This window comes from Prinia subflava, chromosome 17, assembly GCF_021018805.1.
Source record: "Prinia subflava isolate CZ2003 ecotype Zambia chromosome 17, Cam_Psub_1.2, whole genome shotgun sequence".
In the NCBI taxonomy this organism is placed as follows: Eukaryota; Metazoa; Chordata; class Aves; order Passeriformes; family Cisticolidae; genus Prinia; species Prinia subflava.
The window spans coordinates 8,915,466-9,159,258 of record NC_086263.1 but is presented as its reverse complement, the minus strand read 5'-3'; the positions used below and the strand labels follow the sequence as shown (position 1 = coordinate 9,159,258).

At 41.8% G+C, this 243,793-nt stretch overlaps 13 protein-coding genes and 1 long non-coding RNA gene across 24 annotated transcripts; 6 read left to right on the top strand and 8 right to left on the bottom strand.

Moving 5' to 3' along the window:
- Window positions 1-2,381: 2,381 nt before the first annotated feature.
- Window positions 2,382-7,783, bottom strand: ANKS4B (ankyrin repeat and sterile alpha motif domain containing 4B). Its single transcript, XM_063414530.1, has 2 exons — window positions 7,590-7,783; window positions 2,382-3,978 (listed from the first exon to the last, which is right to left on the bottom strand). The coding sequence occupies exons 1-2, from the start codon at window positions 7,751-7,753 to the stop codon at window positions 2,904-2,906; spliced, it is 1,239 nt and encodes a 412-aa protein (XP_063270600.1). The 5' UTR covers window positions 7,754-7,783; the 3' UTR covers window positions 2,382-2,903.
- A 3,750-nt stretch (window positions 7,784-11,533) lies between these two features.
- Window positions 11,534-18,388, top strand: ZP2 (zona pellucida glycoprotein 2). The gene is made up of 18 exons (XM_063414305.1): window positions 11,534-11,574; window positions 11,652-11,725; window positions 11,885-11,968; window positions 12,044-12,138; window positions 12,937-13,095; window positions 13,446-13,490; window positions 13,689-13,853; window positions 14,298-14,394; window positions 14,477-14,658; window positions 15,060-15,189; window positions 15,333-15,514; window positions 15,594-15,685; window positions 15,769-15,893; window positions 16,152-16,341; window positions 16,596-16,731; window positions 16,808-16,904; window positions 16,991-17,077; window positions 17,167-18,388. Exons 1-18 carry the CDS (start codon window positions 11,534-11,536, stop codon window positions 17,307-17,309), a joined length of 2,124 nt encoding a protein of 707 aa, XP_063270375.1. The 3' UTR covers window positions 17,310-18,388.
- Window positions 18,389-21,032: 2,644 nt separating this feature from the next.
- LDAF1 (lipid droplet assembly factor 1) lies at window positions 21,033-26,342 on the bottom strand. Of its 2 annotated transcripts, none has more exons than XM_063414452.1 (5): window positions 26,204-26,342; window positions 24,563-24,694; window positions 23,524-23,692; window positions 22,992-23,130; window positions 21,033-21,841 (listed from the first exon to the last, which is right to left on the bottom strand). In XM_063414452.1, the coding sequence occupies exons 2-5, from the start codon at window positions 24,632-24,634 to the stop codon at window positions 21,751-21,753; spliced, it is 471 nt and encodes a 156-aa protein (XP_063270522.1). In that variant the 5' UTR covers window positions 24,635-24,694; window positions 26,204-26,342; the 3' UTR covers window positions 21,033-21,750. The 2 variants fall into 2 exon arrangements, with proteins under 2 accessions (XP_063270522.1, XP_063270521.1); XM_063414451.1 differs by lacking the exon at window positions 26,204-26,342 and adding an exon at window positions 25,941-26,092.
- Window positions 26,300-85,074, top strand: DNAH3 (dynein axonemal heavy chain 3). The gene is made up of 62 exons (XM_063414781.1): window positions 26,300-27,246; window positions 29,729-29,756; window positions 31,283-31,408; window positions 32,200-32,404; window positions 32,781-32,814; window positions 33,310-33,490; window positions 33,999-34,188; window positions 34,692-34,887; window positions 35,921-36,046; window positions 36,743-36,938; window positions 38,196-38,375; window positions 38,756-38,892; window positions 39,044-39,149; window positions 39,688-39,866; window positions 40,167-40,351; window positions 41,667-41,790; window positions 42,358-42,514; window positions 44,258-44,402; window positions 44,683-44,894; window positions 45,155-45,240; window positions 45,662-45,776; window positions 46,289-46,405; window positions 46,573-46,752; window positions 47,855-47,991; window positions 48,650-48,851; window positions 49,420-49,512; window positions 49,814-49,924; window positions 51,081-51,195; window positions 51,584-51,782; window positions 52,794-52,902; window positions 53,239-53,352; window positions 54,450-54,626; window positions 55,642-55,733; window positions 56,123-56,342; window positions 57,151-57,285; window positions 58,469-58,580; window positions 59,155-59,396; window positions 60,007-60,107; window positions 60,186-60,291; window positions 61,334-61,463; window positions 61,932-62,168; window positions 62,564-62,667; window positions 63,670-63,964; window positions 64,429-64,608; window positions 65,635-65,758; window positions 65,850-66,006; window positions 66,453-66,596; window positions 67,140-67,806; window positions 67,917-68,082; window positions 68,399-68,615; window positions 69,545-69,727; window positions 70,601-70,799; window positions 71,697-73,838; window positions 74,785-75,010; window positions 75,370-75,614; window positions 76,953-77,069; window positions 77,827-77,981; window positions 78,739-78,906; window positions 79,719-79,861; window positions 80,407-80,611; window positions 81,832-81,969; window positions 82,153-85,074. The coding sequence occupies exons 1-62, from the start codon at window positions 26,300-26,302 to the stop codon at window positions 82,504-82,506; spliced, it is 13,113 nt and encodes a 4,370-aa protein (XP_063270851.1). The 3' UTR covers window positions 82,507-85,074.
- Window positions 85,075-89,201: 4,127 nt separating this feature from the next.
- On the bottom strand, window positions 89,202-99,538 carry LYRM1 (LYR motif containing 1). Of its 2 annotated transcripts, XM_063414300.1 has the most exons (5): window positions 99,410-99,523; window positions 98,025-98,160; window positions 92,175-92,333; window positions 91,095-91,187; window positions 89,202-89,534 (listed from the first exon to the last, which is right to left on the bottom strand). In XM_063414300.1, exons 3-5 carry the CDS (start codon window positions 92,331-92,333, stop codon window positions 89,418-89,420), a joined length of 369 nt encoding a protein of 122 aa, XP_063270370.1. In that variant the 5' UTR covers window positions 98,025-98,160; window positions 99,410-99,523; the 3' UTR covers window positions 89,202-89,417. The 2 variants fall into 2 exon arrangements, with proteins under 2 accessions (XP_063270370.1, XP_063270369.1); XM_063414299.1 differs by lacking the exon at window positions 98,025-98,160 and having other exon boundaries at window positions 99,410-99,538.
- DCUN1D3 (defective in cullin neddylation 1 domain containing 3) lies at window positions 99,495-124,815 on the top strand. Of its 3 annotated transcripts, none has more exons than XM_063414296.1 (4): window positions 99,495-99,614; window positions 109,906-109,981; window positions 114,619-115,151; window positions 117,053-124,815. In XM_063414296.1, exons 3-4 carry the CDS (start codon window positions 114,721-114,723, stop codon window positions 117,534-117,536), a joined length of 915 nt encoding a protein of 304 aa, XP_063270366.1. In that variant the 5' UTR covers window positions 99,495-99,614; window positions 109,906-109,981; window positions 114,619-114,720; the 3' UTR covers window positions 117,537-124,815. The 3 variants fall into 3 exon arrangements, with proteins under 3 accessions (XP_063270366.1, XP_063270367.1, XP_063270368.1); XM_063414297.1 differs by lacking the exon at window positions 99,495-99,614 and adding an exon at window positions 99,624-100,237; XM_063414298.1 differs by lacking the exon at window positions 99,495-99,614 and adding an exon at window positions 101,622-101,827.
- Window positions 124,816-125,920: 1,105 nt separating this feature from the next.
- On the bottom strand, window positions 125,921-141,272 carry REXO5 (RNA exonuclease 5). The gene is made up of 19 exons (XM_063414293.1): window positions 141,018-141,272; window positions 139,244-139,365; window positions 138,233-138,359; window positions 137,269-137,353; window positions 136,670-136,819; window positions 136,435-136,523; window positions 135,529-135,644; window positions 134,635-134,773; window positions 133,976-134,070; window positions 132,823-132,925; window positions 132,089-132,225; window positions 131,676-131,784; window positions 131,226-131,336; window positions 130,962-131,099; window positions 130,375-130,467; window positions 129,698-129,917; window positions 128,995-129,188; window positions 128,404-128,513; window positions 125,921-126,494 (listed from the first exon to the last, which is right to left on the bottom strand). Exons 1-19 carry the CDS (start codon window positions 141,132-141,134, stop codon window positions 126,425-126,427), a joined length of 2,325 nt encoding a protein of 774 aa, XP_063270363.1. The 5' UTR covers window positions 141,135-141,272; the 3' UTR covers window positions 125,921-126,424.
- ERI2 (ERI1 exoribonuclease family member 2) lies at window positions 141,221-147,479 on the top strand. Its single transcript, XM_063414292.1, has 8 exons — window positions 141,221-141,355; window positions 141,626-141,765; window positions 142,188-142,315; window positions 142,465-142,621; window positions 143,150-143,250; window positions 144,090-144,171; window positions 144,848-144,936; window positions 145,130-147,479. The coding sequence occupies exons 1-8, from the start codon at window positions 141,333-141,335 to the stop codon at window positions 146,456-146,458; spliced, it is 2,049 nt and encodes a 682-aa protein (XP_063270362.1). The 5' UTR covers window positions 141,221-141,332; the 3' UTR covers window positions 146,459-147,479.
- Window positions 141,637-147,802, bottom strand: LOC134559487 (uncharacterized). The gene is made up of 3 exons (XR_010082518.1): window positions 147,507-147,802; window positions 146,079-146,156; window positions 141,637-141,837 (listed from the first exon to the last, which is right to left on the bottom strand). It is a non-coding gene; the product is annotated as an uncharacterized LOC134559487 (long non-coding RNA).
- Window positions 147,803-147,912: 110 nt separating this feature from the next.
- Window positions 147,913-151,698, top strand: THUMPD1 (THUMP domain containing 1). The gene is made up of 4 exons (XM_063414295.1): window positions 147,913-148,180; window positions 148,671-148,851; window positions 149,094-149,342; window positions 149,943-151,698. Exons 1-4 carry the CDS (start codon window positions 147,965-147,967, stop codon window positions 150,317-150,319), a joined length of 1,023 nt encoding a protein of 340 aa, XP_063270365.1. The 5' UTR covers window positions 147,913-147,964; the 3' UTR covers window positions 150,320-151,698.
- A 5,067-nt stretch (window positions 151,699-156,765) lies between these two features.
- Window positions 156,766-166,386, bottom strand: LOC134559529 (acyl-coenzyme A synthetase ACSM4, mitochondrial-like). Its single transcript, XM_063414365.1, has 14 exons — window positions 166,037-166,386; window positions 165,218-165,483; window positions 164,559-164,769; window positions 163,975-164,182; window positions 163,714-163,857; window positions 163,300-163,456; window positions 162,655-162,734; window positions 161,797-161,920; window positions 161,205-161,285; window positions 160,992-161,093; window positions 160,508-160,635; window positions 159,906-160,005; window positions 158,987-159,106; window positions 156,766-158,166 (listed from the first exon to the last, which is right to left on the bottom strand). Exons 2-14 carry the CDS (start codon window positions 165,416-165,418, stop codon window positions 158,080-158,082), a joined length of 1,743 nt encoding a protein of 580 aa, XP_063270435.1. The 5' UTR covers window positions 165,419-165,483; window positions 166,037-166,386; the 3' UTR covers window positions 156,766-158,079.
- Window positions 166,387-166,521: 135 nt separating this feature from the next.
- Window positions 166,522-176,237, bottom strand: LOC134559528 (acyl-coenzyme A synthetase ACSM4, mitochondrial-like). Of its 6 annotated transcripts, none has more exons than XM_063414358.1 (14): window positions 176,114-176,237; window positions 174,504-174,766; window positions 173,515-173,725; window positions 172,853-173,060; window positions 172,295-172,438; window positions 171,716-171,872; window positions 171,180-171,259; window positions 170,392-170,515; window positions 169,594-169,674; window positions 169,356-169,457; window positions 168,312-168,439; window positions 168,112-168,211; window positions 167,387-167,506; window positions 166,522-166,977 (listed from the first exon to the last, which is right to left on the bottom strand). In XM_063414358.1, exons 2-14 carry the CDS (start codon window positions 174,702-174,704, stop codon window positions 166,879-166,881), a joined length of 1,755 nt encoding a protein of 584 aa, XP_063270428.1. In that variant the 5' UTR covers window positions 174,705-174,766; window positions 176,114-176,237; the 3' UTR covers window positions 166,522-166,878. The 6 variants fall into 6 exon arrangements, with proteins under 6 accessions (XP_063270428.1, XP_063270429.1, XP_063270430.1 ...); XM_063414359.1 differs by having other exon boundaries at window positions 176,118-176,236; XM_063414360.1 differs by having other exon boundaries at window positions 176,156-176,222.
- Window positions 176,238-177,150: 913 nt separating this feature from the next.
- On the bottom strand, window positions 177,151-193,561 carry LOC134559596 (acyl-coenzyme A synthetase ACSM4, mitochondrial-like). Of its 2 annotated transcripts, none has more exons than XM_063414490.1 (14): window positions 193,256-193,561; window positions 186,631-186,896; window positions 185,661-185,871; window positions 185,001-185,208; window positions 184,008-184,151; window positions 183,308-183,464; window positions 182,682-182,761; window positions 181,712-181,835; window positions 181,318-181,398; window positions 181,080-181,181; window positions 180,110-180,237; window positions 179,910-180,009; window positions 179,157-179,276; window positions 177,151-178,513 (listed from the first exon to the last, which is right to left on the bottom strand). In XM_063414490.1, exons 2-14 carry the CDS (start codon window positions 186,829-186,831, stop codon window positions 178,415-178,417), a joined length of 1,755 nt encoding a protein of 584 aa, XP_063270560.1. In that variant the 5' UTR covers window positions 186,832-186,896; window positions 193,256-193,561; the 3' UTR covers window positions 177,151-178,414. The 2 variants fall into 2 exon arrangements, with proteins under 2 accessions (XP_063270560.1, XP_063270562.1); XM_063414492.1 differs by having other exon boundaries at window positions 193,129-193,261.
- Window positions 190,021-213,762, top strand: PDILT (protein disulfide isomerase like, testis expressed). The gene is made up of 11 exons (XM_063414493.1): window positions 190,021-190,264; window positions 198,561-198,767; window positions 201,598-201,731; window positions 203,514-203,651; window positions 204,368-204,478; window positions 205,451-205,576; window positions 206,529-206,726; window positions 208,011-208,131; window positions 209,365-209,546; window positions 211,942-212,031; window positions 213,567-213,762. Exons 1-11 carry the CDS (start codon window positions 190,066-190,068, stop codon window positions 213,633-213,635), a joined length of 1,575 nt encoding a protein of 524 aa, XP_063270563.1. The 5' UTR covers window positions 190,021-190,065; the 3' UTR covers window positions 213,636-213,762.
- The last annotated feature ends 30,031 nt before the right edge of the window (window positions 213,763-243,793 follow it).

Sequence of the window (243,793 nt, the reverse complement as noted above, 5' to 3'; positions counted from 1 at the left end):
ATTGGCAGTGGGACATTTTGGGAGCCTGGCTTCAGTGTTGTACCTCTGATGTCATGAAGAGGACTTGATTCAATTACAATGGGAATTGCTTGGATGCCTCCTTTAGATTTTCTGAGGGGAAATAATAGCATCAATTTCTGTTTCCTTCTCTTACAAATAAGTGGATCATTAAGCTGTGTAACTTTATATTGAAATTAAAGAGATACTGCTGGTTTTCTTTGACTTTCATTTTGTTGTCCATTTCTTTTCTGGTTTATAGTTGATCTATTTAAAGACAAGAAAGTATTCAAGTTGTTGCAGTGACTCCTCAGTAAATATGATCACTGAAGGTAAATGGAAGAAATAGAGAGTGCTCTGCAGTTGTCTCATGCTGCACATTTAATGTCTGTCCAGTGCAGAGTATTAAATCCTTAAGGAAGGAGAACTTTGTACTTGGGAGGGCTGTGCTCATGTGAGATTGCCTTGTTTTATGGTTTGGGTTCTGCTCCAGGATCGCACATGTGATACATAAAGCCTCTCCAACTGAACTGAGCTCTACAAATGTTCCTAAGGCGTCACAGCTAGGATTCCAGTGCTTCCAAACTCTAAAGGAAACAAAGAGTTTGGTTAAAAAAAAAAAAAAATCTGAAAACAACCAAGTACATGAGTGGAAAAAAACCAAAATGTGAGTCTTCCTTTCTATTGATTTCCCCCCCAATTTTTTCCACAGGTCTGCTTTACACCATTCCATAAGAAAAGGACTTTATTTTTTTTTTTTATTAAAAAGAATAAAAATTAATTTCATTGCCTAAAAGTAAGTGTTATATGGGGTGCTGTGGGGCTCCTTAGTCTCTTGATGCAGTTCCTGGAAGATGAGACTCCCACAGGTCTGGTGCTGTTCCTTTTAGCTCCACAGTCACTGCAAATATCGAAGGAGGTGCCTGAACACTGAGGATGCTGTGACAACAGAGTTATTTATGTGCAGATGGTCTCTGCTGTTCTCCCTGGCTGTCAGAGGCTGCAGATGAGTAAGCACAGAGGCAGATTTTCTGTCCATTTAGGAATCCTTGGTTCCTGATTCCCCTGCAGTGCCTTCTCCTCTCCCTACATTTGCCTCCCATCGGTGAGAGGCATTTGCATGCTTAGACTCTTTGAGAGCATTTCCTGGACAGCTGAATCCAACCCACTTATTTAAAGCCTGGCCTGAAAAAGGTAAAAAGGTGCCTCGTGGTCAGCACTCTGCAGCAGTTTGGAGTCACTGGAGCAGCACAGACTTTGTGTCAGCCCTGTGGGGCAGGGACTGGGGGTGCAGAGGGGATGGGGCTGGGCTGGCCTCAGCAGGAATGGGCAGCATCTGCACCTCCAGCATGGGGAAAGGGGATGAAAATCCATCTATCATATGCCTTCAGATAGGAAGGATTAATTGGCTCTTTCTTGCTTTGTTAAACATTTGGGAGTTTCTTAGCCACAATGAAAACAACCAGACGGAGTCTGTGGGGAAGGAGTCTGGATTACTGTGCAACCATGGAAGGTTGCACAGAGCAGGACTTTGATGTGATTGCTTAATATAAGAACATTTCAACCTGCTGTGTACACAGGAATCCAGGCAGGGAATAATGCGGCATAAAGTCCACCCAAGAAAAGATATTATAATATACAAATCACAGCCACAAGATGGTATGGAAAGAAGAAACATGAAAAACCAGATCATTAACCAGGATTAGCATCCACAAATGCAGCATACCCCTAAGGAAAAAAATCACAGCTGGCTAATGGAAAGTTATAAAAAGGAAAATATTCTGCTAATAAATGTGCATCTAAAATCTGTGATCTTAGCCAGAGCATGGCTACTACAAGCACTTTATTAGACTCACAAAACTTAACAGGAGTGATTATTTTATGTCTGATGGTGCTGGCTTCCCAAGGGAACAGGGGAACCCTGCTGTGAATGCCTCCAGATAGACTGTGAAGAGCAGGAGCTTCCACAGCAGCACAGCTCATTTCTTTTTTATTTTCATGAGCTCTGTGTGTGTGTGTGATACACAGCTCTCAGGCTAAGGCTGACAACAACCCACAGAAAATAGTGTGTGATATGAATCCTCATTTCTGGGACTTTGCATGGAAAATGCAGCCTATAGGAACCAGGCTGGGGGTATACCAAAATAGAGCCAAAATTCTGAAAATTAACCTCAGCTTTTTGTAGTTAAAAGTGTTGCAGCCTTTATGACATTTAGGGCATGATGGGTGCTGGCAATTGGATCCAGTCTAATGAGACAAGAACAAATATACAAGTCACACTGAGCATCTCTTGGGAAGATACTTCATGTATTTTTAAATTAATGTCAATACAGAAGAAAAAACTTTACTGACAAAAATATGAAACTTGCTGTAAATTAGTCTTATTTACATTAATTCAGACGTGATAAGAGTCAGTAAACAACAGCTAAAATCAAGATTCCTTTTCTAACATACCATCAGTACCAAGTAGAGTGGTTTTACTGATCTTACAGAAGCAAATGGAGAAAACTCAAAGCTCTAAAGCTCTGAGAATATTCTTTGCATTGTGGTTTTGGAGAGGAAAAGAAGGCCTTTATTAAGGAATGCAGCGGGCCTGGCCTTCACTGATATTTAAAATTATCTGGACCAAAAGAAATCCAGACCACATAAACAGTTCAGGGAGAAAAAGCTTTTGGGTTTTTACCTTCACATTCTTGCTACTTGGTAGAATATACTTTACTTAATATCCTGTTCACCACTACTACCTATCCAGAGAGAAAAAAATGTTATCCCTGCTGTACTTCTTAAAGCAATTGGTAATCCCTCTGCCTTTTGCTTTAGCAGATTTCTGAAAAGAGTTGCACACTCCTTGGAGAGAGGGAAAGGTAATGAATCAGAGTGTGGGTTACAACAACAGGTATGGTAATTTATAAGCAAGTATCTACAGTTTTTCCAGGGTTCTTCAGTGCCTGTTTTCTTTTATTCACAGCATTCAGGACTTTCTTTCTTGGCCCAAGCTCCATCTGAATGCTCTGTAGGTCTTCATCAGAACATAGCATCAGGGCTTCTAAATCAATTTTTTCCCTCATGAAGACTGGGAGAAACTCATCCAGCATCTGTGATGCCAGAAATACCTCAAGGGGTGTATTCTCTGCTTCCTCATCATCCCAAATGACTTCTTCCTCGTTCCAAGGGACATCAGCACTGTTTTCAGCATTATCTTCCCTGCCATTCTCAGCATTTTCATTCTGAAAGAGCTCACTGGCCATTGTAACTCTTATCTCTTCCTTCTCAGAAGACACAGTTTCAGGATTTACCTCTGCAGCCAAATTCCTCCCAAACACAATCTTGCCAAGACCTGGCCTCTGAAAAATGGAGAGCTGACTGTCATTACCAGCAAGGTTTTTCTCTTCGAGGTCATCGAGTAATTCATCCTCCTCTTTCTCATCAAACAAATGCATCACACTTCTCCTTCTGGTATCATCCTCTTGGTCATTTCTTTGTGTTTCCTGCCTTCTTGTGCTGTCAGCTGTCTTTTTTGTCTTGAGTTTCAAGGTATCTTTCAGGGTTTTGGTTAAAGTACTTGTGGTATTTGAAGCAAACAGACCGGGCAGCTTTACCCTGGAGTGCGTTCCTTTGGAGGAATTCACCGTGCCGACCTTCTCTTTGATATAATTCCGGTTCATTTCATGCTGGTGTTTCTCCTGGCGCTTCTCACATTCCTTGATTTGCCTCTCGACGTTCCTGTGGGCCTGTGCCTTTTGTTTGGAGACCTTCTTTGGGTTCAGCAAGTTCTGCTCAGTGGCAGCCTTGTCCAGGATCTGCACGCACTCGCTGCGGTCCCTGCTGGCCGCTGCCTCCAGGGGAGTGCGCAGGTCGTTGTCCAGGGCAAAGATGTTGGCACCAAAGTTGATGAGAAAAGAGACGCAGTGGAGGTGGCCATTGCAGGCAGCGTGGTGCAGGGGCGTGTTCCCCCAGATGTCACACTTGTCTGGATCACCCCTGGCAGGGAAAACAGCACACAGTGAGCTGGGCTGCCCACACTGAGCCCTGAATGTGTCACTCTGCTCTGCTCTGAGGACAACGGCCCAGGGACAATGGCTCAGCTTGGCTCCAGCACCAGAACAGGGCTGCACTCACTCACACAAGCCCTGAGTGTGGTGTGTGTGTGGCATGGGCTCTAATTCCTGCCCCAGGAGTCAAACAAGTTCACTGTGACTGCCTGTGCATCTCCCCCTAAAGGAGCCAGGGCATTTCCTTTGTCACCTCAGGGTCTGGTAACTCCAAGTGGGCTCAGGCTTTGGCTTAGTCCCATTGGAATTACTGGCAAAACTGTTTCAAGGACATTTGCAGGGAATATTTTAAAGTGTTCTTGGTGACTTGTTCCTTTTGCATATCTAATACAGGGCAATATTAGGAGGTTTCCTCACCAGCCACAGTGATACACACATAGTCAACTCCTGCAGTAATTTTTTGGGGTAGGTAATAGGTAAATGATCTGGAGTAAAGCCCTGATTACCCATTTGTCTCCACTGCTATTAGTTTAAGCCCAGAGAGATGCCATTGTTTTTCAACTCTTTTGTTCTCAGTAAGCTGCTTTTGCTCATGAGGGTTTGAAAAGCAGAAGCTCGTTGGAAAATAAAATGCCACATTTTTCAACTGAGCTGAAAGCCAGTGAGAAGTATTGCATGATTTTTAACTCTTGCACTGACTTGACACTGAACTGCTGGCCTGCAGACAAGAATCAGCTTGAATATTTAGATATACAAGGAAAACCTTAGCAATGTTCAGAACAGAGCCTGAGTCTTTTTGTGACCAACAAACAGGGCCCAAAATCTTTATTGGCCTCAGAGTCAGGGACCAAATTTACGAGGAGAATTTCCACTCTTGGGAGTTCGAGCATTTCAGTGACTCGGAGGTTGGTGCCACGGCAGCTGTACTGTGAAAGACACGGTACATCCTGCCACCAAATGTCCTTCAGGCACTGATCTCTGGCTCTGGGACTCTGAAGAAAAGCACTGCCAGGTTTGTTGAGGGCCAGATCTGAACACATCCTTCAGCCTGAGCTGCCCCAGGCAGGAGTGAGGTCGGGGGTCCAGCAGAGCCAGCCGTGCCGGCCGTGGGAGCTCAGGCTTTGCTACAAGGAGGTGGCAGCTGAGGATCAAAGTTTCTCCTCTCAGACACATGGGAACCATGTGTCCATATTTCTGCCTGTGTGGCTGTGCCCTGCGGAGCTGCCTGGCTGTGGCCAAGCGTGCCAAATTCCTGAATTCCCACATTGGTGAGCAGGCTGTTGTACCCGGGGCCTTGGGAGTGCCAGGGCACCCGTCCTCCCCCAGGGCCCTTCAGGGCTCTTTGTGGCCTCTTTTCCCCTGGAACCTGCCAGGCTTTGAGCCTCAAACAATTGACAAACTCGAGTGGCTCTTCCCAGCTCAGTGGGACTTTGGGCAAGGTTTGACCAGGTCTGCTCCGGGTTCTCATTCTCCTGCTTTCCCAAGGAAAAGGCTCACACAAGAAACCAGATTCTGCTCTTTGGTCTTGCCTTTATTCATGTACCTGCAAGTAAGGCAGAGAAAACCTCTCCTGACCCCTGGGAAGATAAATTATTTCCAGATGAAAGGGGTTTGTTGTTAGTATTGCTAACTTTCCAAGGGCCAAAGCTTGAGAATCCTAAAATCTGCAACCAGTCTAAAGAAAATTGCCCTGTACGTCAGAGACTCTTCTCTCAGAAGCTTCTTCAAGGAAAGGACAAATTTGTTAAAAATAGTTAAAAAACTTTCTCACAAGAAAACATTAACTGGCTGGAGAACAGCTGAAACATCTTCTAAAATTCAGCTTCTCCCCCAAAAAACAGTGAGAATGCAGCCATACCTCTAACAGGCACATCTTGCTGATGGTGTCAAGAAATCTTGCATTAAAATAGAGGTAAACACATATGTTTGAAGGTTTTGAGGTAATACTGTCCCAAAGGTGTTTTCTACCACGAAAATGACTTAGAAATACATGAAATATAAATATACAGAAATTTTGATCTTTGTGTCATCTGCTATGATTTCTGTCAGCTTATGTAGTAGGAGATACATTTTTCACTCAAATTTTGAAGAAAAAATTTGCTATTTGTTCCTTATCTAGTTGTTCTGCCTTGCAGGTGTTCAGGGACAAACCTTATTGACAGGTATTCCCTGGGAGCTGCCTTAATTGCACAAGTTGAGAAACTGTCAATCTATTTTTGCTTCTCCTGAGGACACAGCAACAACCACGCAGTCCAAAGGTCTTTTTCATTGTGATATCACAGCCACACCTGAGCCCCATGAGCTATAAAGCAAATCTATGAAAAAAGAAATTTTCAACTCCATTTTTAATAGAAGAAAACTCAGATACATCCAAGTAGTTATTCAACTGTTCCCTGCAATCTGTTCACTGTTCTGCAAAAGAACATTTTATTAACTGTATTTCTACACAAGAGCAGATTTTCTTTTATTAGATGTTATTACTGAATCACAGCTTAAAAGGTAGGCTCTGAGCAATAGAGTACTGATGTTGGAGAGATAATTACCATTTCAGTAAGACATTTTAACCATGTAAGACATTTAAATGATACAGACATTTTATTACAAGAAAATAAACCTGTAAAAACCCTTCCTTTGATTTTTTTCTTTTATTTTTCTTTGCTTTCTTTATTTTTATGGTTTACAAGGGTCCTATCACAGCTTCTGAAGTGGTATTCTCAGTTTTAGCATGATGGTAGTTAAAAAAGCAGAGAAATAATCATTTTAGATGTTACTGGATCAAAGCTCTCTGTTCTGACTTGCCTCTGGACAGCGTTAAATTTTCACGAGTGCCTACTAATGGCATTTTGGAAGCAAATATTGGGAGATTTTTTTTCTAAAACTGTTTCAAATGAGGGACTTCTCTATAAATCCTGTCTCAAGATATCCTCAAAGGTTGTTGGCAACCTTCTCCAGTGAGGGAAAAGGAAAGGAAAGGAAAGGAAAGGAAAGGAAAGGAAAGAAAGGAAAGGAAAGGAAAGGAAAGGAAAGGAAAGGAAAGGAAAGGAAAGGAAAGGAAAGGAAAGGAAAGGAAAGGAAGGAAAGGAAAGGAAAGGAAAGGAAAGGAAAAGAGAAAGGAAAGGAAAGGAAAGGAAAGGAAAAGGAAAGGAAAGGAAAGGAAAAGGAAAGGAAAAGGAAAGAGAAAGGAAAGGAAAGGAAAGGAAAGGAAAGGAAAGGAAAAGGAAAGGAAAGGAAAGGAAAGGAAAGGAAAGGAAAGGAAAGGAAAGGAAAGGAAAGGAAAGGAAAGGAAAGGAAAGGAGGAAAGGTCCCAGGGCCCTGCTTCTACAAGCTGCTCTCTGCAGGCTCCACACTCGATGTGGTCCTGTGGGTGCTGATGTATTTTCACTGACAGACCACCTGAAGAGCTTTTCAACCCCTGTCTGAAAAAATAATAAAGAGACCTGCCTGCAGACTCTGGACCTAAACCACTGCCACTAAAGAAACCATTCTTGGCAATGCATTGAAAGGAATGACCGTGATTTTCAGCCTTTGTCATCTGGGCATTAGAAACACGACACAGTAATTGTAGTTTTGAGGCCCAGGTTTAGGCAGTGCCTGACTTACCCCCTCCGGCAAATGACTTCCAGAGCCTCCAGGTACCCGTGGTAGGCTGCCAGAAGTGTGGGTGTCATCCCATCTTCATCAGAAGTGTTGAGGTCTTTCCTGGTGGCCTCTTTCAACAGGTCCACGTTGCCATCAGCCGCTGCTTTGTGATACCTGCTGGACATTTTCAGCAGCTTCTGGTGTCCCGAGGCAGCTCTGGGTGTACAGTCACTCCTCCATTGAGGGATAGTTCATTAATGATTACAATCCCTGTCTCAGGAGGGAGGGGAATGGGAGGGCAAAGTTCCTGGCAGGCTGGTTGTCTGGAGATGTGTGTGGGTAACCAGGCTGTGGTGTGGTGAAGGTTTTCATTTCCTGGGAGGTGGCTCTGCCATGCACCAGTTTGGTGCATGATTGACTCCTCAGAGAGGGGCTCCAGTCACCTTCTCTGTGTCTTGGCCTGTGACTGTTCTGTGGGAATCGCAAAAGGACTTTGAACTACAAAAAGAACTTCAAAAAACCCTTCAAAAGGCCATGAATGTCAGTGTGAGCAGGTTTCACTCCAGCTAATGAGCTTGATGGGAGGAAATGGATGAGCAATTACCTTTACTGGCGAAGCCCTTTGTAACCCATCTTTTACTGGGATGCTGTATTTGAAAACAAGTCACTCCCCTGCCAAACTGGGCACTTCCATGGAACCATTTTGTGTACCAAGTCTGGAAATGATGAGCAGGGTGATGTTTGGATAAAACCCCCAAGTCTGCAAGTCACAGCTGGCAAAACCACACCTGTGTAAGTTGCATTTCATCAGGAGATCTTCAGGAAACTGGCAAATAAAAAACTCTTTTGACAGATATTGTAATCTCTGTTTAGATGCAGAAAAATGTGCAGGATTTCCTCAGGATACCACAGGGAATTACAGAAAGGGAAACATGATGGGCCTGCACCCACTGCCCCACCTGGGCACTGTGGTCCTTGCCTGGGCACAGATGGGTCCATTCCCCATCACAAATAATGATTTCTTGATTTAGAAATAATTTTCCTGGAGTTTAGTGGCATTAAGGGCAACCTCTACAAGCAGAAACCTATAGAAATAGACTACTTCTAACTTACAGTCCAAAAGAATTACTAAGAGCAAGCCATATAAAAAGTCAGTTTTCAAACAAGAGCTGAAAAGCTGGTAAGAGGCTACAGCAGCTTCCTGCAGTGCTGTGAGCTCAGGGTTCTTCTGGCCACATTCACAAGAGCTGCCACATAAACATTACTTTTTGCCAAGCAGCTTTCTGTGAGTCACTGATTTAACCTGGATCTCAGAGACTCTACCCTCAGCAATTAGCAATGGGGTTTTGTTGCTTGTTGTGCCCCCGTTAGAGAATCACAAACCAACTCCTTGCTCAGCGTTGGTGCAATCCCCAAGTGGAATTCTGCCACCTCATTTACATCCCATAATTCTGCCCCTGTGACACACCAGAGACCTCTCAAAATGGGCTTCCTCTCTTCATTATTTTCTCAGACAGGGATTGAAGAGCTCTTCAGGAGTGAACTTGTACCAACCTTTTTCTCCCCGTGAGGACAGGGAGAGTCAGTCAGATCCTGTGACAGGTTTGAACCTTTGAGCAAACAATTCCAGGTCAGGGTAAAGCAAAGCCCTGGTTGTCCCCCATGTCACCCCTGGACACAGGTGACCCTGGCGCTGTCCTGCCATCCCAGGGCAGTCAGGATGGGCTGTGCTTCACCAGCCTCCATCCCCACTTTAGAGGACAGTTTTACCCTCAGCCTTTTCTCAGATTCCCTGCATTGCAATGCTTTTCTAATGAAAATGCAGCCATCTATTAATTTTTCTATTTAACAATCTATTATTTATTAATTATTTTTCTATTTAACCATCTATTATTTTTCTATTTCAGCACAGAGCTAAATTTACAGTTACTAAAAAAGCTAGCTGTTGAACAAAGATAAGTAATACATGTGTGTGTGTGTGTGTATATATATATATATATAAGATTAGCTGTTCCTTGATGTCATTGAATGTTATTTCTTTTACTAGTCCTTTTTTCAGGGGTAAAATGATCACCATTCACATACTGCATATACTGCCAGTGCCTGGCAGGAGAGAGGAAACATAATACACCATGAAAAGTGATTTGGTGGGAGAAGAGTCCTTTTAATTTTCAAGATCTTTGGTTTTTCCTACAGAAATACCTTAATTTGCTTTTCTCTTAATTAGCCCAGCACACAAAGTGTTGATCTCAGAGTGATTTTTATCATTAACATCTGAAAATACTGATTTTAAACTTGCTCTGTATAATGCTAAGTGGGAAATTATTGTTCCAAGTTTTAATTAGAGCTAAAGAAAAACCCATGTCAGCTGGGGAAAAGCTTCAGGACTTTGCAAGCTTCATTATTATTTCTGTCATAAAAGTGGGCATCACAAAAAAAGAAAGAAAAAACAAAAGACCAAACAAAATCTTCATCTGTTTCCAAACTCCTGGTACTTGTTCATCTTTGTCCCATCCAAAAACCTCAACTTGAAATGCAATAAATGATTCAACATCAAATGAGCTAAATTTCTCAGCCTGAATGGAGATTATTCTTTTGAGACTAAAGCTCAAAATTGTGAACTTTGTAAACTCCCTGGATAGTTAGAATGAAGCTTTTCTTTTTGTGTTTGAAAAGAACTTCAGAACCATTCCTCTTTCAATTGAAATGTCTTACCAGGCTCAAGAGAAACTCTGCAGTGATGGTACATGGTGTTGTAAACTAACGAACTATTTAACCTGCACCTTTGATTTGTTATTGAATTTCACTGTGTATATGGGTATTACTCCTAATCTGAGAACTCTCCCAAATAAAACATTGCCAGTTAAACAAGCTATTTAGACTGAAAGGCTGCAGCATCACCAGTTATGTTGTTGTAGATAACTTGGAGCACAAATCTGCACTGTGGTGTTGTTGTGCAATCTGTTTTACATGAGGTATTAGCCAGCACAACATTTCCTCATTGCAACTTTTTAAAGCAGCAAATGTGGTATGGTAAAGGCCATGCAAGGGGAGGCAAGTAAGTCCCTGCTTGCCTAATGAGATCTTTGGAACTAATGGGCTTAGAGAAGAATGAAATTAGTCACACTCAGTAATCGTGGCTGCACGATTCAGAGATGATGACAACATTTACCACAACAATAAGAGCTTATTTCTTCACTTCTTATGGAGGCAAAACTCCTGTGCCCCGGGACAAGCTGCTGCTGGATGTCCCCTTGAGCAGGCAGTTCCCACACCAGGCTGAGCCTGACCCCCACCAGGCTGAGGGTCACCCTTGCCAGGCTCTGTGTGACCCACAGGGCTGTCTGACAGCCACCTGAGGTGATTGTTCTCTGCTCTGGGTCCAAGGGCATCCTTGCAGAGCCTGCACACAGCAGGGCTGGCAGCAGTGACATTATCTGATGTATCACAGGGACAGTGATTTCTTCTGCAGTTTTTGCTGTGAGTGCTCGAAAGTTGAAGTTCTGACCTGGCATTCAGACTCTTTGCTTTGTTAAAACATTTTCCGTGGTTTGGGGGATCTTTTCCCCCATGAGATCTTCACCAGTGCTTCCAATAGTCCCAAGGAAAGCCATGTTGAGCTCACTGGTGTCTCAAATTCTGTCATGCTAGCACAGAAAACTCCATTTTAAAAAATAACTGCCAAAACAGATATCCATTTTCCTATTAAATATCTAGCATGGGAACAAAGGGAATACATGATAAGAGCAAGGAACGGATGCCTTCAAAACAGAAAGCAAAAACAACCCCTGCTAAAGACTCAGTATTACTTTAAAGTCTCCTGTGGGCCGCCCACCTCAAGGAGCAGCAGGTGCAGGTGCTCTGCTCCCCGGGCAGCAGAGAGGTGGCACCTGTGTGAGCCAGAGCCAGGGCTTATATAATCCTCCCTGGGCAGCCAAAGACCAAGCTTGTGGTGCCCTGGAGAGATGGGGTTTGAGCACCAGTGCTGGAGCACCTCAAGGATGTGGTGAGTGTGGTTTGGGATACAAGAAGAGGTGGGTTCTTTCCTTGCTGCTCTCTCATTTGGTTCTCTTCTCCTTTCAGGTTGCTGCTCCTGTTTGGATTTTTGCTCTGCTCAGCCCCCTGTGCTGCTGGCCTGGGGGATCAGGATTTTTGGGGTAATGTGCCCTCTCTGGGCTGGCTGTTGTCTTTGGGTTTGCTTGGAGCTGCTTCCCCTCTGCCTTGGCAGGGAGGGGGCTCTGAGGCTGCCTGGGGGCTTGCAGGGTGTGTGCCTCCAGGAGGGTGTCCTGGAGCTCATGATGGTTTCCCCTCTGCAGAGAATGTGACCTGTCATAGGGATGGGATAGAAGTGGAGTTTTCCAGAGAGCTTAGCAACTACTCCTGGCACGTGGGTGTTGTTGGTATGTACTGCTGCTGCCCTGGCCCTCCTGCTGGAACCTGCCTGCTGCAGGGCTAACCTTCCACATCCCTCCTAGATGTGAGTGGTGAGGAGATCGTGTCCTGTGACCACACTGTGGATTATGAGAGGCTGATGCTCAGTGTCCTGTTTGTCAACTGCACCAGACTGGAGGTAAAGGGGTCTTTATCCTGGAAAACTGCTGTAATGGAGTTAGGAGATGTTTAATTTTTTTCTCTGGACAGGACTGGGTTTAATAGGGTTTCTGTTTCTACCTCTCCTCAAGACTGAGGGTACTTATACTTCTGATAATCTAAAACTCTTGTAAAAGAACACTTCATGCCAAAAGTTGAAAATGAAAACCAAACCCAAAGCTACTGAAATTCTTATTCTTTCAACCACGCAATAAATCCCTCAGAGCCTGCTGTAAATGTTGTGTTCTCCTGTAGACTTGAACTACTTGACAAGTTTTCTTGTAGGGAGATGGACCAGGTTCAAGAATTTCAGAGCACTAATCAATTTAAATGTGTATTGACAGACAATTAACACCATATGCTGATCATAACTGTTGAGGTAGAATAGTAAGTGGGAGGCCAAAACCAGATGCTTTACTGGTAACTGTTGCTTTTAGATATTTGAAATGCCATAAGACTCTGTTCTGCTGTTTATTAGCTTAGTATTTTTGGACAGCTGACTCTCTGCCACTAAAGCCTGCTACTCCTTTTCTTCTTGGAGACTTCTGCAGTTATGTCTGTATTTTCTGCTCTTCAACCTAACCCTGTGCCTCCCTGCTTTCCTAAAGAGCTCATCCTTTTCTGCTGGGCTTTTAAAACAAGAACTCATCTTCTCCTTGCACTGGTACAAACACCTAAACTGAGTCTGAAGTTAGAGTTCAGTCCCAATGGCTTTTACCTGCCCTGGTGCTGTAGTGAGTACTGCTGCCTCTTTCTAATTAATGTCTCTTGTCTGCAGCACGGTCAGCACCAGCTCTGGCTGAGGCTGATGGTGAATGACACCATGGGAGAGGAGATGAATATTACCTACAGCGCTCACTGTGACAGCATTCACACAGATAAAGTCACCACTCCTGTGTTTGCTGGTGTGACAAACTGCACAAAAGACTTCATGGCAGTAAGTAGAGGAGTGGGAGTGCTGTAGATCCTGCTCTTAGGCTTGCAACAAAGCAAGGGGGCTGTCTCCTGGAATTGTGTGTCTGGGATCTGCAGAAAGCTGGGAAAAGCACCAGTGAGCTGCAAGGAGGTCTCTTGGCTGCATGTTCATTTTGGCTTGGCTGCTGACTCTTTGAAGAGCTGGTTTGCAAATGGTCATTAATGATGCATCCAGTCTGGCTCCAGCCCTATTGCAGGGGGGAGCTGGAAAGCAGCTGTTGGCCATCTACTTTGGGAAGATGTAGTGGGGATTTTGCTGTGTGGCTACAACCCTACAAATTCCTGCAGTCTAATTCTTGTGGTGTGTTTCAGGTTACCTTCCCAGGACTCATGTCAAGTCTCAGTAATGAGCATATGGTATGTTCCTTCCACCCTGTGAGGGGGGCTGGGGGTGTGTCTGGGATTTTGGCATAAACTGAGCCTGATACCTCCATGTTCAGGCAGGGGCCTCTCTGATGAACTGGGAGGTTCTGCCCTGTCAATATAGAGAGCTTGAATGTAAAGCCTGGTAGAGTGATAATGCCTCAATGCTTCTGTGCCTTTCTTGCTTTGCAGGTTCCAGCAGCTCCAATGTCCTGGAATCTGTCAGTTGATGATGGAACCAGAGTACATCAGCTGAGCCTTGGGCAAGCAATGCAGCAAGGATATAACTTCCTAGTTGATGGCCACAACCTGATCTTTCAGGTGGCCTTTGCTGCCACTGGAGTTGTGTCCTACAAGGTATGTGAATGGAGGATCAGCACTGAGGAGCTGCCCAGCCCTGTCTCCCTCCTGTAGACCTGGGGAATGAATTTTCAGGCCAGGGCCAGAGGTGATGCACTGCTGGGTTGAGCTGGTGCGTGCAAGGCTGTTTGGCTGTGCACAGCTGTCTCTGAAATGCTTGGCACGAGGAAATGGGGAGGCAGCGTGTGCACCCCAGACAGCAGCACAGTGAGTGGGAGCCTCCAGAAGCAGATTTCTAGCCACAGCCAGCCCTGGGAACATCTGACTGGCAGTCTCATGATCAGCAGCTGTTTTTAGAAAGGGTGAGGTAGAAAGAAACTGCTGTTGCAGACATGAACAGCAGCAAACCTGAACCTGATCCAGTATAAGGCCCTGTGGGGCTGGTCTTATGATGGGTCAGGAGCTGAGCACAGTCTAATGGAGCTCCATCTTCTTTGTCAGCACAACAATAAGGTGCTCCACACTGTGGCACTCAAGCTCATGTACGGCCCTCCTGAGCACAGACTGGCTGTGGAGTCAAGAATGCTTTGTGCTCCAGGTAATGCATGGGAAAAGCCAGAACCTGACCTGGGGTTGCCCCAGTGAACCTGATCTTGGATTTATCAAAGATGTTTTTGCAGGTCCAGCAATCTGTAATGCAACCCACATGACTGTTGCCATCCCAGCCTTTCCAGGGATCCTCATGGATGTGGACGTAGAGAATAAGACCATCCCCATGGATCAGCTCCAGGAAAATGGAATCACTCTGGACACACAGAGAGGGGTCAGGCTGTATATTAGCAAGGGAGCCCTCAAATCCAGGGTGAGTCCTGATCCTTGAGTTGCAGGTGTTGGTGTGATCACACCTCCTTGGTGTTTGGAGACCCAGAGTGCAGTAGCTCTGATCTTGATTAAGCATCTCTGGAGTCAGCCATGCCCTGTGGCTGGCTGGGGGCAGGTGTGATTAAGATGAATGCAGACTGACTTTGTAGTAGATGGGTATCATCATTCAAGGTAACTTGGGTTTCCACGAGTCTTTTGGCAAAAACAGGGAGGTGAAACTATTTCTCTTGGACAGGGTAGGTATTTGGCATGCCTAGAGCAATGCAGAGGAGCTTCCTGTGCTCCTCAGGCTTGGCTTATTTATTAATCAGCTCTAACAGGTGCATGTGTTAAAATGAGCTCTTGCAGTCACATTTCAAGAGAGCAACTCTTGTCCTTCAGCTACCTGGGGAGAGCTGCTCAGGGCTTCAGTACTACATGTCCTCTGTGAAACTGGCCTTTCACTTCCATGGGGAGACTGTGGCAATGGTGCTGCACCCTGAGTGCCCCTGTGAGCAGCACACACCAATAGGTAAGTGGCTGATTCCTGTGCTGTGGAGCCTCAGCATGGCTCATTGCTGGACTTTGTGTTGGATTAGTTCATCTCACCAACAGCTCCTGGCAGACAGAGCTGTCACTGACTTACATGACAACCTCTGTGAACCTCTGTTACAGCTGCTGTGTGCACCCAGGATGGGTACATGGATTTTGAAGTCCTTGCTGAGAGTACCACCCCACTGCTGGATTTGGACACACTCAGGCTCAGGGATCCTGTGTGCAGGCCAGCCTACAAGTCACCTTTGAATGACAGGGTTCGGTTTCATGTCCCACTGAATGGGTGTGGGACCAGGCATTGGGTGAGTGCGTGGCTGGGAATGGTGGGGGTGGGACTCAGGTTTTGGGAATGCCCTCATTAATGCTGTTATTTGTCCACAGTTTGATGGGGAGCAGATTCATTATGAGAATGAGGTGAGGGCCTTATGGACAGACCTTCCCCTGGGCAGGATCTCAAGGGACAGTGAACTCAGGTGTGTCTGGAAACCTCTTTAGGCCATCCAGTACTGTATTACCCACATGAGTATGTGACTTACCTGCTCCTTCCTTGTTACAGGTTAACAGTCATGTGCTCCTTCAGCAATGGTGATGCCTCCCTCACTATACAAGTAGACCACCTTTCTCCTCCACCTTCTTCAGTGAATCAAGGTTCCCTCTCTTTAGTTCTTCTGAGCTACCCAGGTAAAGCTGGCTCTGGGCTCAGTTAGCTGGGAAATATCTGGAGCTTGTGGAGGGGAGGGTGGATGAGTGAACTGTTCTGGAACACGGACTTCTACTGTCCTGGTGTGCTTCCCTCCTGCTCATCCATGCTGCCTGAAGCAGATGCCTTAAATCTGTGGCCCTTGCACAGACAGCAGCTGTCCAACAGGCTGCTGCTGAAGAGCTTGAGCCCTTCTCTGCACCTGGGTTATTGACCAGGAGTGCCTTTGGCTCTTGCAGAGGACTCGTTCAGGCAGCCGTACCGTGAGGATCAGTACCCCGTGGTGCGCTACCTGCGGCAGCCCATCTTCCTGGAGGTGCAGGTGCTGAACCGCAACGACCCCAACCTGCACCTGGTCCTGGATGACTGCTGGGCAACAGCCTCCCCAGAGCCAAGATCTCTGCCCCAGTGGAATATTGTTGTGGATGGGTGAGTGGCCTGCCATACAAACAAAATCACCTTTTGCAGTGGGTGGGAGGAGTGCATGATTCTCTCTTGCTCCCTCTTTAGTAGGAGAGCCTTAAGTACAATGGCCTTCCAAGTACTGCTCTGGGATGCTGGAGTTTGTAGGAAGAAGGAAGTACCTCAACCTTGAAATTTATTCTGTTGCTCAAAGGAGTCAACACCAACAACCCAAACCTTCTCTACCCTGATGTCCTGACTTGGTTTTTTTTTATTGGCAGCTGTGAGTATGACCTAGACAGCTACAGGACTGTGTTTCACCCTGTGGGACGTGGTGTCAGCTACGCTAACTACCGCCAAAGGCTGGAAGTGAAGACTTTTGCCTTTGTCTCTGGTGACAAAGCTGTTCCTGGCCTGGTAGGTGACACTGGATGAGGAGCAGTTGTTGTTTCAAAATGAACAGATGTCTCATTCCTCTCATTCTCTGTCCCAGGTGTACTTCCACTGCAGCGTTCTGATCTGCCACCGTTTTCACCCAGACTCCCCATTGTGCATACCAAGATGCCCAAGGCCATCTAGGAGCAAGAGAGGTAATGTCTGAGTGGATTTTAGGTTGCACTGATCCAAGATAACCCACTGCACTGTGGGGCTCAACTCTGCTGTGTTTCTGTTGTAGGAAGTGGGATGGCAGCTGTGAACTCTGCTGTGGTGAGCCTGGGGGGCCCTGTCCTCTTTGTGCCAGAAGAATGGTCTGCAGCACGAGGTACTGAGCCAGTGCTGCTGGGGGGCTTTGCTTGGCCTTAGTTGAGGCTCTGTGTCCACAAACAAACTGCTTTTCCCTTTGCTTTGCAGGGAGCACTCTCCTGAGCAAGGAGGCATGGGCTGGCATTGCAATGACTGCTGTTGGTGTTCTCTCTCTGGCCACAATGCTACTCTTTTTGGCTTTTCCTAAATGCCTGAAGAGAAGAGCCTACATGGTAAATGTGGTACATTAATGTGTATTTCCAAATAAACTTGGAGTAGTCACTTGGTGAATTATGTCTGTCATGTATTCCCTCTCCTGCATCTGATTATGCAAATCAACACTGCTCATCCTCTGAATGTGTCTCCTTATTGTGGATTTGTCCTTAACAATGACTACAATACTTAATTTCCTGAGTGTCTTTGTTCTGAAATAGGCCACTGCTATGTTAAATTCCTGTTGGACTTTGCACCGATTTCCTTTTTTGAATTGTTCATCATTGTTCATAGTTGTGATTCCAGTTAACTGGGTTTTTAAAAATCCATGTTGTGCCAGTATCTACAGTATGAGTAGCTCCTCCAGCTGCTCTTGTAAACATGAGCCCTATACTGTACCTGGAAATTAAAACCTAGCTTTGTTGAAAGAGTTTAGCAACACCAAATATTTGTGTTAAAACTTTACTGTAGAAAAAAAAAAAATCCCCTTTATCCTTCTGGGAATCAGGTCATTACCAAAGGTCTTTGAAGGAGATATACAGTGGAGCCTCCCTTTTCTGCATATAGCAATCTAGAAGGACACTAGAAAAACCCCAAAGTGGAACAGAATTCCTGCTGCCAGAGTTGGTCTTCTGATGGCTGAAAGTTCCACTGGCCACTGAATAGGGGCACCAGGAATATGTAATTTGGGGGTCTCAAATTGGGGGAGGAAAAAATGTGCAAGTACAGCTCAAGCTGTCTTGTCTGCACTATTGACAGCACTGTCTGTAGATGTAATGCTGCCCACCTGAGGTGAGGGAGTTTTTCATGCAGTTCTTACTTTGTATGCCTCGCATAGTCAAGGAAACAAGGCGTAAAATATAATGTGACAGAGTGAAAGTGCTTTGTTGCAGTAGGAGTGTAACAGCCTTAGGTTAAACATTGTGTGGAAACTTTGTGTGAGCAGGGTTAGTGATCATCACAAGTCCAGCTCTGTGGTCTCTGAGTGTGCAGGGTTTCAGATCAAGTCAGTGCCCAGACCCTGACACTTGTCAAACGTGTTGTGCATAACCAGCACAGGCTGTGGGCTTGTCTGCCACAGCCCCTACTGCACTTAGGCATTATTAATGAGCTATTATTAATGCAATAGATTTCAGGCTGCATTTTCTAAGTATTAGTGTATATTTCATGCAAAGACAGCATGGAGTAGAGACCAGGATTAACATGATCCTTAGGCCTTATGCTAGTATTTAATCAAAATTATAATAATATAAACACAATGAAACTATGGATCTCACATGAGAGCCACTTAAGTACACGTCAGTTACTGTCACTGGCCTGATGAAAGTTAGTGTTGAAAGAGTTACTTAAGCTGTTGTCCAGCAAGCAACCTGCTATACTTAAGCCTTGTTGACTTAGCACTTGGCTGGAATATGAAGTATTTCTGCAAAAGCCAGGTAAGTGGTCCTTGATGAAGAGGGTTTGTGTACTTGACAGTATGTTGTACTTAACTGTATGGGCTGTTTAGACTTATTTGGGTCAGAAGAGCTAATCTTAATATTCCCGCTCTCCATCCTTCTTGTTCTGAAGTGTGGGGAAAAGATCTTTGTGTGTGTTCAGGTAGAGAAGTTTCCTTGTTTCTCATTGATAGAGTTTGAACTTTGCTCTAGGATGGTTGAAGTTTGCTAAATAACGCTACAGTGATGTGTAAACATGCTAGTTAACACTCTAATAAGCTAAAATATTCCTTGCATATCTTGCATACCTGAATCTGCAGACTTGCAATAGTGAAGATATTTAAACTAACTTGGGTACCTTCAGTATGGGAAGCAGTGAGAGCTTTATTTTTGCTCTTTGACTGCTGTATTTTGTACTATTTTTACTGCCTGAGGAGGTGAGACAAAGAGCTTGCACATGATGACAGCCATCTAGGTCAAAGAGGGGGTTGTTCTTGCCTGGTTTCTGCTTCTGGCAGATATTTTTTGCCTAGCAAAAGACTTCAGATGTGGCCTGTGAGAGATCGGTCTCTGGGAGGGTTAACTATAGTTATCTAAGGGTGGCTCAGTTAATGCTCTTCAGGGCCATTGCAGGAGTGATTTGAATGGAGGACTTGTGTAATTAATTTAAATCAAGGAAAACACAGGATTGTGTTCCTTATTTTGTATATAATTTACCCTAGAGCCCAGCCAAATGTGTTTCTTTCCTCTTCCTCTACGTGTGCTGCTGCCTCTCTGTCCCCTGTTGAAGTGTGTTATCTGCAAAGTTTAAGCTCATGTTAAAAGTAAAAAAGATTCCTCTCCTGCATTCAGGTAGAGGTCCCTCTCTTCTGACACAGTGAAGGGTGGGGATGATGGTGCTGCAAGAGAAGGCAGAGGAATTCATCAGGGAGCCTGCTGCAGGTGGAGGCGCAGCATGGACTCTGCAGCCTGAGCTCAAGCGGCTGCTTCAGGAACCACACCACAGCTGCTTTCTCCAAGTCTCCTTAGACATGGGATTTTTTGGGGGCCCCCAGAATGTAGGACCATGAGAGTGGCTGACTATTAAGGCATGTTCATGCCTGCAGTAAGGGACAGTGAACCAGATCTGTGGAGCTGAGTAGGCTGAGGAGCTGGTTGGGAATGGTGCCACAGGGTGGGAGTCTCCTGCATTCCTTGTGGGGTTGGTGCTGTTCTGCAGAAAGCTGAGAGAGCAACTGAGGAAAAAGGGAACTTGGAAGCATCTCCTCAGCCTGTCTTGCTAAGAACTTCTCAGCTCTGCAGCAGTCTTTAATAATTCAAAGAAGAAAACCACCTCTGCCCTCCTTTTAAGGGATGCCTTACTGTCTCCAGTAAAATGCCTTCTTTATGCTGACCTAGTTTTTTCTTCAGCATCTCTCAATTGAAAACCTTGCTCTGGTGCTGGCACTGCAAAAAAGCAGCTCTTGGTGAAAGGACACAGTGAGAAGCCTTGAAATGACAGGCTGATAAGCATGCAGAGGTCAGGGCAGCGGGAGTGAAACTGTTCCAAGTTTACCTGCAAGTAACTGAGAATTCACAGTTTTAGCTCCTGCTAAGTGCTGATGACAGAATGAATCATATAATGAAAATAAATTTAAAATGTAGAAGGCAATGGTTTATGTTAGGTCAGACTTGGAGTGGGACTTTAGTGTCTGCTGATTTTATTATGTAATGCCTCTTCCCTTCAGAAGATGAGGGCATAAAGGAAACTGAAGGGAGAGGATTCAGCTGTGTACTTGTGTAGGAGCTGTGCTGGGAAGATTTTGAGTGCTGTAACTTTAGGCAGGTGTAAGGGCTTTATTGCTCTGGCTTTGGAGGTGCCTCCTGGAAAGCTCTTGCAGGCAGCCTTGCCTGAGGGAAGGCTGGTTCTGTGGCTTTGCAATGTTTGCTGAATTAATGTGCCATTAAAATAAAGGGCTCCTGAGAATCTTCTGTGGATTATTTCACTCTACAGCTGAAATGTGGGGCCATCTTAGCCTAAGGGCTGAGATTATTACCATCACTGCTGTGTGAAGCACATTACAGCTGAGGTATGCTCTGTGTCCATGTGTTAGTCAAGCAGCAGGTTGGTTCATGCAAAACTTAATTTTATGAATTTAGACCTTAGACATCTCTATTTCCTTTACAGGCACGACAAGGGCAGTAGTCTGCAGTTTGTGGCTCAGCAATGTTGGCCATATAAAATACTTTATTCAAGGAGAAAAACTCAGCTCCAAATGCAGCCTTCCTAAAATGAGTTGTGAAAACATTGTTTTTACTGTAGAATAAAACAGACTGGTAAGACAATCTGGTTAAACAAACAGCACTCTATTAAACTAATATAGTTACATACTTTAATGCTTAAAAATATAATAGCATTTGCAAAAATGAAAAAAGTTTAAATAACATACACAAAGTTACAACTGAGGAGCAAACCAGACACTTTAAATACCTAAGACCTAAGCCTACCCCTGAAACAATGAGTCAATGAAAATAAGGAAAATATCCCTTTCGAAAAACAGAATATCTAAATGGAGATAGAAACTTAGACCATGACATATGCCAAACCCACTTTTCCCTGTATAATGAACATAAAGCATTGCCCTGGTGTACTCATACTGTTTTAGCAAAGTTTAAGGCTTACAAATATTTTTCCATATTCGAACTATGTTTCTATTCTTCTGAACTCGATATTTCTGTATCAAAATGACTGCTGCTACCTCCTAGAGAGAGTACATTTGGAACTCTAGTATCTGAGAAGTCAAATATCTCCCTCTTCTTTCTGTCCACCTCCTTGTCCTTGACTTAACAGTACAAACTATGGAACACTTCACCATGCACATACTACTGCACTGCTGTTTCTTGGTCATTCTTAAGATCCCTTTTACAGTGCCAGTGTAAGATGTATATTGATTTTTCTCAGTTTCCAGGAGTACATAATGGTTGAATGCTTAATGAGTAAACAATTATGTAGCAAAGGCTGGAATTGTACAGCTAAGTGCCTATGAAGTGGGGAGAAATCTACTTATTCACTCTTTCCAGTATTGGCAGAAAGATCCAAGCCAGGCTGCTTCTGTGGTAAACTTCCATTAACATCTTGCTTCCTTATCTGACCCCTGTGTACATGAGAAAAGAATAGTTTTATTGTCTGTTCCTCCCTAGGATTATTGTCTTTTTGCTCAAAAAAGCTGAGCAATGTGAGATGTCCTGCACAGGTTTACATGTGCTGCTGGTCTACCTAAGCTTCTCTCAAAAGCCAGAAGAACACAAAGAGATGGTATTTGTTTTAGCATCGAAGCTGTAGCTCAACAGGGCTGGTGTGCAGGTTGGATTGTGCATTTGGATATGCTATGGAAATGGAAGTTCTTCTGGGTCTGGTGGGCAGTGCTGTGACCCTGGCAGCATGCCCTGGACCTGGGCCTTGCACCACGCTTTTGTCACCCTGCTGCCATCTCAGGCAGCTTTGTGTGTCAGTGAGAGCTGTGCAAACACAGCTGTGCTGAAGGAGCAAACTGAGGAAGCCCTGAGGAGAGCAGTTGTGATTTTTCTTCCTGCTCTTCCCTTGCCTCAGTGATCACTGTGGTTCTTTCCCTGGCAGGTACTTCAGGGGGCCACAGGTGCCACTCCAGCACAGGCTGCTCCCTCCTGCTCTCAGCTCCCTGGCTGAGGCAATGCTGACTGAAACAGGGCTCCAAGCCCAAAGTCCTGAGAGGCACAACTGCCAACATCACAGTGCAGTATCCTACAGAACCTGTTAGTTCTATTTTGACCACACTGCCCTTTTTAGGTACTCCCCTGCCTATCCCAAATATACAACCAATTTGGCTCCCTTAGTCTACAAATGCAGGTAAGCAGAGATAGCTGGGTCATCATGCATGAAAAACTGGAAAAGGTTCATCTTCTATATAAAATTCTACTTGGCAGTGGGTTTTAATGACATTTAAAGCAACAGATTGGAGTGAGACTATTTTACTGCCTGATGTCATGTTGTGTTAGCACGTTTACATTTAAAGACCATTTGTATTTCCTCTGTCCCAAATAGGAAAAAGGGCATGAATTCATGCTCTTAGAAAATCTACCCATGATCAGACATCTGTATGCTGCATTTTAAGCCATGAGGGTAGCCCAGTATTCAAAGCTGTTGTTAAAAGTTATCAAATTAAGCAACAGTGGCTCATTTAGGAAAAAAAAATGACAGAACAATGAATGCAATAGCACAGTTGCAGAGTTTGAAATCCAAGCGTGGATCAAGACATCCATACTCACCTTGATGCACACCAGTAGTTGACCAGAGTTGAAAGTGCCACGTAAGAAACACTCAGCACTCCAGAAACTCCCAGGGACAGGGCTCCCAGGCCACACAGCACACACAGAAGGGCTATGCCACCAATGGCTATCACAACACCTAATAAAACATCACTTTGTTATTTAAGCAAGTCTATGTACAAATAGAAGAGCTAACATTCTACCATAACCCCAGTTTCAAACCATTTTGGGAAAAGCATCTTCCTCCCTCATGTGGCTAGCCTCTGTAAAGCTGTGCATGCTCAAGACAACGGGCTTAGGTGTATCCTGGTGGCTGAGATTAGAAAGGAAAATAGGATTTCTCCTGTATAGACTACACTTAATTAGATTACTGTTTTTATATTAAGAGTTTTACTACTGCTGAGACCTGAGGATTACACACAGAAATCCTCAATGGCTAGGACTCAGACTTCCAGAAGGAAAAATTTAAAAGGAAAAGGGTTATATGGCTTAAAAGGGAACAGGTAAGTATACCCATGAATGCATACAGTACCTTCCATGACTATCACACCAATACAGGCCATTACAGCTGTTGTAACAACAAAAACCAGGAAAAATCCAACAGGAATAGCTGACACTGCAACAAACATCAGGAGTGATAAGGCAACAAAAGGATGGTCATCTAAATATTGGCCAACACGAGAATTCATGAAGGCAACAACCTGCAGATGAAAGAAAAATGGTTTAGATTTTTTTTAATCTCTTGTCACAGATACCTTTCACAGATCCCTGCTACTGCAGTGAACTACAGGTAGGGCAGATCTTTTGTCAGTCTGCAGCTGGACTAGGGAGCACCTCTTGCTTCTTTGTTTCAAAAGCATGGGGACTTTAGATAACTTCAGAGCAAATATAATTCTACCAACAACAGACATGTTTTTCTTGGGCTTCACAGTTCTATTCTTGCACAGATTATAAAAAACAACAAACCCACAAAATAGCAGCCAATCTGAAAACAAGTAAAAAATCAGTCTAGCTGTAGCTTTCACTGGTGTCTCAGCAACCATTATTTTGAACTAGAGAGCTCTATTTGTTAATTTTAAAAATCTGTAACACTTAAAAAAGCTCAACTTTTCTTTTATCCATGGCTTAGTAATAGCTGCAACCTGCTCATTTATTGAATCTAAGTACAGCAGGCATGTTTGTATCAGAAAGTTGTTAAGAATTTAATAATATTATTAGTAAAAGAAAATATTTTTACAGAGGCAGTCATAGCTATACACTAGAATTTTACAGCAGTAGATTCCCTTCTCTTAAGGAAACATGTATTGTAGTTTTAGTTCTTTTCATAGCAGTACAACTGTTTCACTAAAATGCCACTCTACTATCCCAAAGGGTTATGCCAGTAAAACACAAAAATGCAGAACAGGCTTCCCCCTTTCTTGACTGAAGGTGTGGGAGGACAGGCCTTCCCATAGGCCTCACAGTGTTCACTTAAAAAACAGGGAGTGCATTTAAATAAATCAGGGTGTGATATCCTGATAGTTACAATAGGACTAGCTTTATAAATATATAAAATTACAATCCAGACCCACATTTGCGTTGCTGTGGACGGCCTGCATCACGGAATGCCACTGCTTCTGTAGTTCCTGCATTTCTTTAGACATATTAATCCTCTGCCACGACCTCTTCTGAACAGCAAGTTCTCACTCAGCCATCCAATTTCCCTTGAAATTAAGGTACAATTAGTAACAAGGCCATACAGATGCTTTTTGAAAATGAAATGTTTCCCTTGTATAGAGAATGCAGGTTTCAGATGAAGCAATACACAATCTAAAACATTGCTTTTAGAAAAGCACATCTAATGTACAGGGCTTGTCTCTGCAAGCTCTCCTGAAACTCCCAAAGCCCAGTAGCAAGGTACAGGTGACTCTCACCTTCTTCCTTTATAACATTAACCCTGTGCTCACCCATCAGGGTATTCACTTACCAGTATAAACATCACTTCTAACCACCAGCGTGGACAATTTCTTGCTATGGGTGCTGGAAACTGGTAACACACTAATGAAACTTATTTCTGTGAGCATCCTTGTGCTCAGCAGCGAGAGCATACCCCACACAGCTTCAAAACTCGGCGTGCTTAAGGCAAAATGCTTCCAGATGCTTTGAACATATTTAATTGTGGCAGTTTCAAGGAAACCTCAGCTCAGCAATGCCCCTGAAAATTTCCAGCTGTTGCTGCAGGGGGACCTTTACAAGGGGCAGGTCAGAGGATGAATTTTCCTGTTAGCAACCCCGAGCAGCCAGGGCGCCTGTATCCCTGCTGTGCCCCCGTGCACACACGGGCCCTCCTGGGCACTCGGCATTGTCCCACACAGAGGCTGAGCCCTCAGTGTGTCCCCTGCGCACACACGGGCCCTCCCGGGCACTCGGCACTGTCCCCCACAGCGCTGGGCAGGAGCTGTGCCCCCTGCCCTGGGCACTCGGCACTGTCCCCCACAGCGCTGGGCAGGAGCTGTGCCCCCTGCCCTGGGCACTCGGCACTGTCTCCCCCAGCGCTGGGCAGGAGCTGTGCCCCCTGCCCCGGGCACTCGGCACTGTCTCCCCCAGCGCTGGGCAGGAGCTGTGCCCCCTGCCCCGGGCACTCGGCACTGTCTCCCCCAGCGCTGGGCAGGAGCTGCCCGCGGGGCGCGCCCGAGCCCGGGCGTTACCTCCACCACCGCCCGCGGCCTGCACCGGGCACCCAGAGCCGCGGCCAGCGCGCAGTGAGCGCCCCTAATCACCGCTGCAGCCACCCGCCGAGCCAGCGCCCCGGGCGGACAGCGGGTCCCCGGCGTGTGTCCCCCGGAGGTAAGCGGGGACACGGCCCCGCTCCGCGGGGCTGCCGGGCCGCGGCCCTCCCGCCGAGCCGGCAGTGCCGGAGCCCGGCCTGGCGGAGCGGGGCGGCGCCGGCCCCGGGAATGTCCCGCTCACCTGCGGCTGCTGCCCGCCGGGCCGCAGCCCCACTCGGCCGCTCGGCCCCGGCTGCCGGGCCTGAGGAAGCGCCGCCGCCCGCCCGCCGCTGTCTCCTCCCCGCGGGGGCCGGGCAGGGCCCGCCTGTGGCGGCGCAGCGCGGCTGTGGGCGTGCAGCCCCGGGCCGCGCTCCAAAGGCCGCTGGGGCTTGGTGGCGGTGGCTGGTGCCCCTCGGGTGTTCTTTCGCGTCCCCCTTGCTGTGCTGCCCTTCGCCCCGGTCCTACCTCAGCCGCTCAGTCCGGGCACCCTCATGAGTGTTCCAGAGGTTTGTGTTGTTTTAGGACACGCAGCCCAGAGATTTTTGGAATGGAGGACGGAAAATGAGGGTATCTGAGCTCTCCGTGCCGCTGTGGAGGCGTGCAGAGGCTCGCTCGGCGGCGTTCGGCGCCGCGCCTCACGGCTGCGGTGCCAGCAGTCGCTCCGTGGGTGTCTGTAGTGCCACCGTCCCCAGGCTGGCAGCAGCGGGGGCAGCTCGCAGGGAGCCGGGGAGTGTTCGGTCACTGCCGCTCGAAGGGAGCCGGCAGTGTTCGGTCACTGGTGCTCGAAGGGAGCCGGCAGTGTTCGGTCACTGCAGCTCGCGGGGAGCCGGCAGTGTTCGGTCACTGCAGCTCGCGGGGAGCCGGCAGTGTTCGGTCACTGCCGCTCGAAGGGAGCCGGCAGTGTTCGGTCACTGCCGCTCGAAGGGAGCCGGCAGTGTTCGGTCACTGCCCCTCGCGGGGAGCCGGCAGTGTTCGGTCACTGCCGCTCGAAGGGAGCCGGCAGTGTTCGGTCACTGCCGCTCGCAGGGAGCCGGCAGTGTTCGGTCACTGCCGCTCGAAGGGAGCCGGCAATGTTCGGTCACTGCAGCTCGAAGGGAGCCGGCAGTGTTCGGTCACTGCCGCTCGAAGGGAGCCGGCAGTGTTCGGTCACTGCCGCTCGAAGGGAGCCGGCAATGTTCGGTCACTGCAGCTCGAAGGGAGCCGGCAGTGTTCGGTCACTGCCGCTCGAAGGGAGCCGGCAGTGTTCGGTCACGCCGTGAGGAGCGGCGGAACAGCTGCCGTGACCCGCCTCACCTGGCTCAGCCACCTTCCCCCGTGCCGGCTTCTTGTTCCCACACGTTCCCACCTTGTCCTGGCGCCTCCGGGTGTTTTGGTGCCCACGTGGCAAACCTGTTCGGGGAGACTTGCCATGTCAGGAGCAACGACTTGGAGAATTTAGCCGGGTTTTCAGCCAGAGCGATGCTCCTGTCTCGGCATTTGGCCGGGACTGTTCTCAGCAGTGATGCTCGGTGAGCTGTGTCGCACCATGGTTTGCTCTCCGGAGCCATCCTGATGGTGTGAACATGCAAGTGTGAGGCTCCAGAGAATTCCCAGCTTCTGCTACACGGAATTTTTCATCTATTTTTCAAATTGCAATCAGAAATGAGTTAAATATTCACGTTTCTTGTGGCTGCTTTAATAATTTACTTGGTGCCAACTATTACAAAACTGAATGTTAATGGTTTCACGAGTATTTTGTTAAAGGCAACAAAACACGCAGCATGTTTAATTTGGAAATTAATGCAGAAAAAGGTTTTATGAAGTGTGGAGGGTTAGACTTATCAGACTGTTGGAGCTCTGTGTCTTTGAGGTGCCGATTTCAATGATCTCTGCAAACACCACGATTTGTGTAGACAGGGAATAAGATTTGCATATTAACACATATTTGGACTATGGGGTCTAACAAACAGCCTAGCACAAGATACCTGCAAGAAGAGGATGGTCAGGGCAAGTGTACTTTGCTGGAACTCTTAATGTGTTCATCTCTCATATTATTAAAGTACACAGTGGATTGATATTCCTGGTCTATCATAATAAATTTGCTGCTTTGTATACTTTTTTGAAAAGTGAGCATAGGGAAAACTGACTGGCAGAATTGCAGTGTGACCTAACTCAGTGATAGTGGCACTATAAAGTTTAATGAAGCTGAGTTTAAAGTATATTGGAGGTTTTAAAATTCTGGCTGTTTTCAAGCATGCCATAGCTGCAATTTTGAAGATAGTCTCATACTTCTTAGTAAATTATTTTCTTGCTATGCATAATTATCTTTTCTGCAAAAAATAAATATATAATGTTCCTCTATACAAAGCAACTGGTTTTAATGTTTTTCAAGCAACAGAAATAAGTTATTCAACTTTGAAGGGCATTCATATATGAGCATCCAAGTTGATGTGCACAGAGGAACAGTAGTTACTCTTAACTGCTGCTTAATTGAGCTTGTCTTCATGCCAGCGTCAGCTCCAATTAGCAGGAAAATGCTCATGTTGCAAGCCAGCAGTGAAATATTTGGAGAGTTGTGGCACACATTAGCCAAGCAATTACCATCACCAGCAGTGCTGGTTCTGTACCCTGTGCTGCTGGCCTGTGTTTTAAGAACAATGGCAACAACAGTGTTCCACTTGTAGATGGTATAAGGACAAGGCATAAGGAAAACTGTGCTGTTAACTCAGGGGTATCAGCCATTCTCAGCTCACTGGAAATTGAATGAAAAATAGCAAAGGTGATGGGAAAGGGTTTTAAATGGAACTCTTTTTGTGTTGGCAGAATATGTACAAGGCCCTCTTGAGGGCAGCTATTAAGAGACTGTGCTAGATTTCATGTTGGATGGTTGTAATTCCTATTTGTGGAGGAGTGTGATGGAAGATCTTTCAGGATGTAGTGATGGCTGTGAGTGGGAGGCAAATGCATACAGGCTTAGAGGAATTAGAGACTATCCCACCTGCTGTGTTCAGATCTTCAGGGAGTTTGATTTTGAATGGTGGAAAAGTGGCAGAGGTGTTTGGATTCAAGATTTTGAATCTTGAATTTATTTTTTTTTTCCTAATCATCTTAAGAAAATTTGGGTTTATAGAGCCTTTACTGCTCAGGGAGCTCTGTGCAGTGCTTTCATGCAAAAATTAAAATATCTTTAGGTATCTCAGGACTACATTTTTCATAACTTTCAGAGGTAAAAGGAGCCTGTACAGTTCCTCATTGGTTCCACAGCAGAATCTCCCTGACCACGGCTTGGCACGACACTGAAAGGGGCTGTGTCCTCTCTGCCGGGGGAGGAGGTGGAGGAGGGAATTGTGTCTCCAAGCACCAGCTATGCTGTAACTGGGGCAACCAAGCTGAGGACTGAATTCAGAGTGTCAGAGGAGTTCAGCAGGCTGTGACAGGCAGAGGGACTGCTAACAAGGGCGCCTGCAGGTAGTACCTGCCCTTTCCCTGCTCACCTGTGCATCCTGGGGATGTGTGAGGTATGCAGGCTGTCTCTCTCTTTCTCTTTTCCTGTTCTTTTTGACCTGGGCTTATTCTTCTTAGCAATTTAATGCGTGGTTCTGCTGTAAATCACAGCTGGGGGACCCAGAGTCCCTGGGACATTAGAAGAGAACAGCCAGCACGGAGGAAACTGGTGTTGGAGAAAGTGGAAAGGCTTTAAGAAATTCTTGCTTGAAGGATATCTGGGGAGAGTTAGAAAGATAAAGGCAAAAAGTGAGCTTGAGAGGAATAGTGAAAAAACAGCATGGAGGTTTGGATGTTTGAAGGAAGAGAGCTTATTGCTGTGAGCAAGGGATGTGAGAGCTGATTTTTCTTCTTCCTGGCAGCTGGGATAGAGGCTGATTAATACCTTGGGTAGTACCTGAAATGAGTCTCTCATTCTTTTTCAGTGCACATAACAACAAGGATGTTCCCACTAAGGGGGAGGACCAAAAAATTCTAAGCAAACAAAAAAGCCAAAGCAAAATAAAGCCAACAAGAGGGCCCAAGTGTCCTGAGGGTAAGTTCCTTCTGCAGTGACTGTGAAATATCAATAACTTTGTCAAAACTTCAGATAAAATTGGCTGTTACTGGTGGTTAGTGGTTTGATATTGGAAGAACGCTTATTGAAAGACACATGTTCTTGTTAAATATTCTTTGGACTTAATCCTTTATAATGTACTTTTTATTAAAGATTTCTTTGTTCCAATATTAGCTGTTTGAAAGGTTAGTTGGCATATAAGTCAGGAGTTGTTTTAGGATGAATGATAGCTTTTTTAATGAGTCTTGTACCTTTGAGAATGAATAGAAGGATGTCCTAATAAACTGTATAATTTATTCATTTTTAAAGTACCCTAAGGCCCAATCCTTTAGTCATTAATCAAGAGGAATTCATGCTCTCTTTAATGAGTTTTGTCTGGCAGTGATAATGTCTTTATTTCTGTGTGTGTGCAGGCATGCTGGGGAATATCAAGGAGGTAAATCAAATCAGTCCTTTCTCAAATTTTAATTCTAGATGGGCTCTACTTTGATATTGAGGAGGGCACAGTTTTGTCTGCTAGCTTCCAGCAGCCTCGTTTTTCAGTGATACATCAGAAAGCAATAACTGTGTGCTAAAAGTGTGTTAAAATTATGTAAAAAAAGATGATATCTTACTCAAACATAATTGTGTTGGGTAATAACTTCCTCTTTCATGGTGATTTAACTCACTGTTGTTCAGATACAACACACTTCCACCTTCTTTTCCTCATAGTGTCACCATGTATTCAGGAAATTGTTCCTTGTGACTCTCCTAAACAAGTTTGATTTAGGAAACTCAGAACAGACTATGGGTGAGGCTTTGGCCTATACTAAGGAGAGTTGCCCTTCAAAAGCATCTTAAAACACTGTGAGGCTGAATAATTCTGAGAAAATATCCTGACAGAACTTTGTATGGAGTCCTGGAAGGCCGTCTCAAAGTATTGTCACCTTGAAGAGGTGAAATATAATCCTGAAACATAGCAGATATCCTGACATTTATAGTACAACACTTTGCAGAGTACTTCTGAGCAATTTGTTCTTCCAGCAGCATCCTGGTAATAGCTTCTTCTATAATTGGCTCTTTCTAGACATGAAAAAAATCTAGGTTTTTTTCCCCTCCCCAGTAATACAGTTCACACAACTTGGACTGTTTCACTGTCAATTGTGCAGTTTGGTGGTCATTTATTTAATATTTTAATAGCCAGAGTTTATACCATTACAAACTCCATGTGAAGTTTTTAGTATATCTTAAAATATTTAACTAATTTTAAGAAGTTTTCCAGGATATAAAAATAAGAAGTTTTTTTAACTGGCATTTACTGGTGTTGAGAAGTTTTATAAAATGACTGCAAAAAACATGTTTTGCTGAGGAACCCACCACAAAAAATGGCTGTTTCATTAAAATTTGAAAAGTTGCAATATGTAATTTTCGATGAAAACTGAAGGAGTCTGTTCCTTCTTCATGAAACTTTTTTGAAAGAGAGTATTTCATAAATATCTTTGAACTTGCTTTTCACTTCTCTCTAGTCACAAAACATTTCCATATGCAATATGAGTAGTCCAAAGCAGTCTCCAAAATCATCCTTGCTACACACCCCTGCACCTGCTGCTGCTGCTGCTTCTACTTCAGACACACCTTCAGACAGTTTGGAGGTGAGTGCTCTCTCCCCTGCTGTCAGGGCGTGCACACATTCCATGTGCTGCTGGCAGATTCCTGTTCTTTGCAGAGGGGTTTAGTGGACATGGTGCTGCTGGGTCAAAGGCTGAACTGGATGGCCTTGGAGGTCTTTTCTAGCCTTAATGATCCAATGATTCCAAGTATATTCATGATTGGATCTCATGTGCTTTTATCTCTGGGGGTGTTTTGAGATATGCATTTCATGTGGGCTATCTCAGTAAAGTTCAGACATCAGGACTGATGAGAAGTCCAGTAACAGATACCAAGTCACCTGAGAAAACATGGAATGAACAGACAAAAGAAGTCTATTAAGAATCCTTATTGATGTGAGAGAAAGACAAGAGCTGAATTTGTTAACTTGTACTATTCTTCACCTATTACAGGGACTGAGCATTAAAAGTAGACAGGTCATTAATGAAGGCCTGAGGAATAGGAATTTTCTAAATCTAAGCAAATATAAAGAGAAGAAAAGAAGCAAGATAGAGATGTGGGGGAATAGAAAGAACTAGATAATGTGCTGTCTTCTCTTTTTTATAAAACATACCTTGACTATGCAACAAAGTGCCTGAGTAAGACTGAAGTGTTCTGTGAAATTACCCTTGTAAATGTGGAGTAGTGATTTAAAAATAGATCAGTGGTCAAATGTATGTCTGACCTATGTATTTACTTTTTATACTAATTGATGTTTAATCCTGTTCTAGCTCTAAGAAGACTTTTTAAATTACTGTGTTATGTAAAACTTTTGCTTTTGTTTTTCCAATTTCAGCTTCTCCTTCAGAAAAGCCGTTACCCTCCTTTGATGCAGGAGACATCATGGACTTTGGCAGCTCCATTTAAAGAACAGCATGTCTACAGAAACCCAAGTGACTCCATAGCTAATAACTACACTCTTACTGCACAGGATTTAAAATTGAAAAATATGAAAAAAACTAAGTCCTTTTCAATGATAGACATATCAAAGACTTTAAAGTGTATCCATATTTGAATGTGTTTGTAAGTTTAGGCTTGCTTGTTCCATGCATTGCTATCTCTAATTCTTTATCAGCTAAAGCATCATCCCTGGAAAACATCACTTATCCCTAATAAACACTTACAAGCTTCTCACCTCAGAGTTAGTACAGACAAATTTGCCAATGCATGCGTAACTTCAATAAATGAAAGGCCAATTTCAGATTTACTAGTTAGGTTAATTCCTCCAAATAATCACATGCAGTTCTTCTCTGTGACATTTTTTTTTCTTATTTCATTATGTGATTAATTATCTTAGCTCTGTTTTTCACCATGATGAAACAGTATCTTATTTGAAAAACATGCCTGTATGTGATTTTTCTTAACTGATATTTAAAGCTACAAGGAAAAAGCGACGATGGAGTTCTGACAGGTAATGTACTGTAATGTTATAAAAATTCAGATTATTCCAGTAAGTCTGGTTTGAGTTGTGATTTAATATTTCTTTTTATTGAGTGCTGTGTTAAGCATCCAAGCATGAAATGTTAAGTCCCTACAAAAAATGTATGTGCATCAAGACTGGCTTTTGTGTCACAAGACTTTAGTTAGATTGTCACATGAAAATACATGGAGATCCTGGACAACCTAATTAACTGTCTTAGTAGATGTGATTCAGATAGAACTGCTTGTAAAATGCTGCCTGAGTGATACTGGGCTGTTGTAAGGTTTCCATGATTGTATTCTTTATGTTAAAGTAGTATATTGTATTATGCAATTTAATGAGAGGTTTTTTATTGAACAATTGAAATACTTCCATAGGTCATACTTGTTCTCGGTGTAGCACAAATGGTTTATATAATCCTTGACATCTGTCCTTAAGCATTACTGCTTCTTTATTCACTAATCTTGTATTCTTTTTTTCCAAAAGTACTTTGTTAAAGGGTTTTAATCGCATTTCACTGAGTGTACCTGCTCACACACCAGAACTGCATGTCATGAACTATACAGACAACCAGACACTGACCCCAGAGGAACAATTTGCTCTCATGGATTTACATGAGAAGAAGAAAAGTAAACAAGAAAAGCTACCTTCAGTTGATGATATAGAGGTATTTATATGATTTCTTTTGAAGGTGAAAGTAGCAGCAGTAATCATCTGCAAGACTTCTAGAAACTGTTGACTAAAAGATAGCTGAGAAAAGCAGGCAGTACATGAAGATTAGGAGATATACTCAGTATAGCAAACTGCTAGTAAATATTGTCAACTCCTTTTTCATTTGTTTGTAGCTAACTGATTTTTTGTTGTAAAGGGCTTGCAAGTTAAGTATCTTCCCAAATTCATAACCTCTCGTGTTGTTCTCTAGTACTTTTTTGATCAATAATTTAACGTGCTGAACTGAGTTCTAGTAGTCTGTGTGCTTGCATCAACACAGGTGGAAGTACTTCAAAGATGTCAGTGCTTTAAAAGAAACATAGATAGATAGCCCAAATCCATTATATTCAAACACCTTTCAACTACAGAAAAAGCTCAAGTGATAGAAAAGCTAAAATACTCTGTAGTAATTAATTATCTGCCACAAAATTCATACAATAAGCGTAATCTTTTCAACTTTTCAGCGGTACTGTCACTACATATATAATGGAATACCAGAAGACATGCTGGCACCTCAGGATAAAGAAATGGTGAATAAAATTTTAAAAAAAATTCCAACTCACAGTCTTCCTAGCCCAGAGCTGAAGAGACTCCTGGCATGTTTAAAAGAAGAGATTACGGCAGACTACTATATTGGCCTCAGGAAAGCCATTGGTAAGAATCACAGTCTCTGAGCAGTTCCAAGTATGTAGACATTTGCTGTACTTAGAAAGCAAATCTCCATTCTATTCTTAGCATCCATGGAGAATTCCTTTGGGATCAGTAGAACTACAGCAGATCTCTCAGAGAAAATAACCTGTGATCATGCTATATAGCATTCCAATTTCAACAAGTATCTATTTATGAAACCTTACATCCCGTCAGGCAGAGAGATAGAATGAAAAGTTGTTTCTCCTGCCTCCATTTTTAGAATAATGACAAATTCTCTCTTTCTCTTTTTTTCTTTTTAATTTTTTGCTGATATAATTTTAGAGTCAAATTTGTAATTTGGTTATTGTGCTGTATTTTATGCTAAAAGTCTACAAATAACTGTATGACTGTGTTAGTTTTAAATGTGCAGAATTCTACAGTTTCCTGAACTATGAAGATATAGGGGCTTTGAATGAAGGTTTTGGCTATACATGCAGTCTAACCATGATATATATGATTTGTTCTAGTTGATTATGTCTTGTTGGATCCAGCTGAGAGGACGAGACTCTCCATTCAAAGCACCCCACGCCCTTTCCCCAGGAGAGTTATCTGTGCACCAGTCCCATGGCACAACTCTTATAAAGAAGCTAAAAGCTGGAATGAAAGCAATCTGTTCATAGTGAATTCACTGATGCCCACTTTGCAAGAGCTCTGGCTTTCTCAGTAAGATGTCTTGTTCATAGGATCTTAATGAAATTTAGCATGTTTTTACTTAATGATTTGGTTAGAGAGTGCATCTGCTGAATTCTCTACATATGCTACAGAGATCTTGGGGAGCCACTAGATACAAAGTGGCAAAATATGTTTGTTTTCTAAATAATTCTTTTTTCTGAGCCTCTAAGAATTTCTGCATAAAATGATTCTTTTCTGCAATTGCTCAGTGAACATGTGTTACATGCTGTGAAAAGATCATCCCCTTTGTTAAAAGGTGCTATGCCTAAATTTAAATAACAAATGTATTTATTATTTTAATAAAATTAAATTTTATTAATTATTTGTTAAATTTTAATTTATTGTAACAAAATTAATAATTTAAAATGAAAATTATAATTTTAAATTTTAATAAGTAAAGATTCAGTGCTCAAGTAAATGACTTTAGAATTCTCATGCTGATTGCTGATTTGAACAAAATTAACTCTTAAAACTGAATACCTTTCAAATGCTTGTCGTTGAAATTTGCCCTGGGGACATTTGAAAATTGAGTTTTGTAATCTTAGGGAGTTAAATATGGTAATTAGTAATTCTGAGAGCTGTTTTTGTATTTAAGAAACATTTGCAGGAATTTAAGCTTGTATGTTACAGACTGTGATATGCCATGCTGCTGAAATTTCTTTTTTTCTCCATAGAGTAGTCAGGATAGCTATTTATTAATAGGGAATAGAAGCAGTAGGTGTCATTCTGTATGTTCTTCAATACACTAATGAGTCTAGGAAAAGGACAATGCAATTTTAGCAAACAATTAAGAGTTTTCAATGCAACAAGTACAACAAAAAGTTGTGAAACCCTTTATGTTTGTCGATAGAAAATCCCAATCAGAAATCCACTTGTTCACCAGCTTAGCGATGGAGTCATATTTATAAATGAAATTACCCTTGTAGTGTTTATAATACACTTGAGGCCTTCTTGACCGTATTTCATGGATTTTTTTTTTTTAACAGTATTCCACAAGGGTGTGCTCTGTGTTTCCCTTCCCCAGGTACAGCCACGTGCGGTTTGTTCGCACTGCAGAGGTGCTCTGCGGAGCTCTGCCGCTGCTGCCTGCTGACTTGGAGGACATCATTCAGAGGCACTGTGGGGAGGCTCGTGATATCCTTCAGAACAAGTCAGTGTAGCTGTACATAAACAGAATATCCCAGGGGCTGTCTTAGGTGGGGGCCCATTTTTAAAGCAGATCTTAGACTGAGATGTCACAAGTCCCAGCCACGAGGCTGCTAAAACAAAGGGGTGAAGAGCCCTCAGAGGAATAAACATCAGGATACTTTCTGAACCTTTGGCTAGTACAAGAATAAATGGTAATAAACTATGAAGAAATGGACTCTGGAATTCAGAAGGTTTCTAACCATGAGAGAAGTGGAATCTATATCTGTAAAAATGATGATGGAAAATATTTTTTTTTTGTTACAGATATCAGTCAATTTAAGAAAGAGAATATGTGAGATACATGATAGAATGCATTCTGCTGCCTGATACCTTCCAAACTTGTTTCTCATTTAATGCTAATAACTGAATATTGTTTCATAATCAGTAAAACAATATAATTTACTATTGTTTTGTCTATTACTATTAATTTAAACTAATCATAGTGGTCCATTATAACAAGCATCCTTCGCTTTAAAACTCAGGTTTCCTCTAAGTCCTGGGAGGTATAGTTTTGTTTGATATCTAATTATCAATTCTATTCTAGCCCTTTGGATTTTACTCATTCTTTGGGTAATTTCTGAGTGTAGGTTTCATTGCAAGGAGCAAAATAAGAATAACAAGCCTTTAAAAACTTTATCTCTATATTATTTCATTGTAGATGGATCCCAACTTGTGCATCTATTTTCATTGGTCAGAGAAATATGTGGCTTCATTTTGCTCCTCAAAAGGCCTCTGATTCCTCTAAGAAAGTTGAAGGCTTTTTTAATTCTGTGGCAGCTCTAATGTCATTACAATTACGTGAGATGGTTGTTAATTCCTTAGAAGATCTTCTTGCATTTTTCATGATCCACAAGGTATGTGCTGTCAGGTATATGTATAGTTTTCTGTCTTACATGGAGATAATTCATATAGCTGTAAAATATAGTGCTCTTTGAAGGCTAAAATATTCCAAGTGGCTCTTGCCTCCATAAAAAATGGCTGTGCCTTCAAAGACTTGTGAATACTCAGTGGATTTTTTGCACAGTCTAGAACTGCTGACTTGAATGATCAGTTGACAGGTCTAGGGTTACAAGTAACAGTTAATAGCAGATTTCAGCTCAGTTTTGAGTGTGAGTGTGCATTTCTTTTGGTTGTTTATTTTTAGTTTAATTTTTTTTGGTCTTAACCAGTTACAGTATTCCTCTGAAAGCACAGAAATAATCCCCTTTGAAGACAAAAGTGTGCTCAGTCGTGTAATCCTTTGCAGAGGTGATTTTTGTGTGTGGTGTCCTGCCTATACCCAGTGGTTGCCCTGTATTATTTCAAGTAATGCACAGAATTATAACAATAACCATTACACTGTAGGAGATTTTATCACTGTTTTGGCCACCATAAAGTTGCCTCTTGGATGAAAGGAGTTTTTTAAATATAGGATCACCCAGGACCTACCTTGACAAGACAAAATGAATAAAAGTGGTGGGTTACACACTGCATTGCAGAGGATCAATTAAATCAATCACTTGGTGCAATTTACTGTCAGACCTTGCACTAAGCCTTGCCACTAAGCTTTGCATCTGGATGATGATTGCATTGCTGATAGCTAGGTTTTTAATTTTTTCTTCAGTTTTGTCTTGTGGATTGGTTTTGGTGGGCTCTTTTATTTGTTTTGTTGCTTGTTTTGTTCTTTTACAACTTATTATAACATCTACATTATGAAACTGGTGATGGATAAGGACTTCACTAATATAAAGGCAATTTGGGGGTAGTGCAGTTCTTACTGACTCTACAATTAAAGGCAGTTCAAACGAGTTTCTAGAATTTATTTCTGATTGATATTATAAATTACTATTTTTTTAGAAATTTTATTTTGTATGATAATTAGTACTTTATTTATGTTACTTAAAAGAAAAGGCAATTAGGCTTAAATCCAGTTTCTTAATTCTAGCTATTGTAGATTCATTTAGGAGTCACCACCATACGATCTTGTTTGAAACATCAGGTTTTGTATAAATATCAGGGAAGATGATCCCACTGGTGTTGTGTAGTAAGGATTTTTGGGGAGTTTGAACAGTTTAAAGATTTTTATTCCTATAGCTCACTTGTTGTGTCAATTTTTCCTTCTTTCCCCTAAGGATGGAAATGATTTTAAAGAACCATATCAAGGAGTGCAGTTCTTCCTGTCTCAGATACTCACAGTCAAACTCTGTGTGAAAGAACCTGATATTGTCTTTGAGCCACCTTTGGGAGCATGTTGGGATTTAATCTGTCACTGCTTCCACAAGATCCTGCAGAGTGCTGAGGAACTCCCAAAGGTACTGGATAAGTTATAGCTGCATACAAAATACAATATTAGTAAAAACTATAATACAATATAAAAAGTTACAAATGAGGCCGAAGACTGAAAAATAGAAGATAAAGATGAGGACTGGGGATATGAACTGTGCAAACCTTTTGGTTATAGATGATGTTTTTCAGATTAAAGTTATATTGAAGCAGTGATTTGATTTTCATATGGTTTTTACAAGCAAACTATGTGAATAACCAAGTTTTAATTATGTATCAGAGCCTTTTCACATTGCACTGTTTTTACCAAACCATGATTTTTTAAATTGGTGGGTTAATGAGTAATAGAATACCTTTTTTTTTTTGCTATTCTGTGTCTTGTTACAGTATTTGTAATTATTTCCTTCAGGTGGAGAAACTTCTATTTCCAAAATTACAAAGAAGTGATCTCACTCTTAATACAGTCAAACCACATGAGTCATTGTTTTTAGAGTATATAAACAAACTTGAAAAGATCTTTGAAAGCAACACACTTGGTCCAAAGAAGTAAGTTCTGGCTGGTAACTCCATTCCAAACCCTCAGTTTCATAACTCTGTCCATTTGACTAAATAGACAGTTTCAGTGTATTTGTTTCTTTTTATAGAGAAACTTTGCATCAGAAACTTATGTTTATTTTTGTGGTCTTCTGTGTTTAAGGTATTTAAATGTGTACCAGAAGTTCAGTGGTCTGTTGAACAACAGTTCACGGCAAGATGTGACAAACTTTTTGGAGAAAAATCCTTCTTTAGATGCTTTAACTGAGGTAATATGTTCTTGACAACTGCAGCATGTTCATACAGCTGCTAAAACATCACACATGACTTATTGCCTAAAGAACAAATCACTTATTTTACCCTTGGGAATACTAGGTAGTGCTCAATTTACATAGCCCCCTACTGTAGGGCTGCTGTGCAAATGTAGGAGGAGGTTTCTTTATAACCTTCTGTGAGTTTTGTTCTTTCTTAGCAGAGTATTTGGTCAATCTGCAGCTTGCTTGTCTTTTGAATGTCTTGTCCTCAGTCATCCCTGTCTACTCTTCTCTTTGTATCCCTGAGTTAGCACGTGGTTAAATGCCTCCTTAGGCAGCTGGGGGTCTTCCCTGCTATGGCAAATTACTGTGCAAAGCTTTCAGCCCTGGTATCTGTGGATAAGAGCAGGTGTCTGGAAAGATCAAAATGAGTTTTCCGTCTTCTGTTTGGAATAATTAATCCAATTTGTTGGATGGAAACTATTATTTGTGTCAGATTTTTCAGCTATAGGCTTTTAGGAAAAATAACAGATGTATTATATTCTGGTTTTAGAAGATTGACAGCTTCACAGAACTGAAAAGAGAGGTTGCTTCTATGGATGTCACTATTCCTCTGGCCATGTTCTGTCTGGATGCTTTACAGCTGAATGAGGAACTCTGCAATCGGATCCAAAGTCTCAAAGACACATTGATTGGATTTGAAGTGATGGAAAACAGACAGTTAAATCAAAGGTACCTGTTGTTTGCATGGATGGTTCTTGCTGGCTGCCTGGATCAATGGTATATATCTGTGGATGAAATACCTTTATTCATCTGCTGTGTTTTTTAGTTCTGACCAGACAAGTGCAAGAAGGGCAGCCTGGCTGAATGGGGTGCTTTGGCTAGAACTCACAGAAAAAACAAACAAACAAAAAGAGTTCAATGTATGAAGAAATTTAATATTTTTGTTTCAAAGACAGAGTCATTTTATTAGATCATGCCTCTCTCTTCATTTATAATCCCAGTGATATGTCTATTCTCTTTTTGTTGAAGAATTTGTGAGGAGTTTAACTTCATTGCAAAGAGAATGAGTGAGATGCCTGAGAGCACTGAACAATTAATTGAATATGAAGCATTCCTAAAGAAATCCAGTGAAGTTACTGTTGTTAAACTGAACAAGGAGATCAACAAAGCAGCATGCAGACTGCAATTCCTCATGGACTATGCTTATCTCTCTGGTATGTCTAACTACAGAATATAAAATTTCCATGTGAGTATATTTATATATAGATAATGGGCTCTACATGCCTAAATGTTGCATATTCTAGGGTGTTAATGGAAGGTTCCAAAAGAGACAGAAAGGAAATAAAAAGAGTTCAATAGAGGCCAAAATGTACCAGTACAGCAAGGTATGGTAGAGGAATGGCTCACAGCAAAGACAGAGCTTTTTAATGTGTTTTAGGTGTTATCAGGTCTATGGTATATAATCTGGCCAAATGATGTTACATCTCTATGTCATTAAATGAAAATTCTCCAGATAAAAGCCATCCAAAAAGCCACGTGCCAAAGGCTCTATGACAGCATGCAGAAAGTGTTAGAACTTGCATCTCTGCACCTGAGAATTAGATCAGAATAGGCCTTTAGTTGTTTTGCTGTCATGGTTTGGTGTTCTTAGTTAAAAGGCTGTTCTCTAAGACTGAAGATACATCTGCAGAAGTTACTTTTAGTTTGCATTTTTATTCAAAGCAAAAATGTAATTCACAGATGCAATCTGTTACTTGCTGCATCTAAAAAGGAAGGGCAGTTAAATGAATGCAAACCTATTTTAGTATCAGGACAATACTGTTTCCTTAAGCAGAACACACTCTTGGCTCAGACAGTGGTAGAAATAACAAGGATATGTCATGTTTATTAGACTTCATTTATGATAAAAATTAGGATGCCTATGGAAGCCAGGACAACTTTCTGTTACATTTTGGACTGGAGTGTTTGCAATTGCAGGATTTCATAATTACATTTTCTCTGTAGCTGGGTTTATAAGCACGTGTCCTACATTAGTTATAATTATCTAAATGCACTGGACAAAGAGGCAAATATGAAGATTGAGATGTGTGCTCATCCTGTAGTTGGGATGCTCTAGCTTTTGTGAATAATTCAGCATTTACAGATTGAGGACTAGAAATGGTTTAAACATTTATCCATCTGATGTAGGTAAAATATGTATTTAGTTAGAAGTGTTCTCTGTGGGTATGGTTGAATGGAATTGATATTCAGGAATAACTGTTCTTACTAACTGTCTCTGCCTGAATAACATCTTATTTAGAGAATTTTACATTCTTAACTTGATTTTACTTGAGTTTTGCTGTCAATCAGACTTGTTTCTGGGAAGAGTTTCTTTGCAGTAAAGATAATCCAGCCACCAGTTTCTTTGCTTATTCCTAAACATATTTTAACTATTTTGCTTGTTAGTTGCATTCTGTTATATAATAACCATTCTATTAAATCATTGGTTAAAAGGTATTTTCTTAAAGGTGGCTGTATTTTTTGTTTTAGATGATGACATCAACCTGAACAGCAGAGTTTTCCATTGGGTTAATGATATTAAAAAAGTATTTAAAAGCAGTAAAAATATGTTGGCTGACAGAAGGAGTCAGGTTGAGAGGGCATTGATGGAAAGGTATGGTGTTAAGTAATTTTTTTCCCACTGGGTATTTTTAGAGAAAAGGAAAATCTCAGTATGAGTAGAAGAGAGATAATTTCAAAGAAGGAAAACTTAGAAGGAACCTGAGAAAGTAAGGAATAAATCTAGCTTGTAGTATTATGGAGATTTCTGAAAAATACTATTGATGAGGGTGGATTTGAGTATCCCTATACTTAAATAGATCTGAAAGGAGGATTGGTCCAGATTATTGCTAATTTTATGTTGTTACATTGATTAGTATGGCAGCACACATAGTTTTGTTACATTGTTTTTTCACTCTTCCTTTATTTGCTCCAGGTAGTAGAGGCAGCAGATGTAAGTGAAGTAAATTAACTGTGAGGTTTGAAAATGAGCCTTAAATTCTAATCCTGTGAATGGCATAGTATTGATAGAAGTGATTGGTGAGCTTTCACTGGTATCTATGTTTACACCAGTATTGAGATCAGATTTCATGTGACAGTGCCTGTTGTGATTAATAAAATAATTGAAACCTGAAAAAGAATGAAACACAACATCATATTACCTTAGCTGTCTTTATCTTAGGTGTTCTCAGTTTAAGGAAACTCTCGAAGATTATTATAAAGAAGTAGAAAGCTACAAAAAGCGGGGGGATATCGTGACTGCGGAAGAATTGAGGAGGAATGTTCAGAATTTCAAAGTGTTGAATAAGAATATAGATAATGCACTAGCAGAATTTGAGGTTAGTATTTATTAATTGAGTATGGAGTGGGTTACAGTGTGCTGGATGAGCAAAAGTTTGGTTCTTGCCGTGATTTTCTTTATAAGGTTCTGGCCATATATTGATAAGATGGATTTAAAATTTCCAAATTCACACAAAGATGTGGCAAATACCTTCTTGTGCCTCTGTGCTTATTTGTCCCGACTACTGAGTTGAAGAGCAAATTTTGGGGAAAAAAAATCAAGGATTTTTTAAAACTCAAATACTGAATTTCACTGTTTCCAAGCAGTCAGTAGTACCAAGATGCTATCCACAGAAAACAATTCTGAGAGTTGGCAGAGGCAGAATGTAAGGGAGCTGGCATTTTCCCTGAATCATGGTTTGTGCAGGAGCTGTGTTTTCAGTCCCTCTGCTTATTCTCTAATTAAACCCAAATGTTTTTCAACTGTTTGTATCATTTCCATTTAATGCTGATAGGCATTAAATATACATTTTAACACATAACAGGAATTTCAAATGCTAAGAAACAAACTGAAGACCAAGATTTTTAGATTCTATTCAGGGCTCTCCATCCAATTTACTCTATCATCCTAAGTTGAACAGTTTGTCTTAGCTGTGACTCTGTTGGGATATGAGAAGGGTTGTCTTTGAGAGCTCTCACAGGCATTGGGAGGCTTAATTAATCTTCTAGATCACAGTAAGACAATGAGATTTCTCCATATATGGAGCCATAAGGGTCAAGATTCTAATTAAGTCCCACTCAAAAGAAAAAATGGAATCAATTAAATGAATTTAGAATTTAAATAAATTGGTAGTCCTACACATCAACACTATTAATCTGATTTAAAGGCATCTAGTATATTTAATTAGTGTGAGTTAACATCATTGATATGCTCTTACAGGTAGATCAGAACAACTAGTTAAGCCTAAGTTTAATACATGATCACAACGAGAGGTGTATCCACACAATTTAAATGACATGACAATTAGCTCAGTGAATACATGAATTTAAATATTATCTCGAAATATGAATCTTCATATTTTTTCTGCCTGCAGCTCATATTGAATGATTACAGGTTTTATGAAAGGCCTATTGGTATTATAAAAGCACAGACTCAGGACTCAATCTGAATTCAGTGTGTGCATTTCAGACAGCATTTCTTGGTGTTTCACTGCCCTACCTGTAAAATGAAGAAGACAACACTTTTTAAAAATCTAAATCTTTGTACATTAGTTCTTATAGTAAAATCTTTTGGACAAAGACAATGTCTTACCATGAATAAACACAGCAATTAACACCTGTTTTGGTGGCAGCTCCCAGATAATTCTGGGAAAATTCACAAGTTTAAAAAAAATCCTACAAGGATGTTTAACTGAGGAGCTTACATTCAGATTTCACAGTGGATTGGAAACTTGTGAGCCTTGTTTTCACTGAATTCCATGGTACATTTTCTTACTATAAAATGGATTTGGATTTTTAGATTTATTTGAATAGTAAAAGATACCCACAAATGCTGAGTTAACCATTGGACTTGATCTTAGAGTGGCTGAGGTTGGAAAAGACCTCTATGATTCCATGAAAAGACCAGGAGAATTTTCAAGAGCATTGTTACCTTATGCAGCTAAAGTCCACAGGCCTCTATCAACAGATCTGTCTGGCTTTAGGACATGTAAAATAATTGTGTTCAGTATTGTATGTTTAAAAGTTTAAACAACAAAAGGAATTTTGATGGCAATAATATACTTTTCTTTTTCCCTTTAAAGCGTATTAATTATGAAGAAGATTTGCTTGGGCGGGACAAGACTCAATTTCCTCTCTTGCAAACCATAATTGCAGCCAAAGAACCCTTTGAGCAGCTTTGGGTAACAGCATATACTTTCCATACCAAATCTGAGGCATGGATGAATGGTGAGGCTTTGATGTTCATTTGATGAAACGTGTTATTTGCAATTAGTTAAGCAGAAACTGAGAGGGTTATTTAGTCATGAGAAAATAATTTCAAGGAATAAATGCTGTTAAGCAGTGTGGAATAGAGTTACTGACTTGGATTTTGCATTAAGATAATTTTTTGTAATACAATTGATTTTCAGCTAGAGGACAATGATTAAAAATAGCTGTAATTAAACCACCCTGGGAATGTCCTTGTGCTGATGTGCCTGCTGTGCTTTTTTTATGCTGTTGTATTCAGGATCTCTTCAGCAATTGAATGCTGATGAAATTAATGAAGAGATTGAAAATATGTGGAGGACCATGTACAAGCTCAGTAAGAGCTTCCCAGATGTGCCTGTGCCCAGGCGCATGGCAGAAACCATGAAATTCAAGCTTGATAAATTTAAACAGCATCTCCCTGTCCTGTCAGTTGCCTGCAACCGTGGAATGAAGGAGAGACACTGGGAGCAGGTACTTTAAACTCTGCTTTAACTGTGGAAATATTCTGCCACAGAAACTGAAAGTCCAATATCTTTTATCCCATGACATGATAGATCTGGTTTTGAAATTTGTAACACCACAGGCAGAAGCTTCTTTTAATTAATCATGTATGTCAGAAAAGCAAATTAGGGGGTTGCACTAATACTTCATTAGAATTTGTTGCTTGCTGTTTGAAAGTGTTTTACAAAAATGCATCTTGATGATAGATTTATTCCTTACTTTATTTTCAGATTAGTGAAATTGTAGGATGTGAGGTCAAACCGGATAAAAACCTTAAATACATGTTGGACTGTGGACTCTCAAAATTTATTGAACAGTAAGAAGTTTTAATCTAGTCTCATTTCTTAGACATTGTATTTCATAGCTCAGATACCAAATATTAGATCTTTTGGGGGTTTTTGTGCTGTTAGAACATGCTGTAAAATCAGCTGTTTATCAAGGTGTGAACTGTCAGTTTTTCTTGTAGCACAGAGGCATAAAAATCCAACTGTATTTCTAAATCACTTAATTTGCTCATTCAGAATTTTCTGTCTGTATTTGTTTTCCAATTAATATCAATATCTCTAACTTGGTGAGGCTGAAAGTGGAAAAATATTCCTTGAAGAAAGAGTCTATGATATTATTAACAAATTATTATGAAAGGTATTCTGATATGCAACTCTACCTACAACTGCTTTTTTTTTGCTCTTCAGCTATGTTACAAAAACATTTTAAAGATATGTTTAATTCCAATTTAGAATAGAACCTGTTGGAACAGCTGCAAGTAAGGAGTATTCCTTAGAGAAATCAATAGAGAAAATGAAATCGGAGTGGGTCAATGTGTACTTTGGTTTGGTGAAGTACAGGGATACTGTAAGTAAACACCAAATCTATCTATCTATCTATCTATCTATAAAAAGAATTACCTTGATTCTGAATACCAATTGATAAATATTAAAGAGATGTTGCTGCTGATTCATTGTGGCCCGATGGAAAATCTTATCTTAGCCCATGGCTGGGCAAATGTCTCCATTATTATAACCCTTTCTATGTGGACTTTAGTATTGGGACAGCTTGTGATCTCACATACTCATCCCAACAAATCTGTAAGCCTGAGAACCTCCTCAGTATTGTATGGAAGGCTGGACAGCAGCAAAATTTTAACTTGCCCAGAAGAAACAAGAATCACAGTGCAAAAGATTGAGTCAGAAGGCCCCAGCTTCCTATCACAAAACAATCTGTCTCTGCACCTTTGAGACAGAGGTGTACGGAGGAGATTCCATTTGATATCTTCACATCACAGAGAAGGGGGAAATGGGAAGCTGAATGAGTGGTGAAATAAAGTGACTGCCATTTTGACTTACCAAAATGTGATGTGTTTACAGGACATCAACATCCTGTCGTCAGTGGATGACATCCAGCTTTTGCTGGATGATCACATTGTTAAGACTCAGACAGTGTGTGGCTCTCCCTTCGTCAAACCTATAGAAGCTGAATGTGTGGTAAGGAAAAGCCATTTTGACTGAGCTTGCATGTCTCATAGTAAGCTTTCCCCAAGTGCTTCAAGGTATTTTGACATGTTAGAGAGTTGTTAACTAGGAACTCGTTCATATTTTTTGATTTTTTTCATGTTGTAATTTTGCTTAACTACTAAATGTGCTCTTTGCAGGCTTGGAGAGATAAGCTGATTTTAATGCAAGATATTATAGATAGCTGGTTAAAATGTCAGGCAACATGGTTGTATTTGGAACCAATTTTTAGTTCAGAAGATATTATAGCTCAAATGCCTGAAGAGGGCAGAAAGTTTAAGATTGTGGATTCCTATTGGAAAAACATCATGACAGAAGTGGTAAGTCCTAACATTTCATAAATTGTGCATTTTTATGTACATCTGGTAACATGATTATTAATATCATGTGCATACACTGTTCATTTCTGCAGTTGGGTATTTGTGTTGATGGAGTGGAAAATCCTTTACTAAAGTCCAACAAATTGTAGTCTTGCAGTAAAATTGTAGATTACATCATTATTGTATTGAGATTTCTGTAAAGGCTGCGTGTTGAAGGGTGAATTATAGCTTAAGGAACACGAATTCTAAATTTTCTAGCTTTCTTATGGCTAAATGGTCAGAATTAAGTAGAAAGATGAATGATTTGTGCTTTCAGGATCTGCTTACAACTTCAGTGACAAGGTACAAAACCTGGTCTGGATACATTGAGAGTTTTCATTAGCCTTACAGGGTGTACACACTTCTGCAGCAACTAAGTGGACTTTTTTTCATATGATTGTTCTCTAATATGTGACAGCATGGTTATTCAAAAATTTAGTGAACATGGACTGTCATGGTAGCATGTCAGGTTAAGATAATGAGGATAGGAAGTGCAATTTGCTAACCTGTTCAATTCCCTGTAAACAAGGAGTTGAGTAAGAGGCCAGACAGTGGTGATGTGAGCTGAGATGTTTGTCCAAAATGCTGGGAGTGTGTGGTTGTGTGATAAAGGTGTTGAAATAATCCCTGTAACTAAATAGGAGCTGAGACCTGTCCAACAGCTCAGACTTTGTGAATGAGGAGACCTGTACTGAAACAGAACCCTCTGAAGAGGAGTGTTGTCAGAAAGAGAGAACAGGGAATAATTGTAGTGTGCTGTGTCTCTGATAGAACTTACTTGGGAGTGGAAAAGAATGTAGCAAGCTCAGGACACAGGAGCAAGTGCCAAAGATCTTATTTGTTGATATTGCCTTCATTGATGTCTATAAAGTTCAAGTTGGTAACACTGACAATCTGAAAAGCAAAACTATCAAATAATGCAAACATATTTCATGAAAGCACACTACAGAGAAGAATTACAGCCTTTTAGCCTCCTGCAGTATATATTATTGATGCTAACAATTTTAATGTAAAAATTATTGCAATTTTTAGCAATTTCTGTTATGTGTTTGTTTTTACAAAGGTGAAAGACACAAAGGTACTTGTAGCAACTGAACAACCCAAGATGTTAGACAGACTTCAAGAAGCAAATTTGCTTTTAGAGGACATTCAAAAGGGGCTGAATAATTACTTGGAATCGAAACGACTATTTTTCCCAAGGTAAATTAACTAAACAGGCCTAAATTAGAAATGAGAAGCCATAAGCTCTTTCAAACCATTTCAACTGAACTTAAAAGTCTCATTTCATAAACATATGTGGGACACAGTCACATGCAGCAAAAAATGAAGAACTGTTCTCATCTCTAGACATAACTCATTTTCCTCGGTTGTGAAATGCCAGAACAGGTGGGGATGGGGAGGCACAATCTGTGTATCACATTGTAAACTTGGATTGGGAAAGGCATTATTACTTACAGGTATTTTTGAAGGAGCTTGCTGCCTTCCCATGGCTGATCTGCAATTATGTCCCTGCCCCACCCTCTTTAGGGGTGTGTGAGCTGTGGGAGCTGTACATGATCACGAGGAGCAGGAGGATTCAGGGTTTTTACAGGGTACTTAAAGGCTGCCTGGAGCCATCTGGTCTTTCCTGCCTGAGTTTGAGAACCCTTATTCTTCCATTGCAAAAGATGGTCACATTGAAATTCTGAAAAAACAGATGTGATGAGTTTTATAACGTTAAAAATTGCGTAAGGAAAGTGATTTGAGATAATAATTTCCTCTCTGATACACTAGTATCTTAAGCAACAATATCCAATTGTATGAGCAGATTATTAATGGCAATTTTCATGACTGGAAAGTAATTGCATTTTTCTGGCAGATTCTTTTTCCTGTCTAATGATGAGCTGCTTGAAATACTGTCTGAAACAAAGGATCCACTTCGAGTACAACCACATTTGAAGAAGTGTTTTGAAGGAATTGCTAAACTGGAGTTCACAGAAGATCTGGAGATCATAGGCATGATCAGTTCAGAGAAAGAAGTAGTTCCTTTCATAGATAAAATCTATCCAATGAAAGCAAATGTAATTTTTTTAAAATTTTACTATATGAAATTAGATAAATGCATAATACATTGCAAAAAGTGCATGTTTTTGAGGAAATTAGGTTTAAACTATTTAGGATCACATCATGAAAGTAGTTTAGGAAGTGAGAGTGCAGACTGGTATTCTAGAATAAAAAGGATTTCCTACAAAAAGGAGTGAGGCATACCGATTTTGGGGTAAATTCCTCTGAAAGATGGGGCATGTTGTAAGTTACAGATGCTCTTTTCCCTTAATCCTGCAGGATGCCCTGGGTTAAAATGGGAAAATGGGCAGGCTTAGCTGATCATACAATCTGTGTTTTTTGTTTATGCTTATATGAAACATATCCAGCTATTTCTTTATCTGGGTTGTCTTTAGAGTTATCTTAATATACCTGCCTTCAGTTAGTGTAAACTACAGTATTACCAATCAGATTTTGGATAATTTCAACCTTTATTCCTTATTTTATAACCATATTTAAGCTTAACACGGCTCAAATAATTTGTCATTGAAGAAGAATACAAGCAGGAAATGTGTACTGACTCTTAACTGTTTTTCTTTCTTGAAGGGCATGGTAGAAAAATGGCTTTTGCAAGTAGAAGAAATGATGTTGGCCAGTGTAAGACAAGTTCTTCAAGACAGCATAAAAGGATATAGCCAGGTAATTATTCCTGAACGATGGTATAAGTTAGATTTCTCAAATATACCTTGATAGGTTGCTCAAACTCTAGGAAAACATGTTTGAAGCTAAGTGGAATCCAGCTCTTCTTGTTCAATATTACTAATCTGAAGTTTTAATTCTGAAGTTTCATGAAGAAAAAGTATCAAAGCTTTGGATGATGATTCTCATTTATTTGCAGCATGAGACAAAAGACATTTGAGGAAATTTGAGTTGTTATCAGTGCCATAATCTAATGTGTTCATATGACTTCTTGTGTCTGAAATTGATGTTTTGGTTTAAGGTTCCTCGAAAAGAGTGGGTGCTTCAGTGGCCTGGACAGGCTGTTATTTGTGTTTCATGCATTTACTGGACAGAAGAAGTGTCTGAGGCTATAAGGAATAAAACTTTACAAGTAAGATTTTCTTCTAACTTTCTATTTCTAGGCACTGAACTCTGATTAATTAGTAAAAAGCTCCTTCTAGCAAAGAGGATCGTCAATCAGCAAACATATTTCAATTTACTCATGCAGTGCTTTATTTTGTTTTTCCTTTTGCACTGGGTCTTAGCAGAAATTTGTTCCCATTTACTTTGGTGTGTATCAGGAGAAATCCTACTGAAGGAAATTGTATTACTTCATTTATGAGTGATACTGGTATTAAATTAAAGTACCAAACAGAAAATGACAGGCCTTTGTTAAACACTATGTATTCTTATTTCTAATTCCTGTCTCTGCATGGGAAGCCTCAGAGAAACATGAAGGCAGAAATCTGTCTTTACAGAAAGGTGCAGTTATTTCAGAGAATGACAGAACCAATGAGGTTGGAAATGACCTCTGAGAGCATCAAGTCCAACCCATGACCCAAAACCACCTTGTCAACCAGCCCTTGGCACTGAGTGCCATGTCCAGTCTGCATAAAAACCTCCCTGGGCAGCCCCTTCCAATGTCCAATCACTCTTTCTGTGCAGAAATTCTTCCTAATATTCAATCTAAACTTCTCCTGTCACAGCTTAAGACTATTTGCCCTTATCCTGTCACTTGTTACCTGGGAGCCCAGCCCTCACCATGCTCCAACCTCCTTTCAGGGAGTTGTAGAGAGGGATAAAGTCACCACTGATTTCTCTGGTTATTGCTTGATTCTCCTGGTGAAGAAGGTGCAGCAGCCAGATTTGTTATTTCATACAAGAAACTTTTCTTACGTATTCATAGTGCCTCTGTCACTAGAGCAGTTTTAACCATCTGAGGCTTTACTCAAATGCTGCTCAAGTAGTGGAAATATTTTCTGTTTAATTCAGTGGGCTTATCTGTGATCCCATTCAAAGTGGATGGATGAGGATTTATTTGGAGATTAATTCTGTCCACAGAATGTTCGGGCTGCTTTTTAAATGTTGAAATAGAAAAGTATTAATAAACTTTGCATCAAATACTACGTTTTTGTTTCTGTATCCTTACTGAATTTCTACCTTTAATACGTTTTGTTGGAGGGGCTGTCTCCATTGATTGCACCTACAGGAGTTTAGGAACTGCTGGCTACAGCATCACATTATTTGTGTGTTTGTTTCTGTGACAGGATTTCTTGGAGAAGAGCAATCTGCAGATCAGGGACATAGTTGAGTTAGTGAGAGGAAAGCTGTCCAGCGGAGCCCGGCTGACGCTGGGCGCTCTCATTGTCATCGATGTGCACGGTGAGCTGCTGCTGCTGGCCTGTCACATCTGGGGCAGTGCTGCTGCCATTAGCTGGGTGGGCTATTGGAGAAAGGCACCTAAAATGCTTTCTCTAACCTGAATCAGCCTTTACAGAGTTATTGCTCAGTTCTTCGGGCAAATGAGGATTGCTCAGTACTGCACAAGGGTCTCCCATCTACTTAGCACAGACACTGGAATCTAATTACAATTAAGCTGATTCCCTATGCAAAACAATTGCAAATTCCTCTCTAGCATGAAAACCAGCCTCTAAATGTTACATACTCTTACATAGCTCTAAGTAAATGTTACTTTACTTACAAGCTATTTTAAGTAAACTACCACAGTAGAAGTGTCTACATTTTTTAAACAATCTGTCTTACTCTGCAGCTCGTGACGTGGTCTCAAAACTGGTTGAAGACAAAGTCACAGATCTGAATGACTTCCAGTGGATTTCTCAGCTGAGATACTACTGGGCAGAGAATGATGTGATAGTGAGAATGATCACAACAGAAATGAAATATGGTTATGAGTATCTGGGCAATTCTCAACGTCTGGTTATAACCCCACTGACAGATCGATGTTATAGGTAAAGACATACTGCCTGTGAATAATGTTTTCTTTTTTTGGATTGATCTGTGTTTACTTGCATTTGTTCTAGTTAATAGTAGGAGGAACCTCAGCAGCTAATGTTTTCTTGTAGATTTTGCCCAAATATGGTAAAAATATTTACAATATATAGGCTTTTACACCAGTAGAGTAATAGATTCTGCTGTATCCAAGAAGATGCTTCTGAAAAGAGGTGGCAGCACATGGTATTGGAACTGTTAAGAATTCTACAGTAGCACTGGCCAATTAATTTATCTGAAGTAAGACACACAGTTTGGGTATGCCTGCCTGTAAGATAAATGAGGTAATTATAGAGCCCTTCACAGATATTCGAAGGCACTTAGCTTCCTGTTCCTGCACTGGCTTGCAAGAGGTTGTAATGGAAATACTTCAGTCCTCAAGGTTGAAATATTCAAAAGCATTTGGTATTTCAATTCTGGTGAGCACTCAAGACATGAGTCAAAGCCTTTGAATGAGAGTTTTGTAAAATAATCAGATCTCCCCAGTGTTAACAGGGATCTCATTTTAGTAAGATGTTCACTTGAAAAGCGATGTGATTTCCAGGTTTTTGTAACAACCTTTATGCTTTTTCATCCATTTCTAAAGATTGGCTAAATTTATAAAGCCAGCTTCAAGCTCTTGCCAGTTCAAGTACCCCTTGAGGGAAATGTGTGCTTTTGCAGACTCTACCATTTTGCTCATGGCACTGTTCATTTGCTTGTGTAATTGAGGGTATACAAGGTGCATGTATTTTATTAGGCATGTAATAAAAGCTTTGACATTCCTTTTAGGCCAAATGGCTGAAAGTGACCTTCCACAATTAGGAATCACTTATGAGAAGATACTGGGATTTTAGGGCAAGCTGCGAAATCAGAGATAAAAGTAAATTGTTTTCAGGAGAGCCTGCATAGGAAAATACTTATCAATCCATTCAGAAACAATCTGGCATTAAAGATTGCTATTTCTAATGCCTATGTTCTTGATAATGTAGGACATTAATGGGTGCCTTGAAATTAAATCTTGGTGGTGCTCCAGAAGGGCCTGCTGGAACTGGCAAAACAGAAACAACGAAAGATCTAGCAAAAGCAATAGCTAAGCAGGTACCAAAACTCCCTTTTTTTACTTTCCACTGTTTATGTCTGGATATGTAGATATTAAAATGCCATTCTTAAGCAACTGCTGCTTATTTTGTAGCTATTCATTTACAGTTGGGCTCAAACATCTTAAAAGTCTTTCCCAGCCTAATGATTCTGTGATTCTGTTCTTTATTCACAGGAATAGTTGGTAATGAACTCACATTAAGACTGTGTCTATACAGTATCCTGGTTTTCTAATCCAAATTTAGTAACAGTTATCCCTGCCCATTTTAGATGCTAAGAATTTTGTAGTGGACTTTGTGGTAATACTGAGAAATGTTCTCTGTGTTTTTGTTGCAGTGTGTTGTCTTTAACTGCTCTGATGGCCTCGATTACAAGGCAATGGGCAAGTTCTTTAAGGGGCTGGCACAAGCTGGGGCGTGGGCCTGCTTTGATGAGTTCAATAGAATTGAGGTAATGTTTGAACTCAGACAAAATAAGAAAGCTTTATTTTAAGACACAAGAAATTTTAGATTTAGACAAGACAGCATTATTGCCAATTTTCTGCTTTCACTTGTGGTGACACCTCTTTGTTTTGATAGTGACACAGAAATAGGCTGCCTGCTCTAGAAGCACATGCATATCTGTGCTGTATTGCAGAAGTGTTGTGTTCTGGGTCAATTTAGCTGAAAAAAAAAGTTCTTTTACAATTTTTTATTTTGTATGTGCCATTTATTTGTTGGGAAAGTAATGTTCTTGTCTTCTTCTTGAGAAATCAAGCTACAGGTGTGGAATTGCATTTGCTATGTTCAGCACAGGACAGACATATGGCAGTGGAAGGATTCCTGTAATGGCTAGAGCTGGGTGTCACTAAGTGACCTGATGATCAAGCTGTGTAAACAGACACATCTAATTCTCTCCTTGATCTTACTCTGGTCTTTTTGGTTTTGTTTAATTTGGTCACTAGTGACTTTAGATAGGTTTTATCATTACTTTGATGAAATTCCATTTAAATATGTACTAATAAATGTGGAAAATTCATGAAATTCTATTTTGTATTTATTAGTATTTTTAACTCCTTAATTTTTCCATTTTTCTAATGTAGCTTGTTTTCTAGTGAATTGAAGCAGTAGCATTTCTTTTCCAATACTCTATTACCTTGATACTTTAAAACAATCAGCAAGCTTTACCTATTATTTACCCTCAGTTTTGGGCTTTGAGCGAATCAGTTTTTCTGGTTGGCCTAAACTGTGTGTCTGAGTTGAAGGGAAAGTGCTTTTAGAGGCCTCCAGAGGGAGATCCTGTCCAACTAACTTAGATGTCTACATTCAGGCACACGGTATTTCCCTGAGGAGGCTTTTGGAAGCCTCTGTTGATGAGTCTGTGTTAGCTGAGTAGAGAATAGTGGCACTGGCTTTCAGAGGATCCCTTCAATAGGCAGCTAATACCTAGGCTCAGGGTGATTTTTCACTGGAGGAATGCAAATACAGCCATCAAAATATGTAAACAAAACCATTTTATATTGGTTGTCCAACTGTCTTATGTTTTCCAATCTGTTCTGTCTGTATTAGGTTGAAGTATTATCTGTAGTTGCACAGCAAATACTTAGCATCCAGCAAGCTATAATTCGCAAACTCAAAAAATTCATCTTTGAAGGGACAGAGATCTCTCTTAATCCCACATGTGCTGTGTTTATTACAATGAATCCCGGCTATGCTGGAAGGGCAGAGTTGCCTGATAATCTGAAGGTAAGTCTGAAATCCTGCTTTCTTGTAGAAATTAAACTGAATTTGTGACTTCTAGTTTATGGTAATAAAGTCATAATTGAGTAATAAATTGATGTGTAATGGTTGCGTAAGGTAGAAAAACACCATCACTCTGAACATGCCCTCCCTTGCTACTTCTGCTGAGCATGACCCCCCATATGCTCTGGAATATCCCTGGGGTCAGCTGTCCTGGCTGTGTCCCCTCCCTGTGCCCCCATCCTCCTGGCTGGTGTGTGGGGTGAGGAGCAGAAAAGCCCTTGACTTTGAGTTCTGCTCAGCAGCAACTAAAACATCCCTGAATTATCAACACTGTTTGCAGCACAAATCCAAACCACAGCTCAGGCCAGCTACTGTGAAACAATTTAATTCTACCCCAGCCAAAACCAGCACAGCTGATAACCTATTCAAGTGTATCCTGCTATGCTTTTCACCAAGCTTTAGTAAACAATTAGGGTTGTGCAAAATGCACATAAGAAAGGTCTCTGTCTAATCACATTCATACCAGTTTACAGCTTTAACTGTGCTTTCCCTAATTGGGAATTCTCTGGGTTTACAATGGCTTGGTGATCCAAAACCCAATTTAAATTTATTATAACTTGGAGCTGCTAGGACAACATGGAGAGACTGATATGGTCCTGGTTCTTTTTCTAACGTTGCCACAATTCTTCACGTGATCTTTTACAAGGCATTAACCACACCATGTGCTGGTTTGTCTGTAATGAAATGAGATGAATGTCTCCTCCCTTTTCCTCTATTCATAGTTCTTTAAATTGACTCTTTCTAAGTATTTGTCACTGCAGTGCTTAGCACAGACCTCTTGAACCTCTTGATAAGATCAGAATAGAATAAAATTCTAAAACAGTCTCATAGATTTCAGATGATTCATGAATTTTTTTGCATTAATGAATTTATGGAGAGATGCTATTATTAAAAAACAGGCACAATTTATTACAATATTCCATAGTCAAAAGCTGGTATCTTACTTTTTTCCTTACAGGCACTGTTCCGAACAGTTGCCATGATGGTCCCAGATTATGCCTTGATTGGGGAAATTTCACTTTATTCAATGGGATTTCTGGACTCTAAGAGGTAAGACATGCTGAATTTTCTACCTTAGTTGAGTCTGATAAACCTCATTCCTCTATAAGGCATATATGAATGGCTGTCCATGTTTTGTTTCTCTAGAAAGCACTTTTTACTCTCCTGCTTTCTTGTGAATTCTTATTTACCACCTCATGTTGCCAGATGTGCACTTCTACACAGAATCATTTGGAAAATGGATCAAAATATCAAACAGAATTCCTAGATGATGCACACATATGCCATAATCTACAGTCTTGCTTCCCAGGTGTCTTGGGCCATCTTGTCAGCTGCTGTATCTTAGAATCACTGCAGATACTTTGTGTATATAGGAAGATAAATTATTATCCTTGAGTGGTGAGATGTTTTCACTCTACATAATATTTTACTGCCCACAGTCTTGCCCAGAAAATAGTTGCCACTTACCGTTTGTGCTCAGAGCAGCTGTCATCTCAGCACCACTATGACTACGGGATGCGTGCGGTGAAATCCGTCCTGACAGCAGCTGGGAACCTGAAACTGAAGTACACAACTGAAAATGAGAGTGTGCTGTTGCTTCGGGCTTTGATGGATGTTAATTTGGCCAAGTTCTTGTCCCAGGATGTGCCATTGTTTCAGGTAAGGTATCAGCGTGTGGTTTAGGTTTTATGATGATGAGATCCATTGTAAAAACTCACAGAAATAGGTCATTATCTTAATTTAAAACAGTTTCATCTAGATGATGCCATAGCAATGTAGGGTTATTTCAGTCCATTGATCTGGAGGAACTCTGGTTCTATTAGGATTATTTTGAAAAGCAAACTTTCAGTGGTGCCTTTAAAGTTACTCTATAAAATGTTTTAGATGGTATCTTGTTAAAAATCATCTTTTGCTGTTTCATTCATGGAAATCATTCTTTGAAGTTTATATTCTGGCTTTATTCTCCAAAAGAGATGTGGATAATTAAGTTAAGGTCATTTAGAAATTGGAGTTCAGAATAAAAATGGTGAAGTTTTTGTTTGCATGCACTTTAATAGAAAATAAAGACTGTTAAGCTACAAAGCAATCAATATTGAAGACTAAAAGCTAGGGGAACAAGCACAGCCAGTCACTGTTCTGAAGTTCTGGAGCACATACCCTTCTATTTAATCATTGGAATTCTTTCAACTAGTTTCACATCATTTTGTGTAATCCTGATGGGGGGAAATTTGCAAAGGTTAAACTCCTTTTTACAATGGCAGTGTGTTTATGAGAACTTCAGGCACAGATTTCTATTTCATGTATACAGAATACTTCCATGGCTACAGTTTGCCTAGAAGTTAGTTTTGTCCAGCTGAAGACATTTGGTTTTAGGCTTCTTTTATCTTGTGAATATTATTTTACTTGGGAGTTTTCTCTTTTTGTAATCTGTGTTTAAATAGTGTTGTATTCTGTATTTCCATAACAGGGTATCATATCTGACCTGTTTCCTGGAGTGGTTCTTCCTACACCAGACTATGATGTATTTATCAAGGCACTAACTGAAAATATTGAAAAATTGAATCTTCAACCAGTGCCATGGTTCATTGGAAAAATTATTCAGGTTTATTTTCACATACTTCTGGGGAAGAAAAGCATGAGAGCAGAAACACCCTTCATTCACTGTCTGTGTCATGATGAATAGCTAATAGTTTCCTTAGCAATTAATGGACTATTACAAATGGGGTATTTTTACTAAGTAAAAATCATGAAATAAAAGCCTGCTTTGTTCACAGTGATTTTGTAATTCAGACAGTCTGTGAAAGAGCTAATGTGTGCAGCTACATTGTAGGCTTGTGCTTCAGGAGAGAAAATGAAACTGAATCTGTTACTAACTGCAGCAGGGGAGCCTGGTGAGCAGAATGCTGGACTGGGAGTCAGGCTCTGTTCTCAGTTCTGTTCAGTCTCCTGGAGAAGTCTTGAAAGAGGTGACCTTGCCTATGCTTCACTATGCTTCACTTCCAGCCCTGTGTTCCCACTGCCTCCCATTTATTGGTATTGGGGACCTTTTAAACAATACTTCACTTTTTTTCTTGTGCAGCCTGGTGACAGGGTAATGGCAAGGGTAAAAATGTGTGGCCTAGGCCTGGGTCATCAGTGGCCTCTCCAACAGCAGTTCAGACTTCATGGCTTATGTTCAGCTTTCCAAACCATACTGTGTCTTTCATTTAAATTGGGGTAGTGTTGACTGGTTAGGAAGCTAAAATAGGAAATATCAGCCTTAACACGATACAAAAAAATCTTCTTAGAGGTTATTACAAGTCTGTTTGATGGTGGTTTTGCTTTAACTTGAGCTTTGACAAGATCTTGTGGGGTGACTGAAGAAGTTACCACTCCTGCAGTCCAAAGTCAGCCTCTGTGGGACTGAGCATGTGCCAGATCCTCAGAGCTGTGGTTTTTGTCACCACTGATTTCAGTTCAGGCCCTTTCAGGTCAGGGCTGTGATCTGCAGTGTCTGCTTACTGCCCTCACACCCTGTACATGCTGCTGTTGAAGTTGAGGGATGACATTTAGCAAGGAGAAAGGGAGGATGCCCGGGGAAAATGACTTCTTAAATTGTTTCAGCGAGAATTGCCATAAAAGCATGACTGCCCTCTGATTTGGATTAAGGCTTTGGTCAGCCAGCAGAGTGCAGAGATTTGGTTATGTCACATCTGAATGCAGGAGAGAGACTTCTATTCTCATTCACACAACATGTAGCACTTGCCTTTGTGCCATGTTAAGGAGTGGCTCTCCTGTCACTGCAGGTGTACGAAATGATGCTGGTGCGCCACGGTTTCATGATTGTTGGAGATCCTATGAGTGGGAAAACCAGTTCATACAAAGTGCTGGCTGGAGCCCTGGCTGATTTGTGTGCAGGTAACACAAGCTTCTCATTAACTGAATGTTAAATTATTATCTCATTAATTAATTGTCTCATTAATTAATCTCATTAAATGGATGACTGTTATTTTTCCTTTGCTGAGATATGCCCAGATTGTTAGTTATCCTATATTCTTCTTTCTTGACTGTAGAATTTTTATTAATTGAATTATTTTTGTCTGGTATGTTTGTCTGATAGTATTTTTTGTCTACATCTACTGGAACAGTAAACCATACTAATGTGTTTATGCTTTTCTGAATTTTGTTAGGCATTTTATTTGTGCATATACTCTTGAAAAAATTTGCTCCAATAGGATATTGTAAACAGCTCCCATAAATACATGAAATCTGTGCTGGTGTGCTTTTTCTTTTTTTAATGTGGTTTTTTTTTACAGCTTGCTTGCCTTGTACAAGTAAAGGAATTTCTTATTTTCTGCTACCTAGATGACAAATATCTGGGGTATCTTCCTTTGAGCAGCTAGAGTAGGATCCTCAGGAATCATCTTGTTCAGCTATTGAACAAAACTAACTCATCAAATTCTCAAGCTCATGTATTTGCCTTTTTACACAGCGAACGCCATGGATGAGTTTGCTGTTGAATACAAAGTTATTAATCCCAAAGCCATTACTATGGGGCAGTTGTATGGCAGTTTTGATCCTGTAAGTCACGAGTGGTCAGATGGAATTCTTGCAAAGGCCTTCAGGGAACAAGCATCTTCCACCACAGACGATCGCAAGTGGATTATTTTTGATGGCCCTGTGGATGCAGTTTGGATAGAGAACATGAACACTGTGCTGGATGATAATAAAAAGGTAACCTAATTTTTGCCTGTAACCTTGTCCTTGAATAAACATACTTAACTTTAGTAGTAGTAGTAATATTGTCACTACATTAGTCAAAGGGGGTGTGGAATTCAGGAAAGGCTGATGTGCTTAAAGCACTGCTTTATTTCCCCAGTTGTATAAGTGGGTTTAGATGATATTAGATAATATTAACTTATTACTTCTCTCTAGAAGCCTTGTCTTGCTCTTTCTTTATTGAAATGAGGTTGATAATTGAGGCTTTTTTATTGACCCTTTTAGGAAACTGCAATGCATGGACTCAGTTATGTGACTGAAAACTGAACTTGCTTAAATTGCCTCATGAATAAACTAATTTTTAAAAAGCTGCAGGTCATAACTGCATTTCCTTGCAGAGTTATTTAAAGTTAGAGCATTGTTCTCTGTGTCTCTGCAAGCCTTACAGTAAGACATGGAAAAGCTGAGACAAGGTCATAAAATATCATGTCTTGCAAGGATACAAATGAATGAATGAGGAGTGACACTAAGTGGCATGTTCAGGGATTTTATGACAGACATTGCTTTGACTGTATGATCAGCACTGACATGACTAGCCCATGTTTATGTGATGCTCTTCTTCCAGTTATGCTTAATGAGTGGTGAAATAATTCAGATGAGCTCAAAAATGAGTTTAATCTTTGAGCCGGCGGACTTAGAGCAGGCATCTCCAGCAACTGTCAGCAGGTAATGGGAGAACATTCAAGCCTAAACTGTCCCTCCTTGCACATGTATTCCTCTGCCATAGGTGTTTGTTCTTCCCAGGTGTGGTATGATCTATATGGACCCACAACAGTTAGGCTGGGAGCCACTGAAGGAGTCCTACATGAAAACTCTGCCTCCAAACCTGGAGGAAGAACACCGAGAGCTGGTGAGAGACTTCATTTTTTGCACAGGTCTAATTTAGAAGATTAACTATAAGGTGACATTCACAATTTGCCCACTTGAAGGCAGGCATGCAGAGTCAAAACTTTTTTATTATTACCATCAACAGTTAGGTCTTCAAAGCCTTTTCTACCTCATTGCTTGTGTGAAGGAGAGCTCTTTATGCTGTGTATTTTACTATGTTTTCTGTAGATGCAAATAAAAATAGGTGTTGATGAGAGTCAGCTTTTAATGAAAATTTAAAATCCCTATTATTGGGCATTAAAATCTAGTAAAATAATTGAATAATACTAGGATTGGAGCTGTAGAAAACTTATTTATATGATTTGAGAAGACTACCTTTGAGTTTTTGCAGGAAATTAGAATCAAATTCCAAAGAGGTACCAAGACTGGAAGAGTTCTTTATTTATAGTTTTCTTAGTTCATCAGAGTAAAGTAATTACTCCTTAACCAGTAGATAGCCTTTAATGCATCTCCTTGAGTACTCGTCTCTGGGAAAAGGGTAGGTCATGTTTTCTGTCCTGTTTTCTAGTTTGAGTTCGTGGAGCAGATACCACCAGCCATGGGCAGTATTTTCCAAATGCTGTGGCACTCCTGCAGGCACCAGTCAGCCCCAGCATGCTGGAATTTCTGCTGTGGCACAATATCTATGCTGGGTAGTCTGTAGGGAGCCTCATTTTAAGGGAGGATGAAACCCTTACCTTTGTTTCTGTTGGAATAATTTTGTTGCCTAAGCAAGACAGGAGTCTCTCTAGGCTGAGCTTCTGCTCTGCTGTCTGGATTAGTAACTGGGTAACAGAATTCCTGCCTAAAACTTCTCTGTGTTAAAAACAACTTGTTTTCACCATCAGATAGTGATGGTGTGACTTTGTGAACATTTCAGGACTGCCTCACACGGGCCTTTCCTGATCTCTCTGTAACCTGGACAATTTCTGATGCCTTATCTTTGACAGAGGGTGAATTGAGGGACAGTGGGGAGCGTGGCAAGTCCTGCATTGTCACACGGCTGTTTCCTTTTCTCCTGGTAGGTCAATGCCTTGTTTATGTGGCTAGTTGAGCCCTGTTTGCATTTTATTGACCATAACTGCAAAGTCGTGGTAAAAACATCCTCTATTCACCTGAGTTACAGCTTGATGAGACTCTATTCTTCTCTTCTTGGTAAGTACCCTAAGCCGCCTGGGTTTTGTTTCAATTTTTCTTTTTTTTTTCCTACCATGTCCCAGGACAAAATTCAGGTTACAAGATGCAAAGAAATACCAAAGGACTTCCTTACTGTTGAGTTCATATAACAAAGTCCCTTAAGAGTTCTTTGCATACAGAGCTTTCACATTTGGAAACTGGTGTCATTACAAAACTGAACATGAACATGCAGATATATTCTGGTTTTTGCTTTCTGTTTACTACCATCTGAAGAAAAGAGTTAGGACTCTCTAAATATTTTTCTTCTAATTTAATTTTTATTTATAAACAGTATTTTACACAGACAAGATCCTCCTTTTGTAGAATGGCTTTATTCCACTGAAGACGGTGCTCTCTTGTCTCAGGATACTTTTGCAAAAATGCATTTTGATTTGGGATTCATGGTTATTACTGGCATTTAACTAAAATTCAAAATACATGTTTTAGATGAAATAAAGGAATCCGATGAAGAGGACAGCGAAACCATGTCTGCTCAGCAAATCACCTCGTGGCTGCAGGCCCTGTTCCTTTTTGCTTTGGTGTGGACAATTGGAGGGGTTATTGATGCAGGCAGCAGGAGAAAATTTGATTCGTTTTACCGCAACTTGCTCAATGGAATGAATGAGGAATACCCACGCCCTAAAAATGTGAAGCTTAACAAAAACAACATCTTCCCAGAAAAAGGTGCTTCTTCATAACTCTGCTTGCTTGGCCTTTCATAAAGCAGTAAGAAAGCTTGGCACTTAGTGTGCCTGGCAGATGTTAGGTCTGCAGCAGAGCTACCATCTGCCAAGCCTTGGGCTGCATGGTTGGGTGCCCTTTCCTGGCTCTTTTAACCAGGACTAGCATATGCCTCCTGTTGTACTCAAACACTGTGGCTGAATCTGACCTAAAATCATTTGGTGATGGTAATGGCAGTGGGGTGGGGGGGGGTAGGATTGGGGATGTGGGGGTGTGTTGTGTGTACTGTAAAGCTTCCATGATCTCCCAGTTTTGTAAATCTCACACTAAAATTACTGAAGCTTATTTTTATAGTTTAATCAGTAGGTTTTCCTATGTTGTGTTTTTCAATTTAACAGGGAGTGTTTATGACTTCTATTTTGACAAAGAGGGCCATGGGAAGTGGAACATGTGGACAGACTATATCACACAGGAAGAGCAAGTTATCGCCCCAGGGGCTAAGGTGCACATTGGTATCTTTATTAGGGAAAATAATTATTAGACTAAATGATTTAGTGGTATAAATAACTACACTAGGCTGTTTGATGATTGCTTTGCAACATTTCATTAGTCTCTGTGAGCTCCCTTTCATGCTTTTGTCTCAATTCTGGTACCACAAACACTGGAAGTTCAGCACTGCAGGTGCACATGGAGCCCTGAGGTTGCCTGGTGGTTAAAATTTGGGTTCTGCTTTGTTCTCTAACAGCATTTGATATTGGGGAAACCATGACAGGAAAAAGCCAAAGCCTGAATTTCCATTCCTTCATTTCTGTTTTCAGTGGCTGATCTCATGATACTAGAGTATGAGTTACTTAGAGAAAGCAAGCAAAGAGATTTACTGCTTGTTTGGGATGTGGGCAACAGTACTGATCCCCTGGACCCCCTCTATTTCCAAACAGGGGCATTCAGATTTTGATGGCAGCTGTGAACTGAATGGAAGGGAAGCACAGCAGAGATCTGCAGATGAAATTTTAAGATAACTTAAGCTTGTTTAACTTTTCATTCCACTGTAGTTGCAATTGTCTTGTCTATTAAGTACATGAGAGATGTAAGATTACATTTGACTCTGCTGCTGAAAATCTTTTCTTGATATCAAACCCACAGCTGCTAATTATAAGTAAAAAATGAGGAAGAGAAAAAAAATTCCATACCAATGTTCCTTTCCCTTTGCACAGTAGGGGAACAGAACTAGGTCAGACTTACCTCTGTAGTTCTCCAGGCTTTATATAATGTCTGTGAACCATAATATAGGGAATACTGCTCGTGCTATTGACTGCAAAAGCCCTGAACAAGAAGTGGGGCCATGGTATCTACTAGAACCTTGTCATAGCTTAGGTTTTCAGACAATAGAATTTTTAAAAATACATTTGGCTACAGAGTTCCTGTAGTTGCTTGCAAACATTTATGTTGATTAAGGTATTAGACATTTGATTTTCATGTTTTATTTTACTTTCCTGCGTAACAGGTATCTGAGCTGATCATTCCAACAATGGAAACTGCCAGACAAATGTTTTTTCTCAAAACATATGTGGGGCATAATGTCCCTTTGCTTTTTGTGGGTCCCACTGGCACTGGAAAAACAGCTATAACAAACAACTTTCTCCTAAAACTTCCAAAAGAAAAATACATCCCGAATTTCATCAACTTCTCTGCAAGAACCTCTGCTAACCAGACCCAGGATATTATTATGTCCAAGCTGGACAGAAGAAGAAAAGGATTATTTGGACCTCCAGCAGGGAAAGAAGCTGTAATTTTTGTGGGTAAGACACACTTTCCATTTTTTAAAAATCATTTTTGCTTTGGCTTTAGGCAAAGGAAGTAGTTCACTGAGAACTAGTACATTTGGATTGCCTCAGTGCTTTTTTTCAGGCATCCAAAGAATCCTAGAATCTCCTGAGCTGGAAGGGACCCACAGGGATCATGGAAGGATTAGCACTGCCCTTGCTGAGAGGTCTAAGTCATGGTTGTCTTCAGAATAGTTCTTAGAGTTGCAGTGGGACATGACATGAAATAAAACAGAATCACCAGCCACACTAAGTTAAACCATCACCCCTAATTATGCCTGTGAGGTGTAATGGTATTTGATTTTGGTTAGTTCAGTGGGAAGCAAGAATAACAACACACAGCCTTTTTCTACCTCTAATTCAGTTATTTTTTTCTTCTTAGAAGAAAACTGAATTCCTGAACACTGAGGGTTTTTATTCTATGTCTGTGTTTTCCACAGATGACCTAAACATGCCTGAAAAGGAAGTGTATGGAGCCCAGCCTGCCATTGAGCTTCTCAGGCAGTGGATTGATCACGGGCACTGGTACGACAAGAAAGATGCATCCCATATCAGTATTGTGGATGTGCTGCTTGTCACAGCTATGGGCCCCCCTGGGGGAGGCAGGAATGACATTACAGGTAGGAAATACACTCCTGTGGCCAGTGGTTATGTAGCTGACTGAAGTTAAGGGGTGGGTTCAGGTTTGCTGATTGTAAATTCTGCATTTATCTATGACTGGTGGATCTACAGGTGCATTCACTGAATGGGTCATTCCAAGTACAGGTCTGTTATGTTCAAGTTCAAATCTGTACCTTTACCAGAGGGAGTTTAATCAACATTAGAAACAATGTTTTTAGTGTTGATTAAACTGTGAATGACAAAAGTTATCCTAAAATTAGCGATGGAGATTATTTACCTTTTCTGTTCTTTGGAAAAGGGAGGGAATACATCTGCTTGCCATGTCTCTGGCAAGTCTCCTCTGAAGTTGTATCTCCTGCTGCTAAGATAGGCTGCCTGCTTTTATTTACAAGAATGTTACCTGCAAGTCCATGATTCCTGTCACAGCACCATAAGGGAGGTTATATTTTCTAATGAAAAAATTATGTAAATAAAAGCCCTAATGTAGCTGCAGCTACCTTATTACAAGCTATGTACAGCTGCATTGTTATAAGGCACTTCATGCTATTTTGCTTCTTATAAACACTGTGATACAGAGATAACTGTGTGTGATCTTGGGAGGCTTCATGAAAATAACTCTTCTGATATAGCTGAATTTCTAAAATTCACTCATGTATAGACTGATTCTTTTTAGGTGAAAGCCTATAACAGGATAATTGACTTTGTAAAGTTTTTACTGTGTCATATTTAAGAAGGCTGAGGAGAGCTGAAATTTTAAATTGGGTAGTAGTGGCCTTGTAATGGAGATTCATGTTTTATATATTCAAAACAGGTTTTTTAAAGTTAAATACTGATAGAAAATGTAAACCAGTTTATATTTCTTTTGATTCACTGCTAAGGCAAAAATTTGCCAGAAACAAAATCTGGAAGCTGGTGCCAGATTCAAATGTTTTTTTACTGACAGTCAAACGTAGGAGATGCCAGCTGAAAGGTGGAAAAATATTTGAACATTTAAATCTCTCTGCATCCTTCTGTGTGTATTACAGGACGCTTCACACGGCACTTGAATATTGTCTCTATCTGTGCTTTCAATGATGACATTTTAACCAAGATTTTTACTGCAGTTACTGACTGGCACTTCAGCCAAGGCTTTGATGCTTCATTTCTGAGGTAATGGGATCTATTCCCTGTAGCACCTTTGTTGTCTTTTCCCTGTGATTTATCTGCAGAAGTTAAAATTGTATTTCTTTTCCGTCCTAAGGCTGGGTAAGATGCTGGTGCAAGCAACATCGGGGATTTATAAATTGGCAGTTGATAATTTTCTCCCAACTCCTTCAAAATCCCACTATGTCTTTAATCTACGGGATTTTTCCAGGGTTATTAAAGGAGTTCTCCTCTGTCCACACACTCATTTGCAAGTAAGTTGTAGTTTAATTATGTTGATGTAGGAGAGAGCTGTGAAAAAAGTAAATTATTTTTATAATATATGAACTATGATTTCAATAGATATACAGGGTTTAAGATCAGAAGAGTCCTTGAATGCCTTGTTAGGTATTTTCTGTTTGTCTCTGAGGGAGAGAGCTGTCATTTTTGTTAATACAATTTGATTTGATACAGTAGAGAAAAATGCTCTGACATGAGAGTCCCAGTTTGTGTTGGCAGGAGGGACAAGATGGTAACTAGGTGAGGAATCCAGTTAAGTTAGCAGATGCTGGGCCATGTGCTGAATGGCTTGGGATTGAAAGATTCCCACTGAGTTTAGTACAAGGTATAGCAGGGTCCAGATGGACCTTTCTAACCTTTTCTTTGTGAACAAATCCTGCCTGAGCTATATTTACCCTTTCTTTTGTATTTACATTTTCAGGATGGAGATAAACTGATCAGACTCTGGGTTCATGAGGTTTACAGAGTTTTCTATGATCGCTTGGTTGATGAGGATGACAAGAAGATTTTCTTTGAGATGGTACAACAGACAACATTAAATAGCTTCAAGCAGAATATTAATAAGGTATTTTTGGGTAATGTGGTGGGACCAAGATGATACTGATGCATTTTCAGTAATACTTAAACATTGAGATTAAATCAGTACTTTGGAGACATTTTGCAATATTTTGATCAGTGAATTTAAAAAGTAGGGACTATCTTCTATTCAGTATTAGTATTCATATCAGAATGATTCATAACTTCTGAGGGATTCTGTGTTGGTACAGGGGACCAACTGGAATGGAATAAATGTTTCGCACAGCATTTATCTGTGCTTTTACCCAGGATAACTATTGGATGATCCAATGGGTGTAGTGGGTACCTTTCTGAGATGCCTGTTTAGAAGGAGTGCTGTATTTGACAGCAGTATCTCTCAGTGAGGTATGCACATGTGGAAAACCTGCATGTCAGCCTACAGTATTATTTTCCAGACCAAGTTTGTAACTAGAGCAGTGAAAAACAGTGCTTTCTGCAGGATTAATGCTATGTAGATATGGATTATTACAATTTAAGGGAAAAGAACTCTCTAATAGCTAGAATTATCTGTTGATTCTGGTCTTTTCCCTAGGTACTGGGTCATCTCTCACCTACTGGAAAAGTCACTGATGACAATATTCGCGGCCTGTTCTTTGGAGACTATTTAAAGCCGAGCAGTTCTGTCAAAATTTATGATGAAATCACCGACTTGAAGGAGCTGACAAGCGTGATGGAGTTCTACCTTGAGGAGTACAACAATATCAGCAAGGCCCCGATGTCCCTGGTCATGTTCCAGTTTGCTATTGAGCACATCTCGAGGATCTGTCGTGTGCTGAAGCAGGACAACGGGCACCTGCTGCTGGTGGGCGTTGGCGGCAGCGGCCGGCAAAGCGCGACCAAGCTCGCCACCTTCATGAACTCCTTTGAGCTCTTCCAGATCGAAATCACCAAGTCCTACGGCACCAGCGAGTGGAAAGATGACATTAAACAGGTCATGCTGAAAGCTGGTGTCTCTAACAACAACGTGTCCTTCTTGTTCTGCGATAATCAAATAAAGGATGAATCCTTTGTAGAAGATATCAACATGCTTTTAAATACTGGGGATGTGCCTAATATCTTTGCAGCAGATGAGAAAGCTGAAATTGTTGAGAAAATGCAAAGTGCAGCAAGGATGGAGAACAGGAAAATTGAAGCCACGCCCCTTGCTATGTACAGTTTCTTCATTGAAAGGGTGAAGAAAAATTTGCATATTGTCTTAGGTCTGTATACAATGAGTTGTTTCTTAGGATGTTTTTATTTAGGTTTATTTGTTTTTCTGCTTCCTAACTACAAAGAAACTTAGGTAACGATCATGTTTTTATTTTTGTAGCCATGAGTCCTATTGGAGATGCATTTCGGAATCGATTACGGATGTTCCCTTCACTGATAAACTGCTGCACCATTGATTGGTTCCAAACCTGGCCTACAGATGCTTTGGAAATGGTTGCTAACAAGTTTTTAGAGGATATTGAGCTCCAAGATGACATTAGAAAAGAGTATGAGTTTATCTCTCAAGAAACATATGAAGCAAAAGTTTGTTTCCCTGCCCCTTGTGCCCCCAATGTATTTGATCTGTCCTTATAAATGGACAAAGCTAAGCCCACTCTGGGATTTCAGTGCAAGTCAAGGATACCAAGACTTATGTATCTGATGGCCACTCTTTGAGAGGAGTCCAAAATATCTCTAATAATGGGGAAAATACATTTCTGCCTTTCCTAACACTAATGTGACTTATAAGCTTAGACTAATTTTTTGACAATTGACATAAAGACAGACTATATTTTCAAAGTAATGTGGAAAATTTTTCCCTAGGGTTGTGTCAGTGTGCAAATATTTCCAAGAGAGTGTGAGAGAACTGTCTGTCGGCTACTACGCTACGCTGCGCAGACACAACTACGTGACACCAACTTCCTACGTGGAGCTGATTCTCACCTTCAAGACCCTGCTGAACAAAAAAAGGGAAGAAGTTGGCATGATGAGGACTCGTTATCTTGTGGGACTTGAAAAGCTTGAATTTGCGTCTTCACAAGTAAGTTTCAGATGAAAATGCTGAATATGTGCCATATGCATACTTCAGTGTGGGGTTTGTACGGTTGGAACGTATAAAACATAAAACTTATCAATTGTTCTTCACTATATTCATGCTATTGATTGTTTTCTATGGAAAGCCAGCAGGAAAAGTTAGATTTCTGCTTGGTAAGTTGAAGAAACCGTGATCTCTACTTTTGGATTATAGCTCTTAATAAAAAACAAGATTAAAATGAAAGTACTCATTAAATGTTGAAGGAATAAACATAAATTTCATTATTTTCTCAAAACCTTATATGGAGAATCCACCTCAGCATTCTAGTACCTATTACCCTTTCCAAAGTAGGGGAGTAATTGAAATACATTGTAAGACAATATTAAACATTAATTCCTGAGTAAATTCCAAGTAGGAAATTAATCAGATTCCAAATAAATAATTCCTTTTTCAACCCATGTGATTGATCTTTCCAAGATACTAACTAAAGGGTTATCTAGCTATTTGCTGGAGGAAGAAGAAGATCCAGTTTGCAGCTGTTGCTGTCATTAATTCTGTGTTCTATTCCAGGTTTCTTTTGGATTTTGTTTTCCACCTGGGGACTAAAGGATTACTTGGACTTTCATTATTTGAAAGTGACTGTGAGGGAAAAAATAGAATTAATCACTATATTTCTTGTTATTGACATTAATGAATCTTTAAAAAGCAAGTATATTCCATAGATGATGATAAATACACCTTTAAAATCTGATCAGTTAAATGAAACAGCTCTTAGTAAAAATATACTGGAGAACTATTAATTATTTAGATCAAGTGTCCTTTTAAAGATTGTATTACTAGAGAGTCTTCCAATCTTTTTTCCTAAGACATCAAGATATGAAATGCATGCAATGTTTGCACAGATTTTTTTCTTGATTTCCTGTTGTATTGATCAGGTTGCAGACATGCAGAAAGAACTGACTGACCTTCAGCCTGAACTGATTAAAACATCTGCAGAAACAGACAAAATGATGGTCAAGATTGAAAAGGAAACAGTTGAAGTAGATGCAAAAAAGGCAATAGTGTCAGCAGATGAAAAAGAGGCCAATGATGCAGCTGCTGTTGCCCAAGGCATTAAGGTAAAGCACAAGGGTTTGAGCCTGGAGCACAATGGGTTCCAAGTAAAGGGAGCTGTGATGATGTGATGATGTGTTAATGGGGCGAGCCAAGCTCTTAAAGTAACAGAATTGCAGATAATTAATGACACGCTGCTAATATAAACACGGTAAATTTGGGCTGTTTGGAGTCTGACTGCATCTCACAGTCCTGCATAACTTCCCTTTATAGTTCACGTTCCAAAAGCTGTATAGCTCTTATTTCTCTGCTAATATATTCTCATTTTCAACAGATTGAATGATGAATTTATACTGTTTCCCGGCCCAAGGACAGTTAATTTAGAGTTAGCTGAGGTAATTTGGCGTGTGCTGCATGTAGTCCTGTTAGGTATAACTTTAGAGGTAACGCCATAGCCAGGCGTTTGTAACACAGAATTTCCTGTGGGAAGTCTCAAGATTCCTCAATATTTTTTCTGTAACTGGAAATGTCAGTGATATTTAATATGGATAATTGCTGAGATCAGAGTATGTGGTAAAGAATTTAAGCTACACAGTATCCATTTTTCACCTGATCAGCACTGTAAGATTTAACTAAGAACAGCTTTATCTTATCTTTAATTCTCATTGCTAAACCAGAGAGACTTGAAAGCTTGTCTGACTTTTTCAACTATCAGTTCAGTTTATGGAAGTTACTAATTTCTTACAAACGTTCTCTCTTTAAACTGTGCAGTCAAATTGTGAAAGTAGTTTTGTCTCCCAGAAACACAAAGTTGTGAAGAGTCTGTTTAGTGGGTACTGAACAAGAGAGAAGGTTCTGCAAGGCTGTTGTGGGGTGATCAGGCAGCAGGCCTGGCATTGTGTGCAGGTTTTCAGCTCTCTGCTCCAATGTCTTAACAGGATGAATGTGAAGCAGACCTTGCAGAGGCTCTGCCAGCTCTGGAAGCAGCAGAGGCAGCTCTTAACACCCTGAATCCTTCCGACATCACTCTCGTGAAGTCCATGCAGAATCCACCCGGTCCTGTCAAGCTGGTCATGGAGAGTATCTGTATCATGAGGTCAATTAAACCAGAGAGGAAACCCGACCCCAATGGCAGTGGTAATGACACAGCTTTTGTTATCCCTGCCCCAGGAATGTGTGGGTGCTGCTGTGGTGAGCTGGTGAGGTGCTCCTGGCGTGAATGCAGCTGTGTGCACTGGAAGTGCATTTTCCTGGCAGTGAAAAGTACACTGAGTAGTGAAGAGCTGCTTTTGCCATGCTAACATACTGCCCTTGCCTGACGCTGTTGTATTTTGTCAATATGATCCCAGTCACCAGCACAAAGTCATCTCTTCAACTTGTTTTGCCCCAACCTTGAGATCTGCATTGCCTTGAGGAACTCTGGGCACTGGAGATGTGCTGAGCACCATCTGCCTGTGTTTCCCCTTGTAATCTCTGCTTCCAAACTCTCAGTTATGCTGGGAGAGGGAATTCTAGTTATATCTCTGCCGTAGGTAATTATTCTAACAATATTTTTTCTGTGTGGTTTAATGTTTTTATTGTGGCATTGCACAGGATTTGCAAGGTACGAAAGAGACCTTTTTCTCTCACTTTTCTTTTACTCTATACCTATTCAGTTCAACCCTTCATAATTAAAAATATGAATTATATAAACGCCTTTCATCCAGAATGGTCTTGTCTAGATTAAGAAGGAATACTTACACAGTTACTGATTATTTATCTAATAGACAATGCTAAAAAACACTGTATAGTAATTTGTTTCCCTTAATGTGCTTGGTTGATTTAGAATTAATATGCAGTTAATAAATATGACATTGGTTACTGATGCTGAAGGTCCTGTCTGAACTCCTTTAGGTAATGATTTTCCTAAACTATTTAATAGTCTTTGCATAGTAAAATTCCATTGCAATATGATTGACGTTAATTCTTCAAACTATTTTTTTCAGTTTGAACATGCATGTATTGAGCCTGACTTTAGTCTTATTTGCAATATAGGTAAAATGATTGAAGACTTCTGGGGACCAGCTAAAAAACTTCTTTCAGATATTAAGTTCCTCGACAGATTGAAGTCATACGACAAGGACAAAATCCCTCCTTCTATAATGAAGAAAATTAGAGACAAGTTTATGAACCATCCAGATTTTCAGCCAGAGGTGGTAAAAAACGTCTCCTCTGCCTGTGAGGGCCTTTGCAAGTGGGTGCGAGCCATGGAGGTCTACGACCGCGTTCAGAAGGTGGTGGCCCCAAAGCGGGAGCGCCTGCAGGAGGCTGAGGGAATCCTGGATGTCCAAATGCAGAAGCTGAAAGTGAAACAAGCAGAACTCAAAGAGGTTGTTGATCGCCTTCAGGCTTTGCAAGATGAGTTTGACGAGATGAACAACCGGAAGAAAGACCTGGAGAATAACATTGAACGTTGTTCACAAAAGCTTGTGAGAGCTGAGCAGCTGATCAGTGGTCTGGGTGGAGAGAAGGAGAGGTGGACAGAAGCTGCACGGTTGTTAGGAATTCAGTACATAGACCTAGTGGGGGATGTGTTGTTGTCGTCAGGAACTGTGGCTTATCTGGGGGCCTTCACTGTCGATTATCGCCTGAAATGTCAAAAGCAGTGGCAGGATCTGTGCATTGAAAAGAACATCCCATGCTCCAGTGATTTTAGCTTGAGTAATACATTAGGGGATCCAGTCAAAATCCGTGCATGGCAGATTGCTGGATTGCCTGTTGATTCTTTTTCCATTGACAATGGTGTAATTGTTTCTAACTCAAGAAGATGGGCTTTAATGATAGATCCTCAAAGGCAAGCTAACAAGTGGATAAAAAATATGGAGAAATCTAACAAGCTCTCAGTTATCAAATTATCTGACACACATTATGTGAGGACATTAGAAACTTCTCTTCAGCTTGGAACACCAGTCTTGCTAGAAAATATTGGTGAAGAATTAGATGCTTTCTTAGAACCTATTTTATTAAAGCAAACATTCAAACAACAGGGAGTAGAATACATGAAATTAGGGGAAAATATAATTGAATATTCAAGAGACTTCAGGTTTTATATGACAACCCACTTAAGAAACCCTCATTATTATCCTGAAGTGGCTGTGAAAGTTTGTCTACTCAATTTCATGATTACACCTTTGGGTCTTCAGGACCAGCTTCTTGGAATTGTAGCTGCAAAGGAAAAGCCTGAGCTAGAAGAAAAGAAAAACCAACTCATTATAGAAAGTGCAGCCAATAAGAAACAACTAAAGGAAATAGAAGATAAAATCCTGGAGGTCCTTTCCTATTCAGAAGGAAACATCTTAGAGGATGAAACAGCAATTAATATTTTGTCTTCATCCAAAGAGTTATCTGCAGAAATCTCTGAAAAGCAACAAATTGCCTCTGTAACTGAGCAGGAAATAGATTCTACTCGAATGGGGTATAAGCCAGTTGCTGTTCACTCAGCTGTTGTCTTCTTCTGCATCTCTGATCTGGCAAACATTGAACCTATGTACCAGTATTCATTGACTTGGTTCATTAACTTGTATGTTCAATCTATTGCTAAAAGCAGAAAGAGTGGACTTCTAAAGGAGAGAATTAAAAATATAACTGACCATTTCACAGTAAGCATCTATAATAATGTCTGTCGTTCGCTGTTTGAGAAGGACAAGCTGTTATTCTCCTTCCTTCTGACAGTAGGCATTATGAAGGGAAAAGACCAGATAGATGATGCAGTTTGGCGTTTCCTACTGACAGGAGGTGTTGCTCTTGACAATCCTCACCCCAATCCAGCTCCAGACTGGCTGTCTAACAAATCGTGGGCTGAGATCGTACGTGCATCTTCCCTGACAAACCTCCAGGGACTAATGGAACACGTAAGAGACAATTCTTCCAAGTGGAAGCCAATTTATGACTCTGTCAGGCCCCATGAAGAAGACTTCCCAGACGACTGGAGCTCACTGACGGGGTTAGACCGCATGGTTATTCTCAGATGTTTGCGACCTGACAAAATTATCCCGGCAGTGCAGATCTTCATTGTGGAAAACATGGGAAAAACATTTATTGAACCACCTACATTTGACCTTGGAAGAAGTTACAGTGATTCAAATTGTTGTGCCCCTTTGATTTTTATATTATCACCTGGTGCTGATCCTATGGCAGGTGAGATTGGTAGTAAAAAAATCTGATTTTAATCTGGTTAAATGTCACCGAGTCTGACTAAACCTTTAATAGTGTAGGCCCCCTCATTTGATCTTTAAAGTGTCTTTAAAGTACAATACAGCAATGATGGAATAGCAAACATTGGCATCTGCCCATGTATAAACACTGATAGTAAAATTGTTAGCGGGTGGAATGGAAGTAGTGGTGATGAAATGTCTCAGTGTCTGAGTAGCAATTTGGGGGTCTAACAGATTGTAGCATCCAGACCAGTTTATAATTTGTACTTGCATTACAATTCTTTCTGTGGGTGTTGGAGGTTTGCCCCAGGCTTTATTGCAACCCCTCCTCCAGTAAGTTTCCTCCCTCTCAGTTACTAATTAAATGGTGTACAGGCCACACTTAAAAACACTTTTGTTAAATGTCCTTTAAAGTAAAACCACCCAGATTATTTTTAAATCTGGTTTTCTGCCAAAAGAATTGTGACATGGAGCCATACCATAGGGATGTATTTCCAGAAAGTACTGATTTTGATAGCAAAGCTGGAGGTCTTTTTTTAGCCTGATCTAAAGATCCAACTTGCAGCTCAACCCCCATAAAGAATTGTACCCATTCAACAGAGAGAGTTGAGGGCTGTTGTGCAGCCTGGAACTGAACACTTTGGCCCAAAGAATTCAACCATTCAACCTGGCTAAATTATTTACTTTTTTTTTAAATTAATGCCTTATACTTTAAATTTTAATATATGCCTCAGAGACACAGTGACTGATATAGCATTTGATATTACTTCTGGGTTGTTGAGGTGGTTTTGTTTGTTTTTTTTTTTAATTGAGTAAAATATTTGTTGACTTTTCTCCCTTTAATTACATTATAAAAACATTGAATATAACATATCCTACTTTCTAATAGACATTGTCTTTGTTTGCATGTACAAAACTTGCCATCATAGGTTTGCTAAAATTTGCTGATGATGTTGGCATGGGAAGCTCAAACGTTCAAACTGTTTCACTTGGCCAGGGCCAGGGCCCAATAGCAGAAAAAATGATTTACCAGGCTATTAGTGATGGAACCTGGGTAGTGTTACAAAACTGCCATCTTGCAACCAGCTGGATGCCTGCCTTGGAAAAAATCTGTGAGGAAGTTATAGTGCCTGAGAATACCAATGAGAAGTTCAGGTAAGAGTTGTAGTATTTTGTGCTTTTTAATGTATTTCCTGTTTGCTGAAGACACTACTAAAAACATTAAAATACTTCTGTAAAAACGCCTGAGTATGACATTCATATAATTTATGTGCAGTGATAAAATAAAGATCCATAATTAAGAAGTCATCTTTTCCACATGTTCAGTATAATCTACTTTATGCCTGCATTTTAGACCAAATTTAGATATTATCTTTATAGTTAAGCAAGCAGTAAAACTTAGTCTTCTAAAGATCAAGATGCAGGATTATATTACTGATTATTATTATTATTATTACTACTACTCTTACTATTATATGAGTTTTTATAAATGTGCTTTTCAAACTTCTTTTTAGGTTGTGGTTAACAAGTTATCCATCAGAAAAGTTTCCTGTTAGTATCCTCCAGAATGGCATCAAAATGACAAATGAGCCCCCAAAAGGTGTTAGAGTGAACCTCCTTCGCTCATACCTGAATGATCCCATCTCTGACCCTGCGTTTTTTAAAAGCTGCCAAAAGCCAAAACTGTGGCAAAAACTGCTTTTTGGCCTTTGCTTTTTTCATGCTGTTGTGCAGGAAAGGAGAAACTTCGGCCCACTGGGTAAGTTTTAGATTACTTTGCACTTCATTAAAAAAAAAAAAAGATTCGTGCATTTGAAATGCATTGCTGGAGCCTCTCTGTAAAAATGCAGTACTGTTAACAGTATTACAAGAGTGCAATCTGCATTGCTCAGAACATCATAAAGTCTAAAAGCTGTAATTTGCAGGGATTCTTATTCAGCTAAAGCTACTTTTGAAGCTGCTAAAAGTATTACCCTGAGGAGGACTAGAAAATACTATTTTTTCAAATAAATATATTATACAGTAGTTACATGAAATTATAGCTTACTAAATTAATAACTTACCACTGTAGTTCCTACTAACAATCAAATTCAGATCTGTTTTAAATGCTTGTAATTTAAAAAAAGTATTCTATTCTGCTTTTGTTACTTAAGTGCATACTTTGTTTTATCAAACCTAGTGCATGTATTTACTTGGTGTGAAACAAATCTGTGTAGCTGCAGTGTGTTGTTTATACTATTGAAATGAAAAAATGTGTATTCATAAGATTTGTGCTTCAACTTTTTCTGTAATCTTCAAATATGTAGAAAACTATATAGAATTTCCATATAGCATAGAAGTGTATGGACCTGGAGATTCCATTTCTGTAACTATATAAAGTTTATGCTCTGCACTTGTGTAAATGAAGTTCTCAGTCTTCCATTCCAGCTGAGTCCATCTTCCTCATAACAGGTTGCTGTTTGGAAATGTTATATTTTGACTGAAAGCCACTGTAATTATTTTAATTGTCAGCTGTTTAAATAAGCACTAAACTTCCAGTATGAAGACACTCATTTATTGCTTTAGAGTAAAACTCAATTTTCTAGAAGCCATTTTCTAACATAACATCTACTGCTAATGTGACCAGCTATCTGGGTGAAGAAGGATAATTGTATCAATAGCCCTATTTTTGATTTGCACTAGGGATTTAGGCTTTCTGAAGGATTCTTTACTCTGGATTATGTTCCTGTTTGTTTGTCTGCTTGCTTGCTTATTTTGTTGTACTGTTACTGTGAATGTCATCTGCAAACAGTATTAATAGATAGGCAGATTAAAAATTGAAATCAATAAATTAATTAAAACTCCTGTTCCCATTGTGCCCAGATAGCAACAAATTAACTTAGAGTACCAAGTAGCTAAAATATAATTTTCAGGATATTGTGATGCCAAAATGCCTATGCTTAATAAACAGCCTGGTGTATTCCAGGCTGCTTCTGGACTATCTGGCAGTTGTATCTTCAGCGCTGCAGGAGCAGTGTAGTACCAACAGCACCATTTCCTGAGCCCAGCTGTCAGTACATTGCACCACTGTCCTGTGTATCTTTTCTGGATTGAACAGGTTGGAATATTCCATATGAATTCAACGAGTCTGACCTCAGAATCAGTTTGCAACAGATCCAGATGTTTCTGAATGAATATGAAGAAATCCCTTTTGAGGCTCTGACCTATCTGACAGGTACAGACATTACATCCTCTCATGTGTTTGTTGACTTTGCTGGGCACTTTCAGCTGGTACACTGATAAACTGGTGAGTTCTTGACAAACTGAATGGATTCTACACTGGTTTGTTTTACTGGCCTTCCACATCCAATGTGGTTGTCATTGGATGGATGTTGGAGCTGGATCCAAACCCTCAGATGTTGTTGTTTTGACTTGTATATGGCTACAATTACTGATAGTCCAGCAAACCTCCTGGGGTTTGCTTCATACACATCAAATGAAACCATGGATGGCCTCTGGCTCACCTTCCCTGATCAATGTGAGCCTGGCACAGGAAGCTTTGGCACTTCACCAGAGGATGTGATAATACTCAGGGGTTTAAAGCAGGAGGTGTTGATGTGTGTAAACTCAGCTGCTGTGGCTATTCTGTTCTCTTTCTCTAGGGAGATAAGCTGCTTTTTGGCCCCTCCTTTGTCAGCCTTGTCATTCTTGATTAGCTTTAGGAGAAAGAATTTTGGGACATGAGTAGCAGTTTCTCGGACCAACTGATAGTGTTCCTTATACCTGCCATCATCAAGACACATAAATTTGGCACAAAAATGTTCAAGGGTCTAATTTCCATTGAATCACTTGAAGTATAAGACCTAAAAACTTTGGAAGACCTGGAGCTTTGGAGCTTCATCTGACTAGAGTTGCACATTATTGCAAAACAATTTTTATTTGTTCATTAACTTTCAGATTTTTTTGTCCTGGTTTTCTTTGTCTTTTTCCAGGGGAGTGTAACTATGGAGGTAGAGTGACAGATGATAAAGACAGGCGTCTTCTCCTGTCCCTTCTTTCCATAGTCTACAACAAGGACATAGAGCAGGAGAAGTACATGCTTTCAGCTGGAAGTGACTATTACATACCCCCACACGGTCCATATGAGGTGAGAAGACAAGAAGTGTAAATTCTCTCTGAGTTATTGGGAAAGAACTTACCTACACTGTGCTTGTCTAATGCTGAATACAACAAAGAGAAAATACACCCCATAAGATCATAAAGCCATGCCAGAATGTATCTTATGTATGAAATATAAATTTAGTTCTTAATATGTGCCACACCCCAGTGGGGATGTAGAGTTCATCCAATACTCTGGCATTTGTTGATGTAAAGAGCCACCACGTGCAGGTTTCCAATACAGTTCTAGAAAGCCAACAGGAGTCAGGCTTCAGGAATTTACATGGTACCTCTGCACTTTCTTGCACCCAGTCTGACCTTGAAAGCAGCAATCAGTAGGAAGAGGTGGAATGGCAGGTGTATACTCAGTTTCCACCCTCTTTTTCCCTTCTAACAGCTGCATAGAGATAAGGAATGTGCTCAGATCTCACCTCTTTGTGCAGCCCACAGTTGTCGGGATGACACATGCAGCATCCTACCCCTTCTGTGACTCCTACCAATCCTTGGATATTTCTCATGTCTTTTCCTTTCTCTTGCCACTTACATGAGGGTGGTTATAACTCCTCCATGAGTTTTTGAATTACTCAGAACTTTTATATTTATCTCTGTGGAGAGTCAGTCAATTCCTGGGTGTGTTTAACAGGGAACTACCATCTTTAATTGTAAATGGGAAGGTTCTATCCCAGCTGGATTATTTATGAATATCACATTGCATGATGTCTGGCATCTGAATGGTTGTTTTACAGTCCTATGTTGAATACATCCGAAGTTTGCCAATTACAACACACCCTGAAGTGTTTGGACTTCATGAGAATGCAGACATCACCAAGGATAACTTTGAGACCAACCAGCTTTTCCATGCAGTGCTCCTGACTTTGCCTAGAGAAGCAGGGGGAGCTGGCAAGTCCCCTCAGGTAATAAATGGGGAAGAAAGATCCCTTTGCACTCCAGAGAGGTGCCCTTTCCTGGCATGTCCTAGGTCTCAGAGCAATCCAACACCTCTCATCTCATGACTGTAGCACTGGGAGTAGATGTGAATGCCCCTCTAGAGAAGCAGATGGATTTGGCATAGCACCTTTAAAGATGGGAGATACCTTTATGAGTTTCCATTCAAACAGATTAAAACCACATGTCCTGGCATGGCTAGTCAGGTCAAATCCATGCCCCTTTGAGAGATAGATGAATAAACTTTCAAGCCTCTCAGATTTGACATCCTGTATTTTATACACAAGTGGATTCTTGAAAAGTGGAATTGATGGAGCCTATTTCCTGCAGGGTTGTCTGTAGTGATCATATTCTGTGATGTCTAATATGCTGTAAGTAAAGCTTCTCTTGTGGCTGGATTATTAATGGGGTCTTCCCCCTGTTTTGCTCATGCTGCATGCTTCATCTTTTCCTTCATTGTGCCAGTAATAGGATTATGTTTGTCTGCTCTCCTGACTGTTTCCTTAGAAATTGCCTAAAATCTTGTTGCAAATTAAAAATGATTAAGAAATTTTAAATTCTTGAGAAGGAAGGAGCAAGCAGGCACATGCAGAGACAGACAGGATGATGCCCAAAGCAAGTAAGAGCATAAAAGCACTGTATTTTTAGGAAAATGGACTAAAATACCTATGTGGTTATGCAGAAAAAAATATAAAATCTATAGTATTTTGTGGAATTTATTCAATAAAAACAGGAGGGAAAAAAAGAATCTTTGTTATTCACTGCACACTTGTGACTTCAGGAAGTTGTTGAAGATTTGGCACAGGACATCCTATCCAAACTACCAAGTAGCTTTGATATGGAAGAAGTGATGAAGGCATACCCAGTGCTTTATGAAGAGTCCATGAATACAGTTCTTAGGCAAGAACTAATTCGATTTAACAGGTATGGCTCAGTGTTTTGTGTAGAACTTCTTAAACTGAAATATGCTTGTGTTCAGTGGTGCTAGCTGGTCACAAGCCTTCTACAATACATTTTTCTTAACATGTTAACATGCTACTTTGGATGAATCTTTTAAAAAAGACTTAAAAGCTGCATCTGAATACCTGAATATAGCAATAGTATTTTTGAATCCTGTATTCTTGGATTATGAATTTAAATCAGATTTGAGCTTGTTGTGTTAAGGTAGAGCAGCCTACTTTACTCTTTTCAAGTGATACCCAGGCCCCAATATCCACAGCACACTATGACAATGAGTGCTACAAGCTTTAAAGCTCTTGTCTCTTGATTTTCCTTGTCTGAAGGGAAAGTTTTCACTGTCTTTTATTTTGTGTGTGTGTGTTTGTTTGCTTTTTGATGACTACAGGTGAGATAAGAATTTCTGACAGGACATTTACCACCCTTATCAACCCTTCATTCAAGTTGGATTGAGGGGTATTTAGCCAGGTAGTAAGAAGTAAATAATGACAATTCCTTTGTTTTCTCTGAAGGCTTACTGAAGTTGTTCGGAGCAGCCTCATTAATATAGGCAAAGCCATTAAAGGCCAAGTGTTGATGTCTTCTGAGCTTGAAGATGTTTTCAACAGCATGCTAGTGGGAAAAGTGCCATCAATGTGGGCTGCCAAATCCTATCCATCCCTGAAGCCTCTGGGAAGCTACGTGTCCGATCTCCTCTGTCGTTTGGAGTTCTTCCAGGTCTGCTGAACTGAGCCTGAGGGGTCTGGGGAGCTGTAGTTGAAAGCTGGATGGACAAAGTGTGTCACTGCTGCCCTTGCTCAGCGGGCTCTGGGTAGCTCCAGACTGTGAGCTGCTCACACACACTCTGCATTGGCAGCACTACAGTTAGCTGGGAATTGCTCAGCAGGGTGAGCTGGGAGCATGATCCCTTGGTGCTAATCCAATGCTGCTTTTGGTAGTTTCCATCCTTCTATTTCTAGAACGTTCATTTTAGTTTGAATTGGTGTCTTAATGACTTCCTTGCTGAAAGGACACTGAGCTGGGTGTGAGAATGCTGTAGAACCACTGCATAACAGGTGCCATGAAATTTTATATACCTGTCTGTAAATATCTTTCAAGTTTCATAAAATGTGACACCACTTTCACATGCTTTTTGAACAGGCTATTTTAACTCACAATTCCATTATTTCCCTTGCACTCTTAGCACTCTTAAAACAACTTGAAATTTTGGGTGTACCTTAAATAGTGAGGTACTGAGATGTAGTGAAACCCCACAGAAGTGAGGAGAGGAGAAAGCTAGGAAGAAGTGTCTGAGATTTATGTAAATGGCAGAGTTTCCTGTTTCCTGGATCAGAGCATTGCATGAGCTGCTTTTGACTCCAAGTAATTTACAGTAGTGTGAGGAAATTCTGCCTTTGTTTCACTATCTCCTACTGCATTGTGTGGACAAGGCCCCAGAGCTCCTTGTCTGGCAATGATTTCCTCTACTAGGATCTGATATGTAGGCTGTAGTGAGTGCCCTCACAGTGATCAGTGAAAAATGTAAAAGAATTTGGCCTTTTTCATGTTAGGAGATTGGTGTTTACAAGATTATGAAAGAAAGTATTTTGATAGAAGTGTCCAAATTCAATCACTTTTCTTGCTTTTGGAGGCCACAGTCAAGCCTTAACAAAATGTGCTTATGGTATTTTCTGAAATTTTTTCTCAATAGCACTGAGTTCTGGTTGTTTCAGAATGACTGATTATTTTTGTTGTCATCCTAAAGAACTGACTTCTGTGTTTGTTGTCTCTGAGAAACAGAAAATTGATGGAAAGATGCAGAGGGTCCCACCCAGGCCTAGATCTCATTGTGCTGTTTGAGTGTATCTGAAAAGACATCCCTTTTCTGGTGAATTGGCACAGTGAAGCCACAAATACATCAGATTTTCTTTACATTTGTTTTCTCTCTCCTTATTCAGGATTGGGTTGACAAGGGGCCACCCACGGTCTTTTGGCTCTCAGGATTCTTCTTCACTCAGTCTTTTTTGACCGGTGTTTTACAAAACTTTGCCAGAAAATACACCATCCCAATTGACCACATTGGATTTGAGTTCGAGGTAAGAAAAATGCAGAAGAATTTTTTTTTTCTTGAACAGCTTGAAACATGTTCTGAGGCAGCAAATAATAGAGTTTTCAGATGGAAAGATATTTTATATAAAGGAACAATTTCAGACTGTCACTTATAGGATTTAGTGTACTCCAGCTAAAAATAAAATCAAGCAATGGTTTAATCATTCTAGGTGATGAAACAGGAGCATACAATGGAGAAAAAGCCAGAAGATGGGGCCTATGTGAGAGGCCTTTTTTTGGAAGGTGCACGATGGGATAGAGAATCCTCGGTAATTGGAGAATCACTGCCAAAAGTCCTTTATGATCCTTTGCCCATAATATGGCTGAAACCTGGAGAAAGTTCCAAGTTTCTTCATCTGAACATCTATTCATGCCCTGTATACAAGACAAGTGAAAGAAGAGGTGTCTTATCCACCACTGGGCACTCAACCAACTACGTTCTGTCGATTGAACTCCCTTCAGACAAGCCCCAGAAACACTGGATAAATCGAGGTGTGGCAGCCCTGTGCCAGCTGGATGACTGAGAGGGTGCAATATTGAGATTGTAAAGATCTGCTTTACTCCTCAATGGCTGCATGGCTGGTTTGGTTTTTTTTTTTAATGAAATAGGGCCTAAAGAGTTTTGATGCTGATTTTACTGGGAGTCTAGTTCACAACTTGTGCAAAAAGGTTTTGGATTTGCCCACCACTTCTGTGTCTCAGGAGTGTGTAGGACAAGGAGGGAGGAGATGAAAATATTCTGTTGTCAACATATGAAACCAATCCTCCAGTCCTCAGACAGAATGAACAAACAAAGCTGTAGTATAAAACTGTAGTCATTCCTTGATGAAGTGTCTCAGAATTTCCATGGAAAACTTCTTAACAGCACATGTATTGGAAGCTACCATTTCTCAGAACACCATGCTTGTGCCATATAACTTTTTTAAAATATTATTTATATACATATTCCAGGTACCTGATACACGGAGCTGTTTTCTTTCTCCTATAGTCTCAGTTTACTTCCTGCCAGCAGCCCAGCCCCCCACAGCCACTCACTCACCCCCCCACTATCTCATGGGGTGAGATAAAGACAGTTTAATAGGAGAAGCAAAAGCCATGCACACAAACAAGGCAAAACAATTAATTCCCTGCTTCCCACAGGCAGGCAGGTGTTCAGCTGTTCTCTGGAGACCAGGGGCCATCACATATAATGGTGACTTGGGAGGACAAATGTCAAATGTCCCCCTCTTCTCCCCTACTATACACTCTGATCATGATGTCACATGGTCTGCAATGTCCCTTTGCTCATTTGGGGTCACCTGTCCTGGCTGTGTCTCCTCTCAGCCTCCCAGGCACCCCCAACTTCGTCCCCAGCCTGGCAGTATGAAAAGCAGAAAAGGCCTTGGCTCTGTGCAACCCCTGCTCAGCAGTAACAAAAACATCTCTGCATGATCAACCCTGTGTTCAGCACAATCCAAAACACTGTACCCGCCAGTGTGAGGAAAATTGACTCTACCCCAACTAAACCCAGCACACTTCCTCATCTTGCTCTCTTGCATGTTGGGCCAATAACTGCCTGAAATTTTGTACTTGTTTAAGCTCTTTCATCAGAGGAGCTCAAAGTAGCTTGCAAACATTAATTAAAAATAAAATAGCCCGAACATCTTCAAAGAGCTGTGCAGTCATTAACTAATCCCCACAGCATGCCAAGAAGGCACCGAAGATGCATCATTAGACTTCTTGTGTACACAGTACAAGAGAAGCACAAAGATCAAGGCAAACATTTAAAAAAACACGCACTACACAGACATCCACTAATTTGGGGTCTTGTATTTTTTTTCATTGCCCAAATTGCAGCATTTTAATGACTTGCTGGAGGCCTCACAAAGTCAGAGATTCGGCCATCATTTGACAATTCCCAGTATCCTGCTCCAAGCATGAAGGGATGCTGCTACAACTCCTTAAGACACGGTTCTTGTCATAGGAATTTGTCTGGTGTGTCGTGCTTAGGTGAAAACAGTTCATTATTGTTTTATTAACCCCTGGTTTGTTTTATGCAGATATTCATAAAATAGTAACTGTTCAGAATGGTACTGCAGGCTCAGGCAGAAGTGTTGGGGGTGTGTTGTGCAGTGCTGCTCTGAGGAAGAGGCACAAGTAAACAGCAGCTTCATGTACCACACCTGACACCTCCTTAACAGTGCAGCACGCAGGCATTTGGTGCATCATTGCTACTGGGTGAGTAGAGCAAAGATGTCAGGCCAGGACACCTAAAGAATGTTTTAATAAGAGAGACAGAGATGTGCAGGTGTTTCAAATTACTGAGAGGAAGAAACTACTCTTAACAAATTAGACTAAATGATATTTGGCACCTATACCAAAATAAAACTTGTTTATGAATGTTGCAGCACACTCATCAAACAGACAACAGTTTTCAAAAAAAGAATCATGTTTCAGGAGATCTGTAAGTAAACTAATTAAAATTGGTCCTTGAAAAAATTATTTTCTTAGACTTCATGAGAGATACTTGTAGTTTTCATATAATTAACAGAAATTTACTATACATTTAAAAAAGCATTGTGGTGATCACTGTATTTTTTTAATGTCTGCATCTAATTGTTCTTGTGATTGCATCAACAATTCAGATCACTAATTAGGTCACTGTGGCATCAGAGAAAACAAACTGGTCATGAGCCTCCTTGTATGGAAGCTCTGTGTGCAGGCCAAAGGGGCAGGACCTGGTTGTTAAATCCTTCCCTGTGGATGGATCAGCTCAGTCACTGCTCTCAGAAGGATCTTTCTGCTCAGATGTGGCTTCTGTATCAAGGCACTGGTGACACCTCAGCTGCTGAAAGAGAGGCTGGGCCAACAACAATTAACACTAAAATGAAGGTTTGTCAATCCTCTTACAGATAATGCCAGTCTTGCAAACAGTCCTCTAAATTAAACAATTTTTAAGAAGTCAGATTCACTACCTAAAATATATTTTATGGAGATCAATTACTTTTAAACAGTTAGAAATCTGTGTAATAGTTTGCCACGTGGGTTGCTTGTTAACCCCTTTTTGTGAACAAACAGTAATTGAGAGTCTATTAAATGAAACAGTTGTGGTTCTTGTGAATATACAGTGACTTTGCTACGACAATATCTTGGTTACTGTGTTGATTTTCTAAATGCTTCCTGTGTGCTGATGTTTAGACTTGATATGGAATGTAATTAAAGAGGTATTTTAAGCTTTTGTAGACATTATAAAAAAATATAGAGAGAGGAGTCTGTAAGAGAGGGTTTGTGCATCCCCTTCACCAGGGATCAGGCATGGCTGACTTGCTTTAGCTGATGATTACTGCAGTACATGATTTCCTAGGCTGCCCTTCCTAGTTCAGAAAAAAGTAATGGAATTTACTGTCAAGGGATATCTGTCTTAGAGATATTTTTCCTGTGGTTCTTTGAAATTAGCTTCCCAACCTTATTTCCTTAGCATTGTCTAGGCCTTCCTGGAGAATGATAAACTGGCTAAACATTACAATTCACAACCTTTCTTGGCTGAGATGCATTTAAAAAAAAAGAAAAAGGCAACTCAGCCGCTAGTTGGACATGATAGAAATGTGAAAAATTTTTGGACACACTAAGTACCTTGTAATAGTAGTATTAGATTGAGAGGTTTAGAATTTTCATGTCTTAATTAGAAGCACTCATTAAATAAGCCACAAAACCCACCTGTAATTACTTCAAATTGCAGATTTACAGCCTTGGTAATAACTCAAGGCAGATGGAAAAAATGCATTATGGAGCAAGAGGTATTTTTCTCTCAGCAGAGACAGATTTCCAGCTAGGGATGCTGTAAGACAGACAGGGTTTGTTCATTGTCCTAGGAGACTGAAACCTTCCTCTTATCTGTACAAAAATTCTTAATAGAAAGTACTGCCCCTGTGGATTTTAACCCTGTTGGGCTGTTAAAGGGAAAACTATACAGTGAAAAAGCAGAAGAAAATACAAAGACCCCAGATTCTTCCACTTACAGCTTGAATAGTGTGCCTAATGGAATTACAGTTATTAGTGGAAGTTGCAGGTCTCTGCTCTAATTAGCATTCTTGAAAATGAATGTATAGGCATGATCAAATAAGTGACCTTTCTGTCTGTGGATAAAAGACAGATGTTGCTGGTACTATTTCAGATGGATACATAGCAGGGCCCAGGAGAGTGTGGTACAGCTTGCCTTATTTTCTTCACATCTGAAAGGTATTACAGAAGTAGTTTGTATTAGGAGGAAGATGGATCAGGTAATCTAATCTATCTTAACCTGTTTTGGTGCTGTGATGCTGCCCTGGGAAATGACTGGGGCACTGCTGCAGCAAAATGAGCATTTCCTCACCCCAGACAACATTGAGGGGGACATTCAGTAAGCAGGTGCCACATCCATCTTCTTAAAATGTTGTGTGCTTGCTAATGTAAGTCATAAGTGCACAGCTTCATAAATTACAATCTTAGTAATGATGGATTTAGGGACAGAACTTCCAGAAAGGAGGTGTTATTTAGGTATTCAAGGCCAGATACTGTGTCAACAAATTATTACTGCCTTGCCCACCAGTTGGGTTGCAGGAGAGTTCATGCAACTGACTCAGGACTTTTATTTCTGAAGAATATAAAGTTAATGTCATCATTTTCTTCTAAATTATTCTAAAGCACCTCCTGACTAGGGTGATAAATTGGAAAATGACAGTATTTACTGGAAGGAGAGTAAGAGAAGGTTCAGCAAGTACAGGACAGAGTGTACACTGACTGGGTGAATCCAGTGCATTACAAATTCTGCAGAAAGCAGAGGCAATTTAGGACAACCTGTTTTTGCAAGTAAAATTAATGTGTAGGAATGACATATTGTACACTCACTGGGATACTTCTTGACAGAAGTTATGAGGGCCTTGGTATCTAATACCAGAGTACCAGCTGAGATGTCTGCCTACCTGCTGGTCTGAGCTGCAGGTGAATTTTTTTTTAATGAAACTCCCTCTAAATGGTAGTTTGCCAGTTTGACCTCCAATAACAAAGACTCTCCTTACCATATTGACTTTAACTTCAGCAATGAAAGAAAGGGTTTGCTCTCTAGACTTGAAAAAAGAGCTGATCTAATTATTCCTTTAGCTGAACAGCCTGAAGTTTTAACAAATTTTAGTCTTTGCCTTCTGGTGATGAGAGTAATGAGGATGAAGCACCAGTTAATAATTTTTCAAATACTTTGAAGAATTACTAGGCTGTCTAGTATTTTAAGGCATCTTAAATAATGTGATGCTGTTACTTGCTGGTTTTTCAGTTAAGCAAGTGGATACTCATTTGAGTTACTTGAGTCAAACTCCTGTTGTTATTCAGTTTGGTGTAAATCTTCTGTAATTTTCGGGCTGTTCTTTTGAAATAATCTACATCTTACAGTATGTGCTTAGGAAAGAGTAGTGACTGTAACACAGAGAGTAAATTTGGACTGCTCATTTCCATGGCTGTTTATTCACCTGATGCGTCAGAGCATCAGTACCTTCATTAGTCACATGAACTTCAGCAATTCAAAAGATTCAAATGATAGTTTAATGACAAAGAGTGAGCTTAAGCTTCCATTCAAACCCCTTGCCTCTGCACATTTTGGTTGGGCTCAGTTGACCCATCCCTACTCTGGTGTATCAGAATTAGGATAGGAAGCCTGTATTAGACTTCTTTCAATGAAGAATTAAGCAGTGTGTGCAATCATGTTCATTTTTTTTTCTTTTTTTATGCAACATCCCTTTTCTTAGGCTAAAGGAGTTTTGTTCTGTGTCTTCCTGGCAGCAGTAAATTTGCAAAGGTTCCACTGACAGAACATTGGCATTTTACCTGTTACTCCCCACATGAGGCATTCCCAGGAAATAATTATATGGGAATAGAGACCTTGGTGGACTGGAGCCATAAAGGGTAGTGAGAAATTGGGCTAGCCAGTACCTGTCACGCTGATTCACTCTTCTTATTGTTTTCTTGTACTTTCTCATCTGCTTGTACCTTTTTCACTCTTAAAAAGGCATTCCTGGGGGAGGAACTGACAGTCTGTACAGGACCAGTTCTAACTTACTTTTCAGGTAGACAGCAATATTTCTTTGTCATTGTTTGTTAGAGCTAGTAGAGTTTCGAATGACTTGGTGAGCTCAGAAATGAGATTTCATTGATTTCTCCCACTTTAAAAGGAAATCATACACATATGCATGTTCCAAATTTGCCTTTTTTTTTCTTTCCACTGTTAATGTCAGGCCAGAATAGGCTGTCCTTCAAGTGGACTGGGCTTAGGTAGTGTCCAATACGGCGTGGCTCTTGTCCAAGCTTGGTCTCACTGGTATTTCCAGGCTGAAGGATGGAAAGCTCCCCTAACCTCCCTGAAGAGAACATGTCAACAGCCTGGTAAAGTTGGAGGATTGCCCAACTAATAGCCTATGAAAGGAAAATTAATTTCATTTTACTTCTATTCATGAGGCACCTGGGAAATACCCTTCAAACTTGGGAGACTTGTAGGTACTTTCTTTTACTAAAATTGGGGTTGTGTCCATAACATAATAGTTACAACTTAACACTGAAATTAAAATAATTGTTGAGAAAGCTGATTATGCTGAAAAGCTGACCATGTGGAAACACACAGTGAGGACACCAAAGCATCCTAAGCTTGTTCCCATAGTGATACCCTGAAGGGAGAGTTTTCAACCAGTACATACATGGGAACCTGAGGAACCCAACACTGGAATGTTTTACTCAGAGTTGTGTAATAGCATTCCAAACTTTGCATTTCACATCCACACCCTCTCCAAAGGAAGGGAGAAAAAAGCTGACATAGAGACTCTAGGCCACTCCTCTGCAGTTTGCAAAAAGGAAAAGGAGTAATGGCACTTCTGCTGTCCTTCTCTACTGTCCAGAAACAAAACTTGCCCACAAGGGTGCTATGAAACTGGAACTTTTCTCCAGGGACAGCAGGCAGAGCAGGGAGCAGTGAGGAAGGGGAGCAGGTACATGGTGCAGTGACTGTGTTCCCACTGGATTCAGAAGCTCTGGAGGAACTGTGTCTGCTTGACTGTCCCAGACTTCTTGATTTTGGCTGGCCTTACACAAGGCACTGTCCTGAGTCACAGCTGAGCACAGAGAACCCTCAAACCACCACAGAACCCTGTTACAGATAAACAGTTGGAAATCCTGCTGCAGTTTGTCCTGATGTCAAAGCAATCTTTGTGTCACACCTCAGTCCTTAAAAAGTGTTACATTTATTGACAAGTCGGTGGTTGAAATGTAATAAATACTAACCAACCATATCCATCATACACAATGGATCAATTGGCTTTTTGGCCTCAGGAAATGTGTGAGCAAGTGGCCACACCATTCACAGTCATGCACACAAATCACCTGGATTGCAGTTCACAGTTTAAAGGATGTGATTACACATCACAGCTTAAATGGTGCCTTATGAAATTTCATCATGGGATTTCAGGTATATTGGCTTAGAAATCTTCCTTAACTTTTCCTGGTGTCGCAATGTACGGCCTTGTTTATGGGCAAGGCCCATAGGAGGCAGATGGATCTGGAAAAGAAAAGCCCACCAGTTAGGTGCATGTTGGGAAGAAAAATACAGACTAAGTTTCACTGAGTTTTAAATCATTTCTTCACACTTTGGAGAGAGTAACTCTATTGTCTCAAGCCAGGTTATTAGATTTCTAGGAGGAGCACTCCCTGAGGAGTGATTAGTGTTGTAACTTTCAGGTCCTAATTGTTCTGTTTATTAAAATCCTATATATTTTAGGCCTTAATAAAATCCTGTATATACTGGGCCTTAGTAACTTTGTTTTGCAGTTTGATATCAGACTGCAATGATACTTGATGAAATACTACTGCTGACAGTGTTCCAGAACAATATTCCTAAAAATTCGTGAGTAGATGTCTTGAATCACTGTGTGATTTATTCATACCTACTTAGCAAGTCACAAAATAACCCCAAACTGTATGTATTGAAAGCCTGCCTTCTTACTGTGATGATTATATATATGGCACATTAAAATGCAGAATCAGTGTCATTGACTCCATAAGCAGAAGGAGCAATAGGTGACAGACTCTTCCTTTGATTGACAAAGTCTTTATATTTCATAAGACTGTTGGTGGGAATCATGCAGCTGTAACCCCCTAAATGACTGAAAAATGTAGGTGGTAGCAGTCAGGTTACTGTTGCTGAGGCTGTCATCCTGTAAGAAGGGTGTTGAGGTGCAAATAAAGTAGTAAAAGCACTGACTAAAGGCAGCAGTAGAGACTTCTAGAATTTGAAAAATAATAATCATCCAGTTTGTCTGAGACAGCAGATCCTTTGGGATTTTTAAACCATTACAGAGCACACATTTTAGGCCCATTTCTAGGAACTTTTTGCCAGCTGTGCATTGTTATTCTGTATACTGAAACAGATGGTAACAGTGACCATGGTCTAGGCAAGCATCTGATAAAAATACAGTTTAATTTTGACCATGACTGCCTATAAATGTGAAAATATAAACTCATCAACAGGAGTTAGGGAGGATGTCTCTATGGGAGGCAGTATAAAGTATTACTGGCAGAAGTGACTGGGCAGTGAGGAAACTGTATTGAAAAGTGCACTACAAGACTTTGCTGCAACTTTCAGCATTTCAGTAATCTTGGACATGTTCTTCTGCAGGAAGAAGGGAAAAGAAGTAGCAACACAGACAGGTATTTCCTAAGGCCTGATTTGTGACCAGAACAGTTACCAGTAATGTAGACTATAAAAATTATTGTACCTATGGCAGATGTAATTGGGTATTTTTATTCTCTCATTCTCTTCCATTATTTGATTCCATTACCATGTTTTTCTATATTCATTGGTTGGGCTAAATATTCAGAGGCCTTGGGAGTTCAGTTCATGCAACTCCCTTTAGGCTTTGACTCCTTATTTTGAGAAGAAATCCTCCAATTTAAAGTGAAAGATAGAGAACATCTCAATGTACATTTGGCTCTGTTTTAGCACACTTTTAAATGCCAGCTCATCTAAAAATGCAGTGCAGTGAGAGTGATGGAAACTGATGGTTTTGTTGTTCAGGGAAATCTCAGTGGTATCAGTGAAGACTTTCTGATTTATACTCACAGGTCTTGGGTAGGGGATGTTATAGTGAAGTCCAATTTCTATTCTTGCCTCACATTCTTCTATGCACTGCTTAATCAGCTTTGGATCTGTTACCTATGATGATCACACAAAAAAGTGTTTTATGTGAGTACAGTAATTAGCAATTGGAAGCTCAAGTGTAAATGATGCACAGCACGTGGCTTTCCTTAGCTTATTTTGGCAAACCCAAGGGTACAATGATTGTATTTTCACATCCATAAATGGTAACATTGGTATTTTGCTCGACTCAACAGTTCTGGGCTTGATGGCACTGAATGTTAAGGCCCAGAGGCTGTCGGGACTGAGGCTACAGAAGGAGTTTTTTACCCAAACATGGTATTTTCTCTGTAAAAAGACAATACACATGTAAACTACTACTACATCTATGAAAAAACCAATCTCACCTGTTTGTCACTCTGCAAGGTCACCAGTGGAGAAAGGAAGGACACTGCTTGGTGTAAATCCTGTTATCATCCTATCCAGAAACTCTCTTTGAAGTCAGAAATGTGTGAATTATGACTTAAATTCATTTTTTTGATTTAGCATTACTTGAATTTAGTCCCAGACCAATATGGGATATAAATAAGTGTTGTGATCTTGAATTACAAGAAGGGCCTTTGATTACCAGGGTTTGAAATTTCTTCCTTAAGAAAAAAATTAAAGTGCTTCTTTTAAAAGAAGTGCCAATAATTGCTGCTTTGAAAAGAAAAAAAAAGAAGCTGCTGAGCTCTGTTTGCCATTGCATGGGTAATGATACACTTAGCTAACTTTGTAAAGATCAAAAGCTGCTTCAATTACACAAGCAGTATCTTTGGAATTTAATTTTTTCTTGGCACTTTTTTACTGAAAAAAGACCTTATAGACTTCTCCAGTAGTTAATGAAGAGCTGAAATGGTTTGAGTTTTCTCAGGGACGATATTTAAACTGTAACCCAAATACACCAGTATTTAAGGTGAAAGAGATTTTGGGAACTCAACCCTTATATTCCTATCTTAGCATCCAACCACAGAGTGCAAAAAGCAAAAGAGTAATTCGGAAATTCAACCCTGTGAGGACACTCACGTTTTTGTTCTTTCGGAATAATGTTCTGGCTTCATTTCTGATGTACTCTTTCTCTCTCATGGTTTCCTCTATCTGCCCTGATGCCGACTGCCAGTTTTTGGCTATTTGCAAAACCTTGCGGTAAAGGCCAAGAACTTCTTGTCGAGTTGCTGGTGTCATCTAAAAGGACAAGACAAACTTGCCAATATATGCATGAACATTTGAGTTGCCAAAAGGCCAGCAAGCAGGACATTTTTTCACACCATTAAATTAGTTTAAAAATATTTCTGCCATCCAAAGATATGCTGAGCTATATGAAAAACCCTGAAATCGCTGTAAACAATAATCAGCCGTTGGAAGCTGAAGACTCAGTCCAGCAAAGTATTTATACAGATACTTAAATCTATCTCCATTCAAATAGCTTTAACTCTTCCTCAAAATTAAGCACTTGGTTTAGTGCTTTGCTGAATCAAGCCTGGTACAAGAATGCCTGGGTTCTGTTTCACTGATGTTTTGCAACAGACATTGGGCAAGTCATCGAAACTCTACGTGGCCCCCTTCCTGAGACATTGTTATACCAATGCTGACCCTATCTTTGCAAATCTGTGAATGAAATACATGATAAAACCACCACAATATTGCTGAAAACTTGTATAGGCTCCAGGGGCTGAGAGGCTTATTCGTGATACAGTGACAGTAGGCAGTAATGATTCAGCTGGAGTTTGATGTGATGAAAAGGCGATGAAAGCTACTTTATCTAAGCACTCAGGAGAGGCAGACTAACTGTGGATTTAGGAAAGTCCTGAATGTCTTGATTTTCAGAGAGCTGTGTGCCTGCTGAGCCTACTGAATCAGCCTCCAGGTGTGATAAACCTATTTCTCAGAAGAAAGAATGAAATCTTATTCTTTCTTTATGTAAATGATTATTTTATCATATAAGCAGTTACACTATTTCATGATGGATCACAGATATCCCTGAGACAAATCTACTTCTGAATAACAACCTTTCTGCCATGGATTAATTTAACAGAAACAATGACTTCTGCTTGAGGGGCACTGCAGCTGTCAAAGGTCCCTCACTGTCCCAAAGGAAGGTGCAGCAGCACTGCCAAGTACATGGGTGCCATGAGGAGCGAGTGTCAGGGACAGGACATTATCTGATTGTCAGGATCCATTTGCCAAGCTCTAGTTACGGTGGGTGAATCTACCCTGAAATCAGACCTGTGTGCTGGGAATGGACAGTTTGGAGCAGAGTCAGTCAGTCAGCCTGACCCTTCCTCTGGAGGGAGCACGCTCTTGGCTGTGAGGAGAAGCTGCTTCCTGATGCAGCACCCAAACTACCGTGGGAAGTTTGGCAGTGTGCTATGGCTCAAATCCATGCAGTCTGTTGCAATTCCTGGGATTCTGGGGTTTAAAAGAGAGGCTTGAGCCAAAGGCTTCTCAGGCCGTACTGTTCTTGAGGTGCTACCTGCAGCAGTGGCTGACCAGAACCAGCCTCCTGTGGCTCCAGACACTCACACCCTCTTTCCCTCACCAAAGCTGGAATTACAGATGCTAAACTGAATGCAGGCTCATGGCTCTTTTTCATAAGAAATCCTGAACTATAAATTCCTAGCCTTATCTTAACTGTTGCTGTGATCTAAAGACCTTTCATAATTTCAAGAACTGTTTTTGTCTGACTCTTAAGAGCGAACATTTTTGTTTCGCTATTTGTATTTTAACACGTTTAACCAATCATGTATTTTTCCCCAGACAGAAAATTATTCTTCCTACACAGCAGAAAGTACTTCTGGTAAATGTTTATGGTATTTCTAGGAAATGAATTCCACAATAATATAACTAGGTAGTCCCAGCTTATCAAACACTTCGCAGTAAGTGTTTTGTTTGATCCTAGAACTCCATTCCAGGCAGTGAAAACAGTCAGACACAAAGGCACAGATGTACATGTATCTGAAAAATCACCGCTTCCCCCTGCTAGGTGCATATTTTGTACAGAAAAGAAACAGTTCCATTTCAAGGGTTAACCTAGCAAAAGCAGAGTCCCAAATTTGGGCCTCACCTAGAGCCTCTCCTGACTTCCCCCTCTGCTTTTATCTGAAAGTATCACCTCTGAGAAGCTGATAACAGCTTAGGTTTTCATGTATTCCATAAAGAAAAGAAAAGGAACAATGTCAGGGCTAAAAATGTTTAAAATACAGGTTTCAATTCTGATTTAGGTATCAGACAATTTCCAAGGTGACACCTTGGGACAGCACATGCCCTTTGTTCAGAGCTGGCTACACCTGCTGCCCTTGGATTTTACACATACCAAGAATCTGTTTATAAAGATTTTATTGAAAAGTCTAGAACCAACTACTGTTTTCCCCACTAGTCACTTCCACTCCCCCACCTACAAGTTACTCTTTTGTTCTTTAACTTCTCTGTGCTGGAATTGCCACAGAACAGAACTGTAGCCCCTCAGCTAGGCATGGGCTGTACTTCTGCATTCTTGCTCTCCTTCCCACATAGGATGATGTAAAAGACATTAAGCAGCTATTCACGTATGCTCAGCAACCAGCTGCTCCCAGGGCTCATTTAGTCAACAATTCTTAACATTACAGACCTGCTCATAAGCCATTTCTGCAAAGATATATAAGTGACAGTATAAGGAACCCTTTACATATCGAGGACTTCTATCTATGACAGGAAAGGATGAGAACAAATAGGACAAAATTCAAAGCCTGGGTCAGATTCTGATCTGAGTGGGAGTATAAATAGGGAGTAATTCCACCGAGAGCAAAATTACTTCCAACTTAAAATGTTGTAAATGAGATTGGAATTTTTCCTTTGGTATAAACAGAGCCCACACTGACAGAAATGTAAGTGATGGTACAAGTCATGTATCAGGTGTAATTTCATCAAGTGACACTACTTGTATTAGTTTTGTGGGTGTGCAAAATGATTCTGAGTGGGATAGAAAGGAAGGGAGGCTTTCATGTCCTTGTAGTTACTCATCTTGCAACTTACATCTTTGGCATTTAAATCATAATTATATTTCACATCTCTGGAATGCTAAGTGGATGTTACACCACTTTCCCACTAACACCCATCTTGTGGTGATCACACCCATTGTTTAACTTCTACCACCCTTCATTTTACTGCAGCGTGCAGCCCACAGAGGTTAACCACAGGCATTTCTGTCAAAAAGTACAGGGCTGGTGTATTAGCTGAGCAAATTTCAGGTGTTTACTGCCACAGAGCAAACCAGGAGAGGTCAAAGGTAGGTGTGTCTGCACAGCCGTGTCCGTGGGGAGAAGCGGGAGCTCGCAGCTCGGAGCCCAGTGCTGGATTCTGGGCTTTGGAGGGAAGCCAAGCGTGGCCTCCCAAAGGAGCCCTGCTGGAGGCTGGGGCTCCCCTTGGTCTCCATGCAACCCCCTCCTACCAATACCTGAAACATCCCATTGGATCCAAACTCCAAAGGAGATTTGAGCGGTTAATGACTTACTGCATGGGGAACGTGAAAACTTTTCTCACTGTTAATTAAAACAAATAGTCCCTTAGACTAAATGCAGTAGGTTTTTCTTTCAGGAAACAAATACAAGTTCCTTTGGATTGTTAGATGATTGGCCCAAAAATTCAATAATCTGAATAATCAATGAAACGCCAGCCTTATTTTGCTATTTGCAGGCTCGTCTAGAATTTAAACTAAAAGTTCATGTACAAAAAATAAAAGGAATCTGCCAACTGCACCATACAATGATCCCAACAGGGCAGTGTCAAAGGACAGTCAGGACAGAAGACAGGCTGCACCAAGACTGACTACAGATCCAGGAGCAGCTAAACCACAGGTACTTCCCAGCAGGGGATGCTTGGCTGGGAACACATGTCCAGCACTCTCCTCCTCTGCGCAGCTTCTTTGGCGAAGTTTTAAGTCTATTTTATTTCATCCCTCCTCTAAAGTCAAGCATTAGCTACTCACTTTAATCATAAAATCTGCCTGCAGTGAGTACATAGAGGATTTTAGAAAATGAGGGGTGAAAGGAAGAGCCCGTGGGGAAAAAAGGATATTTTAAAACAATTGATCTCTTCTTTCACATCCCAGCTAACTGGGGCATGTGTTAGTAACACACACCTAGTGCTGGTGCTGAAACTGGATATGCTCAGGGGAGCTGCGGAACAAAACCCTGCATGAAATAATTTGAAAAGGCAGCTTTGAACTTCTCAGACATAAAATGTTTTATTTAGGAGCAACACAACTTCTATTTAACAGCTGGTTTGCTACTGGCAAGGAGTCTAAAGACACAGTGACAAACTGCTGGGCTGACTGCCTTCCAAATTAAGCTGTGGTCACATCTCTGTTACTAGAGTAAATTATGTAATTCAAGACCATGGTGTATCAACACTGTAGCAGGAACACCCCCATGTTCCATACTATGTCCCCATAAGACAATCCAGCCTTTATGCCAATCTATAGCTCCTATTTTTCAATGCACTCTTTGGCTAATGTTTCTTTAAAGAGATGCAGAAAAATTCATGTCTGGGGTTTTTTTTTAAGGAGCTCAGTGATGCCACTTACCAAAAAAGTGACCTGCAGTCTCTCTCCTGCTGCTAATGCAGCAGATAATCAATCATTCCTTTCAGAGCTCTCCACAGCAACAAGAGGTCAGTAATCCATATTCATCTTTCATGCAAGTCTGCCAAAATGAGTCTGTGGTTCCTAAGGCAGCAGTGGATTTGGGCTGTCATTTCCTTGAGGGACAACAACTGAGACAATGAGTTCCTGTGGCACAGGGGGAAGAGAAGGGGTCACAGATTCCTGTGATAGCTGGGTAGGTCACATGCCTTCCAGCAATATTAAGTTTCAAAATCTGGTTTCCACGAAAGTAATTTTGTCTTCTTTTACTCAAATCCATGACTCAGTGGCCTGTGACAGTACCCTGCAAACCACACACGGCTGCAGTATATAGTGGCAAAGTGAAAACTTCATTTGATTTTCATTCTTGATTGAACATTCATAACTTTTTTTAAGATTCGGACAAACCCAAATCCTAGCAAAACCTCAATCACAGCTAAAGTAGTCCATCTCCACGTGGTGAAAAATGACTAGAATGAAAGATATGTTCTTCCATGATGGTGTTACATCCTCATTTCTACCAGTGACACAAGCCTGTAAATTTCCAGACATTCCCACCAATATGATTCAAAGATTTATTTCTCACTCTTTTCATCTACAAGCTGCAATCATAAATATATGCAGATCTGGTGAAAAAGAATGAAGTTACTGAACCAAGATAGTCTGTGATGGTATTTAAAAGCAGGGTGACTTTCACAGGGTTTAGGATTTTGTCATGCCAGTGTCTTTCTGCTGGCAAACTGAAGTGATCTGAAACCCTGATCAGCACCTCTGAACCAGAGTCCCTAAGTCATTGTACTCCCATTGTTCATCAGCTGGGATGGGAACTCTGCTGTTTTATCTGTGCCTCAGATTTCTGACTGAACTCAGATCTCTTTTAAGCTTGCTCCTGCATATGGAGCAGTCTTTTGATCAGAAAAAGTTAACTGTATGCATAAAGAGTATAATTAAATAGTAAAAGTAAGGACATGGATTTTATCACTGTTTCCTATGTCAGTTCAAATAAGCCAATTTGCACAAAATTAAGGTTCTACAACATTCTTTTTACTTGAATAAATCAAAGTGGAAACCCTTAACTAGTTCCTTTTGATCACTTTTTTCATTCTCTCAGTCTGAGGTGGTCGAGGCATTATCTGGTTTTAGTAGGACATACAGACTTGCCCTGGGAGTGCCTCTTGTGCTGCAAGAGCCTCAGGAAGAACAGAAATGCTGACTTGAGCTGTGGGAAGGGGGAAGGGAAACAAACAAAATTGCTTTACCTGTTTCTTAGCTTTCTCATGAAAATCAGTGTCCAGGTGAACTCTAAAGCAATATGGACTTGTCTCTAGTCTTGTCCAACTCTGTTGTTCATGCTTTCATGCCTTTTTCTCCTCCTGTGTGCTTAGTTCTCTATTACTTACAAGCAGAGAAAGATTTTAATGCGGAGTGAGAAATTTAGCAGAGAAAATGAATTCTCAGCTATCCTTGGATGGCCTTGCTTATATAATATAAAAGCATACAGAAATATAACAACATGGACACAAGCTCCAGTATAGATTTATGCACCTTATTCATATCTTGGCTTCCAGCCAAATGCAACTGAATGCATGAATAGAAATATTTCCCAGAACTGGAAATGCTCCCAAGCTGGAGAACAGGTATAAATATTAATGCTAGCAGAGACAAAATCCTCCCTGACCCTTTTCTTACTTAATTCTGAGGGCCACTCAATGAAACTCATTGATAGCCGATTTGTAGTTGCTATTTGAGAGGCATAGCAGGGCTATGGAAGGCTGTGGGACACACAATCAGGCGAGTTAGAAAAGACCTCTGAGCCCATGGAGTCCAGTCTGTGACCAAACACCACGGCACCGAATGCCATGTCCAGGCTTTCCTTAACACCTCCAGGGAGGGTGACTCTGCCACCAAACTGGGCAGCTCATTCCAATGTCTAATCACCCCTTCTGTGATGTTATTCCTCATGTCCAACCTAAATCTCCCTTAGCGCAGCTTGAGATGCTTCCCTCTCCTCCTGTGGGCACTGGGCACTGTGGGCACTGGGCACTGTGGGCACTGTGGGCACTGGGCACTGTGGGCTCGGAGTGCTCAGGCTCACACACCGCTGTGGGCACTGGGCACTGTGGGCACTGTGGGCACTGTGGGCTCGGAGCGCTCTGGCTCACACACCGCCGTGGGCATTGGGCACTGTGGGCTCGGAGTGCTCTGGCTCACACACCGCTGTGGGCACTGGGCACTGGGCACTGTGGGCACTGGGCACTGTGGGCTCGGAGTGCTCTGGGTCACACACCGCTGTGGGCACTGGGCACTGTGGGCATTGGGCACTGTGGGCTCGGAGTGCTCTGGCTCACACATCGCTGTGGGTCAATGAGCGCTGCCCACACCGGGCGCCCCCACGGCCACTGCCACTGTCAAGATGGCGCTGCCAGCCCCGGCCGCCTGGAGCCGCGCGGCCACGAGGGGGCGTTGCCGGTGGGGGCGTCCTTGCGCCCCCTGGCGGCCGGGGCGGCTTTGCCCCCGCAGCCGGGCGGAACCAACGCGCGAAGCACAGGGGGGGGTGTCGGCCCACCGCGCGCGCCTCCGGCCTCTCCTCTCCCTCCGCCCTGCCCGCAAGTACGCCCGCCTTCCCCCCCTCTCCCCGCTTTACCTTGGTGCAGTCGTGCCGCGGCCCCGCCCCGCCAGGTGCCCCCGTTCCGGTGGGCGCGGGAGGCGCGAGCCGCCGCCGTCCCTGCCCTCACCGTGCGTGCGGCGTCGCGCGCCCCGCCCCGCGCACGGCACGTCACGGCGCGTCCGCCAGCTGAGCGCTCGCCCGGAAGTGATGCGGAGAGGCAGAGCCGCTCGGCGCCGCGGAGGTGAGTGAATTGGACCGAAGCTCTTCCCGTCCGCCGGGGCTGCGGGGGAGCGGCGGCGGGAGCGGCGCGGGGCTCGGCACGGTTCTGGCGACGGCGCGGGTGGCGGGGTTCGTCCGTGGCCGCCGCGCTGCTCCTCAGCCCCGCTAGGGCCGGTTGTGCTCGGGGGGCCCCGCGCCGCCGCCGCCGCCCCCTCACGTCAGGGCCCCCCGAGGCGCAGCCCCGCAGCGCCGGGACAGCTCGCGGGGAGCGCCGGGCAGGCGCTGCCCCGGTGCCGCGGGCGGGGCGGTCCCGGCCGGGCGCTGCTCCCGGTGGTGCCGGCGGGGTCCGGTGCCGCCGGGCCGTGCCGTGCCCACCCCGCACTCATCCCTGTGCCCGAGCGGCGGAGCTGCCTCGCCCCGGGGGTTGGTTCTCCTGGTTTTCGGTTCCGCTGTGCGCCGGCTGCGGGGTCCCGAGGCGTCCCTGTGGATGGTCGGTGCGGGCAGCCCCCGGGCCGGGGAGAGCCGCTGCTTTGTTCGGGTGTGCTTCGTGCCCAGCCTGCTCACGTGTCACGCTGGAACGTGGATGTTCATAGTGTTTTCAGGAGAAAGACAGAGAAATAAACTGTGAAGCGATTTATTTCCAAGGTAGTTCTCGTTATCTGAACATGCTCCCTTTGCACAGCCACTTTTTTTTCCTACTTCAGCTCTCCCTCCCCTGAGCGTGTTTACCCTTCCTGTGCAAGCTGCAATCTGCGTTAATCACTCTCTGGGGCTGTGGTGGTACTAATAAGCTGCTCATAACAACTTAAATTATAACTTGCATAATCAGTGTTTCGAGCAAATATTGGTTGGAAGAATATGCCTATCCTAGCAGTGCTGTGGCTGCTGGAAAGAATCATTGATTATCTTTTAAATAGTTAACACTGCTGATATGCTGCCCTTCAAAATGTTACATTGATAACAGGCTGATGCCAAGTGTCAGAATACAGCATTGATCCACAGCTGCTAACTTTTTTTGAATGGCAGTGTCTGTCACATAATTTAAAGGGGTAATGAGTTAAGTGCTCTGAAAAAAGGAGAGCATAGCTGTACAAACAAAAAGCACAGAACTGCCCTACCTTTTTGAAAATTACAGGCCTCACTGGAATGGTTTGTATTTTTTTGAGAGAGCAGTTGACCAAAAGACATTATCTAGACAAATTCTTACGTGTTTAAAAACCTTTGTCAAACAGTTAATGTGTATCTACAGTATGTGTTTTATTTGGGCTACAGCGGTGGGAAGAGAGAGTGTCTGAGTACTTGTGTCCCTTGACTGCATCTGAACACTGCTGCATGTTTCCCTGGTGAAAGATAATCCTCAGAAAGGGAAACACAGTCACTTAGTTAAGATTGCGTGTGAAAGTAAAGATCTGACCTTGTGTTTTTGTCAACTCTGCAGTCTGTCCTCAGTCTCCCCCACACAGGTGTGTTGTGGCGGTCTGTGGAAAACGTTCACTTTTACAAGATAGGCAGCTCACAGTCTAAAGCAAAGGTTTTCTGCACATCAGCAGAAAAATGAGAGCTTGTGATGTGTGTTGAATTAATTCAGATTTTCAAAATGCAACTGGCTTTACAAACTTACTGCAAGTACCGGCTCTTGTATTGATTTCTAAAACTGATTATTTCCTAATAGCAAGTTGTATGTTGGCATGAATACTGTAATTCTTAGAAAAAATAGTAACATAACTAATAACAGGGGAACTTACAGCTTTGGTACTACTTGACGGCTTTCTTTGTGAGACTGACAGCCTGCAATATGAGCTGTAATCAACTCATGTAATCAGGATCTTCAAGGCTGTGTTAGGTGCCTTTTCTGCCCAGATTCTTGCTTTATTTTGAAGTTGAATGTTGTTGTGTTCATAGAAAATTCTCAATGATTTGTGTCAGTAGTTCTTATAATTTGTTGATCTTGGAAATTCATTAATAATTACATCTTGCTTCCATTTAGCATGAATTGTATTGAAAAAAGATGATCAGATGATGGAGTGGCTTTGAGAGAGAACTAAGAACAGCTCTTTTGGAAGACCCTTATTGAAATAATTTGAAGAAGTATATACTGAGCAAGAAGGGCTGCCAGACAGTTTGAAAGACTTCTAAGATGTGTTCTGACAAATTTGTGAGTGGATAAGGAAGAGGCTTGGTTCTGCTGCTTGCTTTGGTTCAGCTTAAGGAACAGGAAGAAATCCTCTGTGTTGGGTATGTGTATAGGGGCAGTGGGGTGTAAAGTGGATGGAAAGGGGATGGAAGAAGAGGGGTCAGACAGGGCTTCTGCTCTGATCTGTCCCACACTGAAGCACTTGATTTTCCCAGGGAAATGTTGGTAAATTTAATTTAGAGCCTTGGAGCACTATAAAATCCATCCTGATGGGGTTTTGGCAGTTTGTAAGAACTTCCACATTGCAGAAACAGTGTTATTGTTCCATTAGGCACATGGGTCTGTACGTGAATGTAACAGGAAAACTCTGCCCTGAGAATGAAGAGACTATAAAAATAGAAGCATAGGATGTTAGAAAAACAACCCTTTCTTTCATCCTCAAAAATACAAAAGCAGCTGAATATTGGTACCCAGGATTCTTGGAAGGCTGAAAGAACAATCTGTAAGCACTCAAGGGACTTGGTAGTCACAGGAAGATAAGGGGGAACCCCCTTAACAGTTTCATCAGAATTCCCTGGCTGGACTCCTTCTCTTTGGCTGCCTCTCCCTAGGGGTCTGCATCTTATCTCGCTGGCTTCCTTTCCTCTATTTGCCTCTGACTAATAGGCTTTGTCTTCTGCTTACTGGAAGTCTAGTAAGTTCTTTTGTCTCTTACCCCTTCCTCCTTTTTAGAAATACTAGATTAATGGCTATAATGTTTTGCAGACTATCTGCGTTGGTGACATGGATTAATTGTGTACTTGACTCGTAAGTTACCCAGCAGTAATGACATAGTAACTTGACTTGAAACAATGGTAATTTCATGGCAAATGTTCAAGGCAAATGTTGCCTTCTGGTAAACTGCCAGCTGCAATTTACCCCCTGTAAACATGTGACACAAGTAAACTGTCTGTGCAGATTTTCTCAGTGTCTTCTGTACAGTAAGTCGTCTCGAGTGTGTCTTTTGAAACAGTCAGTGATTTCTCTTTTCTCCTCCCCCCCTTTCTTTTGACTCTCGCTTGAGTCAGGTAATTACAGATCTGGGTTGAAACCTTCCCAGGGAGTGATCAGGACAGCCAAGCCTTGCAGACGTGCTCCCATTGCTGACGGGCACCTTGGCTTCCCCCTTCCCTGTGGAGGGTTTGTGGATCCCCTCGGCTCTTGGCAGTGGCTGTGGGTCAGCAAATGAGAGAGTCCCAGGCAGGGCTTGGCAAAGCCAAGGGGAGCTCTGATTTCCCCAGCTCCAGTGCCAGTGTTTGTTGTGGTGACATGAGGAGGTTCTCCTTGTCTCGTGTGGCTTTGGTGTGATAGTGTGGTGATGCTTTTATATTCTGATCTCAGTCCTGACCATAACAGAGCAAATAGGGAACCAAAGCCTCTTGCCTAAAATATAATCTGAGAATTGGCCTATTTAGATCTCCATTTTGTCCATGTGTCTTGGGTGGCAGCTCTCCTGTCCAATGATCTGCATATTAAAGGAAGCAGAAAATCTGGATTTTGGTTAAAGGTTATTTAATTGCAATGTTTTGCTGCTAGAAGAATGACGGGACTACTTAGATGTAAGTACTAAAAATCTGCTTCATAGAAGTAGGAAAACTGTCGAGAAACCAACAAAAGCATAGGTGGTGAGACTCTCACAGTAAAAAGAATAAGCTAGTATAATCTTCTGGTGTCTCAGAAAGAATGGTTATAAATGCTGTTCTGTCTACAGCATCTGTTTTGTGAAAGACAAAACTTACTTTGCAAAATGTGAGAATGCTGTTCCTGACCTCCTGTCACAGTTTGTTATTCCCACAAAGTCAGACTGCCAGAGACAGTATGACAGTCATAGTTGTTTGTTGTCTCACTTTTCCTGTTTAGTGAACATAAGTGGGTTTTTTGTACCAAAAGGATTATGTGCTCCTGAAATATACCAGTCTTATTTTTGCATCCATGTAGTAGCAGAAAGTGACAGTTTTTAGTTCTTTCTTTGATTTTTTTTTTGTGTGATGCTTTTCCTCCTGCAGCTTTTGAACTTGTAATGCAGTCAGTCTTATCCTTTTGTTTTAAAATGGAAAGGGAGGGAGAAGATCATCTTAGTGCCTATGATTATGAGAGGCATGTGCAGCTTAGTAATGGACTCACAAACACAAATGTCCTGGCTCTTGGTTTTGGTCATATGCTGACTGTTCAATGTTTTCATTGCCAACGAGTCTGTACAGAAAGCCTTGAGTCTTCTGCATCAGCATGATCCAGAGTGGCCTGGAGTGCCAAAGGTATTCCAGCATCCAGCAGTTGCTCTGCTTGGAGTTAGTGTTTATGTCCCACGAAGCACAGGATAGATACGTACACACCTGGTCTGTTTTGGGGCACAGGATGTTGGGAGAAATCAAGAATATGTGAAAACTTATGAAAAAAATGTGTGCGTTGGTTGAAGCTGCCACCAGATTTCTCAAGGAGACGTGGGAGTCTTTGTTACAACTGATGACCAAGTTCAAGGACTCAAAGGAGCTCCTTTGAAGCTGCTGATACAGTTAGCATCAAAATGCAGCAGCATCCTTTGTACAGTGGGAAATGGTGGTGGTGTTCACTGAAATAGGGAAGTTGCAAATCAAACTGGGAGAGAGAATTAGGGTTTCTGCAGGTGGCTTTGTGTATTTTCTGCTTTAGAAACTGCAGTCAGTTTAAAAATCCAAGCATATGCTCTTAGGGCACTTTCATATGTCAGTGCTTTCACTTAGAACAATTTGTTGTGCATAACTTAGATATGATTCCAGTATTTATGTGGTCAGCTGGTACTGAAGTTCCTACACAACTGCATGCAGTGAGTGATCCTTTTGGCTGGCAGCCTGTAAGCTGCATTCCACTCGCTGAGACGGCCAGTGGGCATTCTGTAAACTCCTTATGAGCATCTGCTGCCAGCAGGGATCTTATGAGGTGGTCTGGCTCTTGTCTTAAACTTGTCCCTTCAGTGCTAGGTGCTGTGTCTCACAGCTGCTTTCTCTGGGAGAAGGGAGACTCTTAGCCAGAGCTGCTGGAAGGGCTTCCTTTTATTGTGTGATGCTGTCTTTCCTTCATTGTTTAGAGCAGTAAAAAAATACGAAGTTATTTACTTACTACAATTAGTTTAAAGTGTATCTTCTTATTACAGGAGTCACTTGATATATACCTGAATTATATTCAGCTGCATGTAATTGGTGAAGGCACCTCAGACACTTCAAGGTGAAGTCTGGTAGCTGAAGTCAGTGTAAAAGAAAATCTGTGCACACTTAGCTCAGTTTAAAAGTAAATGTTTTTCTTTCCATTGCTGAGTAGATTGTAGACCAAGGTGGTTTTTCAAAGTTATTCTGGTTTGGCTGCAGAGAGTTGCAATTTTCTGTAGGTTAATTTGCAGAATGGATTGAGCCAGGGTAAGGTAAATATTTGTAGCACAATTACTTTCAGATGCTTTCAGTGGGATGCATCTCTGTCAAATACCCAGAGGCCGTGGTTTCTCTTGGTCCCATAATCTGCAGTTTGCTGTGGAGATGTGAACTAGTTGTGTCAGCACAGAGTAGCTCCTCTCCTGGCATGAGCTGCTTTAATTATTCATAGTACATACTGAGGTGTTAAAGGTCTGTCACACTGTGCAAAAGTTACAGTGTACCCTGGAAAAATACCAAAGAATTATTCTTTTATAACCCTTTGCACATGAAAAGGGAAAAACCACACAAGCTCTCATTAGAAGATTATTTGCTTTTTTGTATGTGCTGGACCTTGTATGGCCTTTGACAAGGATCTTGAAGGAGAAGGGGAATATTGGTAGTTTTTAAATGGATGGAGATAAATTGCTCAGTGACTGAACCTTTGTTTTTTGAAGGTGGTTGAATTATGTGCAGCAAAATAAATGAGTTTGTTTATGTCTGAGTATGTACGAGGTAGGGAATTGGATGGAATCTGATTTGGGTTCTGGTTTCAGCTTTACTGAAAACTGATGGCATGATCTTGAACAGCTCTGTTGTTTGGCTGTCTTGATTTCCCCTCTGCCCATTGTCTTGCTCACAGCTTAAATAGACTTCTCAAAACAAGTACTGCTGCTGCATGAATTAGTTCATTAATTTATTTACATTAGAAAAGCACCTGAAGGCACCCTTCTAAAATTATATTCTGTTTAGCTAACCGGACTTGGGTTTGTTCTTTGAAAATACAATAATCCTAACAAATCATTCCACCCACCTAATAAAGTAAGATGAAGCACATAATAGGAAACAATTGAAAAATTTTAATGGGGCCAAATGGAAAAACAGTGAGAAGTAATCAGTAAGTAAGGTATTGTGTGGTTAGAGAATGTACAGAGAAGGGAGGGATTCAAGGATGATGCATTTGTGTCTGCTGAAGAAGCTACTTAAGGCCATAAGAAAAAGTATTAAAGTGCTTTAGTCTTCCTCTGCCTATAATTTTTCACATTTTTATTCGTTTTTCCTTAAGCTAGCCTTACACAATTAGCTGAACACAGTGAGCTACAGATCTAAAACATCTGTTCCACTTTTTCTTGAGACTACTAGTTGTACTTTGAACATGAAATGTGGTGTCATGCTCTGTGAGTGCATGCAGAGTCAGGTGCTCTTCAAAAGAAAAGCGAGGTTTCTTCTGCCCAGGAAGAAGGTTTCTTCTGCCCAGTCTTGAATGGAAGAATCTCCTGTGATGAGTAAGCTCTGGACTTGGAGTGACAGCACACCAGGTCAAGGCTCAGGTGTTGTGAAGAGATGTTTGCCTGCACCCTGGTGACTGGGGGGGTCTCCTCTAGGAAGAGGTTTGGTGATAGCTCTGACTCCTGGCCCTGAGACCTTGCCCAGCGTTATGGACTGTAAATATGGTGAAGTTGTCTCTGATTTTTTTTTTTGTATTTTTGTACCTGGCCTTCTCTTCCAAAGTAGTTAAGCCTTTCCAGTATGACCTTTCTCAGAGAAGGCCACTTGTCATTTGAGAAAGAATTCAGGCTTCCAGCATAGCTGTTGCCTGGTTTTCCCCTAGACTGCCGTGTACCCTTCTGCCAAGTGGCAGCCGGAACTCTGCGTGGTGCCTTTTCAGGTGTCTGTATAGCCAGCTTCTAGTCTGTGCAGGCATGTTCTTTAGAGACAATTTTTACCCAGTTTGATCACATTTCTAAGGCTGTTTTATTTCCAAAGCTCAAACTGAGGTTAATCAGAAATAGTTTTGTTATCCTGATTTGGAACAGATTGGTAAAGTTCTCATGTATCTGTCCACAAAACCATTACCGTCTGTAATTCATTGAAAGGTTCTTCAGCTGCAGGAAGCCTCACAAACTAATAATTAATTTTAACTAATTGCAGCATGACTGTCCTGCTTTTAGACTTCCTCTTGAGTAACTTTGCATAAATGTATTTGTGCAGCAGTGGTGTGGAGCAGATCAGCGTGACAGACAGGTGCTAGCACAACGCTTGGCTGGGGATGTGGTGAGGTGTGTTCTGGGCTCCTGAGAGCCCAGAATGGGCCACTGTGCTGCCCTCAGAGGGATTCTGCTGAGAAACTTTCATTGCAGGTTCAGACTTGAAATAAGCTGTTTCCATAACGTGACAGCTTTGACTGAAGTTTGGTTTATGCTGTAACACTTGTGCACCAAGTGCACAAGTGCAGTGAAAGCCTCCATGTTGAGCTGATCCTCTCAATTTCTGCCTGCTGAAGAGGGAAACAGTACCATTGATCCTTCACTGATTCCCCATGGGTGACAAGGCTGTCTGCTCTTACCCCTGGGAAAGCTGCTGGGTGTGTGGAGGGCCTGCACTGATCCTCCTGCCCAGTGCTCAGGAAAGCAAAGTCCCAGGGGCTTAGACTCAGGTGTGAAAAGAGGCTGGTGAGCAAAACAATGGCCTCCATCACCCCAAGGGTCCACACTATTTACTTATTTCCCCGCGGGTTGCTGAGGGGTTGCTAATGAGCAGTGCAGGCTTTGTCTGAGTTACTGTGCTGTGGTTACAGCACAGGGGGAGGGCTGTGGGTGACCACAGCCTGCAGCTGCACCTTGCAGCTCTGGCCCAGGGACTGAACCAAACCTGTGCTACCAACGTGCTGATGCTTCCCTCCGCCCCTGCTGCACTCACTGTACATGATTTAGGATGAAGTCAGTGCATTGCTGGGCTATGACAGCCTTTAAATAGAGCCTTGAAGAGCTTGATCTTCTACCTGCTAACCCATACTAACTTTTTGTTCCATATCCCATAATTGTGTTTACACACGCTACCACATTAAAAAATGTTAAAAGGTTAAATTGAGAACTCAGAAGAATAGAAATACAATAAATAGAAAGGGGAAGAATTGTAGCTGGAGGTTCTAACATGTTAAAATTTCTGGCTCTAGTCAGTGTGCATAGGTCAGCCAATGTGGAAATTACTTCAAACAACCTGAAAAAGTTTGGCTTTTGCTGGTTTCCAGGGCTGATTTCCATCAGATTCAGCTTCTTTTGAACTTGAAATAAGTGTTTGCTTCCAGTACGTGTAGTAAGCCAACTGGAAATGTAGATTTGATGGATCATGGGATCATAGATCTCTTCCAAAGAAATACAAATATGTTTGAAAAGTACTTTATTGCAAAAAGTTGCCATGACAATGATTTTTCAAAATGTGAACTATAAGATGTTTAAACAGGTTCCTGGGGAATGAGGCTGCACAGCACCCTGTGTTCCTCCTTGGTGACTTATAAAAGGAATTATTTAGATGCAGGAGGCCAAAAGAAATTAGTATAGATGTGCCAGATGTTACATTTTCTTAAATTCTTGAAATTCATGGGATGCTGTGGTCAAATAGGAAGAAATTCAAGCTGGTACTTCACTGTGAGAGAGGCAGACACTGCTCTGCTCCCCTGCATGTTAAGCTGCCTGGTGGCTGTGCACCCACTGGAGTGTCTCCTTAAAGAGCTGTGAAGCCATGGAGGAGGGAAAAAGGGTGGTTGGTTGTGTGGAAGATGAGGTTTGGGAGCACAGTATATAAACCCAGTGTGAAGCAGACTTTTTGGTCTCTATCTCAACAGTAAATGCCTAAAAATGATTCAGTGGAGATAGGTTTTTGCTTTTGTTTTGTGTATATATGAGTAAAAGTACCACTCCATAGTTTCCAGGCATTTTGAAATGTTTGGGACTTTTAAGCTCTATCAGCAGTTTTGGTCTGAACTAGGTTTTATGTGTCAGTCAAGTTTTCCTTACCCACATATAGGATTCAGGTTTGGGGAAAACTCATGTGGAGATTGCTGTGTGTGACAAGACCTTGTCTCATGGTTGTCTTTCTACATTCACCCCCCTCTTTCTGCTGAAGGAAACTCTGAACAAGCTAATGTTCCTCCTTGTTTCCTAAGCAGTAAATCTCATGTAAAAGGTAAGTATACAGCAAGGCAGCTTTTGATCACCTGTCTGCTCCCTAGACGTACTAAGAGCTGTAAAAACGAGATGTTTTAGTGTTTCTGTTAGTATGGTAGAGCAGGGGAGCTTTGCCAGGGATTTCTTGTTTGTTGTGTTTTTCTGCTACATCAGATGCAGAGGTGTTGACTAGGGGCTGCAGTTGCTGCTCTTGCTACACAAACCAGACATACCTTTTTCTGTCTTCTCTTCAGAGATTCCTAGTTATACAGCAGATCTGTGAATTTAAGAGAAGTGAAGTTGAGCCAGCTCGACTGAACATGGGAAAACAAACATGGAAAAGAATGTGCTAGAGAATGAAAAAGGAGAATTACTCTACAGACCCAAATTATGCTTTGCTAGGTAGCAGCTGTCTGGCATTCACAGATTAAACAGCTCTCAGCTAACATGCATTGACAGTGATAGCATGTCCTCTGCTTTGCTTTGAGTGCATAAAATGAGGAATTAACTCTCCCATGCTGAAAGCCATGAAAGTATCCGGAAGTGTGTATTTACTCCTAACAAACATTTGAATTTGTCTGTTGTTTTCAGTACCTGTTCTATGGTTTATATGACACTGCAGAGTTAATGGTGTTAGTGCTACTTTGTAAGTCAAAAAAGTGAAGTAGTTTTTATAAAATGACTCTAAACAAATGGAGTTTGGCTCTGAAGGGTTTTATTAAATACACCACTGGTTCTCAGTGATTTGGTGCATTTCATGGTTTTCATAGCCTCTTCTAAATGTAGAGATTTGTGTGGTCTTTTGTCTTCCAGCATTCTATGTGGAACCCAGGGAGCCTAAAGGAAGCTGTGAAGCTAGTGGAATGATTCCCTGTGCAGCTGAAACTATGTAAGTATGAGATGTTTGCTTACAAGATCACTTGTCCAGCATATTTGTTAGAGCAATGATTGCTTCTGCTTCAGCAGTGGCAGTGATCCTCTTCTGCCTCCTCAGTGGGAAGCTCTGTGAAACTGTTCAGGCCTGGAAACAGACAATCACCAGGGCATCCATGATACTGTTCCCTACCCTCAGCTGTTTTTAAAGTCATGTATCCCTGTCTGTTAAAAGATAGATTAAGTGTAGTGGAATTCCTAGACTATGCTCAGGTGTTTGTGAAAAGCTTAGGCTGGGTTGAGGCTTAGTTAAGCTCTAGTTATGTTGTCTTTGCCTTAGCTAGTAAAATGCTACTTGGAAAGGGATTTAATGGTTGGCTGAGCTGTCTCCCCTTTTGTTATGAGATTTCCTAAATTTGTCTTTGAGGTCTTCTTGCATGTATGGAAAGCTTTTTCCTCTACTCTGTTGATACTTTCTGTGTTTTGAAACTCATTATAAATACCTTCTGATGTAACACTTTATTAAACAGCATAATGCTTGTTTTGCTTGTTGTTCTCTGGACATATCCAATAATTTCTATTAGTACAATAACATCAGTCATTATAGAAAAATACAGGGTTACTTAAATATCTCCTTTGCAGCTTTGGTCCTCCTGCCGGCTCCTCCTGCACTTCATTGTTGCTGTTTCCAATTGTGCCACGGTGTACTTGTATGATTGAGAGTTATTAGTGAGTCACTTTGTTTTGCTCCCTTCAAATTTTGGGTTGTGTGTGATCTGGTCACTTGAAATGAAGGAAAAATGCTGCAAATTCCTTACAGCACTTAGAAAAAAGTCACACACAAACCCCCCACCAAATCAAAAAGCCCCACTAAGCATTAGCCAAGGCCTTTGTAATCGTCTCTAGGTTTTCATTTAATGTGTGGGGCCATATGGCCCTGCACATCCTTTGTTCTTAGGGGGTGACTTTCCTTTAGCTGCCTGTATTCACCAGCACTCATCTTCCTGTGTTCCCAGCTGCTGACTCCTTTCTAGAAAGGTGCAGGGAACATTATTGTGGATCTCTCTTTGCAGGAGGAGGGTGGCCTCATGGGCATCTTGGTGATTCATATGTACTGGAGATCATTGCTCAATACTTTTCTGAGTAATAGACTTTGGGAGCACTGCATCCTGTAGCGCTGAGCACATTCCAACCTTAGCCCTGAATTTTGATCCTTTTTAGCAGAACAGCAAAAGCAGTGGTCACTGCTGCCTTTTATGTCTTGCTTTTATGCTGTACAAGCCTCTTAGTAATGTTGCTCTTGGGAACTGATACTTTTGGGAATTCATGCTTTGCCACCAATCCAGTGTAACCTTTGGGTAGACAAGAACTTTATACTCGTAGTTCCTGATGCAGCTGGAGAAATCTCTCTGCATGTCCTGGTGACACTCGCACAGCTCTGTTCACCTTCCTGAGGGTGCTGTCTCCCACTCCTTGAGCTCTGGCTTCACTGCAGCTCCTGATGCTGCAATTAGATCCTCTCTCCAGCCTTCCTTAACAAAAGGGCCGGCTTCTCCCACTTGTTTCTATCTCCTTGCAAGGCTCTTGTTCCTTTCATGCCTTGAAACCTGAGTCACGTAGGAAGCGGAGGTGACTAGTTAGTGAAGTGGATCCAGCTCAGCAAAGGCAATTTACAAAAGGGTAACTGATGGAGTGCCAAAAGACTTTTCTCTTACAAAACCAGATACATGCACAAGCTGCCAGCGGATGCAGTCTGGATGTTTTTTTTTCCAAGCTGGTTTTGCTATTTTTGGGGTAGAATGCTTCTAAGTATCTGGCACATGGCATCAAGTTTCATGTGGAAGAAAAGTGAGGAATTGCAGCGACTGTACATCAGTATCTTCTAGTGTTTGTTCATAAGGAGTAGGATTGTGCTCTGAAAAGCTCCTTGGTGGGGAAGAGGAAGGAAGAACTCTGTTACTGCAGGGAAGAGCAGTGCAGGCAGTGGCTGTTTAGGAGCAGCATTCAGCTCTTTGTAAGGCAAGTGGGAGTTCAGAAAATGTGTTTGTTAGAGGGGTACGATGTGAGGGAGGTGGATAACTTGTCCTCTAGGGGTTAATGCTTATTTGCTTGTTTTTGGACACTGCTGGTGGGACACCTCCTTACATACAGGTGTCTAATAATGCTGGCAGATCTTCCCTCTGTGCATTGTAGTGCTCTTTTTGTGACAGAATATGACTTTAAAATGCATCGGTTTCATCATATTGGTGATGACACTCTGGAAACCTGAACATTAGATTGTTATCATCATTAATACGAGCTGTTGCTTAGGAAGCATGACAGCATGAGTCACTTTTTAAGGAAAATTATGGACACAGGATGTCAGTCTTGCAAACTGCCTTTAAAAAAAAAAACCCTTCAAATTGGGATTCCTTAAGTGAATTGGATTAATCTGTCAATTACTATGTGTGTGATTTGACTACTTGAGAGGAAAGTACTGTTCATTAATAGGTTCCTTAACCTTCCCCCATAGGGAAAAGCTGTTCTATATCACCAATAGCTATTAACTGCTGTTACATCTTTGAGCAGAAAGTTTTCTATACTACCTAAACTCTGCTTTAAACTCTAATACTACTCTGTACTCAGGATTTTTTATTCTTTTACCTGCATGCTTCTCTCAGAAGAAAAATTTGTCCATTGTTGTGCTAGCTGCCTCTGAGAAACGGATGGAAGAACAAGACTTAGTGTAGATTGAGCATTTGAATTCGGATGGATTTAAAGATGGGGGGGAAAGCTGGTATGTGGGAGTTAATCACTGAGCAGTTTTTACACTGCCTACTAATATCCTGTTTGTTTTGGTGTAATGAAATAATGACTGGTGTAGACTGGAGAGGACGATGTTGCTCAGGCACCTGGCAGCACAGAAATGAGTGCCAGGCTGTGCTTTGCAGCTCACAGAGCTGTGAAATACTGAGGACCAGTGAAATTGGCTTATGGATTGTTTATATTGACATGCATATTTTTATAAATCCTTTCAAATACAAATTATTGCGAATTTCTTGAATACATTAAATCAAACTTTGCTTGCCCATAAAAATGATGCTGCAAAGTTAATCTTTAAAGCATTGCAATGAAAGAATATGGAATATACCTTTGTTCCTTTGGTTGTTAAAAAATAGGTATTTGCCAGTTTTGTGTGTGGGTTATGTGCTTAAGAAAAGGGTCTGGGGAGCTGGATAGTCCAACAACCAGCATCTTGGCTGTTGTAGTTCCACTGGCAAAATCCTTTGCTCATGAAGCTGCACACGTGCTGTTTTTGTCAAAACAGGTATAATGGCTGAGAGAAGATTTATTTTTGTAATCTTAATATCTGAGAATTCATCTGTACTTGCTGGTTCTGTTGGTTTACAGCTTAAAAGAGGGCTTCAGTCTCAGTAAAGCTTTGTCCAAGAAAGAATACAGTAAAACTGATGTGACAGCTATTGTATTTCTTAATTTTTAAATTTTTATCTCCTTTCTTGTTCTAATTCAAAACTAGAAGCTGTACACACAGTTAAGGCAAACCAAATTTTTTTGTTTGAAGCTTTTGCCTAGCTGACAGCAGAGGTGAAATGTGAATAAGTGGGTAAAGGAGGACTATGATAAGCAATTGCTTTCTTGGAGCTGACATTTCTGAGAAATGGACTGCCCTTGGTGTGGCTGCTCACTGATAGGGCAGTGTCAGTGTTAGCTTGGTTTTAACAGGAAAAATTGGAGAACCCTTTTTTGTGGTTAAAATATCTTTTCCAAATATGCAGGGCTTTGTGATTTATAAAAACAGAGTATGATGAAATAATTTTGGCATTGTAATTTTTATTTTAAGAAAAAACCCTCTGGACTGGAATTACTACTTCTTATCTGCATGTGTGTCTGCCTGAAGAAGTCTCATTAAGAAGGCCCCCTCCCCTGTCTGTCTCCTTACCTGAAGGGAGGAGCCCACTTGAAACAATGAACAATTTCTGAATACCCTCTTGCATAAGAAGTGTTGCCTGCTTTCTGCACACACACTCTGTGTATGTTTTCAGTACAAAACCTAGATTCCAAACTCTGTTGAAAAACAAACACACAACTTCCACTCTTTCTCCTCCTCCCCAAAACCAGCCACCAGCCAGCCTCCTCCTCCCTCTCTCCCTGAGAAGTCCCTTTTGCTGATTTCCCAAAGGTAGTCTAGATCCAATGCTTAGGTCTCTGCCAGGTTGTTCCATCAGTGTCCCTGTCCTCTGTTCCCTGCTTTGTTTCAGTGTTTTATATCGTATATATAAAATGTGGGTGTACTTTTAAAAACCATTTCCTTTAAAATATTTCTGGGTTAGAGTAGTCTGTCATGATGAAGCCTGTACATGAATCAACCTCTTTGTAACCTATGCTGCAGTAAGAATTTTAGGAATTTCCTTTATTAGGACCCGTTAGTATAGTGTAGCCACTGAGTGAGCTGCATTGATTTCTAGGTGAAACAGCCTGAAATTGCCTGAAATTTATGGCATATTCCAGCCTTGTGTACACTGCTCCTTTTCAGTATGCAAAGCTTAAATATCCTGAAGTCAGTCGCTTAATGGGGAATGTTATTCCACGTTTAAAACTTCAGATATTCTCTTTTTAGAGAGACAGCAGTTTGACTGTGAAACTGTTTTTCAGGTTAGCTGAGTGCTGCTAATGGCATGGTGAGATGTGTTGAAGAGCAGCTGCGAGGGTGTCCAAGGGCAGGGGGACGGCGCTAGGAGCTGGGCTTGCAACATCATGGGCCAGTGTGTCACCAAGTGCAAGAACCCTTCTTCTACCCTTGGCAGCAAAAATGGGGAAAGAGAATCTGGCAGCAAGTCCCACAGCAAGAGGAGTGCAGTGCACAAAGACGACCATGGCTCAGCTTGTGGGAAGGCTTCAGGAGACATCCTTGTGAACGGGACAAAGAAAACAGATGCTGCTGTAGAGTCCAGTCAGCCCCCGACGTTTTCTGGAGATACAAAGAAAGACTCTGTTTGCAGTGCAGAGGAATCTTCTCTTCAAAGGATTGGGGAGTTATTCAGGAGGTACAAGGACGAGCGGGAAGATGCCATCCTGGAAGAAGGAATGGAACGATTTTGCAATGACCTCTGTGTTGATCCCACTGAATTTAAAGTACTAGTTTTGGCTTGGAAATTCCAGGCTGCTACCATGTGCAAATTTACAAGGTTAGTTCTTGTAGAACTTGTAATTATTTTCATATGTTAAAGTATATCCTGTCAGCAGTATGGTGGAGAGACAGCCTCATTAGCTTCACTTACTTATTTCTTCTAACGCTTGCATTTTGATCAAATTAATCCCTACCAATGCAGAAGGTAAGGTTTGTATTGTCTTCTTTTCCCCTTCCCCTCACACTGCATTTCAGAAGATGTGGTTTTGGCCATTATGCTGCTAGTGATGAACAGTGTAGTGAGAGTCTGTGGACATTAATTTATTCTTGATTTACCAAAAACAATTTACTGTATCCAGCATTATCTTGATGATGAGATTGGACACTGAAATCAATTTTTCCTTTAAAGTAATATGAGATTCTTTAGTAATTGCTACTAACCCTGTTCACAGTCTGTGAAAGAATGACAGAATTGTTCCTGTCCAACCACTTAATGTCTTTTTCCAAGAGTAATCTTGTTAAAGCATAGAGAGGGAAGGAAATGTGAGGGTTTTGACACTGGAAGCTGTTTCATACTGGCTGACAAATGATTGCTGTTCAAAGTGCTGTGTGCCCTTCTGGACAAGGGGCTCAGTCAGCAGGCTGACAGCGTGTGTGATGTGACAGGAAACAGTGGAATGGCCAAAACTCCCCCCACAAAGCCAGGAGGCAAACCCAAACTGCAGCAGCCTCCCCTAGCCTGGTTAGCAATGGCCAGGTAAGAGCAAGTGAAGACTGCCTACAAGGATTTTTGGGGAGAGAAGGAATTCTTTATTTTTTAGTCTATCTAGATTGGTCTGAGTAATGCTGCCTATTTTTACTGAGCTTATAACTTTCAAAATTACTTTGGTGTTCAGAGCCTTGACCCAAGCCTGTGCTGTGCACTGAACAGCACCTTCAGAGTCTTTGTGGCTGTGGGTGTGTGTCAAAAGGATGAGTTACTCTGGAATGCAAATGTGGATTTACTGGAGGCTGCCGACACAGGTATTTGCTAAGATGGTAAAGGAGTTGTAAGTAGTGTCTGTGATTCTGCACAACTACCAGGAGTATTATGAACATGGTTTTGATTTTCTTGGAGAGGACAAATCTAGTGGTGAGAGATTATATTTGTTGAGGGCCATGCTCCATGGTACAGGTGCTGATGGCCTTCTTCCATCAAGGAAAGCATCATGATCTGTTCTCCTGAGTGCTGCTCCATCTCCTGTCCTCCCTCCAGCCCATCCTGTGCCAGCCTGCTGCCTCTCCTGGCTTGTTCTAACACCTGCTCAGAGAAGCATCAGAGGAACTGGAGCTAAACGTGTCCCCCTTGGTACAGGGCTGGTGCCTCAGCAGTGCCCATACATTGTGCTGCAGCCCTGTGATGCTGTGCTCCCCTCCCTGCTCTCAGCAGGTGCCTTGCTGACTGGCACCAGCGGCTCCCCTTTGGTTTTGCAGGCTGGAAAAGCAACCAAAAACCACAGCAAGAGCAGAAGTGAGCTGCTGTGTCCCCTGCAAACAGCTCACCCAGAGCATGGGCATTTAGACATGGGCAGTATTGGATCAAGCTGGGGTAAATGTATTAGTAGCAAACATTTGGAATTTCTTCTGTGGTAAATTAGATTCACTTTTTAATGTGAAAGGCATTCCAGGATGTGGAAGTGTCCAGAAAAGCCAGAGAGCAGAATCTTTCAAATGCTAACAGTGCCCCAGCAGGCCTGGGGGTTGTGTGTGGTTGCCCAGGCCTTAAGGAATGCCTTGGACCTGTCTGTCTTTCCAGTGGCTCCCGTTCCCAAAATCTGTGTGCCCCTGGGGCTGAGGGTGCACCTTGTCTTGCCCAGATGATCCGATTCGATTCGATGTAGCTGAGCGGAGATGGGACGTGTTTGGCACGTGAGGTCGCTGGGAAGGGCTCGCTCTAATTTCTCTTCTCTTGCTTAACAGGAGGGAGTTTTTTGAAGGCTGCAAAGCAATAAATGCAGACAGCATTGATGGCATTTGTGCAAGGTTTCCCAGCCTCCTAAACGAAGCCAAGCAGGAGGATAAATTCAAGGATCTCTATCGTTTCACCTTCCAGTTTGGCCTGGACTCTGAAGAAGGACAGAGGTCGTTACATCGGGAAATAGCCATTGCCCTTTGGAAATTAGTTTTCACCCAAAACAAGCCCCCTATTTTGGACCAGTGGTTACACTTCCTAATCAAGAACCCCTCAGGAATCAAGGGAATCTCCCGGGACACGTGGAACATGTTTCTAAATTTTACTCAGGTGATTGGACCGGACCTTAGCAACTACAGCGAGGACGAGGCGTGGCCGAGTCTCTTCGATACCTTTGTGGAGTGGGAGATGGAGCGAAGGAAAAAGGAAGAGGAAACCAAATGTATTCTGTCTTCAGACACAGAGGGCCTGTGTGTGGACGAACAGACTTAGCAGTGGCAAAGCAGCAGTGACAGAACCAACTCGTTATCCTTCAGAAATGTAAACTCTGGGTGTTTCTGGGAATTGCCGAAGCTCCAGATTTTTCTACTTTACACCTTTTTCTGCCTTGTCTTTGAAAGGGCTCTAAAATGCTGTATCATGTTTTAGGCACTTTCTCGATTTTGGTTACTCCTTTTACTCTTGCCCTGAAATATTTGACCCTGGCTACAAGTTAAGCTCCTTTTTTTTTTTTTTTTTTTTTAAGACTTCAGATTAGTATAAGTAAGTCTGATACTTCTTGCACAATGTAGGTCTTTTTAGTTAGGTTAAATTAACATTGCTAAATTATACAGTGCCAGATGGAGTTTTTCATACTACAACTGTCAGGGCAGGTCTGTACTGTGTGTAGTGCTGTTTACATTGTTGAAATTTTAGGCTGTAATAATTTTAAGGTTTTATACCAAGATGAACAGCAGTGTTAACTATAAATGCATTAATCCTGGGTAATAAGGCTCTAAAAACCAACATAAGCAACAGCTTTTTGTAATATGGCTAATTCCCATTTTGAGCTAACTCCTAGTGAATGAGTCCAGATAATTCCTTTTTTTTGGACTTCCAAACTAAATGTTGGGATTGTTTTATAAAATTACTGTACCTGTCAGTCAACTGAGTGGTAGATGATGATTTGTATCCAAATCTCTTTACACATTCACATAATAAAAGAGCAGTACTACCTCAGTTTTATTGAAAGTGGACTTGTTGATGGACTTCCATTTTCTCTGGAAGTTGTATTTTTGTGGTTACATGAGAATATTTTTACTTGACTAAAAGAACCAAAGGTTCTGCTTCTTAAGTTTGCTAAACATTGACAGAAGCAACATACAAATCCTAAGTCTTCAAGGAAAACTGTGGTATAATTCTGCTTTAATTTGTTTGATTTATACCTAAAGTATTACCTTACTTGTCTGGCAAGCACAGTACTTCTATGTAAGGAACTATCTTTTGCATTAATATTGACAAACCAATTTTTTAAAGCATATGTTTAATTGCTAAATTGCAGTTAATACTCCACACTTTCTGGAGCAACAATATTGGCATCTGATGACAAAGTGAATTCTTAATGTGTTCTTAATGACAACAGTGTAGATGAGTCATTTTTAGACTGATTTGATAATATTTGGATAGGAGTCAATTTATTATTTTACAATGCCTGTATTGGGACTATTTGCCTGTTGAAATTGTTGTGACTTAAAGGGAGTTTTATTAACACTGGTTGAAACTTTTTTGGTTATTGATGCTACCTTTTTTAATTTTAGTGTGTCAACTTTTTTACACCTTTTAGTAAAAGGATTGATTGCCAAGGCTTTCTGTATAGCCAAGTGCTGGCTTAATGAATTTGATATACTTCCGTTACACACCTTTTATTTTCAGAGCTGCATTTCAGGATCAAAAACCAACAAAAAAAGCCTGGATAGTCATCCATAGAATCTAATGGCTTTTGTGAAATAAGGGTTTTAAAGCTAAAGGGAAGCAGGTTTTGATTGGTGAGCTTGTCACCGGGTCCAGGGTGTCACACTTTGCACAAATGCTGTGCCCCACAGGGGTTAGCACAGACAGGAGCGGATCTGCCCGAGTTCTGGGACTGGCTTTGCTGGTGTGCAGCCCTGCAATAGCTTGGCTTGGAGGTCATAAATCCCTAACAAAATGTGGGTAATGCAAACTGCTTAAAAACAAACCCACAAGCCACAGATAGCATCTCTTTCATCTAATAAAAGGAGAGCTTGGTCCATGCTGCTTTTGCTGGCTGACAAGCTGTGGATTGTTTTAGATGCAGCTGAATGTGGCCCTTTGCAGAAGAGCCCTGAAGTTGCTGTTTTATGGATAAATACACCCAAAGCTTTGTCCTTGCTTCTCTAACTTTCTGTGGCACAAAAGTGTTTGGCAGCAAAACCATATTCAGATTTGGTGAGCAAAGCAGGCCAAAGCACTCGTGCTGGAATCGCTGAATTTATGGTGAGACTTCTGCTGGTGCTGTTATTTTTAAAAGACTAAAATAAATTCCTCAACAGAGGCTGCTTTGTTAGGAAAAGTTCCAAGTGGAGACTGATTTGATAGTAAATGGAGACTGTATTTGTAAGTTTGAGATTCTTCATTCATTCAGCTATTAAATGCTTTGTTTGCCACTTTTTTTTTCCCCTAAAGGAAATTTAAAATGCCCAGAGTGTGAAGAAAAGCTAACTATTCAAATGGGTAGCCAGTGCATACATGCACACCAGATGATGGCAGCCTCTGATTTACACCCTGGCATGCAGCAGCTCCAAAGGATGAGGGATGGAGCTCTTTAAGGAAGGTGTTCATTTTGTGGTTGGAGTGTGGACAGCAGTGAGGAAATCTCTCTGGTGCATCATGCTCAGCCATTTTAATGTATCAGATGTAGTACAGCTTCTTTTTAAAGGCAGAGGTGAACACAGGAAGGGAAAATCTGGTTTCCTGTTGGGGAAAGGACACACCATTACCAGTGGCTGTGTTCAGTGTGGGGACAGCCCTGCTCCTGTTCTGCTGCTTCCAGCCAGGCAGGAGCAACTCCACCCACTGGGCAGGGTACTGGCAAAAATAGCCAAATTATATACCTAGCAAAGTATCACTTATTTTCAGCCTAATTTCAGTCCTTTAATTGCCATTTACAGAATGCAGACCAGACCTGTGTCAGTTTTAAACTCGTGATGCAGGAGCTGAAGGTGCAGCTCTCTGGCAGTGCTGGCAGTGAGTGGGGCTTTCAGAGCTTCTCTTGGATTGCCTGGTGATTTTGTGATCCCAAACGAGACTGCCCAGACTCTGTAATGCTGGGCTGAGGGAGCAGGGTTTGTGTGTGTCTCTGAGAAGTCTTTAATAATATTGGAGCCTCTGAAAATATGCTTGTTTAATGGTTAAACTGTGACTATCTGTGGAACAGGCCAAATACGTTCACTCTTCAATTTTATATAATTTAATTCTTCATGTGTAGGGCACAGGACTGTAAGTGAGCAGTGATGCTGATGAAATCCTTGAAACCATTGCAACTGTTTAATTTTTTTTGAAAATTAGATTATGCATTAAGAAACTTTATGCATGTAGTGAATCTGCTGCAACTTGGGATAAATAACTATAGATAATTATATAGATAGTGGAAGTAATATACTGGAAAACTGGTCTGACATCCACAACCTGTGGCATTTTACTGCCTTCTCTTATATGCAAAGAAATACAACTCCTGTAAACTTTAGCCCCCAGTAATAAAACACGGACCACGTACACCATATTATAGTTTGCAACACCTTTAAATTTGGCTTCCAGATCAACTGGAGGCTTAATTGTGCTAATTTTTACTTGCATAGGTACATTTCTGAGGTCAAAGACTATTGATTCTAGTAAAGATTTGAAAGATCCTGCCCATAGCTGCCCATAAAACATGTGTGAGGCAGTGAGTTGGAATTGAACACCAAATCATGAGTTTGTTTGCTGCTGGTGCTATTCTACATGGGGAATTACAGCTTTTTAGCACTGTGCAATCCTAGTGCAAGGACCACAGGACAATGACCACAGGTCTGGCAGGTGGGGCTGTGGGAGCTGCTCCCCTGGGCTGGCCCGGGAGATCTCCTGGATCAGCCCTGAGCCAGGACAGTTCAGAGCATGAGGTGAGCTCAGGCTGCTCTGCTGAGGATGCAGTGGCTCGGGTTGGTGGCAGATGGTGCAGCCCCTCCTCAGTGCTGGGGGACAGAAGCAGCTTTTCTGGGTGACTTTTATTTCACTCTGTGTGCCCATCAGATCCAGGACTAGCCTGTCACCTGTGGTTCCCAGGCCTATGCACTGACCAGTGACCTTAGACTTTTTGTGACACTGTCAACATAAGCCTTGTTTCCAAAAAAAGCCCAACAAAGTTAAAGAAACACCATGTAGTTAATGGCCACCTCAGTTGTGATATAGTTTGTTGGCTGAGGTTACATCATTCCCATTCTTTGGTAAATAATAGTCATTGTGAGTTTCTGGGTCTTGCAGCCTTGTGTTCTGCAGCGTGATCCTTTTTTTTTTAGAAGGTCCTCAGTAAATTTGGCACCCATTTCTTCCCTTGAGCCCACTCTGCTCAAAGTGTGTGCATGTGAATTTAGCCTTTCATATTAAAAAGGAAGATGCTTAACCTGAAACTCAAAATTTCTTCAGGGTAGTGCTTCAGTATGGAGAAAACTGTATTTTTTTCAAATAAGTATTAAAGCAAAGTGTTTGCTTGAATTTTGTTGTGTGCAAACAAACCCACCAGTGTTAACATTTTCTCTCTGGACTATTGAAGCTCGAACCTTTGGTTTTGTAGTGTGAACTGAAGTGAAATTCGTGAGATTGTAAGACAGAAAGAAGGCTGTAACTCCTTCACCATGAAGTACGTAGGTATCTCTACCTCTTGTTCTTAGACTTAAATAGTTTAAGGCTACCATCCTTTTGTCCCAGGATTTTATGCCTGGATGAGTAATCTATTTTTTTTAATTGACCCAAGTTAAGTATTTGCCATAGTTTTTGGTATCCTGTGTTTAACCTGTATGCAAAGGACCCTTTGGCAGGGGGTCGGGTCAAGCTGCAAACCAGAGTTGGTCCTCCCGGGTGCTACTTTTGGAGTGCAATAGAGCGGCCGTGGTCTGTGGCTCAGGGGCTTCTGTCACCACACATCCTCTTCCCTGGTCAGGCTGCCTCTTCTGACAGTGAATTGAAGATGGAGCAGCTGCTCCCCGAGAGGGAGCCACCAGCCTTTTCATTTGCCCTTGAAAAGCTTTAGGAACCCACCTGATGCAGTGCCATGAGTGTATTTTTCTTTTAATCAAAAATACTGTGTTTTGTTCCATGTTGGACTGGACTTGTAACCACACAGCAAAGATGGGACCTGCAAAAGTGCAAAGGCTACACGCATCCTTTTTCTCCCTGAGGTCAGAATCCTGCTCAGGACAAAACCCTTGTGCTTGAGTGAAGCTGGAGTGTTCTGTAGAGAACTGGAGATGCCCGAGTGGCTTTGCTGCTCGGCTGTGTTCATTAATGCATTGGGGGATGTTCTCCTTGCAACACGTTTGTGTCCTTCCTTTCCTCCCTGAAAGCAAACTGCAGCACAGTTGCTGTCACAATTTGTTGCAAGTCCCCCACAGTGTGATGCAGCAGGAACTGCTGCTGCAGGATTCCTGCAGTGTGAGGGCTGGTTTGGGGTGTGATTCTTGCACTATCAGGACGGGCACGTGTTTCAAAAGAGCAGGGGGACGTGTGAGACAATAGGTAAAAGGAGCATGTATGTTCTTGTCCTAACAGCTTGCCTTAAATCATTGACATTGCAGCGGTTCCTTGCTACTATTGCAATCCTCAGTCTCTGAAAATCCAACAGGTTCTGTAGGTAATACTGTTTTTTGTTTAATTTTTAATAAGTTTCTATCTTTGCATAATTGCACTCTTCAGATAAGCCCTTTTTGGATAACGTGTCATTTCACACACAGGGAAAAAAATCCATCTCCAGTGTTTGTGGTGTAAAGTGTTTCTTTTTCCCTCCTGTAAATTATATCTGGACTAAAGGTTGCCTACTGTTGAATCAGCGTGTTTACTTGAATGTTGCCATTTTATGCAGTTACAGCTGCTGACTCTTGCTCTTCTCTGGGCCTGTGAGAGTGGAGTTGGTGTGACCAGGGGTGGCCAACCTGCACCGAGGGTGGTGGAGCTGGAGGCTGCCTGCTGCTCCCACGTGTGTTAGACCTTAGAGGACCTCACAGATTCGTGCTCCGTGTTTGGAAGTTGTGACTTTTTAAGTCACGCTGAACAAAGTTATTTAAAAATCCACTTGCTTTCTGATCTGTAAGTTTGAAATAGTCTTTACAGAAGAGATGGGCTGGCAGGAGGGTTGGAGGGCCTTGTGCTGTGAGTTGTTGAGTAACTCAAGTTCCAGGAGCCGTGGATGGGACTGGCAGGGTTCGGTCCGGAGCCGGCGCTGTTGGGGTTTGCACTGGGTGGTCTTGAGGCCATGAAGCAACCGCAAGGCCTTGCTGGGCTGTGGGGAAGGGTCAGCCTGGGAGCGCTGGCTGGGGCAGCCTCGTTCCCTTCTTGTGGATCCTGAGGCCCCAGTTCAGCCTCGAGTCCCTGTCTGTGGAAGGAACGAACGCATTTTGGTGGAGTTTGCTCGCAGAGAAGTAACTCAGTGTAAGGAAGTGAGGGGAGCACGGTTTGTGTGGCTGTCACTGCGCCTCGTGTGAGCACAGGGCCTCTCAGTAAAGCAGCAAGGATGGGCAGGGTCACATCTGCTGGTCTGTGTGCCTCGGGGTGTTCTGCCTCCTCAGGCTCACCCAGGAGATAACCCTGTTTGAGCCAGTGTCTCGCTCTGGGAAGTGATGAATGTGTTGCAGGTCACGGAGCAGCCCCGCGGGTCCTTGTTAGAACAGCAGTGTCAGAAGTGCTGTGTAAATGTAATGCTTGAAAACAGCTGGAGTAAATTCTGTTTCATGGAGGATCTTTATTTCAAGGGGATGCAGCCAAATTTGAAATGTGATCCAGAGGAAAATTGGGAGAATTTCAGGGCAATGCATCTACCAAATCCCAGTCTACTGAATTGGTTCGTAGTTTTACAGTTACTTTTCTTACATCAGATTTTCTCACCGTTGGTGTCTGGAACAGAATGGAAACAGCATCTTATGGAATGTGCAATCTAAGGCACACTGCAAGTAGGGTGTGATAAGAAGGTTGTCTTTACTTGATAGCAATCCTGAGTGCAATGTTTTTGTTGTGTCCCTTTTGGAAGAAGAGCATTAAGTACAGTCTGAGGTTTTTCTTTTCTTATAAGCAAAGCATTGGTTTGTCCATTACTGACTTCTTGTGAAATTTGTGCCAGATGTATATTAAATATTTTGGTGCTTTTTCTAATCCAAGCTGCCATTCATTTACCTGTGAGATTATTGTACTTCTGTATATTTAAATGACCAACCCCGTAAAGAAAAAACAGAACAAAAAGAATCCTTTAGTCACAATGTATCCTGACTACTGTAGCTTGTAAATGTTCCAAAGCTTCTGGGTTTCCTGTATTCCAGTAAGGTCTGAGGGGAGGGGAACAGCTACAGAAATCTCACCCACTGGAAAGGGAACTCGCACGCTGTTCTGTGCATTACTGAACAAATGAGTAACATTTGTGGTGTTTACATAACAACACGTTGGTGTTCACTTTTTTGTGCTCAAGCTTTGTACAAAATGTCTTATTTAAAGCTGAAGTCCTTTTTACATTTTTCAATTAAAAAGGGACAAATTACTTATTTTTCCATGCCTATGAATAGGACTCTTGCTAGTTTTATTTGTCATGTGAGTTTCTCAAGCAGGACTCCTGGGTGCTCACTAATTCCCATCTTGTCCTAGCAGGGAGGTGACCACATCATTTTTAAGTGTGTGGATGGAAAACAAGCTGGTTTTTTTCAACTTTGCAGTGCAAGTGTCTGCAGCAAGGAGGTGCTGGATGTGAACAGCCTGGAGTGAATCCCTGGAGAGGGATGAGTGCTGGGCTCACTCTGCCCTTCACCCCCTGCCCTGAGCTCTGGGTCTGTGCTGTGCTGCTGAAGGCACTGCCTCCCTTTCACCTTCTGTATAGCACTGATGTTACTGATCATGCCAGTTTGCAATGGCTGCAGCCAAAGGAATGCCAGGCTCACTTGGAGTGCCCAGAGTACCTTTGTGTGAGAAAAATGGCTGCATTTTTCTTGCTGAATAATAGAGTTAATTTTCAGGTGGCTTTAAATTTAGCCATTAATGACATTGACATGAACATCTCCTGCCTGCTCACTGCTGCTTTGGGCTTGTGCTGAACTTACCTTTCTCCTGCTCTCCTGTGTTTGTGCCTGCTCTCCATGCAGCAACTCCCAAATCCCAACACCAGGAGAGCCCAGCACAGTGAACTAAGGCTGGAAAGTAGGAGGGTGTAAATATTCCATCAGCTGTATTTAATAATTTCTGGAATAAGTATTTCAACTTTATCTTGGCCTATTCCAGTTCATATGGAAAAATGCCTCTTCTCATGGTCAAACCCTTTAACAAACATTTCCTATTAATTTTTCAATTTTTTTTTCTGAGTGCCTAAAACTCCCTGAGCATCTTTGCGCTTGGAAATTCAGTATGTTAACAAGAGATGCTGAAGCAGCCTCTATTTCAAGTGGCAGTGGCTGCAAAGGACAGGTCTGGAGCTGTCAGGCTGCAAATCAGCTCACCTTGCTTCCAGCTCCCTGTGGAAAGCGGTGCTGTGCAAAGTCCACGTGCTTTCCTTAAAACATCCCTTGCCCCTCCCACAGCCACACAGAAACTTCTCCTTTTTTCTTTTTTGTGTGTGAGGGGAGGGTGGGGGTGGTCAGGGAGGGAGGAGAAAGTGGAGCTAGTCCAAGAAGCATGCATGAATCACTGATTCCTCCTTTCCATGGACTAAGCACAGCACATTCCCGGAAAGGAGGCAGCGACTGCAGTCCAGGAGTTGGCACCGCACAGTTCCAGAAATCCACACAATTCCTGGGGTGGCTTTAACTGCTGAGCAGCTGCTGCAGGCTCTGCGCTGGCCTGGCTGCTGGTTCATGGCCTGGGATGTTCCAGGGGAGAGGCCCCAGCTGGGACCGTGGTGTCCAGCAAGGAATGACATCCACAGGGTCCTGCCCAGCTCCAGTTTGCCCCAGCACCTGCCTGGCATTGACCCTCCCACAGCAAGAAGGGTTAATGGGAAAGGGTTTGTGCTTTAAGACACTTTGAATGGCTTTTATTTTTAGATGTAAAAGATACAGAGTGAAAGCCTATTGTTCTTATGGTAAGGGATCTTTACAAAGACATCAATATTTAAAGTAATTAAAAATATCTTAACAAAAGACTTTGCTTAAAAACTTGGCAGTTTAACAAGCACTCCTCCCTTCATCATGTTTTATTCCCATCAGACCAAGGCCGGATTGTGATCCGTGCATGCTGCAACACAAACAAGAGGTGTGTTAGTTCTGCTCAGTTCAGCCTTCGTGCACATAACTCTGCTGGGCTGGCAGTGAGGGCCTGCAGCCCCTGGTCAGCACATTCAAAAGTTTATTCTTCTTCCACCCCACAATTATTTGGCATCCTTTTCAATCAAGAAGCCTCCTCTGAACTTTGGTCCTCAGGGAAGCAGTGATACAGGAACCTGACACTTGGCAAGAAGTCTGTCCCCAGCCTGAGATGGAGCTCCCATCCAACCCCCTCAGCAGCCTGGGAGTGTGAGCCAAGCTCTGGGGGCTTCCACAGGGTCCCTGTGGCTGCAATTCCTGAACCCCCCTGTTCTGGGGGGATTCCAACCCCTTGTGATGGAAGGTTGTGCTAAGCGAGAATAGCTGGAAATGGCCCTTGGGAAGGAAATTGGGACGTGCTGAGCCCAGTGACTGCTGCAAAGGACAGGGGTGGGCTCACCCCAAACCTCGCTGTGGGGTGACAGGTGAGTGAGTGGGGTGCCTGAGGTGATACAGGGTGCAGAGAGGCAAAGGACTGCTCAGAACATAAAAACAGATCAGTTTGAGCCCAGAGAAGGCAGCAGCTGATCAAGGCCCACATGCACTGAGGAGCCAGCCAGGTCAGACTGGGGCAGTGTTTGAATCCGAGCTGTGCTCAGGGTGACCTGCAGGGAGTGCTCTGCTGAGAAGGCAGGAACTGCTGCTGGCTCTGTTAGCAAACTACAATCCAGGATGGGGGGAAGAAACAACAACTTATGCTCTACTGAAGATGAGATTTTAATTTCTTTTTCCTTAAGTTATTAGTAACTGAAAAACTAGAGCAGATCACACCAAGAGCAGTCCTTGGCTGAAATGGTTTGTCACGGCCATTAAGCCTAAACACCTCTTGGGTTTGGATGAATCCTCCAGGGACACAGTTTGGAGCAGAGGATTATACAGCATCATGGCTCTGCTCAGGAAGCCTTGCAGTAAGGGAGGGGAGCCTGGTGTGGCTGCCCAGCCAGGCAGAAGAGAGGCTGCTGAGCAGCTCTGGCTCTGCCTCTGTTCCAGGGCATGCCTGGTGTCTGCACAAGGAACAAATGCCCCTTCTGCTGAGGGGCACTGAAGAAAAACAGGTAGGTGTGATCTTTATGAGGCTGACCAGTGACAGCACAGAAGGCTGTTGAGGTGAGTATGTCCTCAGCAACCAGGGCTTTGCTTAGGAAAGATGGAACCTTTCTGGTTAATAATTAAACAGTGGGACTGTGGCAGTTCAGGCCCAGGGGCTGAAAAGCAGGAAGCCCACTCGAGCTGGAAGCATCCCTGCTAGCAGTGCTACAGCCCAACTCAAATGCACGACTTGCTCCTTCCTACAAAAGCTGAAGGACTCAGTGAACAAATCCAGGTTTTTTTCATTTTTGTCCATCATGAGATGGACAGAGAATAAGGGCATGAACCCCCTCCTTTATTCAGCTGTGGCTGAAGCACAGTGTGGGGTACCACAACACAACAACTGGTAGGTGAGGCCTTGGCTGCAATAATTAGGTGGTTTTAGAAACCACAGCCCCCCAAAAATCCTGCCTGCTGTGGAAACTCTGCTTGATTCTCTCACAGCCACATGAAACTTATCTCATTGTCAATGGGAATGAAACATCCTCTGGGAAAGTGGGTGAACTGGTAAGATCTGTACCATGAATCAACACTGTGGACCCTCAGATACATGAACTGTGCCTCAGGCCTGCTTTGGGGGAGAACATAGGCCTGAGGTTTTATTGGCCCAATATGAAAGTCAGATTAACTACAACAGCTTCTTCAGCTTTTCTCTTGTGCTTTCTCTTTCTTGTGCAGGGCTTTAATTTTGAATAGATCATGATAAAAATATTCAGCTCTGTATTTTCTTTGCAAGATAGATAGCCAGTTACCTGCTCACTCCAGGAAAGAGAACAACGCACAGGGTGTTATTCTGCAGGCTTCTATAAAGCTTTTTGATATGGTGGTCTAACTTCTTCACCTTTTTCCTTAGATCCTGCTCCTGCATAAGAGAATAGAAGCATTAAAGTCTCCCACTCATCAGCACTTACACTTCTAAGTGTGTGGGGAGGCTGCCCTGTGGGATGGCGCAGCTGCAGGGAGAACCACAGGCCCTGCTCAAATGGCACCAAGGTAAAAATGAGAGCTGCACCTCCAGAGCTCTCAGCCAGAGCTCTTTGCTGTGCAGCCACACAGCCACTCACCTGTCCCTATGCCCTGCCAGCTCTCCAGTGCCAGGCTGCAGTTCCTGGGCAGCACCACCCACTGCCCTGTGCAGCTGTATGGTTTTAACGTTAGGCAGTGCCCTGCAAACATCACATTATCCCATGGGAACTGATCCTTGGCAGCTCCTTTGCTCCAGCACAAGGAGACCCTTCTGTCACAAGCAGCTCTGCCCCTCAGTCAGCTCAGTGAGCACCCCAGTTCCCAGGGCAGTCCCTCCTCATTAATTGCAACAAACATCAGCAGAGCCTCACACTCACACAGTTGGACAGCTGCTCCATTTTCTCATAGAAGATGTGTTTTCCTTGCTTCCCATTGCTGTGATGCATTTGCCAAATCCATCTCCAGAGGTGACCTGGAGCAAGGGCATTCCTGCTTCTTAGCTCACTACCCTTCATGGTCCATCCATTTATAGCTTCGAGGGCATCCACTGCACTCTGGGTTTTCTGGAATTCTGAAATGCAAAGAGAAGGGAACATGCTTTGGCAATGCTGTTGGTGCCCTCCCTGGCACATGCAAGGCAGGGCTAAAGGTGTGGAGCAGGAGGGAGATGAGAAACAAATCACTGCAGCAAGCAGATCTTCATCTTGCTACAGATAAATATCAGACTAGAAATGCCAGTTGGCTGCAGCAGCACTCACCGAGCTGTTCTCACCTTTCAGAGGTGATTCCTGGTCTGGGTGAAGCTGCACAGTAACCATGGAAGTACAGGAGCCCATTAGCTACCCTGGAATTTTTCTAAGTAAATGTTTGGGGTTTTTTTAAGCAGATGTTTTTTCCTCTTACATATTTCGCTATAATGTGCTCCTTCAAAGAAATGTGCTTTCACTGGAGCATTTTAAACACCATCCCTTTGAGCCCACCTGGGTTTCAGTAGCTCTTGCTGTGTCTGTGCAAAGTCCCAAGGGCTGCTGAATGAGCTTATTTGAAGGAAATATGCAGGCTGTGTGTGGAGCTACTTACTGAGGAAACAGCAGTTCCTGTGCTTTCCACTCTGAAGATCCTTTGGCAGGAACAGTGCTTCCAGGTCTTTCAACTGGCTGAATTCTTCTTGCAAGTCTGTCTCTGTTAATGACTTCTTTAGACCAGCCACATAAATCACACCTTCATTTTCTACATCCAGTTCTAATTCCTTAATCAGAACATTGCAGTCCAGCATTGCTGCAGTGACTGGTCTCTGGACCTGGGTGGATGCAGCAGGAATAAAAAGCGTGTCAGCCCACTGCTCTGTGTTCTGAGCTTCTATTTTAAAGATTTTTTCTTCCATTACCAAAGGTAGACAAGTTATTTTCCATTTCTTGAAATAAATATGACTAATGAAGGCCAACTTAATTATGATAAGCCATGAAAAAGGGAGATCATATTTGTAATGCAGAAACACTGTAAAACTAAAATGCCTGCTCTGTTTAGCCCTGTTACTTGGATCTGCCTTTTCAGGCTGCACCTGGATGTCAGAACGTTTTCTCTGACAGGCAGAAAGGAAAAAAAGAGGGATCTAGCCAGTGGCCCTAAACTGTGCAGGGACAGGGAGACTGTAACAGCACAAGCAGCCAGCATTTGCCCACACACACTGCTGTGATGTTACAGACGTGCTGGAGGCTGTGCCTGAACTGAACATAACTTTTTCTGTTTGCCTTTACCTTAATGCAGGATCCTGCTACCTCAGCTCCATTCAGGCTTTCCACAGCAAGCTGGGCAGCTTCCAGCACTTCATACTGGATACAGACATAGGGCTTGAAATAGAAGAGTAAGATACTTCAGGTTGATCAATGAGACACATTAGCCCTCTCTTTTAAAAAGTCAGGTCTCAATAAAGTTGTACTTTCTTTTAAAACTAGAATACTATTAAAAAGTTTGGGGGTAAAATATGTAACACTCCACATACTCTAGCTGTTTAAAACCCCTTTCAATTAATTCCTCAATTAATACTATTCCTTTTTTCTCATTTGGCTATTAAAGGCCTTAACATCTCAGTTCTCTTTAGAAGGACAAAAATCACCTCAGCTTCCCCAGCACTCGAAGTCCTCTGAGCAGCACATGAGCTGCACTTGTTCCTGTCATTGTGTGGAGCAGCTTTTAAGTACCCTGAATGATTGCAGTTGATGACTAAACTACCACAAAAAACCTCCAAATGGTTTAACTGGTATTTTTTGGGTTCTAATCCATATCTTTCCAAGAGTTTACTCAAACCTTCCAGGCCTGTCCGCAACCTTTGAGTGCTCCTCACCTGGAATGTTTCAGTTACCACTGTAAGGGACTGGATTGGTCCACACCTCCCAAATTCTTTCTTCACAGACTTCATGCAAAAGTTTTCTTCAAAAGGACCTGCGTAAATTGTCAGCATGTCAGTCAGCTTGCTTCTCACCTGTTGGAACACAGATTACAGAAGGCACTTCACAGAGCAAAGGAACTAAATACTCAGTGCCTCCTGATGAATCACAGCTTTCTACAAGCTCAGCATGAAGACTTATTCTCAAACAAAAAATAATACCTTTTCATAAAGTCCAGCATGAAGGTGAGATGCAAGGTACTCTGGACCCAAACTGAACTGAATGATACTGAATTTGGACAGGGGAACATCTTCCAAGGCTCTCTGAAGAATCTGGAGAGAGAAGAGCACACAAGGCTCAAAGAGGTACAAGACAATTGTACTCCAGAGGATCAGAAACAAGGCTATTGAATTAAACTCCCAACTTTAATTTTCATTATTGTCCAAGAAAGCCCTCAGGCAGAAATTCTTCTTTGGTGAGTCACGAGAGGATGCAGAGGATCAAAGCTCATTTCTGAAATGCTCAAATGGATTTAGCTAACCTGGTATTAACACTATTGCTAGCAGTACTGTCAGTCAGCTTTTAAAATAGGACTCATCTACCCACTCCCAGATCAAGAACAACTTTGAACTATTTTGATGCTTAGACTAACCCACTCTAAGTCCATTCACCTGTTTGTTGGAAGTGCTCAGGTTACTCTGACACAGGCCAGAAGAGTCTAATCCCTGTCTGCCCAAAAGGAGGGGTTTTTGGCCAGTCACCTGCAGACAATCTAAAAAACTAGAAGAAAAATAGTGTGAATCACAATACTTTTCAATATGGGAAATAAAAACTTTCAATACATGCTTGTCAGAGAATTACAATTCATTTAAGAAATTTGACAGAATATCCTTGTTCACAACATCAAAAGAAGCCTAGGAAATACTCTCTGAAATTTAAGATGAAACTGCCTTAAGTTTTTCAGCACTATGCTGCAATTATTTGTCTGAAGATCCTGGTGGCTTCTGAAAAACATAAGGCACTTGTTTGATTTTACTGAGGATTCAACGGAAGGGGAGACAGACATATCTAAGAATCTTATTACCATGGCTTGGATAATGGTGGAGGCTCATTCAGCTGTTCCTGGAACCCACATCCTTGTGGCTGCAGCACAGCTTTCTTCTGTGAGACCTCAGCCAGTTTTTCAGCTGTCAGAAGCATCTCCAAGTTTAGTTCTGCTACCTTGGGGAAGGAAGAAGATTATTAGCTGGCTTTCATCTCATCATCTAATTGCAGCTGACCAAAAAGCCTGTGCTTTCCCTGTGAGTCACATAGGTACACTCCAGCAGTGAGGAAACATGGGCATTAATTTCTTGCCTTATTATTTTCTGTTGTCATTTTCAAGCATGCAGCACTCACAGCATCAACAGGCAATCATCTCCAAAGAAATTCTCTCAGAAATCAACAACACAGGGGACTCATAAAACCAGCTGAATCACTACCACAATGCACAAGGTCTCTCTCTTCTTTGATCTAGAAAAATTGCAGGCATTCCTGCAGGCTGGAAGTGTCTCAGTCCTTCTTTACCCCGTGCCCCCGTTCAGGATCAGCAGCAATGCTGGCTGATGTCAGTGAGCACTGAGCACTGGTAGGGCACAGCTTATTCAGGTACCTGGATATGGGCTGGAATTAACAAGCTCTCAAAACTGGGGCCTCTAGCACAGCTCCATTTTCTCTTTTAAATCAACAGAAGTACAGGAAGGAGTGGAGTTTATTTCTTCAAAAGCACAACATTATGTTCTGTATTTTAGGACAGAAATCTTAATTAGATATAAATACCTTTGTTGGTCCTTGCTCAATGAAGAATTGAGCTAATTCCAAAGCAGCTCTAGCATCTTCTGTAGGATCATGCCCAAGCTTCTGTTCACACTGAATCTCCTTCCTAGGGCATCAAAATTAGGTGTACAGGCAGATTATCTGTTTTGCCGCACTGACCAACATCCTGTCTTTTCTAAACTGGGTCCTTTTCGGGCAAAAGAGCTTTTCCCTCTCCAAAAAGGATTTCAGTTCTGTGCAGCAGCATTCTTGTGAAATATTCCCAAAAGTTACTGCAAGAAATGTTTTTGCAATGTTGAGCAAAATGGTTTAGGGAATTTACAGAATCACTGGATTAGAAGAGACCTTCAAGGTCACTGAGTCCAACACATGCCCTAACACCTCAACGACACCATGGCACTGAGTGCCACAGCCAGTCTTTGTTTAAACACATCCAGGGATGGTGACTCCACCTCCCCAGGCAGACAATTCCAGTCCTTTATTACTCTTTCTGTAACAAACTTCTTCCCAATATCCAGCCTATATTTCCCTTGGGGCAGCTTAAGGCTGTGTCCTCTCATTCTGGCAGTGCTGCCTGGAGAAAGAGACCAACCCCTGAGCACAGCCACCTTTCAGGGAGCTGTACAGAGTGAGGAGGTCACCCCTGAGCCTCCTTTTCTCCAGGCTAAACACCCCCAGCACTGCAGAGTATTACCATTCACTGTGAGCATGGGGAGAACTATCTCACTAAGATACTACCCACTGGTAGCTGAATACACTGAGAAATATGATTGAAGTCAGCAAATCAGGCTTTAATGCATTAACCTTTCTTTCTTGCCAACTGACACAGCTCTCATCTGTGTGAGCCAGACTGCCTCTGTTGTTCTACAATTCACTACACCTCTACAGCCCTGCAGGAAGGTGAGTTTTGCTGGGACTCAAATCTGGTTAGGTCACAGCATTCCTGCTTGCTCAAAGACAAGCCCATTTATTATGCTGCCTGATGTTTCAAGCAGTCAGAAAATTCCTTTTTACCATGTCTTACTTGCACAACCTGCTCCTTTCTTTTGAATCTTAGTAACAAAATAATTCTGATACTATTACCAGTAGAGTATGACCCCATGACCCACCGCAACAGTTTCTATTCTTTCCCATGACAGTACAGTAATAACCTTACCCTAAAACAGCTTTGGCTAGAAATTTCAGCTTAAATCTTCGACCTTCACTTCTGGCGAAAAGCAGTGAAGTATCAATAACACTGGGGTGGATCATCTGGAGGAGGAAAATCATCCCCAGTTTAGTTTAAGAACAGCAGACATACAGAACTGGACAGTAACTCCACAATTTTCTGTGCCTCTGCCTTTCATTTCAGTTGCCAGTTTCTCCCTGACAGATACTTCATCCACAAGAGAGCAAAAGGAAAAATGAAACAAATCCAACTCTCCTTTCTACTTCCCACTCTAGTGGGAAGATCTAGATTGGGTTAGAAAGATTAAGTATGATTCAAGCATTTTAGATTGGTTAAATTACCCACAGAAAGGGCTTCAGTTCTCCCCATGACAGAGCTATCAGAAGCATCTGGCTGAAGCAGAGGGGTAAAGTTCCAGTTGCAACAGTATCTGTCTGGACAGACTTCTGGCTTTTGGGTTTGGAACAGTCCCTTGCAAATTTTATAGCTGTAAGGAGAGTTCTTGACTTTTAAATCCTTACAGACATAATTCATAATAAAATGCAATTAACAAGTGTTCACTAATAAAAATAGCAATTGTTAAAGAGTGTTCAGGTGTGAAATGAGAAACACAGGGTTGGGAAAAATACTGTTAAAAACATACTCACTTCCAAAGCCTGAAGATCAGAATTTAAGGAATGACCCACCAATACTGCATCATGGGGAAGCATTTTTTTTAGCCTGGTTTGGATGTCTGACAGTCTTGTCTTCACTGGAAGAAGCATTTTCTTTGTGATTCCTGAGAATCTTCAAAACAAAGGTTGAGTGAGTTGAAAGCAACTCATTAGCAACAGTGTGTGCTGGAAAATATTACAAGCAGGTCCTGTAAAATATGAACTCGGTGTAGCTAATCACAGAATGCTATTACTGTTTTCTTTTCCAACATCAGAGAATATACTGCAGCTAAACTGCTGAGACTGCTATTACATCTATTTCCAATGTCTGTTTTCCCAGGTATTCTTAAGTGATGCAGTTGGCATTGGATAGCACAGGTAAGGAAATACTGCAGGTCTGATGGTGGAAGGAGATGATTCCAAGTAACTTGAGGGGACTGGGACATCACCTCCTGGATAAAGCCAGGTGAAGTTGTGAAGACAAGCCTTGAGTTTTGCCTGCTTTTGTTATAATCCTGAGCCCCACCCTAAAGGTGTGTACCAGCTCTATGCATTTTTTACATATGAGCAAATTTAGCTATGGACTCTATCTTATTTTATAACTGGCAGTAAAGAGTAACTTGTATGTGTATCATTAATCTGTAATAGAACTTTCCCATGGCCACTGCAGAATAGCAGTGGTTCTGGTGGCAGCCCCACGGGCACTGTGCAGCAGATTGTACACATAATGTTGGTCACTTCAGTCACACAGCCACAACTCTGTTCTTAACACTGAGGGAAATGCAGCAGTGTGCAAACCGAGGGGGTTCTGAAAGGCCCTGTGTAACAGGCTGAATTGGAAAGGGCTGTCTGAAAGACAAAGAGAGAAGAAAGGTTTGTGCAAGTGACCTGGTGCGGTAGTTCACCACGGTGCTCTCAGGCTTGACCAGTTCATTCAGCAGGCACTGACCCTGTGCATCCACCAAAGACACACGGGTGACTTCGTTCCCCTTTGCAGTCAGGCACTGGCAGGAAGAAGCAGAGGCAGTTGTTGAATCAGCACGATGCTGCCACTCAAACCCCTCAGCTGACATCTGCTTTGGCTGCAGCAGCATCACTGCAAAGGCGTTCCTTGACTTAGAGATCTACCACTCACAGCTGGGGGTTTATACTCCAGTGTGCTTCCTTTTAATTGTTAAATGTGCACTGTAAGCAAACACTCAGGCAAGCACAGCACAGAAAAACGTTGTAAAGAAGTGCTGATTTCACAGAATCTGTGCTCTGCACTGCACAAGTGCCATTGACAGCACCAGTCCCAGAGATGTTGTACAATTTAAAGGCAGAGCCCAACTTGTGTCAGTAGTTACTCAATGCTGATGCCAAACAGGCAACTCTGTAAAGCTAAAACTGCACTAAAGCAGGACTCTTCACCACAGCAGCTGCCAGAGGAATTGATGGCTAAAGGAAAGATGTGTGACAGGGAAGTTTCTTTCCTTTCCCAAATCTTGGAGAGAGATGAGCAGGAATTCCACAGCAGTCTCATGGGTTATTGCAGCACTGCTGACAGGCCTGGCAGATCCAGCTACTGCTCTGGGAGCCAACAGAACGGAGCTCTCTGCTCAGGATTTCTGTCTCATTGCCAGAACCACTGCTGGGGCCTCTCCCATGGCTGCATCAGCACTGGTACTACCAAGGAAGGGACTGCCAGCAGATATTAAGATATCAGAAGTGGTTCACAGATACACAGAGGGCTTGGCTCTCTTCGAACAGCTGGGTGCCTGACTCAAATGTATGGCCACACACACTGATTGTTACCATTTCACAATCCAGACCAAAGAGGGGGCTGCTGTCTGTCCTCTGCTGATCACACTCTGTGGAGATGTAGCCCTTGCATCCAGGGGAACCTGGAGGGAAAACACACCTGGGAATAAGAAAAAGACCTTTCTTCTACAACTCATCTTATATGACAAAACGTATCACTACACTGTCAAAATTAAAAACAACCCCCAACACAACAAAACAACTAAACAGTCCTCACTCAAAAACTGACCTTCTATGGGATAGTCATTTTGTTTCTGCTCTTCTAAAGTTAGAGTATAGCTTGTAAGGCCTTGTTTTTTTTCTCCGTATCTCCGAATGATGGGATCACACTGCAAGTGTGAGCTTTTAGTCATGCATTCACTGCTGCTGGAAGTCAAACCTGTAAAATACAGAAGCATCTGTCAAGCTCAGTTTCTGCATCAGATCAACACTTAGAGGCTGCACCATTCCAAATTACTGCCTGGAGACTGGAGAGAGAGGGTCAGAGAAAAAGATAGATAGTCTTAGCTCAAACCTAATTTATATCTCTCTCTTTGATTAGATACATCTTAGAATAAAATAATCATAAAATGGGTAGTAAAGCAGCAGGGATTGGGATTAAATATGTTAAAAACTTTATCTTGTTTTGCATTCACTTTGACAATCAGCCCAACATGAGTTATTGAACTAATCAGGGTAGGAAGTCTCATGCTTTAAGCCATTGTATGCATTCTTTTCTAAACAAGTTTACCACGGCAGCACACTGGGATGGCAGAGGATGCAAAGTCATAAATTTCAGTTCAAAGTGAGTCAGTCTTGAAAGAGACAATGCAAACCCAAACAAAATACCTTGTGGAGTGTTTTGAGGTTTCAGGCTTTCTCCTTCTCCATACAGGCTGACTGGGAAGTCAGCGGAAGGTGCTAATGTGAATCTCTGAAAAAAGAAAATGTGAAAACGTGTTAGTGACTTTCAAAGACAGGCAGAAATAACAAGCAAATAACAAGCAATAAACCCCAAAAAGGGGTTTATTGATCCCCAAAGCAGCCAAATTCAGTGGAGGATGTTGGAAATACATTTGGTGTTTTATCAAGTAGAAAAACCCAACACAAACCAAACCTGTTCCAACGAGGGATGACACAGAATTCTTTGTACTACAGGACAGATTTGCCTTGCCTGATATGATCAAGAAGGCACATCTTGAGACTTTCTTTGACAGAAACTAAAGCCTGTTCCAGTCTTTCCAGTTAAGTTGTGATTTACATTTGCTGCAGTCAGGAAGAACTCTCTAGAAGCTTAAATCCAAGTCCTTCTTTCTTTCTATCTTCCTTCAAAAATGTTGCTTGTAAGTCAGAAAATTAAAATAATTATTTTAACAATCTCTTTGGGAAATGGGAGAAACTTGACATAAAGTGCAAATAATAAAAGTGATATTTTTCAACCACTGGGACTAGCATAACTCTATTGTGAGTCTCCTCACTCAGACTAAATTCCAAATTATTGAAATCACTCCAAGATATTTATAATCTAATTGGCATTCTGTAGGTGCAGGATATGTAACAGTTAGAGGACTGAAACATCAATAAACATTTCACCTGGTAAGGCTTCAAAGATTTATGTCTTGAAATCCTGTTCCTAATATCAAAGCCCTGTCCTTTGTTCTGAGCTGACAACTGCTGCAAACAGATCCTCTCACTTGCTGTCAAGGATGGCCACATCCTTGGAAATGGCAGAAATTCCCCTGCAGCCATTATCCCTGGGATGGATTTCAGGACTCAATAAGTTTAGAAGGCACGGATGCAGTCTGGGACTTACATGCTGGAACGCTTTCCTGAGGTGTTTGAACTGTAAATAGAATCTGTAGAAATGGAGCTGGCTCATTTCGTGTAGAACAACAACCACAACCCCAGCCAGGTGGCTTTGGTGATAAATACGGCACCAGCTGCAGTTAAAAAAGAGTAATAATTAAAAAAAGAAATAAAAATCAAAGCAAAACAATTATCAAGCACTCTTAAAAAAAAAGTTGGAACCAGCCCAGCTTTTAAGTCAACAAATGGCCAAGTGCCAAATTACTTCAGTAAGAAGAGGCTTTATAGCTTATCTTGAGCAGCCACATATTCCTGAAAGCAACAGAATACAGGAGACACAGAAAGAAGAGTTATTGCAAATTTCTGCTGCATAACATTTCAAGACGTGTTTACCTCATTCATATGCATCAGAATGTGAATATACCAGCAACTTCAACTGCAGTGATGCAGTCTGGGGAATTAATGCATCAAAATAAGTTTCACAAAGTAATTTTCTATTCACTATTAAAATCTAAAGTGGGGTATTTTCTGCTTTGATTTTCATTTGAAGATTCATTTCATTTTTGCCATTCAAGGTTATAAATCCTCCTCAGCCTTTCCCTTCCAGTACTGAGAAGTGGCCCAGAGAAAGGGAGAAGTGACTAAAATGTTTTTTTTTTTCTAAAATGCTCTAGAACACTCTGTTTGGATTATATCTAACATGAAATGCATTAATATTTGTGTTAATATTTTAACAGGGTATTTTGTTTCTCAGTGTGTGGAGCTTCTTCAGTTCCACAGCAGTCATTTGGTTTTTCAAAACTGCATGAAACACAACCATGGAATGGTAGGATTTCTGACAGAAGAGGAATTCTGCTTCCTGGCCAAGTCTAACAACAACTGTGTCTGCACAATCCAGGCTGCCATTATGGCAACTCCACGGCGAGCATTCCAAACCCAGCCTGGCCAATATTCCTTTGGGAATGTTCTCACACCACGGGAGAACACGAGACCAGGCTGACTGCAGCTGGGGATGTACCTGGGCTGTGCTGCGCTGTGGCATTTCCCCAGAGCTGCGTATTTCAGCAGCTCATACAGCTGGTCCTGGCTGATTTCAGAGTCCTCACCAAGCAGAGCTGCTGACAAATGACACCACTTTTCCTGTGGAAAGAGAAATGCTGGTAAAGAGCAGTTTCATGTAATCACACCAGTCCATGAAAAAAGGAAAAAAAACCTATTTGGATACAACCAGCTACATTTAAAGTAACTCTTCTACTCCTTAGGGACAAAACTTTCCTTTCAGATCCCACTTTAATATTACATTTACTCAACATTTCGGTAACCCAGGTACTCTAACTTCAAAGATTTATTTACTAAAGATTAATATAAACAGATGTGCGCAGTAAGGAGACAGTTGATATGCAAACACAATATCCTGGTCTCTCAACCCTTTTCCCCACTTGCTGCTGTAGAGCTTTAAACATTTGTACAAGTGTTAGATGTAGCCACTCACTCTACCTGAGGTTTTCCCTCTCTAGTGTGGGATCTGCTCTGCCAGAAGGGTTTGCTGACCCCTGCAGGGAAAAACGCTTCAGTGAAATCCAAGGAAGCTGCAGAAAGAAAGCACTGAGGAGATGAGGTGGGCCTGTGTCACACAGTTCTACACAGCAGTTCCTTAAGCCTAAATGCACAAATTCTTCTAAAGGCTAATAAGCAAGTAAATGCAGCATTTTGGTGACCTCCACAGACCAGATGGCCGATTCTAAAGAACTCCTGAAAAACTTTAAAACTTTTTTATAGGTGATGAAAAGACATCACACAACACCAGAGAATGCAGAACCTCACAGCATGAACCACTGGAAGTTCTTTTCCCCTGAAAACTAACAAACCGTGTGCTCAGTGATTTGGACAGAGCCCACCCACAGGGGACTGAGTTGGTGTGCTCTTCGAGACATTTGTCACTGGGTAAGGAAGTTAAAAAAGTGACAAGCTTCGTGGTTCCAGTGGTTAAGAATCATCTGGCAATAACAGCACAGGCTGGTGTAATTGCTAGTGCCTCATCTCTCATGCTAAGTGAGACAAGTAATGACACCGTTGCTTTCAATACGTCCTAATTAAAGCTTTGCAAAGAAACCCACACAAAGAGCAGAGGTTTTGATTCACCACGGAGAGGGCACTGCCAGCCACAGGAATTTGTCTCTAACCGGGTACAAACAGGGCTGATCTCACAGGGTGGACACGCCAGCTCCTGTTCCACGGGCACTGACTCAGTGTGCCCTGGGTGGGCAACCCGTGGGGCTGCTCTGCCTCCTTCAGAGGTGCGTGTGCTGAGCACACACAGCGCTCCTTTCAAGATATGCTTTGTTTACGAGATTATCTTGGAGAATGCATCTATTTTTTAAACAAAATTCCTTAAATGTATTACTGAGCACACCAAATGAGTTCTTTTCCACGGCTCTTGGAGCAGAATCCAAGCCATTAACAGGCTCCCCAGGGCAGTAGTCACGGCCCCAAACCTGCCAAGGTTCGAGAAGCGTTCGGACAATGCTCTCAGGCACACGGAGGGACTGCTGGGTGTCCTGTGCAGGGCCGGGAGCTGGGCTCTATGCGCCCTGTGGATCAATTCAGGACATTCTATGATGCTATCTGCAGGCTCCGCCTGTACCTGACCCTCCCGGTACACTGCCGGTGTACACGGCTTTGCTGAGCTCCCAGCACCCCAACGCGGGACACAGCAACACCCCCGAGAAGCGGCCGTGAGGGACACACGGCCCGCACCGCGCTCCTGCCGGCGCCGGGCGCTCGGCTCTCACCTCGGGGCCCAGGCCCGAGCCGCCGCCATCGGCCTTCCGCCTCCTCCGCGCCGCCCGCGGCCCCTCCGCGCCTTCGCAGGGCCGCTTGCGCCCGTTCAGGCACAGCCCCTTCGCCATGGCCCGCACGGGAGCGGCGGGGTCAGGCGGCTCCTCACGGCCCCACGCTGCCGGCGGCTCTCGGGTCGCGCCGGGGCCGCGCCGCACTGGGCGGTGCCGGGGCCGCGGCCGGAGCAGCCGAGAGCCGAGAGCGCGATGGGGGCGGGCCCGCGGGAGCTTTGAAATGGCGGCCGCTCGCTGAGGCGGCGGAGCGCGGCCATGGCCACCAAGCGCCTGGCCAGGTGCGGGGCCGGGGCGCGGCGGCGGTGTCGGTGTCGGTGTCCGGGCGCGGAGGGGCCGCGGCGGTGGCGGTGTCCGGGGCGCGGTGGCGGTGTCGGGGCGCGGAAGGGCCGCGGCGGTGGCGGTGTCCGGGGCGCGGTGGCGGTGTCCGGGGCGCGGTGGCGGTGTCCGGGGCGCGGTGGCGGTGTCCGGGGCGCGGTGGCGGTGTCCGGGCGCGGTGGCGGTGTCCGGGTGCGGTGGCGGTGTCCCCTGAGCGCGGTCCGTGCCCGCAGGCGGCTGGGGCTGGCTCGGAGCAGCGCACGGGCGCGGAGCGGGGCGCGGGCGGCCGCGGGGCAGCGCTTCGCCTTCCTGATCGTGCTGGACTTCGAGGCCACGTGCTGGGGGGACCGCGGGCGGCGCGGGCCCGAGATCAGTGAGTGCACAGAGCCGGCTTTGAACTCTGTCGTCCTTATGTGTCTTCCTTGGCTTACGTTCCTTTTGACCCCTGGCGTTTCAGCCGCAGTGTAAAGGAATAACAGATAAATCATTAATATAAATGTGTGTATGTACATGCGTGCGTGGAAGAGACTGACAAGGATCATCGAGTCCTGCTCTTAAGTGAGTGATCCACACAGGAATCAAACCGACAACCTTGGCCTTACCAGCATCATGCTCAATCTCTATGTTTATATATATATGTGTCTGTGTGTATGTATATATAACAGAATTATGGAATATGCTGAGTTGGCGGGGACCCGTATAAAAATGGTATCATTCCTGTGAACAGTTTTAACCTTTCTGGCTTTGTGTTTTGGTTCTGTTTTGTTCCTTCTTCTCCTTCTGTGTTTGTTGCAGTTGAATTTCCAGCAGTCCTGTTAAACACCTCGACAGGAGTGCTTGAATCTGAATTCCACATGTATGTCCAGCCCCAGGAGCATCCTATTCTCTCGGAATTTTGTACAGAACTAACTGGCATAACACAGGTATAATTGTGACTTAACATTGTTTTACAATTGTATAATTGCTGCTTACTGTTTTATTTAAAGAGGCCCTTAAAGGGCTAAAAAGAAATAAACCTCAAATGAATTTCAGTCCATTCTAACACACATGCTTCTTGTTCTGTTCCTTGAAGAATCAAGTTGATGAAGGGGTGCCTCTAAACATTTGCTTATCACAGTTTTTGAAATGGATTCAAAAGATACAAAAGGAGAAGAAAATTATATTCAGTACAGATGGTCAGAGTAATTCTACTTCAGATGCAAAAGCGTGTGCCTTTGTTACTTGGACAGGTAAATAACATTTTCATTTGCTTTTTCTGCACAGTAGTAACATTAGGTGGCACTAGTGAGATTGTGTCTTCAATTCTAGGCAGCCAAAATCCTGTTAATAGGTATTACAAATGTGGAATATTGGGATAAGCCTGAAAATATGAAATCCATGGAATCCTGATGTATTTGCTGCATCTTTGACTCCGGGGCCTGACACTTATATTTTTCTGCTTTAATGAACTGTATGACCATTCTTAGTGTGTCTAAATGAATTAATGATGTCTTTGAGATATTTAATTGTCTGAAGTTATTTACTAACAACAGGGATTTGTTTCTTCTGGTGTCCTGTTGCAGCACCCCCAGTATTTCCCATGGACAATCACTTCAGAGCCTGTGCCCCCTGTCCAGCAGCACAGGATGCTGACAGTGTGTTGGTGTTGTGTCCCTTCATGTAGATTTGTAGGCCACATAAAGGGACACATAGGCCACCTTATGTGGATTTTAGGCCATTTCTACAGTGGTGGATTGACTGTGGTTTTCCCTGCACAGATTGGGACCTGGGCGTGTGTTTGCACTACGAGTGTAAAAGGAAGCAGCTGCGCAAACCTGACATTCTGAACTCCTGGATTGATCTCAAAGCGACGTACAGGGTGAGAGGATTGACAGACTGAAACATTTCTATCCACACACACCTCAAAGGCTGACTGTGCCTGAGCTTACAAGGCAATGCTGTATGTCCCAGTGACCAGAGTAATCTAATTTCATGTTGTTACTGCTCTATAACCAACTGCCCTAGAACTGTGTGAATTTGAATAGAAATTTTAATGCTAGGAAAAGATTGTTTTTTGATAAAAAAATGAGCTGCTCTTACTTTCCTGACAAGTTTTGCTCTCCTTCCTTCCTATCTTTTTCTGTTTTGTGTGCTCTTATTGCTGCCTTCTATTGCTCTGTAGGAAGTCATCATTATAGTCTGTTTAGAGGTACCTTACAGGTAGGCAGCAGAATTAGATCTCTAAAGATTAACAGTGTGAATATTCCCCCTTTCTAGTGATCAAATCAGATACTCATATCAGGAGCAAGTAGTAATACTCACTTTTTTCACTTACAAAAAAATCCATACCTATGCCAAATATATTCATGCCCATGCCTTTGATTGCATCTTAAGGTATTATTTATAGTTATTCTCCAATGCTGGTCTGTTAAGACTCTCATCAATGTAAGCCATAGATTGCAGACAAATGACTCCAGAGCTCAGACAGAATGGATTTGCTTAAGACTGAGAGAAGGGATTCATGGTTCTTTCCATTCTGATTTCTAACAGAGTAAGTCACTTATGGTCTTATCCTCACTGTAAAATGCAGACACCCAACTTGCTTAATTGCCTTGTGAGATTTATTATTCATTAGGGGTTCTTTCTGAAATGGCTTTGCTTCACTTAGGGAAAGGTTTTGAAATGTTTCATGTTAAGCACCTGCATTTCTTTCCTTAGGCCTTCTATAACAGAAAGCCTAAAGGGCTGAATGGAGCTTTGCAGGATTTGGGGATAGCTTTTGAAGGACGGGAACATTCTGGTAAGCATGATTATCCTCATTTTAATATACATATAAATATATGTATCTTATAAAGCTAAATAGTACTATTCAGCTTTAGTTAGCTAACTTAACCTAAGGCAGCTAGTTAATTAGCTAGTCATTACTCCGAGTAGTAACTACTGTTTCAGGTTATGCCATGTTCTGTCCAACCAACCATCAAAAGAAGAAAGGCAAACAAACTGAGATCAGTTTATTTCTAACCTCATAGTTCATTTCTCAAATATTTTCCACTGCTGCTGGGTGCATGTTCACAAGATCAATTTATTAATTGCTAGGATGCAAAAGAAAAGAGGTGAAGGGAAGATAAAGAAACTTGATTTTTACCTGATAGCTTTGGATATCATATTAATGTGAGAGAATTCCAGCACAATATGGTTTTGGGTTTTTTTACTTGATTAGTAAAAAGAGGAAGGATATTTAAAATTGTGAATAGATATTCAGCTCTATGGATAATCCTTCAGATGTTTCAGCAGAGAGAATTAGTTGAAATTTTCTACTTCTACTTCCCTTTTTTTGAATTAGATGACTAAGTGTCACAGTTCTGTGACTCCTTGTCATTCATGTAAGGCTTACCTAGATTACATTTTTCCTGTAATAAGAACTATCCCCAGTAGCAATTTAAAAAGAAGACATTAATATAACCATACTTTTGAAGGGTTGGATGATTCCCGGAATACTGCTCGTCTTGCTTGGAGGCTGATTTGTGATGGATGTGTGCTGAAAGTTACTAAATCTTTGGATAAGGTTAGTCACTACTTTGTATCTTCCTGTCTACTTGCTTTGTAGCCTGGAATACAGACGAAAGGTGAGCTATGCAAATAATAAACCCAGCATCTTGACTATGATTTGGAAAGAACATCCTTAGGCTGATACATTTATTCCCAAAATGTCTGGGTATTCACTTTCCAAAATCTGCTTTTGTTTACGGATTCCCTAGGCACATCAGAAGAGTAATTTAATTTCCAGAACACTGACTGCAAGCATCACTGACAAGACTCCACTGGGAAGCAAGAGCAGACCTGAAACATCTAGAGATGGAACTTGTGAAACAAAATCTCTGGCTGAGAACAAACACGACAGTATTCCTGGAAACAAGATAAATTCTAATGTACAGGCTGGGGAACAGCAGATCACTTGCACTGATCCCTCTGCAGGTGTTGTACCCAGCAGCACAAGGACTGAATTCCATGCTCAATCCCAAAGCTCTTCAGCAGCATCTACTGACAGATTTCCTGTTCCTCTGGCACAGCCATGTCCCAGCCCTGCACCAGCAGGCATCGGGCAGGGACTGAGCATTGGGCAGCCTCTGAGAACAGCCAGGCCCAGCCTCCCAGCACAGGGATCAGGGCTGGTGCTTGTCTCCACCACCATCCCCTCAGTTACTCTCTCCAGTGGGGACATCAGCACCAGTTCTGAGTGCTTGTCTCTGCTGACAGACTGGGAAGATGTTGCTTTGATACCAGAATCTCAATATGAACAAAATTCAGACTCTGTTCAGCTCAGGGATGACTCAAGTACAGGCAGCCCAACAGTGTTTGAAGAAGAAACTATTTCAAAACAATTGGCTGTGACAAGTTCAGATAATCAGACTTTGGAGGAAAGTGTAGCACCCATGGAACCTCTGAGGTCTGTTGTTTACAAAAGCCCTGATACTACAATCTACAATATAGGGACAGTACCAAGGCAGACTTCAAAATTTTCAGCTTTCAAGTTACCATCTGCAAAGGGAAATGCTGCTTCAGCACAATCAGCATTAATGGGAAATTACTCTACTCCTTTAGAGGCTCCTAAAAGAAAGCCAACTAGTCCAAAAACATGCCCACCAGCAAAAAAGCAGTCTTTTAATATATATCAAGAGAAAACTTCCTCTTTTGATCACTCCTTACCTTTGAGAAGTACAAATTTGCCCAAAGTATCTGCTGCTGTTCTGAACTCCACAGTCAATTTGAATGAGTCTGTAAGAGCTGTGAGAAATGGAAAATCAACTCCCCCTCTGTGTAACTGTGGCCGAAGAGCCAAAAAACTCTCTGTGTCAAATGCTGGCCCAAATCAGGGCAGAGCATTTTTTTGTTGTCCTGTTGGCAAGCAAGGAGGTAATAAGAAAAGCTGTGGCTACTTCAAGTGGGAATATGCACTTCTGAAAGAGAAATCTAATGGTCCCACCTTTAATGCAGATGCTTTGACCTCTCTTGGAACTGTTTCTAGTAATACAGAAAATTCTTTCTATAAAAAGTATTTGTGTCTTAGACCTTCTATGAGAACTTGAAAATGGATACAATTTTTTGTCCAAATCCTAAACTCTCTAAGTTTCATGCTTAATGTAATCAGGACAGTCAAATGATGTCAGATATATATTCTCAGAATGGGACAAAAAGGACAGTTCTTGGTTAACACTGATAGAAAGGAAAGTTGCTCAAACACAAAACAGCAGATCATAAAGGAACTCCTTAATTAAGTATGAGAGAACAGATAAAGCTACTAAGTGCTAAAATTAGAGTATGAGCAGCTCTTGCTACAATTCTTAAATTTCTCTTCTATCATAGATTTTAAATACTTTACTAGTCCAGTCCTTAAAGATTTCAATGACACAGATTTTATCTGCACTTTTTTCTAAATGTACTTTTAATGCCTACAACTTTTAAATTTTGAAACCTTTGAAACCTTTTAAAATCTATTTAGATGTCTCACATCAAAAGTGACTCTTGAAGCAACAGTATTCTCTTAAACTCTTACAGAGTTTTTTTATTCTTTAAGTAACAATAAAGATAAGATACTGATATTTCATTAAATACTTTATTTAACACATTACTGTTGTGCTCTTTCGTCTCTGAGTTTCCCATTTCATTTGTATCAGTGTCTGCTTTAGCTCCTAGTGTAGCCCCTGGGACAGGCAAATGATGGCAATCGGGTAAGAATGTATTCAAACCTAAACTAAGAAGGATATAGTGTAATGTCCTACTCTACATTACTGTGTAAATCTGCAATGTCTTACTTTGTAAAAAATCCTGCAAAAAAGCAGGATTTAATTACAAAGCACTAATTTTTTTTTTACTTCTAGCGCAGTTTTCTTCCAATGGTTTTCTTATACTGGATTTGGAGCAACCGCCTTGGTCAGTATTTTCCACAGATCGGAACCTATCAGAACCAGATAAGAACAATTCTTAACCCCTTAGTTGTCCAAGGGCTTAAAAGTTACAGCAGGGAGAGGCGGCTCTTAGGGGATGCACACAGACACCTTCCTTTAGGAACTACACTACGGGCCACGAATTGTTCTGTTAGCCTATGTTTGCTCTTTTTTTAAAGCCTCCATTTACCTGTTCAAAGCGTTTCTGGTTCAGGCGGTCCCTCGGGGGTCGGACAGGCAGGGAGGTGGCCGAAGCATCTCCGTCCGTGGAGCGCACGGGTCGGTGTCGGACGCGGCGTTGCAGAGCTGGACCCAGGGCTGCTCGCTCCCCTCTAGCGAGTGTCCGCCCGCTCCTTTCCCCTCAGTTCCGTTATTATTAACACAGACTTTAACTCTGCAACCGGAGCTCGGGAGAAGCGAGAGCATCGAGGGATACGAGTTTGACCGCGGCTGAGCGCGCCACCAGAGCGCTCGCCGCCCCGGGTCCCGGCGGGTCGATCCTCGGAGGCTCGCTCCCGGAGGCTCGCTCCCCGCGGGTCGCTCCGCGGTGCCCGGCCGCCGCTCCAGGCGCGGCGCTGTGCCGGGCGGGCGGGCGCGGGGCGGGCGCGGCGCTGACGCCATCGCGGCGGTGCTGGCGGAGCTGCCCCGATGGCCGCGGCCGAGCCGGCGGCGCGCAAGCGGCGGCCCAAGGGACACTTCGCGGCGGGGGCCGGCCGGGCCAAGCGGCCCCGCGGCGCCGGGCGGCAGCTGGAGGCCGGCATGCGCGGCATCCTCATCACCTGCAACATGAACGAGCGCAAGTGCGTGGGGGAGGCCTACAGCCTGCTGGGCGAGTACGGGGACCTGCTCTACGGGCCCGAGCAGGTGCGTGCGGCGGGGCCGGCGGGCGCTCGGGGCGGGACGGCGGGGGAGCGGCACCCCGAGGCCTCGGCTGCTCGGCCCCGCGTGTGTGCAACGAGCGGCGTGTGTGGAATGAGCGGCGTGTGTGGAACAAACCGCGTGTGTGCACCACGCCCCCGAATGGCCCCAGGTTTGCAGGCGAGGACGAGCCGCGTGTGTGGAACAAACCGCGTGTGTGGAAGGAGCCCCGTGTATGGAACAAACCGCGTGTGTGGAAGGAGCCCCGTGTATGGAACAAACCGCGTGTGTGGAAGGAGCCGTGTGTATGAAACAAGCCCCGTGTGTGGAAGGAGCCGTGTGTGTGCAGCACGCCCCCGAATGTCCCGGCTCTGCAGGCGAGCCCCCTCGCAGCCCCGCTGCGGCCCGAGCAAAGGCCCGGCCCGTGCGCTGTGTCCCGGCCTGTGAGCTCGGCGCTGCTGCTCGGTGCTCACCAACAAATGGTTCTGGTGTGAAGTTTTCAGATCACGAGGAGAGGCTGTCTGGAAGCGACAGGGAGGAGGATGAGGATGATGTCGAGGCAGCCCTGAAGAAGGAGGTTGGCCAGATCCGTGCCTCGACGGAGCAGAAGCTGCGGCGGTTCCAGTCGGTGGAGAGTGGTGCCAACAACGTGGTCTTCATCAGAACCCAGGGCATAGGTGGGACTTCAGCTAAACCTGAGTAATGAAATTGCTCTCAGCACTGTTAGTAAAAGGCCACAGAGTGGGGCTTCCAAGTAACACATGTATATCAAATACCCTTTTGGTATAGTAAAACAACGCTTTGTATAAAAGGATTCGAGGCTGACAGCAGTGCAGCCAAGTTCCCAGCTTATTTAGAAGGGGAAGAGGAGGGATAATGCCTTCAGTTTGTTGCTCATACCCAACTGTTTTTCTTGTAGAACCTGAGAACCTGGTGCACCATATACTAAAGGATATGCACACCACTAAAAAGAAGAAAACAAGAGTCATTCTGCGCATGCTGCCCATTTCTGGAACTTGCAAGGCTTTTATGGAAGATATGAAAAAATACACAGAAACGTTTTTTGAGCCTTGGTTTAAAGCCCCTAACAAGGGTACTTTTCAGATTGTTTACAAAGCTCGTAATAACAGCCATATGAGTAGGGAAGAAGTAATTAAGGAACTGGCAGGTATGTATGGAGTTCACACAAAACAGAACAAGTTTACATGCACAAGTATATTGCATGCACAGCCATGGGTCAGACTGTTAAGAGAGGTCATAATGGACATACACATTTGTTGCTTAAAACCTGTATGTTGAATTCTAAAAGCTTCTGTAAGACTTAAAAAGAGCTTGACATCAGTATTCTTTGTTTCTGTTGATGTCTTAAGAGACTATAAGCAGAAGAGAGAACAATATTGAATATAATTTGCAGTATCAGTTATGTGTGCTTTGAAATGAGTGCTGTTAAGCATTCTCTCTGGAGGCTGTATTGAAATAATAATGTTACTATTTCTGTTCAATATTTGACTCAAATAATAGCTCCACCTTACTCAAGTATCTATTGAATGGATAAAAATAAGGAGAGAAGAGGTAAGATTCCCCTCAGTTATAGCAAATTATTTTTGTAACTGCTTAAAATAGCAGAACAGAGCAGTAATCACAGAATGTACCACCAGTAGGACTGAGGTAACTGAAAAATTTTCCCACTGCAATTACTGAGAAACAAGACATTCTTATGCTCTTTAACAGTTTTCCCAGCATCTTTAAAATGCATCTTCTTTTACAGGAATTGTGGGCAGCCTCAATCCAGAAAACAAAGTTGATCTTAATAATCCACAATACACAGTTGTGGTGGAAATAATAAAAACCGTCTGTTGCTTAAGTGTGGTGAGGGACTATGTTCTGTTCAGAAAATACAATCTACAGGAGGTGGTGAAGAGCAGCAAAGAAGATGCACAACAAAACCCAGCAAGCCTGACAGAAGTACAGAATTCAGAGGTAGTTAAAACAGAAACTGAGGAGGAAAAGAAGAGCTCTAAAGAAGTAAAAGAAGAGAACAAGAATCAAGGTGAAGTAGAATCTTCTAAAGAAGTAAAAGAAGAGAACAAGCATCAAAAGGAAATAGAATCTGACCCCAAGGGGAATGATGCTCTGACAGTGTAGAAAATGTGATATAAGGGAAAGGTAAACGTAATCCAAACATACAAAAAAGGTTGCCCTAGATTTCTGAAAGGCTGTTGGAATGAGGAAAGGGAGTTTTGTTTTGAAATCCTGGTTTTAAAATCCACATGTGTAAGAATTTTAATGCTCGTTGCAGGTGGAACTAACATTTCAGCAAATGTAAGGGTGCTCAAGATGCATCACCTTTCTGGTGAAGCTTGCTGTCCTGCAGCTTTGTCCTGCATTTCCTGTACCTGGCACACAAAGCAGGGGCCTGTGCATGTGTATGTAGATGTGGCCACCATGACATGGATGAACTCTCCTTTGTTATATCTGGAGGCTGCAGAAGCCAAAAGGCAGCAATCACAGAAGCAGCTCTGAGCAATTATTGTCAGAAGTGAGAGATCTGGAAAGGAGTTGGTTGCAGAGGGTTTTGGGAAGGAAGTGAGCTGACAGCTGCAGAACTTGGTAACATTTTACTGTGTGAACAACAGAATGAGGTAAATCTGATCATTTGATTGCGGGTTTTATACATATATATACACAAGGATATGCTGTCTTGACATGTATGGACAGAACTGTTATGATACATATAAATACTTGAATATTATGAGATGATTTAGAGTAAAAGATTGGACTGTTTTACAACAGTAGAAGTACAGTGCAGGCATTGCAGATGGTTTTATCAAAAACCACATGTGTGTTTACATTAGCTGTGTATACAGCACTGACTGGTTTATAGTAAGTGCTGTGGTCACTGAATGGAATCCTTTTGAGTAATTTCCTGCAGATAGCCTTTTGCTGCTCTTTCCAAAGACTTAATCCTTGGGGGATTTTATAAGGTGTTTCTGGTTTTATTTTTTTTTCTTAAGTCTCAAAGTTTGAATTTAAATACTCCTTGGAGACTTCTTATGAAAGAAGCTCACCATTATACTATACTAGACAAGGGGAATAAATTTTAATTTTTGGTACAGTATTAGCTTTCTGGTATTAAGTTTGTTTCAGATTGAAAGTAATGCTAGTGAGTCTTTCTGTTGTCTTGTTACAATGGACTGTCTCTGTGACTCCTGAAAACTAACCAAAACCAGTGGAGCTATAAGTTGCTTTACAACAGGGTTTTGAGTATGCTTCCTGTAGAACTTTCTAGCTTTAGTATTTCATTTCTAGCATAAAAGCCTGTATGTTGCTAGTGGGAAAAGACTTATCTTGAAGAATACAATTTGTTACTTGTCTTGGTTTAATGAAAAGGACTTGTTCAAGTCTCTCATAATTTATATTTTCCTCTTCTTTTAAAATCATTTTAGAAGTTGGAAAATGAAGATGACTTTTTTCCCCTAATCCTGTCTCCCTTGCAACCCATTTATTAAAACTCTGCTTTCTTATGTCCCGTGGTGTTTCCTTTAAATATTTGAAGATTTTTGTGTGTTGATTAAAATCATCAGTGTCTGAGTCACACAAAGGAAAGAACCATCTGCAACCAGACACAAAGGCCAACTGTGGATGTTTCTTGGTGGCTGATGCTGGTGCTCATGATCCATGACACCTGCTTATGTTCTAAGGACAGAGACTCAGGGGAGTTAGGGGGATTTTTTATTTTCTTTCCTCCTCTCTCTCACTGACCTGTCTTCCTACAGGGCTTACAGTTTACTTCTGATTTTTCACAATTGGCACTTACTGAACATTCATTGTTTAGACATTTATTCCCTGGCTTTTCTGCTGTGCCATCACTTTGGGCTCAGTGGTTCCCCCGTGGTCAGATGGTGCTTCAGTGTTTTGAATTCAAACCTTCAGGGACAAACTATAAGACATTATTATGATCTCACTTACATGAAAAACCAGATGATTGCTGTCACTGTCAGTGCTGAGAAAAGATGTTACAGTGCCCAAACATCAACTGAAGAGGTGATACATTGATGGTGGAATGTGGTGTACTTAATTTGTCCTAATGCTGACTTGAAGCACAAGAATCATCCCTTGGTATGAAACCCTGGCCCTGAGATTCACTCTTTCTGCTAGATTAAAACTCAGATTGGCTTGAGAAACTTGAAGATAATTTAAGAACAAGCCAGTCTCACAGCCTCAGTGTTTTCCAGTACTGACCTGCCTTTCTTAAGGGTCACAGCTGTGTAATAAAAGTATGAATTTACATGTAATTCAGTTCATTTATCATTTCAGTCATGAAATACAGTAGGGGAGAGCTTTAAATAACACCAGGAACTCCCACTGATTGGAAGCAGCTGGTAATATCCTGTGCCCAAAAGAATCATGCTGAAAGATCCTTCCTGTATTGTATTCCTAGTCAAAGAGCAATCACCCTGTGGTTATGCCATCTTAAAACAGCTAATCCTGTAAGCCTAACAGGCTTAGTTTTGTGTCCTGCCTGGAAAACAACATGAAATATGAGTAACTGTTCATTGTGGGCATGGTGTTCTTACATTTAAGGTTGCTCTTGGATCAAACTGTGCCATGGCATGTACAAAAACATGAAAAATACTCTGCCAGGACTGATGTTTGGCATGCAAACACTGCCCATCCCTGCAGGGTTATGTGTGGGCAGTCTGCCTCCCCAGCCACTCCAGGGCCCCAGAGCCTCCTGGCCAGCTCAGCTCTCATGGGCAGCAGGGAAGGTCCTGCCAGACTGCCAGTGATCTGTGTAGAGCATTCCTAAAGACATTCAGTTCATTTTACAGTATCCTTTCTAGCCTTTCATGGTGAAAAGCTATTCACAGTAGCCTTATTATCATCAAATTTTAGGAATATGGAATAATTTGTGTAGAATATTTGTCTTTTAGAGAGTAAATAGGCCACAGCTGTCAATAAAAGTCATTCCTGCCCACTTTTCTGTGTTGTTTTATGGTCTTACATAATAAATTTAGACATCATAAACCTACTTATTTTATAATTAGCAGTTTTGCTATTCCTTAATATTACTTCTCTATATAAATAGGAGACTAAATTGCCTCTTCTCCTACCCCCTTAGGGTATCTCATTCATGAATGAGATGCAAGTGTACAAAAGTGTTCCAACATGAGGAAATTTCCACCGGAGGTAACTCTAACAGGGTTTAGGTAGAAGGCACTTACTTGAGCAAATGGCTGAAGTTCAGCTGCTCAGCCCTGCTGCTTTCAGACACAATTATCTTTGTTTTCAGAGGCTGGCACTTGGATCAACTGCGACTGAGCAGCCCAGTCCACCACAGGAGCAAGAGCATCGATTATAATAATGCACCTGGCCCTCAAAGCCAGCAATCAATAGCAAATGTCTGGTGCTGTCAGCTGTGTTGTCCCTGGGATGATGATAACACCTGAAAGTGCAGTAACATTGGAAATGTATTAGGTATTTTTCCCTTTCAGTCCTGATCGCTTCACAGCTTTTCCTGATTTGTTGAACTACCAGCATTGTTCAATCCAGAAATGAGAAGGTGGTAAAACAAGTCTCACACATCGGAACTTGAATAGAGATGTGCAGACCTGAAGTACAAAATAGATTCTATGAGGTCTTTTGCTACAGGCACAGTGAAAATAGGATGCATAACTTTGAGGCAGGAAACACTGGCAGCTTTGAGTCTGCCACAGTTAAACTGATTTAACACTAGCCACAGAAAGTGAAAGAAAAATTATGGAGGTAATTACATCAGTTGTTAGAGACTACCCCAGTCATCTCTCTGATTGTCAAATGTTAAAGCAAGGAAGTCAGATAAGAAATATAAATGTTAAATGAATTGTTAACTTCTGGCATAGAAGGTAATAAACAATCTACAGACCACTGGGAATTACACAATTCACCTGTTTGAATACAAACCACACTCAGCTGCCACCACTCTGGGATTTGAGGTAGAATCACTAAAACTCAGTCTCCTCTTTGCAGACTGCATGGCCCAGAGAGCACATTGATCACTTTTTGGAACATGAAACCCAGCTCTTCAAAGCTCCATTTAATTTCATCTCCTTTTCTGTTTCTGCTCCCAAAGAAATAAATTCTCATCTGTTCTCTGGTTTCAGTAGTGCAAGCTCAGATCCATTTAGATTAATGTAATGGACACAGCATTTTGTGCATTTGTTTTCTATTTTTGATCTCAGACAATAATGAGCTTTGTAGCTGGAAAGTAAAGGAATATCGAGTTCGGAGCTTAAGGGTGTGAAGGAGGTGAGATCCACCTGCAGAACCCTCCTGGCACAGCTTTGCCTGGGGCTTGTGTTTATTAGTTGATAACAATTAGCTGTCCTGAAAGGTCATCAACAGTTTTACTACACAGCACATCTGCTGTTTTCCCAGGCTCCTGCTACCAGCAGATATGTTTATGGGTGCTGTGTAGTGGGTTTACAGCAGAACCAGGAAAATCCAAGATAAATAACCCTGTGCGCTTTTTTTTCCCTTTTTTTTTTCCTGTTTCACTGCTGTTTTTGTGCTTAATACAGCCTTGGTCACAGAGTTCAGCTACTACTTATCTGAATTACTTATTCTGACACAAGTGCTGTAGCAGCATGGTGTGAAGTGCAAGGGCTACAGAGAGGTAACAAGAAATGTGAGATGTTACCTAGCAGGGATGATCTAAACCTCTGCTGTGCCCATAACCTTGGAACAGCTTGACTGTTATGGAAATATCTCACAGTCTGAACTGACACCTCAGGAAATCCTTGATTATATTTAATCCTGAAACTCTGTGCAACCCAGTACTGGCCAGACCTGGAAGTCCAATCATCAACAATGATTAAAAAACATCCTCACAAAATAATATTTGGCACAGAGTGACATAAATTGTGGCTTTCAGTAACAGCATTGCAGATACAAAAATAAGGACCAGTCCATTTTTCCCTCTTCTATCACTATTTTCAAAGGCCTTTTCTCCCATGTACAATAAAGCTATAGAGAATATATTGCTTTAGAAATATTTTGAAGCAGCAGAACAGCAATGTGTATCTTCCACCCTTATTCAGAAGGTTGTCCTCTGAAGACTGACAGGAAACAGGATGCTGGAATACACAAAAGTCCAGAATGATCATGTTCTGGTGAGGAGCTCAGCAACAAAAAGTGTTTCCCAATTTCTTCCTCTGAATGTTCCCAGAGATCCTCTTTGATAGTTATTGAACAAAACCCAGCTTGTCTGTACAGAGAAATAACAACACCATTTAGCAGTTTCATTCCAAACTGTGCTCCTTTTCTGTGGTAAGCCTGCAAATTTAAAAGCTTCGAGCTCTTTTTAGGGTTTAGCTGGCAGGTAGCACATCACTCCCAGAGCCCAACAAAAAGAATGAGTTCTGTTTCAGAGAAATAAGGAATATCACCTGGTTGACTCAGTAATTCCTCAAGTCAGTAGTGCAGGACAAACACACACCACTGAAACTGAGCACAGCCTTGGTAGCAACTGAGGGGCTTTGTGTGGTTGCTTGAAACCCTGGGCAGTGTCACAGAGCAAAGGCTCCTGCCCAAACATGAAACAGAAATGTTTTGATTCACCAGTTTGTTTCTGCCTTTTTTTTCTGGCCAGGTTCAGGTATTGTATCACTGCAAAACTGCAAGGACATGGTGGCAAGTCTGTCTGACCCAATGTGCAGACTGAGCAGGCTGTGCTGCAGCACAGAGGAAACCTCCTGAGCAAGCCCTTCCCTGCTGGAATGAGCAATTTTGCCACTACCAAGCTCAGGGGAAAGGCTAGCCAAGTCTGTTTAAAGCCCAGCACAGACCAATACCAAAAAACTAGGAGCATGTTGCAGGATTATACTTTTTAAATTGCTTTAAAATCAATTACTTTCAAAGTTCATAATTACATTGTATTTTAAAATTTATTACTTGCATTGAATAAATGGATTATTTTAAAAATCTGATCATTTCAAAGTGGATTACTTTTCCAAAAAGTACTCACATTTGAAATCTGAATGTCCTTAAAAAGAATCACATGCTGAAATTGTGACCAGATTACATTTTTCAACAATTTTTTTATTGCACTTAAAGATTTAATCCAATTTCTTGTTATTCTTTCCAAAAATGGCATTACATTTAAGATATACAACACAATTTCCCTCTGTTCTGACCCAATGAAAGGGAGAAAAATTTATTTGTCAGAACAAAGCTGTAATACAGGAAAAGGGAAGTTCAAAACCCTGCTGCAGCCAGGTTTGAGCACAACATTATTTTGTTCACTTTTCTTCTGGTAGAATCACATTAAACAAACTACTTGCTCTTATGGGGGATTTAATTTTCTGCAGTCACTAGAAGCCTGTGAGATTGTGTTTGAAGATAACTTTATTTTGGATTTTAACGACTGTTAAGGAACCCATTAACAAATTTGCAGCTGCTGAGCTCTGTTGGTCTGTCACAGCTGATGGAAGCTCAAGGTGAGTTCTGGTCTGAATCTCAAATCTACCACTTGAGTGTGATGGCCAAACTTGGCAAATTACCCCTTCTCTTACTGATCTTTTCAATAACAAATCCTTTTCAAACAGATAAGCTTACATACATTTCATTTATAAATTGTGTTCATTTTTTATTCTTACAGGATGACTATTTACACCCAGATCAAGTATTAGCAGAAGAGTTGGTTTTATGTCAACAATCTGAAATCCTTTTGAATAACTAAACCCAAGCTCATCTAAAGACTGCTCCGTTTCTCATTAAAGCTTAATTCCAACTTTTGGTATTGTGGGAAAGGAGATGAAGTTGTAGATCACTTATAAAATGCTCTTGCTCAATGAACTGGCTAAAATAACTCACACAGAGTCACAAAAATCACAGTCCAGAAAATCTGCAGGACCAAGTTCCAAACCCATTCTGGAAATGTATTAAGCATTTCAAGACATAAAACTAAATATTAACTTTCTTACTAATGCAAGCAGGGCAATTTTATGTTCCAAATGCATACGCAAAACATGTATTTATACACACTGTATATATGTATATGTGCAACTTTAGGCACATACTGTGAATTTCTACAACTTCCTAGTTTCTCATTATGCATGACAGCATCATCTGTTAAAGGATTATTTCTCACATACTGAACATAATCTCAATTCTCATTTCAGTTACCTCAGAGGGGTTTTTAAAGCAAAGATGGGATCTTATGTTCACATCTATTTCAGAATACTTCCAACCTTGCTTTGAGAATTCTACTCCTGGCTAGTGCTTAGAAGAGACAAGACACTTGCAAAAGAAAGGACACCTACACATGGTTCTCATCCTACCACCAAAATGTGGATTTTGAACCTATCCAATAAAACTGCTAATCCCTCATCTGTAACAATGCATTTTTAGGACTTTTACTGCCACTATCCAGTGGCATCAGAAAAAAATGTTCTTTTGCAACCTCTTCATAATGTTGCATTTTTGGAACACATATAGTGACCATACCAGTCACCATGTCCTTTCCATAAGCTTTGGATGTCAGGGTAAACTCTCAGGAAATAGTGAATCAAAATATATTTGATGTAAAATACCTTTTCAAATGTAGGTATTATCTTTTTTATTGTCTAGCAAGAATAACATCAAATATAAGCTGAGCTGTAAGAGGGATGGTGAGGAGGTCTCAAAAGGAAAGGCTATTGAAGTTGTCTATGGAAGATTTTATTTTTCACCCAGAATAATACAATTTAGTCAGGTACTGGCATTGGAAACTCTGCAAGCAGGCACAAATATCACGTCTTGATGTTACCTGTAGTTTCTGATGCTCAGGCACTTAACAAAAAGAGATCAGAATGATGGCAGTTATAGTACAGAAATGCATATAGTGCTAATGGAATGAAAGAAGTTTTGTTAAATTCCAAACAATTCTATATCCGTCCCCACTCTTTGTCTCTTAATTCATTTCTCTTGATCTTCCCAGTGACTGTCTTTGGCAGCTCTTTGACAAATTCCACCTAGATAAAATAAAGAGAGAAAGCAATGCAGCATGTTCTACAGGCTGGTTCTCCAAGACTCTCCAATCACATGTGGAGCTGAGAGCACTCCTGTCATTGAGAAGTGCCTGCCTCAAATCCAAGCCAAACCAAAGCAGCACATTGTGCCACTTGTGGAACCATCTCTGGCTGCCTAGATGGCCAAACATCTGCACAGCTGCCTCTCAGCTGACCAAACTGAGTACAGTAACTCACAGCAGAAGGGTGAATGCCTGAAAGCTATCAGAGGTCAGAGATGAACAGCAAAAAGAAGAAAAAAAAAAAGATGTTACAGCCCCAAAGTCTTTAATGGTTGTTAGTTCTGTGAGTTCTGCTCAAGTTAGCTAAGGCATTGCAGTAGCTGTTTTCCTGTGGTGCTAGAATTACTAAGAAACACCAAGTGTACCCTCTTGTGCTTGTGTCTATTTATTAGTTGTGATGATCAGTAGATAAAATCTTATTCAGATTGAGTAATGTGCTACCTTAAAGGCACTGGCGAGTATTTGTTTGAAGGTTAAACACAAACCAGAGATATATGACTGTGAGTCTGACTTACAACATGGAGAACTAGCTGGGATATACAAAACCTAGAAAATTTTGAGAAGTTTGAACAAGTAATTTACACAAATGCATGAAAAACAATGTAAACTAATGTTATTTAGGAAAGGTCTTCTAGATCCAGTAGTCTAGGTGAATCTTTACTGCTGTCTCTTTCAAGTGAATCATGAAAATCTAAATGATAGTTCTCCTGAGATTTAGGGAAGGGTGCCCTGCTTTAAAGTTTCTCCTCAGAAATATTTACCTTTCTAGGGTATTTATATGGAGCAGTTGTTTTCTTGACATGATCCTGCAAGTCACGAATTAAGCTCTCCTGGTCAGTGGATGAAAAGGTTGGGGACAGGACCACAAATGCTTTCACCACCTGTAAGGTAAAATTAACAAAAGTGATCTGATACCATCTGTTTTTAGGGGCTGATGTGCAGGTTACCATTGAGCAGAGCCATAACAGTCATGAGGAACAGAGAAACCAGCACATGATAAGAAATTATTGTGCTCAGAAGGGGAAGTTTAAAGGACAGTTTTTGTGCCCTCATTACAAATAAGCGCCTTTGCCCTTTCTTTCAGCAGCAGGTGAGAGGAAGGGGCAATAAAAGGTGTCACTGAGGAGTTCTTCCTGAAGCTCAGGGACATTTTGTTTCTCTCTGAAGTTCACACTGAGGACAGTAAGCACTGTTATACTAGCACAGGACTGTGCTTTCACAACTGCAGCCCATATCTAATGCTTGGGCAGTTACAGCAGAACTTTGGCTACACCAAGAGTCATAAATGACAATTTCAGTGTATAGACAAATGCTTAAGAACAAGGGCAGAGTAAACACCACAGCAGTGTTCTCCACAGAGAAGACCTTGTGATGGAAAGAAACTCAGAAGAGCAAGGGCATGTAAATGGGAAGGGATTTTGCTTGTCAGCCCCACTAGGATTATCCATGGTGGCAGCAGATGTGGTGCTCAGGGACATGGTTTATTTGTGGACCTGACAGTGCTGGGTTCATGGTTGGACTCAATGATCTCAGAGGTATTTTCCAGCCTAAACAATTCCGTGATTCTAAGATGACATTACTGCCTTAGAGCTGTACGTTATGCAGTAAGGTAGAAATTCCTTTATATCATTATATATTTGGACAAATGCATTGCTTCCCCCCTCCATTCAGCATCATTACCTCTCCTCTGAGGGGGTCTGGGCTGCTGACAGCAGCTGATTCTATCACAGCTGGGTGCTCTATCAGGGCATTCTCTACTTCAAATGGCCCAATGCGATACCTAGGTAAGGAAAAATAAATATGAGATTTGGCTCTTATTTTTTATCTGGAAAAATAGTACCAAATATCTTTTTTCATGTTGAAGTAAAAAACAAAGCCAGAACAAATCAACAATGAACTTTAGAAGCTTTAGGTAAAATGGGAAAGCTGGCTGGGTGAGAAGTGGGAGCCTTTCAACATGTTAAAAATAAATGGTTTCAAAACCAAAAGCACTTCGAATCCACAAGAGATTCCTTTAATTTTAGTCAAAAAATAAACTGGATAAACATCCCTCCTTTGCCAGCTGAAGTCTTTATTCTTTGTTGAAACACATGAGATGTTGAAGGAGAAATGGATCCAGTATCACCACCAAGATATGTGGGTCTGTGAAAAGCTAATAATAACAGCAAGTATTCCAAAGCAAGAGGTCAATACATCACAGGATTTTGATGTCAGAAGCTCACCAGGACAAAGCATGTAAGAATAGACAATGGCAGATTTAGAATGGGTGTGTGCAGACTAACCCTGAAGAAATGATGATGTCATCGTCTCTGCCAATAAACTGGAAATATCCCTCTTCATCCATCACCCCTCTGTCTCCAGTGACATAAAAATCCCCACGTTCACTTTCTGCAGTTTTCTTAGGGTTATCCTTAAAGTGGTTTACAAGCAGCAGTTTAGATTTTGAGCATGCATTAGCTATACATTATGCTATAACACACATAACAACAAATGAACTGGAACTTAATTTTTAAGTCAAGGATATGCTGATATTGCTATAAGATACAATAAAATAGGTTTAAAATAATTTCTATTCTTTAAGAAAAAATGTAACTGGATCCTAAATTATTTTCTTTCATTTTCTAACACCCACCAATCCAAATAAACAAATTACTCTGGTAATAAATAATAAAATGGTGAAAAATGTCCAGCCTTTAGGACTACTATGCCATTGGAGAACTTTTGGGGAGATTGGTAGGGTGGTGAGAAATAAAATAAAGTTCTTACTAAATATTCAGAGAAAAAACCTAGTGGTCTTATAGGTTTGCTTCTGACAGCAATTTCCCCCTGTTGTCCTGGAGGCAGGATATTGGCATTTTTGTCTACGATCTAGAATGAAAAACAATTCTTATTTTAGTCCAATGGAAAAACAAACTCCAAACACAAATCCAACCAAACAAAAAACCCCCCGTGACAGAATCTAAAGAGCACTCAACAAACCTGAACATCATAAAGGGGAGCTGCTTTCCCCATTGATCCAGGTTTAATCTTCATTTGTCCAAAAACAGAGCAGATTATTCCCTGTAAAAATCAAAATCAAACCAACATTTTGCAATAGAAAATTGCTGCATTCACACTCAATTAATTAAATGCAGTTTCTCTACTAATTCCAAGTAAAGAATTAAGATTCATAGGGTCCTATACGTCAGTGCTGTATGGTACAGATAAGCAAAATCATAAAAGTCCCTGAAAGAATCCTGTTCCATTCTCTGTGAAAAATTCATGTCCTCTGCTAACCAGTCTTCTTCCCTTAGAGTCAAACTCTGTCCTCTTGACTCTCACAGTTACTTGGAATTAGCTTAAGGACATTTCTGGAAATATTACAGCACATTCCCTCCCAGCCTCCCAAGTTTCTGGCAAGTTCTGTGAGGAGACCCATGAGAGGGAATTCTTTCAGAGGTTACCAGGGATGGAAATTACTGAAAGATTCACAGATATGTGAAGGAGGAAACAGACTGTGCTCTTACAAAATAAACCTTACAGCAAAAAGAAATTCCAAAGATTTAATAGGCTATTGTCCCTGCAGATGTACCATTTCAGTCTGGCCATATACTTCATGGATGTCCAGCCCAGTCTGGCTCTTCCACTGCTCCATGACTTCTGGGTTGAGTGGTTCCCCTCCACTCATGCAGTACTTCAGCTTCATGAATTTGTGTCTTCACAGGGAGTTAAAAACAAGAAAGGCAATACTTAAATCTAGAGGGTGAGTCTGGGAGCACGTGAGGGTAAACACTATGGGAAGGTGTTTACTGGGGGACTTAGTGCCACAAAATGGGGAAATCAGAGGGGGCTCTGATCCTTCTGCCCCTGATACAACAAAAATACCTCTCTGTGCTCAACACTCTACATAAGCAGTAGTCAGAGTTAAACATGTGAAAACCAAAATTTTTGCTGAAGTCAGCTGGGGTTGTAAACAACCAAATACTGATCTGCTGAGCCAAAGTGCTGACTGCTGACCCTCTGCAACAGGCCAAGTGAGAAAGTTCAAGAGGGAAGGAAGGGACAGTGACAGGCAGTGAGAGCTGGAGCATGAGGTACAACTGCCACAACAAATAATTCCCTCACAGTTATGCTGACATGCACTTTTTAGGATGAAGTCCTTCCCAAAGTGTGGACAATTAATGTGGTAAACAAAAATGATGACAAAGTTTTTAACTGACTCTCAGTTTCATACTCACAAGTACAGTAGCCTAAGTCTCACATTTCTGAGGGAAAACAAGTTTCTCTCTTTGATCAAAAAACTCAGCAAAACTCAAATTTTGCATGATGGTCTTCTCATGAAGGATATTTTAAACTTAAATTATTACCCTATTTTGGCTCAAGCAGTTAGATATAGAAGATTACTACTTTTGTTAGGGTAAATTAAACATTAGCAATTTTTTTTACGTACTTGGAGAGATCATTTTGCACCAGCATGCGGAACAATGTTGGAGCACCAACCAGGGCATCAATTGGGAATCTGCAGAGAGTCTAGAGGGTTAAACAAGGAGGACATGTGAAGCTCAGAAAAAAACTGCCTTAGGAATGTACAGTAAAGAGGTGACACAAAAAGAAGTACATTTGCCCCCTATATAAGGTGAGGAACCCTCCTGCAGTTGGTGCAGTATGCAGAGATTGTATATTTGATTACAAAAATCCCATGCTAACACATGTATCTGACACCAGGACCCCACAGCTTGGGGCACGGCCAGAACAGGTCCTCCTCTGTCTACATCACAGGGAAGAGAAACACTTCATTTCTGCATTACTACCCACTGATATTGTTTCTGCAGTCATTAGAATGAAAGGTAGGCATTTAATGCTGCTTTTGGATGATTTTCATTCACGTGCTCACCAACTATGAGCAATGTATGAATGGATTGCATGTTTGTCCCCTTCTGTATACATTAAAAGTGACAGTAGGGGCTGTACACAACAAATACATTATCTCAAACACTACTATAAACACAGCCCCCATGAAATCTGTGATGCTGTCAAGAATTGGTTTTGGCATGCTTTCTGCAGATGAATACATTTCCATGAGTTTTCCCCTTACATTTAGGATGACTTCTGAGTCAGTCTGTGGCAGGTTATGTATAAAGACGCACGATCCGAAAACCCAGGGATCAAAAAAAGATGCTATTGAAGTTAATATCCATCCTGTGTCTGCTGTGTTCCATATCACGCCAGAGGGAGTCAAATCCAACCAGTACCTGATAGAACACAAAAAGAAAAGATAATGAAAAATGCCCATAAAGAGGGTAAGAGGTATTAATTATAATAATAATAAATTATTATTATTAATTAGGGGGATTCTAGTCCTTAGAAATTTGATGGGGTTTTTGTTCTGATTTCAAAGGGAGAAGGGCTGGGGATGTACACTGGTATTTCTTATTCAGTAACTTTTTATAATAGTTCTACTATGCAGCTTCAATTATCTTATGTTCAACCAGGTTTAACTCTTTCTTACCTTTCACTTAAAAGGGGTCTGAAACCAAGACTGCCCTGGGAATGTTGAGTCATCTTTGGAAAACCTGTAGTTCCACTGGTAAAGAAGATAATCATTGGGTCTTGAATCCTTGTTTTGATGCAGGAATGGTCAGCAGATTGGTTTCTGTAAAAAGGGGAATGCAATTATAATTTCAGTGGTTGTAGTTGATGTAAATGAGCACTTGTGGGGAAACAGGTCTGCCTTGTCCTCGTGACTGCAGTGGCACAAAGTCACACTCACTGGCACAGCTCAGTGAAGTTCAGCCATCCCTCTCTGCTGCCTTTGGACACCATGAGCTTGGTTTTCAGGAGCTGGCACTGGGATGCCACTGAGTCCACTGCAGGAGCCAGTTTGTCCGTGGTAATGATGCATGTGGCCTTGGATGCCTGGAGTCGGTACAGTATGTCTTTGGCTGATAACTGGGATGTTCCTGGGATTATGACAATTCCTGGAAATGAGATAAAGTTAATTTGTGTTGGCTTTTTTTCTACATCTGATTCTTTTTTAAGAACCTAAGCTATTGACTATTCCCAAACTGATCTCTCATACAGATTTGCCCTGGTGTTCCTCAGCCAAAGTTAGATTGGCTTAATGCCTGTGCTCTCCTGTCAGGAATGAAATGTGACTTCCATGGCTCTTCCCTGCCTTCTGGCATCTCCTTGCCCACTGCATGAGCCCCCTCTCCTATGGCCCCTGGTGAAAGCCCTTCAGGACTGCCTGGCAGCTAGTCCACTCACTGGATTATTACACTATTTTTCCTTGATAAACCATATCCATTCTTGATCCTGCCAACCGATTTGCAATGACCATTTTACCTCACTGACCTGCTCGCATACAAGCCACCTTGACCAGCCACCATTCTGGAATTCGTGGCAGGATCAGGATAAGCCTGTCTCCCTTCTGCAGTCCACACTCTTTAGTCAGCACGTTGGCCACTTTCCGAGACAGGAACCCCAGCTCCTCAAAGCTCCACTTCACTTCTTCTCCTTCGCCACTTACCCACCAGAAAGCAGGGTTTGATGGTCTCTTTCCAGCCTACAAAACAGAGGATTTCAAACGTAAAAGATTTCCTTCTGAAAGACCATGAAATAATAATGCACGGACATCTGTAAATTATGGAAGATCTGAGTATTTGACAGCTGGCATATAAACTATTTTTTTCGTTGTCCTTAAAGGATTGAGATTTGCTGTTCATCCAGCTCAGGTGTTCCCAACAGATTCTCCTTTTCTGAACCTGAAACGTTTACCAGCCTAATTGTCTCCAGACCCAAGTCTTGATCCTATTTCAGTTTTAGCCTTATACTGTGCACTAATGCTCCTACAAAATAATAATAAATAAAGCAAGAAAGAATGAACTTCTGTATAATTTCCTAATGCAAATTTGATTTGGTGAGTGACTGTTTTTATAAAGAAAAAACCCCAGCTTATTCCAAAAGAAATTTAAAATTAAAGTATTTCATTGGTACAATAGAAGACCACCTACCTTTTCAATCTCAGACCACTTGTCCAGTACATCACTTGCAAAATTAAAGTATTTTGGTATTTCCTGTTTGCCCTGTCTGACAGACTCATACTGGGAATATACATCAGAAGAAAGCAGCCTGGGATGTCCATGGAAAGTCCTATTAGGAGGCTTCAGAGTCCACAAGAGTTTTAGGCTCTGTAATTTAAACAGCAACTTCATGGCAGAAGATTATGTCTTGATGCTGTAGACTATATAAGAAAATTGCAGAATTGTTGCTATGAATCCTGCAACAACAAACAAACCAAAACCAAACCACCAAAAAAAAAAAAAGAAAAATAATATTGAAATTATTCAAAGATAATCCAGTTATGAATTAATGAGTTCTTCATTAGAGTCAGTTAGGCTAGTCAGAGCCAGACTGATGATTTTAACATGCTAATTAAATGTTAAGTTCCCTATCCTGCTTTCTCATATTTTTAACTTTTAAATCAATTGAGCACAACTCTCCATAGTAAAACACATCAGATGTTATTGTTTACATTAGAAGAATGTTCCGGTTTCATACATTCAGTACCTGATTCTCTATTCCTTTTTCTTTTCTGCATGTTTCCAAACTACTTCCATCAAGAATCTCACTTTATGAGATTCTCAAATTCTTTAGCCTCAGCATTTGCTGACTGATTTGTCCGTACATCACATCAATCCCAAGAACCTTCACTTTGTTATGTAGCCCCTGAGTCTGATAGAGACTTTTCTACTCATTTTCCTGACCTGTCTGCTGTGGACAGGAGAGATCAGGAGATGCTGGGGGAGATCCTCTTCATTCATTTCACTCACCTTTCAGCACATGCTGCCCATATGAGGCACTGCAAAGATCAGCTGTTCCCTGGAGAGGTGAAAGCTGAGCACTCCTTCATAGAGGTTTTGGAATGAAACCTTTCTGCCTTTATTGCCCACTTCTGGAGAGACGAGATCAGAATGTGGCACAAAACAGACCAAGCAGCAAAGCTCCTTCTGTGGAGTAACTTTTTTCTTGTAATCATTTACACCATTGTTAATTGTGCGTAATTTGCACCTTAACCTAAAGCATTTTGGGTCTTCTTTTTCCTCCAGTTTAACCATTTACATAGATGACAAATTCCTCATGATGAAGAGAAGCATTAAAAAGAATAGTTTATTTCCTTCCACTCTGAAAGAATTTGAGAATATTACAGTGGTAGTTATCAATAAGAATATATCAATGTGCTGCTGGTACCCATCACAGGACAAAGATTATTTTATTAATTTCTCTTTTATTTGTATGTATCTAGAAGTTGTAGTGACACCTACTTTTTTTTTTTTTTTTTTTTTTTTTTTTTTTTTTTTTTTTTTGGTAAGCAAGCTGTTTATACAAATTAAAGTAAAAAAATTAAACCTTTATATGCACTTGAGTCTGTCCTTTCTCTCTCCCATTCCACACCGTGAATTACTTGCAACGCCTTCCTTCTGAAAAATTTGTAGGTCGATGGCAAAAGTGGTTCCAATGCCACATATCCTCAATCCATATGAGTATTTTCACTTTTTCTTCCACACTTGGTTTTTCCCAAAGTTTCCACATGTTCTGGGTCATAAACACGTGCCATGTTAGATGTGTTATGGTTGGTACAGATAATGGAATATTTCTCTCGTTGTTTTCCAGATCACTCTTTTCCAGATACTTTTGCCCACTCTTTGTTCTTTAGAACCTTTCTCTGGATTTTCCCAGAGACTGTCTTTGGCAGATCCTGAACAAACTCCACCTGAAAGGCAAAAAAACTTCCTGGTTAAATTCCCAGCTGAAGGAAAGACACATTTTCATTACAATTGGGGGGTAAAAGGATGGGAAGTGGCACAGCCAGGGCTGGGATGGTGAAATGCTGACTGAATGTCATGCCCATTTGAGCTGCTGTGAAAACTCCAGTACTCCATGAAAGAAAGACTGGACCCTCATGAGGTAAAATTTCATAGCCATTGCTTCCCTTTGGGTACTTTCTAGCACACACAGCCACCCCAAGGCTACAGCTGCAACAGACCCTCTCATCTACTTTTATTTTATCTAACTCTGGTTGGAGTGTTTGTCAGAATGCTGTTGAAAAGGAGCTGAGGCAGGATAAAAAATGCTCAGTTTCTGGTACAGTTAGAGAGCCTGTCTTTTTGGGCTGTTCTTACCTTCCTTGGATACTTGTAAGGTGCAGTCACCTTCTTGACATGCTGTTGAAGTTCAAGAGTTAATTTTTCAGGATCGTGTGATACAAAAGCAGGAGCTAAAACAATGAAGGCTTTGACCACCTGTGCCACAAAAATGAAGGGATTGCATTAACTTCCAGAGGTGGCAATACAGGAATACATCTGTTGTGAAAAGCAAGTGTCAAAATTCAGACTGCCAAAATGTGATCTTATTCTTTAATTTCCCTTGTCATTCGCTGTTTATTACAGAATGCTGTGCTGTCATGGATCCATTCAAGAACAGAGGATTTTTTCCTTATTTCCAGCTATTTTTTCCCTTATTGTGATATCCTATTAAAACTGAATATCATGATCCTATTGCTCAAAGAAATGTTACAAAGTTGGAAAATATAAAACAAAAATTAAACCCTCTTGATATCATTGCTATAGTGCAATAAATGGCAAAAAGAGAAATAATCAAAATTTCAGACCCTAGACAAAAACATGTCATTATTAGTCTGAAAAGCCAATCTATTTTTCCATATCAAAATCTGCAAAGAAATAGTTCTAATATTCTAACATCTATTAAGATATAGATTTAAAAAATTTTAGCCTGTTTAATTTCAAAAGCCTGCAACACTGAATTCCAGGGAAGCCTAGTACATGCAGGGATATTGATGGTTAGAATAAAGGATATTTCTTTCACATCTTTTGCTGTTTTGTTTTACCTCCCCTCGCACTGGGTCGGGGCTGCTGACCACAGCCGCCTCTGCCACTGCTGGGTGCTCTATCAGTGCACTCTCCACCTCAAACGGGCCAATGCGGTACCTGGGGGGCACAAAGACACCTCAGCTCCAGCAGCAGGGACCAGCCCATTGGGCTTTCCAGGCTGCATTCCAAGAGGCAAAGCTAAAGGGACATGCCTTACCCAGCAGAATTAATGATATCATCACCTCTTCCAACAAACCAGATGTATCCCTCTTCATCCATAGTGCCTCTGTCCCCAGTGAGATAAAAATCTCCACACACTGTGGCAGCAGTCTTCTCTGGATTATCCTGGCAACAATCAAACATTTCCAAAAAAATATCTTCTTGCTAGTGAATTGTAATGCATTTACTTTGCAGTGGTGCTAAAAATGATAAAAATATTTTTTCAAGTTGTTCTCAAATGAGTGTATTCAATACTGTTTTATACTTTCAACTAAAAACCACAAAGCTATGTTAATTAGTAGTTTGATGCCTTAAGTATATGACAGGTGGAAAAGAGCACTACACACTATGGAGTGTATAGAGTGTATGCAGTGATTTCTGTTCTAGAGAAAAGGTTGTGCTCTATCAAAATGCCCATCCATAACAGCAAATGTGTAACCCACAAAAACGTGTAACCCACTCTGTTCAGGGCAATGATTTATCAGTGCAGGGGGTTGCCACTATAATCTCCCATTAAAAGAAACTTTTTACTCTTCACTGACAGGATCAAAACTCAAATGAGGGCACCTACAGAAAAAACTTCATTATTTGCATTGACCTATAGGACCTCTATATCCAATGTAACCTCTCGGTTGCACAGAAATACACTTTGACAACTGAACAACACTTTGACAACATACTGGAGAAGATAAATTATTGAACTTGTACAAGTTTTTTATCCCACAGTGAGCAATTACATTTTACAAGTTGTTGTTTGAGGATGCTACAAATATCCAATTATTATGGGGGTTCAGAAGAGGATTAGAAACATTGATAGGTCCCCCAAAGCTTATTCATTTTGACAGTTCAATTGCAGGGGAGAATAAGTTTGCCTGATTCTACTATTTTCTTCAGAATGTCCTGCACCTCAGCACCACCACACACTGCTCAGGCTCAAAACCCAGTGAGACCTTTTGAGGATCCTGCCTGCAATTCTGCTCCTGGCAGAGCTTGGCCCTGGGTCCCTCCCGAGTCTCTCAGCACTCAGACACGTCAGGCTCACCAAGTACTCGGAGAAGAGGCAGAAGGGTCGTGTGGGCTGCACTCGGACAGCAATGGTGCCCTCTTGTCCTGCAGGCACAACAGCCCCTTGGTCATCTACGATCTGCAGCAAGGACAGACACAGCAGGAGGGCTTTGATCAGCTCAGGGGAGCATCGGCTCCAGCTCAGTGCAGGGCACACAAGGGATGGAGACAGCACTGCCTCACTCTCCTACCACAGCTGCCACACAGCCACGTACCTGCACATCGTAAGGGGGAACGGCTTTTCCCAAAGAGCCGGGTTTAATTTTCATTCCCTCCAGATTGGCACAGATTGCCACCTGCAGAATAGATCTTAATTTTTTAAAATGGTTGCAATGTCTTGTAAATTTTATTATTGTTTGCGTTAAACAGGACTCCTCTTTGTGACTTTGTTGTGACAAGGACTGAATCAGGACCAAAGCACTGTGGTTTTTGAGTACATCAGAGATGTGTTGAGAGGCATTTCGGGTCAGACCTGTGTCAGCTTGGCTTTTTTTGAGTCTGAGCCAGTGGGTTGTCCTGCAAACACTTGACTTTGCAGGACACCAGATGTGAAATTATTACAGATCTTATTTCAATAATGGGACAATTAATTTGGGACCATTATCAAGGGCAAAATGAGAGAAGGCCTGAGATCTGACTCTTAATAGTGTTTTTAATGTTCACTTACAGAGAAGTCTGGGATGTGAGCTGGTTTAATATTTGCCAGTAAAACCTCAGACAGGCCAAATTGATAGTTGGAGCAAATTATTTTTTCACTTTTTTAAAAAGTAAAGATGACAAAGGGATCTCCTACAAGGTATTTGAGCTGAATTGTCTCTGGCATGGTTTTTGCACCAGTCTAAATCATGAAAATATGCAGCTTGCTGACTCTGGAAATAGAATCATAATTATACACAGTATTTTTTTTAATCATATAAGTGATCTTCACCTTTTCCATTGATTTATCAAGGACATCGTGGCTCTGGTATTGTTACCTTTGAATGGGTATACTGCAAGAATTATTGCAAACATACTGTTTCAGACTGGCCATAACCTTCACGGATATCCAGCCCTGTCTGGATTTTCCACTTTGCAAACACTTCAGGATTCAGTCCTTCCCCTCCAGTTAAACAGCGTTTCAGACTCGTGAACTTGTAGCTTGAGAGGAAGAGCAAAGGAAATAATTCTCTTAACTCCTAAAATGAGCAGTGAGCAACCTGAACTGAACAGACTTCCTCAGCTTTCCAAGTGCACCTAAAACTGAAGGAAAGGCTGGATAGGAAGACAGAGGGTGAGCTCTCTGCTAAACCTGGCTTGGCTTTTGTCAGGATGAAAGACCTATGTGACAGGAAGAAGTACCTTACCAAAGATGTGAAACCTCCTTGCAAACCACTTCCCACAAGCTGGCTATTTTACAGAGTAACAAACTGGTGGGAACAGCTGCCAAGTAACTCTCAGCATGGGAAACTCCTCTATCTGCTGCCTTCATTCTCCAGCATGTGAGAACAACCCCATGGTGCACCAATGATCCAGTGCTGCCTCAAACATTGACTTAAACTGAGCTGTGAACCCTAAGTTCAGAGGAAGTGACAACTTCAAGAAACCTCCCTTGTTTCCTCTGTGCTCTCTATTCAAAGACTCAAACCTGAAGCCCAAGTATCCTATGCCGTGGCTAAATATTCTCACATTTCAAAACTGAGATACTTCTTTACTGAGAGCCAGTGGTGTTAGGTTTCCTTTAAGTGAAAAAGAGAATTAAGGGACCTAGGGAACTAAGGATGGAGAGCTGTCCCAGCATTATACCCCAGGCTCCCTGCTGTACCTGCTCACATCATGTTGGACCAGCATGCGGAAGGCAGTGGGAGCCGTGCAGAAGGTGGTGATGGGGTACCTTGAGAGAGTCTAGAGAAACAGAAAGTTACTGTGCTGAAAAGAAAGAGCAGTGGTGGGTCTGACCTTGTGAATGTGCAGGTGATTAACGCAATTTACATGCTCAAATGTCTGCAAGATGAAAACCATGGAAATGCTGTAGCAGGCAGTCCAGCTCCTAGAAAATACGGAACTTTCTGTCCAATAAAATCACTCAGGTAAATGAAGGACCAGTGAGAGCAGGAGCTCCAATTATTGTTTCTGGTGGGGTTTTCCAAGGTGTCTGTGTCTCAGGCTCAAGCCTAACTGGTGATCCAGAACTAGACCACAGCTTTTCCAGAATTATTCTTGGGAAAGTCAAGGTTTATGCCCCACACAAGAGGCCAATGTTGAGGAGAATTCTCCAGCTGAGTGGTTTTGAAAAACATCTGGGAAGAAGAATAAGCATTCTGGTACCTTTGGATTGCTTGGGATGTGGGCATTACTCACCTCTGCAGTGACTTCTGGTTTAAACACTGGCATATTGTGAACAAAGACACAGGATCCACAGATCCATGGTCCAAAAACACTGCCATAGGCTGATTTTGCCCAGCCAGTATCAGAGGTATTCCACATTATATCTGAAGGAGTCAAGTTCATCCAATACCTAATGAAAAAGCAAAGATGAAAAAAACATTCAGGGAGAGCAAATGAGTACCAAGCCACAGATTTAAACTGAAGTGTAGCTTTAAAGGTATAATGAAATGGCCCAAGGTTGCTTTGGTTCTCAGGGAAGGTTGATCCAATATAAGTGCACTTGACTTCCTCTGGTGTGGCTGTAGGGACACTTTCTTTATTGTTCCTCTGCTTTCAGCCCTGAAATGACACAACTCTGCACATGATGAGCTACACTGGGCCTTCAAGAAGCTTTTAATCACAAGGGTTTTACCATGAGAGGGGAAAGATTAGGAAGGTGCAAATCCTACAGTCATGAACTGCCTACATTTACTGGAGATTTATGGTCACGTGTAGAGTTTAATGCAGATCATGTCATTTAATCAGGACCTGGGAGGAGCTGCAAGGTAATACCTGCCACTGATTGCAAATCCAATGCCATAACTGCTGTGGGTGTGCAACACCATTTTTGGGAAGCCCGTAGTTCCACTGGTAAAATAAACTACCATTGGGTCTTGACTCCTTGTCTTAACACATTGATGGTCAGCAGATGCAACCCTTCAGAAGAAATGGTATATTCCAGTCACTACATGCACATTTCCACCAGGGAATCAGTATTTTTAATATTGAAGAGTTCAACAGGAAAGTTGCTCCAAATTTTATGATGTTAGTAAGGAAATAGTTGCCATTATATATCACAAGGAAAAGTTAGAAAACACATTTTGCCTGTGAAAAGTACACTCTGAATCACAAGGCCGAGGAGTGAGAAGAAGCTGAAGGACCTGAACTTGGCTCCCAAAACCTGGGTTACATGAATCTGTACTTAATGCAGTGTAATCACAACGCTGTGAGTTGACAGAGAAATGTAGCTCATTTGTATTTTGAAAATTCCCCCCAAACTCCTCAGTGTCACCTGACTGGTACAGCTGCCTTCACCTCACAGGCATGATGCCAAAAGAGCTGGACACTCACGCAAGGAGTTCTTTGAAGTTCAGCCACCCATCCCTGCTCCCTTGGCCTACAATGAGTTTACTTTTCAGGAACTGGCTGCCTGGCAGGACAGATTCCACTGCAGGTGCCAGCGTGTCATCGGTAATGATGCACTTGGCCTTTGAAGCCTGGAGTCGGTATGAGATGTCTTTGGCTGTTAGTTGGGGTGTTCCTGGAAAAAAGACAAATCCTAGAAGAAAAGCAAAAAACAATTGAGAAAAGTCAGCATTTCCCAAAAAATACTTGATCACGTGTCTCTCTGTTGATGCTGATTTTATCCATCATGGCTGTTTAACAGTTTAAAAGCAGAGCAAAATAGATATATTAAATTATGAATGACACTAATTACGTAAATTCTTCCATTATAAATTCAACTCCCTTACAATGAATGTGGTCAAGTCTGGCCTTAGGCTGCAGCCATGCAACCCTCTCTGCCTTCCCCTGGGGATGCTGTTTGACTGGACCACGTCTGGCCCTGTGGTTCCTGTGTGGAATTCCTGCCAATTCTCCTTCTGGGCACAAGATCAGTTGTAGAGGTCACAAGAGAACATTGCTCTTTGCATTTTCTCCACCCTAATCTAACCCATGGCTTGTAGTCTCTGTTTGCTTTGTCTCTGTACCCAACAAGTCAGGGAGTGCCTCACCTGCTCGCATGCAGGCCACGTTGAGGAGCCACCACTCAGGAACACGAGGCAGAACTGCTACAACTCTGTCTCCTCTCTGCAAACCACAGGCCTCAGAAAGAACATTGGCTGCCTTCCTGGACAGAGAGCCCAGCTCCTCAAAGCTCCACTTCACCTCTTCTCCCTCATCATTGACCCACCAAAAAGCTGGGTTTGCTGGTTTTCTTCCATCCTACAGTGTGTGAGAAGATATTAAAATAAGACGAACCTTCAAAGGTTTCACTTCAACACAAAGTAAGTCCTAATTAAGCAAATCATCCCTGACAATCACTCTCTCACCTATATTTCCGATAAACAAAATAAAGTGGTGTTTTCCCCTCTGCAGCTAATCGTGTCCAGTACACATGAGGAAAACTGATTTGTATCATCTGAGATTTGTTGCACTGTGTCCTTGTTTTGGCTGCAGCCTAGTTTTGGCTGGAGCCAATTTTCTTACTAAGTCCTGGTAAAGGGATGTGGTTCATGAACTTAGGATGAGTACAGTGTTGAGAACACACTGATGGTTTCGTTGCTGCTAAGCAGTGCTTACTGTAAGTAAAGGACTTTCCAGTTTCCCAGACTTTGCCAACAAAGAGGTGCAGGAGAAGCTGGGAGGGTTCCTGGACAGGGCAGCTGACCTGAACTGCCCGAAGGGATATTCCACACCACAGGAGGTCCTGCTCAGTTCATAACCTGAGGTGTTTGGGGATGGGCTGGGCACCAATCAGTGGGCAGTGAGCTACTACTACTGCTACTGATATGATTATGATTACAATTATTATAATATTTCAATTATTAAACTGTTCTTTCCTCAAGGTGGGTTTTACCTTTTTTTTCTCCTATTCTCCTCCCCATCATGCTGGATGTGTGTGTGGGTGTGTGCGTGTCAGATCCAGGGGCTCTGTGGTTCTTAGCTGACAGCTGGAGTTAAACTACAACTCAATGTCTGTAAAGTAAAAGACAAATACTACCTTTTCCAGTCGTGCCCACTCATCTAAGACATCATTTGCAAAGTTGAAATATTCTGGCAGTTCCTTTTTGCCCTGGTTTATTGATTCATAATAGGAAAGAATCTGAGACGTAAAAAGCCTGCTGTTTCCATGGAATGTTCTGGAAGGTGACTTGAGAGTCCACAAACACTGAGGAATCCATGATTTAATAAATGTTCTCATGATATATGTTTCTTTAGACAGTGAGGGGCAGGAATCAGGTGTACACCTAAGGAATCAGTCACCTGGAATGAAAGAAAATACATTTAAACCAATCTGTGGGAAATCAAGGCATGGAAAATTCTCGGAACCTTGTGCATGCAGGCCCAAATACAGCAGAGAATACAGGGTTTAACCCAAGACCTTGGGAAAGGCTTCCAAATTTAGAGACCATAAGTAAGAATGTAGGTTTGTAGTTAGAGCACAGATATATTGAGCTAGATAGTGGTAAGTTTTAAAGTTTTTAAACTAAGATACAGAAGTAGTTATAAAGGTAATAAGAGGTTTTAAGGTGTACCAATTAGTTTTCTGTGTCACTATATGATCGGATAAAATTGTCCCCATCATGGTAGAACGTGTGATACAGTTTTAGTTAGGCATTGGTGTGAAAGTAAAACAGTATGCGTGGCAGTAGATTATTGGCTAATAAACCTTTAAAAACATCTGTAACCTGTGGTCTCGTGACCACTGACGACCACTGACCACAAACACCATGGTGTGTGTGACAAAGACGTTCTCACTCCTTGAGACTGAGGCAATAAATCACGCTTTAAGACGTCTCCCAGTGGTCCCATCTCTCTTAATATCCCGATAAAAGTGGTGCCCCGTTTTCAGCACACCTCGGGTCACCCCAAAGAACTGAGACAAAGGCAGCCAGAGCAAGCTGAATAGCGGGAGATCGTGATCTTGGAGGAAAGATGAACGGGAATTCCACAGGCTGGTGAAAGGAACCGGGACACCCGTGCCGCCCGTTCTGTCCGAGCACGGAGGCAGCCCGGGAAGAATCCATGATCCACCAGGAAACCAGGGGAGCTTCGGGAACATTGCGCAAGCATGCGGGAACATGAACTGAGAGACATGTGCGAACGCTTAAAAACATTCGTATCATTAAGTCTAACACTAATACCGCTCCCGAGCATGAGCTCACAGATCTGTTATGCTGGGTGCAGAAAAACCTGCCGGAAACAGACCCTGAGGGGGCTTTTAGCGTGTCTTTCGGGGACTCAGTCAGTGCTCGGTTATATCGTGCAGACACACAGAGATTTTGCAGCAGCTGTGTTACTCCCAGCCTGCCGCGTGATTACTGAAGGTGTGAGCAAGTTAGAAGTGTTAGAGGTCCCCGCAAGCCGTAGCGTGCCCGCTCCCACACACAAAGTGCGGGCAGCGCCGCCGAAACCGCAGCCTCAGCCCCGCCGAGCCCGCGAACGGCCTCGCGCCGGGTCCAAAGAACCGTGAGGGGCTCCTCGGTCCCGCGGGTGGCTCGCCCAGCCTCCTAGACGTGGCCCCCGCCGCTACAAGCGGGCCCCCCGCCCCGGCCGGCTGCCACCCTGAAGGAGCGGAGTTTGAAATTGCTGCGGGTTCGGGCAATTTACCTACAGCGCTACTGCACATAGACGGCACAGCTGCTCACACACCAATATGGCGACCCCCTGCAAAGACGTTCCGTACAACGGAATGGCCGCAGCCTGTTCTCTTCCGTACAGCAAGATGGCGGCGCACAGTACGGAGTATGCGCACTGCTGCTGACCCCACAACTTTCATTCCTCAAACATAACATCACATGTTAATGTTTGCATTAGAAGAATGACCCTGCTTCTTTCATCAAAGCATTCCCTAGCTGATTCTCCATTCCTTTTCCTCCCTATGGTGCTGAAGAATATTTCCAGACGACTTCCACTAACATTTTTACTATTTAGCTTCACCAGCTGCTGACTCATATGCCCGCTCACCGCATCCACCCCAAGAACTTTGACTGCAGCAATCTCTTACATAGGTCCCCAAATTTGATTTATACAGCGCTTGCCTCGGAACACTTTGTGTTCTCTGTGCCTTAGCATATCTTCTAGGAGGATCTGCTCCATGACCTTCCCAGGCAGAGAGGTTTGCTTGCTGCAAATGCCCTCTTCCATTACAACATCACAGGTAAACTCTGAATCAAATACTTTTTCCTGGGATTTTTCTTTTCCTGGGCCTGAGGGAAGCTGCAAATTTTTGCCCTTTGCCCTGGTTTTTAAGCTCATTTTGTAGTCTTTACCCTTTGTCCCATGTCTTCAATCGTAACTGTATTCTCCCATCTTTGATGCATGGATCTCAGCATTGGTCAAATTTTATTCCTCAAGAAAAAGTTACTTATTTAACATTGGAACTATTGCCTTATTCCTTAGCAGAACCTTACACAGTAATATTTAATCTGCCTACCAGACAAATTAGTTCAAATACCCAGAGCTTAACATAACTTAATCTTTTCAGTGATATCTGCCAGCATCTGGATGCATATCTTCCCCCCAGAACAGATATTTTGTCCAAGGCAACAGAAATTCATGGTGTTCTCCACATTTCTTGGACATTATGGCACAGAAACACTGACCAGTTTTAAGCAATCCTTTATTACTTAGGAAGATGTCTCTCTCAGTCTGCTGTAATTCTCTGATTTAGCTGTAACTTGCATATTTCAGAGCGTTACAATGATAAAATCTACACAACAGCCTATGAGAGACAGAGGAGGGACATAATATTAAGGACTATTTAGGGAAACGATATTCAAGACTGACAAGATGAAACATTTGAAGTTTAGGATTCCTAAGTGCTCTGCAAAAACATCTGCCAAGAAGACTGAGAACCTTCAAGTTTTTAGCACTTTCTCAGCTGCAAATGTAGAGGTGCAAATGAAGACAGCAAACCGAGGAAAGACCTAGTAATGGCAAAGTTCTCATACTGAGAATCAGAAATGGTTATTCCTGATTAAATGCCATTTGCTTTGCTCAGTGATCAAGAACAGGAGGAGCTCAGATAAATGCCATTTTCCTGACCTGTCTGCTGTGGACAGGAGAGATCAGGAGTTGCTGGGAGAGATCCTCTTCATTCATTTCACTCACCTTTCAGCACATGCTGCCCATATGAGGCACTGCAAAGATCAGCTGTTCCCTGGAGAGGTGAAAGCTGAGCACTCCTTCATGGAGGTTTTGGAGTGAAACCTTTCTGCCTTTATTGCCCACTTCTTCTGGAGTGACGAGATCAGAATGTGGCACAAAACAGACCAAGCAGCAAAGCTCCTTCTGTGGAGTAACTTTTTTCTTGTAATCATTTACACCATTGTTAATTGTGCGTAATTTGCACCTTAACCTAAAGCATTTTGGGTCTTCTTTTTCCTCCAGTTTAACCATTTACGTAGATGACAAATTCCTCATGATGAAGAGAAGCATTAAAAAGAATAGTTTATTTCCTTCCACTCTGAAAGAACTTGATACTATTACAGTAGTAGATTTTGGATGTTAATTGATTGCTGCTGTCCACATCAGGACAAATGTATCTTTTTATTATTTTTTCATTTATTTGTAATTTTCAAAGCCTTGTAGTTTCACCCATTTTTTTAAAGGAAGATGTTTATACAAACTGCAGTAAAACAAATTAGACCTCTGTATGCTCCTGAGTTTGTCTTTCTCTCTCACTCATTCCACACTTTGAATTACTTGCACTTCCTTTCCTCTGAAAATATGTAGGTTGATGGCAAAAGTGGTTCCAATGCCACATATCCTCAAGAATGTTTTCTCCTTTTCTTTCCACAATTTGTTTTTCATGATGTTCTCGTTCTGCTCTGGGTCATGACAACCTGCTCTGTGTCATGTGTTATGGCTGCTACACATGATGAAGAATTTCTCTCGTCGTTTTCTAGATCACTCTTTTCCAGATACTTTTGCCCACTCTTTGTTCTTTAGAACCTTTCTCTGGATTTTCCCAGAGACTGTCTTTGGCAGATCCTGAACGAACTCCACCTGAAAGGCAAAAATGCTCCCTGCAGCCAAATAACTTGTGATTAATCTCCCAGGTGCAACAAAAGATTGTGAAAACACTTTTAGCATGGGATAGTTGGGGATAAACAGAAGGGAAGCTGCACAACCAGGGCTGGAATGGTGAAATTCCTTACTACATCTTGTAGATACTGCACAGACAGTACTTGCAGCGAGATGTACCACGATCTCTAGGAGCTGAGTGCTTCAGTAACTTTCAAGAGTTACTGGTGTCTTTCCTAGTAGGTACAGATAGATTCCAACCCACTGATGCCAGCAGAAGCTCCTGTTTTGGTTTGGCTGTGTGTCAGAGGAGAGTTCAAGATACAGCTGGTTAGAATGGAATGCCTTGCCCATTTGAGCTGCTGTGAAAACTCCAGTACTCCATGAAAGAAAGACTGGACCCTCATGAGGTAAAATTTCATGACCATGGCTTCCCTTTGGGTACTTTCTAGCACACACAGCCACCCCAAGGCTACAGCTGCAACAGACCCTCTCATCTACTTTTATTTTATCTAACTCTGGTTGGAGTGTTTGTCAGAATGCTATTGAAAAGGAGCTGAGGCAGGATAAAAAATGCTCAGTTTCTGGTACAGTTAGAGAACCTGTCTTTTTGGGCTGTTCTTACCTTCCTTGGATACTTGTAAGGTGCAGTCACCTTCTTGACATGCTGTTGAAGTTCAAGAGTTAATTTTTCAGGATCGTGTGATACAAAAGCAGGAGCTAAAACAATGAAGGCTTTGACCACCTGTGCCACAAAAATGAAGGGATTGCATTAACTTCCAGAGGTGGCAATACAGGAATACATCTGTTGTGAAAAGCAAGTGTCAAAATTCAGACTGCCAAAATGTGATCTTATTCTTTAATTTCTCTTTTCATTAGCTGTTTTTTATCAACTGCTGTGCTATGAAGGACCTGTTTGGCAGCAGAAAGTGTTTTGCTACTTTCCACTTTTTTCTTAACTTTATACATTATTAAACTTTCAAAAAGTTTTAGTACAGAAAATTGAGAGAGATTTAAATCTCATCCCAGTTACTGAAAGAAATGTTGCGAGGCTGGAAAAATAGAAAGCAAAAACGAAACACTCTGGATATCATTGCCACCATATGCTTAGTGATAAATGATAAATAATCAAAATTTCATTGCTTAGACAAATGATCATATGATTGGTCTGAAAAACAAAATGTTTTCCCCACATAAAACCCTGCAAATAAATAATTTTGTAATTTTAAGATCTGTCATGATATGGATTTCAAAAATGTTAGCCAACCTATTTTTGAAAGCCTGCAACACTGAATTCCAGGGAAGCCTAGTACATGCAGGGATATTGATGGTTAGAATAAAGGGTATTTCTTTCACATCTTTTGCTGTTTTGTTTTACCTCCCCTCGCACTGGGTCGGGGCTGCTGACCACAGCCGCCTCTGCCACTGCTGGGTGCTCTATCAGTGCACTCTCCACCTCAAACGGGCCAATGCGGTACCTGGGGGGCACAAAGACACCTCAGCTCCAGCAGCAGGGACCAGCCCATTGGGCTTTCCAGGCTGCATTCCAAGAGGCAAAGCTAAAGGGACATGCCTTACCCAGCGGAATTAATGATATCATCACCTCTTCCAACAAACCAGATATATCCCTCTTCATCCATAGTGCCTCTGTCCCCAGTGAGATAAAAATCTCCACGCACAGAGGCAGCAGTCTTCTCTGGATTATCCTGGCAACAATCAAACATTTCCAAAAAAATATCTTCTTGTTAGTGAATTGTAATGCATTTACTTTGCAGTGGTGCTAAAAATGATGAAAATATTTTTTCAAGTTGTTCTCAAATGAGTGTGTTCAGTACTGTTTTATTCCCTCAGCTAACAGAGCCACATTAGCAGCTTTGTTATGGAAACATACGGTATGTGGACAAAAGCACTTTTAAAGTAGAGATTTCTGTTGCAGAGAGAAAAGGCCATGCTCTATCAAAATGCCCAACGCCACAGGAAATGGCTAAAATCTGTAACCCACTCTGGGGTTGCCAAAATAACATTCAGACAAAGGAATTTTTTTTTCTTTTATCTGTCAGGACCAAAACACAAATTAAGTGACCTGCAGGAAAAACATTATCTGACCTTTAGCACCTATCTATCCAATGTAACCTTTTGGCTGCACAGGAAAAACACTCTGACAAGAGAAGTCGTAGTGAAAACCTGCAATAACAGTGTTGAAGCTAAAGAAGATTTTGTGCCATAGTGAGAAATGAGTTTGTGCAGGTTGTTGTGTGAGGATGCTACAAGTATACAAATATTATGTTGTTCAGAAGAGGATTAAAAACATATATAGGTTACCCAAAACCTATTGAGTATGACAGTTCCAATACAGGGGAGAATATCTTTAAGTTTTCCTGATTCTACTATTTTCTTCAGAATGTCCTGCACCCCAGCACCACCACACACTGCTCAGGCTCAAAACCCAGTGAGACCTTCTGAGGATCCTGCCTGCAATTCTGCTCCTGGCAGGGCTTGGCCCTGGCTCCCTCCCGAGTCTCTCAGCACTCAGACACGTCAGGCTCACCAAGTACTCGGAGAAGAGGCAGAAGGGTCGTGTGGGCTGCACTCGGACAGCAATGGTGCCCTCTTGTCCTGCAGGCACAACAGCCCCTTGGTCATCTACGATCTGCAGCAAGGACAGACACAGCAGGAGGGCTTTGATCAGCTCAGGGGAACACTGGCTCCTGCTCAGTGCAGGGCACACAAGGGATGGAGACAGCACTGCCTCACTCTTCTACCACAGCTGCCACACAGCCACGTACCTGCACATCGTAAGGGGGAACAGCTTTTCCCAAAGAGCCGGGTTTAATTTTCATTCCTTTCATATTGGCACAGATTGTCACCTGCAGAATGGATTTTTAGAACATTTTTAAAATGGTTGCAATGTCTTGTAAATTTTATTATTGTTTGCATTAAACAGGACTCCTCTTTGTGACTTTGTTGTGACAAGGGCTGAATCAGGACCAAAGCACTGTGGTTCTTGAGGACATCACAGTCCTCAAGATGTCCTGGGATGTGAGCTGCTATAATATTTTTCATTTAAACCTCAGACAGGAAAAATTGATACCCAGAGCAAATAATCTATTTTAGTTTTGCTTTTGAAGTAAAGATGGTGAAGGGGTTTTCTACCAGTAATTACATTTATTGTAAACGTACTGTTTCGGTCTGGCCATAACCTTCATGGATATCCAGCCCTGTCTGGATTTTCCACTTCGCCAACACTTCAGGATTGAGTGCTTCCCCTCCAGTTATACAATGTTTCAGACTCCTGAACTTGTAGCTTGAGAGGAAGAGCAAATGAAATAATTTTCTTAACATTTGAAAAGTGTAAGTAGTAAATAGACTACTTGCGCAGTAAATAAACTTAACAGAACAGCCTCCGTCAGATTTCCAAGGAAGTATACCTAACACTTGCCAAGCTCCTTGGGAAATTACAATCATCATCCTGTTATGCACACCTGGACTAGACTCCTATGTTGCTTGAGTTGCCACTGAAGATGATGTGGTTTATCTCTGTGTAATTAGAAACAGGTTTTTCTGCTGGAAAATGCATAAGCAAAAGTGTTTCCTTGGGAGAGCTGACACAAAAGGAGAAATCTGAACAAGCACATCAGATGTGTGTGGAAAGCTGAGTTATGTGCCAACATCCAAGTTCAGATATAATACAGAGAATTTTTTTAGAGCAAAAGGAAGGATGAATAGGTACACAGAGGCTGAGCTCTGCTAAAGCTGGGTTGGCTTTTGTCAGGATGAAAGATCTATGTGACAAGAAGAAGTACCTTACCAAAGATGTGAAACCTCCTTGCAAACCACTTCCCACAAGCTGGCTATTTTACAGAGTAACAAACTGGTGGGAACAGCTGCCAAGTAACTCTTAGCATGTGAAAGTCTAACTGCTGCCTTCATTCTCAAGCCAGTGAACTTGTTTCCCTTGTTTCCTCTGTGCTCTCTATTCAAAGACCCAATCCTGAAGCCCAAGTAGCCTACGCTGTGGCTAATTATCTCACATTTCAAAACTGAGAGCCTTCGTTACTGACAGGCAGTTGTGCTAGGTAGATTGCCTTTAACAGAAAAAAAAAATTAAGGAATCTAAGGAACCAAGCATCCAGAGGTGTCCCGGCTGTACCTGCTCACATCATGTTGGACCAGCATGCGGAAGGCAGTGGGAGCCGTGCAGAAGGTGGTGATGGGGTACCTTGAGAGAGTCTAGAGAAACAGAAAGTTACTGTGCTGAAAAGAAAGAGCAGTGGTGGGTCTGACCTTGTGAGTGTGCAGGTGATTAACCAAAGGGGCCAGTGTTGGGGGGTGTCACTCAGCTGATTGGTTTAAAGTGCCTTAGGGGAGGAGTGGCAACTCACTTGAAAATTCAGGAAACAGAACCTTAATTCAGGTTTATGCCATACAGTGATTACTGTCCCATATTCAGCCCGACCCCAAAGCTGCTGGAACTCCATACCTGAAGTGAGGTTTAGGTTCAATATTGGACAACACAGCAGTGACCCCAAGATCTTTATATCCTGCATCTTTCTCCACTTGTCCTCTACACTTGAGCCATGACACATGGCCTAACAGGAGGGAAAACACTTGTTCACTGAGCTTAATGGGCACCAAATGGAGGGGTGATTCCTTGGGATGTGGGAAGTACTATCCCTGCTGCTACTGAGCAGTGGTGCCCATGAGCTGGAGCCCAGTTTGTTTCCTTCATTTATGTAAAATGGAAATAATCATCACAGTATAAAATGTTAAGCTTACCTCTGCAATAACTTCTGATTTAAACTGTGGCATATTGTGTACAAAGACACAGGATCCACAGATCCATGGTCCAAAAACACTGCTCCAAGCTGCTTTTACCCAGCCAGTATCAGAGGTATTCCACATTATATCTGAAGGAGTCAAGTTCATCCAATACCTAATGAAAAAGCAAAGATGAGAGAAATGTTGCAGAGAATGTGAGAGACTCAGGTCACAGCAGGAGGTTTCCCTTAGATGATGTGGTGTCAGCAAATGGGGCTCTGTAGAATTTTTGAGAAAACTGAAGAGTCTTAAGTATTCTTTGATTTTCCTTCATTCCTTCCTGCTTAATATTTCAGGCATTTATTTTTCTGTCAAGCAGTGCAAAACATCTTTGTCTTGAGTTGCAGAATCGGGGTCTAGAGCAGAACCCAAACAGATCATATGGAGTATGCTTTCCCCGCCTGGTGCAGTTGAGACACCAGCTAAGTCACAGCTCATTTCTCCAGGAAACTAAACAAGTTACTTCTCTGGACCCTTGATCACCAGCTTCCAACTTGGAATGCTTTGAGAAAGGCATCCTTTAACTTTCAAGATGAGGAGGATGCAAGATCCTACAGTCATGAAATGCCTACATTTACTGGAATTTTGTGGTTGTATCTTCTTTTTAGTGGCTATCACGTCACTTAATCAGGACCTGGGAGGAGCTGCAAGGTAATACCTGCCACTGATTGCAAATCCGATGCCATAACTGCTGTGGGAGAGCACCACCATTTTTGGGAAGCCCGTAGTTCCACTGGTAAAATAGATCAGCATTGTGTCTTGGCTCCTTGTCTTGACACATTGATGGTCAGCAGATGCAACCCTTCAGAAGAAATGGTATATTCCAGTGGAGAACATGCAGTTCTCCACCAGGAAATGCAACAGCATTTTTATTGTTTAGCAGTTCAACAGGAACATTGCCCCAAACTGAATGATCTCACCGAATGAGTGGTAACATTGGTAAGAACAGTTAGAGAAAACATTTTGCCTGTAACAAATATTCCCTCTGTGCCATAACTTTTAAGATATGAGCACCTACAGAATATTTCTGTGACTTTGTCTGCAACTGTTTTAGCAAGGGCACTCCAGGTGCTGATTATGGAACAGCAGCAGAAATCAGTGTCTGCCTCACACAAGCAAAAGCCAATCCCCAACCTGAATTCAATGACTAAGGTTATTATGTCAAGTACGTTGGTCTTATAACTAATGGCATATCATTTATTTTCAAGAGACTGATGGATAATTCAGATCCTCTGAGCTACCAGGATAGTAAAGGGAACAAAGAACTCTGTGCCAAGATCTGGCAATGGGTATTTTGTCATCATTTGACATAATAACCCATTTAATCAAGGGTCATTAGAATGGGCTCTAGCAGACAAGCTCATAACAATTGTTTAGAGCTCTGTATGATTTGGTGATCACAGTAGAAGCAGAGAGCTTCTAAAAGCTGGCAGGCTGCTAAGTGCAACTGAAGTACATGTGCTAAACTCCAGAAACCTGGACTGGACAAACCTCTACCTCTAGTGTAATCACACAAGAGGGAGCTGACAGAAGGATGCAAAAATGTAGCTCATTTGTATTTTGAAAATTCCCCCTAAACTCCTCAGTGTCACCTGACTGGTACAGCTGCCTTCACCTCACAGGCATGATGCCAAAAGAGCTGGATACTCACGCAAGGTGTTCTTTGAAGTTCAGCCACCCATCCCTGCTCCCTTGGCCTACAATGAGTTTACTTTTCAGGAACTGGCTGCCTGGCAGGACAGATTCCACTGCAGGTGCCAGCGTGTCATCGGTAATGATGCACTTGGCCTTTGAAGCCTGGAGTCGGTATGAGATGTCTTTGGCTGTTAGTTGAGATGTTCCTGGAATAAGAACAATTCCTGGAAAAAAGCAAGGATCAATTGAGAAAAGTCAGCATTTCCCAAAAGTACTTGATCACGTGTCTCTCTGTTGATGCTGATTTTATCCATCATGGCTGTTTAGCAGTTTAAAAGCAGAGCATAATAGATATATTAAATTATTAATGACTCTAAACATATAAACAATTCCATTATAAACTCAGCTCCCTTACAATGAATGTGGTCAAGTCTGGCCTTAGGCTGCAGCCATGCAACCCTCTCTGCCTTCCCCTGGGGATGCTGTTTGACTGGACCACGTCTGGCCCTGTGGTTCCTGTGTGGAATTCCTGACAATTCTCCTTCTGGGCACAAGATCAGTTGTAGAGGTCACAAGAGAACATTGCTCTTTGCATTTTCTCCACCCTAATCTAACCCTTGGCTTGTAGTCTCTGTTTGCTTTGTCTCTGCACCCAACAAGTCAGGGAGTGCCTCACCTGCTCGCATGCAGGCCACGTTGAGGAGCCACCACTCAGGAACACGAGGCAGAACTGCTACAACTCTGTCACCTCTCTGCAAACCACAGGCCTCAGAAAGAACATTGGCTGCCTTCCTGGACAGAGAGCCCAGCTCCTCAAAGCTCCACTTCACCTCCTCTCCCTCATCATTGACCCACCAAAAAGCTGGGTTTGCTGGTTTTCTTCCATCCTACAACGTGTGAGAAGATATTAAAATAAGGCAAACCTTCAAAGGTTTCACTTCAATATAAATCACCCTTGGCAACTACTCTCTTGGAGTGGTACCTATCTTTCTGACAAACAAAATAAAACGGTGTTAATACTATCAAGTATCCATTAGTAAAACTGTATTATCTGAGATTTGTTGCACTGTGTCCTGGTTTTGACTGGGATGGAGTAAGCACTGCTTAGCAACAACTAAGTCAAGGACTTTCCAGTTTTTCACACTCTGCTAACAAGGAGGTGCATGAAAAGCTGGGGGAGATAATAGACAGGACAGCTGACCTGAATTTTCCAAAGGGATATTCTGCACCACAGAAGGTCCTGCTCAGTTTATACAGGTGGGAAGTTGGTCGAGGGGTGCCAAGCACTGTCTGGGGACAGGCCGGGTGTCGATCACTGGGGAATTGTGTTGTGCATCATTCCTCTTTTCTGGGTTTTCTTTGTTGCTCCCTCTTTTTGTTATCTCCCTTTTAATCACTACTATTTCTACTAATACTTCTACAAAAGTGATAATTGTTATTAATATTCTTCTTATAATATTTTATTTCCATTCTTAAACTGTTCTTTCCCCAACCCATGGGTTTTACCTTTTTTTTCTCCTATTCTCCTCCCCATCATGCTGGATGTGTGTGTGGGTGTGTGCGTGTCAGATCCAGGGGCACTGTGGTTCTTAGCTGACAGCTGGGGTTAAACTACCACTCATTATAAAGTAAATGACAAATACTACCTTTTCCAGTCGTGCCCACTCATCTAAGACATCACTTGCAAAGTTGAAATATTCTGGCAGTTCCTTTTTGCCCTGGTTTATTGATTCATAATAGGAAAGAATCTGAGATGTAAGAAGCCTGTTGTTTCCATGGAGTGTTCTGGAAGGTGACTTGAGAATCCACAAACACTGAGGAATCCATGATTTAATAAATGTTCTCATGATATATGGTGTTTTATCAGATGGTGAGGGGAAGGAATCAGGTGTGCACCTAAGGAATCAGTCACCTGGAATGAAAGAAAATACATTTAAAACCAGACAGTTATTGGATGTTGTGTACTTTGTGATGCTGAATGAATTACTGCAAACCAGTTTGAATAAATAGGTTGTTTGAACACATCTGTGTTTTCCCTATTATTTTATGTTCCTCCTTTTTTTGTAAAGGGATTGTGCACTGCTTTTCATAAGCATATTTGTCCTCTACTTTGTCAGCTGATGAATGACTCTCATATCTCATCTCTAAAATTTCACTTGCCAATCTTTTTCTCAATATCTGTGTCTGGATTTTATGTAACTTTGCCTGCCTACAGAAATAAAATGCCGCTACTTTTGAAGTGCTTTAGGAGACTATCACCTTGACTTAAAACTGTGTCTGTAATTATGTTATGCCTTAAACCTGCACTAGATGGCGAGTCACACTGAATTTATGCACCAATAAAACTGATGAATCTCTGATTTATTTTCTTACAAATTCCATTTTCTTTGAGGGCATGGAATAAACACAAAATAGACAGTAGGTGAGCAAAGGATGAAGTGCCAAAACTTCCATTTTCTTTGCACTTCAGCTGAAGTATGCAGCTTGAGAAAAGATGCGGGTTGTAAAATAAACTTGCAAAGAGAGTGCCAACATTTCCAGTTTTTCCTAGTCTTTCCTACACAACATACAGGTACACGTGGATGAGATAGAATGGATAATGCCACAGGTATTTAAAGCCCAATCCTGAAAGTCAAGAAAACTGGATTTTCCCTCATGGGTGCTGAATCATCAGATAAACTTGTTTTGAGTGTAATGAAGTCCTTAAGGATGTCCCCATATATCTAAGGGAATTTTCCCCTAATTCAATGAAATCAGTTTTGCTTTTAAACTTTTTTGTGCCATGATCTTGTCCTTATTTATTAGCCAGCAGCACATACCTGTCTCACAGGGATACCACACAGTTACTTTGACCTTTGTATTATTTATTGCAGGTGTACTGAGAGTTTCCAGTGTTCAGTGTCAATAAATAGCAGTAACTGGCATCATTCTGAAATCACTGTATTTGTCAGGCAGACCAGAGAAATTGAGATAGAAAGTGCATATGTGAGCTCTTGACCACATATTTGATGGGTGTGAATGGTAACTAAGCAGATTATTTATGCCTAGAATATTATTTATCCTGAATCCATCAGTTTTTCCTCCTGACTGGACTGTACCTTCTGCAGAAGAACAGATTTTCCATAGCTCTAAACTACAAAACACAAAAAGAAAGCCAAATCTAGCTAGCACTGATGAAGAAATGCACAGAATGTGACCTTATCTGCTCCATGTCTAAAATAAAACATTGTTCTCCACCAGTTCAGTTCCACTAAATCCCACTCCTTTCCTCATTGCAAATCTGTCCTGGCAGGATGGACTGTTGTAAGATCCTCCTTTTTCTGCAGTTTCCTTTTAGAACATAGAGGTTAGAAGCCCTTTCCATGACGGAGCCTATTTCTTGGCAGGAGGTTTCCAGGAGGGATTTAAGTTGATGGCTATTTGTTTTAGTGGCAGACAGGGGAAAAGCAGCTCTCTCAGCAAATGGTTTTGTCATCCTACCTTTATTCTGGGAGCCTTAGGCTGTGTTCTGAGCTTAAACACTGCCTGCTCAGCTCAAACAGGCATTGTTAGTTTTAACCTGCTATTCTCAGAGATGCTTTTTAACCTTACTAGTATGTTGCTTGAAAGATATCTTTGGAAAGGAGCCTGTTATGAAGAGAAAGAGACCACAAAGTCAAATGGGAGACTCTTATCTTTCTGCTTCTTTTTCTCCTTTAGTACCTGATTGCTGACTGTGATCTTATCTTGCAAGCAGCTTGAATACACAGCTCCTGATTTCATTAGGTACACTCTACAAGTACTAATAGAACACATTTCAAGGTGCATTACAACGCAAATCTTTTGAGACTGATAGAAAAGAGTTTGCAGGATACCCAGCCCAACTCACAGCAGGCATGAGAACAAACTAAATTGCAGCAGTATGGCCCCCCAAAATCCTTCACCCACAGAAAATGGAGCCTACCACACCAACCCCCATTATGAACACTCCTTTTTAGTCGTGCCCTCCCGGATAAGAAATCTGCTAAAGGCACGGGGTGCAAAGCATCATTTGCTACTCCTCAAGAAGAAGAGAGAGTCATTATTGAAGGATTTTATTCCTGGTTCTGCTAATTCAGACCCACCTGTTGTTAAGCCAGCTCTGTCCTTCTTGCCACTGAAACAATGACTAGAATACCTGATCTCCTCTACCAGCCACAGCTTTGGGGGTAAAGTTCACAAATTTCAGCACAGTTTAAGGGTCAAAGGTGTTTCTGTTACAACTACAGACTGTAAGTACAGAAATTCCTTAGTAAATTGAAGGAATTCCGGAATCTTGATATTTCTGTAAGATTTTTTAAAATGTTCTATAAAAACTGTCTAGGGAGGCCTCATAGTTCACATGCATTGCTCATAGCTGTCCTAAAAATGAATTGGTACATTTAATTACTTCAGTTCATTGCACAGAAAATTGTGTTACCACTGAAAACCAATGGCAAAATCTTCTAGTTTAACCCACGAATTAGTATCTTACTTGAGCTACAACTTGGCACCTAAGTACAGAGGGGAGCCTCAACAGACAAGACATCAAAGAGTTACAGACATTAAATAGGCAAAGAAAGGAGAATTTTTACAACTTCACCACACTCTCGGTCAGATCCACAATTAGAAGATGCGTAAGTGCAAGAGACAAGCAAACATTAGGCAGAGGAGCAGCCCTCAAATACTGTCCCAGGTACCTGAACTGCTGCCTTGTCTGCAGCCCTGACAAGAGGAGGGTTTCTAATTTCACCAGTGCACTCTGAATCCATTGGTGCTTCTGTAGGCAAGTGTTTCCTCCTGTGCTCTTTCACCTTTTTCCTGGGTTGTTTATTTGCAGGAACAGTAAACCCAACTTCCCCATAAGTACTTGCCCACCAAGCACTACTAAAGATGGGGAAGTGCTTAACTAATTTAATCTTCCTATAGAAAGGTGCAGTTGGCTCCACTGGTGGTAGACTCTTATCAACCTTATCAGCCTCTTGGCTTGGCCAATACAGCTGCAGACATCTGAGCAGCAAACCCTACTGCTTAATGCTCCTTTGCTTCTTTCTTTCTCAGTAGCTAGATAAAGGCAGGACAAGATGAAGACACATCCATTTTTCCTTCTTCTGTTGTTGTTTCTCACAGGTTTCCTGGCAGCAGACAGCATAAGCCCTAATGAAGCAAAGCTAAAGAAAAGCAAGCTCCCCAAAATAAAAAAGGAGAACCATGTCCTCTTACTGAAACCGAGCAACTTTGACAGAGCATTGAAGGAAACCAAATACCTCCTGGTGAAGTTCTGTGAGTATCAATTTCCACTTCCTTACTCTGGTGGCTCTGCAGAGAATGACTGATGTTGGGGCACTCAAGAATGCTTTACCATTGCTTTGTCCCCTAGTAGTCCTTGTTTGTTTTGGTTTTCTCCATGCATCTATTTCTGATTGTAGCTACAGTAATTTATTCTTTTTTGGGGTGGTTAAATACCAGTCTGCTGCATAAGACAGTGCTGAGTTGGCATTCTTTGCTTCCACTGCCTAATTTTGCAAGTATGTGTTTCACAGCAGTGATGGGTAAAACATATTAAAAAAGCCCAACCAAACAAAAGTTAATCAGACAGTGCTTTTCTCCCTCTTACATTTTCATCAGCACTTTGTATGAGGTTTTTTGGATGGCATCTCTCCTCTGCGAGCACTTGGGCTTCAAGGATTGTCTTTCTATAATATTTTGATATCTGTAGTTGCATTATATTGATCTTTTTCCCTGAAAGGAGCGTTTGATAAGGTAGAGGCTGGTTTGTGGTCCTTCTTTTAGGTTCATGTTCATTTCTCCTGGGGAGAAAACTGGTGGGGTTTTTGAATAATTAACTTTGCTATAGGGTCTGGCCATCAAGTGTATCACAAAGGTGAAAGCCAAGAGGTGGATTCTTGAGATGTTGCTCCTCTAAAAGTTCAGGTACTGCATAATTTCCCGTGCCACAAACAGGATCTGCACTGGCCAGCATCTTGCTGGTAGCAGAAACTTTGATCTGCACAAGGCAGCAAAATCTTTGTCTCTGTTGCTTGGGCTTGACCTTGCTCTGTTGAGCCAAACAAACACTGTGAGCTCAGTGCACACATCCTCTTAACCTTAAATTACACAAACACTTGCAAACCAGCCCCGTTTTGGAAGCAGGTGCCAGACACAGGCACAAGCTGAACCCCCAAACTGTTCCATATTTGGAAAGGATATTAGAAATTAAGGCAATATCCTAATTTTGCAGAAGTGCATTTAATTTGTTCTTTTGCATCACTACCAAATGTGGATTTTACTGCTGCTAATATAATAAATATAATAAATGTAATAAACGTAATAAATACAATGATATCTAAATATAATAAATGTAACATATAATAGCAATAACATATTATATAAAATAAATATTTAATATTAATATATAATGATATGTACAATATAATATTTAGCAATAAACAATCAAATTATAATAACATAAATAAAGAATATAATGAAGATCGTGAAGACAATAAAGATAATAAAGATAATAAAGATAATAAAGATAATAAAGATAATAAAGATAATAAAGATAATAATAATAGTGATGTAGTGTAGGTCAATCTGAAATGGAAGCACTTGTATTTCCAACAACAAAACTTAAAATACACTAACAGACTCAGGAAACTAAAAATATGTTTATATCATACCAAACATTTCATTAATCCTGAAACAAGGTTATAAAACTTTAAGTGTTTTTAAACTTCCAGAATAATCACATTAGAAAATTATTTAAAACATTGTGTTTAAAATTTTGAGACACTTCTGAAAGCCTTGAAATTTAGGCAGATTTCGTTTACTAATTGTGGAGGATTTAAAGCTATCTGCCAAATTCAATCTGCAGTTTTGTACTGTTTTATTTCTCTGAAGATGCATAATTTTGGTGAAAAAGTAACTTATTAGAAAAACCTTAGTCATTCTGTATTCTCATCTTTGTAAGAGCTGTCCCAAAGCACAGGATAGAAATGGCCAGGTCAGAGCAGAGTTTGTAGACAAACTTTCTTAGTACTGGCAGAGATTATCAACAGAGGGATATTACAACACACTTCAGGATTACAACCAAGTGTGAGTGGAAAACAGACATGAAAAAAATCATAAAGAGTCAGGAGATGGAGAAAGAATTGTTCAGAAGCCCAGGGACTTGGGCACTCAAAGGATGTGGGGATCTGAATCAGGCTTCATCGCCTCCTCTTCAGAGCAGAGCCTTGGCCCTCTGATATCCCAGCACCCTCACACCTGGCTTCTTGAGAAGGGAAGGACAAACAGACTCTTCCCATTCCCCACCACATTGTCCACAATACAGAGATGAAGCTCTCTCCCCAGACAGCCCTTTCTCCAGAGCTCCTCATCACTTTCTGGTTTGGATCAAAGGCCAGCATGTCTATCCAAGGGCTTACTGAAATCTCGTGGAATTCCTCTCCCCCACAAACCATAAAGGCATCTACAGTCCCTGGAAAGAATTATGGAATCATTCCTAAGAGTGATGAGCTCCACAGCACTGATCCACTATCTGGAAATCACTGGCCTCAGTCTCTACAGCTCCCTTTGGAGACATGCCACTAAACAGCCTCTGGGGCAGTGAAAAACCATCCTGCAGTGAGGCACTGCCCTGGGGTGTAGGAAACCTGACTCCACAATGCTGAATGAGCTGATTCATTTGCTGTAGTAATTTCATTGCCACAGCACGAGGAGACTAAAGATGGGACCTGCACAGAAAAGCCATAAAGCCCTAATCTTTTATATGCTGCTTCTTAAAAGTCTAGCTAAATAAACAACCAGTGTTGACAAGGAACTTTTAAGGAAACTTAGATAATGTGAGAGAAAACAATATTGCCCAGATCACCCAGGAAATCTGTGAGGCTGCCAGGAATTAGCTTCAGAAATCCAGAATGAATGCAAGACCTGAGATCTTTTTTTTCCTGACTCATTAGCCATCAGAGAGACAGAGAGAGTGGGAAGGAATCCCAGGCTTCCCAGAATATGAGATTTCTTCTGCTGCTATACCAACACCAGAAAAGTTTGAGCTACAAACTTTGATTCAAGACTGTGCCTTAGACCACCTATCAGTTATAAGAAAACCCCAATTCTTTCCCTGTTGCATAATATTATTTACTTACCAGTCCCACAGGTGAGGTTTGCTTTGATGTTTTGTGCCCAGTGACCCCCAAATCTTCTTAATACCTGTCAGTTCCACCCTCCAGTGTCCCAGGTCTGCCTTTCTTCAGGAAGAGTTACTATAAATACCTGCTGATTTCCGGCCAGGCAGTGCACGGATCCCTCTGGAGCTGGGCAAAGTTCACAGGGCAAGTGCTCAGTTGTGGGAAATACTAAAGGTAAGAAGACTTTCAGAAGCTGTGAAAGCAAGCCTCAGAAACAGCAAAAGCAGAGAACTTGGAGCTAGCTGCAGCTGCAAAGCCTGAAAGTAGAAAAGTTACAATAGTACTGCAAGCAAGGACATGAAACAATAGTTTGAGTTTTTAGGCTTGGCCAAGATAGACTTTAAGGCTGCATAAAAATATGTTTAGCAAGATAGTAGAAGGTTTTAAGCTTAATTATGGAGTATTGTGTATTGTTAATAGAAAGCAGACAAGCAAGCATTGTTTGAAGCAGGTGTGTGTGTGCTTTTAGTGGTTGGCTAGAACAATTGTCTGTAAGATTTAGCAATATGCTATTGGCTAGAAAGTTTTTAAAGTGCCCTGTAACAAAGAACTTTGGCTGCTGCTGGCAAGACATGAGCTGTTCCATCTTTCAGTTGTCTCACCCTGTAATGAAGCTGATGTCTCAGTAAAGCTCAAGGAACCTCTCCCAGCAGTCCTGTCCCATTTGTGCAAGCTCCAACACGGTGTGAAAGCAAAGCATTGGCCTGGAAATCCAGCACTCTTCCTCTCTCATCCCAGCTGCTTTGTGCTACAGGACATGTCTGAAAACGATGCAAGCATCACCCAGCAGTGTGTGAGTCCTGCCCAGCCCCTCATCTCAGCACTCAATTGAAAGTGCTCTTCTGCTGCAGGCTGTGGCATCTCCCAGTCCGTGTTAAACTGATCTAAATTCCACACAAATGCTTGTGAGCACAGGGAATTCAGAGCTCTTGTCACCAGCAGAAGGCAGACCTTAGATCAGTGCTGCCTGCATGGGAGAGTCTCACTGTTGACACTGCACACTGCCTGAATAGAAGTCCCTCTGTTTGCTTTCACTGCAGAGAAAAGCAAATAACATTAAAAGTCTCAGTCACTCTAACAAATATGCCTATCACAGAGAGAATAAACTTTGTACACTTACAAACACTAAAAGCACTGCTTTCAGAGCACATGCTAACACCATTTCCTCCACCTTATCAGAAGAATTCACGAAAAGACACAGACCCCAGTGAATGCTTGATTCCACAAGTTTCTGGGAATGTCTGCTGCTGTTCTTTCCAGTGAAAAGTTTTCAGATCCTAGATAAAATGGGGATAACCTAAGGACAAGCACACAAGTGGTGCAGACATTGTACTGCTGCTTTGTGTGCTAAGCACAGTCTCATTTTTGAAACGGTGATGTTTACCTTTTCTAGCAGAACATTTGTACATCTAGTGAGGCACTGGGTCAGCCACAGTAGTTCTGTGCTGAGATAATGACATTTAATAGGCAAGATGAGGGTTACTTCTGAAGACAAACATCTCCTTTTTAAGGCACAAAAGCTGAAGGTGAGGTTATTAAGAAGAAATTGCAGTTACCTGCAGCAGAATGATTTACTAACATGGGTCCCTCACGTAGGTGTCTCTCACACATGCTTATTTTAGTGAATGCTTACAATAATCCAAACTTAGAATAAACCCTGATGTTTACATAGAAGAAAATCTCAAATGAACTGCAAACCTCTCTTAAAAAGTACAGAGGCCAGCACAGGAGGTTATGGCTGTATCTCACTCTAGAAGAGAAGGGGAGATTTCAAGGTCACACAGGCAAGCTTGCAACTGCAGCAAGATTAACATCCTTCCACTCTAATATGTTAAACATGAATCTATCCTTCATCTCAAGACTCTTCTGCAGAAAAATTTATACATCTGTAGTGCAACTGTAAGAGCAGCCTGCACAGATGAGAAATGGGACTGCTGAAATGGTTTTGTGACCATGTCAGAAACTAATAGCCAGGAAATCAGTGTCTGGCAGGACAACAGGCACAATCACAATGACTGCAGCAATCCCTAAACCATCAATTCAGACAGAATAATGAGATTGGAGGCCACCAGCAATTAGGTAAAGGAAAATTAACTCATTGTGCTTCTTTTTATACCCACTTCAAGAATTCTTTAGGGTCATTAAACACATTCATGTGTCAGTAAAAGATTTATCTGTCCACATTTCAATATATTTTAGTTCAGTAAACTACACCATGAAGAAGCAGCTTATTCAGGTTGTTGATGCATTGAAGAGGTAAGAGTCAAAACCCAGAATTTCTGGGTCTCATCACACTTTTAATTTTCAAACCCTTAATTTATCCTTGCTTTTATTTACAACACAGCTAAAACTAGTGATAATGGAAACATTCCCCCATGTTAATATGATGCTGTTCTTGAGCTGACAGCCTTTGAAGGGCCTCTTGCTTCTGGCAGCTGTGGCACAGCACCCTGTTTTACACGGGTGTGCCACCACACACACCTTCCCTGGTGACCTTGTCACAGCTCTCCTGCCTCTTATCCGTGTCTGCTCTTGTTCCCTGCTGATGCTCCTCGAGTTTGGAGCCTGTGATGCCACATCAGCCTCAGCAGCTGCTTCCTCATCCCACAGCCTGGAGTGATCGGTGTCAATAAAAATCCAAACCAGAGGAAGCGAAACAAAACTCAAGAAAAGGCTCCAAATAAAAGGAGTGATGATTTCCTGCAACACTCAAACGACTTGAAAAATAAAGCACCTGGGAGGCAAACAGAGAATGAGTGGAATGAAAAGGAATTGATGGAGAGCTGAAGAGGAGTCTAATCACTCAGGAAAGGAGGGGAAAGGTGTATGATGGATGTTTCTATATGATTTCTGGGTAGTCACGGAAACAGTTTTTATCTGTCTGTTCACTCACTGAACTTGTGTCTCACAGTTAGCAGGTTAATGGTACTTCAAGTTTTTCTGACTGCAGGAGTCATTCACTTCTTCCAGATGCAGCATGGAGCTACTAGAGCTAACTGTACCAACTCTCATTATCTAAGCATGCTGCTTACATTCCTAGGTAGCTGCAACTCTGACTACTAAGGCCATTCAGTGATAAGAGATCATTCCTAAAATATATGTTTAAAATTAAAATATTTCAGAGAAAAATGGATCCTACGCCCTCTTCCCCCCAGACTGTCTACCTAAATGTCTAGTGTCTAAGCTTAATATTTATTTTAGATTTGTAAAACTTCAGCTTCTGTGTCTGGACTTCACAGTCACTTTCTTCTGCCCCTTCTTATTTCACTGTGCAAAAAAGCATTTAAGCTTCCACTTTCCCAGCTGTGGGAAAACAGCTGTGCAAACTTAGATTATTAGGGGAAAAAATCTTTATATTGAAATTGCCTCTGGTGTAAAACACAGGTTTAGAATTAGCTGAAACTGCTGGCTCCTGGTTTGCTGTGGGGTTTCCTGATCCTTGCTCCAACTGCACTCTGTCCAGAGCCACAAACCCTTCCTCTTGGAAAGCCCAGTAGCTGTTCTGGGCTACCCTGCCACCTGCAGTCCCTGTGTATCAGCACTCTCAAACTGCACAGCAAGTGCTCCATGTCCTGATGAACACTCCACCTCTGCAATCATTTTCAGCAAAAGTATTTCATAAAGGCTCAACACACAGTGCTCCTAGAAGCAGCAGTACTTTTACAGTGTAGACATGCAATTTCTTACACTGACAGGTCAGAACTGCAGGTTTTCTCCAGTTGCCTCTAGAGCATATTGAGGTACAACTGGAGATACTTCTTTTCCTTTTTTTTGGTGCTAGGAGATAACACATTACAATCCTGTTGAGGGAAAGGTTCATAAGACCGTTTTTATCAATTGGAAATGGGAAATTAAACTTCGGGTAAAATTTCTTTGAAAAATCACCATAAACTTATTTGATGAAACCCAAATTTTACAGGCAATTAGAACACAATTTGGGTTTGGACTGCTGTCTTCAGGCTCATTTACTTTATTTTGAGAAGCACCTTCTCTTCATCACGTCGTATCTGAGTATCCCCTGAGCAGTTTTGTTTTACTAACAGGAACCCTTTGGCATATGAGCAGCTGGAGCAGCTCTTCCAGAGCAGGGGTTCTGTGAGATGGGTCTGTACGTGACTGGATGTGGAAGGGCCTGTCACTATCACTTTAATATTTTGAGAAAATAGCGCTATTTGATGCTAATCTTCCCACTTGCTGCAACAGTAAGGTGGAAGAAAAAGATTGATGTCTGGGATTCAAAGCAAGGATAATGATGAATAATGCAAGAAATGTAACTCAGCACTGAGTTAGATTCTGAGTTAGATTTATCTGTCATGTATTAGAACTCTTACAGAAATGTCTATTTACTTTTTGGTTATGACCACATTGGGCAATGTCTTCTCCAGGTATGCTCTAGAGAAGTGCATCTGCCATTCTGTGAAAGAACAGAAGATGGTTGTTTTGTTACATTTATGCTTTGGTGCATTTGTGTGCGTGCTTGTGCAGTTATATATCTGAACATTTGTATACACAACAGCACTCATATGTACACAAAAGAACAAAACAATTTTATAAAACCAAATTTAACTGCATGTTTTTCATCTGTTCTTATTTGCAAAATATATTGAAGAAACAAAAAAAATTTATGTGCATAATCTAAAGAAAAAAGTTTTATTCTTTTTTTTTGTTCTTTATAATAAAAGAAATTTAACAAGACAGAGCATAGACAGACAATTTCAATCAAAATTAAGACTTTTTTCAACCCAAATTGCAAAAATATAAAGCTCCAGGCCTTTGTCTCTTACTTGTGTTTTAATGCAGAACAGTTTGTGTGCCTAGTTTCCTTGTCTTGTCCTTTTTCCATGCTAATATAAGTTTACAGTTCCAGCCTAGGATGGCCCTCTCCTTCCACCAAACAAAAAGCTGCCATTTGAGCCGGAGAAGGGCTGGCACACATGACAGCATCAGGAATACACTGCCAGCCTTTAAAACACACTCTGCCCCTCTCTTTCCTCCTTATCTCACCTGGAAAAGTACTTTCTGCATTGCAAAAGTTTGCCTCAGTGAAGTGCTTAAAGAAACGGGATCATTGAGTCCTGATGTGAGCAATATTTAACTCTATCCTTCACCTCTCTTAAACTCATACCCCGCTTAGTCAATCCAGCTACTTTTTATTGCTTTCCCAACAGAAGAATATTGAAATGTTGCTGGTTGTTCATCTTGATTGGTTCAAAGACATATGGTGAAAAAACAGCATCAATATAAAGAAGTAAATATAATCTCTCATTTACTTCTGAGTCATAGAAGATTTTATTCAAAGCCTCCAGCTACCACTTGACACAACAACCTCCACTAGAAAGCTTCATGTAGTGGCTTATGTAACACGTTTGCTTTTGACTGGCTTTTTCCAGATGTTACTTTATCTCAATCATCTCAGAATTTGTCTGAAGAATTTGCTGAGGCTGCACGACAGCTTAAAAAAGAAGCTCCAAGAATCCAGTTTGGCAAAATTGATGTGACACACCAACACGACTTGAGAAAAGAATTTAATATTCAAGCCTTTCCTACTGTGAAATTTTTTGTGAATGGCAGCAGGGAAGATCCCATAGACTGCAAAGGTAAACTGTCTCATGCACTGATAAGATAATGATATGTAATGACAGGATGTACCTATCTATTACCCTGCTGGGAAGAAAAATATAGATGCTCAGATAAAAAATACACAGGTGGAAAGCTGCCCACGGTGTTAAATGTGCAATGGTCTCTGTAGCAATGCAGGAACTTGAATCTGAATCCATCCTCCAAGGGCATAACTGACTATCTTCTCTGTATTAAGTTCACACTGTCAAATTAATTACTGGTGTTATTCCACCAAGTACAGAATTGCCCCAACAAGTCAACTTACTCCCAATTATTACAATAAACATTAATGAGTTATGCCAAACAGGAATTGGGTCCCCAAACTGCTCCATTACTCTTCTGGCCCACTGCAATTCCCATGGGCAGTGTGCCTATGGAAACAGGCTGGAGCAACACTGCATCTAACAAGGAACTGGGAATTCACAGGGTCCTTAACATACAGCTGCACTTCCTAAGTTAAGGAAAATAATTTTGCCATTTAGCCATCAGAGGGAGCTCAGATGTGGCTTAGAATATAACATGGAATAATTTGAAGAATTTTACAGAAAGTTATTAAGCAAAGACAACGACAGACTTGAGCAATCCCAGGAATCCAGGTCTTAGGAACATTTTTGTTCACTTACAGTATATACAAGAACGGTTTTGTTTTTCATAAAATTATGAGAGGTGATAAAAATTGCATGGCTTGGCCAAGCATCTGTTAGTGTACTCTGAGCACATACAGGTGAGTCACAAGTTTAATACAATGAACAAAAAAAGGAACCCAAACTTTGCCTCCTGAACCTGTACACAACCAAGAGCTAAGATACCTTTAACTGCTGAGCCCCCTGTGGCTCCTGCTGAAATCTGATCTTTAGTATTTTTAGCAACTTGCTCCTCCTTGCTATTGAATTTCTTACCAAGTTTCCACTATCTAGACTTGTGCAAACAGCAACCTCTGCACAAATGCCACCCAAAGCATGATGTGCCATACTGAACTTTTATTAGGGGTGCTGATACCTGAAAGCAAAAGCCCCTGCCTTCAGTCTCTGATTAAATCTACAGCATTGACAAGAAAACCTCTCTTAAACTGGTAAACCTGACAGATTTTCTGGTGTGAACCAGTGAGTACAGGGAATTGTAACAACACACACATAGTTGCCCTGCAGCACAGAGCTGCTATTTCAGGCACACTTTCTAGCAAGATGCAAGGATTAGGAAACTGGCTGCTGCTTTGTGCTTTGTAGAAGGCAGAGAGCTCCAATTGTTTGGAGGACATGTACCACCAGCAATGCCTAAATTACATTTTATTCACTGGTAAATTCTTATGTGCAACACTGAGTAAAACCTCATGTACCACATTTGACTTTTAAACCACTGAGCATTGACAACTGGAAATGTGCACTGGCCACCCAGTGACTCCTCATACAGGACTTGGTACCCACTTCATACCACACAGGGAACTGTGGACCTTGCTTCAAGCAAAAAATTAATTCTAACTCTTCATGGAAGATGGAATTTTTGAATGGTGTCCCTGGCAATGGACATAACATGAAAGTGAAATTCTAGGCTTTGTAAAATCATCATTTACTACTGCAAGGTCAGAATTTGGCCAGTACACAGACTGATTAAAGGAACTCAGTAGAAAGAAAATATGCATAGGAGCTATAGAACTGACATAAGTGACAAGACCTCAATTCTGCCTTTAGACAGCAGAAGCCAAGCACTGTGTCACCACTAGGTATTGCTCTGTCCTTTGTTCTGCAGCCTGTAATCCAGAGCAGATGACTGCCTGCTTCACTTAAAAAAAAAAAAGTATTTTAAACAAGTTGCAGTGCTGTCTGCTGCAAAATTGATGTCAGTAAAATGGTCTGACTCAATTTTGATCTTGTCATACTGCTAAAATGCACAGTACCAGGACTTGCATCTCTGATAATCCACTTGTACTGTACATCTTGACTCTAGCACTTAACTTTTTCTTTTTCATGTGTGATTTTAATTAACCCTGACTCTGGTCCAACAAGCCTGTCTGTCATACAGAGATTAAAGGGCTGAGCCTCAATTTGTTGCCTCAAATTTCTCTGAAATTATGATAATTTAAAAATGTAATTTTTAAAGAGACTCAATACTCTAAAACTTCTGAAAGCTTAAGAGAATTTACCAAATAAACAGACTGACTATAACCTCAGTAAAACTGGTAGTAGTAGTTTGGAAGCCAAAAGATGGAACAATCCAGAACTAAATGTCTACTTTGACACTTCAGCTTTGTTTCTTATGTCTAAACTGAAGTGATGCTATGGCCCCACAGAGGAATTTTAACATGTCTCTGTGCCTATCAGATCCCTCCTGCACCATCAAAGGAACAATTTTGACACCTAACGTAATTGAACAAACAGTTCAATAAAATCTGCAATTGGTTTGAAGTCATTCTGGATTAAACCTTAGGTCGATAGCACTTTATAGCTTACTGTGATTTTGGGACACATGAAATCTTGCAGGACAGGTTTTCTACCTGTCTGAATTGCCTCATCTCTATTCTCCATGTGTGATTAATCATTCAACTGGACATAAAACCATTTGCAGAGGTATCAGAAAAAGCTGTGGTGATCCACTGTTGGTCTTCTAGAGTGACAACAGTTTAAATGGTGACTAGAACCTGAGGATTAATTTGGATACCTCAAGCCCCTTCTCAATCAGCTTTGACCTCTAAGGAGCCCAAGTCCATTTGTATTTAACATTCCTCTGCACCTCCACTGCCTCTGTCCTGATTGCACAGAAATTTCTGTCATTGTTTTTGACTTTCATTTTAACTCTCTTTTCCTTCCACAGGAGTGAGAAAAGCCTCAACCTTTGTAACATGGGTGAAAAGAAGAACAGGACCTAGCACTGTTTTAATCAACTCTACTGATCAGGCTGAAGCCATCATAAAAGCTGATGATTTAGCAGTGATTGGCTTCTTTAGGGTAATTATCTGGAAAGCTCAAAAGGCTGGTTTCTGCTCCAGCTTTGGGATATACTGCTTGCTATCATCACCAAATCCCACACATCCAAAACATCTAGAACTCACCAGAAAAACCCAGGCCTTCAGTTTTCTCTACGTTTGAAAAAAAAAATTAATTATCTCTATCTATTTTTTCACACTTCTAGACAAGTAGCCCAGGCAGAAAAAAGAAACTCTTACACCACAGCACATTTCCTTAATCAGTGCCTGGGCACAGAGACCCTGAGGACGGCTTGTGAGAGCAGGATGCCCCAGCAGTGTTTGCACAGCTCTGGCTGGTCACAGCAGTGTTTCCTGCATCCTCAGGGAAAGGGCTTCTGCCAAAGTCTCCCAGATCTGGCTGCTGTGAAGAAAGCCAAATCTGCATGGATAGGAGGTCATAAAATATTACCACTGTATGTGATCCAACATATGTAGTCCTTTCTCAAGCAAATTATACCAGTTTCCAGAGCAGAATAAGGTTCTTAGGATTTGGGCTGAATGCTAGAGAACAACAGGCAAGAGATTCACTGTCAGAGTGAGTAAAACTGGAATTGCTTTTTCCTGCTTTTTCAGTGTGTCCTTGAAATCTTTAATATCTGGAAATTCAATCTAGGATATTCTTCAATTAAAGATACTTTTATTCTGGTATCTCTCTGCCCAGTTAGAAGCACAGTGTCTGGACTCATACCTGAACTGATAATATCCCAAATGTGCTGGCTACAGCAGATAGTCCAAGTTTTGTGGATATGGAAAACAGGATTCATTACCACAATGCCCCATAGTAACAAAGCTGGTGAGCACATAGAACATAACAGGACAAACTGTGAAGATGCTCAGTGCCCAGAATTTTGCTTTGCAGCAATCTGCTTGCAGCCATTTAGGAAGGAAGGCAGTTTTCCAGTGCTGGAGGAAATTAAGAAGCTCTTTCTATCACAGAGATGCCAGAGAGTTCCCTGAACCACACTGATAGCAGATATTGCCTGCAGATGTGTTTGACTGGACACTGGTTTTGCTCGGGGGCTGAAAAGACAACAGATGAACATGAGCTAGGGCATGTCAGAAATTTTATGGGTGGAAGCCAACAAAACAGTGTCCAAGCAAATAAAGAGCCGTATTTGGCCTTCTATTACTCACAGATTGCTCACAAATACGGGTGCCAGGATGTGTTGGAAGGTCTCAGCATATAAATTACTATTCATCTAGCATGAAATAATTCTCTGATTAAATCAGATCTGGAAGTGCTGTTGCCTTTCATCCTGCTTATTTACTATTAGTTTGAAGGAGGACAGCAGGGTGAGTGTTTGACAGATGCAGGAGTCAAGGTCCCTGCCTTGAAGAGCACTCAGTCAAAAGGCCCAAATGTGCCAGTGAGCTCCTCCTGTGAGCAGAGAGCTCTGTGGTCCCTCACCTCCTGTGGCTGTGCAGGGGGAGCAGCTGCTGGCGTGATCCCTCCTGCTCTGCAGAGGGCTCTGCAGAGCGTGGGAGTGCCAGGGAGGATGAGATCAGGGCAGGGAGGACAGAGGGGACCCCACACCATCCCTGCTGGCCCAGCCCAGCCAACACCAGCGGGAAGGGGGACACACTTGATGTGTCACAGCACTGTTGGATCTCCCCTTAGAGGGAAGCCTGGCAAGCATTACCCACTCTGCAATTGTACTCTGCTCCTCACAAGCCTTTAGGGGGCTGCTTCACCTGGAGCTCTAACTCCTACACACTTAGCAAGATGTAGGGCAGCCTTAATAAATACTCTTTCTGGGACTAGGAACTTCACAATGACAGTGTGGAAGTTTTCTGTGAGACAGCAAGAGATGTGCCAGAGATGCCTTTTGGGATGACAGCCAGCGAGGACGTCTGTGCTGACTACAGCATCCAAAGGAGCTCTCTCGTTGTGTTTAAGAAGGTAGGAGTACAAAAATCTAGCAGGTAAGGTGTGGTGACAGCTGTGGGCTATGGAAAGGCAGTTTGGGAATTTTTCAGGTTGAATAATTTCCTAGTCATAATTCAAACAACCTAACACACACAAAAAATTAATGCATTTACAGACAAGAGAGACAAGTAGGAGGCAGAACCAGCAACCTTTAGACAAGTGGTACTTTCAATCTGTCTGCCTACATCCAGACTCCTAATTTATGCTTAAGGATCTGGCTATAATAGCTTTACTTTCCAACTGGCATTCAAATCAACATTTACTGCCAAGTTCAGTGAGATTTGCAGACATTCACCTCTTTTCTTGTGTGTTGCTTTTGACCAGGAATTTTCTTCCAGTCCACAACAGAAGAAGTGGCCAACAAGAAAACCAAAACTACACAGGGTAGCAGCAATATTTAGACTAGGAAGTAGTCAGACCAATGATTTCCTGAGTGAGCATATCTCACAGATAGTGTATGGATGAAGGAAAGATCTCTCAGTATGTCAAGATTACTGAACAAATTAAAACTGTCAGCTGTACCTTGAATTTTAGCTGTAATCTTGTTCTGCAATCTAGCTGTGACATTCATTTTACAAGCTATGGAATTTCAGTTGCTGAGGATCATAAAACTCTCACTTTTAAAATCTGTCATTTTGCTCCTACAGTTGATAAGGCCACCAACCTCACAAAGTTTACTATTTGTCCAGGGAAAACCTGTGCATAATGAAGTGCTTGAAGATGGCAGACATAACAAACTGGGCCTGACAAGGCTAATCAAAACCTTTACCTTGGATTTGGTCACTGAATATAATATCGAGGTATGTGCATTTCACTCTATTAGCAAAAACTACAGGAGAAAGACAGAAATCCATGCAGAAATAGACTTAGGGAGCTGTTCTGCCCTTTAGGGACTGAGAATTTGCTTTGGTTGTTTGACAAGGCCACTCTTGAACACGTCTAGAAATGCCAGTGGAACCCAGCACGCAGCTCTTGGTCTAACCCAGGCCAAAGGATGCTTCCCTCTGGCAAGATGTTGTTTCCTGGAGGAGATGAGGAGTGGCTGGTGGAACAGTGAGCTCTGAGCACACAAACACCTCCCTCGTGTGGAGCCAATGCCAAGGTCCAGGCTGCTTCTGCAGCAGCTAAGTGGGGTGGGAGGTTGGAAGGTCAATTCCTAATCCTGCTCCAAAATTCCACTCCAGCACAGCAACAGGGAGCTCTGGGCCAAGGCAAGGACAGAAACCAGCAGTAATTGCTGCTAGGACAGGTAGGAGAGACATGGAAATACCTGCTTGCCCAGGGGACACCCCACTGCCTCTGATTCTAGGGTGGCATGAGAAAAAAGAGTAGTTCTGTTCAGGGAAGGGGATACAAGCTGCTGATGACACCTAGAAGGGAAGGAGGTGCCCAGCTAGGTCTTGCCCCCACAGCTACTTTACCTGAGCCTCCCTGGGTAACACCACCTTTTACTTTCAGCATTAATTCTTCAGTGTGTGTTATACAGGAGGTCAGACTGGAAGATCATAGTCCCTTCTGACTGTAAAAATCTATGAATAAATGTGAGTTTTTTCCTGGAACTGAAAAAAACCAGCCAGCAGCTGCTGATTCTTCTTACTTTATCTGCTTTAAAACAATGAAGTAAAATCCAATGATTATGGAAATGACTGGGAACCGAATCTTAAAAAGTAAAATCTGCCATAGCAGGACCTAGGGATGCTGATATGCTGAGCCTCTGATTCACTGTTCTGCCTACAAAGAGTGGAGCAGATGTTGAATCTTTTGTTTCCCAGACATCTGTGAAGATTTTTGATGTCCCTGTTGAAAATCACATCCTGCTGTTCACCCCAACGAACTCGGAGACATTCAATGAGATTTACGAAAACTACCAGTCTGCTGCTGCAGAATTCAGAGGAAAGGTTTGTAACACTGAATCCAGATTCACAAATAGCAATGCCAAAAGATCAGTGGAAAACCACTCACCAACATTACTGGTAAAAATGAACTGCTCTCAGTCCATCTTCTAACTCTACTAAACCATTTAAAAACAGTTTCAGTGACTATTATTTGAATTTGTTAAGGACAAGCTGAAAGATAAATGTCACTTGGAAATTATTCTTTAAAACACAAAGACCACAAAGAGCACTAATTCCTGCTGCTGCATATTAACCTGTTTCTCATTTTACAAATATAATTTTCTGGGAGCAACTTCTGACCAAAGGTAGTTTTAGCAAAATTCTGGCAATTTCTGGCTCTACCAGGAAGTACCAAAGGATCTCAGAATATCACCTGAAGAAAAGGCTGGAGCCAGCTACAAAACCTGAGGAATATTGCAAGCTATGTGCATAGCCTTCCCTGCAGCCATGTGTTTGCATGTATAGAGACAGTTATAGACAGTCATAAATACAAATATTTCAGTTTTCCGTGGTGCTACTTCTGCTCCAGGTACATGAGACACTGAAGAATAGTAGGTCATCTTGTAGTAAAATATCACATATTGGTAAATACATATGGATTACAGGTGTTTCAGCTCTTCTACCCTATTAAGATTTATAAGGAAGAGTAATAAGCACTTTGGGGGGTAATTTAAAAGTGTTACTGAAAGACATGATAGCAAACCACTGTGAAAGGACAGAGGGGAAAGCTTCAGTACTTTTGGCTGCCTTAGCATTTGTTATTCACTAGGATCAAGGTGTAATAAAGTCCACAGAGCTTCTGGGTTTTGCTCTGAGACCAAAAATGATTCTGCACAGTTCCTTGAATTTCGGGTTAGATCCTGCCCCACTGCCCAGCTCCACAGTCCATTTCTCCAAAGGGCTAACCCAAAGCTGGAAGGCCCAGCAGGATGCCTGATCCTCTCTTTATCCTCAGATCCTGTTTGTCCTGGTGGACACTGATGAGACGAGGAACGGGCGGATCTTTGAGTATTTCCGTGTCAGGGACGTCGATGTCCCTGCTGTGAGAATCCTGAACCTGACCAGCGATGCCAGGTACAAAATGCCTGCGGACGAGGTGACCGTGCACAACCTCAAAGAATTCTGCCAGAGCTACCTAAGTGGAAAAGCAAAGGTATGTCCATTACTAATCAGACAGCTCTCTACTACTACACCAGCTAAACGTAAGAACTTGGCAGAGCACCCCCCTTTTAAATTAGACCAGTGTCCTGTTGTGATCACTTGGTTATTAATCTGCTGTCACCCTAATGTATTCATCTACAGTTGTTGGCAGAGCATTCCTCTGTATTTAAAATCTAAGGTGTTTTCCAATCTTCCAATGTAAATACTGGATTGAGTATCTATGGCCCAATATTTTAGCTGATGCCAGCTATTTTATTTCACTGGTTTGAAAACTCCCTATGCCCCAATCTTTCAAATACTTTAACGGAGATATTTCCCTCCTTTCGTTGGGGAGAGATGCAAACAATCATTGCAACAGATTTTAAGGCTATAGAAAAATCCAGTAAATAGAAAATTGGAAGTTTCAGAGGGGATTAACATTTGGTATTTGTTTTAAGCAAGTTTAGCAAAGTGAATATTCCCAGGGGGATCATTCCCAATGGTAAATACAGCATTTGTTGCAATAATGAGGCATCATCACACTCATGTGAAAGATACATTAAAATGTTTTGCTTATTCAGTGCTCCTCAGGGTGATTTACGGGGAGAAAAGATAAAGCAGTCAGTGTGAGAGCATTCAGAATTTGAGAAATGTGAGTAGGTAGATTCTGCATTCAGTGTTGGAAGGGAGCAGAAGGATGGAAGCAGAGGAGATGTGGCCTCTCCCACCAAGATCTGCTTGAGAGGCACAGTCCCACCAAGGACAGCTTCCATGGGGCACATGTGCCTTTCTGCTACTGTGCCATGGAGTTGAAGAAGAGAAATTCCCAGCTACTGCACTGTAAATTGTACAAATCATGTTGGGACCATGACTGGGGTGAAGGCAGAGATTTAAGCAGCAATGCACACTTTCTGGTGTGTTTTACATCACTTTTGAAAGCCTACAACATGTAAACTTTTCAGTAGTCCAGCTTCTGAGCATTGGGCAACAAGAATTCAGGACAAGGAATACAACTGTGCTCCAAAGGATCATTTTCAGACAGTCTGCTACAGAATCTGTCTTCAAGAGAGGGACAAGGAGTTCTGAGTACCAACTACCAGGGGTGTGAGATCCCAGCTCCTGCTGAAGGGAGAGGAGGAACCATGGGATGGCTGACCAGGATGTAATGATATAAAAGAGTTCTCAGACAGTAACAGAGCACATTAGGTAATAACTCCAGTCTCACATTAACTTGAACTGGAGTACAGTTTCTCAATGTTCCCTGCACTTACACAGAAATGTTTCTGTTTCTGCTCAGCAACATCTCTCTAGTGAAGAAATTCCACAAGACTGGGACAAGATGCCTGTGAAAGTGCTCGTTGGGAAGAATTTCAACAGTATCATCTTCAATAAGAGCCTGACTGTATTTGTTATGTTTTGTAAGTGTTGTCATTGAATTCAGATTTTAAGCTTCTTTAACATGATCAATTGGAAGGAAAAAATGAAAGCTCATGCTTATATACCAAACTAATCTTTGCACTTTACAGAATCTGAGCTCAATGAATTTTTTATTGTTTGTGGAAAGAATTGAAGAAAAATTTGTGTCATATCTATGGAAACGCTGTGATACCTTTGCTGACTTAGTGTTGCACTGAGTGGCACTGGATCTCTTCAGTAAATATTTGCCAAGGCTGTATCAAATCTCTGTGTTGAAAGACAACACGACACTGGAACATGATGGTGTGCAATGGAAACGTGTTGTACTGCATGAGTCAGGCTGCCTACCAAGGGTAGAGGGAGAGTTAAGTGGGATTGTGTGGTTATAATGCTCTAGGATTAAATCCTTGATAGGATTTGTGGTTTAGGAAATTGTAACTCTTTCTTTCCTCCTCTGTCTGCAAGGGATGTGGCTTCCTTATTCCTAAAAGTAGTACATTCCTGCCACTCTTCTTGCTGGCTGCAGCTGTGTCACCCACACAAACAATTTTTACGTTTCAGTATCATGAACAAACTGAATGATCGAAGCAAGAATTGAACCAAGTCCTCTGGAAATGAAAGGCTGGTAAAGGGAATGGATTGTATTCAGCCAAGTGTTCCTGAAATTTTAATAGTGTATAAACCAAGTGTGAGCATTGTTCTCCTGACTGAAGGACTGCAACTGTGTTGTGAGCTTTTTAAAGGGATACTGGGCTCTCAGCAGTTTGCCTTTCTGGTGACTTGCATCAGTGCAGTGCTCAGAGTCAAAACAGCACCATAATTCACACTCCTCTTTCTAGAGTCAACATAGCATGGATGGTTTATGAACACAGTTTCTTTTAGTATGCAGGAAATGTTTTGTAGCTCTGACAAGTATGTCAACATGGGAATGATGCAAGGCTTACCTGGGTTGCACTGGTTATCTGGCACACCTCTCCAGCAAAGTAGTCCAAGTTTTGTGTTTGTTACAGTCATGCGAGGCTAAAGAGAGCTAAAGCAGCACTGCTATCAGGAATGTGTTAGTGAATAACTATAATCTCTACATAGAAAGGTGAAATCCATGAAGGGCAAATACTTTCAAGCAGGTACTGACCACAGCTGGAACCCCAAACCCTGTTAACCTGGAGGGCTGGACACTGTGATTGCACCACCACGGGCACTTCTGTGTCCTTCTAATTTTATTTTTAACTTTGCAGATGCCCCTTGGTCCCATGAATGCAGGAGACTCCTGCCCATCTGGGATAAGCTGGGGGAGCAATTTGAAGGTCGCAGAGATGTAATGATTGCCAAGATTGATGTGACAGCAAATGACATCCTGTCCGTGGACCTGGACCGCCACCCGTTCTTCACGCTCTTCCCTGCCGGGGCACAGCACCAGGTGAGAGCTGCTGGGGGAGGCTGTGGAGGCACAAGGCTTTGCTTGCACTGCACAGGTGCCACAGGGAGAAAGGAGTCCTTTCACTAAGAAGCTTTGGTCTTTTCTGCTCAGCTTCTGAGCAGGCATTGCTGCCAAGAACCTGAATTAGAGGAGAAACCTTTCTGTTGTCTCATCCTGTGTACCAGGCTGTGCAAGAGCTCAGGGATCATTTACTCACTTGGTTTACAAGTCCTTAGGGCCTCCCATCCTGCTGTTTAACCATCTCCAGTCAGCCTGTTGGGTTTTAGCAACAGTCTCGACTTGGAGTGAATTTACAGATACCTCTCAATGACTGCAGTGCCTTTTTACTTGAAACCATGACAGGAGATGTTCTGTCAAAGAGCTGCTTGTGCTGGTTGTTTCCAGAGCACATATGACAATTGTCTCTAAAATGTTGGTGCTGCTCCTTTTCCTCTACATTTTCACAAAACCTAAATCCAAAACTTTCTTCTATACATTTAAGCCAGTAATTTTACTTCATTCTGGTATCTCAGCCCCCACTGGGAATAAATATTTGTTGTCAAGACCAATGATTTTTGCAATATGCTAACCTAATGAATCAGCTACGTTACACAATAATTAGAAAATGCTGCTGAAAGTGAAGGCAAAGAAAAATAGTAAATAGCTACATTCTCCATCTATGTAGATTATCTAATTAAAAAGAAAATATCTCTGAAGGAAAAAAATTAAGATACTGCTATAATTAAGGCATTACTAAGCTTTTCATTTTTCGTCTTAGTATTAAACTTAAATTAAATTCTAAGACGTTTAGCCATGTCCTCATTTAATCTTTGAGAGATTGTCCTCTTGGATGTGCATGCACAATTTCTGATGCATTGAACCACAGTCCTACACACTCATATGATGTTTAGTCTTCTAGTAGAAAAGCAGAAACACATTAAATGCTCATAATAAATGTCAGTTTACAAAAAAAAACCCAAATAAGCAAACAAAAAAGCCCACAACCAGTCAAAACTTCATTAACTATTAAGGGATTGTTTCATAATTTAAAATACTCTGGAATTAAAGGGTATTTGAAATCTCAAGTTCTTCTTTTTGTGCACCATGTTTTTGCACTACTTCCCACAAGTGCAGAGATTTTGTCTTGTACTTGACCAGCAGTGAAGGTCCTGTAGATGTCTGTTTCTTTGGGTTTAATGAGAAAAATAACTTTTATATAGTCCTATGCACAGATTACTGTAATGAAAATGATTGATACATATCCATAGCAACCAGTGCAGGAATCAGCTGCTTCTCTGGCTTTACAGATCTTTAGGCTCTGAGAAACTGGTTCCAGCCATCACCAGGGTTGATAAAAATCAAGACCCATCTGAGAATGTTAATTGCCTCTGGAGAAATAAGATAATCATTCTTGAGAAACTTAAATGTACAAACATAAAACCCATAAAAAAGTAGTTTCAAAGCTGCCACACTTTTTTATTAAAATGGAATGGAAATACCAAACTTTTAGTGTACAAAAATGTACAGTTTTAGTGAACTCATCAGTCTGAATGTTTTGCTTACAGTGCTTTGAACTCAAATCAGGTGTAAGAGAACTCAGTGTAAAGTAACACAACATTATTGGTCTCAGTGGGAGTGAGCTTAACCCAGCTGACAAGAGGCCTCCATCAATTTCTAACTACACTCAGATAACAGCAGACAATTCCCGATGTCATGTACATGAACTTCTACCCCTTTTTTGCTAAAAACCTTGTGCAAAACCCTTTTGAACTTCCAGGGAGCAAAAGTTTTTTGGGAAGGAATCTTTAAAATACAATACAGTGCCTAGACCCAGTCAGAAAATTTTAAAGCTCTAAACTGAAACTACTTCTTTCATTAAACTTCCTCAGAAGAAAATCCTCAGTAAATCCCCAATTTAAGGGGAAGTATAAGAAAATTAATGCCACTGCTCATCTTCATCCTGTTCTTTCAAGCTGTGCAACAGTGTATTTCCAAACTATTCCAGAATTTGAATTTCCATCAAAATCTTTGAGCAGCTCTCAATAGCATGGCTGGACACTTAAAAGACTCTGCTCTTCAGAGTATCTTGCCAATGTTTATTGTTAAGCACAAAAACCCCTACTGATGTCAGTAGCTGGCAGGATCCCAAACTAGTACAATAAAATAATGGTTGTTTTTTATACAAATCCTTTTCTTCTAAGGAATATAGATGTATTTCTTCTTTACACTCAATTTTTAGATGATGTTGGAACCTGCTGTGCCTCTGCCCTTGCTTTATAAACTGAGCACACAAGTCTAGAGTTCAGTGATTCTAAAGAACCAAAATCCTCCACTCGATTTCACGATTATTTCCAAAATTTTGTGTTCAGGGTTACATACTTCAATTTTTTTTCAGGAAGTGGCCTATACTGGGGAATATACATTGGAGGCATTTTCTGAATTCTTAGAAGAACACAGCAAGACAAAAGCAGAACCAGGAGAGAAGGTAGGCATTTGATCCAGACAGTGCCTGCTCTGCTGTGTGATCCAGGCACATTCCCAGCTTGTGGAGATATTCCTGAACTGGCTGTAGCTGACAGGAGGGCAGCAATGCTTGTTCACGAGTTTAGCTGGAAAAAACCAAAGCCCCAGCTAAGTAATTGTCACTTGTAGCTGGAATTGTTCAAATCTCCATTGGCCACCTCACTCTGCTGCGTTCAGTGCAGCTTCTCCTCCTGGTAAAACAAGGACACAACAAGAGCAGGTGATGTCCCTTCTCTGAGCAGTCTGGTTGTGATTATTGCCCAGTTCCTCAACCCTTTCTTCTCCACTGCAAATCAGGCCAGAGAAGTGTTTGCTGTCCCACAGCTGTTATTTAATCACAGACACTTCACTGCAAAAAGACCCACGGTAAGTGAACAATGTGGCTGATGTCTACAGAGACCTACCAGAGACAGAAAAAATCCCGACGTGTAAATGGAGGCACTGTCCATCCAGTGTAAGAATCCTGGGCCCTTTCTGCCCACAAGTGAAATGGAACAGGGTAGCAATTGTTATTAACAATCTTTTCAGCTAGTAGGAAAACTGTCTGTGGGTGGAGAAATAGTTTTGAGTTTTCAGACTTATTTCCACCAGAGGCTTTGATTTTCTCCTGCATTCAGTGCTTCAGTGTGCAGTTACTGATGGAGAGGGATGACTAAACTTCACTGGGACACAGAAGGCTGCAGAGCAGGACCAGACACCCACCTCTGCCCAGACATTGCACAATTCTGCTTTCCCCACCCAGAGCCTATACCTGATATCTGCCTCTTGCATGTTCCTTAGTGCTGTGTTTCAAGCAGATCTGTTGAGTTCTACACACAGTCTTTTATATACAATAAATAACTACAAATATAGATTACCAATAAATGCAATATACAGAGCAATATTTGAGCTCTGTATATTCTGTTGTCTCTTCTTCCATGCTTTATTTCACATAAAAGAATAAGTAAAAAAGTCAGCTTAGAAAATACCACTCAAAACCATGCTCTGTGTAACAAAAGGGGTAAGTAATTGGAATTTTCTCATCTGTTCACTTTTCCCACCCTTATCTGACACCCACCAAATTTTCTCAGAAGATTGCAGACCATTTGCAGTACAGTGCTCAATATGAACTCTCCTCTTGAAGTAATTCTTTATCCTCACCTCAGGGTATTCACAAACACACAAACAAGATAAATAGGGTAGTTTCTTTTGAGATTGCCAAAGAAAGACATCTTGTTCCCATCAGCACACGTGGTATTCTAAGTTCATATTAAATCTTCACACAAAGCTTCATCTAAGCTTTGCCATAAACCAGTGAAAGGACTTGAAAACAAAGCACATTTTAGCAACAGCTGCATTATTTCTGACCTCATTAACAGGACCTCAAGTTGCTTGGTTGAAAAGATCTGCATTTTAACTAACCTTAAAATACCGAGTTTTTAAAAGAATTAATAGAGTAATTGTCTTTGTGGACATTTGTAATAAGCAATTTTCCTTTTGCATTTCCTTTCTTAAAAGGATCCTTTGGGAGGAATCAAAGAAGATTTCAGTCAAGAGGAAATTGTAATAACAGAGAAAGAACTTTAATAGCACAGAGAAAGAGAAACATTCTGAGGATTGTGGGGAATCCTTTCTGGAAGGAGCTCACTGGAAGAATGACTAATTTCAAGTGAACACAGAGCTGAATAAAAAAATAAAAGCAAAGAATTCAGTATTTATGGCTTGTTATGTATGACTTCTCTTCTGAATCCAGTTTAACTCCTAGTTTTACTGGGATCAGTTCTCAGGGGTTCTTAAAATGCTGTCAATTTTGCTTAAACAATGCTTTATTATTAATAAAACTGCTCTTCTTTAGAAAGGTGTGTATGCCACGGCAAACAGACCAAGTATAAATTGACACTCTCTGAACAAAACCTGCAGTGAGATTACAACTGATTGTTTTCCAAAACAGCCCTCTTGTTTTCAAAGGAGAAAAACAAAAACAAAAAGAAGAGTCCAACTCTTACTCCCAAAAAGAAGAGTCTAACACTAGAAAAAGCATACCTGGAGTGATCTTCAGAAGGAGTCATTGAAGCTTGGGGCTGTGCCCAACGGGGCAGCAAGGAACAGTTCATGATTCTTTATTATCAAGCAGTAAAAAATGCAGAAATAGAGATATAATTTAATTCCAACTGGAAAAATACCTTAGCTAACTCACAAAGTCACAAATATGATTCACATTTTAGTTATGCGAGGTTCCTTAACCACCTCTCATATGTTGAAGAGGTGAGACAGGTGAAATTGCTGGACAATAGTAATTTCTTCCTGCAAGGACCAGATAAAGCAGAAATAATTCTGAAAATTTGAAACCTTTTCTTACACAATTGGAGAAGGAAGAACGCTTACCAGAATTTCATTTCAGAAAAAGGTGTTCAAAATCTCTGTTTCCAATTTGTTAATGCTAATAACCAATTTCTTATGTAGGCAAAGAAAAAATGGGGAAAACTTAGAGAAGGAAGGAAAACCCTTTTGAATGTAAGAAGGCTCCATCAGTGCAGTGAAGAATACAAAACTGAGAGAAGACCTGGAGACCTCCTAACCTCACCTGTCACAACAGACAACAAGAGAAGGAGTTTGAAAGTGCTGGACCTCCAACATTTTATGATGGTTTGCTAAAAAGTGCAGTTCATGACAGGTAGCTTGTTTGCTATCCAGGTTACAGCATGTAATTAAATAAGCACTCTTGGAGATTTTAGGTGAATTATTAACTTCTTTACTTCACAGTTCTTGCAAATAAATAGAACTGCACATCCACCACATCTCAGGAGGCTGTCAGCTGGTCTTCACTGATGAGGAGGTAACAGGGAGACACAGAAAGTAAAACAGTTTATGTTCATTCCCCATGGAACCGTGTAATCTCTGCTGGAGTTGATGTTCAGTGGGACTGCAATTAAATCCACTTATGGAAGAGGATTCTTGTGGAAGCATGTTCAGTGCTAGACCACCCTTCCTATTAATGGTCCACCGGGTTTTGCAGGTCTTGGTCTCTGTTTTTTTGAGCTGTTTACTGAAATTGTCTGAAACTGGTGAAGACCAGGGACTAAATGGACTCCACACGTTCAGGTTTTCTGCCAGAAACATCACCTACATGGGGGAAGGAGCGGAAAGCTGCACAGGAAAACTGCAGCTTAAAAGTCAGCATGAGAGAGGTGAGAGAAGGGAACCACAGCAAAGTTATTACCACTTGAAACAAAATTCTTCTTTGAAGAACCCAAGCAAAGTTTAACTCTCATGTTTTTAATACAGAGTAAATTTTTCATGGAACTGCAATACAGTAGAAACCAAATCATACTGTCACTTAATGGCATGAGGAAAAGATGGGATGGTTTCAAAGAGTTCAAGCTCAGTTTGCTGTGGGTGGAAGCTCCAGCTGGACAGTGTGGGTTGCAGTTGTAGGTGTTTCTCAGCACCCTTGTTAAGAGAACTTCATTTACAAATCCCACAGAAACAATGAGCTGTCAATTTGACCACTGAGGTGTACCAGAACTGCCTCTCTCACACACACTGAGGTCAGTTCTCCTTTGGATATCAAACACAAGTTCTCTGGGACACTCCCAGTAGGACCCTGGGCAAAGTAAACCTGATCACTGCTGGATATTGGGGTTCATTTAACTTTCATTTAACACTGGGCATTCATTACACACAGAAGTCTTCATTAGATATCCTAGGAGATCAGATTAGGGAGACAATGACATGAACTAAATCCCAAAGAGAAGGAGGTGTCAGTATTCTTCCCCTTTGCTGCTTGCAGCATGATGAAATCTGAATGGCAAGCAATGCCACCAGTATATTTTGAACAACTATTAAACACTGAAGCTATAATCTTTTAATTAGTTTCCTTCCAGAAAAATAGAGCAAGCAATGTTCAGCACCAATCTGTATCTGGCAGATGGGTTTACCATTCAAGATAATGAAAAAAAATAATTTTCGCCGTGTCTACCCACAGTATACAAGGCTCAATCCTGAAACTGCTATCTATCCTATTCTGAGGTGCAAGATTACATTTTAATGAAAACAGGTGACATCTCATCAAATGATGTTCTGTTCCAGCCACTCTCAGATGTGATGTCAAGACAAGGGGCTGAGTGCAGACTCCCATGCCATGCCCTGACACATGACAAGAGTTGCAAATTTACTTCATAAAACATGTGCTAAAAGCCTGCCTGAATCACATCCCTTCCTTGGTCAAAATTCTCCTTCTCACTGACTGACTTCCTCCAAGTCTTGACCATGGCAGAAGGAGCCCATGGTGCCAAACAAGTGCCCTGGCACGTTGCCTCATTCTCCCTCTGACCCAAGAATAAGTTCCTGGAACAAAAATTTTAAAGTGTCACAAGGAGAATTGAGCCCTAAGTGTGTGAAATGCAATCACTTCCTCAAGCTTTGCTAAATCAAACACTTTTATTTTTAGTCTAAACATGTAGTGAATCAGTTTAATTTTTAGGAGTACATCATTATAACCGTGTTCAGACATTCTAAATATTACTTAAAACCATAAAAATTAAAAATCAATATTTATTAGCCAAACTTGTTTCTATAAATGAATACCAGTATTTTGAATGCCCCACTCACATGAATAATCTCCACATGCACATAAATAAGCCCCATCAATTAAGACAGACAGGAATAAGTAAAGAGATATGAATGCATACCAGCAATGGAGCTGCCTTAATCTGCACTGCCAAGATGTTTTGGTTATCAATATGGAGAAGCAGAAGTAACACTCTCAGCTAGGCATCTTATTTATAAAAAACACCATAAAGTGTCATATAAAAAAGGGATAAACTTCAACCATCCCCAAGGAATGCTGACTTGTGTTTTTTATTCAATGATAGCCTATTCTGTCTTAAAATACAAGCTTTGAGCGCCTTACAGATAGCAATTCATCTCATTAAGTTCTATTCTGAAATCTTGGAGAAGAAAAATGTTGTTCAGATTTGACAATAATTCATAGATACTCAGATGAACAGGAAAAAAATAATCAATCCTAATGAGAAGTATAATAATTCTTTTCCTCTTTACAACAGATTAATCCCAGTTTAATTTCCCTGGAATTACTTTCAGCTGGCATTAGCATAACCACAATACATTAAAAGGGATTAATACAAATACAAAACAAATGCACCGACTGTTCAAAAAAAAAAAAAAATCCCCTTGATGTGTGGCAGTGGCATAATTGGTATAAATCAAAAGGTCTGGCTTGGAGGTCAGAAACTCCTGTTGGTGGAAATAGATGTGTGCTTTTTGCTTGAGGACTGATGGGATAATCAGAGGTAGGGGTCTAAAGCCAGTATTCCAGGGATTTCATTCAGAGAATTGCATTGTCGAACTTGTTAGGAAGCTTGACGCTCTTGTCTTTCCTTTCTCTTACACTACTGATAGCTAAGAGAGAAGAGTTTGCTCCAAGGCCACAATGATTTAATGCAGATCTAGTAACAAAAAGAAACAACTCACATGTTTATAAAAATGTGCTCTTTTGTTAACTCAAGTGGAGTTGGACTGGTGGAAATCACTCAGCTCAGATATTTGAAAACCCTGCTTGGTATAATCAGCTGTGACAGGGGCAAGGAGCCTGTGTCCATTTGAAACTTTGCTGTGGGAAAAGCTTGAAACCCATTTGTCCCCTGGGCTTGTGGCCACACTGTTGTAGCTGTGCATCAGGAGCCTCACAAGCTGTCAGTCACTCACTCCAGCTCGTGGCCAGCTCAGAGGGATTCCAGGAGCACCTCACTGCTCACGTTTCATACTTGATTCATTCACCACATCTGAGAAATGACACGCTGAAAGGCCAAGCCAAACCCAGCTCTGCCACTGGTGCTGGAGCAGGCAGCTGCTCCTCCTGGTGCAGTCCTGCACCAGTGGGATCACACATTGCAGTTTCTGAGAATGACCTTGGAAATATTTGCTTTCTGTGAAACATTGACAGAGCTAAAGCTGTGCCAGCGTTGCTGCCCACTCCTCTCACTGCTGAACAAACACGCAGTGCTGCCCTCTCACCAGAGCCTCCCAGGTCCTGTGTGGGGAATTTACTGCACAGGAACCCTCACTGTTCACACACACTCAACCTGCATCGCCACTTAAACACCACACAGTGAGCACAAACAGCTAAAGAATCGTTTTCTCCCCCCCTTCAGGAAGGTACAACGTGCTGTATTTCATTTGAGCTCTCCTGGGCAAATGCATGTTACCAATAACTGCAACCAGTGAATAATAAATATTAATAAAGCATTTAATTGGAATCCTGTTGAAAAGCGCTTTCTCCAGCACAGCTGGCAAGAGCCCCCTTGAACAAATGCTGCCTTCTGGCCAAGTACAACACAGAGTCATAACTAGTCTGCAGAGGCTAAGGACATATGTGAACGTCATGGCTGGAGCCTGAGCTTTTCAAAGCATGTATTTTATAGACTGAAGTGATCTGGGAATTCTGCCTAAATTTTCCTCCTTGTCATTTTTGAGAAGATGCTGGTTATTTCTTAGTACCCTTGCTAACAGAGTCCTGAGCTAAACCAGTACCCTAGGACAGCATTCCCTCCAGCCTCTACATGCCAGGGCACACCACCAATAGCAGCCAGAAAAACAGATCTTTTAGACCAGTAACAGATGAAAGGGTCCATAAAAACTAGTTCACTATCATTTCCCTTCACTTAGTTTGACACTGGTGGGTCTCTGCCTGCCTTGCCTCCAAAGCATTGCTATTTTCTGAGGCAGGAAGAAAACCCACCCTCTTCCACATGCCCTGATCCTTTTCTTAAGCAGCTTTTGGCCAAAGTCTAGTGACTTCAATAGACCAAGGTGTTTGCCCAGAAATCACGTTTGCTTGGAAGAGTCTGAGCACTTTGCCAAAATCTGTTTTAGCCTGGCTGCACAGTGTCAGGTGCCTCTGGGAATACTTGGTTTGAGGGTGGCAATTACAGTCTTTGTAAGAGCCAAGTGTGGGCTGTAACAGCTTTCTAATTGGCATTAAATACAGTCTAGTCTAAACTATTTTTGTTCCAGTCCTTAATAATTTCCATGTAATCCTTTATTAAGGAAAGAAGACACCTCTAAGGTTCACTTAATTGACAATCTTTGCTGCAATTTTGTCTGTGTATTTTTCTACCTGGAACCCTTTGACTAAGATGCTGCTTGGCATAGAATTCTTAGGACACTTTCCTCAGAGAACACACTGGTGAGGAAATTTGAAGGATGTGCTCCCCCAGCAACCAGAGGACTTCATACAAGACAAGGAAGATGGTCTTCTATGGAACACTCTTTGGTGAAAGTGAACCATAATTTGCAATACATGAAAAGAACATCCATCCCTTGTGCTAAACTAATCTCTTCATTTTGAAATTTTGCAACCTGAAATCTTCTCTTCCAATCAAGAGCCGCTGGGGTTTTTTTGAACTGAACTAATTCTCATTTATATTGTGATCACACAAAATACTTCTCCAAATATGTTTATTCTTTTATAGCCTTCTTCCTATTAATTTACCCAAGCCTAGCACGGCAGCATGTTTCAGTCACACGGTCAGAGATGTGAAAGGAGGCCTGTGGGTCAGGAAAACCCCTCGGAGCGGAGAACACCGGAGCTGAAGCGATCGCTCTGCTCAGCACTGCCCGGGCTCGGGAGCGCCGGAGCGGAGCGCGGCTTCCCGGGAGCCCGTCCCGCTTCCAGCAGAATTCCCGGGGCTCCACCGCCACCTGCCGGGATGTCCGGGCGTCCTGCCCCCGGTCCGGACCCTGGGACGTGCCCAGGAAAGCACCTGGAGCGCCGAAGGTCTGAGAGTTCGGGAGAAAGAGCAGCGCCTGGGGCGCTGAGGGTCACAGGCACCTCCGTGCGGCCTCAGGGAGGGAAGGGATGGGGATCCGCACATCCTTCGTGCCTGTGAGTTGTTGTTATTTTCGGATACAGGGATAACAACATGACTCTCCATGATGGTAAAGATGAGAGCAAACTTCATTCTTCTAAATTCTACTTTTATAGAGTAGTTCGGTACAAAGAACATGATTGGTTATTAGAGTCTACACCCTTCTGTAAACATTTCTTTTTTATGTTAATAATGCATGGAGAAGCTGCAAACACAGCATTGCTGTGTCTATTGTGAGACCAGGCTGCAGTTTAAGGAATGACTCTCTGGTGTTTGCAGAAAAGACAGAGTTCAGCCATCTTTACTGAACTACGATCCTGACAAAACAAATTCACAGAAAGGGTGATATCCCTGGATATCGTCCTGACCCTACTAAGCCAGCCATTTTGCATGGTCTAGATTTTTGCTCTTTTTAGTATCCCACTGGCTTGTTCCTTCAAGATGTTCCTATTTTGGATAACTTCCAAGATCTGCCCAGTTCTTCTTTATTGTATTTTCATTATTTCCTTTACTATTTCTTTAGCATCCTGGCTGTAGCAGCCTCTCCTGTTCCTGGGGTTAACCTGGCATGCTCAAAGGATGATGCACTTGTGCTTACAGAAGGGTTGATCTTCAGAGACAGTCACGTACTGAAGCCAGGAGAGTGTGTTATAGGTGACCAAGGTTCACTTCTGTACAAATGAATCCTTTGTAGGTGGAGGAAAATTCAAATACAGGCAGCAAAGTTACAGCTGATTTTGCTCTCTCTGTGTTTTTCAAAGCTAGGTCGAAAATGTAAGAATTTTTTCCCAAAGGATTAACTGACTGACAGAGCTGAAATTCCAGGTGCATGCAGTGCCAGGCTGGGAGATTCCCATCAGCCCCACTGCCATTGTAACATCACTGTCAAATGAATTCACACATTTCTCAAGGACACTGGCACACGGCCCTTCTGCCACACTCAGAACTCAGCAAGTGTTTGAATGAACACTCGCTTGAACTGATCACAAATAAAACCTTTACAAGTTACAAGCCTGTTGTTCACTGTTATTTTCCTTAGAATTATAGAATATTCTGTTTTGGAAGGAACCCCCAAGGATTATCAGTTCAACTCCTGTCCCTGCACAGGACAAAAAGAAATTTCCAAAAAGAAATTTGAAATATGGAAATGTTTCTTCACAGTCTTGAATTTTGTGGTACCTGCATTTTGAAGTTAAAGTTTTTAAGCATTAAGTTCAAATACCCTAAAATACAGTCAAGTGAAAATTGACATGACCTCGTTACTTTAATAGGGTCAGAATTCTCATCTGGCCCCACTGAGCTTTAGGAGGTCCTGGGACAGGGTTAGCCTAAAAGATAAATAGGCAGGTACAAAAAGTGAGGTCCAATTTGTGCCAGAGTTGCAGTTTTCTCTATATATGGGAAACTTCTCCAGGCCTGGAGAAGACTTTTCAGGAGTAGCAGGAGTTCTTGCTGTTGCTCCTTTTGTTCTTATTGATTTCTTGATTTTAATTTCCTGCTGCAGAATTTAATGACAACAGCAACAGGATCAGACACATGCTCTTCAACCCATGGAGATGAGCTGATGGATATACACTGAGGATCAAATAATTATTTAAACTTAATTTGATTGATGTTTGCCTAATTCTAATTTTTATTTGCTCATGAACATGACTGACCACTAAACACAATTAAAAGTTGCTCAAGTTGCTGTTGATCAAGTTGTTGGATCAACCCTTCCAATTTCTCTGATTACAGTTTTGATTAAAGGAGACATTTTTTTCTGTTTTCTCCTCTCTCTGAGGAGTCAAGAGGGGAGAAGGGTATGTTACAGCTTTACACTTGCTCCCTGTCATGGAAATGGGGGAGGCAGAGTCTGTGTTTCCCTGTACAAATCAGCCTTTTTTGTACATAAACACCACTAATTACCTTCTCTTCATGTCTGAATATCTGAAAAATTATCTATATTTAGTAGACTCATTATAACATTAGGAGTGGGATGAGGCTTCGGAGGAGAACACAATGAACATCTCATTCAAGAGAACTCACCATTTATTGGAGCATAGTGCTATCAATCCATTTACTTCTAGAGAAAAGAGAAATAATTTGATTAAAGTTTCTGCTATCCTTTCAATCTTATGGGTTCTTAGCAGGAATCTTTTATAAGACAGCACAAAAGGCTTATGCTCTGTGCACTTTATTCCTTCTGTGGATCACACTTGTCTACACACACTACACCATGCTCAAGCAGATAGCAAATGACAGACACAATCTCTTATCTTCATCGTGTTGTACCCCTTCTTCCCTCTCGTGTTCTTCCAGTGTCACAATAAATACAGAGGGAAGGGCAGAGAGTAAGAAGGGTGAGGAATATTTGTGGAATGAAGAGATGCCATGGGTCTGGTGAGAGAGCAAGCCACTGACTGAATATGGGACTGCCACAGGAGGGAAACTTAGAGGTGGCAGGTAGGACAGGACAAGTAAAGGTCATGAGAGGAGATACATATAAGTATGAAGAACTGAAGGGGAAAGGGAAGAAAGGGTTTTATAAGAGGGGAGAAGCTCAGCTGCTGGCTATTTCTGTATCCCAAGTACAGCCCTTTTGTACCTCAGACATCTCACACATAGAAGACCAACTATCAATGCAAGCCTCCCTCGACCATTGCTGAGAAAAGCATCTAGATTCCACTATGGAATTATTTTGGCTTGATTTAGAAAGCCTCTACTTTGGCCAAACAATTTTAGTGCACGTTTATTGAACCCCAGTGAAGAAAAGTGACAGACAATGGAGACCATTTCAGCTAAACCTGAAGTGAAACCTGTCAATAGGATATAAAACTAGTTCCCTGAATTTTCTCTGATGGTGAAGTTTCCATTAAAACTGTGCAGCATGCACTGTGGAAATGTTACACCAGGCTGTGCTGGGTTATTTCCCAGGTACAATCAAGTACAGCATTGTCATGTTACTGGGATAAACACAGAGTACAGCTGAGAGATTATGACATCCCATGATGGCACTATCCTTGACTCAGGCCGTGTTCATCTCAGGAATGGGGGAGCAGCCCTCATTCTCATTCCAGAAGACACCGACAAGTGGGTTTTAGTTGGAAGTACTGTAATTATCCACTTTGCAACAGATAAGGTTCAGTGTTTCTAATTAAAGGTAAGCAACTGTAGAACTTTGTAATTATGTGGGATAATCTTTGCATCAAAATAAGACATAGCCCACACTTCATTTGCATGGGCCATGAGCATGCCAAAAACATTTCACTTCTAGCCAGCTACACCAAAGGCAGAGGTACAGACCTGTATGAAGATCACACCCCTGTAAAATTCATTTTACTCGGGGAGCTAGCATGCACACACTAATTTGGGTGGCATAAATAGTACCTACAAGGAAAGTTTGCCAGGCGGATCACCAGATACAAACTGAAGCTTCAACCACACAGTTCCAGCCCATTTCAATTAAATAATTGGGCATCACTTTGAGGAATAGATCCTCTGGGAAGTGGCATTTCATCTTAACCCACACACACAATTATTTCTACTGTCTTGAGCCAAGTTGCTTTCTGTCACAAACCCTTTATCTTGGCCAGGTGGTCAACCATAACCCAGGCAGAGAAACCCCAGGCAATCACCTTCTAAACAACCCCAAATTTCAGGGACATGAGTAGAAGCAGTTATGTCCCAGAATGATCTGCAGACCATCAATGTATAAGTTATGCAATGTATTACTTGATGAGAATCAGAGCTGCACTTTCAAACCAAAAATTTGTTCTTCATTTTCTGACTGTCCTGTCCTCAGGGCTAATCACTTTGATGGTTTTGTATCCAGAATGAACCTGCCTCTGTGTTCCTATGGCTGCTCCTTCAGTTTATATTTTTTCTCCTTGCTTCAGCACAGGGATAGGAAAAGACAATGATTGCTTCGAGACAGTGGTAGAGCAAGGTAATAGGAAGCAGTGATGAAGGAATGTGGATGGAGGTGTTACCATGGTAACAGGGACAGAGAGTTTTCCAGCTTTGGGAAAGCAAGAACATTTTTCATCACTGTTTCTACTCTGAGTTCTGAGCAGCCCTTGTGACTTTTAGGGTGAGGGACAAAAGTGCAAACAGCATTTGGCCTCAGGGAGCTGTTTCATCATTGCAAAAGTTAAAGAGCAGCTGAGGAAGTCACACAGAAATTCCAATTGGAGTTCAGGTCAACACCTTCAGTACACACTTACCTTACTGAACTGGGGTAGCAGATCCATAAATCCATTATTTCTCAGAATAACTTATAAATGTGTAATTCCTGTGCTCTGGAACAAAATGTTTATCATCACATTCCCAAGCACTGGCTATATCTGTCATATGTGTCACTTAGGCACTGTACAGTCAGCATTTCCCTGCCAAAATTGAGTCCAAGAAGAAAGAGCAATACATAACGACAGCAGCAGTGAAATAATCCCATTACAAACAAGGAATGTAACAGGAGTATAACAGAAATAGGAACATCTATTGATAGTCCTTTATCAGTAGTAACTTTGCCCCTTTTGGGTGGTAAAGGTTGTGCAGATGAACAGCCCAGCACGAGGGATGCACAGAAAGCTACACGTGGCTATGGCACAGTTTGAGTACAACATTCCTTCCTTAACAGACATAAAAGTGAAGGTACATATTACACACACAGCTACCACTTACAGTGACTCTTGTTCCTAATGAGCCAGCATAAGAAAGGCCAAAACCAGAACTCCTTTCCCCCCAATAAAGTTATCAAAAGATCACATCACTGACCAGTTAATGCAGCTGTGCTATAGCAGGGAGCAGCAATTTTCATTTAAATGTATTTAAAAAAAGCAAGAATGCTTTTCTGAGTTTTGCAATGCTTTTCTGAGTTAAGATGAAAAACTCACTGCAAGGGTGTGTATTTATGCATTCTTAAATATAAAGAAGTTGTTAAAAGATGAACCACAATATTAAAAAACTTAAAGGAAGAACCACATGAACTCTGCAAGCTGGCAGAAGATTTACAGAGATGCAAAGTTGCCAATTTTCAGAGAGCTCCTGGAGCAAGCAGTCTACAGCTTATAATTTCTGATAGAGACTGTGGGAATGCTATTAAAGGGAAGTGCCATTTGGAGTAAAGTACCAAAATGCAAGAAATTGTATTTGAATATGTAGTTCTGCAAATGGTAAATGTTTCTACTGGTCAATACAAATACGTTTTTAGGAAATAATGGTAGGTCTGATGTTAAGGTAAAGGCTAATAATATCAGCAGGAAGATGCAAACCTTTCACCTTCTTAGGAGCATGATACAGCTGACGGTGATACATGATATAATCTCTCCACCTGCTTCTTAGGGAAGCTGAGCATGACAGATAATCTCACACTGTTTATTTTGGAGGAGTAGATAAATTCACCTGGAGAGCCATGAAGACCCTTGTTGAGGTCACAGCAGTTTTTGCAGGATGTCACATCATTTACACTTTCCAATTTGTTTCTGACTCTGCAACCAGACCTCAGCAGCACACTGAATGCAGTCCAGAAAGCTTTTAAAATTTGAAACAACAGCCTGGGAGCAGAGGCTGGTGGTATTAACACACCAGCAGTAGTGGCTGGTGAGGCATTCAAGCTGCTGGTCACAGTGAGCAGAAAACCCACAGATACTTTTCCTGCCTCTGGCTGACAGCTCACCTAGGGCAAGAAAAAGCAAATCCTTCCAAACCTGTAGCCTACTACTTTGCATTTGTGGGATGGGAGCATTTAAAGGCTGAATTGATTCCTTCATCCACTGACACTGAACACAGTTGTGATCTCCAGGTTTTCTAGGACCAGAGGATGCTCAGTTGCTGTGCTGCTGTTGGCCAGGGTGATTCTCTTCACAGTATCTGTATGTCTTGGATCTGTGCTGCAGACAGAGGTGATAGTGCAGAGATGTTCTCATCATTGCTGAGCAGTGTTTAACCAGAGCTGAGACCTTTTGTGTTCCTCAGCCCACCTCACCAGCAGAGAGGCTGGGAGTGCAGGGGGAGTGCAGCCCAAGGGATATTCCAGACAATATGGTGTTGTGCTCAGTGTATAAAGCTGGGGAAAGAGGAAGGAAGGGGAGAGTGCTTGGATTGAAGGTGTTTGTCTTCCTAAGTCACCATTACATGTGATGGAACTCTGCTTTCCTGGGGTGGCTGAATACCTCTCTGCTCTTGGCAGGGATGGACTCCTTGTGTTGGTTTGTTTGAGTGTGTGGCTTTTGTCTTTTTCCTATTAGGCTGAGATTTCTCTCTTTTCCCTTTCTCTCCCCAGTCCCACTGGCAGGAGCGAGCAGCTGCATGGGGATGAGTTTCTGCCTAGGGTTGAACCACAAGAGTTGCTCTCAGCTGTGTAAAGCCTGTGCTGAAGTCTCTGCAGGCCTTTGGAACAAACTCTGTGCATACAACCACCACATGATATCCCATATCAGGGAACCTCTGTTATCAAAAACACACTGTACACTCCCAGGCACTGCACACCTCTCATCTCCCACATCTGGGCTTTGATATATTCCACTTGCTGGTAAATGTGAAGTAGCAGACACTGTCAGCTTCAGTCAAATAAACAGGAAAAAAAGAGCCTCATGTTTTCTGAGAGGACACAACATCATCCACTGATCTAAGGTGGAGGAAAATCTGGAGTAACAAGTTTGTCCCAGTCAGATGATACAGAAACAGTCCTGTATGAGCCTAGATGTGCCTCTGGGAAAATGAGAGGTCAGGTAGTAGCTGTAGGAAAATGGATATGGTCACTGGCTTTGTACCTCCTAGAGAACTGTTCTCTGGCTGTTTATTAACTCCCAGGAAAACTGAAGTTACGTGGTTTCAATTGTTACAAGCAACCTTATCAGAAGTAACTGCCCTCGTGCCTGAAATGATGGCTTTCTTAGTCAAGCAGAGTACTCCTCTCCCCTTTCTGTATCACCTCAAATGGTAATCCTACAATTTAACAGATGATAGTGCTTGCAGAAGCAGCTTTTTTTTCACTTATAAAATGGCCGCTGACAGTTCCTGTCCCCTCATAAAGCAAATGTTTATATTCACAGTGGGGTGGGTACCTTCTAAACTGGCAGGTCAATACACTATCAGACTTTTCTAAATAAAGAATTCAAGTTTTCCTTATTCAAACCTCAGTCCCCAAAGGGACTTTCTGTTACCAGCCTGCCACAGTGGTCTGGATCAAAATAATGTGGTGACTGCAGTGAGCTGGTTTGGCAGGAGGATTTAAATCAGCATCCCCAGAGGTTTCTGTGGAGTGAGGACTTCACTTACTAATTGCAATCACAGGCAGGAATGATACTGTGCTGTCTAAGTGTAGGCATTTTGGGTGGGAAAAGTTCATCAGCTCTGGTCTTGACCTGAAATCCATTCCTAACTTCCACACACGAGGCAATGGTGGATGCTCCCTGTGAGGCACCACGAGACTCCATCCTCCAGGCAGCAACCCAACCCAGACATTGTCCAGAGTGGTCTGAACAACCTAGACCTGAACAAACAGATGGTCCCCAGGTGCTCCAGTACCTCTGCACCTGGGATGAAAAGGAAAGAACTGTCTCTCACTTTGCCAGCCTACCCCCAAGCCATGTTTCCAAGCAAAACGGGTGATGTTGGATGAATTTCCAACCAGGTGTTCCTGTAATACACAACAGCAAATCAAAGTAAGATATAAACTATGGACGCCCAACTCTTTCAGGCAACTATAACCTTCTGTCTTGCTACAGAAAAAAAAGAAACAAATGCTAACATTTCTTTTGGGGAAAAAGAGAAAAGCAAAAGGAACCAAACAGAATAGGTACAAGCAAACTCTGCCACACATTCTTCAAGACTTTTGAAGCTTAACATGGAAGAAATACTGAAAGCAAAACCACAAGCTGTAAAATTTTGCATTTGCTTCCTATTTCTGTTAAAAATCCTGTCAATCACACCTCAGCAGATAAACACACTGCTGGCAGCTTCACCTTACCATAGGCACCATCTCATCTTCAGCCAGCAGACGTGAACAGTTTTTCTTTTGCAGTATTTTGGAAAATCCTGTGGATATACTTGGAAAGGAGTCCCTCAAGGCACAAGGCAGCAGAAAAGCCTCAGCAGGAGGGGGCTGCTCTGAGCTGCTTGCACCAAGTGCTGCAGCAGCGCTTTCAGGGCTGCAGGACAGAGCTGTGGGCCAAGCAACAGCCCTGCAGTCCAGACTCCAACTTGTTCCCTCAACACAAAACCTGGCTCTGTGAAGCTGTTATTTATATAAAATTTATATTTATGTAAAAGCCCTACAGCTTGGGAGGATAAAACCCTCCAGAAGCATGAAACTGTTTTCCAGTTGCTCCTGCCTTTCCTGCTTCTTTCCCAAGGCACACACCAGCCTGGCTGGCCATCCTTCCCTCTTTCACCTCTAAATAAACCTCCAGGTCAGAAGACACACAGCTCAACAGAGCAGCACGTGGTCAGAATTGATTCCTCCCAGCCTCCAAGATGAGTTCTTGACTTTGCTTTATCCATTTTATTTATTATTTTATTATTTAGTGCCTCTGACCATGAGTACACACAGCTACCATGTCTATCCTCTTTTGATCTAAACTTCTTTACACAGTGGTGAATTTAGGCACATGGGGGAAGAAAAAAGAACAACAGAAAATAATGTTGTGCTTCAGAACAACCTATTTGCAGGAGAAAAAAGCTGGTAAATGGCTGCCATTTTACTATCTTGTTTGAATAATTTTCTGTAGGAGAATTTTCAATACCTTGTGTATCAGGAAGGGGCAGCTGCTCCGTTTTCCATATGGGTATTATGGTATGAGGCACTGATGCAATTTGGAAGATGGACTATTGACTGTTGTGAAATGATGCTGAAAATGATGCAATCAATTTAATTCTCTAATGGCCTAAGTAAAGGAGGGGAAACTTTCTGGGCATTGTTTGACCTGCCTTCTGAGAGACTGAAAATTCTGTTCTGAGTAATCAGAAGATGGATCTCGTTTTATACAACTTTTTTTGATTCAGTAGCTGAAGGAGGAAGAACTGAATCTCCATTTATAATTCTTCTTCCTTCCACTATTACTCAAAATGAATAAAGATGACAGTTTTCATTCCTAAACCTGGAGTGCTTCAAGCCTTTCGATGACCTTCAAGAGAACAGCAAGACAGTCTGACTATAGCCATCAAAAGATTTCTGGTTTAATTGGATTCTGTAGAAGTGTACTCTTTTATTAAATATTTTGTGGCAATGAATTGGTATGAGGTTTTCTTTTTTAAAAACTAAACACAGAGTGAGATGGCTGTATCATAGGATGAAGGGAGGCACCTTTTCAGTTCCCTGTTCTGACCAAGCCAGGGATACCTGGGATGAAAAATGACCCAAGTTTGTGAACCTCTTTGTGTGAGTTAGAGGGTGAGAGAGCACATGCATCTTGGTGTCCAACAGAAAAATGGACTTTCATTCTGAAAACACAAATTATGGCAATTCTACATTCACATTTTTAAAAAAAGGGTTCATATTGCTCCACATCAGAATTAACATGTATTTAAAAACATGAAAACTGGATGAAATCAGAGTTGCTGCATTTTCATGAATAAAATACTGACCGAAAAAGAGGGAAACTGTCACATCCTCTAGATAAATACAGGTTGCTTCAGGGAATAGATAAATGCACTGCTTCAGTGTACCATAGAAACCATCATTCCTGTTACAACATTAGGTACAGTGGAAGACAGAGATCATGTTACCATGTTTCTCTCTTTTGTTTTTTGTTGAATGAAGAACTTATTTAAAGAAACAGGGAAACTACAAAAGCCAGTTTTACCTCACACCTGGTGAATTGAGATTCCATGGACTTGTTCAAAATAGGTATCATTTAAATAAACCAACCCTAAGTTCAGAGCATTGTCTGCTGCTCTACCTCTGAAGAGCTCCTGTGCATCTGCAAGGTCTCTCCTGAACCATTCCCATACTATGGGGACAGCTCTGGTATTTCTCCCTGTTTATTGTATCATGAATTATCACTTTGTAATGTTCTTCTGACCCTAAACACATTAACCTGAGCTGCTCTCAGTCACACCAAGGTCCAGGGAGAAATGCTAATCCAAAATCTGTGTGTCAGCATTAGCTTGGTGCTGTCTCTAAAGGAGACTCAGATTCACAAGTTCTGTTTTTAATTCTCAGTTCCACTCCAAGTTTCCTGAGCAGGGCATTTAATTTCATTACAGCTGTCACCTACTTCAAGCATACACTTACAGCTTAAACTGTAAATTACCCAAGACAGGGCTGCTAACCCTGAGTACCTGTAACAGCTGGCAGAGAGCAGAGGAGGAGTCACAGCTGGACTCCAGTGCAATATTGCATTAGAAATGTTACAGCACAAAGCCAGGTCCTCCCAGCCAGTGCACCCCAGCTGGGCATTTCTCCCTCCCTTTCACAGGCTGAACATGCAGTGAGGTGCTCTGAACAAAAAGTCAGGCTCCCAGCTTTTTGCATGAAGGTGGGCAAGGAGAACATCCAGGACCTTGCTGGTTCAGCCTGCCTGCCCTGTATCCACCACATATTCCCTTTATAATGAGTCTTCAGGATAAACTGTGCCTGAACATTTTTGATTAAATGCTTTTCAAGCTCTTAAAGTCCCTAGCAAGTTAGTTTGCTCTGTGATGTTGCATAATACAAGAATGATTGATTGAAACAAACCTTTTCCCCTCTCACTCCATAGCTATTTCCACAAGTATTTTGAATCTGGAAAGAAGTATGACATTATTGATTTGCTCTGCACTGCTTGTTCTGGAGCCTCATCTGCAAACACATTATTCTTTATTGCTTCAATAATTTCCCTGAGTGCACAGAACTCCATTGTATTTTTTTTAACTTAGCATGTAGTGATTCTTTAAATTTTTTATGTGCTCTGAAGCAGAATATCAGCCATTTGCAGAAATACACTGGAAGGCAACCAGAAATTCAGATGTTTCCATAGACGTGTGACTACTACTTTTTCTCATCCAAAGTTCCCCACAGAGGTTTTGCTTGGTCTGGGACACTGATAGCACACTGCATTTTGGCAAGGCTCCAGGTGGTGAGGAGGACTGGTCAGAGAAGAGAAACTGATTCTGAGCTCAGGACAGAGTCCATTTCTGTGCTCAAGTGGTCAGTAGAAGCAAAAGCAGTGTCTGATGCCTCAGGCAGGCCCTCAGCAGACCCTTGCAATGGGTCTCAAAGCACCTTCATTTTAACCCTTTTCCTTTCTAAACCCTCTGCCAGTGGTGCTGAATGCACAGCACAGTCTTACATTGCATTAAATGCACAGTCTGAAAAACCCTGCATGATTTGAACACCTGTTCCCTGAGAGCTGAACTGTAAACCCAAGGGGATTGGAAAATCAGTGCTGGGAGAAGGAGCATCTAGATGGGCACTCAACCTAGAAACCACTTTTGTATGGAGATCACAGACTGACACTGGGGTCAGAATGGTGCTGGAGGCTCCAAGGAAATGCAGTTCTGCAGCCCACTCAAAGTAAGGGAAGACAAGAACACACAAATGCAGGCTGGTGTGACTCAAAGGAGCTTCGGTCCAGTGGTTTTGGGATGGCCAAACCTGTCAGAACCACTGAGTGCTGCTTATTTTCTCAGGCTGCTTCCTTGTGTTTCAGCCACCTGCTGTAACCCAGCTTGCAGGCTGAGGACAAAAACAATTACAGTAAGACATAAAAGCTTCCACTCTCATTAGAAATGTGAATGAGCTGTGATCTTCACATTTAGAAGCATTTTAAAGTTTCCAGGATACTGCAACATACAGAGTTACTTAGCAGTCAGGAAAGGTCACATCTACTCTGCCTCCTACCACTGTTTACAGAGCACAGTAGGCATCAAAAACAATAGATCATGTATTTTCATGCTATAGATTCAGGGGGAACTGAAATTAGAAAAAAGAATGTGTTTGCAAAATGGCAAAACTGTGAATGGGCCAAGCAGACAGTAAACACATCTTATGTCTCGTGAAAGCCACCTTTTACTGGTCTCAAGAGGAGCACCAAACATTTCCCACATCTGAGGAATCAGATTCAAGCCTTGAATAATGAGCCAAGAATAAATCCACAGACTTAGATTTCATTATACACAACATCTGCCCAGAAGCCATTTTACACCTCAGTCTTTGCTTTACAACCAAAGAAATTAACAGCTTCATATGAGGTGTTGGCCAGCAAGTTCATAAAACCAAAACCCCAAAGCTTCTCTTTGTCAAGCTGCTAACTTGTCTATTTTGAGGGTGTTCCAAAATAAGGAACAGTTTTACACCCCAAGACATTGCAGTATGACACTTTGAAGATGCATGGTCTTATAACAGAGCGTGTGGTAATCTTCCCATGTAGAATATATATCTTTAGAGGAAGGAGAAGGCTATAAATTGTGCAATGCTGCAAGCATATGCTGAAACTCAATATATAAACTCTTCTCACATGTTTTCCCCCTCTCAGAGCAGCTGGGTGATGTGATGCAACACGGCTGACTCATTCCCATGGCCATTAACTCCAGACAGCTTTTCCTTGCAGGGTGGAGGCAGAACATCATCCCAACAACCAACCTCACCTCTAGAAGTGCTTCACTAACCATCTCCTTCCTACCTAAAAAATAAAAGACCTCTTTTCAGTGTAATGGAAATCATGACCAAATCCTCACAATAAACAGCTCTCCCATGAAAGCACAGAACACACAGAGCCTGGCCTGACGCTGTACCTGGCCCTGCAGCAGGGCTCTGTTGCATTCCTTGCTGCAGGCACACACACAGAGGTGCTGTGCAGAGGGTCAGGGCAAGGCTGCATTAAAGCACCAAGTTCTGGTTTTGTACGAGTGAAAACTGGGTCAGGTCCATTGCAATCAGCAGAGTGCTGCCTCTACACCAGTGAGAAATCAGGCTCAAAACCAATTTTATCATGCTTTTAAAGGTTGTCTCAGTGGTTTTAGACCTGTTTCTTTGGTTGTGCATTTTTTTACCTTATTTAAGAGCCTTTCCAGCAGTTCTAATCTGCACATCTGTTCAATGCAACAACAGAGCAATTACAAAGGCAGTTTCAAAAGATACTTCTAGTATTTAGGGCTGACAGATTCTTGCAGGTGACAGCTGTTTTGCCACACTGCCAAGATCACAGCAAGCTTTGTATCACACCCAGAACAGCTCCAGGAAAACTCTACACAGGCCACGAGTCTCTGTGGTGACGTGAAGACTTTGTCAATGGATAAAACATCACAGGTCCTGCCAGGGCACAGGGAGGCTGGGCTCACCTCAGCTCACCTCCAGCACTGCCAGCACTGTGGCACCTCTCCCTCCTGTGCCACCACCACTCCCTCCTGTGCCAGCATCTCTCCCTCCTGTGCCATCACCTCTCCCTCCTGTGCCACCACCACTCCCTCCTGTGCCAGCACCTCTCCCTCCTGTGCCATCACCTCTCCCTCCTGTGCCACCACCACTCCCTCCTGTGCCAGCACCTCTCCCTCCTGTGCCACCACCACTCCCTCCTGTGCCAGCACCTCTCCCTCCTGTGCCAGCACCTCTCCCTCCTGTGCCATCACCTCTCCCTCCTGTGCCAGCACCTCTCTCTCCTGTGCCAGCACCTCTCCCTCCTGTGCCAGCACCTCTCCCTCCTGTGCCATCACCTCTCCCTCCTGTGCCAGCACCTCTGTGCATTCTGGACACAGAAACATCCTCCCTCTTCCAGACACGTTTGCTACATCAGTGTCTTTCCAGACACCCCTGGGAGGAACTGGAATGGGGAGCTAAGGGGAGAGGACATTATTTTTGTCTTGTTTGTACCTTTTCAGATTGAGGTTTTTTAAAATAAGGGGTTCATGTCTGCTGATTTCAGGGAACTCAGGGGCAGTTTAAAAAACCTCAAGCAGTTTTTCCCTTTAAATTAACACCTCCCTTTCTTTTTCCGTGTTTAATGCAAACCTTGCTAATAACAGCTGGATGTTAATTACCATCCTGCAGGTCATCAGCCAGCATCAAGCTCAGTGAGGGAGAAAGCTGCACAGATCAGTATCTGCTGCTGATCACACCAAGAAATGGTGATGTGCTCTCGATTACAGATGCTCTTCAATGGTCCATTAATATCTGCACTGCTTTAAACTCACTCTTCTGATTTTAATTCTTAGGGCAGTCAGTGTCATTACAGTAAGTGGCTTCCTTGTCTCCATCCCTGCTTGTATTGTATTGAATTATGTACTTGAAGAACATCTTTCCAACTGACTGATCAAACCTATCTTTGCTGAGTGAACTCTGGCTTTAATATTGAAGCAGAAACATGTTGAGTCCTTAGCCTGTTTGGAATAAACTAAGTTTCCTGAAATATTGTAAGAGGCTCTTCTCTAAGAAGTGATTAGAGCAAATCACTTTCTCTGTAAGTAAACAGACATACTTCCTATGAAATACTAAACTAATGAAATGCTTTCATTACTTCAGTATGAAAGTTGTGCTTTTGTTTTTCTAAGCCAACAGGTCAGTTTGAAGGTCTAAATGAAGCTCAGATGTTGTAATGTCCCCACATCTAATTTAATATTTACCTTTACTGCAAATGTTATTCACAGTTATTTTGATTTTGGATTTGTGAGTCAAAGGAACTTATCTGCTTATTGTTTGCAAATTCCTCCACAGAAATGGAACTTAATATATTTAAAGAAGACTGGAATAAAGAGAGTGAAGTTAGGTGAGAATTTTGCTCCCTCTTTGTTGCCACTTTCCTGATGGCATTCCCTGCTTCCCATCCTAAACAGCACCAGCTGCACATCTCCATGTCAGGCACATTTCTAGAGGCCCCACAACTGCCAGTTACAGAAACCTGACTTCATCTGTTGGCTGTGAAGTGCTGGAACAAAGAACAACTCCAGGGCTAACAGCAGCATCTCTTCAAAATACGACTCCTAATACAGTACATTTAAAAGCTGTTGCCTGACTTATTTTAAAAAATCAAATATGGTTCAGAATATACACTTTTTTCTATTGCAAAGTGCTTTTAAAATGAAGAAAGAACATAAATAAATTACTAAGAGGGAGTTATATAGGGACCTATATAATAGACACTGAAGCATAATACAGCCACTTTTCTCTCTCACACCAGCCAGTCAGTTGACTGAAATCACCATTTATTATTCCATTTGCATCATCTGAAATGAAGCAGTGTGTTAATGTGCTTTGTCAGATAAGGAATGGTGGAGATATGTTCAGCACTTCAACAAAAAGATGGTGCATGGTTTGACTCCTGAATTCAGTGTAGGCAGCTCTCAGTACCTACCCCTGCTCTGCACCAGGAGGGCAGACTGGGGGCTTTCCTCTCTATCCCTTGCCAAAAACCTTCCCTGGTAGTTGCTTGTTTCTCATAGAAGCTCATTACTTTTAATAAGACAGGAAAACATTATCAGTCTGCAGTAAGAGCACTCACCACCCTCTTTGCCAGTCTGTTTTCCCCACAGCCTGTTCTCCTCTGGTTGTTTTTTCTTCAGTGAAGGACAGCAAATCAAGTATACATGAAAAACTGCAGCCTTTGGATATTTTTTCTTTTCTTTTTTTTTTCTTTTTTTGGACTCTTGGATGGCTTTTTGTGAGGATCTGCTTTCACACGCTGAGTTCATGCCCCCTAGACTTGTGTTTTTATTCACAAGTATGGCAAAAGCTCCAACTCTGCATTTTATCTGGCTCCATGTGCCATTTAGGTAGGACAAGGTGCCAAGTGTTACATTTTCCTTGGCTAAACATTTTACAAAGTATATATTTCACCTGCCCAGGACACACTGATCAATCCAAAATAAAACCTTTTGCTTTTGAATGGTCTCTGTTAAGTAAAACAGGACCAGGAGACCCCAGAAATGTGCTAATGTAGCACTGAGCAGTGACTGCAGAGTGCTTTGGGGGCTTGGAGAGCCTGCTGCTCTGCTTGGACTTCAAATTAAGAAAAGGCAACTGGAGCCTTGATCAAAGCCCTTCACAGACATTTGCACGGAGCTGATCCCAGGGGAAAACAGCTGGGACACAGCTGGATGGCAGACCTTTGCCCCACAAATACAGCCAGATATTCCAAGATGTTCCCTGTATTAATTTTCTCCAATAAACTTGCCCAATGATTTAAAGGAATTGAGGTGTTGGGTTTTTTTGGACCTGAGGTCAAAACAGAGGATTAACAAGTTTTCTGTCAGCAGTTTATGTGTGTTTACTGCCTATCTAACTATTTACTGGATTTAGGTAGTGTTATACCCAGTCTGCTAATATCTGACTTTCTGTCTAGGTTTGTGAAGGAACATAAATCTGGAGAATGACTGCAGATCCTTTTTTCTTGAAGAATCTAATTTTATTTTTGGCTTAGTGCTGATTCATATAATAACTGATTTTAAAAGGCACATTTTCAGATATTTTGATCTTACAAGTGTTTTTAAATTCAAGAGCTTCATCCACATTGGAAAACCACTCAGAGAATACATACAGAAAATTAATTAGAGTTCAGTTCCTGACAGAAGCTGAGCATCTGCTGAGTACACAGCTCCCATTTCCAGTGGGAAATAAATAAATAAAAATCAAACCCTAAATTAAATCAATTTGTATTACAGGCACTCAGAAGCATTCAGAACTGGGCATTTGTGATCTAACTTTAACATAAAGATGTTCAGAGCTAGCTGGTGTAAGCAGCTTTCTCACACCAGTCCTAACATGAGCACAGATTTAGCACTAAGGAGTTTGGTACTACCTCAGATCAAGCAGGAGCTGCCTGTTAGCAGTGACCTGGATCATGCTCAGTTTTGATTAAAGACTCAGGTATTTTATCACATACCATGAGAGATAAAATTATGATAATTGCTATTAAATGCAGCTGGTTTTATAACAGAATTTAGTTCCTTGTCAAGAAACAATTAAACCCTCAGGAGAAGTTTTTAGTATAATTCTCAGTAATTTAGCTCTCTGCAATTCATTAGAAGTCACTTTCCTTAAAGCCTTTGGTGTTGACTGTGAAATTTTGGCTGTTGCTTCAGTTTTTCCTGTTCTCTCTCCTCCCTGCAGTTCACCTCAATAGATCCCTCTCAAGATCATCTTTGTGCTTTATTCTGTGTATTAAGGACATCCTCCTACCTGTGCCACTCATATCATTAACTCTCAATTGCACATATTCTTACCTTCCCCTCTCTAACCTCCACAGGAAAGCATCTTATACTTTATAAAGATGTAGCACAAATCCATGTATAAATTAGATGAGCATTTAAAAACCAGGTTTTTAATACACATGATTCATTCAAAGACAACACAGTTACCCAAAAGGTATAAACATGAAAGTTTTAATTTCAGAGGGTCACTAGTTCATGAGAGCAGGAAGGAGCAGATAGAATATTTTAGGGTAATTAACTCTGCAATGCACAGAGGCCCATGCTCCAGATCAAAGCACCATGCTCACTGTGCTGTCACCTGCTGCCAAAGTTATTGATAACCTAAAGTGCCATTATTCTGACTAGGTTATTGCTGACTTAAAAATGCCAATAGATATTTAAGACTCATTCAATATGATACTCCAATCTACTTGTGACACACTGGCAGGGAGATTTGGGGTTGTGTGCAGAGCTTGGAAAATAGTAATATCCCCAAAGGCCTGGCCTTCAAAATTCTGTCCTGGACAGAGAGGCTTTGTCTGTCTCAGGAGAGAGAAATAGTAATAAATTATGCAGTTCTTACTGCTTCAGGATGCTGCTGTTGCCTATTCATCCTTTCATTCTGTCTATTGTCTTTAAAAGACAAAATCTCTCACCTATCCTGTTGATAACCTTTGGGCATATTTCAATGCAGGATCAGAAAACAAATCCAGTAGGGAAATATACATCATCCCTGTTTGGTAATTAAAAAGGATGACCAGTTACAGTCTAAACCAAATTCCATCACACCACTGAAACAGTGCAGGATGGTAATTAATAGCAAATGGCAGCATTATTACAGCACTAATGCAGTGCAGTCATGTGGGAATACTGAAATCCCTGGAATGTGAGAAGAATTTAAAATCCAGCTGATAAGGCTGTAAATCATCACTCAGTCAGTTGGGCTGCAGGTATGAACTGAAAAAAGCAGAGTGGCAAAACTCCATCATTCATTTTGTTATATCCTTTCCCCTTCTATGTCTCCCTCCCTCCTCCCAGTTTAAATTTCTAAAAAAATTCTGGCAAAAATAATTTTCTATCATTTTGCCTACTCTCTTCTAGCTAGAACTATCATTACAATGAAAATTGCTTTCTTGCTTTTTCACTGCCTTTAATAATACACAAGACTAATTATTTATTTTGCCAGAGATTAATTTGCAGTTAGAATGCAATGAAGATACAGTGCATGCCATTTGCCAAAAAGAGAGGGTAGCAGTAAACAGGATGATCAGTTAATATGGCCAGGGACAGGCCCATAATTTAGGGAAATTTTTATTACCCTTCATTTTTTAATCAGCCACGACTACCAATTGATATGTAAAATGGATCCAAGACATTTTTTTTTACATTATTTTAGTTTGGATGTAGTCAGAAGAAAGAAGCTGAATCAAGTCACAGTTTTGTGAAGTTTAGAAAAATCTCACCTGAGCCACAAAATGAAGATGAAGTACTGAAATGTCAGCTGGACTAGGAGATTCTGTTCTTTGCAAAATTAGATAACTGTAGGCTTCAATGAATTTTTAAGTGACTGAGTTGGGCCTACTTCAATACAGTTCTGCCTTTTAGCCAGCTCTCCTGTACTTGCTGTTCCTCTGACTTTGGAGGTGGTTTATGGCATTCTGCAAATAATTATCTGGAAAGTCAGCACTGGCAAAAAGCACCTGGAATTCTGAAAAGTCCTCTCTTTAAAAGTTGATATGTAAAAATACACATTTAAAAATTCTATGCAAAAAACCTATTCCTACTGCACACCAAATGATTTCCACATCCTGCTCTATTCTGCCTGAATGAAAGCTTTCCTTTCCCAGTGTCACTGTCAGGATGGGTGCCCTTGAATTACTCAGGACTTGCAGGCTGCCCAGCTGCTGCTGCTGTCTCAGAGCTGCTGTCTGTGACCTTCTGTCCCCGAGGAATCTGCAGCCAAAGGCAGGGAATGCCCGGGGGCTCTGCAGCCAGGCTTTGTCTCCTTTGCTACCTGGCACCTCCCCACTTGTCAAGAACAGCTTCTTAGAGGTGAAAATCTCCCTTCCACAAAGTGACAAGCTCTGTGCCAGTCTTTTCCTCTCTGTTCAGGCTATTCTTTGCCCAGCACAGCTAAAAGTGTTTTCTCCTTTTTTCATTTCAGAAGCACAGTTAACACAGGGCAGGGAGCAAATCATCACATACACAGTAAAGATGAGAGGAAGAATTTTCTCACCAGGAAACAGCAGCTGTATCATTTACCAAGATTTAACCAACACCCTGAGAGGGGAATAACCATAAGTCAAGGAAAAACATCACTTCTCAGAAGCCAGGTCATGCCTGGAGAAGTGCCACCTATGAAAAGGTTTTGCACAGGTTGTTGCAAGTCATGAGCAATGTTCTGCAAACATAAAAGGTTTTGTGAAAGCAAGACCTGAATAACTTCAGAAATACAGATTGAAACATCCTCTGTACTACTGATGTGTCACACAATGCTGAGTACATTTTAAGATGTTCTTATTTTCCACCAGTGTTGTATGAAAATACATTTACTGTTCATTATACGAGAGCATAGCAGAATCATGGGTTTATTCAGAAGATCAGTGGCATTGCAGTATATTACCAAAGCCATGTTCCCACCGGATCAAACATACCACACTTTAGATTGGCATTTAATACAGATATTTGTAGCCTGCAGGAATAATAAATGAAACTAATTAAGTTTAATAATTCAAGGGAACTTGGCATGCCTGATTGCTACATAAAGGCTAATTATCTTTCTCCTTTTCTTCCAGACCTCCCCTTCCTCTCACCAAATTAATCTAGAAACTTCATAAAATATGAAAATATTAAGAAAAAAATCATAATGGTAAATCCTTTCAACACACAGAAAACACCCTGCAACAGATTTACAGCTGATGCAAACTTGACTAAAATCCTACAGATGTTTTAGAGACTAATGTCTGTTTTTACAAGTAGCCACCTTAGTCATAAAGGAGATTTATTTTCTTATATGTCCTCTCACCACAATAACAGGACTCAAAAATTGTCTTAGGCAGACTTTACTAAATCCAAATCATCAGCAACATTTTAGCAGAGATCTCAGCTATTGCAGCCTCTGTACCAATTATTTCAAGTGTTGGCACATAGTAACTTTTACTGAAGATCTACTTCATTCAGCAGTGGGATGTTTTAAAGCACGGATATTTCTAGAAAATTACTGCTCTCTTCTTTTTCCACATTTACCAGACAGGGTCAATCAAAACACAAGATTAAATTAACTGTTTGAAACCTTAATAGTGTCTTGGGCTGAGAAAAAAACAATTTGTCACTTAAGGGAAGATAAAATTGAAAGAAGGCTTTATCAGAAGCACTGGACTCAAGAGGGGGTGTTTATATGAAATGAATTTGCCCTGGATGCAAAATACCCAGTGTGAAGCACTCCAGATCAGCAGGTACCCACACAGAAAACAATATGCAGGGTGTTTCATTCTCACACAGAATGTACCACCAAATTACAACAAAACCCAAACTTCAATTCCAGCTGCCTCTATTAATTTTCTTCCAAAATCCACTTCTAGCTAGTAGTCTTTTTCCAAGGTGAAGAATTAAAGAAAATACTCTTTAACAGATGATTAATTTCATTCACACTACAGTGAAAATCTTTAGAGCCAAAGGTTGACTTAGATTACCATGCTAACTGACAAAGGGAGCAAGTTTTTAATTAGGTTGCCTAAAGCTCATTCTCCCTTCATTATTTATGATTCTTCCTTTGCACTATATAATTATTGCCATATATATAATACATATATATATATATATATATATATATATATATATATGTTACAAAACCCCCTACACACACATATATATGTACACAGAGAGAACACCATACCAGTGAGAAGCTTCCTCCTCCTGCACAGGCATCTCTACTGAACAGTAACCATGCAAAGAGAGTCTTGGCACGTGCAAACATCACATTTCTCTTCTTCAGGTCCCTCTTCTCCTGGGACATCTACAAGACACATCTAATAGGAGAGCTGCTGTGCAGTGTAACTATAACCATGGTGTTCTTTCTCGTTGTGTACATCCATTTGACACTCAGTGTTGGCTGGAAACTCTTCTAGGAAAGGCTGCTTTCTCTTTTAGTGCCTAGCACACAGGGCCTTGACCAGCAGTGATGGATTCTCAGCAGCACCATGAAACCCAACCATTTTATTGTGTGTGAAATATGTACAACATCTGCCTGACAGAATAACACTGAACAGGGCTGGCTCCCACACTGGTGTTTGAAATTACTGGAGTGGTGTGTTTCATGTGTGCACAGTGTGGGATGTGCAGAGGGCTGCATAAAGGCTGTGAATTATTTACAATTGTGGCATTATTCATTGCAGAGGAGTTGTCTTTGCTCACCAAGTCCCACGTTTCCTCATTTACTGTGACCAGGCTGTGCTCAGCCAGCAGACATCCACCCAGAGCCTGTGCTACCCTCACATCTCAGCCAGGGCTGGAGGTGCAGCAGCTCTGGGGAAACTCTGCTGTGACATGGGGGGAGGCACCAAAGGCAAGCAGCTCCTCTTGGATGTTGAGCTGTCATTATTTTCATTGTTCAGGCAGAGGTGGCTCCTGAATACAGGCAAGGAGAATGTAAGCCTACACGCCACTAAAATTTACTTCCCAGGCTAAAAGGATTGTTTGCCAGGTCTTCAATTGTTGCAACCATTGCTTAGACCTGTGAAGGCTCCACACTTTCCACAATATTTGGTTTTGTGAGAGTCTTTGGGATGGGCTTTGTTGGCTTCTGTATTTCACCTGGGCAGGTTTCTTCATTTTCTCCCACTGTGCCCGGAGAGATCATTTGAGGGCAGCACTCACATACCCACAGCACATCCTCCTGCTGTTGTGCACTATGCTTTTTCAAAGTTTAATAAGCCTCTGAAGAAAATGAGTATTCCTGCTCAGTTGCATTGGGGTGTAATAAAGTTGTTTATTTTTTCCCCAAGTGTTGAATTTATTCACACTAGCACCCTGCCTATGCAGATGTACTGCCACCGCTATTTAGGCACAGGGAAAAGAAAGTTTGTGGCATTGTTCATTTGCATTGTAGCAGTCCTAAAACCCCTGTCCCTGACCAAGCAATGCCTTTGGATCCTAAGCAACCAGGATCAGCAGCTCCAGTCAATGGGCTCATAATCCAATTTAACTGGGAAATTTTTACTGCTTTTCTATCTCTGGCTTGTAAAAAAAAAAAAAAAAAGCCTATTAGGCTGAGGGATGACTTTTCTCCATGTACTTTGCATGCACAAATCAACAAATCTGGTGCCAGTCCATTGAAAAAGAGAGACCAGAAAATACATAATATATTAAACCATTAGCACCATGAGGAAAACCTGCCAAAACCAACAAAAATAAGCAAACAGAAAATATCAGCCAAACCATAACTGCTTTTGCTTTAGAGCACATGAAGGGGGTAGTAGAAGGCACTCAGGCCTGCTGTTAAAGCAGCTTATGAACCCATGGTACAGCAGCTGCCCAGCAGAAATGCAGGGGCTGTTTTCTGCTCAGACTGGTGCAAGGTCCTGCTGCAGGGGGAGGGACACTGCCAGGGGTCATTGCTTTGCACCCTGAATGCAGAGAGCAGCTCAGGACAGCCAGCCCCACTGCACAGGCATGGCTGCAGTGAAAAAAAAACACTCACTGGCTTTTCTTCTTCCACACAGCCCATGCCCAAGGAGCCACACACCGTTCTCCTGGCTCTGGCTATCCACAACTGTAGTAAAGAGGGCTGGGGCCACAAGTACAGGAATAAATTAATACAGATCTGTGCCTGCCTTGATGCAGGGCCCTCTCTTCTGTGCAGGTCAGCATATTTCACTTAACTGTGAACAAAACTGGACAGCAGAGAGGTCAGGCTGGAATGGCCAGTGCAGGATAGACACTGCAGGAAATACAGGGAATTGCTGAAGGTCTCCCTGGTTCACTCAGGAGAGCTTTCCCCACATTGTGTTTGGAGGATTTAAATAACCCAACTCCTGAATGATTCTTGTTTCTTGTCTCTGATATAAAGTTTCCCTCCTTGAAGTGGGTCAGATTTTCATGCAGAAGATTTTCTGTTTCTATAGGGAATTACTCAGCAGAACTTGGGATTTTCAACAGAATTATGGTACACCCAGAATTTCCCTTACTGATTCTATAGTAAGAAGAGCCCTTGCCCTTCTTTTGGCAGTTTTGTTCATTTGGCTAGAGGATCCTCAAACATTTGAATTTTGCATTCCTAGAAGTCTGGTATCCAAGTCCTCAAAATATGTCATCTCCCCAGAAAAAATGGAATGTATTTGTGAGACAGCAACAAGAGCCTTCTCTACTTCAGCCTGCTGTGCTAAAGCACAAATCCTCGTTACACCTGCTTACAAAACCTTGTTACACCTGCTTACAACCAGTACTGCAGGCACACTTCAGAAGAAGAGACGTGGAAGCAGTTAACACATAAATTATGATAATTCCAGGTTTATTTTGCTCATGACCTGGTGGTGACCAGGGAGCCTTTCCTTCTTCCCTGAGCAGAGACAAGTAATACAGAAATTTGCACATGTACACACATGGCTTTAAAGCAGGGAGAACTTACTGGCACCCCTGAACTCGGTGGAAGTTCAGTGCACAGAGTGTTGTTGCCCACCATGCATTCAGTCATGTGCCTGCAGTGCTCCTGGCAATGCCTCTAATTGCCCATAGTTGATTTACATGTCGCATTTTAAGCACCAGAGATGAGAGTGA

What these genes read in the sequence shown, in the direction of transcription:
- ANKS4B (XM_063414530.1), bottom strand. Translation starts at nt 7,753, where the DNA reads ATGTCCAGCAGGTATCACAAAGCAGCGGCTGATGGCAACGTGGACCTG. An exon ending in GAAGTCATTTGCCGGAGGGG is followed by an intron (nt 3,979 to 7,589) that starts GTAAGTCAGGCA and finishes TTTCCCTGCCAG; the next exon opens with GGGTGATCCAGACAAGTGTG.
- ZP2 (XM_063414305.1), top strand. Translation starts at nt 11,534, where the DNA reads ATGGGGTTTGAGCACCAGTGCTGGAGCACCTCAAGGATGTG. An exon ending in TGGAGCACCTCAAGGATGTG is followed by an intron (nt 11,575 to 11,651) that starts GTGAGTGTGGTT and finishes TTCTCCTTTCAG; the next exon opens with GTTGCTGCTCCTGTTTGGAT. An exon ending in AGAATGGTCTGCAGCACGAG is followed by an intron (nt 17,078 to 17,166) that starts GTACTGAGCCAG and finishes TTTGCTTTGCAG; the next exon opens with GGAGCACTCTCCTGAGCAAG.
- LDAF1 (XM_063414452.1), bottom strand. Translation starts at nt 24,634, where the DNA reads ATGTCTAAAGAAATGCAGGAACTACAGAAGCAGTGGCATTCCGTGATG. An exon ending in CCGTCCACAGCAACGCAAAT is followed by an intron (nt 23,693 to 24,562) that starts GTGGGTCTGGAT and finishes TTTCATCTGCAG; the next exon opens with GTTGTTGCCTTCATGAATTC. An exon ending in TGGTGTGATAGTCATGGAAG is followed by an intron (nt 23,131 to 23,523) that starts GTACTGTATGCA and finishes ATGTTTTATTAG; the next exon opens with GTGTTGTGATAGCCATTGGT.
- DNAH3 (XM_063414781.1), top strand. Translation starts at nt 26,300, where the DNA reads ATGAGGGTATCTGAGCTCTCCGTGCCGCTGTGGAGGCGTGCAGAGGCT. An exon ending in TCTATCCAATGAAAGCAAAT is followed by an intron (nt 48,852 to 49,419) that starts GTAATTTTTTTA and finishes TCTTTCTTGAAG; the next exon opens with GGCATGGTAGAAAAATGGCT. An exon ending in ACCCGACCCCAATGGCAGTG is followed by an intron (nt 70,800 to 71,696) that starts GTAATGACACAG and finishes TTTGCAATATAG; the next exon opens with GTAAAATGATTGAAGACTTC.
- LYRM1 (XM_063414299.1), bottom strand. Translation starts at nt 92,333, where the DNA reads ATGACACCAGCAACTCGACAAGAAGTTCTTGGCCTTTACCGCAAGGTT. An exon ending in TATTCCGAAAGAACAAAAAC is followed by an intron (nt 91,188 to 92,174) that starts GTGAGTGTCCTC and finishes TGATCATCATAG; the next exon opens with GTAACAGATCCAAAGCTGAT. An exon ending in ACATCCCCTACCCAAGACCT is followed by an intron (nt 89,535 to 91,094) that starts GTGAGTATAAAT and finishes TTTCTTTTCCAG; the next exon opens with ATCCATCTGCCTCCTATGGG.
- DCUN1D3 (XM_063414296.1), top strand. Translation starts at nt 114,721, where the DNA reads ATGGGCCAGTGTGTCACCAAGTGCAAGAACCCTTCTTCTACCCTTGGC. An exon ending in ACCATGTGCAAATTTACAAG is followed by an intron (nt 115,152 to 117,052) that starts GTTAGTTCTTGT and finishes CTTGCTTAACAG; the next exon opens with GAGGGAGTTTTTTGAAGGCT.
- REXO5 (XM_063414293.1), bottom strand. Translation starts at nt 141,134, where the DNA reads ATGGCGAAGGGGCTGTGCCTGAACGGGCGCAAGCGGCCCTGCGAAGGC. An exon ending in ACCTCAAAACACTCCACAAG is followed by an intron (nt 136,820 to 137,268) that starts GTATTTTGTTTG and finishes TGTATTTTACAG; the next exon opens with GTTTGACTTCCAGCAGCAGT. An exon ending in TTGAGCAAGGACCAACAAAG is followed by an intron (nt 132,226 to 132,822) that starts GTATTTATATCT and finishes TCCTTCCCCAAG; the next exon opens with GTAGCAGAACTAAACTTGGA.
- ERI2 (XM_063414292.1), top strand. Translation starts at nt 141,333, where the DNA reads ATGGCCACCAAGCGCCTGGCCAG. An exon ending in AACTAACTGGCATAACACAG is followed by an intron (nt 142,316 to 142,464) that starts GTATAATTGTGA and finishes TGTTCCTTGAAG; the next exon opens with AATCAAGTTGATGAAGGGGT. An exon ending in TGCCTTTGTTACTTGGACAG is followed by an intron (nt 142,622 to 143,149) that starts GTAAATAACATT and finishes TTCCCTGCACAG; the next exon opens with ATTGGGACCTGGGCGTGTGT.
- THUMPD1 (XM_063414295.1), top strand. Translation starts at nt 147,965, where the DNA reads ATGGCCGCGGCCGAGCCGGCGGCGCGCAAGCGGCGGCCCAAGGGACAC. An exon ending in TGCTCTACGGGCCCGAGCAG is followed by an intron (nt 148,181 to 148,670) that starts GTGCGTGCGGCG and finishes TCTGGTGTGAAG; the next exon opens with TTTTCAGATCACGAGGAGAG. An exon ending in AGTAATTAAGGAACTGGCAG is followed by an intron (nt 149,343 to 149,942) that starts GTATGTATGGAG and finishes CTTCTTTTACAG; the next exon opens with GAATTGTGGGCAGCCTCAAT.
- LOC134559529 (XM_063414365.1), bottom strand. Translation starts at nt 165,418, where the DNA reads ATGAAGTTGCTGTTTAAATTACAGAGCCTAAAACTCTTGTGGACTCTG. An exon ending in GGTGGCTTGTATGCGAGCAG is followed by an intron (nt 164,183 to 164,558) that starts GTCAGTGAGGTA and finishes TCTCATTTCCAG; the next exon opens with GAATTGTCATAATCCCAGGA. An exon ending in GTGCAAAATGATCTCTCCAA is followed by an intron (nt 161,921 to 162,654) that starts GTACGTAAAAAA and finishes CTCCCTGTGAAG; the next exon opens with ACACAAATTCATGAAGCTGA.
- LOC134559528 (XM_063414358.1), bottom strand. Translation starts at nt 174,704, where the DNA reads ATGAGAACATTTATTAAATCATGGATTCCTCAGTGTTTGTGGACTCTC. An exon ending in GGATTTGCAATCAGTGGCAG is followed by an intron (nt 171,873 to 172,294) that starts GTATTACCTTGC and finishes CTTTTTCATTAG; the next exon opens with GTATTGGATGAACTTGACTC. An exon ending in GTTATGGCCAGTCTGAAACA is followed by an intron (nt 169,675 to 170,391) that starts GTATGTTTGCAA and finishes TCTATTCTGCAG; the next exon opens with GTGGCAATCTGTGCCAATCT.
- LOC134559596 (XM_063414490.1), bottom strand. Translation starts at nt 186,831, where the DNA reads ATGAGAACATTTATTAAATCATGGATTCCTCAGTGTTTGTGGATTCTC. An exon ending in AGTGGGCACGACTGGAAAAG is followed by an intron (nt 185,872 to 186,630) that starts GTAGTATTTGTC and finishes CACACGTTGTAG; the next exon opens with GATGGAAGAAAACCAGCAAA. An exon ending in AACTTCAAAGAACACCTTGC is followed by an intron (nt 184,152 to 185,000) that starts GTGAGTATCCAG and finishes TTTCTTCTGAAG; the next exon opens with GGTTGCATCTGCTGACCATC.
- PDILT (XM_063414493.1), top strand. Translation starts at nt 190,066, where the DNA reads ATGAAGACACATCCATTTTTCCTTCTTCTGTTGTTGTTTCTCACAGGT. An exon ending in ATACCTCCTGGTGAAGTTCT is followed by an intron (nt 190,265 to 198,560) that starts GTGAGTATCAAT and finishes GGCTTTTTCCAG; the next exon opens with ATGTTACTTTATCTCAATCA. An exon ending in CTGCCGGGGCACAGCACCAG is followed by an intron (nt 209,547 to 211,941) that starts GTGAGAGCTGCT and finishes ATTTTTTTTCAG; the next exon opens with GAAGTGGCCTATACTGGGGA.